This window comes from Caloenas nicobarica, chromosome 20 (genome assembly GCF_036013445.1).
Source record: "Caloenas nicobarica isolate bCalNic1 chromosome 20, bCalNic1.hap1, whole genome shotgun sequence".
In the NCBI taxonomy this organism is placed as follows: Eukaryota; Metazoa; Chordata; class Aves; order Columbiformes; family Columbidae; genus Caloenas; species Caloenas nicobarica.
Window position 1 is genome coordinate 4,495,087 of NC_088264.1, and position 266,684 is coordinate 4,761,770.

At 45.0% G+C, this 266,684-nt stretch overlaps 2 protein-coding genes across 6 annotated transcripts; one reads left to right on the forward strand and one right to left on the reverse strand.

The window, feature by feature from the left end:
• Positions 1 to 9,634: 9,634 nt before the first annotated feature.
• Positions 9,635 to 30,265, reverse strand: SEC16B (SEC16 homolog B, endoplasmic reticulum export factor). The gene is made up of 26 exons (XM_065649096.1): positions 30,203 to 30,265; positions 28,937 to 29,226; positions 27,759 to 27,865; positions 27,094 to 27,199; positions 26,870 to 26,978; positions 25,995 to 26,136; positions 25,509 to 25,666; positions 24,840 to 24,901; positions 23,558 to 23,693; positions 22,766 to 22,996; positions 21,690 to 21,787; positions 20,958 to 21,039; positions 20,735 to 20,852; positions 20,088 to 20,199; positions 19,756 to 19,861; positions 19,464 to 19,604; positions 16,367 to 16,480; positions 15,611 to 15,683; positions 12,679 to 12,930; positions 12,052 to 12,122; positions 11,555 to 11,701; positions 11,269 to 11,376; positions 10,326 to 10,407; positions 10,178 to 10,227; positions 9,994 to 10,062; positions 9,635 to 9,703 (listed from the first exon to the last, which is right to left on the reverse strand). The coding sequence occupies exons 1-26, from the start codon at positions 30,263 to 30,265 to the stop codon at positions 9,635 to 9,637; spliced, it is 3,096 nt and encodes a 1,031-aa protein (XP_065505168.1).
• Positions 30,266 to 55,767: 25,502 nt separating this feature from the next.
• On the forward strand, positions 55,768 to 236,498 carry RASAL2 (RAS protein activator like 2). Of its 5 annotated transcripts, none has more exons than XM_065648930.1 (18): positions 55,768 to 56,044; positions 136,889 to 137,016; positions 146,159 to 146,285; positions 183,071 to 183,177; positions 196,326 to 196,435; positions 205,903 to 206,056; positions 207,577 to 207,675; positions 208,365 to 208,919; positions 211,185 to 211,329; positions 213,783 to 213,927; positions 214,837 to 215,073; positions 215,793 to 215,994; positions 218,672 to 218,871; positions 219,808 to 220,669; positions 224,880 to 225,014; positions 226,375 to 226,577; positions 227,074 to 227,161; positions 231,866 to 236,498. In XM_065648930.1, exons 1-18 carry the CDS (start codon positions 55,876 to 55,878, stop codon positions 232,028 to 232,030), a joined length of 3,831 nt encoding a protein of 1,276 aa, XP_065505002.1. In that variant the 5' UTR covers positions 55,768 to 55,875; the 3' UTR covers positions 232,031 to 236,498. The 5 variants fall into 5 exon arrangements, with proteins under 5 accessions (XP_065505002.1, XP_065505003.1, XP_065505004.1 ...); XM_065648931.1 differs by having other exon boundaries at positions 218,693 to 218,871; XM_065648932.1 differs by lacking the exon at positions 55,768 to 56,044 and adding an exon at positions 92,849 to 93,118.
• Positions 236,499 to 266,684: the final 30,186 nt, after the last annotated feature.

The window sequence follows — 266,684 nt, forward strand, 5'->3', positions numbered from 1 at the left end:
GTAGAGCTATGGCTGTAGGGTACTTAGTCAGAAGCAATACCTCGTCTCAAAAAGAAATGTCTGAGTCATTTTAACTGTAAAGGACAGAAATTAGGGACTAATTCAGCCCGTAACAGGTACTGAATGCTGAGCCCAGGAGCAGCTCTGCTTGTAACTAATGGATTTTGCACAGTGAGACTGGCTCAGGGCTCTCGGCTCACTGCTCTAAGACATTCACAGGACTCATCTGCAGTCGCCTCGCTAAATTTTCCTCAGCCATCCACAAAAGGAGAAACTCATGCGATTATTTGCACAGTCCTTTCCAAATAACTAACCCATCCCACAGCACTCAAGCTTGCTCTGGGCAAGAGAGGAGAGACACACAGTGCTAAAGCTGCAGGAGACCAGGCACGGAAAGGGGTGTCTAGACACAAAGCACAATGCTGAAGCTCTCTAAAAATATATATACACCTATACGTGCAGACTGAAGCTCACCTTTTTGGAAGGAAAACAGCAGCACAGTGAGCTGGGAAGGGAAGGTGGAGGTGTAGAGCACAGTGTAACCAGACATTTCTCTGACAGATCATCATCACTGGGTTACGTTCCCAGGCTGCCCTGGCAGCGGCATCCACACAGAGGACAGATGGCAACTCCACAGAGCAGCGTTAGGACCATGACTAGCGGCTTTCTTCTAGGCGAGGCTCTCATGCCACCAGCTTACAGCAGTCACTGAAGGAGGTGGTGATAAGTGGCCGCCATCTGGCCCAGAGGCACTGGGGTGCCAAGCCAAGTGGAGACAGAGAGGCAGCTTCCACCCCTTCGACATTCGTGCTGCCCCAGTTGTGTCAGCCCCGCTTGTCAGCCCATCTGTCACCACACTGGTTCCTGCCGGGGCCTCAGGACCCGCCAAGGTGGCTGCACATGTTGGACCATTTGTCTTAGGTTGTTGGGACAAGGGGTCTGACAGCCCTATTAGTTATCCCACAAAGCAGAGCCCAAACGCATCCCCTGAGAGAGGGACAGGGAATAACCCCACGGAACTGGGGAACACCAGAAGCCACAGGGCTCCCAGCTCCACAGGCCGCAGGGAAAGGCAAAGAAGCAGCACCACCGGAGCACTGAAATTCTTTGCAAGAAGTACGTGGGGATGAGCCCTGGAAGCTGAAGCTTTTGCTCATCATCTGCCATCTTTCTTTAGTAAAGAATAAGTTGCCACTGTTAATGGGCAAGGAACATCCCCACTTTTTGCTCTGACCTTTCAAGCCCTGTCCTGGGATGTACCCAAACTGGGAGGTGGGACAGCAACATTTTACAGGTACACACTTTCAGGAAGAAGCACAGGCCCAAAACTCCTTTGTGCTAGGAGCAAGACAAGGCTGTGCCTTCACTGGACTGGTATGGTGGAGATCTAGACTATTCCTGCACCGCCCCCAACTAATCACACAGTCTTCAAGAAGGAACATCATTGCTCTGAGAACCAGCCACCTACACACACGCTGCTGTCTACAAAAAGGAAAAAATATTGCTCCGACAGTCCAAAGAAAGAAGTCATCCATACCTATGTGATGCCCACATGTCTTGGAAGCAGCAGGTAGGGACATGCATCTCTCTCTGTGCCAGAGAAGAACCAGGATCTACACAACAGCTCATCAAGGCACTGAAAGCACCAGGCACAGCACTTGCGTGACTAAGAAAAACAGTGTCCTACAAGTCACTGGGACACATCAGTGGGAAGTGTTGCTTCAACAGAATAGCAAAGGAAATGCCCTGCTCCCAAAGCTGCCAGACCAAGAGCTCCTCCAACCAGTACAAGTGTTTCCAAGTGATACCCCTAAGGCAATGCATCAAGTCGGTTTCTGATGCCCCATCTGTGCTGGCTTTTGGGTAGGGATCTCCACATGAATACGGGCCAGCTACTCGCCATCACCCAAGGCTGCCCACCTGCCCTGCCAACACCTCCAGTAGAGCAGAAACCCAACCAGCACTAGGTCCAGGATCCTGCTCAGCAGCTCAGGACACAGCCAAGAGCCAGAGACCCAGCAACGGCTTCATAAAATGGAGCACACCTTAAGTGGGGAGGAGGGGAGGCAGTTCTTCAAGCAAATCATTTCAATTGCCTTGAGAAAACAGGCTGTTAAAATGATGGGAATAAATGAGTTATTTCAGCAGCCTCAGAAACACTTTCAGAGAAAGCTTCCAGGTAGGAACGTTGATTGCAAATACTTATTAACTGCTCCTTCATTATCAAAGAGATGTGATACATATGTTTACATATTTTGATGCATTTTTATTAATCCTACTTACTGTTTAATTCCCTAAACCTGCCCAGAAGAACTGTCACCAAGCAACCCCCTAAACACAGCCTCAACTTCTGCATAGGCAGGCGTGGGCATTGGAGTCATTCAGGCATCTGCCTGTACCAAGGAACACATGTTGCCGGTGTTAGATCTGAAACAGCTCTTTTGATCACAACCTCCCAAAAAAAAAAAAAAAAAAAAAAGAGGGTCTTGCTTCAGACAGTGCGTGGTAGCGTCATTTACCCACCTCTGTCCACTCACAACAGCCATCAGCCAAGAGACACAAGGTCCCTCTGATTCAGCCTCCCGTTTCCAACAGCAACCAAGCTTGATGCTAATGGAAAGAACCGAAGCTGGAATGCGGAGGTGTTTTCCCAGGACATTTCTCCAGCTCCAAGCAGCCCTGCACTCACAAACTCCCAAGCTGTAAATCGCTCCAGGGCTGTGTTTGGCCACATCATCAACAGTTATCTGCAACTAAATTGCCAAATTCCTTTTTAAAGGTTTGTGATTTTTTTTGGCCTCCACAACACCCCAGAACAACAAGTTTACAAGGCTGAATGACCTCCCCACCACACATAGCATGTAGTGTTGTTTGGTTTAAACCTGCGGCCTGCTATTTTTGGTGGTGAGCCCTGACTTCTTGCCCTGCAGGAAACACTAAACAATTCCTTCCTAATCACCTTCTTGGGGGATTTTATAGGTGTCTCTCAAGTCCTCCTCGCTCTCATCTTTGCCAAGCTGGTTCTCCTCTGGGGCTCTTCACTAGAGCTGCTCTTCCCATGGAGAACCCAAAGGTCTGTTCATTTTAAGCAGGGTTTGAGAGGGGGCAGGCAGGCACAATGCACAGAGGATGTGTGAGGAGGATCCCTGCCCCTACACGACCGCACAGCCTGCCGCAGGCCACGGTTTCAACGAGAGACAAGATTTTCCCCTGAGCAGGCTCGTGCTGGAGGGAGGTACAGATTGTCACCTCCTGGCTACTTGAGCAGGGGTTTCTGTCCAAAGCAGAGGCATCACGCTGATGGTCAGATCCCTGCAGGCTTCCACCACAGCCTCCATCACCCTGCTGGAAGCGACGGGTCCTGCCAGCTCTCCTTCCAGCAATCCTGCCTGGGGAATCCAATGTCCCAGCTAGAAACTGCCCTCTGAGCAAACAGGAAACAAAATGATGTTGGTATGATCCACAAACTCCACCTGCCACAGGTGTCACAGCCCGCCAACACATTTTGTTTTCAAAAGGGAGCAAAGCACTGCTGAAAAGCCCAGTGTGCTGCCGAGTCACAGAGTCTTTATCATTAGCACCTCGCCTTAAGACTGCACGCAGCACGGCTGGTGTTTGCAAGACAAAATGGGAAATATCCTCTCTCCGCACACAGCTGTTACAAAACACTTCATCAGAAGGGTAAAACCCAGCAGGGCCCAAAGCAGGTAGGTTCACAGGTACAAACTGACAGGCATGGTATATCTGATGGCCTTCGTTCCCTGGCAAATATCTCCTACCAGCTCAAGCACTGGAGAGAGAGAAAACAAAACAAGAAGTAGTTGCAGCTTTCTGTATACAGCAAGGACTTTGCCTTGGTGTTGCAATTTTCAAACTGTTAGAGCAAAGACATTGGGTCACAGCAACCAGATGTGTTTCAGCATCCAAATGTGAGTTCCACAGAGCTCTAGGTCCTCAGCATCTCCTCAGACTCCCAAAACAGAACCAAACTCTTTGCCACAAAAGCCAGTCTCCAAGTCATCTGTGGGCAAAACCCAGATTTGCCTCCCAGCCACATGCCCTCTGCAGACACCTACGCCAGATGGGACACAGTCCCGGAACACCATATGGTGTTTAATTCAGCCCGAACCCAGCGCATGTGCAGTACATCAAAGCATCTCTTTTCACAGCATCTAAGTAGAGCCCACACCCCCAAAGCTTTGGGCCTGTCTGTATAGCCCTTGCGGGATTTCCACCGCAGAGAGAACAGCAGCAGGACTTTCCACACACACAGACCTTATCCCTTCCCTCACTGCAACCATGCAGTCCCGGGGGCCTTAATTAAGCAGCAAGTCTCCTCGCAGGGAGCTGCTCTGTGGGAACATTTACATGTTCAGCTCCTTTGGACAAGTTCACGGGCAGGCGGCTAATCCTCTCCCAGGTCTCAATGTCATATCAATTTCCTGTTCGAAGCTGAGCTCTCTCCATCAGGGTTTTTAAACTAATGAGATGCACCAAGACCTTCAACTCTGGGAATATCAAATGCAGTGGGATTCAATTTCACTTGATTTTCATGTGTTTTTTCCCTTTGTAATTAACACCAGACAGTATGTGACTTCTCTTCATCCTACCACCAAATACAATCTCTGCTCAAGACAAACATGTCAAGAAAGGTGACACTTTTCCCCTAAGCTGCCAAAGGCTTCTAACAATTCTCCATTTTTTCGCCCCCTCCATGAATATAATCCACATCCTTGAGATGACATTCAGAATGTTCAGTCTCCAAGAGCAGTGGCAGGGGTCCCTGGGGGCTCATAAGCACAGCAGCCCCTCCTGCTTCTTACTCCCGTGGATTATGCTCCAGAAACACCGGGCGCAGGCTCAGAGAGGATTTTGTAGGTCAGTCTTTCCTACCATCATTAAGGGACTAAGGATCCCCAGTGTGTTTGAGGAAAGATGGGGAGGTATGAAACCATCCTGCATCCTTCACAAAGGCAGCCCATTAGTCCTCCTGCCACAGCAAGTGTCCCTTTTCCTCTGATTTCTTCCACAACCCTCCCATGCCACACAAACCAGGTCACAGAACCAACTGCCAGCTCCCCAGGCACATAATGCTCCTGTGCCAGCCAAGGTCTTCCGCAAGTTTTTGGGGAGCTGAAGGGAAGGAACAGCTTTCTGATCTGTTCATACCTCACTTAGTGTAAAAAGAAGCCAGTTTGCCTGGGGTTGCTGGACACTGCGATAACAATTAACACAGCCATCGGCTCCCCATTTTGCATTTCATCCGAGGGTGTTAAATGAAAGAGATGAGCAACTTCACAGAATGCAAAGTTGGGCCCTGAAGGCTTCCTACGCTGCTAAGACATGTCAGCCTGCAAAGGTCATAGCTCAGAGACAGCACAGACAACACCCACCATTTTTTTAAGCCTGAGCTCAGCTGTGCCTTACCTTGCAGGACCTGCAGGAAAGGTAATTCTCCTTTTGATCAGAGAAGTTTAGAACAGTCCTTCTGCAGAGCATGAGGCTGCATAGCAATATAGCACAGTGGAAAAACCTGGTCAGCAAAGGGCCCTGGTATATGAAGGTTTTGAGAGAGGACGTGTATTTTAATGTCCATCAATACAACCAGACACTGCCAAAACCCTACCGGCCTGATCCAGCAGAAATCCCTGCAGAAGGGCCCCTGTGATCTCTATGGCCAGGTAACACCTGCGGTGGGGGTCTCAGGTCTAAGTAAAAGCAGGGCAAGTCAGGTCTGCTTTACTTTAGGAGTAAAGAAGATTCTCCTCCACAGATAAGAAAATAAGAGTCACCAACCCTCTACCTCAAAACAGCTCTCATTTCAGGAGAACACAGAAGGGTTTAGAGCAAGATCTGGGGCTCTCTCTCCAAATAAATCTTTTAGGGAGCAATTTTGCTGCCATTCAAGAACAGATATTAAATATACCCTGTTTAAAGGCACAACGCACTGTGTAATATATTCCAAATTAGTATGCAAATACCTTATTTTTCCAAAGACAACTGTTTTATAAGACCTCAGGTGTTACCCTGACTTTTCTGGAACTGGAAGGGACTTGCCTGGATTAACGCACCAAAAGCCCGCTTCCCACAGATTCAAAATTACACTCTTCCTTTGTACATATATAACAGCTGCCAACCTATTCCTTATGGTGATTCCCAGATAGCACCAGCAGCCCAAAAAGGCTGTTTTAATAAATGTGTTGCAACCTCCCTCGCACCAATCCCAGCTCAGAGCCTCAGAGAACATTAGGTTCCATTAATCAGACTGTTTGCCATCTGAAGTTGCAACCAACAAACTCTCCTGTACCTGCAGCACCCAAAATACCCACAGGAATCTCTCCCCTGCTAATGCTCATGCTGCTATGCAAAAGCCGGCTTCTGAAAACACTAAGCCAGTCTCATGGTGATGTGCCAGGAGCCTGCAAGTTCAAAGTCCTGAGCAGCACCTCAGAGCAGAGTTCACAAACACTTTATTATCGCTTCATCACAGAGTTCCCCGTACTGCCCGGCAGCTCCAAATGAGCCCTCTGTGGCCCTGACAGTCAGTGCCACAGGACCACCAAGGTTTTCATTAATATTCATGTCCCATTGACACTTGAGCAAGCAATGAAAGCTTGTTTTCTAAGGCAGATCATTAAGCGAGGGGAAACGAGTGACCTCTAAAGACCAGCTACATCACGGATGTCACCGGGAGCTGAAGGGACAGAGACAGGGTCATCACCCAGCACTTCTTTTAATAAATAACAGTTCTAAATGAGCACAGCCTTGCAATGCCCAGCAGGACCCACAAGAGACAAAGCATCTGGGAAGCGTATGCCCAAACCGAGGGCTGGGAAGCCTATGCCCAAACCGAGGGCTGGGCAGCAAGATGCTACCGTGCAGCAAGGAGGCAACATATCAAGAGCAGATCAGGTGTGTAATTCTGAAATAAATTACAGTGTTCCAGGCACAGCTAGCCCAGCTCAGTGGGAACACCCTCAGCCTACAGAGCCCAGACATGCTCAGCTCCCTCTAGAAGCCAGTCACATTTCAGAGCATCCCAACACTTCCTCGAATCATCCCAGCTCAGTGTGTTTAGCAGAGAGCTCCCCAAGGCAGCAGTTACAACACTCCACATAGCAGAGACTTGATCTCGGATTACAGACCCTAATTGCTACCATCGGTCAGGGTAACAATTACCATCAGGTTAATGCATTCCCAGTGCTCTCAGGAGAGGATGGAGAAAGAAAAGGGAGTTTTAGTCCCACTTTACCTTAAGTTCACTGGGAGGCCACAAGAAAGCAACTCACAAGCAAACTTCCCAAGCACCTAGTTTCCCCAAGATATTTGCTAACTCTGAAATACCCAAAGTAGCATATTAAAAACAAGCTTATACAGCCCTCCTAGTCCAAGGAGATAGCTAGGTGATCTCTACATTTCCATAGGAAAAAAAAAGCTAATGGAAGATCACATCTCACCCAAAATGAGCTGCCCTCCCTGCTGTGAGAAGCCACCAACATCACTCACAGCCTCTCTCTTTTTTTAGCTCCTTCATTGAGGCCTGACACCCAGCTCGTGTGCATCAGGTGTGCACCAGACAAAGATTCAGCCTCTTGACTCTTTTATAGCTCTTGATCTCCATATTCCTATGGTATGGAGACTAAAGCCTGCAACAGGCCACATGCAAGTAAGAAAACTCCTGTACCCCATACACATGGCTGCACACTGAGCTGCCTCTGCTGTGAGGATTTGCAGTACATTCTACTTCAGAAAAACTTTGCCACCCAGCTCCTTACAGCCTCAGGGGGATCAAGAGTAGAATCAGAAAATAAAGATCCAAGAAGCAATCTCAAAACTACAAGATTTCTAGAAGTATTTGCCAGATCTGAAAACTCATAAAAGCAAGAAGTCCCCTGCATTTATCCTTTTCCTTTAAAAAAGATTGCCTGAGGAACAGGACAGACCGTGTTCAATCTCAGAAAAGCGGGACATTTAATGCTCAAGCTTTGTGTATAGCTCAGCCCATTCAAACCAACTCAAAAGACTGGAGAATGGCAAAAAGCCCTTATAAAGCCAGAGAAGCAACATATTGACCCCACAATGGGTTGCCCCACAGGTGCTGCTGCCCAAAGCATCCTGCAGCTGGGACTGACAGACATAAAGGTGTATGTGTGCAGGGCTACAGCACACAGAGCTGTAAGGACACACAGCAAGAGCCACAGCCCCAGCACAGCTTGGGGGTCCCTCCCCCCACACCCACAGAAACAGAAGCACCCCACCAGCACCAGGAGCCCCATCCCAGGAATTCGGCTGGAATTGTGTGCTGTAATCAGCCAGACTCACCCCACGTGGCATCCCAAGCCTTGGCCAGTTGCTTCCACCTGTGCAGCCCCATGAGCCAAACCTGGAGCCTCTCAGCCCTGGAAGGAGGGAAAGCAGAATGCAGGGAGTTTGTTGTGTCTGCTCAGCCAGACACCCAGAGTTTGTGTGGTCTTGAAAGTCTGTTTTAAAAAGAAACGCAAACAGCCCCAGCACGTGTTTCTGGAAACATTTTAAAGTAACCCACCTGCACTCTCACCCACAGGTCTTGCAGCAGTTTCTCGGGCCTACGAGGGGCAGCCTGGGCCTGGTGCACAGGCTCTCACAGGCAGGTTACGGCCCCACTGCCCATCACGAGTGGGATCCAACCCCACAGCCTGCAGGTTTTGGCCCCACAGGCTGCCATGAGTGGGCCCAAACCCACAGTCCGTCACAAGTAGGCCCCAACCCCACAACCCACCACAAGTAGGACACGACTCGCGACCCATCCCGAGTAGGCCCCAGCCCCCCAGGCTGCAGGTTTCGGCCCCGACCCCACCGCCTGCCCCACCTGTTGTCACAAGGGGAAACCTCAGCCTCACAGCCTGTCACAAGCAGGCCACGGCCCCACAGGAGGCCACCAGCGGGCGCCGCAGCCCCATCCACCGGATGCCGGGCAGAGGCGACCCCGGCCGCGCTTCACCTTCCACACACAGTGCCCGTGAGGGAGCGAAGGGGCGGATCTAAATCAGCATGCGGCGCGGTGCACACTGGGTAACACCGGTGGGTCACCGTGACCAAGAAGCAAACAGAGAAGTGAATATATATATAACAGAGAAGAAGGGAAATTGTGCGTCCGGGGGAAGCTCACCGCCGAGGCCACCAGCGGGGTGCGCGTCACCCAAGCCCCGCCTCGGGGAAGGTCTGAGGGAAGGGCCGCTCGCGGCTCCAGCAGAGCCCCGCCCGCGAGGGGCGGGTGAGCCACCAGCAAGGGGGGGCGCCGCGCTGCGGGCCGGCCTGGGCAGGAGAAGCCGAGCAGGTTCCACCGAGGGTCGGTCACCCGCCCTCAGGGAACCCCGGCGGATGCTCGTGGCCCCGCGGTGCTTTGAGACAGACTCACGGCCGGCGACCGCTGAGTCCAATGGGTGAGGTGGGGTACAGCCCTATAACCCAATTCAGACTACTCTTCCCCGGACACCTTTTTTTTCCCCACACTCCCATTAATTTTATAACATTAAGCCGCACCAAAATCCACGAAACTTGTGGCCCCCTCTCAAAAACAATCAAACAGACACCATTTTTGTTAAAAACATTTCCACTGCTGTTCATTTCTGCCTCTCCCCCGCCAGCTCTCCGCTCACAGCAGGTTGGGGTAGCGCCGCTGGGACAGCAGCCTGGGTTGGTTGGGTCGAGCAGCAGCAGCGAGCTGGGAAGCAGAGAGAGATGGTGTCAGGGAAAGCTGTACCACAAAATGTGGGACCTGCTGTCATTGGGTGTGCCCACAAGCACCCTCCTCCATCACACCACCCCCAACACTATCCTCCCCTAATTTATTCTCTTATAAAATACCAAACCCTATACCCAGGGCTTTTACCCCAGCCACCCATGGCAAATTGCTAGCAATCTGGCATCACACCCAAAGCCAGGAGCCTCCCCAGCAAAGCCAAAAACCATCCCTCCACCCCATCCAGTAACACCCCAGCAAGATGCTCTCACCTGAGAGACCTGGAGAGGGTTGAAGAGGGGAACCGTCCCCACTGGTGGGGGGGGTTCGTTGGAGCTGGTCTGGAAGGGATGAAGAGAAACTTAATGGCCACCTGCCAATTTGAAAGCCACCCCTGAGCAGAGAGGTGTCCGGGACCTCCCTCCATCACCCGCGGATACACCTCCCTCTCCTCACCTCAACAGACAATGGAGTATCAGCAAAGGTATTTTCACTTCGCATTCCTCCTGGGAGATGCAACCGAAAAAAAAAACCCACCTTAATTTCAAGAAAAGCAGCTTCTTGAAAGGCTGATGGGGAGAGGAGCGAGGGGACCCACATTTACCAGGGTTGCTGGTGGGAGGCTGAGCTGAAGGGCTTGTCCCAGCCATGAGAGGAGCATCAAGGGGGGATGGTGACATCTGATCCTGAAATCACATCAACCTGTTTAGAGCAGAAGCTCCTTGCACGGTGAGAACTCTGCACCAGATACCACACCACACTTTTGGGGTGCAGCTCTGCACCCATCCTGCTGAAGAGGTACCACAAGAGCTGCAGGAACCTGAGCTAAGGGGGAGCAAACCTCTCTCACAAAGCTAAACCACCTAGAGAGCTCAAAATTAGGCAGGAGCTAGACACCAAGCCTGTGTACAGTGTAAGGGGCCACCAGGGTCCATGTGTCCTTCTCTGTTCCTCTTCTCCTGCTAGGTTTGGAAGAATATCCCAAAATTTCCTGCTCCAGGACTGTAGGTCATTCTCAACCAGGAGAAAACTTCCAGGGGAGGACTTTACTCCAACATCTGCCCCCAAGCCCACCATCCAGCAGTTGGGGATGTGACACCCCAAGGACTCAGCCAGGACCGGGGTAACCAGGCACAGCTGCTTCCCTCTCTCTGCCGCTCTTCCAATTAAAGGGGCTTTTCTTTCCTTTCAGCTCCTAAAACCTGCCAGAGCAGCGCTGCTCGCAGCTGCTGCTTTCCGCTCCAGTGGAGGGCAAGCGATCCCCGCAGAGCTTGCTGAGCACTTGGAGGACCTCCCAGATCAAAGAGGCTCTATAAATTCTCAATTATTATTAATCAAAGATTCACTTCCAGGCTACAAATGCTCTCGGTCCCACTCTGTCCCCACACGGAGTGGCTACGGCCATGAAGAGCTGTGCAATGGCACGGCCCAGCAGCTGCATGAGGACAGAGGGAGAAATAGCAGGTGAAGGGGGAAGATGTGTCACCTGTCACCATGGCTGTAACCCTAGGTGTCACCCAGGGACAGGACAGCCTTTCACCCCCTACCTGTTGTCCCAGAGTGGGGGAGTCTGGGGCTATCTCAGACGCAGCTTTGGAAGATGTTTCCTTGTTGGGTTTTGCTCGAAACCAGCCAAACCATCTGAATCCAGAGCCCTGGGAAATGGAGGTTGCCATGAAAGAAAGGAGTAGAGCTGGATGAGATGGGGAGGATGCTGTGGTCACCCAGATGCCCACCAGGAGTGGGCACCATTTTGGCAAGGGGAGGCACAGCAGGTATCAGGGACAAACAAGCTCAGAGCACAAGGCTTCACATCGGCTCCAGCACGCGCACTTTGTCCTCGCCTGGCTTCACCTCCTCCGCTGGCGCCAGCTCCTCAGCAGTGTCCTCAGCCACGCTGTCCGAGGAAGGTCGGCTGTCATCTTCCAAGGAGACGGTGGAGCCCTCCGAGATGGTGCGAGCCCTTGCCTTTACCTCCTCCTGGCATCGGAGATTGGAGCTGCCACTTGGTGTTCCCAGAGGAGCCACCTCCGGCATGATCAGAATGTCCCCAGGACTCCTCTATGCCAGCCTGAACAAATAGTGTCCCCAGGGACCCCCATGTCCCTTACACAGGAGGTGGGGAGGGACAGCACCCACAGTGGGGTGCAGCGGGCAGCCCGCGGTCCCATGGCTAGACACGGCTATCCTAACCCACCAGGTCCCCAAGGGGACAGCTGGCACCATGATGGGGGTTTCCATGTGAGTTAAGTGCTTGTAAGGACAAGCCAGTGAGTCCCAAATTCCACCAGGACCCCCAAGGGATCGTCTCCCTGACCCCTCTGACTCACCTGCTCAGCTGGGAGGGATGGCTGCACCCCACTGGGGGCCAGGGGGGCACCCTGGGCCTCCCCAGCATCTCCTGTGGAACAGAGGGAAGGACACAGTCAGGGTCCAGCCTGGGCATTTCCCACCATATCTACCAGAGCCATTTTCATTTTCTATCATCCCACCCCAGAGCAAGGCTGTGTAGCCGAGATGTCCCTCCAAGAGATGCAAAAAGCCAGTCAGGTCCCTGCCAGCACCAGGGAGGAGGAAACCACAAAGCTGCATCAGTGTATCTCAAAAACCTGACACGAAGCTGATTTTCCTGTGCAGCAGGGAAGTGACAGCACTGCCACCAACCTGCAGCTGCCCTCACTTGCTGCTTTGGGCAAGGTCTTCCAAAAACAAAGACCCTCCTGCCCAGGGCAGCCAGCGCTGGTGGACGCGCACAGTTTGCGTGCACGGCACCAGGACAAGCGTGGCTCCACGTTTGGGCAAAGGTGGGGGAAACAAGGTGGTGGGTGAAGGCAGCGCTGGCAGGGAGCAGTGTCTGAAGGGACACGCGTGCCACGGGGGATCAGAGGGACACTCCATCCCACTGCTGCTATCTGGGGACAGGTGTTTTTGCAGAGAAGCAAGGCTGGGACACTCACCTGCTGGTGGCACCGTCTGCGGAGCAGGCTCAGCAAAAACCCCTCCAGGAGGGGTGATGGTCCCTGGGCCAAATGCGGGGGGCTGCAGCTCTTGCCCAACACTGAGCACTGGCAGTGCTGTGACCTGAACAGGTGCTGGGGGCTGGAGAGACATGTCCTCATGGGAGCTGGGTCCCTGGGGTGGCACCGGCTGGTTCCACTGGTCATATTGGTAGCTTTCACTCTGTGGTAGTTCATAGCCAGGCTCTCCATCTGGAGGAAAAAAAAAAAAAAAGTCACTCTTGTGTTTGTAATTTCATTGGGCTGTTGTGCAACATTCTCCCCTTTTCCATTATACATCACCAGGTGTTGGGGGGGGTAAGAAGGGACCCCAGGGACCACGTGTGGGCAAAGGAGCAGGGAGGGCAGCGAGCAGCTTTCAGAGGTATCAAAGAAAATGGGCTGTGAAAGATGGGGTAGAACCTCCTAGGAACATGCCTGAGGTTGCAAATGAACTGGGAAGAGAAACACTGTGGAAGCACAGAGACCAAGCACCAGCAGCAAACACACCCCCAGCAGTTCGGAGGAGCCTGGGGGCTCCAGCCTTTTCCTTCCACTCCTGCTGCACACCCTGAGCAGGAAAAAAAAAAAAAATATCACGGGGATGTCACAGCCTTCATTGCTGCTCCATAGTAGCACCCACGTACTCATTTCTTGCTTTAGGCAGATTTAGTCAGGGTTGACTTTTTTTTGTTTGAAAGGCAGGCTGAGCAAGTGGGGTTTGTTTTATTTAACACACACACGCGCGTTGCTCTGTCTGATGTCAGACAGCACAGGCGGCCCACCGCTGTAGGTTCCAGGTGTGTGTACTGCTTGTTCCAGCTCTGCAGCCTCCGGCCAGAAACGTGCTGGGCACGGGGAAGTTTCTCTCCCATCACCGTGAGACACAGCCAGGCAGGACCCAGACCCTGTAAATCTGAGCCTGGGGACAGACTATGGCACCTCTTGGATGCAGCACTACAAAACCCTTGGCTTTGCCTGCTGGCATCACCTCCAGCCCACCCAGGGCTGGCTTCACACCCACGAGCTGCTCAGGATCCACAGGGAGAAGGATGGATGCTCAACTCCATGCTGCCCAGCAAGCTCAGCTGAAAAAATTCAGGGAGACAGCCCAGGATGTAAGGATGGAGAGGGAGGTTGCTGTGAACCACGTGGATCCCAGCTTGGCACCTTGATTTGGGCTTTGTCTTTCCAAAATGGATGAATTCAGCACCAAGGTAGCTTTCTCTGCATGCAGGTCCCTCAGAGGGTGACTCTGGATGCCCTTCTCAATGAACAAAAGAGCCAAGCATCAGGAAAGTGAGCTGCACAGGCCACATGGAGCAGATCTGGCCTCTTGGAGAAGCCATCCCATCACACCTGTGATTTGTTTCCAGGCAAGGATGATCAGAGCCTCAGCCCTGATAGCAGCAGAAGGCAATCAGGATTGACGATCCTTTTTACTGCCTGGGAGAGCTCTGTGAATCAGAATTTGGCAGCAGCAGAGAAAGCTGATAGGAAGAAACATCTTGGAGGAATTTCTCACATTTCATCCTGTCTGCACCAGCCTTTATTCTCCACCCATCAGTGCCCATGCTCCCAGCAGAAAGTGAGACCTGAGCAGCAGCAAGCTGTGCCAGGACTTCTTGCTGATGGAGATGACTGTGAAGCAACACCAGTGGGTCACCAGCCCCTGACTTCTCCTCGATGGGACATCCCAATGGACGCGCTGCCCAGCCAGGAAAGCTCTCCAGCCCTTCCCTTGGCAGCCACCTAGGGGAGGCTCTTGCTTCTCTTCTTGACATCTCTTGACACTCTGGGTGGATTGTCACTGGAGGGGACTGCTGGGTCACCAAGAGGCAAAGCAAAGGGATGAAAGAGGCAGCAGAGAAGGAGAAACACTGGGCCTTTGCCAACACGCATGCTGCAGCCTGGTGTGCAGAGGGACCAGCTCCTTCCCAAATCTTTTGCTCTGCAAGTGTGAAATCTCCTTAGTTCAGCTCCAGTTTGCATCCTCAGAGGACTGTCTGGGAACAGGGCCGTCTGCCCCGGGGCTCAGCTGGGATGCACGTTCTTTGTCCAGCCGCCCTCCCTCCCTTCTCCTCCTACAGGGACTCCTGAAACCGCAGTAATTAGGCCCAATTACTCAGGCTTGGTATGGAGGGCACCAGCATCAACCCCTCAGTTTGCAGCCTGTCCCTGGCAGCCCCACACCAGGGGGATGCATCCAGGCAGGAGCAAAATTGTGAGCTCTGTGGGGATGTACAGAGCGAGGAGCAGCTGCTGAGAGATGCTCCAGGGAGCAGGGAGCTGCCTCCCAGCCCCAGGCAGCACAATCTGCACGTGGAGAAGCCCATCGCAGTCACTGGGCTCCCAACTGGAGCTCTGCGTCCAGCTCCGGAGCCCTCAGCACAGGACAGACATGGACCTGTTGGAGAGGGGCCGGAGGAGCCCCAGAAATGATCCGAGGCTGGAACAGCTCTGCTGGGAGGACAGGCTGAGAGAGTTGGGGAGGTCAGCTGGAGAAGGGAAGCCCCTGGGCAGACCTTATTGTGGCCTTTCTATACTTAAAAGTGGCTGATAAGAAAGATGGGGACAGACTTTTCAGCAGGGCCTGTTACGACAGGACAAGGGCTGATGGTTTTAAACTCCAAGAGGGTAGATTCAGGCTGGACATGAGGAAGAAATTTGACACTGAAGGTGATGAAACCCTGGCCCAGGTTGCCCAGAGAGGTGGTGGATGCCCCGTCCCTGGAGACATCCCAGGCCAGGCTGGACGGGGCTCTGAGCAACCTGAGCTGGTGAAAGTGTCCCTGCTCATGGCAGGGGGGCACTGGGTGAGCTTGGAAGGTCCTTTCCAACCCAAACTATTCTGTGATTCTACAACTGCAACCTGCTGCTTGGTTTTCTTTACCTGCCATCGATGCAGCAGCCCAGGAGAGCTCTGGCTGAGACGGTGCCACCTCCAGAGGGAAGTCATCTTCCACCTGTGAGGAACCAGATGGAAAACATGGTAAACAGCTGGAAAAAGAGATGGCACAGGGCAAAGACTAAGGAAAGCACAAAGCCCATGTAAAGGGAAGCGTGGCGCTGGTGGGCCTGGGGCTCTCGACCCACACCAGTGCCACCACAGCTCCTTCCCAGGAAGCAAAGAGACTGCAGCACCGCTGCCCTGCTGAGAGCAGGCAGGAGGGAAAACTGGAGACAGAACAGGGCATAAAACCAAAAGCAGGCATGAAACCTGAACCGAGAGCATTAACCCAAGGACCAGACTAGAATTAAAGGACCTGAGAGCATACGTGTGCAAGGTGATGCCCCACTGGTGCCCTCTACAACATCCTCGCCACGAGAAGAGACTGTCATTTGCCAACCACAGCCCCTGCCTGCTCTCCTGGAGCCAAGACAAGGAGCATTTTGCCCCATGTGAGGCTCTGCAGCCCTTGCTGCTCACACCTCGGGTGTTCCAACCCCCCTGCTCCTGCTGGACCGGTGTGTCCAAATGCAAAGACCACATCTGAGCTCACAAGCCAAGAGGAAAGGTACCCAGGTAAAAACAGCCTTCAAACCTCCATACCTGTCTCCTGGGATTCAGGGCAGGGAAGGAAGATGCTTCCACGGGCAAACTACAACACAGGACACGGTGCCCCCCAGCATCCCCCCTCCTCCTTACCTCCCACTCCCAGCAGCAGGCTCGCAGCTGGACCAGCCAGTCGGGCTCCAGCATCTGGTCCTGTTCCGGCATCTCCAGGAGCAGTGGGTCGCAGAGCTTCAGCCGCTCGCCGAGCTGCAGAGCCAGGAGGGACACGGGGCTCCTCACATCTCAGCTCCGCAGGGGAGAGACCGACCCTCGCAGTAATTGCACGCGGTCGGGCACACAGGCCCAGGGGAAAATAGCACCAGAGCTGCACTTCATAATATGGGGGTTAAAGTAACACCAGCCTCTTGGGCAAGATTTATTTTCTCTCCTGCATTGCTGTGGAGAGGTGCTGGCCTGTCCGGTGCACAGCAGAGAGTCTCCCAGCAGGGCTGTCTCAGCCACCTCCGCAGAGATGTCAAAGATGCTCTTCACATCAGAGAGGCAGGTAACTATTACCAGCCTTTTCTCCTCTTAGCTAAACAAGCACCTCTGAATCCCACTTGACAGCCAGCCCGAGGCACTCACAGGTTTGCAGGACACCCCACCAGGAGCTCTGGTACAAGCCCAGGGCTGTGCACCAACCCCATCCCTGCCCCAGGAGGGTGAATGGAGCCGGTAGGGTCTGAGCTAAGGATTCACCCAGCCGCTTCCTTGCCCAGCCTTGCAACAAGCATTAACATCGCTAATAACCACACAGAAAACAAATAACAGGGCTGGGAGGGACCTTCTGAGGTTACCTGATCCATCTGCCAACCATCAGGAAAATCCTGTGTGCCCACGCCAGCCCGTGCAGCCTGCGTTTGTCCAGTTTGCACTTACAAATCTCCAAGGAGAAGATTTCACAGCCTCCCAGGCCTGTCCTAATGTTTAACATCCTTACAGCTAAAGAGTTTTTTCTTAATATCTAAGTGAAATCTTCCGTGCTGCAAACTAAGCCTCTCGATTCCTGCTCCTGCAGAAGCCGCGGGGACAGGCAGGCACCGTCCCCTAAGGAGCAGCCTCCTGCATGCCCGAGGGCTGTTATCACATTCCTGTGCCACTTCCTCCCCCCAGCATATCTTCCCTGGAAAAAAAAAATAAGATTGACTCCTTCAGAGGTCATTTTCCCCTCAATCTCTTATCACCTCTGCTCTTCTCTTGTACACTTGCTCCAATTTGGCGCCCTCTCTGAGTGCAGCATCCTAAACAGGGCACAGTGTCCCAGTCAAGACCCCTGCGACCTGAGCATGGGGGGATTATCGCCTCCTTGTCTCAGAGGTGTCATTCTTGCTCTCACAGACCAGAATAACCTTATAACTTTTTTTTTTTTTCTTTGCAACAGCATCCTGTTATGTTGCTGCTTGGTATTTTTCCCGCGCTCCACTATCTCCCCCAGGTCCCTCTCTGCGGTATTGCTGCTGCAGGTTTAATTTCTCCTGCAAGAGAGGGGTCTGTGCCGCCCTGGCTGCAGCCATCTCAATGACATGGGGCTCCAACTTTTGCCAACAGAGCAAGAGGCTCTTCTGGGGTGACCTATCCCACCAGCCCCAGGGTGCAATGGAGGGCTCCCTGCAGAGCTAAATCACAGCCTGGAGAAATTGCTTAGGCATGGGTCCAGTTTTAAGACAGCTGGATGAGGGGAGATAACACTCACCCAAAGACTTCATTCAAGGCTTTACTGAATTTGCGCTTACTGGTATCAACTCACTTCTTGGGGATTTATCAAGCTCCTTCCCAGGTCCTTTCATCCGTCTTATGCTTATTTATCTTCCCAGCTTTGCTATGAGGCTGTTGCATCAAGGGCCACCAAAAGCCATCCAGAGGTGACTTTGCAGCTCAGCCACGCTCCGCAACCACACAGGTCTCAGCTACCACCCCACGCCAGTCCCCACCAGCTATTTCTCTTCCTATTCCTGAAGTTGCTAAAAATCTAAGTAATTTTTTAAAATCTAACTCTAAACCAGCACAAAACACACTTTCTACCTCCAGGTTACAGGGGGACACAACCCACATGGGTGGAGCCCAGCCCAGGACATGGGACAACCATGGAGAGCCCAGTAACCCAGCACCCAGCCAGGAGCTCACGCTACCTACAGACCCACTGTCCCGTCTCTTCGCAAACACGTGTGTTCATCCTAAATCAATTGCAGGAAAGAGGAAATTATAAGCATGATTACTCCTAAACAGGGGGAATGTTTAATCCAAAAGCTAATGTGCACTTTGATCCAATATTAATGAACTAGCACCTGGTTGTATATCGTCCCTAGCTTCAAAAGAGGGGAAGTCTTAATCAAACACTAATGTGTATCATAATTTGTAACACAGTCTAAAACATCAAAGACAAGAGCATCTACAAATGCACTAGTTTTTCAGATGAAAGTGTTTTCTCCCTGGAGAAGCATTATCCCCAGCAGAACGGCAGATCTGAGAGGCTGTTAGACAGTAAAGAGGTTTCAACGACGGGGTGGGGGGGCTGCGCCAGCCTAGTTTTGGGCGATTTCTATAGCACCTGCTTCGGGCAGGCATCCTTGCTGCCCCCCATCTCACATCACCATGGTTTTTGCCCCCTTCCCGAAGGAAGACTACTTCGGCCAGCCTTATCACCACCCTGGTGATGTGCATGGAGCAGGCAGAGCCGCTGTCCCAAGAGCCCCACCAGCCCAGGTGGACCTGGGACATTTTGCTTCTTCCCTCCCTGCCCATGAAGCAGAGGAGCTGGGCTCAGTGCTACAAGCTGGGACACGCTCCTGTTCACTGTCACCCCAAAAGAGCACCCCACAGCAGGGAAATGCAACCATGGGATGATGTGGGGAAATGCCAAGCACTCACACTTCAGCTCCTTAACTCAATGCTACTTAGAAGATCAAAAAGTCCCTCCAGAATAGAAAACACCCTTTGCTTCCAAATAACTCTGCTCCTACTTGGCAGTCAACAAAATTCCTTTGTTTTTTTTACCCTAAATCTGTGAGTATTAGAGACCCTGTGGAGGTGCTGGCTTTGTCATGCTCAGAACATCCCAGGCAACAAACTCCCGGGGTTGCTCAGAGCTGCCAACCACCCCGGCCATGCAGAAGCCCTGAGGATGCTTACCACAGCACCAGGTCCTGAATGGGTACCACCCTGCCAAGGATGCAGGGGGTATGAGACTCACCCTCATCACCTGCTGGGCCAGGACAGGGTGGCTGGTCGGATCCTGTCCCAGGAGCACGGTGGCGATCTGCTCGCAGTATTGCAGGGCCTGGGCTGGGAGCCCGTGGTCAGCCAGGCGAGAGGCGTAGAGGAGCTTGTACACCTCGGGAGAGGGAAGCAGAGCAGATCTTAGAGTAGTTTGGGTTGGAAGGCACCTTCAAAGCTCACCTAAGCCAACTCCTCCTGGCTTCAGGGTGCGTATTTTGGGACAAGTCTGAGCTGCTGCACCAGAGGTGCTTGTGCATCTCTGCTACCTGGAAGGGGAGCAGGAAGGATTCGGGCTGTCGTAGCTGCTGGCAGTACTCAAAGACTTCCATCCTCTGGATGGCCTCCGTCCTGGCAAACTGGGCAAAAGCCTGACTGCAGAGGAGAGGGGAGGTTCAGCGAGCAGGACTCTCCCCCCAGCCAGCCCCACATGTAAAGTCACAGCTCCACCACCATGCCAGCCTGCGGCTGGAGAGGCCCACAGCAAAGCTCACATTAAGAGCAGTAAAAACCCACAAACAGGGGTTGCTTTGGCATAAAAGTGAGACCCTGGGGATAGGGAGAAGGTGGGACATGTCACTGCCTGCCTGGGTTTACTCACCGGTGGCTGCTGCCCAGCAGAGCCATGCGGGCTGCCTTCTCCCCAAAGTAACCAAAAGGAATATCTGCCACCAGGTAGCAGAAATGAGCTGCTTCGATTGCTCCCCTGCCAGCTGGATGGGAGGGAAAGAAGACAAACGGTCCTGAGAGAGAGGTCTCTGCATGGTGAGCATTGCTTTGGAGGCCCCCAAGCTCACATGAAAACCCAAACCCAACTGCCTCCACTTTGCTTCCCTGTCCATTCAGACCTTCCCTTCTCCCTGTTTTTTTGTCTGTTTTCCCCGATTGCTGCTTTCTGTGCCACGAAGGGGGTTTCAAGTCCAGTGGTAGGACCAGGGCAGCCTGTGCAGGTCCCAGGTCCAGCTTCACCTCTGCAGGGTGCTGTCATTGCCGTGAAACCCCTGAGGGACCCCACAACTAGGAGCAAGTCTCAGTCCCTGCAGTCACACGTGTCTCTCCTGGGTCCAGCCGCTACAAAAAGAACAGCTAATGGATGTGTCTGAGCCTGACGGCTCTGGGGTACAGGTGTGTGCACCCCACTTCAGCAGTGACGTGCGCCCATGCCAGTGTGGACATGCATGGTGACATTGCAGGTGCCCGCCCAGCTGTTGCAAGACAGCAGGAACATAACTGCTCACAACTGCTCACCCAAAGTGTCTCCCATGGTGACGATGGCTCGGTGGTTCAGCTCCATGTCTCCAACCTTGTTGGACAACATCACGGCCAGGTGAGGCCTCCAGTCTCCCCACGTGGCATCCCCGCAGCACTGGAGGGAGATGAGAGGAGAGGGCAGGTGAGCAGACATGGTGACCACAGAGTGGGTGTCACAGCAGGTGACACAAGCACAGGATTATGCCTCTTGCTCACGGACCAGTGCTGCCTGTGGGATCCTTCCCGACATGAGCTGGAAGAGGGTCTGCAGGGGGTCATTGGTGACCAGCGTGCTGGTGAACCTGCGGGGAGACAAAGATGGGCTGCCATGCCAGGACCCCAAACCCTCATTCACCTCCAAGGGCACATCCCAAACACCCCAGGAAAGCAGTGTCCTGAGGGGTTTCCCAGAGATGGCAGGAAGGCTCATCAGCCCACCAGGCTGATGATCTGCATCACCTCCAGAGCAGGCAAGTCTCCAGAACAGTGCTGGATAAAACCTATTTAAAAGGATTCAGGTTGCACAAGACAGAAGATTTACACGTAACTCTCTCTGAAGGGATCAGCCCAATCTGGACTAAGTACGTTGATTCCAACAAAAAAAACATTCATAGAAGTGGGATGAACAGCTCAGGCCAGGCTGGATCATGGTGAAGATAGCTCAGCTTCCCCTTCCCCAATGGCTGCTTTTGCTAGGGCAGCAAGGGCAAAGCCTGTCTTAGAATAAATCCACCCCACATCACCAGGGAATGGCTTTCCTTCTGCTTTCCAGCTCCTGCTTCATTTCTCATGTCCATCAGGAAGCTCAAAGGACTCAAGCCCACCCAGATGGATGCCCCCTCTCCAAAATCAATGCTTTTTTTTTCAGTGCACTGAGGCTGAGGGCACCCAAAGGCTTGGCAAAGCCAGTTGCAGAGCTTCGCACCTTGTTTTAACCTCTCCAACAACTTACCCGGTGAGCACCCAGCTGTAGGTCCGAGGGTCCATCTTGCTGGAGAGGAAGAGAGCATGGCCCCACAGATGGTTTCTCATGGCCCAGACCAGAGCATCCTGCAGCCGAGGTGAAGATAAAGGATTTGCAGTAACCCCACTGCCCTGCCCTCCTCTTCTGCCAGAGGAACCCCTGCCCAGCCAGCTCGGAGCAGAGCCCTGATGAGTGCTCTGGCTTTAACTAATAACCTCCAAACAAACTCTTCCGCATTCACGAGGGCCCCTTTATCTTTCTGCCTTGCACAATGACAACAGCTGGGACCTCCATAGCAATATCGTCTTTTCCTGGATTCCCAGCCTGGGCACCCAAGCTTCTCTGCATCCAACGTTCCTCTCTCTCCCTGGACCTTTGGTATCTCCTGAGATCACACAGCTGCAACCCAGCCCCATGGTGATGGTTAAAAGCCTCTGTATCTTGTCTTCACTCAAGGCTCCATCCCAGTTCCCAGTTAGGAAGATGATGAGGGGTCTGGAGCATCTTTCTTATGAGGAAAGGCTGAGAGAGTTGAGCCTGTTCAGCCTGGGGAAGAGAAGGCTAAGAGGGGACCCTATTTATGCTGATAAATATGTCAAGGGTGGGTATCAAGAGGACAAACCAGACTCTTTTCAGTGGTGCCCAACGACAGGATGAGAGGCAAAGGGCAAAAACTGAAACACCAGAGGTTCCATCTGAATATGAGGAAAAACTTCTTTACTTTGAGGGTTCCAGAGCCCTGGAATAGGCTGCCCAGAAAGCTTGTGGAGTCTGCTCTGGAGACATTCAAAACCCACTCATACACATTCCTGTGTGATCTGCTTTGGTGAACCGGCTTTAGTGGATGGGTTAGAACTAGATGATCCTCAGAGGTCACTTCCAACCCCAACCATTCTGTGATTCTGTGAAATCACTGCCAGAAGCCCTGTTGTACAAACAGCTTAAAGGGCTGATACCACATCCACAAGGCACCTCTTGACCACCCTTCTTTTTAAAACCTGAAGAGGCCACAGGGGCCAAGAACAAAAGCCAGCCCTGTGTCCTGGACCCCACTCACCACTTACTTTCTTCCTGCCATAGTAGAGGAGTTTGGTGAATTTCTCCACTATCTGTGCCTGCGTCTCCACGACAGGAGGGACCTCTCCCGTGATGAGGTCCAGTGTCCCCGACTGACGCGACATCCACTCGTCATCTCTCAGGCCGATCAGGTTTGCCGCGGGGTTTTGCCTCTTGTACTTCTCCTGGCGCCTGCAGTCTCGCATCAGCAGCTCAGCCGTGTCCGAGCTCACCATGGACTGCGAAAGGGAAGAGCAAGGCCCATGGAGGCTGCCCCAGGAGTGAAGGCTGGTGGCACTTCCAGTCCAACACTTTTACACTCCTATCCTCATCGTATAACAATCTCCCCAACAAACTAGCCTTGGCCACCAGCAGGGAGTTTTGGAAGGCAAACGATTCAGCACAACTAGCAAGACCTTCACCGCACTCGCTCTGAAGATCTTATTCATCTGCTTCCAGCAAGCAGTCACAGATTAGATTGGGTGGGTTTCATTGGATTAAGGAAATAATCCCATTTTAAGCATAAGTGCTAGCTCCCTGATGAAGGTGGCAACATTCCCTTTCCAAGCTGTTATAGCATTGGGTTGTTGCTAGTTCACAAGGATGAAAAATTATCCCCAAGAAGGGTTTGCTCCAAAGATCCAGGCAGCATCAACCCAATTGATGGTACTGTGGGAATGGGATGCTTTTAAGGTACATTCCCCTGAAAACAGCAACTGGATCAAGAGGCACATGAGGAGCATAAAACTTGTTTCACTTCTAAGTTCAAAAGGGTCATCTCCTTCTCATGGGACACCTACCCCATTCTGCTGGCAGAGGAGGACCAGGAGTTTCCAGAGAAGAGCTGAATCTCTGCCTCTCTGTGTTGAGAGATCACAGCTCGTGGTTATCTTCTGCTGGCAAAATGTAATCACATCCACCTTGTGCAGATCTTCCCTATAGCAGCAGAGAAAGGTATCAAAAAAAACCAAGGGAAAGCAATCTAAGACATCATTCAGACTCAAAATGTCCCCAGGTCACTGATGAGGATGCCAAAGATTCACAGTGAGAGATGGAGGAGAGAAGATCCCCAGTGCCAATGACCACATACCACACTGGCCACATCAAGCTAAAAAATGCTTAAAATATTGTAACATTATTATGCCTCTTTGCAGATTTCCGAGATGCAAAGGGCATCTCTGTCTACCCTCACAACAGTATTTTCAACCATCCATCTGCAAAGACCTTCAAGTTTTGCTTTGCTGTGCTGCTGTTACAGCCATGGATGTCCCAGGTTGCAGGAGCAGGTACACATACAGGCAGTATCTTTTATTTAACTAACTGGTGTAGTGCAGGTGAAAGACATGCTTCTGACCACATAAACCATTTGGGTCTCAAACAGAAGCAGAAACCTTTAAGCCATGTGCAAACCAGGCAGAACTGCTGTCTTATAATAAAAATAATAAGACAGTTGGAAAGAAAAGGTGGCTGAGACACAAGATGAGCCAGGGGAGAAGGACTGGGAATGGAGCTGGGGAAGGACTGGGCCTACACAGCTCTTTGCTCTGTAAATGGTTTTCCTCCTTCTGCACGCTACTTTTCCCTCCCCACGTTGGTTCTGAGTGACCAGAAGAAACACTGGTGTAGCCAGTATGATACAGAGCCAACCTGGCAATACCATGATTCAGCCCCAGGCTCACACTGGGTCTGACCCTGCCATGCTCAACAGCCTCAGGGGACAAAAGACTTAGGAAAAGCTTAACCATGGGTTGTCCCAGGGCTTTAGACATCCAAAGGGATCTCCCCAAGAATCAGTTTTCTGGGAAAATTATGAAATAAAGTCACATATGCAAACTGAGACCACACCCTATGGATAATAAAAAAACCCCTATCTCCAACAATCCAAACCAATCTATACCACAGCAAAGGAGATGGACTCCTAATCTGAATCCAGACTCAGCCTTTGCACATATTTCCCAAAACCATGGGGACCCCAATTTCTGCCTTGAGCTCACATCTCCTTCCAAAGGAGAGGTGCTCCCAGGCCAGCCATGCCAGCAGAGCCAGGAGGACTCAGCCCCCGGACCTGCTGGTGTGGCATACCTGGCCAGCGGCCCCGGGAAGGCTTGTAGCTCCTCCATCTCTTTCGTGTCCTGAAGGATTACCTAAAAAACAAGAGCAGCAGCTGGATTCCAGCAGTCAGACCAGCCCCAGCTGGGCTAGCTGAAAGTCAGTGCCTTGGCCAAGGATTTAATGGTGCTGGTGAACCCATTCTCTGTGCCATCTTAAGGTAAGCCCAGAGCATATACCTTAAACCATCACATGGACCCCAGTGCTAAGGTCCAGGAAAGAAACACCTGTTGAGATGGCACCTGACTCCTTTGGGAGGCAAAACAGGAGGAGAAGATGCTGTGGTAGGCTCAGGGGACGGACACAGCCTCCATATCAGAGCACCTCAGAAAGGTGAGCAGATTTGTCCTTTAGGGAGACATGGACCACGTCTGTCCCCATCAGAGGGGATTGCTGTGAACAGGTTATCAACAACACAAGGCTTATGGAGCTGATGGAGCAGAAAATGGGACTCAAAGGCTGAAAGCAATGCCCAGGCACGGGCTAGTACAATGCAGACTCTAGACCTTATGGGCTAGAGACGAGAGAGCAGCAGGGGACGGGAAGGTGGCTGAGGAGGCTGTTTGGGTGACAAATGGTGTCTGCATCACTTGGGGCAGGAGGAGCTGCTGCAGGGATGGAACCAAACGTAGTCTGGGATACCTCCAGGCTGTGCAGCTCAACACAGGCTAGTTGCCCCTTGGCAGGGTGGTGGGGACACACCAGCACCAGCTGGCCTCCAGCTCCAAAGCACACCACCACGTGTGGCAGCAGGAACTTGTGGGGTACCGCCGGGGTTGGAGTGGACACCGAAGGCCTCCCTGCAACAACACACATCATCATGAGTCCCCTCATCCAGAGCCCACACCACCTCCACTACAGACATGACCAGGTCCCAACCTGGCCCCTCGAATTAAGTAACCCTCCAGCAACCCCCACATGCAAGAACCATCCCCTAAAGCAGAAGGTAAATACAAGACAGCTCCTGCATGCACCAGGGTGGAGCCACCAGACCATGGACCCACCCCACAGCCCCCCAGGTCTCCACGACCTCCTCCAGAAAAGGACCAAGCTGCAAGACACCAAATCTCCTAGCACTGGCCATTTATTTCCTTGTTTTCGCCTTGTCAGAGCTTCATCACACCTCACCTGCTTGTGCTAGGCTCCAGGTCCCCGAAACTGTGGGGTCATAGTGGTCAGCACCATCACGGATGTACTGGCTGAGCTCGTAGCTGCTGGAGCTGAGCCCTGACTCACGGTACTGCAGGAGCAGGTTGGGCTGGCCCGAGGGCTGCAAGGATGGAAGAAAACACAAACCTGGCTGAGAAACCAGGGACACCACTGATCTTCTGCTCTCAGGGTGGTGGGACAGGCTCTGATGCTCCGTAAAAGTGCCCAGCAGGAACAGCACCGGCAATTCCCATCTGAGCAGCTCATTCTCTTCAGCATCTTAGGTTCATCATGGCCCATATCCTGGTCATACTCAATAGCCTTGAAAATAATTTACATCAGCCACCAATCTAGCCCAACTGCTCTCCTAACCCTAACATGGATTCCTCAATGCAGCCAGGGCTTGGGAATCCAAAAAAGCATTGCCCTGGAGCAAAACCACCACAGCAGCTTTGATTTGATCTTTTAACTTGCTCTTGGCAAAATACAGTGATTGGGACACGAGTGTGATGGAGCAGGACTCAGTGGGCAGAAATGACAGTGACATAGACCTTTTAGCTACCCAGACAGGATGCAGAAGAGCATCCCACCAAGTCTGGGTTTCTGTCTTGCTCTGTGCAGGAGCGGTGTGCAGCCCCATGGGGGAACAACAGCCCAGCAGATGGGCAGCTCAAATGCTAATAATCCACTATAATAATCCCCAGAGACTGTCAAGCACTAAGCGCAACATACCAAATCAGCCTTTTTCTCCTCAGTCTCATTCCCAGCTGGAGAAGGGACACATGGATTGCTCCCAAAGTCTCTGGGAAAGCTCTAAGCCTTTCCTCCTCCACCCCTGCCCATCTCGAGGTTACCTCTCGGCTGCCAGGCTCCCCCGCATCACTGCCAAGGGTTTCTCCCCCTGCCCACTCCTGCTGGGCAACTGAGATGTATCTCTGCTTGTAGGAGTCATAGGTCTGTGTCCTGCAAAACAGAGCAAAAGCAGAAGCCCTGAAGATCAGAAAGTTTTTGAACCACCACAAACCCTCTAACTTTGCACCTGGTTGCACCAGGTGATGCCCAGACCCCCCACCCTTACCTGTCCTGGCCTGGGGGGGTTGCGACCAGGTTGGGGTGGTAACCCCTGTAGTAGTACTGGTCCTGGTAATGGGTACTCTTGTTGCAAGGCTCTCCCTGTCTCAGGTCTAGAGAGAGAATCAAGATTTAGCATTGCCCCTCCAGAGCAAAAAGCTGTAATGAAGTTGCAAAAGAAAAGCAATGAGTCAGACAATTTGTTGTGCACACCCCATTTGCTTCCAAATTAAGCTGGCACATTGAAGGTATGATAAAGCTCTGTACATGTTTGCCAACACAGCACTGATGTCCTTCCCTCCCTCCTCCCTCTCCTTTTCTTCAGTGCAGGAACTCCAGAAACAGCTAAAACAAGGCTGTAGCCGCCTTGATCACACAGCACCATCAGCATCCGCAGGTTCAGCCCAAAACTGGGAATGACACAGGTTTTTAGCCATGCAGATCAAGATTAAATGTTCCCTTGGGTGCACTTAGGCCCTGCTCATGTCTCCCAGATACAGACTCAGGACAGTGCTGCACAGAAACCACAGCACCGATGGGCCGGGAACATGGGCAGGAGCAAGCCCTGGAGATGCTCAAGCCCTAGGAGAACAACCTGTCCTGGAGAAAGCATCACCTCTTCTGCAAGCAGCAAGTTGCCTCCATCCCCAGACCCAAAGGAGAAGCCCATACCTCTGTCATCCCGCCAGGCCAGCGGCTGCCACTGGTGGCTTTGATGGGCATAGCTGTCCCCATAGCTGGCTGCTGGATACTGCCGGTGGGGGTCTTCATACCCCTGCCTAAAACACAACACACTTAATCTAAGAGAGGGTGCTGCTGTAGCTTCTGGACCACAGCTAGGGTTAGACGTGCCCTGGATGCGATTTTTGGAAGTAGAAATGGTGATGGAAATGAAGCCAGGTCTCCTGACCAGGAGCGGGTCCAGCATCATGCCTGGAAGGAGCAGCAGGAGGTTTGGTTCCTTTCCCATTCCCATCTATGAGAAAGCTTTGCAGTGCAGTGTCAGGAGATGCCTAATTTCAGCTTGATGGTGTGGGCTTGTCATAGGGACCATTTTTCACCCATATTTTAGGAGAAATCCCCCAAAAGCACCTTCTCCACCAAGCTCTGCAGCTACTGTGTCCGCCACACTGCTAAGCAGGCCTCCCCCTGAGCTGGAGCCCAGTCCCAGCCCAAGTCACTTCCCTCCCCAGCACTCGCACACCTTAACCCTCCCCAATTTATGCAGTGATTTGGTCAGCCCCACACAACACTCCCCCTTCCCGGTGCCAGCATCACACCACCTCCACATAAAACCCCCATATCCATACCATAGCTCACTGAGGGCCATAACTCAAGAAAATCAACCCAAATTTGCTGGAGCACTCAAAGCTTTTTCTTGGCATCAGGAGCATCCTCTAGCCCACATTTTATCCTTCCACTCCCTGCTGTTCCAGCAACTGAGTTTGCTAACTCTCTTTTGCTCCGATATTGCCATTTATATTTTTATTGTTCGCCTTGCACTTAGTAAAGAACAACTCCATTTAATCAAACCTTCAAGAAAAATGCACCTCGGGAACAAGACAAAGCCTGTGAAGTGGCAGCCACAGAAGTCACAGCTGGAAGAAGAAATTGGAGCTGCAGCTGCTACACAGCCTTAAATATAGAAATCATTGGCTGCCTTAATAGCTGGACATCACCTAATCACTGAATTTACAGTCGGTGGCTGCTCAGCACTTCACCTGTGCCATGGGGAGGGCGGCGCCCATGTCACAAGCCCACGAGAGCAGCGGAACAGCCAAATCTTATTTTAAGAAGGTTTAACAAGGAGGATGCTCAGTGCGAGCATCGCCAGGTGATGCAGCTCTCACCTGGAATACGGTCTGTTGGGGCGGCTGCTTTCCGAGTACTCGGCCCGGGAAGCCGGTCTGTGGGTGTCCCTCCGGGGGAGGTGGCCCCCGTCCCAGGAGCCGGGGCGAGGGGGGCGTCCTGTGCGGAGGAGCGGCTGCCTGTGCTGTGGTGGGGGGCCGTGGTACGCGTCTCCCCTTCCCCCCCGGGCTGCCTGCCTCTCCCGGGGCTGGGGTGGCCGGGCAGGGGCCCAGGGGTCCATCACAACCTCTCCACTTTGGAGTTGGGTTAGGTCCCAAATGGCTTTAGTGACCTGGAAGGAGTGAGTCACAGTGCGTTGGGTCAGTGGTTTTTCACAGCGTCTCAAAGCCCCCCCCACTCCATAAAGTCTGCTGCCACCTACTCCTCGCTTTTGAGAGCCTGCTGGAAATCCACCATAATTTCCCAAATGCCCAGAAGCAAGGAAAAGCACCTCCACATCTGCCTAAACTTGAATCTCCCTTTAAAACATCAATCTTAAATGATCTGGTTTTGAAAGCAACAGATACCCAGCTCTTCCCAGAGCAAGAAGTAGCACCCAGGTATTAATAGCATCCTCCTGCACCCCTGGCCAGCCCTGCAAAGCCCCCCCCCACACAAGTGACAAATCAGCTTTACCTCTGTGACAAGGTGCTGAAACCCCATTTTTTACATGGTAGGGGAAAGGATACTGGCAAAGCTGCCAGCAGGACAAGGAGAGTTATTCTCAAAGAAATGAGCAGGGACGGAGTCAGGGAGAAATGGAGCTTTGCTTACATGAGCTAGGATATGGGGTGGAAACAGAGATTTCCTCCTGCTTCTCAGCTCCAGCAAGAATAAAGCAGTTCAAGGAGACACCAGTTTCAATTATAATAATCTCAGACAGAAGAGGAAACCCTAAGGAGAGCCCAGGACGACACGTGAGTGAAGCCTGAGCTGATGGGGCGATGCCACCCTCAGCCCCCCCTCGAAGGCTCAGGGACCTCCCCGACACAGGCAGATGGCCAAATACTGTCTGAACCCCTCGTCACCCCCTCACACACAAAGTTTAAGGCACTTTGAGGCAATTTCAGGGTTGGGGGCGTGGAAACCTTAGGTCTGAACAGAGGCAGCTTAGCTTGTGCAAGGTGAAATCAGAGTTAAATCCCTGCCCTAAGTAGCCCCCAGGCATCAGCATCCAGGCACCCATCCTTTTGGTCCAACCCAGGGCCCCCCTAATTTTCGGCCAGGGGTTCCCACCGCTGTCCCCCCACCCCGGCAGCCACACACACCTGCTCAGAGGCCGCCGGGGCCCTTCCGCAGCCGGGTGTCACTGCCGAAGTCCACTGCCACATGGGCTGCTGGGGGACAAAGGGCTGCCGGGGGGGACAAAGGGCAGCCTCGGCTTCTCCGCCCCAGACCGACCGCTCACTCAGCTGTTTGCATCCCTAAGGGTCATCTTCCCCATCACCTGTCCTTCTCACCTGAGAGATGGAGCACAAAGACTTCCGAGCTCAAAAACAAACAAACAAATAAGGTAGTCCTCCTGTGGGTTGTTTTTTTGGTGTATTTTTTTGATTTTTTTTTTTTGTTTTAATGACATAAGTATCTTCCTCTATACATCCTCACATTTCCCCAAAAAATAATAAATAAAACTTGCTGGCTGTATTGTCAGATTAATCCAGACTCAGCCATGGCATAGGTGAGGTCTCCTGGGAAAGCTGGGAAGGATCTCTAGAGACCATGATATATATATATATATTTAATATAGAAATATATATCATACTTCCACTTGGCTGCTGACTAATATTTTTAGGTTTCTAGCCAAGAGGTGACTGCTAGATGTCTCCAACCTGTTTTCTAGCAAGCACACAAATTTATACTGGGAACTTGCAAGGGTCCAACCAGTGCCACATGAAGAGGCTGAGAGCAGCCCCAGCTTCTCGGGCTGCTGTTTCCAGCCAAACTGGGAGGATTTGGGTCACGAGTAAGACTCAGGAGCTTGACTTGCATAAAAGCAACTGCGACTTGTGATGCTTGTGTTTGAGATGAGTGGAAACATTGTTCAGGTCCGTGCTAGGGAAGGAGATGCAAGAAACACTACCAGCACCATCAGGCTTCAAGCAAAACTGGCTTAAAATGGACAGCTGGGGAACAGCAATTTAAAGGGAAAAAGGAGAAGAGTTGGAAGAGGAGAGAGCCAGGGGAAGGAGCTGGGAAATGAAAAGTGAAGGAAGGAAAAACAAAGATAAAAGGACTAGTGAGCTGAAAAAAGGGAAAGAAAAGGGTAACCCTTTAACCACATCACTTCTAGCAAAGGTATTTCTATTTTAAAAGGATTCATAACTTTCTTGGAAAGCCAGGCTCTGTGCCACAGGACCACCATGGAGCCCACAGGACGGCACACGCTGTAGATAGCATTTGTCAGAGCTGAAGGGACACCACTATCGCTTTAAAAAAAATCGCATTTTTCCGCTTTGAAAGGTTTCACCGCTGTTGTCACAGTAACAAGATTAGGTGGAAAACATTTTCCTTCGTGCCCTGTGGGTGTCTGTGCGGTAATTTGGGGCTCTGCTCACAGCCAGTCCCAGACCCTCAGGCCAGTCCCCCCCACACCAAACCCAACAGATGAGAGTAATTAGCTAAGCCTCATCAGAAATCTTTATAACCTAGGAGGAGAAATCCAGGTGGCTTCAGTACCTGAAGCTATTTTAGGTGATTTATGTGGTTTCTAATTGGTTCCAATAAGAGATTTTTTTTTTTTTGTAATGGCATCAATAGGAAGCTTTGTTCTTCTCTGAGCCCTCTAGAAACATGAGATATATGTACACATACACTTTTTTTGTGGAAGTGTCTTAAGCATCATGTCACAGCACAGGGGAGTTTGAAAAGTCAAGAGAAAAATGTGAAACTGGCTTGCCTCTTCTGACATCTGCGTGGCAGAAATGCAAGCAGTAAATGAGCTACATAAAACATGAAAACTCATCTTAAATATTCGTTGCAGTGAAAACATCAGCCCTGAACATGCTGCCAGGATTTGAGATATTTGACAGTGTATTATGTGTCACACACAGACCAAGGAAATTAAAACCACCCAGGAAACCCCAGAGCTCAGGTTCCCAGGCTGGCTTGGCACCTGCACCAGCATGGGGAGGGCCCTCATTCTGCACAGCAGCTAATTAACTAATTAGCTTGAGCACTCCTGCCAGCCTTACAGGGAAGGAGGGGTGGCATTTGGGACCTTCCCAGGCCAGGGACATCCCCATGGGGGGAAGGTGGTGGCTCCCAAAGCAGCTGAGATGTCTCTGCTCCCACCTGCAGCTGCTGTGTTAGCACCATCATGTGGATCTGATCCGGCCAGCACAGCACCACTGCATGACATTTCCCCGCAGCCGGTTCGATGTGCTTCAATTTTCACCGACCATTTTGCACCTTTCTTCCTCACATTATGCCGTTTCCAGCTCCAAGGGACCAAGCCATCCCTCCCCACCACCCCTCCACACATCCCAACACGCCTATTAATTTTTCGAGACTTAGGCAAGAATATTAAATGCATTCCAAAGGCATTCAGCACACAGCAAATTAAGAAAAATCATTCTACGCTCCGCATCATACCCAACGAAGAGGCAGAGCTACAAAAAGGTATTACTTGTGGAAATCAAAGCACGTCTGTGCAAAGTGCTGTACAACTCCCCGGTCTGGCTGCAACACAACGGTAACTCCAACCTCCTGCATGAGCTCCTGTTACAAAACAAGCCCCAAAAAACTTTGAAGTCTTCCCCTTACTTCATTCCCGCTTCAGCAAAACCTCTTAACTCTTGGCTGTGAATACTAAGTCCTTGCTGCTTGCATCTCCCACCCCTAAAGGAAAGGCTGTGCTGCTCCTGCATCCCATTGTGGCAAGCTCCGCCACAGCATCTCACCCGGCTTGTCCCACCTCGGGAAGGGATTGGGATGCACAAGGGCCAACGAAGACCCAACAGCTAAACCCAACCGCGTCGAGGAGGTCAGAGCTTTCAGTATTCAGGTCCTCTCGTTTCTCTGTGCAACACCCCTTATATTTTCCCAGCCATAAAATTGATGTTTATCTCGCTGCTAACTGCCTTACAGAGATCATCACACATTGCAAATTCAACCATTTGCAGATAAAATGAGCAGGAGCAGCCGGGAAACTGTCACACCGTCCCTGTCGCCTTGCCACACTGCAATGCTTTACAACCTTTAAGCTGAAAATTAACATATAAAACCAAGAGGTCTGGAAATATTCACCAGGCAAACACTGAAAACCAAGCAGAGGTAATTCCTCCACCTGCCCCACACCACCCCCTGCTCAACCAGGGAAAATTAATTTTTAAGTGAGATGAATTCTGAAGCTATTCTTGTGGCATTAAGCAAAAAACACAAGAGGAGGTTATTCTTCCTTGTCTAAAATCTACTGGTTATACAAAATGTCCCTCCAGATCTGTGTCTGCTGGAAAATACAGAGGGAACAGAAGGCTAAGAGGGGGTTGCAGATGCCAAAACAAGCCTCAGGAAAAGCACCACCAGCTACAACTGCTGCATCTTGTGGTATAGATGCCACAAATGAGCAGGGAGGGGATGCTGAGCTCATGCCTGGATGGGACCACGCAGCCAGGACTACCAGCCCTGATGCCCTCAGAGATCTCCACCTCACCCCACACACCTTCAGGCCCCTTCACAGGTGGCCATGGAGGGAATTAGCCGGACCCAGACCCTTTCCCAGGATCTCCAGCAAGTGCTGGCATGAGGAAATAGCTTGGAAATCTCTAGCCCAAGATATTCCAGGGAGTCCTTTTGAAAAGATTGCCACCTTGTGTCTTGTCTTTTCAGACACCTGAGCATCGGTTGCCTTTGTATTTGAGGCCATGGGACTCATTCAGGAGCTTTGTTACACGCAATCAGGGACAATAAAGACCCTTAACAGTTACAGATGGCTTCACTGTGTCCTGTTCTTAGTGCTGCCTTGTAGAGTTGGATAGTCTTTTTTTTTCATCTCAATTTACAACTCCTGCACCATGAAAAGCCACTTACGCCCTCCACAGTTACATATACCACATCCTTCAAGGCCAGTAAATCACAGTCTCCACTCATGTCAAATTTTGCAAAATAAAACTAAATTGCTGTTGTTCTCTAAGGCAAGAAGCTGCAAAATTGAGCGAGAAAGAGCTCAATTTTTAAAGCCAGAAACCTGGCCAGCAGCCTTCCATGGTGCGTGGGGCCAAGGATCACCAAAAACCTTTACGCCAAGGAGAGAAGTCTGATAAGGGAGCCCAGGGGACCTTTTGTGCCACCTCAACTAGCTGCATCCATAGGTACTTCTATGGTCTAATAGCAACAGTTAAAATTGTCCAAAGTTTTCAGGATTTCTCTATATAAGCGGAACCTCAAGTCCCCTGCAGCCAGGATGCAGAAAGCTGAGAGCAGGACAGAGCCGGGCTCCAGCAGCATTTATTCATTGAGGCTCGGTCCCTTGGCTGGATTTGTGCTTGGAAAGAAAACTGGAGAGCTGATGGGATCATCACTTCTTTTAAGGGCTTTTTGTGCAGACAAAAGTTAGAGAAATACCAACACAGCAGGGTTTCGCTCAGCTGAGCCCATCTGGGTTCACTCAAAGTGCTGGGCACCTCACCAAGGACTGGAGAAACTAAGGACAAAGAGCACACACACAAAAAATTGACACCAAACCCACCCTTTACATTTTTCAGGGGCACAGTGACTTGTCGTTTCCCTTCTGCAGCAGAGTTAAACTTTCATGACAGCCAAATTCACTTGGAGAAGGGCCAGGACCAGACAGCAGCATGCTAGAATAAGAGCAGGGAAGACCCATACCACATCTCTACTTGCTAATTCCCCTCCCCACATCCCACACATCTCATTCACAGGGGGCTCGATTCGCTCCGGGTGTTGCAGATCCACCATCACATCCTGGCCCAGACACCAGGAGAACTCTTTTACCCCACACAACTCAGCAAAACCCTTGCAATGAGCACTGCTATTTTGGAAAGTCCTATTTAAAAGTTTATTGCATGGTCTAAGCTCAGGAGGCTTCTTCACTTTGCAAGGTGACCTCACACCACATCGCACGAGCCCAGAGCGTGAATAAGGAGCGAGCTCTTCATGTGGAACGATGCTGCCAAAGCAAGAAAGATCCAACCCACAAAAAAATAGGAAAATTATGAACAGCCATGACAGAGACAAGGAAAAATGCAAACCATCTCACACCAGATCCTTAGCTGATAAAAAACCAACATGCACAACATACAGCTTTGGGCTGGGATACACTTACCCATCACTGAATGTTTAATGGGAGTATACGCATCAGTTAATCAGCAGCACAAGACAAAGCATTTTGTACCTCCTCTCCATGTGTTGTGCAATTAAAAGGCTTCTCATTCAGGCACACAGAGAAAAGTCAAGGGACTTTGGCTGTGAAACATCCATTATTCAAAAGTGTATCCATTATTCAAAGTTTTTCTTAAAATCCTATTGTCAGCTTGAAAGGAAAAAGAAAATGAGTTTTTGAAAGCTGTGCTCTGTTGATATTCCATTCCAATTGCTGATTGTTAGTACTAAAACTCCAGACACTTTGAAGAGCTGTAGAAATCCTTCACAGTTCCCCAGAAAGGCAACACCCTGTGGGGAGTCACAATATTTTTTCCTCCTCACTTAACTCTGCTTAGCAAGGACGTGAAACACCCTGGCCAACCACACATTCCCTCCCCAAATTGCTCAGCTACCCCAGCAAGAGGCTGACAAGCATTTATTCAGGAGAAAACAATAAATACTCAGCAAGAAGTAGCACAAACCCACCATTGCACCTGACCAGTTTACTGACATCTACAAGCTCGGCTGGATGGGATGCGCAACCTTCCCACAGCAACTCAGAGCTTAAACATGGGGTATGAGGACCCAGAGCCAAGGCAAGGGAGAGCCCAGCACTACCACAGCTCCTGCTGCAAATGGAAGGCGCTGGGACAACCAAATGCTGCTGCTCTGGGAAAGACACCACACAGGAACCACCTGGATGGTGAAAGACCTTCAGCAAGAGCAACAAACAAGCAACCGCTAAGATTAAAATACAAGAACAAGTAGTAAAAAGAGGTTTTCCTACCTCTAGGAGCTAGAGGAAAGAGTGTTGGAAAGCCTCTAGGTCTGGGCATCTCTGTAGGGATTGAGGTAAGCCTAAAAGCAATCCATAGGTCAGAACGAGGTCTAAGGAAGGCACCTAGGTCAAATATGTTTGGTTAGGTCCAGAGCAGTAGAGCCTAAGCCAGCCCTACTGAACTAAAAATTGGTATTTTTACAACATAGCTTAGTAAAGGAATGAAGCCCCCAGGCTGAGCTTATATAGGGCCCCAGGTCCATGGGTGGGGACGCTCAGGTGAGGCTGGTTAGGGCCACGAAAGCTTATTAAGGCCCTCAGAGGCCCAGCAAGGGCTTATAGGGAGGTGGAACAGAAAAAGTGGGGCTCTGCTGGAGGGCAGGCTGCTGAAGAAGATGGTGCTAGACTGAAGTGGTTCTTGAAGCTGTGTATTAGTTTGATGAGTGCAAGCTCAAACCTGAGAAATGTTCTAGAGCAAGAAGATAATGAAAATGTTTCTTACATTGTCTAAAGTAAATACTTATAAGAAAAGAAGACAAGCCCTTGAAAGGCTTCCATGTCCTCGAAGAGATAAGGCTGTAAGGGATGGGGATCTCTGAAGGCATAAAAGTTCTTCTGCTTGGGTAAAGGGAGATCAAAAGAGGATACAACAGAGGTAAGCAGCACTCAGTGGTGAGGGACTTGCTTCTTTAGGGCTTGTTGTAATAGCAATGATATGAAAAAAATACTGTCAGGTAAACTCAAAATCAGTTTGTTTAGGTTTTCTGTATGCATAGTGTATAACTAAATTGTGGAACCCCCTGTGGTGTGACCTGAAGACACCAAGGGTGCTGGTTCAACACAGCGAACTGATGGAAGGGTGATGATCGGAGACTAATAAATGCAATAACTTTGGGTATAGCCTATGACTTGAAATCCTTAAATGCTACTGGAAGCTCAGCGGGTACAACAGGGTAAGGGTCCTGCTTTTCCACCACCATGCTAACTGCCACCAGGTTACTAACTTCAGGTGTTGTCAATGATTTAGGGGACAGCTTGAACATATAAAATGAAGCCATTGTTCAGTGGTTGTTACTGCCTGGTATTTTTAAGCAGCACATTTACCCAAAGCACAGTGATGCTCCAATAGTGGATCCTTGTAGAGTGCTTCCAGGGTACTAAAATGAGCTGGATGTTATCTACAGGACAGCTACAGCTCACAGCTTATTTGGATAAATTCTTTACTGCAATAGAACATTTTCTGCTATTACCAGTGAAATAAGCTCAAAACCCACTTCTTTTCTTCTGCAGTGAGAAGCTGTGCATAACATGATGAATTCACAAAGCTTTTAAAGGATGGATGAGAGTTGAATAACTTCCTCCAGGGTCTAAAGCACTGCAAAGCAGGACTGGAGTTGCTACCACAATAAAGGCTCATTGAGGAAGCCGGGAGGGTTATTGCAGCAGAGGAAGCACTTTGTAATCAGAGGCAATGCTGAAGCAGCTTGTGTAGCCAGAGTCAAAGCAATGCTGGAAGCTGGAACAGTGGGGCACAGCACAGACAAATTTAAGTATTGCCGGATGAAATGGTTTGGCTATTGTGTCTCCACAGCCCATTGTAGTTCAAGTCTCTCTTGTTAAGCTTTGAAGAGTATAACCAGGTTGTTATCAGAGTTTCGAGTTTTTTGTTTGCAGTGATGCTTATGAAGGTAATGGGAGCTGTAATCACCTCCCCCAGGATAAAGCTGGACTGACGCTGGGTCAAGACCACGCTCCTCCTCCCCAGATAGAAATGCCTGGGGATGTGGTGGGTGAGGTGGAGGAAGGCAGGAGAACAGTCTCCCTTCCTTGCTGGTCACTGCTGGAGGTAGGATGGGCCAGTGATTTCATCCCCTGTTCAAAACACAGGTGCAAACCTCTATCCCTCCACCCATGTCCTCCTCATTTTGTTCCTCATTTCAGATCAAACCTTTCTGTGAAGCTGATCATCAGATGCCTGGTGGGGCACTGATCTCATATCCCATGGCAGTGGCTCCCAAAGCGGGATTGTTGGGACCCCAATTAGCCTCAGTTGCTCTTTGTACAGCTCAAACTACGTAAAAAGAGATACTTTCCTCTGCTCCCATGATGAATAACCACAGCCAACGCAGGATATTAGGAGGATGCACAGGAGAAGTCTGTATCTGAGCCTGGGTTTCCACCTTGGGGATCCACTCCTGGGGTTGAAATAACTTGGGATCAGGCTAGTGCCTGCATGTTCTTATGCCTTGCATCCGTGAATGTGCTGGATGGTGGCTACATAAATGTTTCTGGGGAGCTCAGCCATTATTTAGGCATTAAAATATCATCAAACAAGGAAAAAAGTGTTTAGAGCACCTTCAGAGGTGCTTGGGGGGAAATGCAAATGAAGGCACATCAGGATCCACTAATCCACTTCTAAAATATTATCCCAGCACATTATTCTTTAAGAACACAAACTCCTTGGGATGGAAGTGAGTGGCTTTTATATGACTTTGCAATTAAGCACATTGCAATTCTGGCCTTGCAGTACCAAACCAGGAGCCTGACGGCTCCCTGGCTCAAACCCAACAAAAGAAGATTAAAAAGAGTGAGGGGAAAATGGGATTTCTTGATTTAATATTTTTGTTTCTTAGAAGAAGAGAAGCAGGACTCTGGAGGCTTCTGTGCCAGGGGCCTAACTGCACACAAAAATGTGTTCCTACCTACAAAAAAGAGCTTTGCCAAGGTAATCCTGAGGAATCTGCTCCGTGCTTACCTCTTCCAGTTTGAAGAGTGCTTCAACACGGAGATGGCTATTTCCCTCCTGGCAGTACCTGAAGAATGGAGGAAATAGTAGAGGACATAAAAAAGTAGAATCATCTTGCTGGTATTGACTGGCTATGCTCCTGTGGCCGACGTGTTCTGCAGGAGCAGCAGGTGGGTGGGAATTGAGGGGATTTTTCTTCTGGAAAAACCCATCCCCACAACCCTGCCCTCCTGTGCCAATCTGGGAGGGGGGCAAGAAGACAGCGGAGGTCTCGTCTCGTTGGGGAGGACTGAAGAGCTGCGGCTGCTGAACTTTCAGGTACGAAAAGCTCCGGTGTGGGCTGTTGTAATTTAGTGACAGTTTTCAGAAAACATACTTAAAACCCTAAAAAGAAAAAATATGCAAAAAGCCATGGTCCTGTCCCACCCGCACCTCCTCTGAATGTACACGGGCTTGGGCACATTGCCCCTGGGAGGTGATTTGCTGTATCTGGACCTTAAAGTAGCTGCTTCTTGGCTGCATCTCTGCAAACAGAGCCCAATGGGTTTGCTTAACTTTCCCCCAAAGGGCAGCAAAACCTTAAATCAGGTCAAGAGCATCACCTGGGCTTACATGTGTTTGTCATAAGGCAGGGCTTTTATTTCAGTGTGACTTTGCAAAGCTGCCTTGAAGATGCTGCTATTACTGGCCTCAATGGCCATCTTGACTGCTCTGCTCCTTCTGAGCATCTTCTCCTCCTCGCTGCCTGCTCCGGCTGTAGTTCGTGCCATGGCTTGTGCTGCTTTTCAGAGCCAGATCATCTTTGGGGTCAGTTCTAGCTGCTGCTGTCACCCAAGAACAAAGGAAAACCCACCACCCAGTGCAAAAGCTGCTCTGCTCAGAGAGGCACAGGCTGTCTCAGGCTGGAGATGCGCTGCTTTTTATTTATAGCAAACGGGAAGTTGGAGTCAAAGACCCAACTCTGTATATGTTTAAAATATGTATATGGCACAGCAGAAAAACATGTAACTGGTTTCTGAAGGGGACAATGTGTTTCCAGGCCACAAGTATCCCCCACCAGGGATGTGCTGGGTACCACAGGGCACCTCTGGAAAGGGGTTCTGTCCCCTCCCTGGGCTCAGCCGAACCCAAGGTGTTGGTTCTGCCCTAGCACAAAGCTTGGATGTTGCAAAGTGAAACGATCTGCTAAGCAATGATCCATGTTCGCTGGCTGGCTGTACGAGTACAAGTTACATTAACTCCAGGCTGTAGAGAAAATGTCACTCCTGTACTATTCACACAGATCGTGTAATTGCCTCTGTGGCGACGGGAGGAGGAGGATTGCATGAATCAAGGTGTAGATGTGATTTCTGCAGGCTGGCCCCAGCTCTGCTGTCTCTCTGTATGAACATCAGGAAGTTGGTTTATCTCTATGGCTTTGTCTAGTGATGTTTCCATATCTGAGAGAGACAGAGAACCACCACAGCTCCCGAGCCAAGGCAGAGCCATGTGACCCTGCTGCTCCAAACCAGAGCTGCTGCCCTGGAACCCCACCAGGACACACACACATAGACAGTGAGCTCATCTTTGGTGACACAGCTAGGCAATGTCACCTGCTTGGGACACTTCCCAGCAAAGGGAACAGGGAATTAATTCACAGCTGCATGTGGCTTGCAGTTTATAAAGTCTCTCAGTGCAGAACAGGTTCACCACAAGTGTCAAATTCTTTGTAGAAAGTTCACATTGAACAGCTCATGCTGTATGTAAGGGGGTTTAGTTTAGACAAGTTTGCCTTTCCTGCAGGCCTTGATGGTTTAATACTATTGAAATTCAACAGGTCGGGGCTGCTGACTGCATCCCACCTGGATGCTCTGCCATCCTCACCTCCATGGGACCTGCATGCTTCCCCATGGCTTAGAGGAAGCGAAAAATCAAGGCACAAACCTGAAATGATCCATCCCAGCTTATACAGATATGTGCAGAGGAGACAAGATGCCACAATGTTTTCGACAGCTGAAATGCATGGGTTTGGGGTTGTTTCATGTGCTGCCCTCTGAGCTGCTGCTACTTACCCTGGTTAAAGCTATGCCATGTGGTCGTGAACCAGCGAGGCTGTGCCACAGGTGGGTGGCAACGCCACTGTGTCCTCGTACAACACCTTCAGGGACCTGCCACAGCATCTGCATGCCAAGACCTGCAACACAAGTAATCACAATGGGATGGGGCTGAAGCTCTGCTGAACCAAACCCATGGCGAGGCATCGCAGGGCCCTGGTATGTGAAAAGGTTTGTTTCGATAGGGTTTTTTTATACCTTTTAACAGCCCACTGTTCAGAAAAAAACTCCCCCCCTCCAGCATCCCACTCTCCCTGGGGTGTCAGGAGAAGGGAGACAAGCAATTGGAGTGTTGCGAGGCAGCGGTTCTAGCAGAACTAAAACCCTGAGCAAAGAGGTAAGTCTTTACAAATTTTGGGAAACAAATGCTCTGCATCCTTACCTTCTGATCAATGACACGCTCTGTCCCCATAGCTTTAGTACCAGGCATGCCAATTTTTCTGTATCCCTGCCGAAAAACACCGGATGGGTGTCAGGAGAGAAATTGCACAGTCTTGCTGTTCTCTCTGAATTAAACATTTGATTTTCCCGTGTTTTCAGGAAGAACCGTGAACACCTCAAGCTGTGCCTAGTAACAGTCCACTTAGCAATGGCATTAACTGTGTGTATTTACCCCCTTCATCTTTTGAATGCGATTCCTTCATCCGGCGGAGCTTGACATCCTTCTCTCGCATCCACAACCAGGATGCAAAGAGGAGAGAACAAACCCCCGTGACACACACCTGAAAATCCACCCACAGTGACCGATGAGGGACCACGAGGCCACTCCAAAATTCTTACATTCCTGCATTTTTCTTCTCCCCTTGGCCGTGCACACGGGGCAGGTCCCTGGGTGAAGGGCTGGGGAAGTTTTCTGCAGCGAAGCCCCAGGTAGGCAGGAGATGGCAGCATCAGCCCAGCAGACAGCAACCGCTTGCTTCTAATTGGGAATACCAATAGATTTTTGTAGAGGAAAGGAGATATTTTCATGCCTTTGGACTTCAGAAGCGTGATCAAGGCACAAGAAAAAAAAAAAGACTGGCAAAGCCAAAGGAGATGACTCAGCCTGAAGGGCCGAGTGTGAGAAGGACCACATAAGCATCACCTGTGCATTGAAAGATGCAGGGGCTGGGGGCTAGTGGGGTTTTTTTGCAAAGGGAGAGGATGTGCCTTCAGCAGGGGAACAGTCCCTGTGTCCATGCCAGGCTGCAGGGTGACATGTCTGCCTGGGGACAGGCTGCCCCATGTGCTTATGTGAATTATTGCAGCACTGAGGAGCTCTAGGCTTTAGACAGAAGGGTCCAGCCCTGCCCAAAACCTCACTATACTTTGGTTTTCTTAGCTTTCAGGCAAGCTTAATATTTACTGTAGCTCTTCCTGGACTAGCATGAGTGGTCTTTGTAAGCTACCTTGAAAATGCAAAATATTTCACATCATGTTAAAATGTGGTGGTCTTGTCAACTCTAAGAAAATGCCTCAAGTGAGCCTCTGCTTTGCCTACAGTGGCCTTCATTTCCCAGGGCTGCTCCTCTGCTCTGAAACCAATGAGAATTTAATACTTTAGTTCAAGTGACTCTACACTTTCTGCACAGATCGATCACCTTCTCACCAGACGTGAAGGGAAGAGCACGGTTTTCCCGATACAATCCCTGGCAAAATTTAACTTGCAGTAATGGACACCCACTGGGACCTGCAAGAGAGAAGGGGACAAACAAAACTCCCTCCCATCCCACAGCAGCAGCAGAGTTTGAAACAGAGATACTGCCCTGATCTGTCCGGCTGCAGCTCTGACCACTGTGCTGCCCCATCTCTCAAATGGCACTGGTGCTCTCTGAGGCACAGGGTCGCAGTCTCAAGCAGATGAAACTGGGACAGGTTTTGCTGTGGCTGGATTCTCCCCTGGGATGTTGTCCTGTGGGACCTGGTGGAAAATGGACAGCATGCATTGAAGAGCAGCAGTTGTGGTGGGACAGTTTTGTGCTATATTTCTCTTTGGGATGTTTGTTCTTTTGGTGTATGTTGGTTGTTATAGAAGACTTCTGTGGATTTTTCTCCTTGGTACAGGTGCATGAAGCCCTGTAGATTTTAAGCTTGTCATCCCCTTTCCCCGGTGCAAATAATGGGAGAAAAAAAAAAAACAAACGCACTTTTGCAGAGCTCTGTTCTTTCAAGGACATGGCAAATACATACTGAATGCTCCACTGCCGTGGTGGAGTTGTACGTTGGGATGGGTTGGCAGATACTGGAAGTGACATGTGGGAGAGGGGTGAGATGTGAACATCACACTGCCTTGCATCCTGGATTTAACCTTCCTCTTTCCTTCTGTCTTCCCTGCCTTTTGCAGCCTGCATGTAACCTTTGTCTGTTTGTATGTCCTGTTCTTAGGCGGCTTCACTGGGATGGGACCTAGATCATTCAGCTCTGCCGCTGCTTCTCTGTCAGGAGATCTTGGACAAGTCACCTGTGTAAGTTCAGTGTCCACACTTGTTAAAGGGAAGCAAAGCCTCTCTTCTCCTCTGTAAAGAGCCTGGAGATGTATCAGTGAGGAGAGGCGACTGTCATTCTTGCTAATGTAGCATTTAAAGGGCTGATTCGAAAGCAGGGCTTACACTGTTGTAAGGTGTTGTCCAAATACTAAACAAAAGGCACCCCTTGTGTTGTGGAGGATTTCAGGGTAAATGGACAGGGCAGAGCAAGTGGAGAGGGGGCTGAAGGTACCACCAAATTCTCAGGGTGGGAATTCTCAAATTCTCCGAATTCTCAGCTCTTGTGCATGGAGCTGCAGAGGGCTGGTGGCCTCTGCACTCACAGTGAACCCCTGGCAATGGCAGTGGGGTTTGCAGAGGGGACGAGGAGAGCAGAGGTGCAAAGAGCAGAGGATGCTCAAGCAGGAGCTGATTGGAGCTGGAAGTGGGGAGCAGAGAGAAAACAGGTCCTGGAGATGAGAACAGGCAGGGCAGGTACAAGCTCCCCTGAGGAACACTTGATTCACTTCCCCAGTGTTAGGGCATTAGATTATTCTTGGTGATCCGCCAAATTCCACAAGCTTCTGCAGTGGGAGCCCCTCTGGGGCTGCAGAGGAAGGGATGGGACACTCTGCAAGGGGCTTTGCCAGCTCCACAGCCCCAAGCACCTCCTCCCCAGGAGGCTTGTACCAGGGTGTCCATCCTGAGAGATAGATGCCTTCAGGAGGTAAAATTGCATTAATACCATCCTCTCACCGGGGCAGTGGCTCATAAAACCTTCCCAGCTAAAGTGCAGCTCCCCGGGGCACAGCTGCCCATGTGCATCCCCAGTGGATGGGGCATGGAATGCTGACTAATGTTTTCAATACTGAGTAAATATTTAAATATCTAAGTAGATCTTTGCAGCTCTAGTGAGCCACAGAGGCAGAAAACTTTGCAGAGGAGCAGTTTACACCCTGGAGACCCAGTTTTTGTGGTGAGTGTGTCTTTGCAGAGCACATGGTGGTTCCCGGCAGGTATAAATGCCACGTGCTGCCATTGCAGTGTCATCGCTCTGGTTTTCCAGGTGGGGAAACCGAACATGCATGAACCACACAGGGGCCACAGGGTGAGTCACGGCTCACAGAGCCAGGGGATGAGAAACCCCGATCTGCTGACTCTCCATCCCATGGTTTAACCACAAACTCATCCTTTCCCCTCGAGGGATCTGCTGCTCTGAATCTGCATTGCTGTTTGCATATGATTTTCAGAGAAAATAATGTGCTGCTTGGGATGAAACATCTTGTAATAACTGCCTGTCTGCAGGGCAGATGGGAATGTATGTGGGGAGGGAATATGATGGAGTATGAGACAACAAATTTGGGTTTGGAGAAATCAGTGTGGCTATTTGTTATAGTTGTCTTTATCTTCAAGTGAAGCAGAACCTTTGCATGGGACCACCCTTTTGTTTGGCTCCTGGTATGAGGAACAGAGGTGGTTTCTTCTAATAAAATCCTGCAAGAGCTCTGCAGACCAAAGTGTCAGCGATGGGACTGACGGGATCTGCGCGGGGTCCAGCCGATGCTGCACAATGCAGAGTGCCCCACATCTGAAGAGATATGAGATTTTTCTATGCTATTCCCTTTTTCCTTCTAGGATTAGCTCCAGTAAATGGTATTTTAACAGCTTAGGGAGAGAGGGCCTTTTTACTGGGGTCAAGACCACCAGCCCTGGTGGGTTATGTTGACTTGAAGAAGAGGCGAAGAGGCTCAAGATGAACGCTCGTACTGTTTTCAGATATACCAGCGCATGTTGTTAAGTCATACACAACCTGGCTTGGAGTCCTGCAAAAGATTCATGTACTGGCTCCTGTCTGGGGCAAGAAGATTTTAAAATATCAGGGTGATGAGACTGTAGTCTTCCATGGAAAATACAGAGGGAGGAAAAATGTCCTATGTCTCTCCCAGATGCTCAGTATTTCTCAGGCAAGAACTGACACTCACACACAAGGAGACTTAAACATTTTGGACTGTACCTGCAGCGATGGCTGGGTGTTGCACATCTGGAGAGCAGAGGTTTGCGGGAGCATTAGCTGCTGTTCGGGAGTTCAGGCGCCCAAAATCAAAGCTGTATATCTGCAGGGCAGTCACGGCATGGGCACTCCCCATATAATACTGTCCTTTGCATCTGCCCTTGCCAGGCATCGGCTCCTACCTGCGAGGTGAAGTGGATGATCTGAAAAGCCTTTTGCTGCAATTTGCCCGGGGGACTGTCAGCTCATTTCATCCATCAAATAAACATCCACCCAACAGTAATCGCTTCTTGTCTCTGCTGTATGGGGCTGCTTAAAAACCAGGGGCAGAGCCATGAAGTGTTATTGTTGTAGTGTTATCTGGCCAGAAAAAAAAATGCTGTTTCCCAGCAGCTTCAAGCTTCCCTCCCATAAACAATGGAAGGTCTCACATTAATGTACTTGCTGTAAAAGCAGATGCAATCAAATGAAATGTATGTGAACGACTGTGCCCCTGCCCAGGATGAGTGTCTGGGGGATGGATTGGTGTTTCTTGGCTGGCAGTGTAGGAAACTAGATGGTCCATGCTGCATTTTCCTCCTTGAAGCAGTTCAGATGCAATTCAAATGAATCCCTCGTGGAACCCTCCTGGCTTCCGCTGAACGATGCCACAGATGGGTCTGGCGCGTTGCATGCAGCAAAAGCCGCTTAATTAGAGCAGCAGCTCAATTTATTTGTTTTGGATCATCTTTATTAGCCATCACTTAAACTTATAATTAAGGGCAGAATAGGGACTGTAAAAGCAGTACCAGCCCAGGCTACTCGCCTGCTCTCTGTGTTGCAGCCGCTGAGTGCTGTTCCTCAACATCTTCAGGAGTTTGTCCCCTCCTGTCACTTGCACCCCAAATGCAAACTTTATTTCTGGCAAATCAGAAAGGAACGGGCAGTGTTTTTCTTCTGGGACACTTTTAATTGGCTGTGCCATGCAGGCACAGGTATGACTCCTGGAGGGATGTTGCTGCCTGTTTCTTAAAATAAATGCCCAAGTACTAACACCCAACAGAAAAGGGCTCCAAAATCCTTGGAGTACTGGGATAACTGAGGAAGCCCGGACTTTCTCCTCAGGAAAGAACGCTGCTCAGGTTGTGGATGTTATTGACATTGTCATTTGGTCATAACGTTCTGTCCAGTGGAGGCATTTCTGTTTGGGTATTTCTCCTGAAGTGCCTGGGGTGTGTTTATTATTCAGTCTGCCTCTGTATCACTCCAATGTCCTGAATCTTCTCCTTGCAACCCTAAATCCTGGTCATGCTTTTTTGGGCTGAAGGGCTGCTGGGACCAGCACCACACAGCCATTTTTTGTGCCACGAGGCAGTTTGTGCTCTGAGACTCGGTTCCTTCTGGGAATTCTACATTTTCTTTTAAATAGGGCTTGAACTAGTATAAGCATGGGCATGTAGCTTTAATAATTTGTGTTTTTCACAGGGTCTGAGTCCACAATAGCTGCGTTGGCATCTTATTCACATCACCACCATGCCTAGTCCTGGACCAGGACCTACCTCAGCCATCACCCCACAGGGCAGGTTCTGCTCCCAGGGGGTTCACAGGTGACAACGAGGGACACATCTCTATCCCAACATCTTTGCACGTGCCACCCCCGTGGAAACAGGGCTGAACTTGGCTTGGAGAGCTGGCGGCTCCACAGTCACTGCTTCCACGTGGCCCGTGAGGACTCTCCCCAAACTGGCATCCAGCCCCTGCGAAACCACAAGCAGCTCCTGTTTGTGCTGCGAGGTAACGTGGATCCGCTGCCCGGGCTGCTTATGGGACAGGGGACAAAGCCTTGTATTTGCGCATAGATGAGCTGTCATGAAACGTCTGCTTTGTGCTCCAGCGCAGGTGTTTGTGTTTTTTCTTTTTCTTCCTTCTATTTATTCAAACACTTAAAAGGAACAGTAGGTTGAAGAACTGGGAGGGGAGAGGAGGAGAGCTTATACATATTGCTCCTTGTTTCTTTTAAAATGTCAGCATCTTACAGCGCTTTTGATCAGTTCTGCTTTGGTGGATGCTGCCACTGCCAGCTCTAATGGCAAACATTGAAGTGAGGGGGACCCCACCGCAGTATTTTTAATGAATCTCTAAGCTACACCTAATGAGGTTATTTGTGTCCTGGTACAGCCTTTGTTTGCAAACAACAGCCTTTCTAGGTAACCACACACAAGTGCCTATTTATTTGTATCTGTCTCGGCTCACAATAGCGAAGGAAGGGAACCCATCTGTTTAGGCAACGCAGAGCAAAAATGTAGCAGAGAGAAGCTGGATTAAGTAATAATCTAAGCAGTGCAGGAAAAAAAGGCCATGTTCCTACAAATGTAGCTAAATCTGGTGACTATTTCTCAAAGTTCAAGACAAGTCATCTAACCTGGAGAAAGCCTGACAAGAAAAATAGGGGCAAATAAATAATTCCTTCCGTGTTGGCCTCATTTCTTGCCCAAAGATAAACCCCAAATCTTTTTGGCCAAGTACAGTCCGGTAAAGGTGCCCCATCACTGATCCCCACGTCCATCCCACAGCCTTCTCTGCACCAACTCATCACAGCATCTGCTGTCATCACCTCCCCAGCATCCCGGGGAGCAGCTTTATCACAAAAAAAGGACCAGTTCATAGGTTACATTTTTCAGTGCTGGTTTCTGTGCTTCCTGAAGATGATCCAACCCATGAAGAGAAAGCCCGCAGCTTTGTCGCAGTCTTGCCTTTGCTTGTTAGAGCCAGCCGAAGAGTTGTACAGATCCGTTCTGAAGGTTGCTGGAGGCTGGTTATTTTGTTGTACAGCTGAGGCAGCAACGATCCTCCAGACAGGCAGCCACTGTTTAAAAAAAAAAAATTTACATTTTAAATTAAAAAAAAAAAAAAGTGAGACATTTGGGCTTCAAAGCCAGCTGACTGTTTATAAGAAGCTGAAGGGTTTTTTGCATCTGGGTATTCCTGACCTACAAGGTGAGGGAAAATGTTGCCAGAACGGAGGGTTTGAGCGTCTCCAGTTGACAGAGGGGAACCTCCACCGTCTTGCCAAGGGCCCTGCACAGGTTTGTGAGTGCCTTTGCTCAGACCTCAGGTGTCCCAGCAAGGCCACATCCAGCCATTCCTCAAGGCCATTCCTTGAGCTTATTTTTTTTCCAGCCTCGCACCCCAGGACCCAAAGAAAAGATATCTAAAATCAAAACTTCATTTCTCCATTCCGCTCCTCCCCAAATCCCACCAGAGGGGAAAAAGATCAGTGCCGCATGTGTCTTCATGTTTGCTTTTGGTAAAGGGGACAGGATGAAAACAGATTGCACTGTAAGAGCATGCCGTGGGGACAATAAGGTGCTGTTTCCTCAGGTTGCTTCTTTAGTTTCCTTTGGGTAGTTTTGCTGAAGGTTATCGTGGTTTAACTGAAAACTAAACTCGATTTTAGTCAAACCATCACAAAGGTGAGAGATATTTCTCAACAATTAGACAGAAATCGGCCGGTTTGGTGCACATCTGACGTGGTTTGCAAAGGAACTCAATGAGCTGCAAAGGGACCAACTTAAATGAGAGAAAATAAAAAGAAAAGGCTTTCCAAAGAGAAGAGTCCTGGAAAAGCTTATGGGTACCCACACCTGGATGTCAAGAGCTCACAAGGTTGTCTCTCCATCCAAGTGTCCACAGAATCACCAGGGTTTATACTGGACATGTTGTTCCAAGACTGGGACACATTTCCTTCCTCATGAAGGGAACAAGAGTTGCTCCTAAAGGGTGGGGTTTTTTTGGGGAAGGGCGCTTGTTTCTGCCTGGTTCATACAATGGGCAGGACTTGCCCTTTCTGTTGCATTCCTATGCAGCTTGAGATATTCTGTGCTCCAGGTGGACATGGATTACCAAGCGCATATGAAAATTAGACTCAGGCTGAGTAAACAAATATTGATCTGCCCACCCTCAGGTCACCGCTGAGAACAGTATTTTGCAGCAGAATATCGAAGGGGCAGGATCCCATCAGACAGCACAAACACAGGGTGAAATTCAGTCCTGCCCCAGGGAGTTTGCCAGCTCAGTGCAATCAATAGTTGCATTTGAAAATGCTGGTCTCATTTGGGTTACAAGAATCTGTGTCTCCGGGGGATTCCTCCTTTCGTAGCTGTGTATCAGAAAATAATTAATAAACAGTCCAGATTGCCTGAAACGAGGAGGAGTGATGCTAAAATAGCTGCGTTTCAGGGTCATGCAGGGCAAGAAGGGTACCGGGATGGGAGGAGAGGAACAGCCCATTTGAGGGAGAAGCAGAGCAGTGGGGTAGAATTTCTCAAGATGATTAATGCCGACCTAGACACCATCATCATTGAGGAGATGAGCGTTCATTTTATACAGCGACTTGTGCTGCTGAACGTGCGGTCTGGTAATTTTCCAGGTGCTTGGTCGTTTGACTGGAGGGTTTTTAAACCCGCTGAATGAGATGTGATGTCTCGTGAGCGCTGGAGTGGAGGCAGCAGAGCGGATTTTTCCCACCACGGTGAATTAAGTAGGACGTGTCGCCTTCCCAAGCAGAGGCTCTGACCCTCCTGTGTCTCTGCAGGGTCACAGCTTCTTTGTGAACACCTTGTAGAGAAAAGCCAGGGCCAGCTGGTCTCTTCTTGATGGTCTGAGTTTTCCTCTGAAATCCACGCTGTGATTTTGGAGGAAAATTCAGACTACCGAGGTCAGCTTATTCAGAGCGATGAGGTCAGCTCATTGCAGGCCTGATCCCCAACCAGCAAAATCTCCAGGATTACTGAACAAATTGCTATTATTTTCCCAGTTGAACGTGTTTTCCCCATTTTCTCTCCACCAGGACGGAATGATAGGAGCAACCCCGTCCACACTGTCACCAGCCTGGCAGACAGCGAGTGACAAATGTGGAGGGGACAAGTTCTCACAAGTCCCCATTTTTAGGACCAGTTTCTGTTTCACGTCGCAACAGGCTGGCCTTGACCTGCCGCCTGCCCCAACGGCGCGGGACGCGGTGGCTGGAAAGGGGCTGTCGAGTGAGGAACAGCTGAGAGCTACAACAATCCTGGCGTGTGTATAAATAGGGACAGAGCCGTTATCCCGATGAAACTAGACCAGATGTTTCTCCAAAATCCCTCTTCTCTGCTAGCGAAAATTCTAGTTTAGTTACAACAGGGCTAAGCAGGCAGCAAAATATTCTAGACCTGCTGATGTTGGGAAGTCGAAGGAAGGAGCAAAATGCCCGGCTGGGGCAGGGGATGCTGCGGGGCTGGTCGCAGTGGGTGCGAGCCGGAGGAGCCCCTCGCTGCCTTTGTTCTATTTTTTTCTGCTTCCTATCCCAGCATTAACGGCCTGAGTTTAAAGCCCATGCTGCGGACGCTTTTGTGAGGTAGAAATTCAGTGTCAGCACATGTATCCTGGAGGCAGTTGGCATGAGATGAAGGAGGGACGGCAGCAGCAGTTAAAACTGGGCCTTGGCTATTTAATATTTAACTTTCCCCAGCACCAGGGGTTTTTTTTTAATCAGTTTGCGCATTATCTACCATCCCCGTTCAAAGAGGGTTTTAGCACAGAGATTTCAGCACTTAATCCCAGGGGCAAGGAAAGCGGAAGAGTCTCTCTGAAGGTTTCAGGGCTCAATCTGGCCTTAATTACACAAGCCTAAATCAGCACAGAGTGGCCACGACTGACTTTGCTGGGACCACGTTCAGGCTGGAGGTAACAAAATCAGGGCTCAGTCCCATGTCTGGCCAGGAGATGACTCTGGTCCCTAAGGCTCCATCCATAGGGAGGTACTGGGGGGATGTTGCCAGGCTGGCTCAGAATAAACCTGCGCCTTGGGCATTAAGCAGCGCCTGGCCGTGGCCAGCTGCAGATGCTTAGGAAGGGATATCGGAAGAGGGAGAGTATAAAGTGATCCTTCCTCCGGCATCCCCTCCTGGCTCCCGGTAATCACCAGTTGGGAGACTTCCTGAGCCGGAGGTTGCATGAATTTGTCTAAATTTTTTTTTTTTTTTTTAAATAATTTATACTTTTGGCCTCCGTGACATCCTGTGGCAATAAGTTCCACAATGTAATTACGTGCTGTGTGAAAATGTACTTGCTTTTGTCCGCTTTAGACCTGGCTCCTGAATATCTCTGTCCACGCTCCTTCGTTCTCATATTGTGAGGAAGAGGGAGAAATAATGCCAGGTCCATACCAGACCTCTCTGATCTCTTCAGACCTCTCTGTCTTCACCAGTCTCAAGGTTTTGTTCTTCCAAACTGGAGCATTTTCATTTTTCTAGCCTTTCCTCATACGGTATCCACCCCATCGCTTCCATTGTCCCTCACTACCCTTTTCCATGTCTCTTCTCATTTTATTATTGCCTTTTTTTGAGATAAGATCACTGAAGTGAGACTTGTTCGCTCCTGAAGACATGAATTCATTCTCCTGGAAGAAGGTCAGCTCAAAAGCTTTATTTTCTCAAGTCAGACTTATGGCGTTCAATTTCTTCTACAAGACATACTGTCTTTGGTTTAATGTGTCTCTTCAAACACTTTGATTTAACCTGTTCTGAGTAAACCTCCAGCCCTGATTTAACTAGAGCCTGTGGGTTAGTGTGATGGCCATGAGTAGATCAACTAATGGAGCTGTTTTACATGAAGGGAATTTCATGCATGTGCTTATATTACTGCTCATTTACGCCTGCACAAATCCTCCGTGCACTACTGGAACTACAGAACACCCCCAGCCAGAACAGCTGAGCTGACGAGCATGAAACTGGGGAGTCTCTGATTTCCAGGACATCTTTATTTATAAAATATGTCTATTTTTGCTACTGTCATGCCTGCAAAACCAGCCTTCCTACTTCAGTCATCCCTGATTTTTATTATTGTTTACACTGCACCAAAGCCCACAAATAAAGGCAGGAGAATGGATTTAGTTTTCCGCTACCGCGTGAATTTCAGAAACCTCACTATCCAGTCGTTCCAGACCTTGCTGCTCGGATGGCTTGATCATACTTGCAGATACAACCAGTCCTCACTGGATGGGAACCAGTTGCTGGTGTCTTGCGCTGTCCCTGCCTAAATGTCAGCCCGGGATTGTGCGGCAGCTTTTTAAATCTCCACTATTCCCCTTTTGGCAGCCGCTCAGCAGCCACATCCTTCCCTCGCAACACGCCAGCTCCTTTTCTCATTCCCAAAGCGGCTTCGTCCCCCTCATCCTCCTACAGCTGCTCGTGCAGGGGGTACTGACCCCAGACTCGTGCGAGGGACAGAGGAGTCTCTGGGAGGCTGGAGATGAGAAGGGGGCTGCGGGGAGAGGAGGAGGGGAAAACCTTGAAGGGTTTATTGGATTGTGGCCACTAAATGATAAGCTTGGAGAATATTGTACTTTATATTATCAGCAGCAGTGGGAATGAGCTGGGGTAGAGAGAATGTAGGAGGAAAAAATTGGTTTTCCTGCTGCTTTACGGTATTATGATGGCAATTTATGCAGATGTCTGCTCTGGAAGGAGTAGCCTGCACGCCCTCAGCTCTCAGTCCTGTGGGAACCACAATGCAGAGCATGTTTTGGGGTGGGAAGGAGCCAGGAGAGGTTACTGGGTGTCCCAGCTGTGCTGCTTCTGCGCAGAACCGTGTAGAATCAACCCATGACGAGTCCTCGCCAGATTTCAGCCTGATTTAACTCTTCCCGGTTATAGGGGTAACTTTAAAATCCTTATTTCCCAAAGAATTGAGGCTGACACCATCCAAGCTCACAGGATCTCTCTTTTTTTTCCCCGATCCTGTGTCTCACCTCCTACAACCTCAGGAAGCATTGAACCTGCTGCTCTGTTTCAAACAAAACAAACAGAGGGATAAAGGTCCAAGAGCTAATTAAATCCCTGCAGGAATAATGAAAATTGGCAGCAAGATAAAGCAGAGAGATCCTACAAGCCTCTCCACAGAGGGTGTCCACCCTTGGCTAGACACCAGGGGATCTACTCTGAGATGTGAATCCGTAGGAAACTGGGCTACACCGGTGCTGCTGGTCGCAAAACAACTGAGCATTTTGAAGAAGGAGGTTTCTTTGTTTTCAAACTCAGCTTGGAAATGGCAGCAGGGCGCACATTCCCACTATACAATGGGAGAAACTGCAATGCAAATTCATCCCGATTCAGAAAACAAGGGTCCCAACCAGGTGGAGAATGACCCAGTTGTAGGGCGAGATTCAGGCCAAGCTCTCAGTCAACCATGAGACAGAAACCCACAGGAAACGAGGTTTCATCAATTAATCATAGAGCCGGCAGGACTTTTTTTTTTCCTCCATTGAAATAGTTAACACATCTTAAATTCTGGATGCATCTATAGCAGTGTGAAGATTAATCCAGTTGGATTAGGAGGGCATCGTTCACTGCCACTTTGTAAATCCTCAGCTCCCAAGATGAACTTTTGGGGATTCTTACAACAAACTTTTAGGTTCAGGCAGCCGATCGCAACCTGCAGAGCTTGGAGTTATGGCCCCTTCAGAGGGAAGGTGCTGCTCTTCAGCAGTAACTCACTGCGTGAACTCGCTCATTCTGCTGTGGAGCAAAATAGAACAGGATGATGCAGAGCACGGTTAGAAAGTGTAGAAGCTGTATCCAGTTTAAAGCAGCTTTACGGCAGTATAAGCGCTACTGGTCCACGCTAATTCAACAGCTATTTCAATAAAGAAAATATTGTCAGCCCCTTTATGCTGTGCAGAAGTCGTGCACAGAGATGAGCCGTCAGACACTACCCATGCTAAGCTTTAGATTTCAGTGAGAAATGTTGAGGACGTGGCCGATTTGCTAAATCCTCTGTGCACCATGGAGATAATCACCGAATCTACGCGCTTGGATGAATTTACCAAGTTCGTATTGATCATGGACAGGCATAAGCCCAGACCAGGAGATCACAGGGAATGAACCCAAGGCAAAGCTGCATCCCTTTGCCCATCCCCTCTGAAAATTCAAGTTACGACACTGTGATTTAAAAGACACTGTGGGATGCACGCTTTATTCAGATATTTTATTCTGGATTTTTGAAGAAGCACTGGGAATTTCATAAAAAGAAAAAAAGAATAGAAGAAGAAAACCTGGTGTCCTGAGGGAGGGCAGTAAACAGGCATTTATAACAAAACAACCCGTGAGACCTCATCTGGAATATTGTGTCCAGTTGTGGGCCCCTCAGTTCCAGCAGGACAGGGAACTGCTGGAGGGAGTCCAGCGCAGCCACAAAGATGCTGAAGGGAGTGGAGCATCTCCCGTGTGAGGAAAGGCTGAGGAGCTGGGTCTCTTTAGCTTGGAGAAGAGGAGACTGAGGGGTGACCTCATTAATGTTTATAAATATATAAAGGGTGGGTGTCACGAGGATGGAGCCAGGTTCTTCTCGGTGACAACCAACAGTAAGACAAGGGGTAATGGGTTCAAGCTGGAACACAAGAGGTTCCACTTAAATTTGAGAAGAAACTTCTTCTCAGTGAGGGTGACGGAACACTGGAACAGGCTGCCCAGGAGGTTGTGGAGTCTCCTTCTCTGGAGACATTCAAACCCGCCTGGACGCCTTCCTGTGTAACCTCACCTGGGTGTTCCTGCTCTGGCAGGGGGATTGGACTGGATGATCTTTCGAGGTCCCTTCCGATCCCTGACATTCTGTGATTCTGTAAATGGAACAAACATCACCAAGACAGTTGTTCTCCTTTTCTCTCCTGCACATCTCGTTCCCAGGCACCTGAAAGAGAGGGGCTGTGTAAGGACGGACCCAGCGCTCCCACGCGTGCTCTGCAGCGCGACGTGCGCACCGACAAAAGCTCCGCACCCGGGAAACCCCATTTCGTGCTTTTTCACACCAAAACCACCATCGCCTCACTCTTGCCACGTTATCAGCAGGCCGGAGAAAGGGCCGCATGTGCCACGGCCCCCCGAGAGGGGCTGTCCCCGGGTTTTTACATCTCGGGGATGCTTTTTCTCAAGCTACAAACCCCACTCGCAGCCCCGCCCTCGGGCGCCCTGGGTCCTGCCAGGGGGTGAACCCCTGGGAAAAACCCCTCGGGGGGGCATTTTGAGCCCCCCCGGCGGCGGGGACGAACCCCTCGAGGGCCACAACGAGGAGCCCCGCGTGGGGAGGCGGCTCTGGGCACGGAGGGGGCGCGGGGTGGGGACGTTTGGCCGGGAGGAAGGGCCGGAGCCTCCCAGCGCCGCCCGCCATCTCCCTCAGGGCACGGGCGGGAGGGCGGGGGTCCCGGCTCGCCGCCTCGGCGGGCGATTACTCGGGCCTGGCCAAGCCCCGCTGTCCACCGCCTGCCCCGTCCGTCGCGGGCGCTCGGCTCGCCACTGCTCGCGCCTGCCCGCCCCGGGCTGCTGAGGGCGCGGAGCAGCCGCCGCCGCCGCCGGGCGCTGGGACGGGCGGGCAGCGGCCGCCGCCTCCTCCGGCGCTGACGCAGGGGCCGAGGGGCGGGGAAGGGAGGGAAGGAGGGAGGGATGGAGCCGCGCCGCGGCGCGCACTGAGGCGAAGCGCGGCCGGGGCGCAGCGCAGCGCGGGCGGCGGCTCGTCCGTCCCCCCGCTTCCCTCAGCATGGAGGCGCCCCCCGCAGCGGCGGGCGAGCCGGCGGCCTGGGCGGCGGAGGCGGCGTTCGCGGAGCCGGAGCTGGGCTCGGACGAGCTGGAGGCGGCGGCGGGCGGCTCGCTGGACCGCGTCCTGCTGGAGTCGGTGTGCCAGCAGCAGGGCTGGGTCCGCGTCTACGGTGAGGGGGCGCCGGGGCGGGGGGGGCGGGCGGGCCGGGGCCCGTTGCCGGCGGCAGGTTGGGAGCGGCGAGCGGGGCGGAAAACTTGCCGGCCCGAACTTTTTATTTCTCCTTTCCCCCCCCGCCCCCATTGCCAAAACTGCCAGTCCCCCGAGTCTCGCAGCCTCCCCACACCGCTCTCCGCGTTCCCGGCCCGGGCTCCGCAGCCCCGGTGTCCCCGGCCGGGATGTGGCGCTGGCACCGGGCGGGACCCGCATCGAGACCCTTTTGTGTCGCCGGGAGTCAAGTACAGGATGCGGATGCACGCGCAGGGCTCTAATTAGTATTAATGAGGCACTAAAGGCCTGGGAGGCGCTGATACCCAGGGTCCCGCTCGCCCCAGACTTATTGGTGTGTGTGAAATTGGCACCTTTATTATTTATAAAAAGGACGTTAAAATCTTCAGCGGTCTGGCCAGCCTGCAGGACCCGGTGTTGTTTCTCCTGCTGTCTCAAACTCTCCCTGGTATGTAACCTTTTAAAATTAGCTTGATTTATGTGACCGGGCTCTGGTTTGTTTAGGCTCCCAACTGAAATGCAGTCGGGCTTAATCTCTCGATCAGCACCTAAATAGTGGAAATTCTCTTTTATCTTCTCCTTGTCTTTCTCTCTTGTTTGTCTTGGTAGTCTAACGATAATTACTCCCACGTTGCAGAGGGAAGATTGCTGCAGACAGTATCTCGTTTTTCCTCCTGTAACAAATTTGATGGTCCACCCTTGAAAAGGCAGCAGTTGTGGTGTTGGCGTGTCCAGTTACTATGTTACTGTGGTGTAATATTATGGAGAACCTGTGAAAACACTTTCTTTTATTGGTGCTCTTCTAGAGCAGATCCTGTCATGCTGCTGGTTCTCTGTTGTCTTCCTCCCCTGCCCTGAATCCCAAAGAGATTCTCTGGGTTTCCCCTGGCCTGTAAAACTAGAAGAAAATGTTCTCTGTTAGCCGTATCATTGGTCTGTTACTGGCTGCATTATTGCTGAAACACAAAGATGACATAAATAAGTTATCTACAAGAACTCTGCTGAATTTCTTGGCTGATGGCGACTAATTACTGTGAGTACCACCAGCGTTCGCCTTGGCACATATCAAATGAAGAAGATCAGGCTGCAGGTTTTCTGGAGAGCACAGTCTGTTCAAAGACCTTTTGTGTTTATTTTGGAAGCTTGAAAAGCTGGTGCAGTGGGATGAGGTTGTCTGTCTGCTTTCTGTCTGGTGCATCAATGAGCAAAGTTATACTTAGGGCAACTAATTGTAATAGAAGTTTGGGATTTTTAGTGGTTTCCTCTGTGTCTTGCTTGCTACTTCTTGGGCGACTTTCTTTTGTTACTCTCAGCCTAATGCTGAGACTATAAAACGCAGCCTTCTAAAAAAGAAAATATCTGCTGTTGTGAAGGGGAGCTCTGTAAAAAGCAGATTGCCTTCAAATTGTTTGTTTGTTTAGAATACTTTCCAAAGGTAAAATGAGAATGTACTTAAGAAGAGGATGTCTGGCACCAGCCTATCTGATTGTTACCCAAGGTTATATCTTGTATGAGTGGAAGCAGGAATGTGGTTTCAAAATTAGCTGTGGTGAAAAACATTGCTTGTTGATAAAGTCACTCATATGTTGTGATGTGTTTGTAGCCTGACACTAACATGTAGATAAACGGGCAAAAATGCCCTGTGGCCGAGCAGCGAGCTCACAGGCTATAAAAATCAGCGTGGACTTCAAGCATGTAAAAATACATCTCGTAGCCCAAGGACAATAAGTAATTATTCCTAGTCTGTGTTTAAAAACCACTCATTATCTCTCTCCCTCGTAAAGAATCTGATGTGTTAGTGTCTTCTCTCCTTCCCTATGAAGTTGCAATTGGATTAGCTAGTATTTGTTTATTTCCTCCACTTGTTAGCACTTTTTGCTTGCATGAACACATCTGGAGAAGTTTGTGGACAGTGAGTCAAGCTGAAACAGTGCCATGTTTGTGCACAACTAAATATGGGTTACAAACCCATGAGTGACAAGTGTTATTTATAGGATTAAAAGTAAAGCCTTGCACAGTTGTCTGAGGAACCACAGCAGCTTTGCGAAAGAAAACAGGAGCAGAAAGCTTAGCCTTATTGTCAGTATTGTCTGACAAACAATGAGAACACTAACACTAATTATTTCACCATGAATGGCTGGGGGAGGGAAGGAATATCTGACATAAAAAGTTGGGAAGCATTTTCTAGCATGGCAAGAAATTTGGTTTTTGTTGTCATAGCATTTCTGTTTCACCTGTCTTTACGAACATGGACCTCTGCGTTGGGGAGTTGTGCCAAAGGAAAGGTGATTGTCTGGAAGTGTCTTAAGTAGTGGGAACACTTATTTGGACATAAAGGAGCCCTTTAAAGATGACTTTATTTCTGTGCATCTTTGTTCTGCACTGGTGTGCCATCCACTTCGGCTCTGTCCGAGGAAGTAATTACTGGCATGAGGGGAGCTGGTCTGGTTGCAGAGCCTGTAAAACTTCGTTTTTAAGCACAAGAGAAAAGAATTTAGTAGTAAAGTACCATCATTACTGATCTCCGTGGCTTGCCAGAAGTATGACAGTGATGAGAGCACAGTGGGACTTTGCAATGTCTGGGATGTGATTTCAGTGTGACACTGAGGTCTCGTCTGACTTCACTACGAGATCTAAATCATAGTCTGGCTATTTTTGCATTTCCTGCGTCAGCTGCAGTATTCCAAGTGTAGCTTTTTCATTCTGTGTTCTGGAGGTTCGGCAGCTTCTGGTTAAGTGAATTAGTGAGGACATTATCAAACTATGGAAATACCATTTCCTTTCAGAAGGACAGAGTTTGTAACGTAAGCAGTTTCCTTTAGCCCAATGTTTGAATAGTGAACAGGAACAGCAGATTTGCTTGTCGGAGTGACAGGTTTAATTGCTTGTGAAACACAAATCATGTGAGTGTTGTTAGATGATGTTTCCAAGAACTAGTTTTGACACACAACTAATGTTTCTGTAAAATATGTATCAACATGTGTTCTGGATGGTGGCTTCATTTCAGGCTTGTAGCATGTGTGTAATGGGTAAGAGGATAGAGATTACCTGCCTGATTAATGCTATGACTTATTTTTTCTTCCTCTGTAAAAGGCATAACTGACTTTTGAAAGCACCCACCAGTCTTTAAAGGTCTATTTCTTTGCTCTTTGAAACAGATTTTGCAGGGAGGAGGCAGGGGGATAACTGAATTTACAGCATTCTCAGTGCTAACTGTGAAAACAGAGCAATTATATTGCCTGACGTGGCTGACTGAACATCCATGGATTTTGGAGCAATGAATTATACAGCCAGCATCACAGCATTGGTGTTAAATGTTGCGTGTGATGGGGGCAGAATCGGATTTTGCTTGACTTACAGTCTGTGTCTAAACAGGTTTTAAACTTCTGTCACAGTGGCTGTCGAGTTAGTTTCTGGTGCGCCTGCTCTAAGCTCTCTGCAAATGCTCCTGCGCTAAAAATGATTGATTTCAAAATAGGAGTTGATGAAATAAGTAGAAAATAGCACGGGGAAGAGGCTGTTCTTTCTTGAATGCTAATCCTGTGAATGGACATTGCTGCTCTGGGGCCTTATCAGGACTAGGAAATGTCTTTCTCTTTTAGCAGCGGTGCTAAAAAGCCGATGGTAGTTGTACAAACTCCAGCGGCGATGGGACGTGGACGTTTTCATCACCTTGTTCTCCGCAGGCAGCCTGGAGACATTCCTCACTGCCAGTCAGCCTCCGCACCCCCCTTCTCCTGGCAGAAAGGGAAGGCTCTTCAAACACAGGCCTGAAGCGCCCCGTGCTTTTTCATGGGTATTGATCTGCAGACAGAGCTTTGCTGGCCCTGACTCCAGAGACAACCCCAGACCCCGTGCAGCCAGACAGAAACATCTCTCGGCTGCCTCAGACCTGAGTTCCAGGCTTTTAAGTACTGGACCTCAGAAAGTGTTAGACTTGTTCTTAGGACTGAAGTCACAGTGATGCACATAGTGTCCTGTGGAGATTTAAAAAATAGCAGTGGCTCAAGTACTGGACAGAAGCATCTCCTAATCATGTGAAATTCTGTCCAAAACCCCAATTTCCCGTTTCAACAATCCATTGTCTACCTTGGTGGACTCTTATATCAGTGACTCCAACTCTGTTCTCGGGCTTTTCTGGTTCTTTACAGCCTGCCTTGCTATGGCTTTGTAGGTAGCTCGCTGCCTACCTCCACTGCTTGCAGTTGTACCTAAAAATGCAAAGATTACCCATTTCCAAACTATCTCTCTTTGGATGAGCATCAACAGGCTTTGCTAATGAACCAGCATCTTGTCATTGTCAGCAAATCCTCTCCTCCCAGCCACGCTCGTGCTGCCAGCCAGCTTTTTCTGAGCTGTCCATGGGAAGATGGTGAGTGTGAGCCACGACCCTTCCCAGGGCTCAGTCTCCCCTCCCTGGGGTCTAAACTTGTCTGCCCGGACCTGACCTCCACCCAAGCTGGTGGAGATCCCACCAGGTGGCGGCATCTTCATTGCGGTGGGACAGGAGCTGCTGAAGGACGCCTGAGACGGCGTCCTCTCCGCTGCTGAACCTTATCGCTCATCTCCAGAAGCTCAGGTAAAAAGTCATCTGGAGGCTGTATAACAAAGGGTGGGTAGGAAGGGTGGATTTTAGTTAAAAAAACCCCACCAAACCACCAAAAAAGCTTTGTAGCAAATTGAAGTGGTGAAGCAATTTGATAGTTGAGGGACAGCTGCTAGAGCTATAGAGGGCAAGAAGGAAAAGAACTTCTTGACATGCGTGCAGATAGGCTATGTTTTGTGTACTCCTGCATTTATGAGTGTGTACGGAGCTGTGATTCATTGTAGGAGATAATTTACTGTAAGGCAGGACTTAACGTGAGATAAGCTGAAGGTGTGGGTGAGAGCCTTGGAAAGCTGGCAGGGAGCTGAAGAGCTGCACGGCACATCTGTGCAGGCATCTCGTGTTGGAAAGCAGAGAAGGTCAGTGTTCATGAGTGTTTCTTTCCCTTCTGATCAATAGGCTTATTTTTAACTCGCTTAGAAGGTTGGTGCAAGAGAAGATAAACCTTGTTGGGCCAGGAAATGTTATTTTCTGTCTCGTTGGACAATGCCTACTGTAGTGATATCCGACCTTATCATGGCCTTCAGGTACTGCTGCAGCCTATTAGTTACAAACATTAAATAATGAAGGCATAAAGCTTCTTTTCGTTTTGTTAAGGTGATAGATAACAATGATTTCTAGCTGGTGCCCCATTGTACAAGACAGAGTTTAATCAAAAGCGAGGTTTTAAGTGACTGCATTTGCCACAGACAGAAAAAAGGCCAAGTGTGCTGTGGGCAGCGATATGGCGTTCCCTTGCCAGCCAGCAGCGGGGAACATCAAAAGATGCTCTTACAGGTGCTCTGCTCACACCTGCTGTATGACAGCTCCTCTGACAGCTCTGTTTGACTGCAGAGGATTCTTACAAGCGTGTGAAGTGTGAATTGTGGGTCCTCTGTGCTACCACAGCTACTGAATCTGCTGACTTTCTGGTGTGTTTGCAGTGGTGATTTGGAGTGTAGAAGAGGGCTGGGTATAGCCTGTTTTCTTCTTGGTTGCTTTACTCCCCAATTTTATTGCAGCATTAGCCCTTTCGACGTTACAGCTGTTTGCCTTCTTCTTTTCAAGGAACACTGACATTAACTTATACTAAATGGATTTTTTTTAAGGAGTTTTTAGCTGGGTTCTTTCAGCTGGCTGTGTTGTTGCAAATGTTGCCTAGGTTACTAATTTATTAAGTCACTTAAATATTTGGAGGGATCAACAATACTACAGTGTGCTGGGGAAAATGAGGATGATATTATTTTAAAACACCACTTTCCTGACTCCTGTATTTCAGTCACACAATTTCTCTCTGGACGAACATTTTCATGTGGTGCTGTTTCCTATTTTTAAACAATAGGAAAAAAGAGAAGATAAGAGGAACATAACTGTGACCCATTGACTTATTATGAGATCATGGGTTCCTTTCAACTCATATTTATAGATTTTTATAAAAAAATAGCTGAGATTTCAGCATTTTCTGGCATATACGCCTCCAAGGTCACAGAGTTACGTTCTCTTCTGAATTCTTTTGAAATCCTCTGTAAAGGCACATAGTAATGATGGAAATACAATTTGAGTCTGCAAAGAAAGTAACCAAGTGAAAAGAAAATTTACTGCATTTTGGTTTGTAAACTTCTCATGAAGTCCTTTGTGTTTTTTGACACCCCCTCATCTCAGAAAGCCTTTATGAAAGTGATCAGGAGGGAATAACCTTTGCTAATTCTCTCTAATGGGGTTTCAAAAGGTCACTAAATGTAGAAAGGCTCTTCTCCAAGAATTGGGATTATTTTTAATTATAAAGCAAGTTGGAGTAGTGCAAGTAATGAGCTCTTAGAGGTGAAGGGGGTCTTTGCACTTGAGTAAATGTAAAACCAAGTCCTGGATTTAGATCCCTTATTATCTAAAGGGATTCTTTTTTTTTTTTTTTTTAACAGCTGGGAATACCCCATTAAAAATTAGCTCTTATACTGCAAGCACTGGCAGGCACTTAGTTAAACACATTAATTCTGCAAACTGTGGGAAAGCGACACCCATTTCAGCAGATGTGCAATGTGTCTGGTGTCGATTTGCATAAGAATGCATCTGCTTCTCGCTTGGTTTCTGGCTTGATTAAAACTTGCAGGCACCTTTTCCCCTCCTGTAGTGCTGTGTCTGCATTCTTGGACATTAGTGGCTTAATTGAAAATGCCCTGGTTTTTTATGTGTTAAGATAATTCATTTTATTTACACAGTCCTGTGCTGTAGATGCTCTTGGTGTTTTACAGACAGAGGCTGCTTTGCTTGCCCTTTGGACCGGAGAAGAAAGGAAATAGCAAAGATGAAAAATGGCAAATGTGTTTGGAAGTGGAAGGAGGATTATATGGAGATCAGTGCTGTGGTGAGAGGAGGAGAAGTGTTTAGGAACCTGTGACTAAAAATGATCACCCATCTCTGAGACTTAACCCCTCCCAATGTTAGGCTTTCGTGTAACAGTCCAAAGGATTCTGCAGAACCTCTTCACCTCAGTCTCGTTCTTGTTCTCAATCTGGATGGCATGAAAAAGAATAGAATATACTTTTGGATAGACCGTAGATACTGTAGCATTAATTCTGAGAGAGCTTTCTGTACCCCAGGTACCAGGGAATTTAAGCAAGGTACTGGGAGGCAAGATATTGGAAAAGAGGATCAGAACTTGGATTTTGACATGAAGATTCTGACAAGGAAAAACTAATTAGGAAGCAACATTTAGCATAGATTTTATCCATCTGTGACAAACATTGGATGGCCACCACTGTGATCCAGGGCTTTGAGAGAAGAGGTTTTGTGTCAGAACTGTTTTTAGGGTTTTTTATTTTTGGCATGAAGGAGCAAAAGGCAATTTAGCAGTGTTCTAGACAAAGCTTCATGCTTGAGGAATGCAGGTTTGGAGCTGCACTGCCCCATCTCTGCCTGGCAATGCTTTTGCTCAGGCCTGGTGGCCAGCAGAGCACTTTTGGGTTGGCCAGCACTGGGTTATCTCACCGAATGAGAAGTGGTTAGCATTGCCTGCGTGCGGCACATCTAGATTAATCATTTTCATCAGCTGCAAGGTATTTAGTGGGGCGGAAGTGAGAAGGAAAGGGAGGACATGCTTTTAGCACCGATCTGCAGGGCTGTGAGCTGTCCCTGGGTGGCCCTGAGACAACTTGCACCCTTCACAGCTTCAGACCCTCTTGCAGGAGGTCTGATGTTCCCCAACGCTAAAACAGCAGTGTCTGAATTTAGGCTGAATAAGTAGGAAAGCCTAGAAATGTATGTCATATCCAGTTTTTGGGGTGTCCTTCAGGGAAGGGCTTAAAGTGACTTCATGGAATATAACAGTGTAACTGCATTTTTCCTCTTAGGAAACACATCCCCTTTTGCCAGCAAGGGTTTGGAGGAAATACGGGTGGGATTGGTGCTTCTGGAGGGATTTCTTTGCCGTGGTTGGTACTTGTACGGCAGATGGAGTTAAAAACCCGCTTGCTTGCTTTGGTTTCTCATTACTTGAGTCAGTGGCTTGGCTTGAGATAAGCGCAGGTAATTCATACCCTCATTTAGCTGACTTTAGTGCGCTGATACCCGTCTCGGCAGGACAGGCTACAGGTGCTGCCCCAGTCAGCACAGCGTGTAGCGCCAGGGATTTCAGGCGGTGGCTGGGAGGGCCGAATCCAGCCTTGGAATCTCTTTAAGGAATGAAATGATTGCTTTGCTTCAGTTTTGTGTACCATTTCAGCGTGGCAAATGCTGATGGCTTTATTAGCAATTCCCGTGCTGCCCGTTGGGGTAAAAGACGGAGGGATCGGTTTCAGTGACTTGGCCCATTCACTGCCTTGCGATGCGAGTGCATCCAAAGCATTAACGGTTTTGTTGGAGAGCGCTGCTGTGAGCTGGGAACGTGAAGAAACGAGGCACAAGTAGGTCAGATAACTTGCCCAAGGACATGCAAGAAACTTGGCAGCAGAAGTCAGATCTCTGGAGACCTCTATGGTGCTTTGCTTGCATGCTTTGAGTTGCGCTGCTTCGCGTTTGGGATACCTTTAAGCCTGCTACTTTCCTTGGATCCTCTTGAGGCTATTAATAATCCTCTTAAATCCCCTATTAGCTGTCAGATCTGCAGGTCAGTGGGGCAAGATGCTCTCAGAGGGAGACCTTTCATTCAGGTGGTTATGTCTGCTGACTCTCTTTTTTTGTTTGTTTCCCAAAGATATAGTTTTGTTGACCTTTGAAATGTAATAAACTTGTCTCGTTACAGTGATAGCAGGCCGGACTGCTGGTATGAAGGAGTTTGGATAGCTGGCACTGATTAACTTCTCTTAATTTGTGGACAGGACCAGGTGTTTGACTACATCATCATTTCCAACTAGGTAACTATTCTCTGTAGAATGTGGGAGGAAAACATATCTCAGATTAGGACTGGAAAACCATAGAGAAATTATTAAACCACCTGAAGCTCTGACATCCTTTCCATGGCCTCCGTGACCCTGTGCCGCTGGGTAACACTTTTATATTTTGTTGGCTTTTCTGGGAGAATTGTCTGATCCATAGTTGTTTTCCATCTTAGGTATTTTATCTTGATGTGCAGGAGTATAGAGCAGTGCAGGCACTATAAAAGGAGATAAAAAACTTCCTGAAAATATGTTTATTTACATTACAAGGTTATACCTCAGGCTGTACAGCCAAGCTGCTGCCTTTGCTGGGTTTCCTAGCTTGCTTGAGTATACTGGGACACGTACATCACGCACCAGAAGCACAATGTGCTCACGCTTGCTGGGAAATCATTAAACTTCCTCATCACATAATACTGAGTATTTGCTATTTTGACATACATTTCTGTAATTATTTTCCATCTTTGCGTTCAGGATGGTGGGTAGTTGATAGGTCTCTTGAGAAATAAGTAATCAGGAGAAATGGAGCAATATCACCAAAACAGAAATAGGTGTGGTGTTTAAAGATTTAATAATAATTTAATAATAAATGTATTAATAATTTAAAAAATCAACATCCTTTTAAGCCTGATTTGAGAAGATTTATCTTTTGGATGGCATAGGCTCATGGGGTGACTTGCTTGGGATGTCGGTGAGGTGTGGGGTGACGGATCCCCCTATGGAATGGATTTCATGGGGTTCTTCCTTAACTTCTTCCGTTAGCTAAGGCCTTGCTCACTTAAGTTTTCAAACAGCCTAAACTCTTTGGAGGTAATGAGTTTTATATCCCATATAGTAAGGTAGCAAAACTGTTGTATGGTCTTGCCATAAATGTTTATGTCAGTTTTCTGTAAGCAGTGGCAGAGCAGCGTGAACTGAGACCATTTCAAACGCAACTGTCCTCATTTTGATTCCAGTGGTTGCTAATTTCTCAATTTATAACCAACAAATCATTACAACCATTAGATCAAATTAAGGAAGAAAGCCTCTTTTTTTTGGTCAGCCTGGACAAGCTGTACTGACAGAAGTCAAGGATTTTAGGGAAGTCAGGAATGTGAAGTAAACAGCCTCTGTTCACCAAAATGATGAATGTATAGCAGAAAGGATAATAAGAAGGAAATAAATATTTTTTTTTATTCTAGCCCAGTGCTGGAAAGGGGGAGCTTGCATGCTGTAAAAATGCAAATGTCCCTGAAACTTTGGTGGGGGAAAAAAAAAGAGAGGAATGCAGTAATAAGAGTTAAACATCTAAGTGCTATGAAAAGGCATTAATCTTTGTACTGGCAGAACTTGCTTCCCGCTATTTCTTTGTCAGAACACATTGCTTTTTCTGTGTTTAAAAAATAGAAAAGGGTAAAAATAGAAAAGTCCCTGAAAATGCGACGTGGCTCTCAATGGGAAATGTATGTTTAATATAAGAGCAACATTGACCTGAAGCCTGGTATCTCAAAGTTAACTGGATCCTGGCTTTACTCATCTCAAGTTGTACGTTTTAGGTAATTTGGGTTTAATAGCGCTCTCAGCACCTTTAACCTGATGCTCGGAAGGAGGAGGCAGCCAGTCATATATAGTTTTTCCAGATATGAGCCATTAAGCAATTATAAATTATCTATAAGCAAGTAGAAGGAGGCTATCTCCTTAGTCCTATATTCTGACTTAAATATTTTTTTAAAAAAGTATAATAAGACCTGTCTATGTGAAGAATCTGCAATGCAATAGGTGTTATTATCAAGAGATAGTAACTGTTTTCCTTGCAGTGGTCTGTCTCTCTCCTAATGGGTTTGAAACCAGCCCAGCCCAGGACAGAGCAGGTGCTCTAAGGAGAGCTCAGGTAGTTTCCCATATGAGTAGGTAGGTGTTGTATAAACAGGTGTCAAGAATTAAATTGACCTGCTTCTTCCTTGCTGAGAAACAACTTGCTGTGATTGTGGGTTACATTAGCTGTGGCATTTCACTGCCATTTTAGGAAGAAAAGGTGAGAGTGGACTGATGGACCCTGGTTTTCTGTGCGTTCAGGCTGGTGACCTCGGGTAGGAGGTCACCCGAGATGCTGTCCAGACCATGGGATCTCCTGGCTGACGTATCCAACGAGTTGTAGAACACAAGCCCCACATCTGCTGACAGATCATTCTGTACCTAGATGGCTCCAAGAGAACTTCAGGATGAATCTTAAATTGAAACTGTGGCGAGAGGGGGGCGTTTAGGTGTTGATATCCAATAGTGTAAATCTTTGCTGTTGAGATTGCTGTTGTTGTTGATGGAGTTATCCTAAGTCTAAAAAGCATGCAATTATGTTTAAAACTGTAGCAGCTTTGCAGGTGACTTGCAGAGGGAAAGCTCTAGAGTATCACTGTGTATTTATATTTCATCCATGAAATGGCTTACCAGGTTCTAGCTGTACTTTTGATGTCCATTTATAATAACCACTTGTTTCTATAGCTGACACAGTATCCCTCCCTGTTTTGTTTCCAGGCTTTATTGATGTGGCTTCTTGGTGACCTACTTTGTGTTAACCGCTTTAAGGTTGTCTTCTTTTTTTCATTCCTTTCCAAAAGGAAGTGCCTTCTGTGAGAAACGCTGGAAGCTCACCAGCCAGTTCTTAATACTGGGACATGAAAACTTGGACCTGACTGATTGGGTGGCCTTCTACTTACACCCAGGATAGATGATGCCACTGACTCTTAGGTACTTTCCTCCCTAAGCTCTGTTGCTAATCATTCTGAGACCCGGGAGGTGGGTGTTTGGAGAATTAGGGAAGGAAATGCCTGTATTTCCTTGGAGATCTTGTTACTCATGACCGAATGGGTCAGCCCTGTGACTCTAAGGGCATCGCGTTTGCCTCGTGTCCTTGCAAGGGGCCGGCAGCATGTCATGTGCTTATTGCTTCAGGAACATCCCAGTTCTTGCTCCTTTTACTCAATCTGGGAGTATTCCTCCTTTGCATTGCTCCTTGTGGGGTTTTTTCTGTAATTTCCACTGGTGGGGTGATTCAGTTTGAGGTTTAGCTCTGTCTCTCTTCAATTAGTGGTGCTTTTGCTTTTTATCTGGGGCATGATGTATGTGCTTACTTATTTGTGGAGATACTTAAAAACCAGTTAATGTGATGCAGATGTGCAGTTTTCAGCAGATATATAGCATTTAGCTAAGCTTTATGGAGGGATTAATACCTCAAGGTATTACATATCATTGGAAAAGAATCATTCACTTCTGTAATTTCACAAAGTGGATATAGCTTAGTATTTGTAATCATCATAAAACTTGCTGCTTCCCCCCTGCACCACCCTATTTGATGTGGGTGTTGTGTTGGTAAACACCAGTTTACCCTAAAGAAAAAACCCACACCAGACCTTTTCCCGGAACCTTGATGGCTTTTTGCTTTCCAGGAACGGGCAGCCAGATCTTTTGTTTCTGTGATAAAATAAGCATGCTATTAATTGTAACTGCCCAGTTGTGGATTGAAACGGCAAAGAATACCATGAGGGAAAATGCTTTTGTGTGCGTGTAAATAAACGTCAAAGGAATTTCAACGGAGGTGACGTCCAGCTCCCACTAGGATCTGGAGATGAACTTGTCTTCGCTCCACTGGTGCTGGATGTGCGGTGCCTCTGACCCTCTTAGGAAAACCTTTAGCAGAAGATGAACGAAAAACCAGCAAGAGATGTTCACTGGTGGTGCAGGTAGCAAGGCGTGGAAGGAGAAAGCTATTCTTGTAGCCTGCTGTTATAAATAATAATCCTCACTCCCTTCCTTATTGCCTTGTATCAGGCTTAACTGGACACAGCCACGTGTGCTGGTATGAACGTAAGGTGGAGGTGTGCTCGTAAAAGGAGTGCTGGAAGAGTCCCAGGGGCTAAAAATGTAGCTAAAAGTAGCTGTATTTCAGTCACTTGCCTCAAAAGGCTTGCCTAGGGCATTGGACTGAGCATCACCAGGATTCTGTGGTTAAATGAATCGCATGCAATGGGTAAGAAAATGCAGAATTCTGCAGACGCCGTAAATACCAGCTGCATGCCGTGTTGCCCAGTAGGTTGCTGGACAGACCAGCTACTTCTCCACATTTCTTGCCAGCAGGGCAGTGGGTGAAAGGGAGGCGCTGCTGTTTTTGTTGGAAGCAAGCTGGGTACGGAGGCTGTGCTAGTCCAGAGCCATGGCATGTGAAAGGCTTTTTAGTGGTTTGCAGGTTTTTTTAGCCTGTTCTCTTTCTCTGGTTGAAATATCCAGCAGGGCGGGTGAAACATTGGCACCCATGAGGGAAAGCTACTAAGTTTTATACTTTTTTTTTTTTTAATCTTACCCTTTATCAGCAGATAGGAAACAACACATGCAAATCTATTCCCCAACACGTGCAGAGGCATTTTGTTGCTTGGAAGCTGAGCAGGAGCTCTGATGAATTATCAGCATCTGATTCCAGAGCTCTGACAATCTGCAATCTCCTTAATATTCTGATGAGCCATCGTGGGTATTATCCCTCTGCATTTTTTCCCCCCTTTTGTATTCTTCAAACCCATATTGCAATCTGAATGCTTTTGGCTCGGGATTGAAAGAGATACTGGCTGGCTCTGTGCTCTGCTCAGTTTTCATTTGACAACAGTGGGGAGCGAGTGGCTGGTATGATTCTTCTTCCCCCTGCCTTAATAGTACAGATGCAGCCTGAATTAGAAGCAACTTTGAAAACTGAAGAGTTGTCTCCTGTTCTGTTCACAATTGTGTCTCTCTAATGTTAGGAGTATAAAGGCACATAAATTATTCAGGCCAGGAAGAACTCCTCAATGAATGTTTCTGAAGAAATCGCAGCAATTCTAGGGAAAAAAACCTGTTTGCCTCTAAAGACTTTGAGCAACCCTGCCCCGGATTCTCTGGCAAGAGTATTATTCCAGTGTCAGCTTATCTTTGGAAACAACTGCAGTTTAATTTACATGTGTTTTTTAAAATGTAGCTTGCTTACCCAGCTGGCAATTAGATTCAAGTTAATGGTGATGTAACCCAGCAGGATCTAGAGTAGCTCTCCAGCCTAAGGGCTGACCATTTTTACCAGCCAGCTGTTTTCCAAATGATTTATTTCATTTTCCCACTTGATTTCTTTGCCTCACCCCTCGGTTTCAGTCTTGCTGCTCTCAGTACGGTGTGGGTGGCGAGACAGGGGAAGAACAACTGCACTTAGCAGCTCCAATAAATGGCTTTATTAGAATTAGAATTGTGTCTGCGTTACACTAATACCAAACGTCTTAGTTCATCTTGTAGCTTCTAAACCAGATTGTCATAATTTCCACCCTGCCTCCCTCCAGTGGGGAAAAAAAGACAGCTCTGATTCAGCCCCCCGGATAAATGGGAATGCAGTGAATTGTGTCCCGCTGCCGGGCGATCTGTTCAGGCTTTGTCAGCTGTCAGAAATGTCTTTTTTTCCTCATTTTTTTGTGTGTTGAGAGTAATATGCAGGAGGAAGGACGTGCTTTCAAACAGCTTGGGAATAACTATGAACTACCTTGCTGGCCAAGTGATGTAAAAATGTCCTGATGATGTCTTTCTAGCTTGAGGATTTAATGTGGAAATGTAGAGGAATGGTACAAATGTGATCTTAGGATACAGCGAAACTGGTGCTAATCCTCCATAGCAAACCCACAAGCTCTTTGGCATTCCTTGCTGAGAGAGAGAAAATAAAATGCAAAAACTTATTCTTTTCAAGTTTTCCAAGGAAGAACAGGCTCATGGGTAGGGACTTGCCTTTTATTTATTGTGAAGCAGCCCACGTTTTATATGGCAAGATAAAAAAACAATTTATTGATGCTTCTCCTAATTCTTTGAGCTTTATAGTAATGGAGGGACCTGCCAGAAGCACTAGCTGCAGTGTCCTGAGATAGAGCAGAACAAGCCTTCGAGGCCAAACTCAACTCCAGGATCCACCTTGCTGCTCCAAAGTCCATACGAAAGGTCCGATGATGCTTCGTGGTGCCTGGAGAGGCCTCACCAAGGGCTGACTTGCTTGGGAGAAGGATGCAATTTGAAACGCTGCCTCTGGGCTTCGCTTTGAGGCTTCCCGTCTCTTCGTATCTGCTGGTTAAATGTGAGCTGCTGTTTGCATTTCTCTGGTCTTTGGATCGAGAGCGTTGGGAGGTTGCTGCAGAGCACGGGGGAATTGCTGCTGGAGAAGCACTGTGCCAAAGTGATGTTACTTCTGAGGGTAGTAGGAAAAAGCATTTATTCTTCTGCGCTTTCTAATTTCTCGTATGTTTTATGTGTAGCTAGTTATTTTTCCAAATTAGTCTTTGTCTGAAGTGCACCTGCATGGGCTCTTAAGCACAATTTCATCTGTTTTAGAAGTACAGGCCAAACAGCATATTAACATAATTTTAATCCATTTTGTGAAGGAAGGGCTAAAAAGGGAGCAATTTGCGTTGTATGTCTTGTCAACTTTGTTTAACATCAGTGCTTAAAGTATTTCACTGGAACATTTCCACCTTTCTTGTAAGTAAATAGATGTGTTTTCTGGCTGGTAGGCACAAGGTATGTGCTTCCATTCACACATCTTTCTGTTACTTTTTTTTTGCCCTCACTTCAAATACCAGTTGTTTCTTTTGAGTACCTTGTCGTAGCAAACAGAGTGGGTAGAAGAAATGGAGTTTAATTTCATCTTTCCTAAGGTGTGCCACTTGAAGGAAAGAGAAGTCGGTAGCAAAAAGGAAAATGATGTGTTTTGAAATGCAGCGCGTGGTTTGGGGTTTTTTAACTGTTCTACTTTTAACTGGAATTCTGTGGGTGATGTGCTAGAATGAAACCCAGCAGCTGGATGCTGCGCACCCACTTCAGTGGTAAAGCAGAAAGAAAAATACCAAGAAAGCTGGGGAAATGGGCAGCAGCCCTAAAAATCTAAACTCTTCCTAATCCCTCCCTTATTCTATTGTGTTACTCCGCTCTCAGGAGTTCACAGGCAGCCTGGAAGCAGAGACCCAAGTACTTCAAGGAGGCTTTGACAAATCTACCTCTCAGTGCCAGCAGACAACTGATTTATCATCTTTGACAAGTAGAAAATTGCTTTGACTTGTCTACAGGACAAGTAAAATTTAGTAATAGTGATGTGGTATTTTAAAAATTGTCATGATCATGTAAATCCTGTTATCTCTGTAACCCAACGCTAGCAAGTTTTAAGCTGTAAAATGACATTAACTTTCTTGAAAACAAAGCCTGGTATTAACAGATAACTGGACATTTTTGCTCCTCAGTTCATTTTTAAATCCTGTTGCCTTTCAAAGGCTGGCACTTCTGTCTCTTAGCCTTATTTGTCTGGTAATAAAATATTGAAGGAGATGTCTTTTAAAGAAGAAAAAATTAGCATGTAGCTACATCACATCATAAAATACAAAGGAAGCGAATTATGCTCAATCTGACAAAGCATCAGGGTTCAGGCTATAAACTCATTATAAGGCTTGTCTAGTGGGAGCCGATTTTTTTTCAAATTAATTTCTATGTATTACCATAATAAAAAATTTAATAATATCTTTTCCTCTCCTTGTATCCTCAGCAGCTGAATATTTCAATAAGTTATAATATCTGGTCTTTCATAGCAGCCTTTATCCCCATCATCCACGCGTGGTCTGTTTACAAGAACGCTTATAGCTATTTCCAGTTTAAATTAATGTTGCAGCTTATGCTGCTTCAGCAGTTTCTCTTGCTGCATTTGGGATTTTTACACAAAATTCTTGGGGAATATTGAGACTTTCTTTTTTATTTCTAGTTTTATTTGATAGTAAATGCAAAAAGAAAAAAAATCACATCTTATTCTGTTTAAATCTTTCAAGTGTCTGACCCATAACTTGCTGTAGCCATCATCCAACACCTTGAAAAACAAGGCTTGCACTGTGTAGGATTTTGTTTGGTATGTTTGTTATTTGCCGACAGTATTAAGTAAGTTTTGCTGACTGCTGTAACTGGAAGGTTGGGGGAATCTAGAACGGAGGAGTAGGACACCGTTAAAGTGCAGAAACGGGTAGAAATGAGGGATCTGCTAAGAAACCAAAACTACTTCCAGATGCTTAGAAGCCGGTGAAGCTTCAGGTTGTTACACCACCTGGGTTTAGTCTTGCAGCTCAGTATTCTGCTTTTGCTTTTCCTCACTCGCATTTCGTGAGCAACTCTCTAGAAATGTCAAAAAAAATACTGTACTGATGTGGCCATGGTCATAACACACATCCACTGGGATCTGCCTTTGCATCCAAGCCCTCTCTTAGTTACTGGCTGAGTTTTCCACAACAATTTTCTGTTCTGTATGTTGCCCGTGATTACTCCAGCTCTTTCACCGCTCCTGCTGCCTGAGTTTCTTTCCCGTCAGTAGCTCTGGATACTTGTCATCTTGCCTCGAGTGTCTTTTTTGTGTCTCGCACTCCACCACGCTGGTTGTCAGCAAGTAGAGGAGACGCGACGCTCGGGTTAGAGATCTGGAAAGCTGCCTATGGGAAGGCTGGGGGAGCATTCGAAATCAAATTAACATCTCCCAGCAAAATATTGACTTAAAAAAAAGAAAAAAAGTTCTGTTGCCTGCCGTTTGGGCTTGGGTAGGACGCACATTTTTTAAAATGAGATGCAATAAGTGCAGTAGCTGAATTTACTGACTGAAGAAAACTGCAGAAGAATTTAATAACTGTCAAAGTCTGCTATCAAAACCTCTGTAATAGAAATAAAGCATGGATAAAATGTATGACATTATTGCAGTGATTATATCCATTAGTACTGAGGATAGACAGCAAAATCTAGATATGCTTTTGATTTTTTTTTTTTCCCTCTTTTTTTGTTTTTGAAGTTTCTGCTTGGCTGCTGGTAAATGACAATCATATTTCTCTCTTTGAGCTTTTCAGTGGCAGCTTGTTAAGAAATTATGTATTCCCAGAACTGCACTATTTTAAAAAGGGGCGAGAGGAGGATTGTGTGCAAATGAGGAAGGAAACAAAAGGGCTTTGGAATTCCAGTCTGATGCAAAGAGGAACAGGTTCATTGCTGCAGGAAAAAAACGTTTCTAAGTTTTAAGAAACTTTTGAAAAAGTAGGATGAAAAATAGCAACCCTTAAGCCTGTGACCTGGTACGCAATTTAAAAGTGTTTCAAAATCAACATGGATACAAGCAGCAAAGACGGAAGGTAGGAGCTAAAAGAACCTCTGATGAAAATACGGATACGACCAGAAGAAACAGGTTTTGCTGTAGAAATGAAATGCTTTTTGTGCTTGCATTTTAAGCAGTGCTATGGGATTTTTTTTTTTTTAAAGTGTTTATAAGGAAGACAAAGCAGCAGGAGACACGATAATTACCTGAAGAACCTCCCTTCTGGCACATCACACCAACCATTAAGTCAGGAGATGTGATGAAAGCAGGTTTAGAAGCTTGTTTTGCTAAACTTGAGCTGTCATCGTTTTTTTCATTTTATTTGAGTTGCAATTTTGCCATATAAAATTGGTGAAAGCAGAAATGCATACAAATATTGCAACCTTTTAAACTTGCCCGGTTTCCTAATGGCTGGGGTAGGAAGCAGCCGCTGCCCGTTGGCTCCATCCCTCTGGATGCTGGTACGTGTCTTGGTGGCTGTTGTGTGGAGTCGAAGAATATGCTTTAAAAAATTGCTTTTTGCAATACCTATAAAAATGTTTATTTTTTCCTCATCTCAAGTGTTGTTTCTGTCAGTGTTTTTGACCCTCATTTCCTGTTGGAATGAGATGTCCTTTTTCTTCTGATGTGGAGAAGTACCAGTGGCCAATGAAGACTTTTGTCTTCATTGCATGGATTTGAAAATTGACCATCAGGAAGCAACATTTTTTGCATGTTTTAAGCTGTGCAACACATAGTCATTCCAGGTTTTTTCTGTCCTCAGTTTCAACTTGCAATATCTCAGCTTCCTCCACATTTACTCCAAATACATCTACATACAAAAAAATGGGGTTGTCTTTCCTCTTGTAAACTATAAGCCTTTAGTGACACTGATGCTGTTATTATCACCAGGCTGAAGTTCTCAGGGTGATGCTGAAGTGAGAAACAGGCAGAGTGTGAAGGAATATGCTTTGTTATTGTGCTCAAAGCTTTTTCTCCAGTGGAAAAATAAAATGTCCTGTTGGAAATTGTGCAAGCATCCGAGCACCCATGTCTGTTTTTAAAGATACATAATTGGAGAGCAGACTGACAGTGTGATGGAAAGGAGATGCACAGCATCTGCTGCCATGCCTAAATTGTACAGATTCTGTTCCACAAACTTGGTTAGTTGGGTTAGAATTTACCATAGCTTTATTTGTCCAGTTTAACATTTTAAGTAAGTTTTGGCAACTGTCTTAGTTTAGTAAACATACGATTGGTTTCTGTGTCTTCACTTTTGCCGTGCAGCTTTGTGAATCTGCTCTTTCCTTCAGATAGCATCATTAAAATACATAGGCTCGTTGGAAAAAATGCCAGTTTTATAACGTCTTCTTAATATAGCCTATGTGCATCTACTTTCTGCAGTAATAGTGTATGCAAGCTTGCCTTCTATTTATTCTTTTTCCCCAGTGCATTCTCGTCTGTGGTAGATGACCCAAGAGCAGAGACCCCCGCAGTTCACTGTTGGGGCTCAAGACTTTACTAGTGACTTTATCTGAAGCCTTGTCTGAGTAATGGCTCTGTCAACATTTGCCGAAGTGGATAAATTTGCTGCCTGGCTCACAGGGTACCAGGTCCATTTTTCTGTTAACACCTTTGACTCTTTCTTTGCTGGCTAAAAAAAAAAGAAGAAAGTCCATCAACAGTAACCTGTAGCCAAGTTAGAGATGAGGATACGTTTTAATTCTGTCTTTATTTGAACGCTATTTTGATTATATGAGATAGAAAAGTTTTAATTGCTCCGTGTCTGCTTGGCATAGGTGGATCACAAACACTCTCTGTCACTAGTAATATGCAAAAGAACAACGTTCTTCAAATTTAACTCGGGATACTTTTTTCCTTTTTTTTTTTTTTTTTTTTCCTTGTGATCTGAGAGATCAGAGTATTTTCTCTTCCAATTTCCTCCTTTTCCCCAAAATGTCTTTCTTGACACCAAGAGATAAACAAGATATGTCAAAACCTTATTTCAGATTTGCTTGCCGGACTCTGTGGATGGTGCTTTGTAGAAAGATTACCTGGGAATCTGGGACCCCTCTTTTGGGATTGACCCACAACTTCTAAACTGTTCTTGCTCACTGACCTTGTTAGTGTATTTATAGACCACTCGCCTTCTTTATGAAGCAAATGCAAATCTAGCAGACCCCTCATTTCCCAGCAAGAGGCTTTCTGTCCCTCTAATTCCCTTATCATCAACACAGCAACTTCACTTGTCCCTGAATCCTGGCCCATCTGTCTCGGATTTACTAGAATAGTATCTCGGTTTAAATAACGCACTCTCCATCTGTGGAAGCAAACATTTATTGTTTTATCTGCAGGAGGAATTGATGCATATTAGTGTTTGCAAAGATAAACGGCATTTTATCATGGGCTCGTACCAATAGTCCACCTGGCCGCACCTGCTGCTTGAGACAAAGAGCAGGGAACAGAAGAGCCAGTTGACTTAAGGCTCAGAGCAGAGCCAGCACTGCTCTGCCCCTCAAAAGGACATGTTTGTAAACTATTTTTTTTTGTTAATTTGAGGTGTCTGTTTCAATTTTGAGTGTTATTTTTGTGATCAAATGCTTATTCCAACTCCATTTCCCCACTTTTCTAGAGCCTGTTTTTTTAATTTTTCCCCCGCCTATGGGGAATAAGAAACGGTGATGTGATTCAGCTTGGAGACACGTACTTGTTTGAGTGCTGTACCATTTGATTAGTTGTCCTCAGTGAACCAAACCTGCTGCTCGTGTAACCTGGCTAGTGTGGAGCTGCACTTCAGCTTGGGAAGGATTGAAGAGTCCTTGGTATTCATGCTGATTTCACAGATGGTGAAACTTTATTTTCCAGTTTTACAGGCTGATTTTACAAATACTAGGAGGAGAATCATCCTGCTGCGTGTAACTAGCAGGAATAAGCATGAAACCTTTTCTGTAGCTTCCCAATATCTTTTCTACCGACAGTTTTTCTTGTTACGGTGATTTTTGCAAGAGTTTTGTATCTACCTTATTGCTGGCTTGTAGCAACTGTGAGGAATATTTTAAATAAGGGCAGGTTTTTTGTGTGGATTTGGGACGTTATTAATGCTCAGCCGCTTGTACGTGCAGGAAAAATGGCATTTTGGGGAGAGAGCGTCAGTCATTTCATACTCCTGGATTCTGCTGCATCCTCCAGGTTCGGGCCAGCGCTGCCATCCTGAACGTCACAGCCCATGTTGGGTCCTCAGCTTCGTTTGAGAAGATTGTAGGCCACCTGTTTAAGTCTCTGCTGCAGTGGAAAGCTTAATTAATTAGCATCTTTGCATATTTTTCTGTGGACAGCCAGTTGTGCTAGGAGGAATGGTACTAACTCTGGTTTTAATGCCGAGCAAAGGGTGGTGTGAATTTTACTCCATTCATCGATTTGCCACTCCTGAAGAAATGAGTAGTTTGCCCTTGTTGGATCACCTGTTTACCAGCCAGAGGTTAGGAACAGAAGGAAAAAAGTAGTATGTGTGCTGTCGAAGTAGCAGCTAAGCAGTTGATTACAGGGTTAGAAGGAAAAGAAAATACAAGTACAGATTACATGTGAAAATAAGATTCTTCCTTGGCTGCTTTGGGAGCCTGGCAGCACGTTCTCCTGCTCCTCACGGGGCTCGCTGGCTTTGGGATTTCTTCAGGTTTATTATTTACTTGTTTCTGTTGCTAAAAAGACGCCTGAGGGCAGCCTTCTTCTTTAGCCTAGAACAAAATGGCTTTGTACCTGTCCTCTGTCCAGGCCGGGCTTTGGCAAGTCAGGCACAAGTGTGGGAGCAGGATAGTTCTCCCCTTGCATCTCAGCTGGGATAAAAAGCAGGGTGCGAAGCTTTCCTCAGTTTTTCCACTTAATTTGCACATTACTCAGCCTTCTGCCGGTTTCTTGCACGTCGCAGCGTTTGTGGAGTTTCAGTCTGTCTTTGTTTCTCAGGGTTTGGGATTTGTGTTGTCCAGAGCTCTTAAGCTCGTCCTACCTTCCACCTCGCTGCGAGTGTTGCATGAAGGCGAAGTGTGACAAACACATGACAGATTTGCCATTCCCTGGGGGTTTTTTCCCCCCTCTAAGCTACATTCTTCCTTTCACACCACTTTTTAGCATTTTTCAGCCACTGTAACATTTCTGCTATAATTAGCTCTGAGCATGACTGTTGTTATCTTTAGGGAGTTTAATTTTTAAAAGACGGTCTGGAGGAAGTAATGCTCATTTGGCTGAAATCCTTTTATTGTTCCAGCCGAGCGGCTGGCTTGGTGATCATAACACACAACAGACTTTTTAAAAAAAGTTATCTACTTGTCCTCTTCAGGTCCTCAGTCTGGATAAAGGACTTGATGTACTGTGTAATGTACAACTTCAAAGATATATTAGACTCGCCACCCCCTTCCCGCCCCGAATGCATAAACTGGTTTATTTTGATTTAACCTGGATTTGCATCAGTATAATTTGTCTATCATATCTAGGTCATTGGTCAAAATAAGCTCAGGGTATTATGCCCAACAACCACCAAAGAAAATCTGATTTTTGACTTACAACCCTTCTTCACTAGGGAACATGTCAATTGTAGATTTTGCAAAGGTTGGGGTTCAAATGTATGGAGGAAAGAATTCTTTGCTTTGAAGCTTGTGCTAATTCAGGCTGAGGTGCGGTGGTGAGACGGCGTGGTGGAAGCTCCGTATTATTTTGGTTTTTAATCACTGGCTAGCATAAGATAACTTATTATTCCTTTCACTCTTTTTCCTTTTAGCTTCGTGTTTATTAGTGTGAAATTTAATTTAAAAAAAAAAAAAAAGCAGGATATGAGATCGTTAACATTGACTTCACCTTGCACCATCTTGCAAACAAATCAGTGGCTATCGAAGTGCCCTTCCCAGAACTGGGTGTGGTGGTTGAAATAAAATATGTCAGGAGTACAAAGAGAACAGAGTCCTATTGTTTCAGGGCAGGCAGAGAGATGACTTCTGAAGGATAAAGTGTGGGGTTTCGTGGTGTTTGTTGTTGTGGTTTGTTGGTTTTTTTAAGTAGGAGTTTTCTGCTGCTCTTGTCACTTTTTCTCCAGTTTTACTATTTTATTGATTATCTAAATAAAGTAATTCTACAAAGAGCCTTCAGGGCCAGTTTCTGTAATTTGAAGCTCGTTTCGAAGTATCTGCTCTAATTTATTAGAAGAATTTCAGCGAGTGGTAGCTTAGCTTTGAAGTGTTCCTCTGCACCAAGGAGGGATTTCGCCGAAGCAGAAACTCCCTTGACAGTTGTCTCAATATTTAGCCTGAGAGAAAGGTTCGTATCTATTTCTCTTCCTCATCCTCCTTTGTTTTACACTCACACTTACAACTATCTTGATATTTAGTTTGCAAGCCAGGATTTTCCTTACATTATGAACACAATGCCATGCAGGATTTAGTCTGATATGTTAAACCCAGTCTGGATTTAGTGCCTAAATACCAAACAAGACAAGAAGGCCTCCTGTAAACCCGATTTAATTTTCCTTGCTGAATAAAACTCTTCTTCTTATCATTTCTTAACTGGCAGTGGTCCCAGAAGGTTTGTAGACTAGATGCTCTTGCATCCCCGTGTCCTGCTTTGTGACTTTTACACATATTTGTGGTCTAAAGCATATTTGGTGTAAGTGTGTTATGTCCGTTCGTCTGGGAGAGATGCTGTGTACTCAACAGCTGGGCTTGGCACAAGGATGACTTGCTGAAAGCTCGAGGATTTGTGTTATTCTGCAGGAATAACTTCAAGATATATCTTAGGGACTCTAAGATAGTCTCCTGGATCTCAGAGCATGAGTGTCCCAAACAGCCCTGGATGGTGGCGCAGCGTAACTCAAAAGGAAAGGAAGATAGTGCAGAATAAAAGCAGAATTTATGTTTGTGGCTTCCTTGTGTCCAATAAGTGTGTGGAGACGGTCATCCTCAATAACGTAAGGAGTGGTCCTTGTGTTTCTAATTCTGTTTACTCAAAACACTAGTTGAGCCCTGAGTGTGTTTGAAAGGAAGGGATTTTTGGGGTGTTATTTTTCCACTGAAAACACCAAGGAGCGGAGCGCTGGCTTCTTCCCCTGCACACACCTCCTGCCACGGTGCGTCGGGATGTGTGAGCACAACCCCGGCTTGGGCACGTCAGCACATCTCTTGCCCACGTCGGCTCGTGTAAATCAACACTTGGCAGTGTATCGCAACGTTTTTCTTTTTTTTAACTTTTGTTTTTGTTTACAATCAGCATTGCTCAATGTGGGAAATGAAAAGGTTTCCTTTAAGGCGTGTTGTTGCTCCTTTCCTATCTGATCTCTCAAATGTATTCTTGTGTGGCTTTTCTGTCTTCTCTGTGTTTTTGTTTGGAGCAAATCTGATAAAAATCATTGCATGGAAAAAACCCCCAAAAACCAAAAAACAAAAAAACAAGCCACAATTTATAACTCAAGTATCCTGCTTCACTACAAATTCGATGATAAAAATTTTAGAAAGTTATCATCTTGTCAGAGCAATCGTTACAGGTTGTTTACCACAGTGGACTAACGTTTGATCCTGTAGTCTGCTTTGGAAATACAAGTGTACACATTTTAAAAACTTCCTCTCTATTTCGGACTGAAAGCTTGGGCTGCATAAAATGTAAGTACGCTACAGCAACATGTGCTAGTCAAATGAGAGAAATATTTGATGTCCTTGAGCACTGGTAACAAAAGGACCATAGTGTGGAATCCCCGATGCCAGCGGTGCTGGGGGTTGCTGACTGTGGCCTGTGGCCGTTCGCTGCTCATACACTATCACACTTTCATAGGCCAAGCTGTGTGCAGTCCTTTTGTTTTTATAAAGAAAAAACAAACATACGCACAAATATAAGCAAAGAGGCATGTGAAAGATGCAAAATAAAAAGCAGGCAACAAAGCATGTTTATTTATGATAGGTTCTCTGTGAGTAATCTTGTTTCTGACTGTTGTTTGCCACACCTTCATTTCTTTATCCCTTTTTCCTTTTGTTCATCTTCTTTGCAGGTGCTGCAGCTTTGCCTAATTCCTTGAAGAGAGGAGTAATAAAGTGATGGTATTTCCAAGGAATGCAGCGTCACATCTCTGACTGTGCAGCCTTCCTCATGTTTGATCTTTGACTTGATCTCTGCTACATGCAAATAATCCTTCTCCCTTTTAAAAGGCTTTTCCTGTGTGTTGAATTGCATGTAATATAGATAGAGGAGCTCCTCAGAGGTGCTTTGCTTCTTTCTCCCTGTTGTAATGAGGAGAAGCGAGTAATGGAGAAACATTTCCTTTTTTCTAACCACTGTTAGAAAAAGAGAGCAATCCATAACACGGCCAGGATGCAAGTAGAATTGTTATTTGGGAAAAAACAGTATGTCGTGCCATGGGATGATAGCTGTGCACAGATTTGATGATATCTGCATACTGGCTACTCATAAAAAGAAGAAATAGTGATATTCTTTAAGGAAGTTAAGTATTTTCCCCCATTTTTTTCTGTTCTCCAGAATCATAGTCTTTTAAGTGTAGGACCAAGATAAAATTGAATTTACCTGAAGTTGTAGAAAACATGCAAATATTTTATGTGACTAATTTTGGTAAGCTTGACCTGAGAAGGTAAGTATCTGTTTGACAGTGTCACTTACCCGAGAAAACAGTCAGGAACACGTGCCTTTTGGAGGATGACTCTATAGGCTACAACAGAATTTTATGAGGCGGCTCTTGGGATTAGTTTGCTTCACAAAACACGTTGAGCTCCAGTAGTAATTCTCCCTGTGCGGAGGAGGATTGGCTGGTGGGGTTAACTGTGGAAGGGCTGTTGGTCTGAATAATTCACTGACACATCTTCCTTACCACAGGAGGAGCTGCTTTCTGAAGTCAGCATCATTTTCACAGCAATAACACTGTGAAGAAGTGCAGCGCTGTGATTTTTGCTTTGCCAATGCAGTTGGGAAACCCTTCGATTTAGATGCAAGCTGAGAATTTCAATCACTAATGTGCTGCAGAAAGGCAAATTAGAGTTAACTGATGTACTTCTAAATGCAGCCTGTGTGAAACGAAGTTCTTTGTGGTGTAATTATTACTTTTTTTAAAGCACAATTTATTATTCCATAAGTAGGTAATTTCTCATTGCTGATAACCACACGGCTCGTCTTCCCTTCTGCCATAGCAGTTCCCTTGCGATAGCTACATTTCCTTTTGGAATACCCTTGATTGAGTTGTAGCCCCTTGGGGGGCTGTATTTAGACTCGCTGTTAATAGATCAGTTCGTTCATGTAATTACCGAGCTCTGACAGAGTAGCTTCTGTAGCTCAGTGCACGTTATCGCTTTACATTTGCTCTCTTTGACTCACAGGACAGCCCTTCGTGCTTGGCACGGAGTTTGCGGCTCTAGAAAATGAAGAAGCCGTTTTGTAGCTCCCAGCAGAGAAGTTTTAATAAGTTTTAGCGAGTTCCGTTTATCTGTGAGATACTAGGAAAATATTTTTCTGTCTGATTCTGTGTCATGACTTCATTGGCTTGAAATTACAGGTTTTGCTGTAAGCCGAAGCGCCTCTCCTACTGGGATGTGCGAGTTGCTGTCTTTGGCACTTGGAGTAATGAATTAACTCCAAAAATCCTCAGTGAAGGATCATACATGAAGCTGTACCCAGCTTTGCAGCCGCTCCGTTCACTCGCCCGCAGGGAAGACCGATGGTGTTGGAGACAGGATTTTTTTTTTCTATGATTTTAGTTTTGTTTCAGCATTACGGAGAGGTATGAATGAGGCAGTGTGGACAGAGAGAAAGGCTTTGTGGCTTTTATTAGCAGCAACTGTGCAAGCAAACTTAATTTGGCACTCTTAAGTCTGCTGGTGTTTTTCCAACTTTACCCCTCAGCTGTTGCTGACTGCATTGCAGAGGGCTGTGTAATCCAGCAATTTCTCATTGTCTCCAGTCCCGGCCATTTATAAGTGGGGATTCAGACTGCACCACAGATTAAGTGAGCATTCCCTTTTATTGTGTTTCCTCAAGTCCTTGGAAAAATACACCTTTCACTTACTAGCCTGAGGATATGTGCTTATTAGCTGAGGTGAAAAATACCTGTATGGTCTTGTCCCATATGGCTTTATAGGAAAGAAACAGTCACATACAGCTCATCTGTTCCACTTCTGAATTTCAACTCTTTCCCTGCCTCCAAAACAACCACTTTGGCTTTATTCTTTTTCTTCTTCCTTCTCTCTCGTTTCTGTCTTGTATAGTTCATGGTGTATCTCAACCTGTCTTTTTTTTCGCTTCCTTACCCCTGCTCCATGTGAAGCGATGTCCCATATTTCTGATTTTCTACCAAAATTCATATCCTTTTGGTGATGATCTGCGGGATGTCTTTTACCTGTGCTCTTTTTCAGTCCATTGGAAAATTAGGAAGTTTTTCAGCAGCTGCCACTAAGAGGTCAAGCCTTCTTTTCTCTCTGTGCTAAGGGGACAATCTCTACTGTTCCCCCATTCAGCCACTAAGTTTATACTTTATTCAGAGAAATAAATACACAAGGGTATGTTTGGTTTTCTTTCACTGTGCCGCTGTTCCCTTAAAAAGCTTATTTTACGTAAGACCATTTTGCACAAATTATTCTAGCTGGTTATTGACTTGTTGGTGCTGAAATAGCATTTGAAACCCTGATTTTGGAATCCGGAGTGCCTTTTGCTTTTACGTGAATGGTATCCCAGAGCTGTTTTACCCTCTCAGTAAGTAATTTTTTTGGCTGCATATTGTTTCCACTGGTTGTGGCCTGACAGCTTGTCAAATGTCCAATTTTTACCCTCTCTTAGAAAAACTTGAGCAACTTCAGCATAACACTCACCTACACCCTGAAGTTTTTTCAGCCGACTGTTGACTCACAGTGACACTCAGAAGAAAGCAATGAGCAGGCGAGTCAACTCTGCTTCAATAAACAAGGTAACCATTGCTCATTCACAAAGACATTCCTGATTCCTTTAGTAAAATGAGCATCTCTTTCATGAGCACTGCCCCTGATTCATGCTTTCATCCTCTCCTGACAAACTTTTGAAGAGGAAGAAAGAGAGGAAGGTTGGTGGGTTTTCTTTTTGCTAGGTAACCACTAATTGTAGTACAAACAAAAGCCCAGGACTACAAGCACGTAGGAGGGACAAATTCGCTAATTTTCATTTCATAACACAGCTGGAATCTGGTGTGAAGATGCGATTTGCCTTTTTTGGGCTACAATATCTCTTAGCTTTTTTTTTTCCTCTCACCTACTCTGAAATAAAAGTGCCTGCCCCATGGCAGAGGCGTGCGTGCGCTCATGTAGAGATCTGTTCGGAAAAGCAGATGAGGAAGAATTGTGTAAAACAATTGAAAAGAACTGCCTTTGAGTTCCACTGAAGGAAAAACAATCGCTTTATTAAACTGCCGGTTAAGGCTTTCACACAACCGATGTACAAACCCATCATTCTTCAAAAACGGTAGTTTTGATTCCCATGATGACATGGAACTGAAATGCTCATTTGATGTTTTGCGAGGGGGTAAAAATACATTCCTTTGCACGTGGATTGCCATGGGCTCTTTGGGTTATTTCAGAGAGCAAATTACAATGTTCTCATGTGGTTCCGGACTCTTCTGTTTTCCTTACAAATGTGCTCGAGTTTAGGGATGAAGAGCGGGTTTCTGGCAGCTTAAACAGGTGAGAGGGTGACAAGTTGTTATCCATTGAGAAAGGCTTTTAAAATGGTTGGTTTGGTTGGTTAAGCTTCTTAAAAGGTAAAGAAAACCTTAATGATAAAAATTAGTACCTGCATCCTGCTTTTAAGATATTGATACCCGCAATAATAAACCTATTCCAGACTTCAGGAGTTATCAATAAAGCTGCAAATGAGCAAGTTTGATATCACCGGGGGATGACTGAGAATGAGGGAGAGAGACCTTTGAGTCTCTTCTACCTTGCAGAGTAGACAAAGCTCCAATTGCTGTCAGTTACTTTAACTGCATGTTTTATTTTTTGTAAAGATAAGGTAGTTTACTAACACAGTAATAGCGCTATCTTGTTATTTTACCTTGGCAACATCCTACAATAAAATAGGTAATTTATTAGCATGCTAGTGAATTATATGCTCTTTATGCGGAGCACCAGTAAGTCAGGTGTGTGAGGATACACTTGTTCTTTTGTCTTTTTATCATCCTTTGGCTGGAGATCCTCCTCTGGAATGCAGGGCACAGGGTAAGGCGAGGTCTGATGCATTTTTCTTTGTGCTGATGCTGACAACAAATTCATTAATCTCTCCTCCCAGCAGAGCCAGCAGCAAGAACTGGGTAACATTGACCACAAGTGAGATGGATGTTCCACAGGTGCAGAGAGCGTTTCCTCCCTGTGCTGAACATAGGGTTATAGGAATACATTTCTGACTCCTACACACACCCCGAGATTATTTTTCTAGAGAGATGCTGTGTCCATTCCCAGTTGATGTACAGGTGTTGACACTGGGCTAAGGACTGCAAAGGCCTGCGTGAGGACCAGGAGAGTATGTCAAGACAAAACCTAAGTACACGTTTCTTCTGTTTTCTCCTCATTTAATCTGTTGTAGATACCTGATCTGTTTTTTTTTTTTTAATCTTGCCATCCTCAGTCTCCCAGACTTCCCCTTTCTTTCCTTTCCTCCCTTGCAGCTTTCAAATGTGTGGTTTGATTAGGAAGCTGTAGTCTCTTTATTGTTTATTTCACTTAAAAGCACCATAACCTGCAGAATGAACCACCGGTTCTTTCTTGTTTGGTTTCCAATAAATTTCCTTTTTGTCTGGGTTCTGGGTTATTCATTCAGCAGTTAACGGAGGCAATGAGGCGGCTGACAACTCCTTCTTGCTGAGATCTGCCAGCCTGGCACACACTCCTGTGCTGGCCACAGAGGCTTTGCCCCTTCATTGGCAATGGCATCATTTGTGCAGTTCTTTTTCATCTTCTGTTTCAGATTTCCCATCTTCTGAATTTAGTTTATGGTCTTTTTCTGGTTGTGTGTTTCTTTTTTTTTTTTTTTTTTTCTTTTTCCTGGCTCAAATTGCAGCCCCAAAGCAATCTTTAGCATGTCTTTCCTTGCAGGTTTACGCAGAAAATTGTCTGTCTCCCAGGGAAGGGAGGGCAGTGGGAGAGGAGAGAACAATCTGCAAATTCTTTCTTATCAAAACTTTCATTAGCAGAATTTAAAACCTCGCTCTTCTTTATGGACTTTTTGTTTAGTGCACTTCAAAATTCTAGATGAACTCCAGCAAAGGTAATTTGTTCATCAAGGGTGTCGCACTAGAGGCACAGTTAACCTTATATTTTGGGGGGAATTTTTTGCCTTACCCTTGCAGGGCACCAGAGGAGGTTGGTTGCTGGGGAAAGGGAGACCTGTTTTGGGGAAGGAGCATGAGGTTTGAAAAAATTGAGGCAAAATGCATCTTGGAAACCTCAGTGAGGACTGTACCGCTCACATTCAGACCTCCGCAGCCATGGAGAACTTGACTGAGGGGAGGATGAACCTCAGCCCTGTATGGAAAACTTGCTGAGCTGCTGGTGTAAAGTTTGATTTATTGCAGCCACTAAAATGTAGGTAAAAGAATGGGCTCAATTTTAGAGAGTTCAAGCTGCACACAGAAAAGGGCAACTCCATGTTTGCATCTTTATTTACAGTGTTTTTTTCTCCTATCGAGAGTCATTAGAGACATTTCTTTTTGATATCTTGGATTCAAGACAGTATGTCATTTTATCAGCACATTTCTGGAACTCTATATGGTTCCCACACGCCCCCTCTCGCTATAGATGTCTTGTAAAGCATCATTGTTGTATCAGTCACAGCAGCATTAGCAGTGCCTGTGGTTACTGATAATTTCCCCATGTTTCAAATTTTGCTAAAGCAAACCAGAGACATCGTGCTGCTATTGGCATTTAGATGTAGAAAATAAATATAATTCTGCTTCCAAATGAAGACTGTCTCTGGAGGCAAATTTATAGCGATCTCCCACATAGTCTCAGTGCTCTATTCCCTGGCTAACTGGATTCCTAGCTAATGTGCAGTGAGACGTGGTACTGAAGAGGCTTAAAAAGTTGAATTTTTCAATTAAATGACTTTTTCCAGATTGGACACAATTTGCAGGGGTGGGAGGTGGGGAACTGGTGAATATCTGTAGAGATAAACTTTAAAAAAATGAGCATGTGAATGTGAATATTATTTTTTTAGTAACCCAGCAGTTCTTTCATCTGTGGGTTTTTGGTTTTTTTTAAGTGAAGCCTGTGAATGCAGACAGTGTTAAATACTTTGAGAATGATCAAAACTATTAATGCATCATTGATTTCCTCCATTGACTTGTCCGTTAGATATTTAATCTCTTCTTGTTAAAAAAAGTGTGGTTTTTCTGTTTCAAAAGCAGCGTCCCGCCGTCCTTCGCCTAGCGGGGAGCATCTCCCGCTGGCTTTCTGTCGCCTTGCCAGCCTCGACACTTGGCTTTCATGGGCGGTTCAACGCTCTGGACCCCTCCCCGTCCTTCTGCTGCAGTTGGGGAGCAGGTTCCTCCGTTTCACGCTCAGCTTTGTGCCTGGCCGGGGCCATCCGAGCCCATTTAATCTCTCTTGCCTGACCAGTTGCCAAACCCATGGCAGGAGCTCTCTGAAAAGAATCACAGCGGGCTCCTGGATACTCCCTGTCCTGTGCGCTTTTTGCCGTACTTTCTTTCTCTTTACTTGTGCCAGTTGTAATAATGTTTTTTTCAGATGGTCCCTGGCGATGGGGTTTTTTTCATGCTAATGGCTGTTATAAAGAATTGCCTGAACTACAGCTGTTTCACAGAGTTCTGTTATTTTTTTTTAAGAACACATTTCACTTAAAACAAAACAAACCACAAACAAACAAAACCAAACCAAAAAAAAATTAAAAATGAGGAATACTCAGCTCTTGCAGGTCTGCACAGTGACTGTGTTTGTGCACTTCTGAAACTGCTTCAAAGTCGAGCGCCTGAGAAACAAAGTGATTTGACTCATTGCTTATATTTAGTATCATTACCTACTTCATTAGGTTCCGTTTTCTTCTGAGCATTAATGTTCCTGGTCAGGAAGGTCAACAGGGAAAACGCCCAGCAGAAGGCATTTGTGTGCTTATCAGAGGGCCAGGGCATGGAAAACATCAGGTCACTGTGCTGGGTGTCAACTTTTTTCTTTTTTTTTCCTTTTTTTTTTTTTTTTTTTTTTATTTTAAAGAGTCTATAGAAGGAGAGGTACTCAAGGGTGGGGAGAGGATGTCCTTCCTTTTTGGTAAAGCCTGTAAAATTGGAGGTGCTAGTGGGTGCTTAGTGCAAATGTGACCTGAAATCACAACATCCTCTTTATGTCTTGATGCAGAATTGCGTGTCATATTTATGAGATCGCAAATGTAAAATATAGACTGGGATCCTAGCTACCCAAGGTGATGATTTCTCTGGTTTTGAGTGTATTTGTAATTGAAGCAAAAATTCCAAGTACTGTTTTGGTGTGTGTACATATATATGTATATTAAAAATATGATTGACCTTAAGAACTTTGTTAGGAACCAGCTTTTACTATAGTTTTATCTAATCACTATGGTAAGAAAAGGGGAGATGGCCAGATTTAAGATGCTGCTTTTGAAGCTGTAGACTAAACCATTCAACCTTTGAAGATTAATTGAAAGTGCTGGTTGCCAAGAAAGCCCTTAACTTGGGCAGGCTCAGCTCGGGAGATTGCCTGGCCTCTTGCATTTCTGGAACCAGGTGAGGAGCTGTAATTGGCTTTCACCACAGAAGTGTAAAATATACCGTTAAATTTGGGGTGTAACAGGCAAAAGCCCCCAATACTGGGGAAGTGGGGTTGAAAGTCGAAGAGTTTAAGCACAGTTTTGCTGGTCTGAAGCCTCCATGCTGCTCTTCCTTGTCTCCATTCCTATCTCTGAGTGTTACAGTGTTTATCCCAGAAACCTCTTTAAGGGCTTAACTGACCAGACTCTGCTTTTTATGTGACCTTAAATAGATACCACAGTTTTTCTTCTCCCCGTGGGGTGTGAGAAGCAGTAGAGCTGCTGTCGTACTTTTCCCTCTCCGAAAATGTGAAGGGCTGTGACTCCTCCAAGTGCCGGTGGTGGAAGCAGCGATGTTTTCTTTCCCTCGCTCCCAAGCGGTCTCATCCTGGGACTTGTTATTTTTATTACGTGGAACCCTCTCCGTGACCAGACCGAGGAGCCTCTGCTGCCTCAAGTGATTGCTCTCTAAATTGATACAAATTTGAGGCATTGTGCAGAGTCTCACAGCACCTCCTGAGATTCCCCATGATAATCGCATCATCCTGCTGAGGAACCCCATTAATATTCTTGCGGTAATTGTTTCAGTACTTGGCAGGGGTGAGGGCATTAATGTGAAGCTGCCTTCGGCTGACATGTATTAAAGACATGATTTGTGTTTTGTACTGTAGCAGTGATTTCATTACACTCAAACAATGAAATTTCTGGAAGTCTTTCAGTAGATGTGCATATAAACACTTGTATTAAGGCAGTTAGCTGGTGTATTGGACTAGGTGAACCTTGTGTTATCTTGGTGGAAAAGATGGAAAAGGACCTGGGATGCTGGTTGACTGAGAGTCAGCATGTGGCTAAAAAGACCACCGGCATCCTGGCCGTTACCAGCACTGGTGTGGCCAGCGGGCCCAGGGCAGTGACCGTCCTGTGCTGGGCACTGGGGAAGCCAAATCACGAATCCTGGGGTCAGTTTTGGGTCCCTCACACCAAGAAAGGCCTTGAGGCGCTGGAGCAAGTTGAGAGAAGGGAACGGAGCTGGTGAGGGGCTGGAGCACAAGTGTGATGGGAGCGGCTGAGGGAGCTGGGGGTTCAGCTGGAGAACAGGAGCTGAGGGGAGACCTTCTGATCTCTGACCTGCCTGAAAGGAGCTTGGAGCATCGAGGGTGTTGGTCTCTTCTCACGAGTAACAAGTGATAGGATGAGAGAGAATGGCCCCAAGTTGCGCCAGGGAAGGTTTAGGTTGGATCTTGGGAACAATTTCTTCCTGGAAAGGGTTTTTGGGCATTGGAAGAGGCTGCCCAGGGCAGTGGTGGAGTCACCATCCCTGGAGGGGTTGGACAGACACATAGATGAGGTTCTTGGGGACATGGGTTAGTAGTAAACTTGGCAGTGTTAGGTCAACTGTTGAATTTGATGATCTCAAAGGTCTTTTCCAACCTAAATGATTCTATGGGTACAGATCTGTTTCCCAAACAGGACTTGCATGATGATGGTGCTGGTCACCAGGTGAGCTTCCTGACCTCTCAAGGGCCACACAAGAGATTGGGGATGGTCCTGCGCTGTCCCTGGATGTGCGCGTTTACACCCATGTATGTATCCAGGCACAGTCTTATGGTGAGTTATAGGTCTGTGTGGCTGGGCAGTCTGAATGGATGTGGACTCATGTTTTGTTGTTTCTGGTTAAATGGAAATGCAGATTTGAAACAGTGTCTGGTTCTTCCTTAATGAAGTGTCACTTTTTAAGCTTGGGCAGTGGAACAATGAGAAGCCCTTTGGCAGAAGAATGATGGGTTTACGTGCTGCTTGCCCTGTGTTCCCCTGCTTGTCTGTAATTGGACTTCTCTCTCCTTTGTGGAGGGTTGTTGTGAAACTTGTCCCATGTTTCCTGGGAAGATTCATGTGGAGTCTCTGATTTTAAGAGCAGCTCTATCTCTTTTTTAACCCCAGCCTCTTGATCTCGCAGTTACATGCCGGGAGGGATAGCAGCAGTTTATTTTTACTTTACTTTTATGGGAATTTGGTGTTATCTTGAAAGAGTGGAAAGGGGAGGGGAAAGAGGTGGACTGTGGAATCTGCTGTTGCTGTATTGAGAGAGCAAGAAAAAAATGGGGAATCTTTTAGTAGCCAACTTTGCAATGCGGTAATAAAAAGGCCGTTTGGATAGTCGGAGATCTTTGTGTTTCAGCTTAGATGTAATAAAGTTCTTTTATGAGATAAGTGGTCTTTGACAGGAAGATAAATAACATGCATCTGTCTGAAAAGGCATAAGATGGCAGCTTTTTCAAACAGGCGCTTGTTATCGTCTTGGGGCTAAGCATTGCCAAGCTGCCAGCTTCTTCTCACTCAGCCTCTTGTGCTGACCTCTCCGGCACTTAGTGTGAGAAACCACACACAGTGCTCAGCCACTATTTCATTCCTGTTGTCAATAAAGATACCGGCTGCTGAGGAGCCCGGACTGAGAACTACTGTAATTTTGGTATACTTTCAGAGACAAGGAAAAGTTTCTAGTGTTGTGAAGCCACATCTCCGCCTTTCCTGCTGCGGGAGCTGTGGAGAAGTCCCCTGGACTTGCATTTTGGAGCAGAGCGGCTGCTACAGCTGTGTCCTGGCCAAGGATGGGCACTGTTGGGCTGTTTGGTGATGGACCAAAGATGCCTTGGCCATCCTCCTGTTTCTTCCAAGGATGCTTGGAGGCAGCAGGCCTCCGGGTGTGTGGGCCTGCTGGAGTTCTAGTGGAGTGGTCAAAGCCATTGTCATCTACCTTTGGAGCATTTTGGGTGAGGAGAGCTTGACCTGCCTGCTCTCTTATCTGTCAAGAAAGCATTTATTGTTAGCAGTGGGGATGTTGTAGCATGGAGGATGTTGGTCTCTTCTCCCACATAACAACAAGAGGAGATGGCTCCAAGTTGTGCCACAGGAGGTTTAGATTGGATATTAGGAAAAAAGTTCTTCCTGGAAAGGGCTGTCGGGCATTGGAACAGGCTGCCCAGGGCAGTGGTGGAGTCACCATCCCTGGAGGGGTTTGAAAGATGCAGAGATGAGGTTCTTAGGGACATGGTTTAGGGGTGGACTTGTCAGTGTTAACAGTTGGACTCAATCTTAAAGGTCTTTTCCAACCAAAATGATTCTATGACTCTGTTAGAGCCCTCCAGGTCTGTGCAAAAGGGTTTGGTGGCATATCTGATGCACGCTGGTGGTGTGTTCTCCAGTTTGCTCGGAGGTGGATCTGCCAGTGCCTTAAAACAGTGGAGGAAACTTGCGGAAGACTAAAGGAGCCTGAAGCTGTGGAGGGTGAGGCGGAGATCTCTCAAAACACACGCGGGCTGTTTATGAAACACTGTCAGAGAGGATGCGGTTGGCTCCTGCCTGATCCCTGCAGACACGTGTGCTCCTGCCAGGCTGACCTTGGCCTCGAGAGCTGGTGACCGGCTTGCGGGGCAGGGCTGGTGGCTCAGCATCCCTCCCCTGCTCCTTCGTGGCACCTACACTGCAAGGTGCAGCAGCTGTAGCTGGTGGTGCCTCTTCTGGGGCCTGTTTCTGCATTAATCTTCTCCTTCTTTGCCCTCTGTCCCCAGAGCCACACAAACACTTCTCAAGTCTTTCATCCAGGCACTCGGAAAGCTTACGGGACGCTTCGTACTGGAAATCCAGGAGACCTCTCCAGAGGAGGAAACAGCGTCTCCTGTTTGTCTTGAGTTATTCTGTCACAACAATGGCTTCAGAACTTGCCTAATTTAAAAGCCTCGTTTTAATCTGATGGGAAGATGTTTGTGTATTTAAAACAGTTATTCCTTGCCGGAGCCACTCCCTTCTTTTGTCCTTCTCTGCTGGACTTTTCGGCTTGGCTTAGCTAATGCGCAGCGCTTGTTTACAGCAGAGATACTGGAGCATGAAGAAGGAAGTCGGTACATTTAATACTGATTCGGTTCCAAGCTTCCTGTGCGTGTGCACACACGCGCGCGTGTGTGTGTGTGTGTTTTCAGCCTTCTTCGCCCAGACGCTGCGCAGCCTTAGGAGAAAAAGCCGAGGGGCTGACAGAGACGCAAGGACTAGATGCAGACGTGTGTTTTGGGTTTTGCTTTTTTGAACTCTTCCACCTGGTTTGGTCCTGAGCAGGTTTAGACAACGCGGGTAAAAATTCCGGTATGGCAAGCCTGATGAGGAAGGTGCTAGTGCAGGCAAAGCCGTGGAGCGGTGAGTATGAGACACGTCTTGCCTGATGGAGAAGATAACTGGTCAGAAAGTGCTGGGTTAGGTGCCCAGGAGGAGAAACATGGTCGCGGGCAGAGAGCTTTTGGGTACTGCTGGGGTTTTTTTGTCTTCCATTTCCAGTGTGAGGCGGCTGCCTGGAAATGCCAAAACCTTTGTCCGTGGAGAAGACAGTTCTCCAGAGCAATGTGCTATTATGGGACGTGGCTACTTTTAAGTCTGTTTGTCAGCCTGCCCTGGGATGTCCCGCCTTAGCTTGGCTAAATAACAGCAGCAGTCTGTATAATAGGATGGCTTTTAATTTGGGGGATTTTGAGTGGGAGTGGAGAGGTTGCAAGAGATGGGCACCTCAGGAGCATATAAACTGTTGTGTCAGTACAAAATGATGGGATTGAGAAGACAACAATGCTAAAAAGCTGTAGGAGAAGCAATTTTGTTGCTTTATTTTTATTCTTTTGATTTAGTGGTAAGTACCTAGCTGGATTTCAGCGAGGTGCTCTCATGTTGCAGAAATCAGCAGCAGCAGTGCTGTATGTTTTGGATTTTAAAATATTCCAGTAGCAGCGCCAGCCTGTGCCTGAGGTTTTTAATTTAAATTTATGGTGTTTATTCAGCTCTTAATTGTGCAAATTAGAATAATTATGGAGCGTGATTATATGCGTACCCGGTGAGTGTTTTGAAGAGGCCGACTCAAGTTTCAGGAATTTATTTTATGAGCCTTGTGTCTTTCTGGTGCCTGTGTCCTTTCTTCATGCCGCTGTTCTGCAAAGCAAACATCATAAACTGCCCCAGCAGGAAATAATTTTTTGCACTGGCGTATCTGAGTGAATCAATCTTTAATAGGGTAGAAGGCTCTTCATTAACTCAGGCTAATTATAATTAGGTCTGATTGGGTGAGTTATCAGAGGCTGAAACAACCCTAAGCGGAGCAACTTCTCCCTGCTCCAGGGTTTGATAAGGGCACAACTTGAGCCGTGTGTGGTGAGGTTTGTACAAGTGCCGATTTCTATTGATGTATAAACCTTAACGAAAGGTTGTTCTTGGGAAACGGGACTTCTGTGTGAGCTGCTGAGTGTTGGTAATTCCTGTATTTGTGGAGGGGACAGTTCAGACGCAGATGCAAGTGGTGTCTCACATGAAAGTTATGGACTGGATTTGCAAAGTATTGCTTTGGCCTTTGCTGGGAAAGAGATCTTGTTGGCAAATGCAATTTTTGTCCTTCTAGCCCAAATTTACTAGTCTCTCTTCACTCCAGACTTCTCAGACTTCTGCCTCTAGTGAAAACAGAGATATCACTTGAAACAGAGTAATCTCCTTGATTACATTGTGACAGACGTGGGGTGACAAATATAAGAAGCTGAAGAAACTCCTTGGTCTCTCTGGAAATAACTGGGGACCTTGGGTAAATGAGATGAACCAGTATTTGCAAAAAGAAACTTAGTGAAAGTAAATAAATAAATATATTCCTTGTTTCAGAGATAAGGAGATGGAATGATTCTAGTTGAAATTTCACTCGGAAAAAAAGGCTGTCTGAGAATTAACAGAGAGGGGTCTTATTAGAGAGAAGTCTCTCCGATATTAAATGACTAGAGCTTATGTTTACCTTGCATAGACTTCTTCAAAGGAGTTTCAGCCCATCAGTGTTTGAAAGCACAATTCTTTGATAAGGGAAACGTAGCCAGTAGGGAAACATGTAATAAGTGTCTGCTTTTGATAACTTTCTGCATTATTTCAGAATCTGTGGAGAGGGGTGGTTTTTTTAGACATAAACCTCGTTATCTGCGCTGTGGGGATGTGTGTTAAATGCAGTTTTTAAGTACCTGCAGGATGCGAGGAAGTTGAGGATGCTCAGAGGATGATATAAAATAACAGCTGGCGGGAGAGTGACCCCAGAGGAGGTATAACTGTTGAAAAGCTATTTGGATAGGGTGTATTATTTAAATGCAAGCACTCATTCTGTTTGCCAGTTTGGTTTCTTCATTGGGGGAGGTTGGGTGCTGAGACCTCAATTCTACAATCCCAGCTGACTGCCCAGAGCTTGGTACGGGTGCGTGGATAAAAGGAACATTGCAATGAGTGGTCAGATGGAAAAAGCCATGGCACAGGAAGGGAATATTATAAGGAAGCATAAAGGACACTCACAGTGCTTATTTTCCAGTGTTTAAAGTATGGGGAGCAGCAAGAGTATAGATCTCTGCACTTTATTCTGTGTTATCATGTGTAATTCTGGCAGAGGAAAAGTCTGCAGCAAAATGGGCCGATGAGCGTTTTGTCTTTACTATGTAGAGCTTGTGCCTGATTACTGCTCTTCTTTATTTAACTCTTCTCATGCCATTAAAAAACCCCATCTTTCCTATCATTCTTAGTTCCGAGTGAGGGATTTACTTGTAGGATATCTGAAAGTGCTCTTGGTTTTGTGCGTTCCAAATTCATGTCTTTGCTTATCCACCAGCAACTGCAGCAGCTTTCGGAGATTTCAGGACTAATGGACTAAATGAAAGAATATCGGGCTTTAGAAGGGACTTCTCAGTGGTGACTTCTGCGTAAGAATAGATGTGGTCAGAGCCTATTTCAGCAGCAGTTCTGTTCCACTTACTTTGAAACAGTTGGGTGTTTTGTTTTTGTTTGGGTTTTATTTATTTAATAACCCCTCTGTATAAAAATATTCGAGGTTAGTTATGGCAGAGAACTTACGAACACTTCATGAAGCGGTGGTGAAACCGAACATCCAAAGGTTTCAATCTTTATTTAAAATAAAAAAAGTTATTTAAAATTCAAGGTCGAAGTAGGCACGTGGCATTTTGCCAGCTTAACAAATGCTATTGTGTTAATCTCTCCTCTCCTGAGATCGCTGTTACTTTTAAAATACGGTTGAATTTGCCTGTCTGCTGGTCTACAACTGCAGGAGAAAATCGTTTTTTGGATTTGAGATAAACTGAAATTAGCTTGAGCCGTGCCCGAGCTGCAGAGGCGCTTAAGTCAACTGAAATTGGCTGTTCTTGACACCATTGTAAAATACGAAAAGACCAACTGCATGGAAAATTTTAAATGTTACAGAACAGCAAAGCAGCAAAAAACGTAGAAGTAATTAGCTAAGCAATATCCTTTGTTTTCTAAATATATGCTGCATTTCCTTTTAGTTTGAAATGACGCCCATTATTTCAGCGCCATCGCCACGGACGGTGCTGCCGGATCGTCTGCAGGTTGTGCCAGATGATGTTGGATGCGAGAAGCTGTTAAAGTAAAGTTACAGTTGTCACAGCAAAGCTCTCAAATAGCAGAAAAGCAACAGCCTTAATGGTTGCATCGTCTTAATGTTACTTTCCTTTGGCAGGTAAATAAGGATAGTCTAACAGAAATCTCTGCAATATCTGGTACCTCGGAGGATTTTTTTGAGGAATATCTTAGACCTGAGGCTGAGGCTGATGCATTGGGGACCTTTACAGTAAATGGCCATACATGAAATAGTACAGATTTTAAAGATAGTTGCCACTGAATGATCATATCAGAACGCCATAGCTAAGGGAGCTTCAGTATTAATTTAATCACCTGAGTGCAGTGACATTTATGGTGCCAGTTCAAGTGCGTGTGCTATAGAATATATTTACTAACAAAAGACATCTCACTTATTGAAAAATCTTGTGGTAAGGGTGTTGGAAATATTCTGAATCTGGTTTGGATTTAGTAGTTTTCTGTCATGGAGCCATCAGAATCCCATCTTCAAAAAGTCTTCTAATGTTCTTAAAAGAAAAAAAAAAATCTGTTTAAAAATCAAGTGTCATTACCTTTTATATTCATTGTTCTTATAAAGCTTCTAGCTTAGCACAGAACATCGTGTGTTATTTCCTCTGCAGACAGGTAATTGCAGCAGGGAGAGGAAATGGAGCGGTGTAAAGTACAAAATCTTAGAGCGTGTATAAATTCCTTTTTACTGGGAACTTAATGTATCTCTTCATTTTAATTTCTTGAAACAATGAAAACATTTTAGGCTCTAAAAGGGAAAGTTGTCATTAGTAATAAATCACTCTCCGAAGACACCTCATATTAAAAGTAAACTTTTTCCTGTTCTTTATATCTCGGTGTCTACTCTTCACTACAAATAACCAAGAGATCTCGGCTACTTGTCTTGTCTCATAGTTGCTTTTCTTTGTGGGAGTAAATCTGCAGCCCCTTTCTGACATGACAAAACAGGGTATTTCTTTATTCCTGGGGTGCAAGTCGTATTCTCTAGCAGTTCCACGGACCAGGCTTTCCTTTCTAGCTCTGCAATAGATTTGGGCTTGGATTCTTCACAAGATAATTAAGATTTCCACGCCGTAGTCTTTCCAGCTCCAGAAACTCAATTAATAATCCTGTTTAGTGTCCTGGCTGTGTTTTTCCTTGGTGTGTTCAACAGGCAGTGAGCTCTGTCCAGGGGATTTCTGAGTTTCGAGACTCAAAGTTTTTCCCCTCCATCACACGCTGTGGATACCCCAGCTGTTTCAGGACAGGCTTTTTTTAGTGAGCGGTACAATTTTTCCTGATTTAATTCCATACTGAATTAAGCCGTGCCAGAGGAAAGCCACTGTAATTCTGAATGGGGAAGGGTTTTTAAATGTTTCGTTATCGATGTTAAATTATCTTAATTGTTGAACATACTCTGTTTTTTTTTTTTTTTCAATATCTCCGTGTTTATCCACCTAAAATGCACAGAGGTGGTTGTAATATCACCTGTGACACGGAGCTATTTTGCGTTCTGCTAACCAGCTCTCTGCTGCTGCCACTAGGTAAATAAACACCGATTATTGCTGATGGTGTAAACACTTTTTGCATTCAGGTTCGCCTGTCAGTATTTTCTGCTATTATCATGATTAAATTTGCAATCCCGAGGGCTGTTCTCGGATGACAGTAAGGGAGAAAATTAGTTCTGAAAATGAGATTTCCAGGCTTAGTAGGGCCAGAGAGGAGAGAACAAATTAGATGACGGTTTAGGTAGAAGGAAGAGTGAATTTAGACTTTGAGTTCAGTTAATACTGAAAGTTACTTTGGGGCTGAAAGTTATAATTACACTAATCAGAAAAAGTACAAACATTAATTTCCTGCTTGTGTCTGTAGATTTTAAAGCTTTAAAAGTCCCTGTATGAATCTTTTGACATCACCAGTTACTTTTTGGGACAATCACAGGCAGTGCCTCGTTCTTCTCTTGAGCTAAATTCGGCTTTTTCCTGAGTAAGTGCTCAAGAATAACTACCCTTGCTAAATTACAGCTTTCTAGCTGTCAGATTTCAAGAGCTCTACAAAAATTGACAAATGCATATGGCCAAGTAATGGCGGCATTAGACCTATATGTGTCAGAAGAAACTGCATTGGAATTTCTTTGCTGCTTCTTTGCTCCTTCTGCAATCCCTGAAGTTAAGATTTTGAGATAAATACATGTTTCTTCCTCCTTTTCCCCTTCCTCTCTGTGTGATGTTTCCCTTCTCATTCCTGGCTCTAAATTTCTGAGCTTTAAATACACATTTATTCCTCTTTTAGTGAGAAATTGTGTGTCACTAATCTCTTTTGTATTGCTGCATTGTTTTCATTCTGCTTAATTTTCCCAGTAGTGCAGTTTCTGGTGATTGGCTTCAGTTATTTTAGTAGGAGTTCTTGCATTTCATTATATTGCATTTAATAATAGAAAAAGAATGTGAGAGCAGTGATTTCCACCCTCCTTTGGTGGGATTATGTAGAAATTGCCATCTTCTGGTTCATTCAGAAATTCCCGTAACTACCTAGTACACAATTTAGAGGATTTAATGGTAAAAGAGCTGAAGTTCTCATTTTAATATTCCTTTCACTGCTAACTTTAGAAAGTATTAAAAAGAGAAAATTTGAATCGGTGTTGGAATAGATGTCTTTTGCATTGTGAAATCTTTTGGATTGTGATTCGTTTGACAGTCTAGAGTTGTGATTGTAAGAAGGACTTTCAAAAATGGACTGAAAGCAGAGGAGCAGGTGAGTGAATTCTGGTAACTTCACTGATATGTGATCTCTTAAAACCCCTATAGATTGGAATGGAATGGACCATTCAGCTGTGAAGAATACAGGTTGTGTGATTTTATCTATCTATTGGTTGTGTTTGGTAGCTGTTACCTGGGGAGAGCAAGGGAGAAAGAGGATAAAGTAACTGAAAAAACCCAGAAGGGTAGAAGAATGAAGGACAGGAATAAACCCAGCTTTTTTTCCCAGTGAATGTGACAAAAAGATTCTGAATAAGAAACTGATATGTGATCATATCTGTATAGATCTTGCACTATTTCTGGAAAACTTTTTGTAGAATTGAAATTCCACTGTAGGCTGATTTTGGTAACAGGGTCAGTTTAAGAGGTATTTGTGTTCTCCCACCTTTGCTACAGGTTCCTGCGATGTCCCACCTGAAACTGTGGAGTTGTAAACCCACAGTCGCCCAAATAAAAGGTTTTAAACAGCTCAGAACAACAAAACGCTCCAACAGGGTCACCTCATAGTGAGAACTTCTGCAGGGTACAACAGCAGCCCAACGTGAGCAACGACTCTTGCATGTGCTTGCGTTTGCCTGTACTTTTGCAGTCCAGGATGCACAAGTAAATACAAAGTTGATTCTCTCTGGACCTGACAGCTTTAACAATCCTCCTTCTGTCAAGCGACCATTGCAGCTTGGCAATCTCAGTCTCTTAAAATAGGAGTACCTGAATTTCCACCCAAACCACTAAGACACGCTGAATTGGGTGCACGTTCTAACATCCAAATGTCGTTTGGCAGGAAACGTGAATTTTTGTTCGCTTGACAAAAAAACCCCACCTCATTTAATCATGCTGAATGTTTGCAAAATGGCTGGGATTTGGGGCAAAAGTGTGGGAGATCTTATACCCTGTCTTGTGAGTACACGATGTATCCTGGTGTCTGCCCTGGGAACAGAGCGTTTCCCTTCTTAGCTGGTTGGGGAACGTATTTCTGTGGATGGAACAAAGTACATAAGAAAATACAGAAAAAAGAGCTCATGCCTCTGTGTACGGAAAATAGACCCCGTATCTAAACTTTAGTGACCCAGAGAGGAAAGACAAGGAGACTCGGAGATCTTATTAAAATAACTTTTTGTATCTAAAGAGTGTATAAGGTTTATTTTAAATATCAGCAATTAAACCTGTCTTAAGTGCAAAAGCGATTGTGTAGGACAGTAAATATCTGTAGCATTGTCAGCTCTTTTCAAGCACTTTGGTATCAAGAATTTCTTGGTGATGTGTGAGAGCCCGAGTCAAAAAGTTGGATGGCAGGATACTCAGCTCCCCGTGGTGATGTTGCTGTGTCCGGTAGATGAATGAATCGCACTCTGCAGAAGTTCAGTCAAGTTATGAATGATAAAAGCTGAGACCTGAGACTTCTTGCTAGTTTACAGATCAAATATTCTAAACCTCTTTACTGAAAAGGTTGGTTTGGTGGTCTTGGAAACTCACCAGTCGTGCACACTTTCTGTTCTGGCTCCTGTGTTCATCAGTCGTGAGAAGTTCAGAAGTAGATTTGACAGGTCAGTCCAAAACACTTAACACATGCGTTGAAAACCCCCCCAAACCAAACCACAGCTTACTAAACTCTTAAAGTGATTTGTTAAGGCTTATCTTGAGGATTGGCTTTTTATATTTAATTGCAGCAAATTATATTTCCTGAGGGGTTTATATTTTAAGAAGATAAGCTCTGATTTATCCTTTTTTTTTTTTTTTTTCCCCCTCTGTTCCAGTTTATTCCAGGGTAATACTCAACTTTTCTTCTATCAGGTTTTTAGACAGTCAAGAAGATAATAGGAGAACTTGATATGCTTGACAGCTTTTCAGAGAGGAGAAACTTTGTTTTGTTTTCGATTGTCCTGATGTCCCTGTGTGTGTATTTATACAGGCAGGTGATTGTTGGCCTCTGTGGGAAATTATGCCGACTGCGTGAAGCTAAACCCACACAGCTTCTCCCTGAATCTCAAAACCGTGTATGAATCCCGTACCTTCTGGTGTGAAGCTGTTTGCGCCTGGCTCTGCCCTTGGGATACGGAAGGTTTGCACAACCACTCCGAAGCAGGAGCCCAAGGAATGGGCTGGAAAGGGGGTTTTTAAGTGTGTTCCACCACCTTTCCTACTTTTCCACGTCACTCCTTCCCTTTTAACCATCTCTATGGCAAAATCCTTCCGGCTGGTGATGGTAAGAGGAGAGCCTGTTGGCTTTGGCAAGAAGTCTGGCCAGTTAACCTTTGGTTTAGAGATGAGAAATGCAGGAGGAGCTTTACCGACCTTAAGACCTGATCTGGGTTTTCATAGTTAAAAAACCTGATGCATTAATATGGGATAAAAGTTGCGCATTATCCAACCAACTGGTATAACCCCAAGCTTGTGCAGAATTGACCTACGTGGCTTCTTGTGTTTGCAGCATCCCTGTGAGATCGGCCGTCGGCGTCGTCCTGCTCCGTCCTCACTTGCTCTGAAGTGGGGAGGGAACGGGAAGCGAAGGCCTTCTATTTCATCTAATATGATGCTGTTGGGAGTGCCAAACAGGGAGGATTTCCTGGCCTTTCTTGTTTTTTTGGAAAGAAGGAAACAAAACTTTAAGACAAAAAATATCCCTGTTCTGTCTGCCCCTTCCCTTGCCACTCCCCACCACTTCTGCCTGTGCATTGCCAGCCCGGGGTGGAATGTTTCCAGGCTCCTTTTTGAAGATATTTATAAGCAACTTGAGCTCCATATTTTTTTTTTTCCCCAAATGATTTATTTACTGTAAGTTGTTGTATTTCTTTATAATTGATGTATGTGTCAACTTGGGAGGGAAGTTGCAAACGGGTTTGGGCTGTGCTGTGCAAGTGTGGAGAAAGGAAATTAAAAAAATAGCCAGACAGTAACCCTACCAATGACAGCTGGGGAGAGAAACTTGTTAAGAAAAACACACAAGTTAGTTTTAACTTGTTTTGTAACAATAATAACAATAACAATAAATTTACTACATAACTGTTATGAATTAAATACAGTGGGGAGTAGCGAGCACAGATTTCTCTCCTCTAGCCTCACTGTACCCAACAAAATCAAGCTTTACTTTTATAAAATCAATGGATCAAGAAGGGGAAAGGTGCTTTAAGTCGTGGGTATTTTTAGCAAGGCAGAAAAGCATTTTGGCGGTGTTCCTTCCTATACATTACAGTTATAAATTGCATTACCTTGGGATGCTTCTAAACAAATCAAGATTTCGGGTTCAGTGTCCTCAGCATGTGCACAGTTTGTTTCCCAACACAAAAGGGGGGAATTCTACCTGTGTCTATTTGGTTTGGGAAAAGAGGGAATGTATGGCTGGATGTATATGGCAGTCAGGAATATCTGTGGTGGAAAAAAATCAGCCGCAGCAAGGGGGATGGAGCAAATGTCCTGCCATGTCCCGTGTAAGCAGATTAGGTTAATACTGCAGCATGGACTTAGCAAAAATTAGAAAGGATAATGCTGCATTAATTCACACAGGTCTAGTTTCTGTAGCACGATGACAAAACAAAACTAGTAATAGTCTAAAAATATAACCCTGAATAAAAGAGCTTTCTCCTCCTCCTTTTTTCCTCCTTCCCCCTCCTCCCCTCGTTTCCTGCTTGAGTACCCGAAGTTGGAAACTTAGAGTGGGTTTTGAATGGGATTTTTCTCTCCCCCCCCCACCTTCATTTAATTAAAAAAATAAAATAAAATAAAAAATGGCTGTTTGTGTAGCTGTGACTCAGCCCTGCGGTGCCTATCTGCCTTGTGTCAGGCCTGGGGCTGTCTGGGGGAAGCGGCGTCCGCACATACCCGAACCCTGATGCAAGTTTTGAAATGGCACCAAGTGCACTCGCAGCATCAAATGTGCCGGATCACGCTGCGATTCCAGTAACAGCCAGAGCTTGCTTGGCTCCGGCTGGGCAAGCGGTCCCGCAGCCTGGAAAGGGGAGAGAGGCCAAATTGCACATTCATTTGGATAATTAGGTAAACAGTAAATACGAGAAGTCTGCCTTCCACTCCAACTCCATTGTTTATTCCCCTAAAAGTCTATATTTAGATTTGGCGGCCAGATTTATCACAATAATTGGTGCATTGTTTAAACAAGGTCACTGATGTGTGCGTGTGTTTATCTCTGCTTAACGGGATTGCTTATTTGAAGTAGAAATACCTCTAAAAATATTATGCAGACCTCTTGAAAACTTGCGTGCTCAACTCTGGAGGCACATGGTCTTTATTAGAAAATAGATGCAATTATTTACGTTCAGTTTTGCAGCTTGAAGTCCCAAGGGATTTGTACATAAAACCGGGGAGATTTGATTACATCCTGATTTTGTCTCACTGGTATATGAGTGTTTCAGATGTGTAAAAACCTTTTTATAAGGCATAGATCATAACAAGTTACTAAGTGAAGCCATACGAGTGCCGTCCTGTCCATTGGAATTGGAACACACATGTTCATTAATTTAGTCTAGCTTCAGTGGTTGCTTATGTATTTCTAAAACCCAGCATGGCTTTGTGTTTTATATTTGGAGTAAATACTTCTGGCCCCGTTGGCAGGTCGATCTGAAACTTCAAGATACAATTTCAAAGTCGGACTTTATTGCTCACAGCAGTTCTGCGCCGCTCAGTGAGGATGGCGAAGAGTTTACCAACAGCGCTAGGGTGATCAAGGTAAAAATAGCCAACAGCAGCTCATTTTTCCTTTTACTGATGAAGTGAGTGAACGCGAAGGCCTTGAAGTGTGCTCACAGAGTAGTTTGAGGAGGAATGTTTTAATCAGATAACTTTTTTAATTTTTTTTTTTTTCCAATAGGTACACATCTAGAGAGGGTGAGACAGAAGGATCTTTACTGGAACTGCCTCCCGTGACCTTGGTCCCAGCTGGGTATGGGCAGGTCACTGCACAGGGCTGGCAGTGATTTGTTGCGTGGACAATTAGTGCCTTATTTCTGAGAGCTGGTTTCTTTGTTGGTGCGATTGCTGTGACAGTAGCACCCTAGAGAGGCTCCTACGGAACTATCTGAGGATTTAAATAAAAAGCATTTAAGAAATATCAACTGCAGTGGATTTTACTCTAAGCAAGAGCAACCAGTGCAGGGGTTTTTTCAACTTTTTGTTTGTTTGTTTTTTCCCTAGCCCTGCTAAACCTGTTGGTTAGAATTTCCATTTTTGCAAAGGAAATAATTGAGAATATTCTTTTAAAGAGCTTGTTGCATAGTAGCTGGAAGTGCCACTTGCGCAGACTTACAGATGGGACTTTGCACGCTCCGTTTGGAAAGGACTGACCTCAGAAACAGTCAGTTTTGTCATCTGGTGATCCACCGTTCACACCTAATGAAACAAAACCAAAGTCATTTTGGAACTTGAAAGAGAAGTCGTGTCTGGCATGGTAAGGATGACTGAAAAGACACGAAAGAAATGAAGTGCTTGTGCTGCGGGCACGACCAGCTCTTGTGTGCAGTTGTTTGAGGACTGGGCTTCAACCTCCCTGTCCAGCTGACAGACAGACAGACAGGCCTCAGAAGGACGTGCCTGGGATGCAGTGACTTGTGCTTGGTGCAAATTCTTCTTCATGTCCAGTTCTTTTTTTTTGTTCTGTAGTGAGGAGGTGTGTGCATGTGTCATAAATTTGTTCCCTAAGAAGTCGCTGAAAAAGAAGTTCTCTTACCTCTCTCCCTCCCTCTTCAAAGGTTGGAATTATTCTTTTTTTGGGAGAGCCTCTTTTGTACATGTCACCATCAGACACATTTTAATATTAACTTTTAAGGGGTTTCATTTAGTTTCTCAGTTCGGGCTCAGTGTTAGGATGCACAGGCTCATTTCTCAGAGATCACACGGCATTATAGCAAGCAGTGTCCTGCCCTGGACATCTGTAATAATTCCTTCAATGACAAACACAGAGAGAGATTTAGCCAAAGAGCGTGTATTTCTTTCCCTCCCCCTTTCTTGTGCGGTTTCGGTGCCCGCAGGTCACCTTGCTTCATCTTTTGGCTCCGTGCGCTGCTGCCCGTTGTGAAACCTCTGGCGCTGGGCTGGCAGCTGGCAGAAGGTTCATCTTCATCCCAGCGCTTCATCACCGTCCCTGGCTTCTGCCTTTTGCACCGATTCAAGGCTGTACCCAACAGATAACCTGTGGAGAAAGACCTCTTCTGGTTAGAAGGTCATTTAAATTTAACAACTGCCCTTTTTTTCTCCTCCTCATCTCTTTTTTTTTTTTTTTTTTTTTTGTTCCCTTTGGGTTGTTTCTTCTACTTTTTTCTCGATGTTAGTGCTACAGCACCTGGAATTTGACACAGATCCCTCTTTCCAAGCTGGTGCTAAATCTTTTAATTCCAAATTTGTGATACCGGCATGTTTCATCTTTCCTCCCCCTGATGCATTGCTTCATTTAGATGAAAGTTTAATATTAAACTCCTACACGCTGCTGATTTATTGTCAGTTGTTGCACTTCAATTTCCTAATTATACAACATTCTGGAGAGGCTGTGAGGTGAGTGTTAGGCTATTTCTCATACAGCTCAAGGAATTTCCTTGCATAAATTCAGAGCTTAAAATAATTCTGGATTTGTAAATTCTTCCTCCTGGTCAGTTGTACACCCTGTATCGCTCTCATGTATGTGGATGCTCAAGCCATTGCTGTTTGTAGTCCGGTCTAGTGGGCAGAAACACCGCTGGATATCAAAGCCGTCTTGAACCCCTGCGCAGACTGCATGTAAAACTAACCAGCAACTCGAGTGTGTCCTTGGTGACTTCAAAAACTAAATTTGCCTGGTCGTGTTCCTTCAGTTCGTGCACGGACTACACAGGCGTCAAACATCTTGGGTGTTAAATACTGCAGAAGTATGTCCCGGTTTGTGTGAGCTAATTGTTTGCTTTTTTGTTATTGACTGGACTTTTTAAAAGTCTTGCTAAGTTTGAAAGCCCCGAGTCTGCCTGTTGGCATTTTCTAGCAGCAAACCAGACTCCAGAACGGTAAGTGTTGGCACAGGGCACTGGAAAAACATCTCTGCTGAAGTCCTGTCCCTGCCCGTCTTTTCACTCGAGCCACTGCATAGTCTTGCTACCTAACACCCACGTGGGGTAGGGAACCTGGCAGGAGACACATTCCTATTATTTGTGGTGTTTAGTGGTAAATGGAAGAATTAGAATTATAGATGTTACTGAAATTTGCTCCTTATTTATACTGTAATAGTACACTGATATAGAATGATACTGGAGAGTATTGTCAGTTACCTGGTGGTTCTCTCTTGCTGCCTAGTTTTGCTGCAGGATTTCCAATGTTTGAGAATCTACATTTTAAAATATATTTGCAAAGCTAGTGTTGCATGAAGAGTTTGCTGAAATAATTCAGTTTATTCGCTCTGTCCTAGGGAAGAGCAGGACAAAGTAGGGCCAGCAGAATTAGAACAATTCATTTAAAAAAAATGTATAGAATGAAATAATAAACTCAATTCCTAATGTCCTTGGTGGATGGTAGGGTTGATAGGTCTTATTTTTGCAACGGTATGCACTGAGGATATGCTCCTTTACAGTTACATAAAAATAAAGAGTGGAAAGTTTGAATACACACACCTGCTATTTGGGCATAGTTACCACAGCCATTTTTGAGATGTTACCCATTAACGTGCCTATGGTACTATGGCTATTTTTCCTCTCTTAGTAATGTTTAAGCTGCAGTTGGTTGATGCAAGCAAGTATCACATCTAGTGATAAAACCGTGTTCTGCTGGTAAACCCCTGCTTTAAGATTGCAGGAATAATGCTTTTTGGTTGGGTTTTTTTGTTTGGTTTGGTTTTTTACCCTCTCTCCACAAAATTCCAGAATACTTCAATTGGAAAAGGACCACAGACACGGCAAGGTAATTGTGCCTGCTGAAAAACAATGTCATTAAAACCTAAATCAGTAGCTTGCATGTGATATTTCAGATGGTACCAAGCCCAAGGCTTTCCCTGCCTTACGCAAACCTCCACATCTCTACAGATTTCCCAAGGAAGCGCTGCCACTCGCTACAAACGGGTCTTTTTACTGCTAACGACTTTCTGTGATATACAGTAGTTGCCAGAGTCTGTACCTTCGGGTTAAACATTTGTTTATTTGCACCAGTGCACGTTGCTCAAATCCTTGGCTGGCTCGGGGCGGCGTTGCTGGAAGCTGCGTGTGGGCTCGTTCGGCTGCCGTGCGCTTGGCTGGCTCCGAAATGCGCTTTTTTATGGCCCTTGAAACTTGGCACGAGCTGTGTTTCATCGTCAACGATGACAACAAAAGATTGCTGGCAAAATTAAAATCTGGCATCGCCATTCTACAGGTTTGTTCTCCCCGTGTTGAAACGGGATTTTCTTGCTAACTTTCCCTGGCACCCACCCAAAACTCAGCGTCTTGTAAATTTGTATTATCTCTGCTCAGTTGACAGGGCTGTGGCAGCGTCTCGTGCAGGTCACGGGAACACTGTGGAAAGATGAAGTCAGGAGAATTCCAAGGGGGCAGTTTGTATCAGCAGGGCAGTTGTAGAAGAAGAATTAGAGGGCAGAAATCTCGAAGAGTTTTTCAGTACCTGCCTTCAGAAACTAGACCACCCCAAACGCAGAGCTGTGTCAGTCTGCATCAGTGCGGCTTTAGCGGCAGTGAAAGGTAAAGGGCTTGGAGACGCAGCGCAGCGCTCTGTGCCATTTAAATCACCATTTAGCTAGTTCATAGATGCATTTCATTCTCAGCATATTGACAGTGAAAATCAGATACCCCGTTGATTTATCTGGGGCAGGTGAGCTTTCTGTGGGGTCACCGATACGTGTTCCCAGCTCAAAGCCTGTGAGATAAACCCGCGGCAGCTTTGCTCACAGGATCTCTCACTTGGGCTCGGTAAGTTATCTGCGTTCCAGCCGTGCCAATTCTTTGCTCTTCCCGTCACTCTAATGCCAAATGCAACAATTTTTTTTAAGATGCTGTTTCATTGATCCTCTGCATAACTTCAAGCGCTATTAAGTGGCTGAGTAAGTCAGGTGTGCTGGTCTGCGCTGAGCCACGGAGAAGCGATATCCACCTGCAGGAAGTGTTGCGGGGGAAACAGATGCATCTTGGTGATAGGAGATGGGAAGGGGATGTTAGGTCATTAATTACTTAGCCTTGCATAAACAAAGCTTAATATTTTGAAAAGTCTCTAATTTAAAGGGAAGGAAAAATCGTTCATCTTCTGTGCTATTTAGCTGCATGTCAAGTCGGGTCAATTGGAAGACTTTTGTGATGGTTTCTACTTTATATATTGATTATTCCTCCATGAACTGTTCCAGGGTGGTGAGCGGTGGGCTAGTTTTGGAGGAGAGAGGAGCTAAGAGGAGCTGAACTGCAAAATCGAGGATCCCTACCTGACTCTGCATCCCTTCTGCTTCGTCTGGGGAGGATGCAGAGTGTCTATTTTTTTCACTTTTCTACATGTTAATGAACTCATTTGATGGCTAATCATTGAGGACTTAGTCTGAGATCTTCTGAGAAGTGGTGTTTTCTTAACCTGCTCTCTTTATGATTTAGAAGAGACGTCTTGGTTAAAAACCCAAGTACGGTGAATAAACGTTCAGGGTTTGTCATGGGTTTTGGTGGTGTTGTGGGGCTTTTTTTTTTTTTATTTTTACTCTCTTATCTTTCCCCCCATCGCCCTCCATGTCTTAGCACATGTTTTAAAAAATGAGAAGCTGGTAAGTTCGTGCTTGGTCCAAAACTAATTTAAAATGGAGTAGTTCAGGCATGCGAGGTTTCAATTCATCTTTTTCTCAATCTAAGTGATGCTGAAGATGAACTAAAATTTTGCACATGTTAGTGCCTCTACTCAAGCACTAGACAGCTTTCAGAGAGCGACTGAGTATTAAACATTAATTTTTATCATCAGAGACAGGTTCTCCCTCCGGCTGCTTGGCAATGATCCTTTTGGTTTTCTGTGGCATTGCTTTTTTTTTTTTTTTTTCTGGCTGGTAGTATTTATTAAACAACAGATACTCTGACAAATTTCTAAAGCTTCATGCAGCAGAGCTGGGTAGGTTCTTTGTTTTTGGAAAGCTGAATGGTGAAGAGCGGACTGCCCACGCAGGAGGCCATTGCCAAAGAATTGTCTTCATACGCTCAGCAAAAATGTAATGCTGCTTGTGTACATTTTCTGTGAGATGTTGTTATAAAGTTAAGAAAGATTGTTTTCCCAATACAATCCTAAAATTGAAATACAGTTATATTCCAACATAGCAAATCTGCATTTTGTGCATAAATTACTTAAATATCAAGGAGTAATGAAATATATGCTGTTAAACATGTCAAATCGGATGATTAAGTGATGGGATTGTTAGGAGGAAAATAGTAATTTTCTGAAAAAGCGAAATGAATGATTTGGCACAATGAACTGCAAACATTACCAAGAAAACCTTCTTCTGAGGAAAATTCGCTAGCTGAGGATCATGGGGGTTTTTTATGCAGTAGGTATCAAAACCAGGAGGTATAAGTGCAAATATTCCCGAGTTTCTCAAGCTAATTGACAAGCTCCTTTCTTTTGCTGCAATTACTGTACCCGCTGGCAGCTGAGTGGGTGTCTCAGTGCGGCTGGGGATCTCGCATCACCCAGATGTTGGCAGTCGCTGCTGGCAGCTGATTTCTTTGTGACAGCGAGACCCTGGAAACGCTTCCCGACACAGCCTGCTGCTCTGGCAGGGCTTGAGTTTTCACAGGAGTAACTGGACTGCGGATGGGTCAAGGCAAAGGTTCTGCTACGTGAATTACTTTCATGTATTTTTATATGTACGCAAGAAATGCTGGAGCTGAGCGAGACCAATTTTAACACGGTGGCGTTGGGTTAGTGCAGACTAAGGGTTTGTTTGGGCATCGTCTCTGCTGTCGATGATGCGTAGAAGGAAGAGCCCAGTTTGACTCAAAGCCCAGGCTAAAAGGTTTGAGCTGGCAATTTAAAGGAATTGTTGTATTTGTAGACTAAGCAAACTTGTGTATCAGTGATTTTGTGTGAATAAACATGTAGGCCTTGTGTGCGGTTTTTAGAAGCACTTTGAGAAAGATGGTTTTGCGCTCTGCAGGATACACTGAAACCTCAGTGAAGCGAAGGCGGCTGGAAAACTGTTTTCTTTGATCACAAAGTGCGTTTGTCTGAGCAGTGCTAACATGAAATCAAAAGTGAAATCAGAAATCAAAAGTAAAGACGTTTCCTAACGTTATTCAAACTTAAACTGCTGCTTTGTTCCTGGGCTACATGCTGTGTGTTTATCGAAGCCTGTCTTGGCTGTGGTGGTAGTTCTGTACAGAGCTGTGGTCCAAGCCCCGGCCACACCAATGAAAACATTTTTTAAGTGGAAGTTAACCCGTGACTGGTTTTGCACATTGCTCAGTGCTGTTAATCTTTCTGTGCCTTCCCTTGCTGAAACAGGTGGTCTGTGGAAGTCAGCGACTGTATTGGGAAGGAGGTGAAGTGAACTTTCCATGCAGGATGGTGGTGAAAAAGAGAACTGGGATGAGAGTCGTCCTCATAAGCATCTATGTCCTCGTGCAAAAACCGGCCTCTCGCCTAAAGATTCATTCTGTCCAAAGTGCTGTTGTGCTAAATCCCGGCTTCAGAATTACGTTGACGCAGCTGGTGTCACGTTATCTGAGTTGAGTCATTCCTGTTGGTCACACCGAGGCCTCTGATGCGGCAGATAAGTGCTTTCAAAACACTGTTTGAAAACGTGGTTTGTAGGAGCGCTCAGCTTGGTCGTTATGGTTCAGCAGGAGTTAGAAAGCGTGCTGGAAACCTCCAGCAAGCAAATCCCTGGAGACCTTCAGCTACTGCACTGTCTGTCTGCGCCTTCTGTCCTCTCCTGCCCTTCTGTGCTCCCAAACCAAAAGCAGATGCAGATGTGCTAGCGGAAACTTGTACGAGCAAGGCTTGCAGAGCTGACCAGAAACCTACTTCACATTCTCAGTTTTCTCTGCTGATTATGGCTTGTGCTGTTAGAGTGAACCACATCGTCGTCTCTCGTATTTATTTATACTGGTTTCTGAAGTTCCATAAAGCCTTTTTTACCAGACTGGCTAATTCAAAGCATTTGGTCAAAGCATTTAGTAGTAAAAGGCTCAACAAGGAAAATGAGGACCCGTTGCTGAAAGAGGTGGGTGATCTGGCAACAGCAGGACCTGGTTAAAGTTGGGGTCCTCAGTGCCTCTGTCTTCAGAAACAAGGGCTCTCGGGCCTCTCTGCTTGGTGAAAGGGATCAAGAAGCAGAAAACCTACCAGATAAGGGTCAAGTCAGGAGTTATTTGGAAGATCTTGACCCATGCAGGTCCATGGGACCGGGTGGGCTGCATCAGAGGTGACCAGAAACCCCTGCAACGAAGAACAGAAGCCAAGAGCCAGCTAGCTTTTTTTCCGGTGAATTCTCCATCCCATTTTCACAATGGGAGTGCTTTTATCTCTGCACATATCCATTGCTCCTTGTGATGCCTTGAGGAGATCGTTGCTCTGGATGGAAATTGTGGCAGAGTTGTTGTTTAGGTACGTTCAGCCGTGCTCTGAGCAGCGTGACTTCCTACAAAGCACGAGAGTCAGCATCATTATTTTTGATGCAGAATTTGCATCGCAATGCCCAAGCTGTTCTTGCGTCTGAGGTTATTTCTTGTAACTTTTTGAGCATGGCAGCTTTAGGTAGGCGCTTCTCTGGCTTCTAATCAAAAAATGTAACTTGCTTCTGAATAAGGAGAGAATTTCTCGATGTGATGGAGGTCTTTGGGTAAATCCATCCCTATATTAAGGAGCAGTGATACCATTTTCCATATATACACAAAAGTAAGGAAGTTTTTGCATCTGCAGTGGTCAGGAATGTAATTTGGCTGACGAATGCAGCCGAGCTTAAAGGCGAGATCCCACAGTGGGTCAGTTAAGCTTTATTGGTCTGCCAGACGAGATTATCATTTTATTTAACCAGAGAAGTAGTATTCATTGTCACTTGATTGCCAAGGGTCTGTCAGCATTTCCATTATAAACCCCTTATTTTCAGGGATTTGAGTAGACTTGAGATTTAAGTGTTCTGGTCTAAAACTTGGCAAGCGTGATCTCAGTTCACCAGTGGATATTTTCTTTATGAGATTTTAAAACAGTCAGCTGTTTCTTAAATTGTAGAGAAGGCAAGGTTTTGTGTGGGGTTTTTTTTTTTTGGTTAGACAGATAGGGCTATTTTTTCCATCTTGCTTATTTCAGCTGGATTTATAAGAATAAAATTCTGTTCTGTTGTTTAAGAAAAAAAAGTTGGGGCGGGAACAGAAGAAAAAGGAAAATCTGCCTGCTGTCCTGTTCTGTTTGCCAGAGGATCATGTCTCAAAACCTTCCCTTTGCTTTGGTCTATGTTTGAAGTCCCACCCACCCTCTCTGTCCCTTTTCTCCTCCCCTTTACTTATTTCTCTTTGGTGTATTTACACTCTCACTGCATTAAGTTGCAGCGTTTCTTCTCTTCGCTCCATTCTTCCTCTCTGGGGCTTCCAGCACTTGATTCTGATGCATTTGCCTATTTTACCTCTCTCTAAAAGGCAACTTTGAGGTATTCTTTGAGGTATTCTATACAACATACCTGTGGTAAATATGAACTCTAGGACTTGTCTTTATGTTGTATATTACAGTCTGTTTGAGGTGCTTTACTGCCTAACTGAAGAACATAATGTGCACGACTCTTAGTTGAGTATCGCGATTTTTTTTTTTTTTAACACTTTTCTGAGACTTTTCTGTGATTCTAGAGCGAAGCACTTTTGCATTCTTTTTTTTTTTTTTTTTAAAAAAAATATCTTTAGACTGAAAAAAAGCGAAGTGTGATTGGCGCGGAACCACCACTGTGGGTTTTCATGGCTGGGCTCTTTTAGTCATTTCCTGAGAGCCGGTGCGGAGATGTGACAGCGCAGGAAGCAGCAGCGAGCTCAGCGAGGCTCCGAGTGCCTTACAAATCGGCTTGGCCAGAGGTGGGGGCACGTCCTTCTTGCTGGGATGTAGAAATACCTCCTCCTGGGATCAATGCTCAAGCTCTTCGGGAAGAACCTCTGCTGTCGTGCAGTCAGAGCGGTGAACAAAGAGATTTGGGCATTCAAATGGTGAGTGAGGAGCTACAGCTCTGTGATTCTTAAGCGACAAGGAATTTAAGAGCTGAAATTCAAGGGGTGGAAGATGAGCGCTTTCAAAAAGCACTACAGCCTCTCTCCCAGGACCTTCAGAAGATCGTTGTCAGAACAAGACGCTGGTGCTGCTGACCTGAAGGGCTACCATTGGTACCACCAAATGAAAAGCAAGAAAATGAACAAACAAATGAGTCCTGAGCCAGAGAAGCCTCTGGGAGCGTACAGGTGGCAGACACATCCTTGGCTTCCCTGGAGGATAAGCAAAAGAGAGGGCTCGTGCAGCCTGAAAGCAGAACGCGATGATCCAAGTCTTACCGAAAGTTCTGCAAGCGTGGATGCTACCAGCGCTGATGGTCTCCTCGAAGACCCAACAGAGACGCTTTTCCGGGCAAGGACTAGACCGTTCCGGGTTCCCTTCAACCGCTCTCTGTCCGAACCCGTGCCGCAGGTTGGGAACAGGAGCGCAAAGCCCTTTCTGCAAGCCGTGCATTCGGTGGGCTCTGGACAGCAGGGCGATTTCATCCGCGGCTTTTTCTCTTCTCTATCAAGTGGCTTTTCAAAGATGATGAGTCGAAAAGGGGAGCCTGGCAGCGAGTCGGTAAATGAAGGGAAGACAGATGATAATCGCATTGATTTGCGTACAGGTAATTAACTCATTTTTGGTTTTTGCTGTTTGTGTAACAGATGAGTGTAGTGAGACATTCTTTGGGATATACAATAATTATTTAAACTCTTCTAGAACTTAATTTTATTAACAAGACATTGACAACTCTGATATTCTGCCTTAATTTTTAAAAAAGCAACTGAGAAAGGGCCTTTCCTGATGAGGAAGTGGTGTGAGATGTTTTGGTGTGTGCTTAAAATCTTGGAGGTCCCTTTAAAACAAGCATCGTCTGGTGGAAGCAGCAGCATTTCTCTCTCAATGCAACCTGGATGTGTGGTCCTGCAAGCACCGCGTTGTAGTGCCCTGATGGAGATATCAAGCCTGCTTGCTATAAATGAAGTACTAGGGAGAGAAAGAGAAATTAAGCTGTCTTTTAAACCGTGCTCAAGGCAGTGGAACGGATCTAGTTCCTCATACCAGATTCACAGTTTTGTAACAAACCGGCTAAATTGGTGTCTGCTCTCGGGTAGGTGCCAAGGGCAGCAGCGCTCAAAGGTTTAGGCAGCTGGGATTGAGGTCAGCGAGATGCCAGTCTGACATTCCACTTAAATCTACCCTGCCGATAACAACACTCGTAAAACAACAAAAAAGAGGAGAAATTTGCTTTCTCTTCTCTTGGTCTTTCCTGTAACTTTCTGGTTGGCAGCCCAGCCTGAACCAGGTAACTAATGATGCTCTGAAAAAAACCCACAAAGTTTGAATTTGTAATAAAAACAAAAATAAACCTTCCTTCTTCCCAAAACCTCAGCCCTTTACGGAGTTGTCCAGATTATTGTATTGAAAGCCCGATAACATCTGGATCCAGTTGAGATTGCTGGGCAAGGCATCAGTATTCATAAAACTCAACTCAGTAGCAGTAGTGAAAACAAAATCTACTCTGTCCAAAGGGATGTTGAGCCTTTGAGTCACAGTGGAATGTCCCTGACAGCCTCATGTTTGCTACTGGAAGCAGTCACATTGCTTTAAAACAAAAAAAAAACAATGACCAAAAAGAAGAAATAACTAAGAAGGACTATATCTGTTCAAACCTAGTTACGTATGGTCACTGATTCGTGTTTCTCCAAGATGTTTCTTCATTGCAATTTGGCTTGATGGTGCTTGTTAAATTGCATGGAATACATGGAAAAAAAAATAGGAACTATTTTTTTTTCTTTCCTCCTGTTGAAGGCTTCTTGTTAAGAGGTTGGTTTGCTGTTTTTGTCTCCGCTCCAGTCATTCACATTAGGAACAAAGATCTCTGCTGCAGGCTCCTGCTGTTGTTGGGACCTCCTGGGAGACGGAATTACTGCTGCAGACTGCTTGCGACGGCTTTTCTGTTTGGTCTCTTCTGCCCACTGATACACATCAGCAAGCTGTATTGGGAAGCTATTCTATGTGATACAAGTGTTTTGGATCCAAATCTCACAATATCTGAAGGGCAGAGCGTGCCGTAGTTCCTTTTCTTGCCTCTGATCTGGTGCGCTTGGGTACTAAATGGTTCTCTCGTGTATTGCCGTTGTTGGGATGCTTTGCTTTTAGTTCTGTGAAAAGTAAACAGAGGAAAAGGGATTATTTGCGAGAAACTGCCACTTGGTAAATACTTCATGTCATTTATGGGACAATGACAGAGCCTTTGGGCTCTTTGGGGTGGGCCCAACCTCTCTCTGAGCCTGCCCAAACGGGTTTAGCAAAGACAGTCGCGGTTCAGGAACTGAGAGAAAACCAACGGGACTCCAGATTAGAAGTCACACCCAGGAAAGTGTTTGGGGAAACAAGGTTGATGCAGTCACCCCCAAAATCACCTGGAGCAGCCAGGTCCTGCTTGGGCCACTGTCACAGCTTTTGGTGGGATGGACATCTCCATGAAGTTTCTGTTCAGCTTTTGCCTTCTCAAAGGTCCAGCCTCTGATCTTCAAGTAGACAACAGCTTAGGTTTAAGAGAACTAGTTCCCCCTGTAAGACATGCTGCTATGTGGGATATATAGCTGTAGGATGTCTAATTGCTTACTGCTGCTTTTATTTCTCCTTAAAGAGGAGCTGCTCTTGCTGGAACTGCTGGGTAGAGTCTCCTGCTCCACACAGGACTTTAGGCTGAGATCAGTGGCAAAACCTGTGAGCTCTCCTGGGGTTTAGATTTCAGGTCTGAGGGAGGTAACTTGGAGACAAAAGAAGTGAGAGAAATAGAGCTAGTCTGTCACGTTCTTCAGCCACAGTCTAGATGCTCAGAAGTGACATCTTCTGTTCTCCTTGCAAATACCACATGAGTTTAGTTCTGTGGGGGTCACCGAATTGTCCACTGACAGTTTTGGTTCTTGGGCCGACAGAAGGTATCTTCCCGTGGCTACAGTCCCGGCTGCTGTTCCAGCAAAAACCCAGGAAAATGGATTCTGTTTTGCTCTCCAACAGAAGCAAAATTTAGGAATCCTTGGACAACCGAAGTCTGTGGTGAAAATGCTGAGACACTTTACTAGCCAAGAGATGGTGTGAGATGTGGGGTTTCTCCAAAGTATGCAAACAGTTTAACTTGGAAGAGCTTGATCAAAAGTGTCCCAGGAAACATCTATTTGGACAGAAATTCTTGTTGCTATGGACCAAACCCAAGAGGACATTTTCCGTGTTGTTAAATACCCAGTGGGAGAGGCGTCCTTCGGAGTTCAACCAAGAGAACCTGGAGACATGCGTTTTGTCTCTTTTCTGTCCAAGGAGCCAAGCCCTTTGCTTCCACCAGCTCCCTTCATTAAAAGTATTCCCACTTGCCTCTGAAATACTTGCAGATTAGCAGCTTTTAAAAAGATTAGCTTCCTTCCAACGCTTGCCTGGCTTCTTGTATTTTGCTTCATTTCTGCACCAGAGGCTGGGTCATCTGCGAGGGTTTGTGGAGTTTGCTGCTGATCTTTGTAAGCTGCGGGAAGAGCTGTTCTGTTCTGCATGAAATGGTTACCTCCCGAAAGAGAATCGGTTGGGTTTTTTTTGGCAAGTTAAAGTTGGAAGTGGGATTTAAAAAGCAAGAAAAATCAGGATAAATATTTTCCAGTCGGTCTCACAGTCGAGGAAGCGTGTTCAGACACTGTTTCATCGGTGCGTGGCTGCAGGAACCTCGGCTGGGTGGACTCGCCCGTCCTCTTTGGTGCTGGAGGGATGCTGAGCCTCGGGGGGGTGCCGGGGGTGCGCGGTGTGTGCAGCACGCCAGGGGGTGCGCGGTGTGTGCAGCCCGCCAGGGAGCGGCTTTGGGGAGAAGAGGCCGGACGGGGTGCAAGAGCAGAACCCATTCCCAGGGGGTCGCCCGGCTCTGCCCAGGAGGAGCCTGGGCCAGGTTTGGGTGTGAATGCAGTGGTTTTGGTGCTCAGAATGCTATCATTTCTAGTAAATGTATCAGTGTGAGGAAGAAGTGTCATTCTGATAGACTTGTTGGTTGTGAACATACCATGATTTCGGTAGAAACAAGCTAAGGAAGGAGCTATGCAGACAGAGCCTTGGAGCAGGGGGTTGTAGGTGAGCTGCTGCACCTTTTTTATTATTATTTCTGAGTATTGCCAGTGACCTTTTAACACTGTTGAGAATGGGTTGGTGGGAGAGTTCTCAGATAACATTTATTTCACTCTTCCTTCTTATCTGGGTCTCAGGGCGGTGCAAGTTTAATTGTAGATTGATGACAAAATAATTCTTCAGTAGAATCAATTTACCTGTATCTTCCCTGGATATCTCTGCTTTGCTTTGGAGGAGGGAAAGGGTGAACACTCATTTATTTAGTGTGCATTTCGCTTTCACAGTTGCTCTCTTGTTACAATTTTTATAAAGACACTTATTTCTAGAATTATTTCTTTCTCTCTCTTCACCTGGATAAAGATATATTTCTTTAGTCTTCCAATTTTGAATTCAAGCTTTAATTCATTTTATAGGTTGGCTGGGTTTGGGGTTTTTTTGTGCCTTGAGTGGGAGAGCATATTTCAGATCCTTGCTTTTCTGGAAGTTGTTTTTTAATTATTCAGTAAAGTTATTCAAACTCTGTGCCGTTTTAATATCTTTAGAGTCTAGATTAATTAAGTTCTATTCCCTGTATCTTTCCGTATAAACTTATTTAGAGATTTGTATTTTCACATTTATAACTCAAAGCTGAGGCAGTCCAACATTCGGTTTCTTCAGTGGTTCCCAAAATACAAAACTGTTTCTTCCTGTCTGAGATGGGAATTTAGTATTTATTGCTCATTGGAGCAGCTTTTCTATTTTCATGCTTTTAAAACCACTTTCTCATTTTAGAAAGTTCTTCTACTGACTCATGTTCCTCCACCCCCGAATCTCTTTTGCTCTTAAGTAGTTTATCTTTGGTGGGGTTTTTATTAGGGAACTTTTACACAATTGAGCTTATTCTGTAGTTTGTTTGTTCATTCAAGTGCTGTGCAAATGTCAGTTTATGTGCTTCCTGCTATGATCCTCTACGTTTCGTTGCAAGGTGTATTCTTAGCGTTAAAACTCATTTGCCTTGAATTGTCAGAACAGATTCAAGATAGCTCCTTATACTTAATACCTACATTGCATTAACATGACTGTAGTTTTTTTGTGGAGTTATAACTATGAAAATAGCAGATTGCAGTCAAGTATCAGTCTGTCTTTTTTTAAACTGTAGTGTGGTTTTGTGGTAGTAAATGTTGTGTTACATGGTATATTGAAAATTACAGGGGGATGGGGATGCAGAGAGGAGCATTTCTGGCATTTGACAGCTTTGAATATGTATTTGAATAGACTACAACTCTTCAGCTGAATGTCTATGAACACAACACAAAATAATTAGCCATAATATTTGAAGCTAATAAAATTATGCTTATCTGGTGTTAATCACACTTAATGAATGGCGTCTCTGGGCAGGGAGTTGTGCTCATTTCAGCGTTGGCTGTTGATTTTCATTTCTTTAATTCCCAGGCCATCTTGTCTGAATCCAAAAGGTAACATTCAGTGGGATGAATGAGGACATTTATATTTGTCAGAGCTATTTTCTGGCTCGTGAAATGACGGCGAGTGAATGGCAGAGCCTCGCATTCCAGGTCGCCTTTTGTTGGGTTTGTGGTTGGTATCCGTGGGACTGTTGGGATGTGGTACTTGATTCTGCTTGTGCAGGGGAAGCTGACGGCTGCTGCTTGCAAGAATATTATCTGCGATTACCTTGATCATGAGAAATTATCGAGTGGGAATTATCTAAGGAGAGGGTAATCGTGTCCTAGAGACATCTCCTCTCCTGTATTTTCTTTGCAGGGAGACAGAGGTTTGAAGAGATGCAGCTTTCTGAGAGGCAGCCAAAGAGCGAGAGCAGGGGGACGAGGAGAAAGGGTTCCCGGTGAAGTAAAGATTTGGGGGTTTGGTGGGAGAAGTTTTTCCTTTGATAACAGGCCAGACGGGGTCGAAAGGAAGTAGCTGGAGGAGGAAAAAGAACAGCTTTTGCCTTCCGGAGCAATGTCTGCAGCAGTTGGGTTTGCAGTCTTTGGCAAAGCTTCGCATTTAGACTGTAGAGTCTCCGGAAAGAGAAGATTCATCTGCGAGACCCAATGAGGCAGATCCCCAATGCTCATGGTCCAAGGGGGGTCCGCGACGTGTCGGCACCTGCCCCGCAGCCCCGGGGGGCAGCTGGTCCTTGCATCTCCCTTGGGGGGTAAGCGAGCCCAGGCTTAGGAAGGAGGAAGGAAACTCTATTAGACTTTTCTCAAAATTCTGTGTTTTTCTTAAAACGCAGCTGTCAGAGCGTGCAGGAAGGGGAACTGTACCCAGCTGTCCTGGAAGCCTTGGTCCCTGCTAAGTTTATTTGGCACTGGAAACGGGAACCTTAACTCTTGTAGACGTGCACATTTAGAGCCTGTAGCGAGAGGGTAAGTTCTGCTGTGGTGAAACTTTCTCCAGGCGAAGCTCCCTGGTTTGCATTTCCCCAAATGCTGCCCGTAATGGAACTTGGCACGAGATGAAAATTGCCTGCATGCTTACACAAGGAGCGCTTCCTATGCACATTGACCCTTTTTTCCTTAAAATAACAAACCCAAAGGAAAATATTTGGGGTTTAGGTCTTTGTTTTGTTTTATTTTTCCAAATAATAAATGGTGTAGATCTGTAATGCTAACAGTGTGTGATTTAGGACTTGAAGCAAAGGCATTTTAGAACTAAACAAACAGGCACAACATTATCTCAGCGTTCTTATTTGTACCATTGCTCTGCTATAAAGTAACTCCATCACTTGCTTTAACTACTTAATTTGTATTATCATTTAGCCTTATGCTTTCTGTGGCGATACTTTCTCCGTGGTAGTTACTCAAGAGACTCTTTAGACTCTTCTGAAATAAATACTTCATAATCCTGTAAAACATCACTTGTTTAAAGGAAGCTGTTTATGTAAACAACAGGCTAATGCATGAAACTCTTGACATGTTAGCATTGAAACCAACTGTCCCCTGCGTGGTTTTGTTCTTACTGGGAGGAAATCTGAAGCTAGACATCTGGTCTTCTGTGGGCGAGGGAGCTTTTTACAAGTTAGGGGACCGCTTGTTCAAGTGAGGCTAAAAAATATTTTGTACAGAGAAGGTGAAAAAAAATTACTGAAATAGCTAGTTTCTCGAAGAAGCTTATGTTTTAGAGAGCAGGCATCCTCTGCCTTTATTCCTTATGGGGAAAATGCTGGTTATTTTTGCTGTGTGCATTTGGTATAGGAGCATCCTTCTCAAAAAACCGCTTATCTGAAAACTGATGCAGAGACCAGCCAGATTATTGACAGTGGGGTGTGAGAACAGGCCGTGGGCAAAGACACTTTTTCAGCTCACGTGCATGTATTTTTGTCAGCTATCGCCACACGTCGCTATTGATGCTGTCTATAGGTTTGAGACCCAGGAGGTCAGAGTTCTCTATTGGTTTAATAGTTTCTTGTCTTTGTATGAGGTTTGCATTCTAGTTCTTGAGAAGCTCTCTGATCCTCCTCGTCCTCCCTCTCCCCTCATCACAGACAAATCCTTCTTTCTAAGAAGTTAAATGCAGGAAAGTACGCTGCCAAGTCCAATAGCAAGTTGTAACCAGACCTGCTTATTCATTTTATGTCTGACTATAGGAACAGAAGCGTTTTCCTGCATCCCAAACTGTGACTAGTCCTGAGTAAAGTCTTCTGAGGTTATTCCATACATCTGTGATGACGATATGGTCAGACTTCTACCTGCATCTCACTCGTCCTCAGCTGAGTCGCTCTATATTTTCTTCTACTTATGCCTATGAGTTTGCAATGCGTTTTCATAGAAAAAAATAAAAGCCCTTTTAATGTAGTCACTTTTTAGATCAATTTTCCTCTAACAGTTGTTTAGTGACAAGCGCTTTTGATAAATTACGACTGAAAAAACTGCCAAACTTCTTGCAGTGCGGCTCCGTTTACCTTATCTATAATACTCCTATGAGCTCTGGCTGCCCTTGTACGTGAGAAGAGGCTTTGTCAGCGACACCGCTCCAGGTAGAGCCACTGAATGAGCTGCCTGTGCGAGGAAGACGGTAAATAAATAGATCTGAATACCTCCCAGTTGCCTACAGTCATCTCCACTCAAGCAATGCTTTTTTTACACGACTGATCAAGTATATTGTCTGTGTCTTATATAAATGGCCTGCTTTAGTAACCAGTTCCTCTGCGAGCTTTATTAAGCAATGAAGATTTCTGCGTTTGGTATCTGAAGATGCTGGGGTTGCTGAGTGCGTAGCACTGCTGGCTGCAGTGTGGTTGGCCGTAGGTTTCCTGTCAGCCCTGCTGTAGCTTGATAAAATATTTTATTGAGTGTGGTTCAAGCCACTGATGTCTTGAAATGACAGCCCATTCCTTTATTGAGGTAGTACTAAATGATAGTGAGACTGAGAGAAAATAGGATGAAGTTTTGAAAAGGAATGGGAGAGGAAGGGATAATAATTCTGAGTCTGCTGTGATGAAGCTGAATCGTCTCGACGTTGGTTTTCGTGGTTTGTGACTGTGACTTCCACCGTAACTTGCATGTGTCACTGTCACATGAAGATTTGACTCTTACTTACCGTGTCCCAGTGTTAGAGAAGACCTGTGTCAGCAAAGGCCTTCTAATCCAAAAGAAAGCATGGGGCAGCTAGGAGAGTGGTGAATACTCTGGCAGGGTGGCCCTTGTGAATTTGTGAGGTTAGGTATTAAGAGGTTTATATATTTTTTACCATGAAAACATAATTTAAGGGAAATCGCTGAGCTAGTCACTGTGGTACTTCAGAAGTGTCAGTGGGATAGCAGTGTGTATAATTAATAACAAGGAAAGAGCAAAGCAACATACGCCAGTAAAAGCTGGTGCAAAATTCTCCTTATCTTGGTCCTGCAGAGACAAATCCTGTAGGGGTCCCAAATCAGTTTGGTGCTCTCCTACCTGCCCGTTGTTGTTTTTAGCCGGTTTATCCGCAGCAGCAGCGGGGAGCTCAGTGCTGGTTGCCTCAAAACCTGCCCGAGGAGCTCCTTATAATGACAAGTCGCTAGTTCCTGCTTTGATATACTCTAATACCTGCAAAACGGGAAAGCTTCTTTCCAGGAAATACGTTTTTTCTTCATTGTGGAGTTTCTTCTGAGCTCTCTGTGGATGCTGTGTGTCTGTAAACAGAAGTGAAGGCCCTTAAATGTAATTGTGAGATGCCAGGGGGTTTGTCTGCGGGGAATTATACGTGTAGAGCAGGAGTTTTGAGTTACTTTAGCAAAAGACATGAATGGCTCAAATGTACTAATTGGGAAATTTGTGTTTGTGCGGCAACTAAAACAATTTATTATGTGCATGTGTAGCATCTTGAATTTGGTGGCTGCTGGCTCCACAGCAGCCGCGCTGCGCTGTGCAGCATATGTGCCCAGACTTCTGACACCTTCTTTCTGTTACTGTGGAAACTGTAATTTCTGACTCCGGACTTGTATGTCCTTGAAATAGGTTTGGTGGGTTTTTTTGTGGGGTTTTTTTTTCTGCTGAGGCAAAAGGGGACAAGGTCTGCAGATGAGAAGGAAATGCGCCTGTGCAGTATGAACCCAGCTGGTGCACAGGCTGTATTTGATTTACATGGTTGTGCTTGATGGGGAATCACATGTTCAAATGGATGTATTTATACATGGATGAATAATAGAAGCCTTTTTTTTTAATGGCACAACTCCAGGTAGGTGTGCAATATAAGAGTTTAGAGATATGAACCTAAGGAGACCTATGTTGAAAAATGGAAACTGTAGAATGCGAGAGGAAGAAAAACATCCTCACTGAATCATATGTTTCTGAATTGTCAAGTACGTGGAGGGGGGAAAAAGCCTCATCAGGCTCCCTCCCTGTCCCCAACAGGCCCAGGCTGAATTGAAAACACATCTAGCAATCTCTGCTCTGAATAACTTCTGCATGGCTATATAATTTCAAAGAGAAAGCTTTCAGAGTGATGATAGGTTTTGTCTACATCTGTATTGTCTCATTTGTCTTTGGATACCCAGCAGCCTTCACTTTGTTTATTCAGAGATGAGCAAACACGAAGCTGAATGTACTTTCCAATGATCAGTGTAAATCAACATGAAAAATGGAGATCGTTATACAATATATACACACGTATATATTTAGCAAGGTTTACTAGATTGATTGCTCCTAAACCTAGAGCTTGACTCCTATTATGTGCGGAGAATTCACAAAGAGACAGTCATAGCCCAGGGACAGTGAAGTGTGGTCACTGATGGGTAAAATAAAATTCAAGCCTGTTTGCATTTTAATGGATTTTAATCACATGAGAGTTTGGGAAAGAAAAAATAGATTTTTTTTTTTTTTTTTAAATTTTTTTTTTTAATTATTTTTTTTTTTTTTTTCCCCCTATCATCATGGCTGATTGCTTGAGGGCTAGCAAAACTGGTCCCAGGTTCCAAGATATCATTGTCGGTTTTCATCCTGTTGTTAAAAGAGGCTTTTACAAAGATGGGGGGATGTGTATGATCATGATCATCATTAGTCACTGAGAGCAGAACAAATAGTACCGGCCTGTAGATGTGGCAAGGAAAGCAGAGCTTAAAGTTTTTGGCAAACCGAGTGGTAAGGAGGAAATGAACAAGATGCCACGCATGGTTTTTATCGCCAGAGATTTACAAAAATAAGTTTGCCATCCGTCAGGGCTGGGGGCTTGGGTACCACCCAGCTCCAGCCATGAGAACCAGCACCGTCTGCCTGTAACAAACTTAAAGTCTTGAATAAAAGGGAGTTGTTCCTTAATCTTCCACTCTCTGGTGCTGCCTCTCACCCGTTTGCCATTTCTGCTGTCTGCGACAAGATCTTTGTATGTATTTTAATTTGCCGCTCCCTCGGCTGCTCCAGCCTCATTCATGCTTCATCTGCTGCTGCCGGGTTCGTCTGAAACTCAGCTCCCTGTGTGATAATATTGGGTGGAATTTATCCCTCAGCCCCCAGAAATAATTTTTGTTTATGAACACCATTGCAAAGACAGCTAAGCAGAGTATTTTGTGTAATACTGTCCCTTAAAAAACCATGGAGAGGGTGAAGCAGAGGGTATTTAAAATGCCAAGGTGTTTTCTAACAGTCAGAAAATAGAGAAGCTCAAGTTTTTCGCCCTGTATTTTCTTTTGTTATATCACCAAGTGGATGTTTGTGTCTGTTTATACTCTGATTTCGTGTGTGTTTTGAAATCTCATTGTACTCAGTGGTGGAAAGTTGGCTGCTTAAGTAAAGGCATGTTAAGGACAGCTATCTACGGTAGCTGGAAGGAAATGCTTCTCAAATGCATTGTCCAGCTTGGTTCTAGTTAATAGTCTCTTGGGTATGTGAACTTTCCTTGCCTTCTCCACCCATCTTCTGGCAGCAAACAGAATTCTTAGTATTTCAATTTAAAAATAAATTAATTAATAAAAATCTGTACTGCCCCCGTAAATTGTTTCCCAATAGGAATGAAATGAATTTCAGTAATAACTCATAAAATCACTTGTGTGGATTGATTATTACTACTGGAGGGGGGTGAAGCTCACAACACAGTAGCATAAGGCAAATCTCTTCAAACTGGAGGAAAATTATTATATTTATGTAGAGATTTCCTCCCGGTCTGGTTGGATTTACTGTTACTGTTACAGTTGCGCAGCAGGACTGCTAATTAGATGTTATCAGGCCTGTTTCTGCAAGGTTGTGACCTTTAAAGTTCTGTTTAGCATTGCTGTAGGAAAGACATTTTCTCTCCACTGGTTATTTATCCTTATTGGATTCATTCATTCTCCTTCCAGGATTTTGGAGACGATCACCTGCGGCTCTACCCTTCTGATAGAAGGGATTTGGATTTGCTGGGGGGGCTTCGTGATGTCAATTTGCAAAACACGTGGCAGGGAAAACATTTGGGAGCAAGTGCATGTTGGCGCTTAGGAGATTCGTGGCATTACTACTAAGCATCAGATAAATCAGATATAAGTGAGTAACGAAAGGTTCGGTCCTCACAAGCTTTATATTTTGCAGGTTTTGGGGAATTTAGCAGGAATAAGGAGGAAAAACTAAGCAGGCGTGGGCTCTAGAGTTGAATGTGTTTGGGGTGAGGATGTTGTCTTTATTCTTCATAGCCAAGCCTGCTGAGGAGAGAAGAAAACACATCAAGTAGAGGGAAAACCCAGTTGAAGAATACCTGAAATACTGCACCCTAGCTCCAGATCCTTTTAATTAGCTAGCCCATCATCAAAGGATACATTAATCATGCTGCTTTGGGTTTGCCAAAAGCGTAATAAACCTGCCCCACCTGTTTCGGTGGTATCGCGGGTGCCTTGATCTCAGCATGGCCGAGATGGCCAAACCGAGCTGGCCCGCAAGAATCTGTTTCCCCTGACACAGTGTTAGCTCAACACTTCCAGTTTCTCTGCCCTGACACTGTTATTTCTTCCCATGTTGCCTCTTTCTTTCACAGTTAGTTTCCCTCAACACTATCGAGTAGGCAAGAAGAAAGAAATCACCCGCTGTATTCTGAAATTTTGCAACAAAATTAAACTTTGATTTGCAAATATTGACATCGTGTGGCAATAAGGAGAGCGAGAAGTGAGTCAGGAGGCTCCTGAGCCTTGATGTGAGCCAGCAGCTCCGTGTCCTGCCTGGACCACGTGGCTGGTGACCTCTTGTGCTTAACCAAAGTGGATTCTTCTCCCGAACCCAGCGTTCCCTCCCTAAAAACAGGTATGGTAGCTGGGTTAAATCACAAAGGGAAGCTAACCTTGTATAACCTTTAACTAAAGGTTAAAGGGTAGAGCTGATAAAAGAGGTATTACAGGTCATTACCTCACTGTACTGGATTAAATGTGGGATTCAGACTATTTGCAATAAGACTTTACTTTGCATAAATCTAAATATGGCTCAGAATCCCCATTGCTTTTATGTAAGATCCGGTCTCCCTCCTCTAAAGTTTTGTGTCTGAACCATCTTCAAAGGATGAAAGGAGTCCAGCCCTTTGTGTATTAAAGTCGCGTTACTAAGATGCTTGAAGACTTTTCAGACGTCGGGGAGAAAAATGGAATGAGGAGCGTTCTGGTGCTTTTGTATGGGGTTTTGTTTTTAAGTAGGTCACATCAACAAATTGGTGTATAATAGCTGGTTCCAGGTTCTTCTGAAAACATTTAGAAGATGCCAGAAGGAAGCAAAGCGGGTCTTTTTTAAACAGCATGGGGAGTACTGGAGGGCTGCTTTTGCATTATCGTTGAGTGCCTTGAGGTGGTCCCTTACTAAGTCATTTGTTTTAAGTGGTTAAAATACAAAAGCTAAGTTTAGGCTATACGCCTGAATGACCTGGATAACATTAAAAAAGAAAAAAAAAAAAAAGGCAGCACGTAGTTGTAGTAGATTTTAGGGTTCTGCAAACTCTCCCTTCGATGAGGGAAATAAACTCATGTGAGACATCAGCAGTGGTCAGAACCCTTATATTTTATTTATTTATTATCTTCCCCAAAGTCTGTTGAGGAAACAAAAACAACCAAACAAACCAAACAAACAAAAAAACCCCAAACAAATAAAGCAAATGAAAAGAAAGTCACCTAATCGCTTGTGTGTATACTCTGGCTTCGATAAACGTTTGGATAGAAAATAGCAAGAAGAGTACAGCAGCAACAGGCTGTGCGGTGATGGCAGGGCGACCGAGCACTTCAAACTCCTACGTATGGAAAAGCACCACACTGAGAGCTTTGTGAGTTTGTTTTTTAATTATTTTTTTTCTTTTTTTTTCCCCTTTATTCTTCTCATCATGAAAACCACCGCACATGGGGAGGGCTGTTTTTCGAGAGGGCGGGGGCTGTGTTTGTTTAGAGGTAGGTTTAAGGCGAGGGGAATTCAGCAATCCTGCTGTTGCCCTGAGAAAATCAAGTTTATGGGCTGAGATTGTTCAGACAAACTGCACGTGAAAGCCTGAAACACGGTGTGTTTGTTTTTCAGTTGTTCAGCTTGAACTTGTGGTCACTATCTCACCACCTCGTCTGTGCCCGTGGCTCGTTCTTCTCCCCACAGAAACGCTTCTCTGCCTTTGCTCTTCCCATCCCTCCCTCACTTTACCTGGCAGGAGGAGGCAAAAGGGTCTTGTTCTCTTGAAATGGGTCCAAGACAGATGAATGTCAGCTGGTTGACGCCTTATGTGCACAAGTGGGGGGTAAAGCTGTCTGGGGGAGCAGAACCCTTGGTAATGGTGCTTCTGGTACACGTGTGTTGAACTTTGACCGCAAGGACACTAGTATTTTTTTGTGCACCCAAAAAATGAGCGGAGTTTGCTCTTAAATTGTTGGTTGGGGTTTGTTTGTTTGCTTGGGGGTTGTTTTGTTTTGGTTGTTTGTTTTTCCACAGCTGCCCTGGGCCAAGATCCTTTTCGAGTTCTGGATGCATTTCCTCTAGTCTTCTTCATGCGCTGCTGGAAAGAATAAAGAGTTAAGAGGGAAGATGCTCAGTGCTGAAGAGGCTGTAGGATGGAGATTAGGGGTTGGTGAGAGCAAGAATGACAGAGGGAAGGATGGGGGGAAGGGTGTAGAGCTGGGTAAGAAAAGGACCATGCATAAATTAAGAGGACAAACTGCAAACTTTTTTTCTCCCATGAATAATTAACTTTTCTGCTATTCTCAATTTTCTGCTTCCTAAACCTCTCACGAAAGCCTCTCCTTGCTTTGGGGAGAAGCGTCACTTGAGAATCTTCTCAGAACTTGGCAGCTATGTAATAGGGGCATGTAATCTTGTATAATCCCCTCTACAGGTTTGTAATGATCATTTCTGCTTTGAGATTCCAAAGTGTTTTGTAGGCCAAGCGGGAATTTAAACTGTGAGAGAAAAATGGACTTAATATTCAGGAGCAAAGATGAGTGGTCCTGGGCGGGGAACGAGAACTGAATAAGAAGGAAGGAAAACCTGCTCGGTATTGTAGGAAGGGTCACAGCGATGGCTTTGAGCAGCCGCGGGTGCTTTGAAATCCGAGGTATCCTGGGAACTAAATCGGTTTTCGCACAGATAGCAACTTCTGTTCTGGTGATGTCATGGGATTTCCAGGGCTGCACAATGAGCTGCTTGTTCGCAGGGACGTGCGGGAGGCCGGGCCGAGCGTGAAGCGCACCTGCGTGTTTTGCGAGCTCCCCGCCTCGGCCAGGTTGTGTTTTCTGGTTCCACTTGTCGAGCTACCAAGCGTGCAGGTGATTGCGTGATTTGCGGTCGCTGGCACCGATCCATTCGAGGAGGTGCTGCTGTCTCCCGACAGACACATCTCTCACGCCGTCTCTTCTCACATACCTGGCTGGGTACAGACCATGAGAACAGGGATGGAGCGAGAGGTGCAGCCGAGGGAAGCGAGGATCAGTTACCCGCTGGAAGTTTAGCAATCAGCCGCGCGGCACGTAAGGAGCTTAGAGGAGCTCAGCAGTGTTTGAGCTAATTGGCAGCTTTAAACTGCTATTAAGAGCTCCCACACCTTTTGCTCAAAGACGCTGCTTGGTGACACCAAGTGCAACTGGTGCAACTTTCTTCTGTCTAATCAGAATTACCCTGCCAGCCCAATTTTAGCTTTATGCCTAATTTTTCCTTCTGTTGCTAGCTCCTTAGCTCTCTTTTTTTTTTTTTTTTAGGTTTTTGCAAGGAAACTCAAGACTGTTGGTGCATTCGGCATCTGCTCACTAAACTACTCATAAGATTTTAAGACTTGAGGTTTCTTTTTTGGAACGAGTCCATGATTTTCCCTTTTGAAAAGAAAATCTCAGTGAAACTGCTCGCGCGGTTGTGGCCTAACTGAATTCGTGCTCTCGAGCTTCCGCGGAGCGTTTGGTACCGGGGAACACGGAGCCCTTTTAGCAAGTATTGGGAGCCGAGGGCGGTAGGTGCATTAGCACAGGTCTTGGGGAAAGGTTTCATTTTCGAATCGCCTGCGTTATGGGGAAATAAGAGGGGAAATCTTGGCTGATCTCTTCTCTAGGCTCATCCCTGGTGTGAAAACTGCTGAGCTTTTGATAGGCAAAGTGGCGACGTTGCAAGTATAGTGCAGATGTACTGACTGGGGACCAAGTTAAATTGGCAGAGCCGTCTGGGAGCCCAGCTGGGGAGCGAACCTGCTGTGCCTTGCTCGCTGCCGACCGTCTCTTGTACCAACAAGTCAAATCTCTCCCAGGGAAGGAATGAAAGGGTGGGAATGATGTCGGCAGCAGAGAGGAGAGGCAGCAAGAGCTCATCCTTCTGGGCGATGCCAGGTTCGTTGAACAGTAGCGTTTTGTATTTTGTCCCCTTGGCTGGATATTAGGTATTCACTCATAAAAATTCCAACATAAAAAATTGCTCCTTACGTGTGTTTTTTTTTAAATGCAGAAAATCTGTAGGAGATTTTAAGAATCTGGCTGGTAGCTCTGGTAGCGGACAAAATGTTGAAGCCCATTGTTCCAGCTTTAAAGGTTAGTCTTGATTTGGCTGTGTTGAGGTGAGACTGCTGCACGTGAGAAATTCTGAGCGGAGAGGTGACTCCTCTCCCACCCCATCACAGATGCCATCAAAGCTTTCCAGCAACTGGTGGAAAAACGCCGTGCCCTTATCTGTTTGCAGAAGATGTGCACAGACCTCATTCAGAGGAGGGAAGAACCTCAAAACCTTATCCACAAGCACTGAGCAGCAGATACCTCCAGGCTTCTGATCTCTAAATTTTGAGAGATTCCTTCACCCAGGGTTAGTATACTGGTGGTAGGGAAATGGGAGCATGCACAATAAACATAAAAATCGCCATGGTGATGTTTCTGTGAGGGTAAAGGGCATGAGAACTGCACTTGACTGAACAATTTTTACGTGAATCTGTCTGTGGCTTACGAGGCTCTCCACTGGGATAACGGAGAACCAGTTTTCCGACTGTGCCTGGTCACTACCACTCAATAAAAGAGTAGCGGAAAGTTAATAGGTTAGGTTGGCAAGATTGGCCTATACTAGAAAAATTAAAGATCTTGTGGAGAATTCGTGTTGCAGTGCCAAGTGCATTGGAATCCGAGAAAGTCATGGCGCTGGTCATGGCTTCTGCCAGCTTCTAAAATACCATTTTCACCTACTTAAACATTTTATCGCTTTATTCTTCGCTGAATGGATTTTCCAGGTGGCGTTTTGGCCGTAACCAGTTGGTGTGAGAGCTTTTGAGATCCCTGAAATCTGATGGTTTGGCTGAGCTTTCTTTACCTCCTACCCACGATATTAGGTTTCCACACAAGAATTTGGTTATCGCTGCATGCAGCTGCTGGAGGAGAGCAACTGGATCCAGCTGAATTGAGTCCTCGCACGTGTAACGACGTTTGTTGAGTGCGGCTATTAAATATAACAGAAAGAATTCACACTAGATACTTGCCTCTGTAATAACATCCTACATAATAACATGCCTCTCATCCCAAGGGATCTGCTCATGCTTTCTGCACTCAAAATAACACCTACTTCACCAGAGAGATCTGTTGCTGACCACAAAAATGTAGGTACCTCTTAGCTGAAATGGAGCCGCGCCACACAGGGATTGAGAAGGGCACGTGAGCTACAAAAAGCTTCCTAGAAAACCGACAGTCATTGCCCACGTTGTGACTCAAAATAAAATGGCAGGATTAATGGCTTTATTTCTATAATGTGTACTGGTCATATCTCTAAGTGTGATGTGATTCAGAGAAGAATTAATCAACCGTACGAGCGTCACGTTTTCTCTGTGAGTCTCAGAGTCACCGCATACGGTATGTGCTGCATTTTCCTTGTCGTATAATAAAATCAGTCATGAGCGTTGCGTGGTCTGTGTCGGGACAGTGGTGGTGGTCCGTACAAACTTGGACGATGAGCGTCCCCTCCTTCTGCCAAGCGAATTTGTGCGTCGTGGTAGGTTTTCTTTGACCCGTTGTTTCTGACAGTGCCTGTCTGCGGCGCGGCTTGGATCAGAAACCATTGCGTGGGGCTGGGAGTTGGTTTGAGGAATAAGAAATGCAAACAAAAGCTATATATATCAGCATGAGAGAAAGTGGAAGTTGTCTTGATTGTGCTTTTCCTAGCAGACCCTCAGTAAGTGGCCTCTGTCGTCGTCTGCTCTGTGTAAATGTGGGGAGATTGTCCCTTTTGCTCTGACCCCTGTGCCTGCTCTCAGGGCAGAGACGCTTGAATTCTCTTCTGTTTTAAATCCAGACCCTGCAGATCTTCATCTGAACATCACGCAGCTGTCTGAATTGGTTGCATATACACACAGCTGTATGTCGCATAACTGTGCTATTGCTGTTTATTTTCACTCGGGTTTGTGACTTCTTTTGCGGAAATCCTGCCTTATTACAAGATGCAGGTTTAAGGGAATGCAACGTGTTGAGACGCAGTGCATTTCCTTTTCTGCCGTATCTTTCCCTTGAATCATGAGCTTCATCAGCCTTTAGAGATGGTGCAAGTTTAGTGAAGGGTTTTTAATTGCTATTTGTCTTTGTAGCTTCATGTCAATAGTGATGCCTGAAGTTTCAGCTTCTGTTCAGCTGCTCAATAAAGGCTCGAACTGATGGTTATTGGCACTGGGCTGCAGGCTTATGCACAGATAGGTAGGTTGGGAGACTGACAAGCTCTCAAATGACAGCACTTACCTACAGTTCCCTGAGTCCCGTCTCTATGGTAAGTGCATAAAACACCATGAAAACATTGATGCTGGGCCAGTAGACCTGTTGTCAAAAGGTGTTAGGGTTTCTACTAATCTCTCTTCAGGGGGAAAAAAAAAAAATCCTCCCTGCGTACAAACTTGGCTACTGCATTAGTTACTCAGCTGCTTGGCAGCTCCTTATTGGAAATACTAGGAACAGAATACGGACCCTAATAAAGTTGACGGAAGTTTGGCAAGTACTTCAGTCAGCCCTTGCTTTCACCGTAGGAAGAGTGCGGTTCAAAAAGGAGCTTTGACACATGCCAGGGGTGCTCTTGTCATCACTGGGATGGAGGTTTAATTTTGTGCTTTTATTGATCGTAGGTAGAGAGTGCTTATTGGCAAAGAGACTGGAGGCATGAATTTACCTTTAATGTAGTTCTGTTGGCGTGATTTCTGCTAATTCTGTACTTTCTCACTAGTTCAGAAAAGGAGAGGACTTGCCCTGCTGGCTGTATAAGAGCTGTTGGGGACTAAATGACACTGGAGCGCTTGTCATTTCTTGGAAATAAGTTTCTGGTTCTGCCTGTTGCCTGCTTTTTGGAAAGTGTTCTCCACTTGTGGAGATGTCCACTTGTTGGAATTTGAAAAAAAGAATTGTTGCATACTTGCAATGGAAGGTTCAGAACTGTTCCCATCCGATAGCACTAGTACTACTCTCTAAATACAACTAAAGTGCCGTCGGTTTTCATGAAATGTCTTGCCCTTTCTGTGGGGATCAGCTTGGCGCTGGCTGCTTCTCTCCCTGTTCCCTCACCTTGCACCAATCGACATTTGGTTGTTGTTGTTATGTGGTTATGGCATAACTGTGACTTTTCCTTCTTTTTCCCCCTCCTTTTTTAAAAATAAGCTCTGTAGTTAAGAATAATAAGGTACAAGATGTCATTTGGCTGAGAGAAAGGGAGCTTTGTGGATATTTATAACACGTCTAATGGCATTTCAGAGCCCTGAGGAAAAACAACGCAGTTTCCAATCTTCAGCTATGTCGGATGCGGCAGGCAAGCAGCAAAGGACGATGTACCAAGAAGGGGATTTTTTTTTTTTTCCCAAGCTGTTACTTAACTGATATTAGCATTTGAAGGCAAATGAAGCACGACCTTTAATCCTGTGTGTAGATGAACCGATCTGCTTGCTTGAATGCCTCATTGTAATGATGCAGAATGGAAAGGATTGCGTCAGACCAGAGGAAGAAATCTTCTGTCACCAGAGCTTGCATATTTAGGTGTGTGGCTGCGTGAGCCCATCCCACACGGACCATCTGCAAACTCGGAGCTTTCGGCTCTCTCCTGCAACTCCTGGCTAAAATTGTGCTCATCAGTGGGTTACCTTCCAAAGCACAAGCCTTCCTGTATGAGCTGATAGATATACAGGTGTTTCAGAAAGATAGACACAATTTCAAAGTATCTGGGAAGTCCAGTTGGGTCTATCTTTTTGAAACACCCTGTAGCATTCCCGAAGCAACAAAGGATAGCCCTGACTTTTGATCTTTCCCCAAAATGTCAGTGGTCCCAGTTACACATGGACTTTTTGCCATTCACTTCCATAGTGATTCAGACGGTGGTGGTGAATTAGTTCTATGGGGCATTAGTGGCAGAGGTCGGTGGGTTTTATTGCATTCACTTGAAAAGCTGGAGCTGAGAACGTGAAATGAAAACTGAAGATGCGGAGTACCGGAAAGCACAACGGGGTCTGTGAAGCGACCGAGTGTATATGTGATACTGTGTAAAGTCCCAAAGAGTCTTCAGTCTAAACTGGTGACATGCTTTAGAGTAAGTTTTGAAGTTACAGCTGTTGTGAGAGGCTCCAAAGAGGTCAGTCACGCAGGAAGGCCAACTGAGGAGTAATGCAAATAGATGGGAGAAATGCACCAAAGCTACGCTGCGGTTTCTGTAGCAGTGCGTTTTCTTGCAACGTGTCTTCAGCATCCATCTAGTTTGCAAGACGGGTTTGCGGTGTCAGCCTCAGGGAGAGGCCTGAAGTTACGGGGTCTGATACATCGCAAAACCAGTTTGCAACCGCTCTTTGTTGTTGAAAAGAGCGCTCGGTCAGTCTGCAGTGTGACGGGGCCGTGTCCCGACGTGTGTTCAAAAGGATCCCAGTACAGGCACAAAATTTTAATGCCGTGGTGTTCCCTAGTGGTGACTGCCAGCTCCAGACACCGAGACGGCGCGTTCCTCTGCCAGCAGCCTGTGAAAGCTGTTCTGACGTAGCCAACCCATTTGGCAGCAGAGCCCGGCTGGCCCGCAGCGCCCGATGACTCAGTCAAGTCCCGGAGTTGTTATTGCAGTGGAAGAAGTCGTTCTGTTCTTTAATTCCTTTGTGTAGCCCGTACATCAGTGGGATGGTATCCTGCCAAGGCCTGGAGTTAGGTAGAAATTATAATGCGAAAGTCTTTTGGGGCTGGGCGAGTCGTGACTGTAGATTCTGCGTTGGAGCTGATGGCCCAGAAGGTTTTTCTTTTGCCAGGAGAAAGTCTACCGGCAGTTAAAAATATAGTTTACTTGGTGACTGCTCAGCGCGGCAGCTGGAGACGCTCCCTTGCTGCCAGCCCACCCACATGAGCAGGACAAGACACATCTTCATCCTTTTTCCCCCTTGGTGATTTACCATGTGCTTTTGTTACCCGAGAGACCAGATCTCCAGAGCTCTGGTCTCCGCAATTCTGTTGCACACTCGCACCAGGAGCCCAGGGCTTCATCCTTCTCGCTCGTCTTCCCTCTGTCAGCCCGGTGCTCGTAGGTTTGTCTCGCTGAGGCACAGGTGGGGTTCGTGTGCTTCTATTTGGGAAACCGACAGGAGCAACAGTGGGTTTATTTTGCATCTGGGTAGGTTTTTGATTGGACACCATGAGAAATGTCACTTGAAGTTGTGCCAAAAATCTTTCCGGAGAGTTCACGTCTATAAGATGGACAAATACGTAACTTGGAAGAGAGTCCGTTGTGCTGCAGGAGTTTGCACAAATGCACTTTTGCTTCACAGAGACTGGGGTGTTTTCCCCTGATTATGCTTTTGGGCAATTCTGAGATAGTGTTGCTTGTCACGACTGGAAACGGAGCTTTGTTAGGAGAGGTAACAGTGTGCAGCCTCATCCTAAATCTCAGCTTCTTGCCTGAATTACCTCGTCTGAAATGCAGGGAGCAAAGGTGTATTTCTTCATTATTCAGAGCAGCAGGGGCCATGCAGTCCTCTTCTTTTTCTCGCTTAAAGGTACCAGATTGCCTGTTTCAAGCAATCTTCTGAATGACCACAGAAATCCTAATGCAACCTGAGGTTGAACTAGGTACTGAAAACCGCCTTTCAAGTTAATTCTCCAGCTTTAGCAGTTTCCTTTCAATGTGGAGGCAAAGTTGCTATTATATTCAGGAAAAGAGCATGAAGATGTTGCAGGTTTTTTAATGATTAGATGGGATTGGGCTTACACAGAGTCTGCGAGGACTGAAGTCAGCTGGAGGGGTTTGTATCTCAAGTTTTAAGGCTCTTCCTTGCAGCCGGGAAGGTGCTGGGTGTTTGAGGATCCGCTGGCCTCTAGTGGTGAAGCTGGGGAGAAGCTACAAGAAGCATCTGCCCAGCTCTGGGCTAGTTTGCGAAAGCCCAAGTTACAAAACTCTTTGGTTCTCAACGCTCATTTTGCCTAATGAGCACCCAAAATAGTTGAAGAAGGTCCCGGACTCCTATGCAGCAAGTCGCTGACAATATCGTGATGTTTGTGGCGTCTGTTTTAGACAGAAGTCTAAAGGGGAGACTGCTGTCTTAGAAGTCCAGGGATTTCAGGAATCTACAGCATAGACATTGGGAATGGCTGTTTTTTAGATCAATGCAAGTAAAGTTGGATAAACTAGAGTGCAAGATAAAAATGAAAGTTAATGTTACAAAGCAACCAGAATTTAATCTCAAAACTTTAGAAAAAGATGACTTGAAACTGTTTTCTAAATTTACCTAAATGGCACTACTCATGGCTCTGTTGCATGCATCCTTTTTTTCTATTATTCGTGTAGCATTTCTGCATCCTGTAAAGAGATTTTTAGGAGTTGACTGCACATTTGAATTCCTAGGGCGGCCTTCCTTGTAAGCACTCTTCTCGTAGCACTAACAGTGGTACCCGGCTGCCGAAGTCTGTCCGTCTGTCTGCTGGGCTCGTTGGTGTGCTTCCCTGTCCCAGTCTTGGACAAAGCTAATTAATAGTGAGAGGCACAATGTGATACGTAGCTCAAACCTGAGAGATGTTAAGGGAAGTTGATTTAAAAACAAATTTTAAAAGATCAACACTGGGAGCCAAACAAGTTGGATTTTGTTTTGTAGGGGTCTTTGTGTTTGGTTTGGGGTTTTTTTGTTTGAGTTTTTGTCTCTAGTGGCTAAATTGAAATACTGGAAGACCCCTATCTGTTCCTGCTTAATCAAATAGCTTCCCTACCAAAAGATGCTAGCAAGCCCTTCTCAATTAAATGCATATTCCTTTTTCAAGCCTGCCTTCCTTCATCTCCATCTTTCTTCCTGTGCCTTTCTATCCCTAGTCTCAAATAATCTAGATTTAGGGCACATTCAGGGCCCTCCCCATTTAACCATATTTTTGAGAAGGGAGTGAAGATGAAGTTTTTATGAGAGCTCTCGGTATTTTCTTTTGATTATATTTCAGTCTCCGACAAAGACATTTATATTCATCTCAGGTATTGCCATTTTTGTAAGTCATCCTATAGATAAATAACTATTAATCGTGTAGCTTACATAGCGTTCCACACGGGTGCCTCCCAGGATTAGCATTTTGTCTTTTAATATGCTGAAACAGGCGCTGCGAAGTACAGATTGCGGTTTTGGTTCACGTCGAGCTGCAGGACCGCGAAAGCAAAGGCGGTGGTTAACGACACATGCTAACGAGCCTGGCGTTGCGGTTTTCTGTTCCCAGATGTGAAAGGGCCACCGACGCACCGCCTGTCCTGCGGCCAGTCCCCCTACACGGAAACCACGACATGGGAGAGGAAATACTGCATCCTGACGGACAGCCAGCTGGTGCTGCTCAACAGGGAGAAAGAGGTGAGAGAAATCACGTCGGCCACGCAGGATTTACCTTCTGGTCTTTTTTGGTACAACGAGAAGGCAGCTTTTTTCGTCTCCCCTTTATTTCGTTCACGAGTCTAGGGAAATGGGGGGAAATGGGAGCTATTCTGCATGTGGATGGCATGACGTGCACACTTATAATCCAGCTGGCCCAGAAGCTGGTTGCGTGGAAGATGTGACAGCAAACTGTGCGCATCCAAAACTCGCTCCTGGAGTTTAACAGCCTGCGTTTTAAGTCTGCCACGCTATCTTCCTGCGTTATTGCTGCTTTTAATAGTAGTTAAAGCCACCACAGCTGTGTAAACCTACCTCCTCACATCATTGCAGACATAAAGGTGGGGAAAAGGGGTTTGTGTATGTATTGGAGTGCTGGGCAGAGCAGGTGTGTGCAGCCTTCACATTTGTACCGTCATCCTTGCTGCAGTCACAAGGTGAATGGTTTGAGACAGAAGTACGTCCTTTCTCTGGCTAAACGCAGCAAGGAAGATTGGGTGCCCCTTGGCGTGGATACTCAAAGCTACTGCAACCATCTTTGCTTCAATTACAAAATTACTCTGTGTGTGTATATATAGCATGTAGTAGTTGGCATTTTGCCTCGCCAGGAAGGTCATGTGAATATGGGTAAAGAATAGGCCTGTTTTAATTGATTGAAACACTGAACAAACAAATGCTGATAAGTCCCTTCTCCCAGACTACGCCATGATATGTTGTGATATTCAACGTCTACAGACTGTTATGAATCCATGAGGTTTAGAAGCATTTGATAATGCCCCTGGGTTTGTTTGTTTAATTATTCTGCTGCAGATTTACCCTCTTTAAAAATATTTCAGGAGGAGCTATAAGATAGAAATGTTTTCAAATTACTGAAATAGATTTTGTTGCATATAAATGCCCATGAATTTGAGTCTAATGCCATGGTTTCCTACATTTGGAGATGACCTGAATTTTTGTGGTTTTCCTGGCTTCTTTTGAAGCTTCTGTGCATGGCTGTGTACAGGCTGAGAGTATGAGACCTGCTTCTGGCGTAGCACTAAATATTATTCACCTTCAGCTGTGATCAAGTTTATTTGCAAGGGCTGAAATATTTCCTTGCATAGGGAGAGTAGGAGGAAATGGCTTAGAGAAGGACTTGAGTTATTGGAAGGGAACAACATCAATGCTAATGTATAGGAAAGGTGATCAAACGCAGGGAAAGTGGAAGGCCCATGTCATGGTGTTTGTCTACTATGTAATTCTTTTTCTAGTCTGGCAGGACTGTCACCTCAGGAGTATATCCTGAAGAAACTTAGGAACATGTGAGAGTTATTCCTAAAACTGTACCATACCAGCACAGCTAGCCTAAAGGATGCATCTCATTAAAGAAATGTAATTGAAAACAACACTAGCTCATATCACAATTATCTGAAGGTGGTAATCGTGCACTTACAGGTTCTTAATTTCTCCTACACATACAGTTAAAAGCATTTTGCTGGGAGTAAGATGAGTCTTTTGTTTAGATCCTGAGGAGTAGATATGGGAAGTCTGATGTATCACTGGTGTTTTAAGTCATAATACACCATGTTTAAATACACTCGGTGTTTTGTCAGAAGCTGGGGAAATTCAGTATTGGACTATAAAGAGCCTGGGCTTTAGCAGTTACCCCGAAAAATCGAGCAGTAGAGTAAATCTTTGCAGCATGCTCTCCGAGGAGCCTGCCTGCCCTATCGCAATGAGAAATAACTTGTTTTGGGAAATGCCGCATGCAGCTTTGCCAGGCAGACGTGCCTTTGGTGCAGGTGTGACTGCTAATGAGATTTGTTTCAGAAGCCGGTAGCTGGAGTCAGATTTGCCGTTCTGATTTGCAAGTAATTTAGGACTACTGTAAGTGAATGGAAAAAGAGAACTCCTTGCAGAGTCATGAGTACCCTGTAGGAAAATAAAAGGTTGTTTTAATTTAGCTCCTGAGTCTGTACACATGGCAGGGTACATACAGTCCCTTATAGAAACACAAAAACACATAAGAGTAGAACTGCTAGATTAGAGAAGGAGGCACAGAGCTGACAATCTGGACTTGCAGTTTCTTCTGATTTTCTCCAAAATAGAAATATTCCTTGTAGCTTTCATGAAAAGAGAAGGGGAGGTGACTCGGTTAAATTTCACTTGGCAAGTCATTCGGAGTTGAAAGAGGCTTTATGAAATGTGATCTAGGAGGAAGAGTGAACAAAGGCCTAAGGCAGCGATGGGGAGAGATGCTGGGGAAGAGCGTAATGATTGAAAAGTATGTAGGAGGGGAATCGAAAAAAGCCCATGGGTGGGACCACAGGTACAGGGAGCCGAAGCAGAAGATCAGGAGAATGAGGAAGAGGGCGGTTACTTAAAGAAGAAAACGCAAGATTATGTTTAAAGTTATTGGAAAGGGGATGCTGGAGAAGGTTTTTTGTTAACCTGAAATGAGGTGAGTTAGGCAACAAGAAGCCGAAGATGGATGAGGTTCCTGCTCTGAGTGTGGAAACTGCTGATAGAGCGGGTGGGTCAGAATTTTTTTGGACTGAAGAGCGTCTTAGGAACAACGCGAGGGACAGATGATACCCATCAGTGAGGGGGTGGCTGCGGGGGAAGAAGGAAGAGATGTTACCAGCGCAGCGCCCTTGCAGCCGAAAGCGAGCGCTTGCATCATCGCCAGGCCGGCGTGATCTGAAAGCTGGGAGTCTGAAGCATCTCATTTTATTTTCTGTGCATCTGCTTTGTTGCTTCGTGGAGTAAAAATCCAAGAAGCTTAGCCCATGTGAAATTGAAAGGGAACAGAAACGTTTGATGTTTATAGTACTTTGTAGAATCATCATGCAGGTATGTATGTCGAAGCCAAAAAGTAGGAAAACGTATACAAAATGCAAACAGGTAAATGAAAGACGTCTTAATTGTTTCAGGTATAATACTAAGTTTGGTTTCTTTCAGTTACTGCTGTTAAAATACAGCATTATGAACTGCACAGATTTTTAAAACCGGGTACAGAAATAAATAAAGTAATAAGAAAAGTTTTTTCTTATAGCATCCCACCAGTCAAGGCAGTTTGGGTAGAGTATGTGCAAGAGAGATTTTGCACTGCGCAGGCATGAGAGTAGGTTGGAAATCAGAGAAGTTTCAAGGTACAACTTGAACCAAAAATATCTGTAATTACTTAGACAAAAATAGTCTGATGATATCACTTTCTGCAGTGTAGAAAAATATTAATTACTTGACACCATGTCAACTTTATAAAATGAAAATAGGTGAGGCTGAAGAATGAAGATTATTAATGAAGGGAGGAGATGGATGCCCGAAAAGTAAGTAGAAAGAAAATTAATCCCTGTAGGGACATGAGAGATGACTTAGCAAATAAGGAGTCATGAGTGACAGGAGATGTGCAATTGCTACAATGTATCAAGGTGTGGTAATATGTAGCAGCATCTTCCAAGACAAGGAGAACAGGTCTGAGTGATTAACTTAAAAATCAGGTTTTTTTTCTATGAGGAGGAATTTCTCACTGTCAGGAAGGTGTAGATACATTCATCATTTATGAAACCCGTTCCATAGGATAAGACCTGTGAGGACACAGTAAAAGTGTCTGCAAAATCAGCGCTGTTCAAGCAGGGAAAGGGAATGACTTAGTGTTTGTGAAGAGTGGTTTCAGACAGATAATCCATTGCACAGCACTTTCATGAGGGCTGTGACAAATGGCCGCATCTGGTTTGGGGCTGCTCTCCAGTCAGTCTTTGTCCGTAATTTGGCTGCTGTCCTGCAGAATCTTTTAACGTTGTGTTCAGCTGGAAATGGAGATGACTTTTCACTGTGTTAGACTCTTCCTTTCCCCCCCGCCACGCCCCAAAACTCATCTTTCTTCTCAGATTTAGAGGCGTTTTTAATCAAGTGCGAAGGATAGTAAAGACCTAAAGACATGCACTGTGACAAGATCTACTTGTTGCTGCTGACAGGGGCCGGCAGCAGGACAGCTCTGATGGATTTTCCTGCTCTTCCATCTCCTGTGACTGACACCAGTAGTGGATCAACAGCGGTGATCCCAAAAAAAACCCCAACCAACCAACCAAAAAACCAAACCAGGAGGAGCAGACACTGATGCATACGGGGGCCCAGGCGAGGTTCTTCAGAAATGCCCGCTGCTGTTCTCAAAAGACTTGTCATGTTGATATCTTACAGAAAATATGTCTTACTTGTAAATAGGAATTTATCAAAGCTGAACCCAGTCATAAGAAAAGATTTGCTTCTATTCCCCACCGGATTTAATTATTCATTTTGCAAAAGCCCAAAGAAATGTTTGTTGGCAACGTTTTAAAAGTGGATTTTTATGTCAAAATTTTAGCCAGCTTCTAACTCTCTCAAGGGAAGTAAAAGTTAAAATGAATTATTTAACGGTTTTGTTGACATGATTCCAGACTTCCTGACGATTAGTTCAGAAGAGATTGCAAGTTCCCAAGGTTTTGTCTTGAATCAGTCTTTCTAAACTTGAAAAATCTGTCTGCAATGAAGAAATATTTTTTCCTACTTCTTTGTTTTTAAAAGAGCTTAGCTCGGTTTGCCTTTGAGAGTCATTAAATACTTGTAAAGCTCTTATTCCTGTTTCTTCTGAAATCTTTTCATCATCAAACTGCTAGAATTCCCAAATACAAGCATTTTACACTTCAAAGCATGGTCAGTGGCAGGTCAGCTGTGATGCTGTCGGAGAGTTTAGAGTCCAAACGCTGAACCTGTCCTTGTTAAATTGTGAAAATCGCCAGTGAAATGTGGCCTGTGATCAAAATCGTCAAGATTGCCAAAATTATCAGCATTTGGACTGTCCGTACACACCTTCTTGTCCCAGAGTTAAGCCTGAACCGGCATCTTCATTCTGTCAGCACAGGGATGGATGATTCTCAGGTTGGTGAAGTCTCAGTGTGGCAAAGCTGGAGGGGGAAACAAAAGAGCTGAAAACCTAAATTGCCATTAGAGTCCTGATTCTGCAAGACTTTTGTCATTTCCTTGGATCCTTGCTGGAGTGGCAGGGGCTGGAGAGGGGGTCAGGAAGATTGTGGATGTCTGGCTTGGTGTTTACGTGGTGTTTAGTTGTGCACTTGCTTGTGTTTCGCTGCCACCCCATCTGTGAATCCGTCTGACCTGCCGCTGAGCAGTTTATTTATATACCTGTTACAAACGTGTCCAGCCCCGAGAGGCACAGAGCTGATGACCAAGCTCATCTTGCATGCTCGTGAAGCTGTGTTTTTAACAGCAGGTTGATCTTATGCTAAGCAATAAATGCTGGTCCTGCTGTCTTGGAGTTAGTTCTTTTTTTGTCAATATAGACTGAGACTGTGGTTTTGGAGGGCTGTTACTTAAAATAACCCAACACTTTTAAGTCAGACTTAAGGAGGGGTCTTTTTTAGCTACTTTGCTACTTTAATTGTGTCCATGAAACTGTGGGATGTTCGTATATTTTCTGGTATAGATCAAGCTATGTAGCATTGAAATATTATTCCTTACACAGTTTATAGAGCCATTGAATGAAATAAACAGTATCAGGTTTTTCTGAAGCCGCTATAAATACACTAACAAAAGTAATTTTTGCTGGTGCTGACTGCACTGAACTAGATGAACGTAGCTACACCTACGAAGCTTTTGGGTTTTGTTTTTCTTTTTTTTTTAGTGTGCAGCTTAACTGTGTTTTCCCAGTCTGGGCAAATGTTAAGTACAAAGGCAAAGTGACCCAGAATTAGGACCTGAGCTCTCAGACAGTCTTCCTGTTAATGGCTCAGTTCCTCTTTGAAGATAAATCCTATCTCTGGAATGCAGAAGTAGATTTGGTTTTGACACGGACTCCGGTGTGCTGCGGCCGGTTTGTTGTTCCCAAGGACACAAAGGACAGCGAGGCCTCAATCACCATTCTCCTGCTCACCTCTTGGCTATCCTCGCTGCCCTTCTACACCCTGTTATCGGGCTGGTAGTCGTGCTGTGTTTAGTGGCAGTGGACTAAAAGAATGTTTCTGTCATCCCACAAATACTGAAGAGCTATACTTGGGGGAAAAAAAAAAAAGGACTATATTAATTTCTTAGTTAAACAAAAATCCGATAGTGGAGAAATCTACGGTGAAGGGTTTTAAATATAGCAGTTGGGTGTAAGTGCAACAACTTCATTGAGAATGAGGGTCATAGGGTGGTAGCTTGATAGTTTTTAAGGTGTGCAGAAGCAGGCGTGTGGTAATAGTTATTCTGGAGATGTGTCTTGCAGCATCCCACCAAAGATGCTCTGAAGGAAAGCGGGAGAGGCAGAAGAGGTGGTGGAGCAGAAGAGTGTTTAGAAAAGAATAAATGGAGCCTCCAGATGGAAACTGGAAATCTAATATGTGATTTTGATTGAATGAACGTTGCATAAACTAACAGAATTAGTCTCTGCTTAACTTCCTAATGTGCTTTCGCATGGAGATCATTCAGCAAAGGAGCTGCTGTAAAAAATCCACCAGCAAAGAAAGCAGCCTTAACAGAATAACCACTAGGGATTTGGGAAACTTGTTTTGAAAAACGAGCACTGTTTGAAGGAGACAAATAGACTAGAGTAGTAATAAATAGCATTAAAAAATGACCCTAGGAGAATACTAAGTGCTTAAAAGTCAGGAAATGCCAGAACTAGTTTGTGAGAGCCATTGTAGCACAGCCTGTTTCTAAAATAGTACAGTATCTTGTGCATCTTTTACAACCTTCAGTGCAAAAGAATAATATCTTTTTGTTTGCTATTAATACTCAGTTTTCAGAGATGATTGAAGATATGAAATATCTTCAGCACAGGAAATATCGCAGGGGCTTCTGTTCCTTTAGGTGCAAGCTGTCTTTTATGTAGCTATATGAAAATAAATTGCCATATTGCATTTATCGCTCTTGTACTGTCAAAGCCAAAGTCTTCATCAAAATGTGCTGAGATGTTTTGGGCACAGAAGGCTCGTACCTGCCTCCAGCCCCTGGATGCTGCATCTCTCCCTCATCCCTGGGGTTTCTTCCAGCTGTTGAATATAAGGGCTTAAGGCGGCACCACTGAGTTACGGATTCCAGATGTGGTAACGGACACCAGACCAACAGCTTTAGGGATAAACAATTTATCTCTAAATAACACTGCAGTATCAAATACAGACCAAGAGTATGATTATCCAGGTTGTTACAACAAGAAATGCAGTAAGTCAGTAGTAGAATTAGCCAGGTCGAAACAACAGCAAACCCAGTATTTCATCGATACTGAGCTAAACTTAATACCTGAGAATGCGAAGACTTGCAAAACCATGGTTGTAACCATGATTATCAGGCAGGGCATGGCTTTCTCGGACCAGTCAGCAGGCTCAGGGAATTCCCAGTTCCCGGATTGGGGTGTCCTCTCGTTGAGACATGGAAGCACTATCTGGTGGACTTGTTAATCAACCATCACATCCCACCTCTGGCCCCGCTGTGTGCTGGTTTTTTGGAGCGCACAGGACTCGGGAATACTGTCTTAGGCAGCACGGACCCCAGGAGCCGACCTTTTTGCAGTGACTCCATTGAGACAGCAATAGTTACCACGGGCCAAGAACCTGTGTAGCTCCATTCCAGAGATGTGTTCTTCCAATGCGGTCTCCATCTTTGGTGACCAGCCATTCACCAGCTTGAAGGATCTTTGGTGCCTTTCGTCTTTTGAACCTCTTCAGAGAAATGTGTATGTTCTTCAGAAGGGTAGAGTGAAGAACACTTTCTATATGCAAAGTAACTGGTACTTGAATTAACCCATGCTGACCACGTAAACAAAATCAGGAGGCACAAAACTGTCTGTATAAATTCATCAAGTAGTTGGCTTCTCTTCCTTATCCTCCAAATCCCTTTGTACATTTTTGGGGACTGGATTAGGATTCTGTCAGGCTTATTTCTTGTTCCGAGACATACATGCTGTTGGACAAAGAGACTGTATTGCTTAGGTTCTTTTAGAGCTCTTGGCTGTTGTCTAAAGGCACCGCAGCTGCAGTGGCAGGTGGCATCATTTACCACCTTCTTCCCAGCATAAGCACCCCTCTGACAAAACCTACTTCTCCCAGCAGGTGTTTAAAGGCAAGACTGGGTGGGGGAGCAAACCCTGAGGGGGCAAGTTCTGCAAAATTTCAGAAGAGAAACAAGATCTTGATACATTCAGTACTTCTAAAGAGAATTAGCCTACAGGATTTTATTACTAGGAAATAGTGAGGAGCCCAAGCCTTTCTCGGAGCCTTCTGAGGTCCTACTTTTAGGATGAGTTTGCCTTAATCACAGAAGATATCTCCTTTCTCCATGTGCCCGATATGACCAGCAGAATGTCCATTTTTCTCTGACGTGCTGTAGTTGACTGCTGAATATGTGCTGAGACTGCAGAAATACTTTTGTAATCTCAAAGTTTCACATGTAGCCATCTGACCAACAGCTTCTGCCTGACTTTCCCAGCGTGGAAGCGGGCAAGGCTGGGTGGCAATGGGTCTGGCACTGGAGAACCAGTTTGGAAAGGCAGGACTGCCTTGTTAGTCAGATGGGATGGCTGTGTTGTGACTTGACTCAACAGAGAGCTTCGGCTGGAACTTGGGAATAAAAGGAGAGCTTGTGACTTTTGGAAGAAGATGCAGGCAACTCAGGAGGACTACAAGCATGTAGTGAAGTTATGCAGGGAGAAAATCAGATGGGCCAAAGCCAGGGGAGGTTTAGATTGGATATTAGGAAAAATTTCTCCATGGAAAGGGTTGTCGGGCATTGGAACAGGCTGCCCAGGGAAGTGGTTGAGTCACCATCCCTGGAGGGGTTTAAAAGACACCTAGATGAGGTTCTTGGGGACATGGTTTAGAGGTGGACTTGGCAGTGTGAGGTTAACGGTTGGACTCGATCTTAAAGGTCTTTTCCAACCAAAACAATTCTATGATTCTGTGATATCTGTGTGGCGCAGGTTGCAGCAGCGCTGCTCCAGGCTGCGTCTGCACTAACCCTCCTCACCGCTGCCGCGCTTTCCCGGTGAGCCTCAGGAATTCCGCGGTAAGGCCGGGCATGCCGAACTGCATCTGAAAGTTAGTACCAGCTGAGTGGAAAATTGAGTTCTTATCAAGATGGCACATTAACAGCTGTCGGCATCTTCTTCACGCAGGTCCCTATCGATGCGGTCCAGGAACCGCAGGTGGATGCTACCAAAGGGCGCTGCCTGCGCCGGACGGTGAGCGTCCCCTCCGAGGGCCAGTTCCCCGAGTACCCAGCAGAGGGGGCCGCCAAACTTGGTAAGTGGAAACCTTGGCCGCAACAAATTGAGTTTAATTTCTAGCTGCACGCTGTGTCGGATGTCACCGAGTCCCGGGCAGCATCCTTGCAAGCGAGCCTGCTGAGGTGGGTAACGTCGCAGCTAGGTGGTTCTGGAGGTCGAGCAACTTTGGTGTTGTTTGTAAATGCAAAATGACTTACAAACGTCAGTGAGGTTACTATGGGGTACCAGAGAAGCTGGGCTTTCGCTGCACAGGCAGAGGTTTGTAGCTGTGTTTGTAAGATTGCTAGACAGCCCTGGGATTTACAACTGAGAGCTGCTGAATGCTGGTTGGTAGGAATGCAGCTTTTGCAGGTAGCTGGAAGTGGTTGCCATTCGTTTTTAGAACTGCTACGTAGTTATGTTTTACCTCACTCCAAGTCTCTCTGGAATTGCCTTTGCTTCATATTTTCGTAACAAGTACTGGATAAGAGGTTTTTCTATAATTTACCTCATTTCTGTTCAGGCTGCAGTTCCTAGAAGAATCAGCCAACTGCCTGCTGCTGTTGCCTATTGCTATGCATGTTGAAATCTAGGGAAAGGAAAAGAAAGGGCAAGTATTAAAAATTGTAGACAAAAGCTCTGTTCCAGTAGTTTCCCAAGTCCAGATATGGCCCGATTTCTCCTCTTTATTCCCCCCCACCTGTGGCTGCATAAGAGTATCACTCCAACTCCTTCCCAGAAGAAAGGAAGAGTGAAGGGAGGCAGCAACCACACACAGGCGAGCTCTTCTTTCTATTCCCAGCCTATGCAAAAAGCTTTCCTCAGGATAGGCTGGTAGGATCTAGGAGCAATTCTTCCCTAGTTCAGCTGTAAAAAAATATCAATCCTGGGAGCGAGCTATGAGGAAAAAAGTAACAGGCATCTCTAAACGGTAAAGCAGCCTTGATAACATCACTACTAAAGGTGAAGAGCTGGTAGGTATTTTTCATTTCACAGGTTCAGCTGTTTTTTTATGCCAAAGAATTTTTTTCTGTATATTGCACACAAGTCATTAAAATCTCACTCTTCTGTATAGTTAATTAACACATTGCAACTGTAGTACTTATTTATTTGTACTTGCCAATAGCACTATTTAGCTCTTCCTTATATGAGGAAGGTAGATAGGATTTATTTTTGGATTTGTTTGATTCCCAGATTAGAAGTCTGAAAGGAAACATGGCAAGTTGGGGATTTAGGAGGGAAAAACTGCGAAATACTTAGAGATGAGTGACAAAGAGAACCTCTATTAGATTTGTTTGTGGCATTTCAAATGCAGCTCTAAATGATCATCTTGTTTCGTCATACAAATATTCATTCTTGTCCAGAACTAAAACGAGTATTAAACATGTTTATGCGGTGTTATAGGCAAAGTTCTTACTCCAGGTGCATGGCTAGTGAGATGAATGAAGAATCATATTGCAGCCCGTCTGCGCTAGGCAATGCATATTATTTGCAGCTTTGCAAGCTAGAAAGACCTTTAGAATCTAGGATTGAAATGCCCTTTCTATGCCATGTGCAAAAAAAAGGTGTAGAAGAATTTCTAGACTTCACTGAGCATCCTAATAGCTGGAAATCCCGGTGTTACATTTTTAAGCATAACCTTGTAGCCTTCTTCATTTTTCTTGAGTTGTCATACAGAATAGATGGCTGTGCTGTTTGGGTGTATGCCTCACTGTTTGTTTTGCTACATTTTTAGATGCGTGTGGCATCTTGTAGCAGACTATTTCATGTATGCCTGACAAGAATATATTAAAAGTACAAGACAAAGTCATATCCATGTGCTCTTCTCCATATGAGAGCTGTGACTGGATTGAATATACACGTTGCAAAGTGTGTAGCTAAAGGAGGCGGGTGTGCAGTGGGAGGGGAAGAAGGGCTTGAGTTGGAGAAAAATTGAGCAATGCCCGTACTGTGAGTATGAGGGAAGGTTATATATAACCCTCTGGTTGCAGCACGCTAGGTGCTTGTTTTCACATCCTGGTTAGAATTGTCTTTTATCATGATTGCACAATTCCTGCTAATGGAAAAAAGTGGGTGGAGAGCAAGCAGTGGGAATAGCTTTGTGTCAAAATGTTGAGCCAAGGGGACAAACCAGGGAAGGAAACCATTGAACGTCTTTATAAAAGAAAGAGACAGATGGCGGCAGCCAGAATGTATCACCAGCGGTACAGATAACAACTGGACTAAAATAACTTTGGAATGGACACGAAACCCAAAAAGTGCAGCAGAGGCAGCTAAAATATCTAGTAGAGAAACTGCTATGCAGAGCTGATAGGAATATCCAGCTTGTCCTAGGGAAACGTGCATTATATGGCAACAGCAAGCGTTGCATTTTATGATGATATCTGAAATAACAACTTGCAGATGAGCTCCTGAGGGCTGGCTCTAGTGCAGGGGTTAAGGAGTAGCAATGGCATTTGCTTTTTTCCCCTGAGATTGCCATACCTCTCTTGTGATTTGTATGAAACGTCTAGAGTATCGTAGGAGGTCAATCTTTTTGTTAATGGAGCAACTAGAACGGTGCGCGTTCTTCATGGGCTCTGCATAATCAGCAGTAGCACCCACTCTGCAATTTTTGGTGGTATTCTTTATAGCATTGTGCACACATCCTTGTAGCACCATTCCTAGGAAGTGTGTGGGAGAGAAACTACCCACGTTACAGCTGAGAAGTTGAAGCAAGAGATGTGTAATTCACCAAAGGTCACCATTAAGTCAAGTGTGCTTTACCCAAAGGCTGATACAGTCATTCTTGCCGTCTCTTTCATTTTTACCCTTGCTGCAGGGTTGGCTCAGCTGTTTGTGAGGCAGCTGCTGAACCACCGTGGTTTACAGTCCCGTGTACTAAGATAGACACCAATTTCCACATACTTCAGTACAGTAAGCTGTAATTTGCGCTGGTTCAGCAGCTGCTGGAAGAGCAGCTGAGCCATCCCTTCTGTGCAGGCAGAAACCACCGTGGTCGCCCTCGCATGAGAGCCGGAGGGGTGGACACCAAGATAAAACACGAGATAGAAAGTGACTTGTTTAAACAGGGAAAACTAATAAGATCATTAAAAAAAAAAAACAAAACAACTTCAGAGGACACTCACCATCTTCTGCTAGTTTAGGAGCTCACCCTCTGCTTGCAGATGCTGGAGAGGTTGTTTTGAATGTTGAAATTCTTAATTCCGATCTGAAGGTGAACTGTACGCAGAGTTGCGTCAGCAAGCCATCCATTAAATATACACCATGAAACTTCCTTGGTATGTATCATTGTAGTAATACCTCTCTGGGAGTGAATAGGCACACTCTAAATATGTCATTTACTTGCTAGGGTTTCATCTTGGCAGCACTTACTCAGAGGTGCTTCCATTCAGGGAAGCTAAAAATGTAGCTGTAATTTCTCCCCAACTCCAGCTTGATAGTCTCTTTCCTTCTTTCAAGTGTTCTTTCAATGGGCTGCTTCTGTTATGAAGTGTGATGTCGGCCCTGGAGACGAGCACCTAAATGTTATAGGAAGAGGTCAGATGCAGAAAACTCAAGCTGGTACTTGCCTCCATTTCTGCTTCAGATGCCACTCTTTTTATAACAGGTGTATTTTTTCCTGATAGGGAGATTACATCCTTTGTACAGGATCATTGTTTATAATAGCGTGTTGGAATTATCCATTCATACAGTAAAAGCATGATTCAGATTTCCACCATTCATACTCTTTGATAGACTAGTAACAGTTATTGCTTCCTTTCCCAAAACAATCCTCTTCTCTCTTACTCTGCTTCCTCCTCACCACCTGCTCACACTAATTGAGAGTTGTTAAGGAGAACATGTAGCAAAAGTTTTGATTCTGGCATCTGGGTGCATCTTTGTGGCATTAATAGATGACTTTTTTTTTTACTGCATATGTGAAAATATCAGGAGGGGATTGAAAGTGAGGAAATGGTTTGGGTTGTGTGTGGGTTTTTTTGTAGTGTTGTGTTGGGTTTTTTTTTTTAAATTTATTTCTAAATTATTAGGAAAGAGCATCATCAGTGATAAGAGCTTTTTGAGATTCTCTGATGCTTAGGAAGGCTCATGTTGATGCAAATGGGTTTTCTTTTTATATTTGGAGACAAAGTCATCTGAGAAGAAAATTAATACTGTTTCACTTGTTGAAACAAGTTAACCGTGTTTTTTCTCATTCACATCTATGACTTTGGAATATGAAGGCTCTTGAGAAAAGATTGCTGAATGCAGGCCAGAGGTGAAGATGCTCCTTGCAGATTTTTGTTTTGTCCTCACCTTGAGTCACCAGCATTGAGAAATTTTGTTTTGTATCTAGTTGCTTGGACTGATCCATGGGAAAACACGGTTTATACCCTCTGCCCACACTAAAAGCTCACGTGCTTCCTGGTTGTTGTCGTCACTGACCTAATTGTTCTAAACAATATTAGCATGGCATATAGATGAGGAGCTCTGCTGGAATGGTTCTGCAATGTGAACAAGCAGCCAAAGGTGAGAGGAGGGGAGGCAGGGACTCCTTAAACTACATTTACTGCTTACAAAAGTGTCTGGAGCCACACAATTAAAGCAGGTTTTTTTGTTGCGTGGTGGTTTGTTTGCTTGTTTGTGTGTTTGTTTTCCCTCTACCTGAAAATATACTCCGGTTTCTTGGCTGGAGAGAAATAGCCACCAATACTGAGGACAATCTGGGTAAGCAAGCCTTACAGCTTTTAGGAGCTTCTACAGAGACAGCACTGCGTATTCAGTACCTACTGTGTCTCAGTGTCTGTGCACCCTTGCGTAGCTCTCTAGCTCATCTTCCAAACTCTTGGGCTGGGGAATCTTCACTTCATCAGAGAACCAACTGGAGACGGCCCAGCAGAGATCTGCCAGGGTCATTTTCTTCAGGAGTATGTAAGCCATGAAAAGAGGCTGAGGGATCTGGGCTTGCTTAGGCTGGCAAAAAAACAAGCTGAGGGCTTCACCTGATAGTCTGTGGCTGCTTGAAGAGAGTTAGTGGGGACGGAGCCAACGCCTTCTCAGTAGTGGTAGGTGATAAAACAAGGGGGAATGGCCACAAATTGCACTTTGGGAGATTCAGATTGAGAGATTAAGAGAACGTTTGGCACCAGGAGGGGAGTGTGGCACTATGAAACAGGTTGCCCAGCAAGGTTGTAGAAACTTCATCCTTCAAGGCTTTCATGGCTCAGTTGGATAAAGCCACAGCCGACCTTATCGGGTGCTGGCAAGGCCCAGCTTTGAGTGGAAAAAAGGACTAGAGAGCCTCCAGGGATTCCTTACAACCAGTGCTTCACTGCATCTGTTTTACTTACTATCCCTTTTTGACTTTCTCTTCCTTGCACGTGTTTATCTGCCTGTTGTCGTAGCAACTGTAACTTGTCTCATGCAGAGACTTCTCTGGTTGGTTTCAACCTGTTTTTTGCATGATGTAAAACTGATGCTGCATCTGTGTCCCCCCCCTTTCTCCAATAATTTGTGTCTTCGAGTCAACAAATACTAAATTTGAGAGTGAGACAAAGGTCTCGGAGGAACTAAGTTCCTACAACTTTCATTAAAAATATATGGCTAGTGATCATATGGGAAGGAGACTGGTGAAACCAGTATTGCAATGAGTGCTCCAGTTGGGAGAAAAGCACTGAAGTGCAAATAGATAGGAAACTGGGCACCCTTACTTTCCTGATCACACAACTGTTATATGGTGGGCACCTACTCTGGAATTCTAGCTCAGCAGCAAATATCCCAAGTTGGATTTTTTGAAACCTGAATTTCCTCAATTAAAGCACGTAAGTGAGAGGGCTGAGTTTCAAAGCAACTGCCTTTTACAGGAAGACCAAGGCTGCTAAAATTGATTTTTAGATCTCCAAACAGCATTAGGAGTGTACTTTAGGGCTAATGAATAAAATCTACCTTTTGTACTGTGGGGAACTACATGTACAGTTTTGAAATTTGGTGAAGATAGAATTTTGAGTTTCAAACATTACTTTTAACTTCCTGATCCTCTGGCTTAGTTGCCAAGTTTATAGATTTTCATCTTAGTGATCATCCCCTTTGCACTCTCTCAAGCTCATTTTTCCACTAAAAATCCCAATGAATTCAGAATATTCTCTGGTCACGCAAACAAGGGAAGAAGTGATAAAAACGAAGCACCAATCTGGTTGGGTGCCAGATCCATCTGCGTTGCTATCAGGTGACCTGTTAGCTGGGCAGAAATTCTGCCTCCGTGCTGTTTTAAAAGGTTACATCCAGAGGCTTGGAAATGGAGCGAGCCACCCAGGGTTAGGTAAGCGATGCTGGGTTTCATTGCTGCCTGGTCCCTCTTACAACAGTTCCTGCAAGCGGCTGCTGAGCCTCCTACGTGGGGATGATTGCGCCAAGAAAATACACAGCCCGTGATCTTCTTTCAGGTAAAAACTTGGCAGGAGAGAACAGACATCAGCTAGAAAGATTTCTAGGGTTATTTCAATAACTACTGTTTCCTGAGACAAGGCTGTTTGCAACTGAAACAAAGCCGAGCCTTGCTTTCTGTATATTCCACTTGGAACGAGTACTTTGCGATGAAAGAATAAACAGATTTACTCTGTGCTCACCACATAATGACGATCCTTGTGCACTAAGGTTTGGGATGAATATCTAAAAAGGGTTGCTGCTTTGGGATGGGGGAGAGGGATACAGTCTGTTTGGGAAGAAGAGAGATTGTTTGTCACCTGGTCAGTGAAAGAACCTGCAATGCACCAATCTGTACATATTCAGTAAAGATTTACTTAGGAAAGATGCAGGAATTAGAAATAATGGATTTCCTGTAACTTCTAACAAAACTGTATGCTGAATAAAGGGCTGTCCCTTTACCTTCCACCACTCAACTTTGCCTACAAAGAATGTGTCTTAGAAAGTAAGGATGAAAAAATGCAGCTTGCCCCTCCCTGTATCTCAGCTGTAGGGATTTATAATGTGTCATGATGAAATAATTTTCCCAATAGCACTGTCTGCTTGTTCACCGTGTTGCTATCTGTAAAACATCCATCTCCTGTCAGGTGTTAAGCATGGCAGGGATGCAAAACAGGGCTTTGGGTTTAGCCCTCACATTGAGGGGTGTGTTGAACAGCAGTATCTCTGGCAGGAAGATGGAGTCAGATGTGCTGACTTGACTTGTTTGCAGCTGTTTGGGTTTGGTCGATTTGGGCTTGCACGAGCATGTTTGTATATACATCCACAATATACATGTGAGAGGGATTCATATCCTGCTCTCTCTCTCTGCAGACCCGGGAGCCTAAAGGATCAGATGCATGACTGTCTGTTGCCTTTTTTTATTTAAATTAGCAACCCTCCATGAGTGGTTTGGGAATTTTTTTTTTTTCTTTTTGAACTGTAAGTGCTTTATATCAAAAATCAAAATTGAAAGGTCCCCACCAGCTGAAAGGCGATACCCTAATGAGATCAGAACAGAAAGCACCGTTCTGTGCTTGGGTGGTTTGACGCTGCTCGTGGTGGCTGCAGGAGCTGGCTGTGTTTGCTGTGCACATTTGGGCTCTGTTCTTCACTGCCCTCCAGCCCTGACCTGACAGCGTTGCCGGAACCTCCAGCCTTTTGTGAGTTGAGATCTGAAGCTTTTGGCTCATGTAACAGCACAAATGTTTGCTAAAGACTTTGCCCTTTGCCTGCTTCACTGTCTAGTGCATCAGGTCACGGACTCTTAGTGCTGTGACTGTTGGGTGTGATTGGTAGGGATTGTAGCTACACCGAGATCAATTCAAATTCTAAAACTTTAACAGTCTTTAAATGACATTGTTTACCCATCGTGGTCTATCCCGAGATGCAAATCCATGCAAACCGTGAGTTGCATTTTTCAAAATCTCTTGTGAAATACAGCTACTTTCGGGCATTGTGAAAGAACCTACGGGCTACACAGCACAACGTCTACTGTATCCTGCTATCTTCTGCGTCCACAAAAGAGGTTAGGAAACTTTGGGAAAAGCCCTGAAGCAATCTGAAATTTGGACAACGTACAGTGCAATCTGCCTGCCTTGGAAGGATGAAGACTTTAGACAACTCTGCTTGAAATTAAAACTGACTCCAGGGAGGCTAGATGTAACAAACAGGATGCCTGGATCGTGGTGACATCCCCCCCAGCAATTGGAGGTATTTGTATGCAGAAAATTGCCAAGCTGCTATCTTTTTCTTCTATAACACAAGCGAAGCCAAAGGATTTTGTTTTGTTCTGAATGCTGCTGAAACTTTATTCCCTTGGACACAGATCATCTGTGCTGAAAGCCAAGTTTCATCATTAAGCAAATTTTATCTGTTTAGATCTTAAACCTTTTAAGAGCAGAGATTAACGGGAGTATGAACACATAATCTTAACTTTCTGGTGTTGACACATAATCCATTAGGGCTCTTTTTTTTTCCCCCATGGAAATGTATTATGACATCCCTACTCATTGCTTCCAGCACACACAAAAAATGACTTTAGAAGATTTTAAATTTTTGTGATGTGAGCAGAAAGAATGCTTCCTAAGTAGAGCATGTTGTGCAGTGTAGTAATTGCTGAGAACTGGTAGCTCTTGGATCATCTGGGGCAGATTCGTTGACTGTGTTCTAACCAAATGTCAGTTTATTGTGAAGGAAGCGATCATTTTTCTTAGTTTTTTCAACAACAACAGTAAAAAGTTATGTATTAAATTCTTTAGAGAAATCTACCTTAAATCATGCATGAACTTACTGTGGGTTGTTAAATTTTGTAGCTTCTCCTTTATAGTTGTTTGTTCTTGTGGCAAAAAGTAATTACACTTCAGCCAACCATGTATACTTGCCTTTTTGCCTTCAGTAACAACTGGCTTAACACTGAAGGGAAAATTAGCCTTCCTTCCTTCCTACAGCCTGAATTTCCATATCTTAAGTCTTGTCTAGAGTTAATCTGAACTGTTGAACAAAATTTTAGAATGTCGATGTCATTGTATCTGGTTCAGACTTCAGTATTAGTTACAGAATTAGGTGCTGATCAGTTTATTGCTTTAGCATAAATTGATATTGTCAATGCAAATATCTTTGAAATTGGATTAAGTGCATCTAGTTTGCAGTTCATCCGAAATTAAATATACCAAGTTCTCTCCAGTGTGCACACTCTTGTCTCCCCGCTTTACCACCCTCGTTGGTGCCGGTTCTATCACGTGTATGGCAGGCGAATCGATTTGACTTCATGCAGCAAAATCCTGTTCGCATATGCGTTGTGTCGATGGGTTGGCTTTGAACCTGATCCGGTGGATGTTCCCAACGACCCTGCAGCCATGCGGTGACTCCAGCACAAAGGAGATGGTGGGAGCGTGTTGCTTAAGGACGGTTAGGAGAACCGAATTGATTCCACTTCTGTGCTTACTCCTGGTATTAACAGGAGTTGTAGCGGCGTGGGTGCAACGCGAAGCTGCTCTCTCTCAGCTTTGAGTGCACTTACAGTAAGAGCGGAGCCAAGGCAGCAGAGATGTGAACAAGGGCTGTGCGAGGTGCTTAGAAGAGCTTGTGTTACTGCCCACTTCTGCCACCGCTGAAGTCTGTGCTCTCACATTTTTACAGCTGCTGTTACTGGAACTACTTCTGGTATGTCTTTGTGCATTGGTTAGGGCTCGTGCTTCAATTTGGAAAACTATTTCATTGGGGTTGCACATTTTTCTGTCCTAGGCACAGCCTTCGGTTCCCTATCTCATGCTAGCTATGCATCATTGTTGCAAATTCATCCACTTCTGTAGCATCCGTGTGTTTTTGTAATCTTTTGAGAGTCCAAACTTCAAAACAAGGAAAGTACACGCACAATATTTGATGGACAAGCCTGTACAGTGGGGAAAACACGGAGTCCTTCTGGAGGACCATTCAAGTCATGCTTCCAGGAACTTTAAAGAACTAGATTTCTTTTAAGTAAGTGCACTATGCCGAGTAGTAATGCCATCACATTTTTTTTATTTTAATGAAATTTGGGACTGTCACTTCTGCTTTTTTTTTTTTTTTTTCCCCTTGGCTTTGTGTTGTTTCTAGAAGATTTGAACCAGTCTTCTCTTCTATCTCCCCCTTTCCTCAGCATACTTTCTCCAAGTGAATATGCACAAGCAGGACTGGCTGGTACTGTACTATAATAATTGGTGATCTGCCCTGTATTTTATCTCTAGAGTGCTGGAAACCTGTGAATCCTTGTATTTTAGTTTTGGCATTGTGGATTGTCGTCGTGGCCTTTGGCAGGTTTCCGTCTGTGCGTCTGAACTGCTCCTCCTGAAACATCTCTGCAGGTATTTGGTGAAAGGCTTTCGTATGTCTGCATAAAAAAGGCTAAAGAACTTTTTGTCATTGCTGCCCTAGGATCCAAAGTTTGGGGAGATTTTCTTCCTTATAATTAGCTCCGGAAGAGGATGGCAGAACTTGCTAAGCAAGCTATAATGGAGCAAGAAATCCATTGTCAGTTATATATTGGGCTTTTCCATGCAGAACCTCAGGAGATTTGTTTTCCATCAGGCTGTAATATTCTTATATCTTCAGAATGGTCTATGACCATGAACTAATTAATCTCCACAATACCTCTGGGAAGTAGACAAGTAGAGTTTTTAAAAAATAAATAAAAGAAGCGAAGTTTTCGGTATTTCCTGTGCCATCTTGTGATATTTACACTTCACTGGGGCAGCGACACACCTCCTGTGGGTGTACTACTTTTTATCGTTGCAGAAATAAAAAGGTTCATAATATATGAAGTGGCTTAGGTATTAAATTAGACTTACTCGAGCATGTACTGGATATTTTGCTAACCTGCTACCCCTTTTGTAAGTGATCACTCGTTCATAACACGAGGGGAGGAAAGAATTATAACTGTGATTTTTATCTGCAAAACAGACAAAAATGTTGCAGCAGCACAGCAGAGAGATAATTTACTTAAAAGAAAAATAATAAAGCCACAGAGGAAAAGTGGGCTATTGAACTCTGCTGGAGTTCATCAGAAACTCTTCTAACAGGCACCTCCGTGTCGCAAGCAAATCCCCAATTCCCAAAAGAAGCCTCGGAGATGGAGAGGACTGTACATTCTAGCAGTGATTAGTGTCCATTAAGATTCAACTCGGTGTCCAGTAAAGTGCTTTTGGCTACAAGCTAATAATTATTGATGCATATTTGAGGCTGCCTCGTATTGTGCATTACCCAGCGAAGAATTGAAGGGTTTTTCTGCCTCTCTTAAAATCTTAGATGGAACTGCAAATATTTCCTTGACTAGCAACCTTTTTTTGGAGCGAGTCGGTTATAGTTTAGGTGAGAATCTGGCCACGGAAAACTCCAGGAGTTCCTCACCCTTGGTCTTTTCCCAATAAAACACTAGCAGGGAAGTCCAGAGCAGTGGTCACCAACCCGGCTGACACAAAGATCCCAGCCTGGTGGAAACAACAAGTGCTTTGCTTTTGTGGTCAATTTGGTGACCCTTTGGCTGCAGGTGATGTTGGAGATTGCTGGGAAACCCTAACGGAGCCTCCAGAGCTCGGTCGCTTTGAATCATCGTTGGATTAGCGCTCTGCTCTTGGGTTGGCAAGGAGTGAAAGGTGGTAAACCCTCCCGCACAGGAGCAAGCGGGAAGGATTTGAGGAATGGGGTTTTCCTTGGATTTTAGAGACTCCGAATTTTGGAAGAGGTGTCTTCAAAATTACTTTGGACCTTGCCTCACTCCTTTTTTCAAACTTCACGCCTTTTGTTTCCAACCGGCGTGGGGCAGCCATGGCCTCTCCTCACAGCTCTCCCCTCTTCCTCATCCACCGTTCCTTCCTAAATTTTCATCAGGTGTGTTCACTTGAGTCAGACAGCATTTCAGAAATAGTTCTTTGGGGTCGGTACAGCAAGTTTTAGGGTTGACGAAAATATATGTCAGGACTGAGCCTTCCCAAGCCACTAAAAATGGTTTATTTGGAAGAAATGGGCAGATTACGGCCTTGTTGCAGAGCTGGATCCAAAATTTTAACTCTTCTGTTTGAACCTGATTTAAAAACAGAGGATTCCTAAATGCTATGAAATAAAAAAGCTAAACATGGAAGCAAAACCCAGAAAGGTAACAAGAACTTAAAAAAAAAGGGGGGGGGGGAGGCAAGCAAAAAGCCAGGATTTGCCCATAAAAGCGTCAGAACTCTTTGAAGATAAGTACAGACTAATGTCCCAGTCCTCACTTTTTCCAGCTTTTCTGTCGTGCCCTGTGGTATATACATGAATTGTCTGATGTTGTTCCACCCTCCAGAGAGATGCTTTTCTGTGGAATGAAGGGTTCTGTATAATTACCACAGTATTTGGGGTTTTTTTTTTGCGGATCAGGGGCGGTGTGAGAGAGCAGATTGCAGTCGCTTATGAGCCGTTACTGCTTTTTTGCAGGATCTGGCTCCGCTGAGATCATGAGACCGTTTTGCCCTACTGTTCCCGGTAATTAGGCATTTCTAAGCAGCAGGTCAAACCAATTTGTTTTGAGGGACTGTTTATTTTGTTCCACTGCTGTTAGCGACAGGGGATTTTTTTAGAGGGGGGGTCTCTGTTTTTTTGAGCTACTGTTCTGTCCCAGTGCTAATCTTGGCACGAGATCCCTGGGTGTAGTTTAGCGATTGGCTTTGGAGAGGGCGAGGGAGCAATTATAACTTTCTATTATTTATTTTGCAGTCAGTATTGTTTAAGCACGCATTCAAGAAGTTTTTTTCCCAAGGGCCACGCTGTGCCTTTCACGCAGATTTCTCACGTGAAGCCTTGGCAGGGGGTAGGGTGACCAAAGCTACGGTTTCTTCCAGGGAAAATGCTGTGAGGGTGTGCGAGGTTGTTGCTGAAGAGAATGTACAGAAGCTCGTCTTAAGTAATCCAGCAAGGAACAAACAGAGATGGGTAGCATTAGAGGAAAAAAGGGCTGAATCAGAGAGCACTGTGTGCAAACAAGTGCAAAATTAAAACAGGTAAGTTCAACCCCCCTGCACACACACACTCTTTCAGGGGCTGCAGAAGGGAGGAGAGAGCTTGCAGCCTCTTCACTCTTCACGAGCAATTTTAGCCCGTTTAGCAACAGGCTGAACAACTTTGCATTCCTCTTGTGTGCGTGCTCGTCTGCTCTGCTCCGCGGCTGGCAGGTGGGATCTGCTGGGAATCAAACCGTGGACTTTTCAACTGATCCAACTTGACACGCTATTCGCAGCAGGGGCATTAGAATGTATAAGGGACGTTATGTTGGCAGCAGTAACCAAACAGTGTAGGTTTTTGCTTCTCTGCCTTGAACAACAGATTTTGTCTTTTTATTTTAGAGCAATGCTATGCCTGGAAGTTCAGCTCTCGGCACTTCTAAAATAAAAAAGAACAGACCTCAGGAAAAGGCTTTTGGTATCAGACTTCACCATTTCACTTTCAAAGCCATAGATCTTAGATTGAATTTAAAGAAATAAAAACAAAGACAGTGGCAGGAAACAAAGTGGGGGGGTAAAGTTCATTGTTTAAGTGACTCTCCAGGGCTGTTTTGGTTCTGTGTATTTCCTAAGCTGTAGAAACATTTGAAGTGGGGAAATATCATCAAATAAAGGGCAGTTTTATCAGACACGTTCAGACGCAGCTCCTTGTTCAGCTGACAAAACCATGTTTTCATCTTGACTGGCTTCTTGTAGTCTGGACAGTGTATGCAGTGATACCAGCCTCTTAAGTTTCACTGTAGCTGATTTTAGACTTGGAGTCAGCTGCTTGAAATCCCTGAATTTTCTCAGCATCAGACATGTTTCTGCTTCACAGGAGCCTCCTCCTGCCCACACCCCCTCTCCACTCCACCCTGAGTGCTTGTGCTGTCGTTCAGCTCCCCCACCCTCTCCTGGGACAGGAAAAAATGAAGCGTCTGCCCGTCCCGGGTAGATTATGTCGCTGTTTGCAGGCAGGACGGCGTTGCAGCCCATACGCCGAGAGGGAAGGCGAGCGACCGAAGGGCGGCTATTGTTCAACTGGAGCCAAGGAGCTGAATAGAGAGTCTTGCGCTTGACGAGTTCAGCCCTGGCTTTTCTGCATTCCAAAGCGTCGGAGGCTGAGAAAACAAAAGCACGGGAGAGAAGCGTGCGGAGGCTCCGCTGGCTTTGTGGTTGGCATGGTGGCGGGACCATGGTGGAGGTTTTAGAATTACCGCAGAATGCAGTTCACAGGTGAGAGAGATTCCTCCTGACACGGGCCGTGCACACAGGGACTGTCTTGCTGCAGCGTTTCCAGTGAGGAGGGATCGGGTAGGAGGCACATAGGTATTTTGCTGGAAATTTAAAGTGACTAGACTTAAAGCAACTAGAAACTTTAAGGTTTTTTTTTCCCGTGTTGCATGTATATATTAACTCCTTTCTTCCGTTTTATACGCAGGTTTTTAAAGTGATGTTTGCATAGATTTAATGTGATGAATGGAAAAGCGGATTATTGGTACTTTTCTGCTCACTACTATAGACATTAAGTGTTAGTATTCAAACATCATGTAGATGCAAAGATGAGCAACAGGTTTTTGTAATGGCTTTCAAAGTTAAAAATCTAGTTTATTGCTACTTAAATCATCAGGTTTACTTTTCTCCCTCTCCCTGAAAGCCTTTACTTACCTAACATAAGTCAGTACATTTTTATATGACATTGGATTTCTGGATAAGGCCAGACATCATTCTTCAAGGGCACACGGTGGGAATATTTTCCAGTGTTTACTTGTGGCTGGCATTGCGTGATGTTCTCAGCATATGATATCGCCAACCTTGCTTCCTGTCCTCCAGCAAGCGATGGTAAATCAAAGCAGTTCACGGGATCCTACAGATTGCTCGTAAAAACAAGAGGGTTTGTTTTCTTTTCAATATTAAGGACATCGCCTTAGTAATGCTGCTCGCTTTTCTAGCAGCTTTTGTCTTAAAATATATTGTTAAGTGATAGCAAGCTGGAAAGCATTTAAATTTTGTGGCTTTTGATATAGTTACACATTTTTCAGTAGCTACAAAAGCAATAAATGTTGTCAAAGGAAACTGGGAACGGAAACTCCCAAGTTAGATGTTTTCTACCTTGGAAACAGCCTTTAATAGGTACTGATCATGAAGTCCTTATTAGTCATTTTCCTCCTCATCTGTACACTGGGGAGAATACTAATTTGCTAACTTGGAGAGACTGTTTTTGTTAGCCTGGACCAATGAGGTTGTGCTGCAGCTGCTTTTGAATTACATGATCAGAAAATGAAAACATTCTGCCTTAGATTTTTTTGGACAAATGTGTTTCAAAAACAATCAAACTTTTGGCAAACTAATCAGAAAAGCTCAGGGCAACGCAATCCCGGCCCCTTCCAAGTTTCATTAGGTGATTTTGGGGTGGTTACCAGGAGGTACCCTTTAGAATTTCCTGTCTCTTTTGGGGGCTCTTTCGTATGATTAACATGTTAATAGAGTAGCGAATTAAAAATACAATGCTGGGGAGTTCTGGAAGGCAGACGTGAGCAGCAACTTACATTCCTGCAAGTTCTTCATGTTGTGCCTGGCTTTATCTGATACTCATGGGTGCTCTTGCTCTTCCGCTCTCTCAAAATCTTTGGTGGTGGGGAAAATGATGTAATCGTAATGAATACTTGAGGTGACTTCTGTCAGAAAGATCTGTCATGGCTCTTTAAAGCTCGTGGGAACAAATCAGCTTCACTTGTATATAAGCAGAAGGAAGGGGCTTTCTGGTATGTTGAGGCTGGAGCTGCTCTTTGCCATTTTCTGATATCTGGGAGGAAGTATTGCACCAGCTGTGCAATATTGGAAGTCCGAGAATTATGCGATGCAGCAAAATACAGGGCATGGACGGCTTTTGTAGGTGGCTTGTTGGCATCAAGAGACAGATGAATTTCCCAGCCTGTAGAGGTACGTACCTTTTCAAAGCTTTAATTCTCCACAAAGGGAATACTTCCTTTTATCTAGATTTCTTGGCTAATTGGCATCAGAAAGCACAAATCATTTTTAGGAGAGCTAATAATGGTGGGATTTGAAACTGGGCCAGTGGCAGAAGGGAAATGTAATGATCTTCTTCCATTTAATTTTCTATGTATATGGGTGACTGCTTCTAGTAAGGGAGAGGGAAATCTGCACGGGAAGTCAGCAAGCAAATGTCGCAACTACAGTCACTGCTTTACAGTTTCAACAGCATCATCTCCACGTGTTAAATGGTCAATAGACTTTGACTACGTGTCTTACGGATTTAATGGGAAATGGTGCCAAAATTGTCGTGGTAAACGTAACTGCAAGAACTGGTTTGCGGAGTCGGGTAATAGCTGGTTATCTGAGCAGATGATGGTGAGTCCGGAGAGAGTTTCCTTCCATAGCTGCTCCTTCGTCAGGCAGTGGATCTGCTGTGATGACACACGACGTCGCATTTACGTGCTCTTGCACCTTCAGCGTGCTCAGCTGGGGCTTTAGGAGGGCAAAGTTGTGTCGTGGACACCTGCCAGAGGAGTGAAACAGCTCCGCTGGTGTCCTTGCTTAGTGTAGGCCTTCAAAAGTGGTGCCAGCCACAAGCATTCAAAAATGCCAGTCTGGCTTAGAAAAGCGGAGATAGATTTATTTTTTTTTTTAAATTCATTTTCCTGCTTGTTTTGATCCTTTTTGGAATAGGCTTCAGTCAGATTTTCAAGCTCAGTGGCATTCAAACTGTGAAAGCCAGGTCCTTTTGCTAGAATAGAGGCTGTAATTGTCTCCACATGTATTCGATTCCAGGGGTAATGGCTACAGGAAAAATGCCAAATGTGCAAAATACAGCGTAATTCTAATGCCAGCTTCCACAACATTCCTGCTCTTAAAGCCCTGTCTTGGTATGTCCTAAGGTCACTCTAAAATGTCGGCTATATTTTCCAGGTTAACTCTCACCACAGTGTCCAAGAAGAATCTTTAAGGTATTGTGTCAGTCAGAAATTAAGCCCGTGTCCACAAGATGGAGGGCTTGGTATGTCCTTGCAAAAATTCCGTGAACTATACAGTCTCTTACCTTGCTGCGTTTCCTTGCTTCACTGCTAAATTTGGTCCCTAATTTGGAAACAGATTAAAAAAAAAACCTTCCGTGTACTGCCTTACTTGTCCTGATCTCTAGTGTTTTGGAAAGGCCTTGGGCTTTGGCAGTTGCCTTATTTTGCTGCTTACCTAGAGATTAACATAATATTCCTATAAACACAGGTGGAACTGAGTTGTAAGAGGGAGGGAGACCACATGATTCATAGGCAGGGGTAGGAAATCATATTGCTGGTCATAACCACTCATTCTCCAGAATGCTCCTGCTTTTCTGCTGCATACCTGGTAAGTGCAAGCTGCATGCTTTCGGGCTTCTAGACATCAAAAGGGGTTTTTTTTGGTGGTTTTCTGTCTCGTTATCTGGTATTAGAAGTGCAGGTTATTGTGAATTAGTCTCTTTTTTTGTTGTTGTTGTTGTTGTTGAGTCTGTGCCAATTAAGGAGAGTTCAACTCCCACCTGATGATGTTGGTAAAGCTGCGGTTTCTTGATGTATAAAGGGAACAAGCAGTGACCTCAGGGTGGAGTGAAGCTCCCTGTTGGCACAGCACCCTCAACCCTGCTCTGCAAGAATGGCAGGTATTGAGTTTGTGCTGAAAACAAGCAAGTTGAACTCGTGGGAGTGCTACGTAGAGCTGTTACCTTGTACTGAACCATGTAGGAAGAGGGTAAATAAAGATGAAGTTGATGGGATGGTGGAGCAATTCCTACACGATCTGACCACAAGCTTAGGAAGTCATGTGGTCAGTAAAATATCAAATACTGATCATGTTGAATCACTTCCCACAATACTTTGAAGCCATCTGTGTGAGCCCCGTGCATTCTGATGGCACCAGAATGTTGCAGACTAGATGATGAAGACATTTAATTCTCTCATCTGAAACTGTTTTTCTCAAAATTGTAGGTCTCTGTTGTCTATGTGATCATGTCTAGTCACAGAAGGCAAAAAAAAAAAACCCAAGCCAACCACCACCCAAACCCCAGGCCTCTCTCAGTTGTTCTTTCGTTTGTTTGCTGGTTGGAGATGTTATCCCACTAACTGAAGTCTAAATAAGAAAAGTCATTCCTGGCTGTTTCCCTTCTCCGGTTGAGAGTATATGCCCAAGGAAAACCAGGAGGTCCAAAAGTGCTAGTTGAGACCAACATGAATGATGGTGGTATGCCAACAAAACTGCCTTAATCAATTATTTTCACTTGCAGTTTTTTCTGAATTTGGGCAAAATCCAGCACTTACGAAGACATGAGTTGTGCAAACTATGTGGCCCACAGGGTGACCAGGGAAAATTGTTCTCCTTTTCCATGCCTGACGGCAGCATTCTTGGGGAAGTGCTTTGCTGTCCCAATAGCAACTTGGAGGGCAGTTTAGTGCAAGGTGTCCCCTTTCCCCAAAAACCTGCCTGCTTGTTTTCTCTTTCTGATGTAGCACGTCAGCATCTTGAAGTGCAAAGGATCGAGCAGTTGAGTCCTCGAGGATGGTAATAACCTGTCCGATTGCCAACCCCCTGTACTGTATCCGTCCCTATCGGTTACGTCACAAACACTGGGAAGAATTGTTTAGAAGGTACTTCTCCCATGATGCTCCAATGTAATTTCTGATAAATCTGTCATATGTTAAGTGCTTCTCTTCTCTCTTTCTAATAAAGCTCCTTTATAGTGATTGAGAACAGATAAAATCTGAAGGACCTTTAAGATTGTCTGTAAAATAGCAGTTGTACTGTATCCGAACTGCCCAAGCAAGACTTGTGCATTTAGAGACAAGGCAGGTAGGAGTAGATATTTGGTTTTTGCTGTTTTCTTCCGGTAGCTGTACAGAAACAGTGCTCTTTCTTGTTAACTTTTGTCTTGGTCAAGTTTAAGCTGTACTTACATTTGAAGTTTACAGGTTTTGGAAATTCTTGTTCAGAAAAACAGTGATGCTGGTATCACTTGAGACACTGGTGATTTCAGTCCTCGCGGTATCGAAGTTCAAAAAATCACTCCCCATTCCTCTTTCATACTACTTTAAAAAGATGGAAGAGCTCTTGGATTTCTGGGCTGGATCTTCAGATGTGTGAAGCAGGTGATATAACTGGGCTCAGTGAGCAGGGGATCAGACCCTGAATGTTGGTATTTTTCACGTTCTTCATCCATCCTGGAAGAATTGGCGCCTTTTCTGGCTTCTTAATATTTCTTTCAGTCTTAGCATTAAAGTAACATTTCTAATGCTACGTAACTTTAGAATGAACGTAACATCTCTAGCAAAGATGCTGGCTCAGAAATCCTTTTTTTTTAATTGAAGTGCTTGTGATTCGATTCATTTCAAGCTGTCACGTTCATGTTACTGAGCAAGGGCTTCCATATTGATCTTTGTGCTTGGTAAATCTGGGAAAGTGCGGGGTTTGTCTTGTTTTTGGAGCTTCCCATTTTCAGGACATTTTCAATCTGCTCTTTGTTTTGAACACCCAATGTTTTTGGTTGGAGGGAAAGAATATAGAAGGTAATCTTCATCAACACATTCTTGGGGAAAAAAGTCATCGCATGAATACCAGCATCGGAAATGAAGTAGTCTTTACGTACTGCTTGTTAAATATATAGCTGGGTGTATTCACACTTTAATACAAGATGTCTGTTTACATGAGGCATATGGCTCATAGTTTGGAAAGGCGCTTCGGAGTAGATGACTCTGTAAATAATGTCTTGGCCCTAATTTGGAATTAAATTAGCTTAATGTTTTTAGAGTAGTCATTAATAGATACTTACAAACTACCATACTCTAGCAGCATAACTTAGCTGAATCCCTTGGCTATGCTGAGGATACCTGAAGCTGGATTGAGTACAAAAATGTAATTAAGTTGGTGTGGAAATGGGGAAAAAGAAAAAAGGCATAATTGCTTCATCAGTGAAGTTCTGAACATCCAGCAGCTCTCCCCAGCAGAAATACTTGTGTCAGAGCTTTTGGTGCTCCTGGTTCGGTCACTCTTTTGTAATGTTGGTGTTTTTCCATGGGAAAGTGGACAACAATAACAGAACAGTTTGACCTGCGGTAGTAAAACTATTGCTAGTTCTTCTCAATTCTGGAACTGGCTTACTTAGGGTTAACATGCCCGAGAACCAAAATCACAGTAATTTACCTGTTCTTCAATTACAGTAATTTTTTAAAAGATCATTTAACTGCATCTTTCTTGCCGTACGTGAGCAGCATGATGGTTCCTTCTGGTACCTCCTCGGCCTGGAGGTAAAGCCAAGTTTCTTTCCTTGTGCCACACGGGACATTCTCTGTGGTGTGGGCGCGGGTCCATGTCTCGTTCGTGCTGTTGATCTTCAGCTGATGGTTTGACTCCCAATCTTCCTGCCCTCCTCAAGCATCTCTTTATTAACACATCCCGGAGGTAAAAAGTATAGGGCTGTATAGTCTTAGACGCAGCACGACTTCATTTTGTGGGCAGGTGCAGTCAGCAGCCTGCAGGATTCATCTTCAGCCTCTACAGCGTTACAGTCTTGCATCAGTTTTGCCAGGAAAACACAATACTGGGATCTAGAGAGAGAACTGGGGCAGACATCCTTCTAAAAAACGAAGAAGTCACCTTGTTTACGATGTGTTAGAACGTTCAGGAGGAAAATATTATGGAAAAATTGATGATGTGTTTTAGAAATAGTTTAAAATTCAGCTCCTTAGCAAGGAGCTTCATAGGCTTCTGACAGCTTTTATTCTTAACCTGAAAAGCATGTCTGTAATTCGGAGATATTGTGTATACTCTAATTGTTTAAATGCACCAAGGAAACACAATGTAATGGGAGATCTCTTAAGACATAGTAGCTTGCTATTGTGGACAAGATTTTGAAGCATTGATTAGATTCATATAGGCGGTTAGATGTATCTTCATATTGCAAGGGAACTATAAGCCAACTTCTGTGCTGGTAAGTGGTGTTCTGTGTGTCCAAGTAAACTAATTTAAATGAACTTTGTCTGAGAGGACCATGACTAGCCTTGGGTATTTAGCCTTTTTTTAAGTGTTTGTGGTAGGGACTTGCTGCTCGGTTTCTGTAAAGGTGAAGTGATTTTGCCAGGGAGGCTCAGTGGGCACAGAGGAGTGTTATAAAGGCTAAACCCTTCGGGTTTAGTTTAAATTTTCATTTCATTTGCTGACCTGTTTGTCTCCAATGCCCTGTCAAAACTAAACGTGGAAATAGCTCCCTGACACTATTTTAAATGTCACCTGTAGAAGGGAGCTCTTGCCTGTGTTGTTATACACTGGAGAACTTAAAGGTTTGTTGTTTTTCTCACCTTCATTTTGAGCCTTTCTATCCCTATTTATCTTTACAGGTTGTCAGCAGGCGCAGCTTTCGCTGCCGCTGGATTCCTCGCTGCTCCAGCAATTGTTATTTAGGAAATTCTTTGCTCTGCCTCCCCCCTGAGTAACCGCTCGGTTCACGTCTCTGATCCCAGCTGGGTTTGGAAGGATAGTGGTGTTCACTCTGGAAAGTCAGGGGGACTGTTACCCTGCTGAAAGATAATATTGCATCAGCGCTGTGGCATGTCGAGGTTGTTGTCTTCAGCTGGATGAGAGCTGCTGAGAGCGAGTGCGAGAGATCACCGACTGGGCGAAAATCACTTCATTAAGCAATCTGAAAGGATAAAATACTAGACGATAATGTGTATGTGTGGGCTGGTACTTCATCAGCACGGTTTCACTTTCCGCAACAGAATGGACTGGCTTAAAGAGAGACCTGGGTGTCCATCATTTATTTTTCCTCGTAAAAAAGGGCTTTCTGTGGACTTTGTCGTGCTCCAACAGCGCTATCCACAGCTCCTCCTGTCCAACGTAAATCTGCCATTGATTCACGTTGCGATAGAATTATTCTGTTCAGCTGCTCAGAGCTTGTTCGTAGGATTGTGTCGCTGGTTTTGCTTATGTAGCTTAAGCCAAGAAGTTGTTCATGTCACAAAATAATTGTGAATCCTTTCACCAGGATTCCATAATACACAATGAGTTACTCGGCCTTGTCTATCCAGATACTCTTGAACAAGATTATAGCGTGGTTAGAAGGCTGTTGTATTGTAATAGCACTCCTCAAAGCAAAATGACTTTCATTATAGATAAGCATTTAAAATTATTTAACGCAGGAAACGGAGCCTTTTCCATTTAGAACTGACATTTTTAGATGTCTGGAAAACTAATTTTCAAGCTAGCTTGCTTGTTCTGTGCTGTGGCGTTGAATAGGATTGGAAAGTTATTAATGGCTTGGCATTTTTGCGGAGCAAAATGACTCAAACAACTTTTCCTATTTCCTAATGGACATGTGTAGAGGCAGGTAGTGTTGTCTGGTATATATGGCATTCATCCAGGAGCTGGAGAAGCGGATGTTTATTGTTTCTTGTGGATTAACTAGTGCTGCAACCTCAGCAAGCTGTTTCACATGTCTTTGTCAAAAAATGTGCCCTCTCCCTACCCACTGTGCCCCTGTTCTGAAGGGAGCATTTCATTTTTCGAGTGTGCAAGTATTCTGTCTTTATTTGCTCCTAAATTAACTGTAAAACATTTCAATAAGAATGGCTTGGGTGTGCAATGTCTAATGTACGTTGCTGTGAAGACATCATCTCCTGACTATAGCAATATCCATCAATCAGTCCGTCAGTCTCTCCCTAGTGCAAGTAAGATCCATTTTTCCTCTTCTTGTAAGTGCCTCATGCAGAGAACATTAATATGTTATGATTTATAATACTACCCCGACTTTGTGCTTACGAAGCATCTGCATCAGAAGGCATCTGTGCTCTATTATTTGCGTATATTATGAATTATCATTTACTGAAACTCCTGTAGAAAAATCTGAGCACTCATGCCTCCGTGTAGTTTCACTTATCAAGAGTGCTGATTTTTAAATCCACAGGATGGCAAAGCTGCTTAGCTTCATAGGCTTAAAAAATCAGAACTGTAGGAAGGTGACATTTCTGACAACAGCAGAAAGGAGCAGAAGCTCATTCACTGATGGTAATGGAAAGAATTACCTGTTGGGGATGTATACAAGTTGAAAATTATTAGTTTCTATAGGAGGTTCCAAACCGTAAGGGCTTGGTTTAATTTTCGGCCTTGTGGACTCATCTGCTTTTGGGACTCGGGGGTGAGAGAGATGAACCCCAACACTTTGAAGGAGTTTTCTTGTGCCTTTACCTGCTGTGCTCTGTCACCACTGGTGCTCGTTTGGGCAGACAGCAGCAGCTGCTTACTCCTCGTTTGGCTTGGGGTTTTTTTAATGACTACTTTGCCGATCTCTCCCATCTTTCTATATCTGTCTAGTACAGGATATTTTCACATTTTGCATACTTCTGCTCTAGTCAGTAGAGCAATTTGTATCCCTATTTGCATTGGTTCAACAAGCTTTTTTTTTTCCCCGCCGTAGGTAGGTCTCACAGCATGAAAATAAGTTAGTTATGTTTTGAATATTCCTCTCCTGCTTATTTGCAGCTTATCTCAAAAAATGGTTGTCCTGGAAACTTTGGACAAGACTTTTTGAAAGCTTTGGTAAGCTCTAAAGCACAAGGCGTGCTTTAAGATGGAGAAAGACAAATTTAAGAAGCTGTTCAGTGTTTCTTCTGCCGGTGGCAAGCTTTAGTGGGCGACCAGCACTACATCCTTCCTGCAGCTGTGGAGCAAGTTTAGTCTCTGGTTTTCTTGCAGAGCAAAACATTTAAAAATTAAAATCAATGCTATGGAGGAGTTTAAAGATATTTTCAAAGTGATTGTTTCAAACTAGGTATTCAGAGGATGTAAACAGAGAGGACTTTTCTGATACCAGGGTATAATAATGGAGAATATCAGAGCATAGATATGTCAACTGGTGCCCAGTGGTTGGGAGATAAGGCTGGATAAATTCATTCTTGGAACTAAGGAGCAAATATCTGAGCATGAGTGGAGTTGACCACTGGAACAGCTTACCAAGGGAACAGACTGGCTCCTTCTGTCTTTGCAGTGTCTGTTTATGATCAGATGTCCTTTTTTGCTGGAAAATGTGTCTTTATCCAGCTAGAAATAACGCAATGAATAGGTGAGAGTCACTGGGTGATGTTCTAAAGGTGCTTCAAGTCAGGTTAGGTGATTGTAATCATTAATTCTACCTTTAAATTTGATGGATTTGGTGTTTCTAACTGTCAGTGGTTCTTCTACATCTATCCGTCACTTTACATTTCCTGGATTTCTAATGGGGCTGTGTTCGTGATTTAATTTCATACAAGAACTTTGCAATTAATGCTTTTGTTCCGAGGCGTATCTCCACCTTCCGACAGTCCATTGCAGACAAGCTTCCTGCACGATGTTGTGTCCTGTTAAAATACATGAAAAGGAGATAAATAGTAGGGAAGTATTTATGCAGGTTTTTTTCCCCCTCTGCGTGTTGCCCCAGGAATGTTAATGCACAGGAGAGGTCTGCATATGAAAAACTTCAACGCCCTTTCAGTTCCTAGTTACATCCTCCTGACTGAAGTCTTTGGCAGCTCTGCCTCCATTTTTTACAAAATTTTTAATGTTCCCATATTGTAAAATACTCCAGCAAGCCAGTTTCATATTCGATATGTGATATACTTCCCCTGTTATCATGAGCATTGAAAAGGATGAATAAAGCTAAATTATGATATGAGATGAGGCAGCTAGGGAGGAAAACAGCATCTGCACTCCTAGAAAGGATGCAAAATGGGTAAGCATTCATGGGAAATCAATACTCTTAACTTTGTTTTCTCTAGAACCTATTATTTATGGAGTTGATAGTTAATATTGCAAATTAAACCAGTTTTTAATGGAAGGACAGGCAGGTGGTTGTGGGCACAATGTTTGTTTCACAGAAAACTAAAAGGAAGGACGTGGAAATTTTGCTTCATATTGGCCAACCAGATAGAAGAAAATAGCGATCTAATCCTTTCTCTAATTTTTTTTTAAATTCCGTTCTTATTGCAAGTGGATTTACGTCATCAGTTTGCAGAGTCTTAACTCAAAGAAGAATCTACTTGTACAAGTTGGACAAAATGTGATCCTCCTACACACAGAGTAAAATTTGTTGGAAGAGCTCATTTTGTCAAAAAAAAAAAAAAAAAAAAAAGCTATTTTTGAAATGTATCCGATGTCTTTCTATTGTTGGGTTTTATATAATGTAGGAAATGTTTCTGGTTTGGTTTTTTTTAATCCATCTGTTCATACTGTGGGTGGAGACACGCACTTTTTGAGCGTGACCAGGGCTGCCCAGCGCAGTGTCCCGTGCTGCTGTGGTACCTCCTCGCTCCCGAACCCTCCGCACCATGTTCTCTCAGTAACTGTGAATTCTGCATCACGGCTGGCCTGCTTGGCAGGTGTTTTATGAAAATATCTGTCCTGCACAAACAATACTTGCTGCAGGTTGTCTCAGTCATTGGAATTTTCTTCCCTGCTGGGACCTGATAGCTCTTTTTTTCTTCATTTGTCGGTTGGTGTCTAATTCTTCACTTTGCTGATCTAATGGCTTTTTGTTGTTGCTGGTTTGGCTTGGGTTTTAGTCAGTGGTCAGCAAGCGTCCCAGTTTGTAATAGGGATTGGCAACTAGATAAATTATTTAAAATAAAGACAGGTTCAGAAAATGGTGAACAAAAGGCGGCTGTCTCTTTAAAGAGTGCAGTTTGATCAGAGCATCAGCTCCATCCCCTGAGGACAAAGGCAATTTTGATTTGTGGGGCCCAGGAGTCCCTTACTTACCGGGATTCGTCTCAGCTCGTGCATGTGTAAACCTGCAAAATGCTCTTTTGTGTGGAATAAATCATATGCTATAAATCCTGCACAATTAAATGTGACCCTTCATAAAGTCCCAATGACAAGTCCTCATTGCAAAGCCGCGCAGAGCAAGCTCGCTGTCTAGACAGAGCAGAATTATTTCCCATTTATCTTTCCTGTTGTTGTTGTCGTTAAATAAATAACCGACCGTTAGCCTTGATGACTTCTTCGAACCCCCAAGAACGCTGCTCTCTCTCCTTACCTCTTTCTCAGCTACCCTCTTGCAGCGGAGGCTGCAGCCCAGCGGGGCTGCGACCGCTGCTTCGCGCCGAGGAAGAGGAGCAGCTCCCTGCTCCCTCTCTAATGCTGCTGTTGGCAGTCGGGAGCAGATTCCATTATTGCCGATCAATGCCGCCGCCATGCAGGAGGAGGGGAGAGGGAGGGGTGGGAGCTTCCTATTCACAGATTGATCAACCTGCCATTGCATGAACAAATTCACTGTAAGAAAGGCTGGGATGCTGTTATAATAGCTGGAGCAGGAAGGGGCTTGTAAACAGGGGAATGCAGGCTCTTCAGTAATGGTGAGGGTATTTAAATTGCCTTGAAGCCTGCTCTTTTTTGCTTTTAGCATAAAGCATTATACCTGAGCCTTCAAACAAATCCAACACTGTAAGGAATGATAGGATATATTACCCCTAGCTGATGAGCTATTGTGCTGACTTATCTGGGCTTCTTCGGCACTGAGACCTACTTCTTCTTTTTATTTAAACTGATCCTGTCATAACCTGCTGCCTCTTTTGGATTTGAAAAGCTCGGTTTCCCCCGCTCCCCTTTTTTGCCTGCTCTCTGTTCCTGCTTGGACTGCAACCTGACACAAAGGGACAAGAAGTACAGATCCCCCTTACCGCTCCCACCCATGCCTGCTTGGGCAGGATGGGCTGCCAGGTGTGGGGCTGAGCGAACAGGGCAGGATCACGCTCTCCTGTTGGCAGTGTAGACAATAACTGGAGTACTGGAATCCCAAGAGCGTCAGCTTCTCCCCACCCTTCCTACCCTGCTCCGTTCACTTATCGTGTTCTGTATGGAAAAGTTTTCTGGCTGGAGAATGAGTCTTCTTTCTCCTGGTGATGTGGCCGAGTGGCTGGATAGCAGCACAGAAGATGAGAAAAGCCTTCTCTCGTTTCTTGGTACGGTAGGGTGCTCACTTTTTTTTTAATACTACTTTACTGGGAAGCCTTTAGTACTTTCGCTGGTGCTTAATTTCTTCAGTCCGTCAGTTACCTGACCTTATTTCTTTTTAAAAGCTTTTAAGTGGTATGCAATTGTTAATTAAACTTGGTTACGATCTGTTTCAAAGAGTTGCAAACAAATTGGGCAGAGTTCAAGTTATAAATGGGCATGTGCCATACAGAAAATCGTTTCTGAACTAAATGTTACTTACTGGTCGTCTTTTTCTTCTCTGTGCCGTCTGACCAGCTGATCGCTGCGTTCAGTTTGCTTCCACTCCTTTCTGTCAGCTTGTCCACAACTTAACTTTCTCAGCTGTGTGACGGTTGTGAGATAAACCAGAGGAGACTGCTGAAAATGTTTATTAAGAGAAATGTTTAGATGCTTTTAGAATAAAAATGTCAGCCAAGGCATCAGATAATTCTTTAGAAGGAAGCACAATCGAACAACGCCGTGCTTTGTTTCTGGATACTTACACATTAGTTTAAGGGCATTCAGGTAGAAAATCGAAACCATTATTTATAGTCCAGTGTAAATACTAGTAAGAGGTTGAAAAGGTTTTAAATAGAATTCAGACATAGAAGCTGGTTATTGTTGTGTCTTTCCCTTAGAGCCGTTGCTATGTCAAACTGTTGTTATTTGGTTTTGTTCTTTTAGTTCTATCTCCACACAAATCATTCCATTTCTCTCCTTAATGGTTTCTGTTGTTCTCAGGATGCAGCTTTTCTTTCTATTTTGATAATTTCTAGGTACTGAGTTGCTCGGACGGGCTGTTTGATATGCGTGCCCCTTTTCCATTCCATGGACTATTTAAAATAATGTTTGTTATAATATCTGCTATAATATATATATTTTTTCTTCCCCTCAAAATACAATACTCACCATTGTGGATCTTTGTCTGTCGGTCAAGCAGGTGCTAGCCAATCCAGATGCTATTTTTCCTCAGTTTTTTTGTCCTCCATCCAGACCATGGGCAGATACCTGGTGCGTCTGTGCTCTTTTTGGTAGAGTTGCCACTGGTCTCTCTGTTGTGAGCAGTTCTCTTACTTACCGGGTCCAGAACAGTACAGAATGTGGGAGGAAAGCACGGGACTCCCGCAGAGCCTATTTTGATTTGCTGTGTGCTGTGACCTTTTTGGGAACGTCACACCGGGAGTGAACAGGGACGGGGGTGTGCATGGGCTGGGCGCTGGTGCTGCTCTTCAAGACTCTGCCTTTTTTCCCCCTTACACACGTGCCTACATCCGCGTTTTGTTCCACACCAGGAGATCCTCTCCTAAATCTCACCGCAGAAATGCCAGGAAGTTTATTCAGCCTGGAGTCTGAAGGGTGTCACAAACCTGACCTATTTCAGGGAGCATTTTTTGCCTCCAAGTATGTATTTTTATTTGAATTATCTTTTCTTTTTTTTTTTTTTTTCCTTAAAGAGGTAGCAATTCCTAAACAGTGTCTAAACTCTGGGGCCATTTTTAAGGTTCAGTGACCTCCCTTAGATATCTACAGTACATTGGGATTTTTTCTTTTTGTTGCTCAGGGGCAGAATCCTGCCATAGTGAGCAAGAGGTGCTGGAGCTCAGAGCAGCCCCCTGGCCTATGGAGAGCAATGACAAGAGCTGTTGAGCTTTGGTGCCTCCGAGAGCCTCTCGCTTGTGAGAATATCCCGATAACCAGAGCAAATGTTGGCTTCTTCGAGAACGCCTTGATTCACAGCCCTTTCGCGGAGAGTAAAAAGATCGGGTTTGAAAGCCGTGGCTCAAGGCCGTTGCTTAATAATGAGGATAATAAATATTGATATCATGCTAATGCGTGTCTAAGTCATAAGCCTCTAAACAAATTACATTGCGGGACCAAGTTACCATGCATCAGCTGATCTGCGCTAATTGTCTGTGTGCAATCTCTCTGCAGCAAACACAAGGTAATTTGAATTAGCAGGGGCAGTCCAAGATCATTAGGAGCTAACGAGGACATCAGCATCTCCAGGTCATGTGCAGTAGCTCCTTGTGTCTGCTGCTGTGTTGGCACAGTTGTCCAGGCAATTTGTATTGCTGTGCGTGTAGAGTCAACCATTACGGGAGATTTTAGAGGCTGATGCATGAGGAAGTTAAAAAGGGGCAACTCTTCCACATTTTGTATGGCCACGCACATCGTGCAGAGGATATGTTGAATGGTTTGGGGACGTGCATCTGTTTTCATTTCTGACTCGTGTTTGCAGAGCTGGAGGATTCGTTCCTCTACCTCAAAGCAAATGCATCAGTCTAATAACAGCTGATGTTGTACTCCCTAAATGCCACGTGTAGTTTCCTTAGAACATTCTGCAAAAAGAAGTTGTGAGAGTTGGTACTTGAAAGCCAAAAACTATTATCTCCTCTGATATTCTTGCCCTTTTTTCCACCCTCCTCTGTGTATTCATCTGCTTTGCGTTTTAGGTCTTGTCTTTCAGGCTGTAAAGTCCTTTAGGAATCAATAACTTAAATGTCTTTTAAGTGACTTAAATTGTCATTTAGGTTGTGTGCTATGCACCTTCTGAACTGGGCACTAATTCAGTTAAACTTTTTTTATATGCCAGCACAATGCAAGTGTCTAACACCAACGGAATTACTTGTCTGTAAAATAAAGATCTTTTATATTTACCTGGATCATCTTGCAAGACTTGTCTTTTGGACTCAGTCCCTGGTAAAGCACAGTATCATCTTCTAAAGTCCCTACTAATGGACTGGGAGGTTTTTGATCCTGACTGGTATCCAGACGTTGTTTGATGATGGAGTTCTATAGCCAGTGAGCTCTGCAGAGTTTCCTTTGTATTTTCCTACCCAGGTTTGGTAGCTTTTGTGCACTTGAGCATAGTGTGACTTGGTTGTATTCTCTCTGATGTATCTTCTTGTGGCTTTTCCACCCTTGCCTAGTTGTGTTGATAAATGTGGAAAGGCTATCACTGCAAATTTCACTTTTCTCCTTTAAGTTGTATGTTGTAGAATTTGCATAATGTATTTTAGTCAGAATACAAACTTGGACTTCAGGACTTAAAACAGATCAGGGGGTTTGTGTTTGCTTTTACCCTAAGCTTCTTCCATAGGCCTTTAATTAAGTTTTTATGACAGTCTGTGAATTGGGCCCAAGTCTGAATTCTCCACAAGTGAGCAAAATGAGAGAATGCTTCCTCCAAGACACAACATTAACATTTGTATTTATTTTTATATGAGGATTCCTGTTTCATTAGCTAATGCTCATCTAAAAGATGCTTTTTGGCCATTTCTTATTCTTTTTCCTTCTTATATATCTCCTAATGCTTTCTATCTTTCTGCTTTTTATTACTGTCTCTAATTTTGTCAGCTGGTCTGTATTTTCACCAGGGAGAAGAAACCATAAGTAAATACTGACTGCGCCCAACAAGTTCTCTTTCTCATCGGTGCTGTCACATGAGCGCTCTGAAACAACCCGAAAGAGACAATGAGACGAAAATCGTCTCTGCTGTCTTAGCGACGTTGTGAATGCCTTGATGTTAATGCATATGCTGTACTGATACATCATAAGCTGCCCTGGAGCATGTTGAATTTTTGTACCTGTTGAAATGCTCATTTATTTTTAAAAGGCTCTAAAAGTGAACTAGATACGCCCTTCTTAATAGACTCAGCACGGTAGTTTATTTAGAATGAAAGTATTTGAATTAGCAGCCCAGCCAAATATTCTCACTTGATTGAACATTCACTCATGCATATAAAACAATATTTTTAAAATGACATATATATGTATATGTTGGGGTTTAGTGGTTTTTAATATATGCATATAGGAGGAGACCAAACCATCAGGGTCAAACAAGCACCTTCGTTGTTTATGCCCTGTGGTAGGTGACCAGTGACTCACAATGGAGATAGTTAATAAAAATGTAGCAGAGTGGAAAGGCAGTATCCCTGTTTTGGATTGTTTTCTTGTGCTGCAAGCTAAAAGTTTCAGTGTTCTGTCTTTGTAAAGGAAGAAACAAGCTCTGTAGTTCCTGTTGTCCGTGAAACAAATATTGAGTCTCTGTTTGTCTCTGTAGTAAACCACTCAAAGGGTGGTTGCATCTATGACTAACATGGTCAAAACCTACCTGCCAACAGCAAGCCCTTAAGTGCTCCAACTCTTCCAAGCGTAGATTTGAGCCCATTATTTCCTAAGTGTGTTTGAAAAAGAAATCCTCAGCCACAAAAAGTCAAGTGCTGCAGGTTTTTATTCTGTATTGCTTTTGCAGTTAATCTGTAAGACTAATTGCCCTTTTGACAGAGTAGAAAGCAGTGCTGAAGGAGCCCTTGAAATCCTTCCATCCTTCCTAGTCAATTCCCAAATCCCCAGTAGAGTCTCTTCTGCCCATCTTCTTTGAGATACGCTCATCTACCCCGTTCTTACAAATCTTCAATAACAAAGATTTTTTTTTTTTCCCCCAAAAACCTTCCTCAAGATATTATTCTATAGCATATCTGGGAATATTTTTTTTAGTATAAGTTTATTTTAAAACCAAATAATGACCCAGAGGCCCATAAAGGGTGACTTAGTTAATTTGCGTTATTTTCTTAATGTGCTTATTGCCTCCTGCCTCCCGTGTAGGGTCTACCACGCTCTAATAGCACCTTCTTTCAGGTTAAGACTGTGAACTGTTTGGGGCAGAATTGGTGCCGGTTCTGTACTCGGTCTGGCCGTGCCGCATCCTGGGATGAGGCCTCGAGGCAATTCTGGATTTGAAATGTAAAATAACCTGTCCGGGCAGATGAATTTCTAAAATGGCATAGCTAAAAGGTAAATATTTAAATTATTTGTCCACTGTGGTAACTATTACAGCATGAGTGCTACCACATTTAAAACAACAAATTTTGCTTTTTTTTTTTAAAAAAAAGGCATGATATGTGCAGCTTATTGATCCTTCCTTCAGCCAAGAGGCTAATTGCAGGATTGTTTGATTGTTCAGCTAATGATCTGACCAGCAGCAATTACCATTTTCTCATGATGAGTGCCAAGGTAGCTATGTAAAGAGGGTGAAAATATGTGGGTGGGGTTCGGTTTTGTTTCAGCCGGGTACATTTTAATACAAGTCCACCTGAGAGGCAGTCGTTGGGAGCCCTCGGTTCTGGAGAGGTAATGGGTGGTTTTGAACTGTATTTTTCAAATACCTGTTATTAAACTGGACGTGAGAGGGGGAAGCAATTGATTCTTTTCATGGATCATATTCTCTGTCCCCTCTGGTCGCAGACCAAGGTACCATCGTATCAGGATGTGCGCAGACAAAACAAAGGAAGGTCCCAATCCCTGGAATCTGATTCTATCTTTCTTATATTTTCCTAACCAGTAGATAATATACACCAGAAATCTGCCCACTTCCTAGTAAAGGCAACACAAAGATACCAAATATATTCGGAGAATGGATTTGAGGACGGATTTTTTTTGCTGTGGTTGGTTGGTTTTGTTGTTGTTGAACAGACTCTGTGTCTTGGAAAAGAAATATGAATTATTTTTTTTCAGTAGTACAGTGTTTTTCAGTGGATGGTAAATGTAGCTTTTCACAAATCCAAATCTTTCTTGCACATCCGAGCGAAGGATTTTGTAGCAGATAATAGGTCAGCGCTAAGCCACTTGTTACTATGAACTGCTGAAAGTCGTAACTGATAAAACTGTGATTTTCGGTTGATTATTGTGACTTCTGATTGGTTTATTCTTGTGAAGTGTTAAAAGTCGCAATGGATAAAAGCCTGGTGTGCAGAACGTGACCACGCTGAGAACTTTATCATAGGAATATAGGACCTGCCAGCCCGGAGCAGGTGATCTGATCTGTTGTTTGCTGTGACAGACACCAGTGCCAGCCCTTACGAGTAACAGCAGAGCAGAGCCGTGCTTGCCAGGGTGCTCTTACCTCCGCTTTGCATCTCCAGGTAGGTCTTTGGGACCGCTGTAGGGTCACCTCCCGGACTCCGTAAGCAGGAACTCGGATCTGGAGACGTTCTTGCCGCTCCCGGGAGGACACAAGCCCTGGGCAGAAGGTGCCGCAGTCTTGACACGAGTCCCACTGAGACCGCACAGCAGTTCCCCTGCATTTCCTTCTGCAAAAAAATCACGGGCATCCCTGTAATCTTTGTTTCTGTGACCTTATTTGCAATTTCAGTAACCTAATTCTTTTCACTCTAACCCCTGAGGAGGTTTCTTTGTTCCTGAGTGTTCTTCCTGCCCTTCTCCAATCCTTTTCTAATTCAGAAAAATGGAGGTAGAGTAGCAAGCACTGTCCTACAAAGCTGGAAGTTTTGTTTAATCTCTACGTCTCCCACCCTGAAAAAAACCCAGCTCTTCACAGTACGATACAAATTCCCACAACAGCAAGGTTTCAATTTCAAGTGGCGAGAGAGCACCCAGCATTTGGAAATTAAGATTGAATCCAAGAGCCACATCCTGACCGGAGGTCATTGAGGCTCCAACGGTCGCCTTTAAAGGAGTAGTAAGTGTCTCTCGTCTTACACAAACCTGCCTTCTGGCCAACAGAACAAGCTTGGGTGTTGCAGAGGGTAGAGGGTGGTGCAATGTGAGGATGTGAGACGAGACCAACGCTCGTTGTGTCCTTGGGCAGGTCCCTCTTCAGAGGCACCCGCCATTGCTGAGTAATTGGCTCGGCTGCTTTGTAACCATTTCTATGTAGTGTGTAAATATTTATTTGCATAAATATTTGTTGACATAAATATTACTGCATATCACCAATATATGAGGTGAGAAGTTAAAAGTGTCCCATAGGAATGTTTACAACTCATTCATCCGATAGATATTTTAAGGTTGAAAAGGGGAAGATTCGTCTATCTTTTTTCTTTTTTTTTTTCTTCCCAGGAATTGCGAGTGGATGAAAAGGGTTTCAGATTGTTTATCCGTAGAAACAAGGTGATTTATCTGTAGTCTTGGTCCCTGAGAGTGAGCAGTGCAGAAAGCAGTTGTAATTTAATACTAAGCTGACGAGAGGTGCATTGATTTTTACAGCAGGTGAAGATTATGCAAGAGTAGCCTCTGGCATTACTTGTGGAACAGGGGAAGGAACGATCTAATTTTTTGCCTGGTGGTGACAGGATAGATTTTTTTTTTTTTCTTTTTACACAACTCAGCAAAAATACCGTTCTACGGGCATTGTGGCAGGTTGCTTTAGCTTTTGATTTCCAGTTAACATATCTCGACAATTTTGCTATATCTAGGTCGTCTTATTTTTCTGAGGACTATGTTGGTTTTTTGCTCGTGTTTTTTGGAAGGAGAAGAGAGGGAAAGGTAGTTTTATTTTTAACTCAATGCAGGCAACTTGTGAATATTTCATTTTCCCTTCCCTATTTGGTATACTTCTGTGATGGTCTGAGAATGGAAGAAACTTGTTTTACCGATGGAATCTCAAGTGTTTGATTTGGAGAGAACCTGCATTGCTGCGGGGTGGGTGTGGGGGCAGAGGGAAGGCGAGGAGAACCAGGCACAGTCCTTGCAGCTTTTCAACTCCAGTTGGTTTGAAGTTAAACTTTTCCCTAAACTGACCCTCCTGCAGAACCTGTTGTTGAAAATAGTGGGGAATTCAGGCTCCTGTTTTCATTTATGACTCAGCAAAGTTAACAGAGTGTATTAAATTACCGAAGCAGCTTTGATGTGATTTCCCATGTGTGAGAAGTGGAGAAAGCCAAACCTATTACATTACGCATTACTATTTGATGTAAAATAAAAGGTGCTCGCTTTAGTCCCCAGTTCCAAGTGCATATATCACTCCCTTTTGCTTTCATTACGTTTACAGCGAGAACAGCAGAAGCACTCATTTAAACCCTACGCAACGCAGCTCTCTTTGGGAAAGCAGTACTTACGGGTGCTGCAGAAAAGTTTCCCTTCGTAGAGGCAAGGGGAGGAGGCTGGCGGTATAAACCAGCACGTCTGCCGATAAAACTAGCAACCTCTGCAAAGGCTCCTGAGACGGTGGGACTGACCGTTCTTCAAAACCCTTGGTCTAGCGCTGGCCCTGCTCCAAATGCTTCGCTCTCTAAAGGTGCCCTGACAGCGACTTACCCTCCAGCGCTGGAACAGGCGATGCCTCCTTAGCTGTAAGAGAAAGTGCCCGATGCCGCTCGTCACCCGAAGAAGAAACGTCCCCGAAAGTGGTATTGCTCGATCGCGGTTATTACCGGCTTTGACAGACCGTGATTTACCTGGTCAGGGCTTGTGCATCGTCCTCGCCGTCTCAGCGAGCGGCTGTGCCCTCCCCGTTTTCCAGTGCTACCTACACTGTGTGTTAGAGCTTGTCTGCCCGGTTTAGGAGGCTGTTCTCCCTCTTAGCAGTTCTTTCCCCATTGATGGTTATGAGCAGATTGAGAGGCAGAACATTAGCGGTCTGTTTTTTTAAAAGATATCTACAGTGAGAGGCACTAACACTGCAGGGTCCAGATTTCTTAGCCTCTCGTTCAGTATGCTCCATTTTGTCGTTCTTCAAGCATCCATGGGAGATACGCATGGTAACTCTGAAATCAAAACCCGGTATGCAAAGACATCACAAGTAATGTTATCCCCAAAGAAGGCTTTTCTCATTTTTTCTCTTCGGTTATTTTGAGGAAAATACGGCTCTCGTGGCACCAGCTGGCTGGCTGTCTCTGTAAACGTTTTTTGCTGCTGTGAATCAGGATGTACAGTGAAATTTTCTGTAGCGGAGGGAAGCCGGCAGTTGGGCGTCTGTTAATAGCCTGAAAGTAACTAATGAGGATGTGCAGTCGGAGCGATTGATTGAATAGCTGCAGTCCTCTGTGCTGCTTCTTCACTTGCTCGCTCGCTCCCTGCAAGCGGTGGGAAGGGAGGGGGAACGCAGAGAGCCGGCTTTCTCTCCAGTGGAAGTAGCACGGATCCCCAGGGCCGGGCGGCCAGGAATGGAACTTTAAGCTGCATCTGTCTCTTGAAAGGAAAACGGCAGGAGTCAAAATGTCACTGTCTGGAGTCACGGCTTACTCCTTTTCTTTAAGATCCAGGAGATAACAATGGACTTTCTGCTAGGAAGCGATTTTTTTTTCTTCTTCTTCTTCTTTTTTCTTCCTTCCCCGTGTTGAGGGATGTTTTGTGAAGCTGGATTCCTTTAAGTCTGGCAATTGAGCTGGAGATGGGCAGCAGTTGTGATAAAGGTATCTGTGTGTTTCTGTATCTGTATCTAGCTATGTATACAAATTCATGTATGGATAGTATATGTGTGTTTGTATAGAGATTTTTAATAGTGTGTACACTTTATCTAGTGTTTATACTGGAAAAAGATACAAGTGCATCTTTTATGAATATTTGTGCTCATCAGATCAGCCTGCATGGATTTAAGATGCCAAAGTCATATCTTAGTAAGGTCATATTGCCAGAATGAGGAGAAGTTGACCTATTTTTTTATCTGCAGAGATATATATGTCGTATTACCCGGGCTATTACGAGTTTTCTGCTGCTTGCATGGTTTGAGCAAGTAATGTGATCGTATATGACCAAACTTTGACCTTTGTCAAATTGTGTTCAGCTGTGACTAAAATTGAGCTTCCCTGTGTCTTCATTTTAGTTATCAGTTAGTTACTGCATTGCTTATGGGAAAAAAAATAGTCTGAATGCTATTTCACAAACAGAAATAGAATACTAAATGTGTTTGGGTTTTGATCTTTACCGGTGTTTTTTAATCGCCTGTTTCCTACAATCGAGTCAGATTCACAACCTTGAATCTATGTCAGTGGAAATGCTGTTGTAATTTAGTAATTAAATAAGATATAGAAAAAAAGGTGAGTGTAATTCAGCAGTTTAGTAATGCACTTGAAACTTCGCTGAGGCGTCTGTCCTATAGAGCATAAAACCTGACTATTCTCCACCCCCCGGCACCCATTCACCTTCTTTTTCTTCTCTTCCTTAGAGGTCCCAGCAGAGAGATCTCCTCGCAGACGGAGCATCTCCGGGACCAGCACCTCTGAGAAAACCAACTCCATGGATGCTTCGAATACTTCTCCTTTCAAAGTGCCAGTAAGTGTGCTTTTCCTGCAAAGGAGGAATGCTTCTCATTGAATAGGAGGAGGAGATTAAAATATCACAGCGTAGAACTAAGCTCTGGGGAAACAAAAATACCAAACTGCTATTTAGTTAATATTTCCAGTTGACCAAGAGGTATTGCTATCAACTGCCGTGTATGATCGATGAGATTTCTGGTAGATCTGTAATCTAAAGTTGCAAATAGTGAAACATCAGTGTTAATGTGGGCAGCAGCCTAAATAAATACTTATGAAGTCGCCGCCAGGGATTGCATTGCATATTCAATTTTTACTAGGAAAAAAAGTTATTTTAGGTTGGTGATAGCATGTTATTTTCCCATCATACCCATGAAGTGCATGAAAAATTGAGATGGCTTTACAGTTTACTTGGAAGCTGATGAAATTTCTGCAGGTGTGTTAATTGCTCTTTAGCTCTTCAGTTTTTGTCATTAGTTCGCTTTGCTGTGAGTCTGCATGAGACTTTTTCAGCTAGAGTCTGGATTTTCTTGCCTGTGTCAGTCTTTGGTCAGTGTATTCAAGGGCACAAAGGCCTTTCTGTTATTGGACGGAGGGCAAGTGCTTCAAGTTAAAATGAGGTGCTTGCTAATTTCTGGACAATATTTGTTCATGGTTTAAATATCTAACTTGAATAGCGCAAATATTTTTATACGCCTCTTTATGTTTGGCAAGTAATCTGCATACTTTAAAACCTGAGGGAAAACAGGAGAATTATCTAGTGGACACTGGGGTTTTGTATATTATCTCTGGACTCAAGTACCGTTTCTATACCTAAGGGTCTATGTTCTTGCTTTGCTTTAGATAGCACTCATCCCTATTAAGCATGCTTCCTAGCTCACTTCAGATCCCTATGTGTGTGAACTTGGGTTTTCATTAAAGCCTACATTGTGTCATTTTAAAAGTGAAAAAACAGTCAAGGATATAATGAGAGCTATTTAAATTATAAAAGGATTTATGTTGGTCAGAGTGTATAGAATATACGGTATTTAAAGCAACCTGTAAACTCATGATTTATTGCAATTGAGAAACAGATGAAGGACGCAGGGAATATTTTGGGTATCCATACTTGGTCCCTTTTCAGAGTCATAGAATAATATGGATTGGAAGGGACCTCCAGAAGTCTCTGATCTGTCCCTCTCATCAAATCTGGACCAATTTGTGCCAGGTTGCTCAGGGCGTTCTCCAGACAGGTGATGAAAACCTCCAGGGATGCAGATTGCACAGCTTTGCTGGGCAACCTGTTCTGATGTTCGACTATCCTCATTGTGAAGAAAATTTCTTTTTTAGAGGCTTTCTTGTCAGAACAAAATTTGAACTTCTAATATCAATTGAAAGACCGTGAATCACATTTTCATCTAGTTCAAAATACATCAGAAGTAGCAGTTAAAGCAGAATATATTGCTTAGTCTTGAGAAGCAAAAGCTCAGAGGAAAATCTTAGCAATGTGTGTAAATACCTGATGGAAGGGAATAAAGGCAACAGAGCCAGGCTCTTTGGACAAGAGGCAGTGAGCACAAACTGAAACAGAAGAAATTCCATTTGAACATAAGAAAACCCTTTTTTTCCACTGTGAGGGTGATCACGCACTGGAACAGGTTGCCTGGAGAGGTTGCGGAGTCTCCATCCTTGGAGATATATTCAAAACCAGCCTGGACACACGGTCTTGCTCTAGTCTACCCTGTTTTGAGGCAGGGAGTGGACTAGACCCTCTCCAGAGGTGCCTTCCCACCTCAGCTATTCGCTGATTCTATTAACTAAATCACTTCAATGATCTGTTTTGTGGCGGGTATTTGGGGTGAAAAAAGGGGTCTTGCTTTAGTTGCATGTAAAGTTTTCACAAGAATATTCTGTTATGTCAAGTTCTGAGATTTTTATGCTGAGCACATGGTCCGCACAGTTCCAGGAGGACTTCTGACCTCTGAGAGCCTTCAAAAGTCCTAGCTATTCTCGTCTTCATTTATAAGAAATTCTCTGTATTCTTTGTCTTCATCTATAAGTAATGGCTCTAGCTTTTAGATGTATACTTGAGTTGCCATAGTCTTTGTCTAACAACTGCAAGCTATGTATCAGAAGTGTTTGATTACTGTCTGTATTTTTTTATGTGTCTCCTTTTTCCTTTGTTCCTAGTTTTTGTACATTTTTTTTTTAATATCGATCCTATCTTTTAAGTAATGGTTTAATGTTTCTCTAATTCTTCTCTAATAGTTCTCTAATACCTCCTAGCTCCTGCGGCCTTTCAAAACAAGAACCTCGCTGAATGTTTCTTGTTTCCCCAGCAGCGTATTGGGCTTTCAGGACTCTGGCAAACAGGCTCAGGAAAACAGTACGTGGCTGCATTTCTTGGGCATAAACCAGGAAAAAAAAACCAAAAACAAAACGAGAACCTATTTGTGCGGTGTGTAGCTGGTATTATGCTGCTTTTTCTGCCTGGCCACCTGTATACCCAGGAGCATAATGCACCCTCCTGTCTTTCTCATAGCGACAAGGCTTCTGGCTTGGCAGGTTTGGCTCTGAATAGCCCATTTAGATGCTGTTATTCCTTAGCAGGTTGTGGTGCAGGTGGGGGCTGAGATCACCCTGGTTTAAAACATGCCAGCTTCTGATCTGTTTAAAAGATCAAACTGCAGTCAGAATTCAGATTGCTGAAGAATACAGATGCACTCAGCCAAAACTATTGAAATAAAATACCCCGTTAACTTTGTGGATTGGCACACATCTAATAGGTGGATGATAAGAAGGGGAGGAATCGTGTTTCTTCCTTTGATTTATATTAAGAATTTCTCAGGTGAGATGACTTGGGCGCCTTGTGAAAGTCTCAGATCAGCGGTCCGAGAAGAGCTTCAAGTGAAGGATGTAAGGGGGGCTTTAAATTTGTGTGTGTGAGAGGTCATCTTTATTTGACAGGGGTCTATTGTACGTCTAAAGGAAATGAATGATAACAGAACTTGCATTTATTATTTTTCCAAACATTGACACCCACAGTGCAGGTCGGAGCGCTATGGGCAGCTGCACGGTAGTGCTGTCTCAGTTGTTCTTTGCGTGAACCTGACTCCGTGCCATCCCTCTTCTACTGGCTGCTTAGATTTCTAACAGAAAGCAGCTTAAGGCAGGGGACAGCTTCACCTTCTTCCATGCTGATGGAAAATTATGCTGAGACTTTCATAATAAGTTGCTTTTACAGCTTTTTAAGTTTGCCTCTCAGAAAAGCTATTTAAAAGCTGTCTTCTCAATAGGACAGTGGCTTCCAGCATGTTCTGTGCGTTGTGGGGTTTTTTTTGCTTTGAAACACCAGGCAGTGATACTCACTCAGAACAAGGCATCTGTTTTTTTTTAATACCGCTAATTGGCATTTGTTTAGCATCTGGAATTTTGATTCATAGCAGCATAATGGCCTTTAAGCGAACATTTCCTTGACGAGACATTTTTCAAGTAGTCTCTTCAGTGGCAGTGGTCAGTGAAGGATTCATTTTAAGGGGCTGATGTGTAAAGTTGAGGAAATTTGCCGCCTTACCTCCCGCATGCGCACGGGAGGAAAAGACATATGTTTAAATTTACTGTTGTGTGAAAAGTACAATTTCAGTAGTTACAAAGATACTCAGGACTAAGCACGACGTGGTCCAGCGTGTGCATCGTGTTTGTTCTCGTTCTCACCCACCGAGGGGAATAAAGTGGATTCTGCTCATGCTGACATTGCCCAGCACAAGGCATACACACAGAGATAAGAGCTCTTGCTGCTTGTCCTTTCCTCCCTATTTCCCCAAATATTGTTGTCTGCAGTTAAAACATTAGTCTCCATCCAGGTTCAGTTGTGTTAATTGCCGTTTGATGATTTCCAAGCCTATCTGGGACAAATATTGAGAGGGAGCAGAAGGGCACGAAAGGCAGGAAAATTGAGCTGAGGAAGTGTGTGTGCCTTCTCACATATAGACAGATGTGTGCTGTTTATAGATACGCATGTATAGGAGAAGTCATATTTTTAATAATGAATATTATTTGACTGAGCAAATAGGAAGGCAGACGGAACTGGCTAGAAGTAGGCATGGTGACGCAGAGGTGGGCGAGAAACCAGCTTTTCCCTTCCCACACACACTATGTCCTGGCAGAGTGTCCCAGTCTCAGCGCATCCCGTTCCCTCCTGTTCCACCGTTGAGCCCCGGCAGCACTGCGGCAACGTGCCGTGTTCCCCCATTGCTCTCTCTTTGGAATTGAGGGACCACGGCAAATACAAGATTATAAAAATCTTCAAACGTGCAGCGGCAGGGTAGAGGGGAATTGCTAAGCCGCTCCTCAGACTCGCGTTGCGCTCTCCAGTTTTTGCTTCTTTGGGGTAGGGTTGTTAGCGAGTTGTTATTACAAATAATATATTATTCATCCGTGTCTGCTGGCTATTAGAAAAAAAAAAAAAGACAAAGAAGAGGCAAAGAAACTAGTGCAAATGAGATAGGAAAGCCAGAACACAATCTTTGAAGTAAATAAAATTATTTTTATAGGAACCCTGTGTGAATATATTGCCTGCCTCAGTTTGTTTCTAGTTGAGAGTATAGTGGATCTATAGAAATACTGTCTGCCTCTTTGCTCTTCAAGAGTACTGCTAAATGGAACAGAAGACAATGCAGCCAGCCTAAGTGAAGGTCAAAGCTTGATGAGATCGCGCGGCTGCGCAGCCTCATCTTTTATGCCGTCAGCAAGATTGTGGCTTGTCCAGAGCGCTGCTCCGCTCCCGTCATGCTGCCGGGTTAGGACAAGCCTGATCATTTCTGGCCACGTGACCCGATGGAATACAAGTACATATTTTTAATTCCGCGTCAGCGCTAATGCAGAGATGGAATTGTTGATTTACGTTGGCGTGAGGCATCATGGCATCCTTCATGAAAAACTGGCTGTGCTCAAATCTGTCCTCCATATTGTAAGATTAACATTTTTCCTTCCACTTTCCATTCTTTTCTTACTGTAACACATTTGTTTGAATCTCATTTGTACGTGATGTGATGGCTCAGGTACGCTGGCGATTATTCTGCAGATTTTATGTTGGAAGGCATAAATGAGTGATTGGTCACGTCCAGCATGCTCACCAAATTCTCATCCGTATCTTTATTCTGGGATAATACTGCCCATAGGCTTTATAAGCCTCACAAGATTTTTCTGCCAAGCAGATTTGTTCATTAAATCTAACTTAAGAGTCGAGTCACATGATGGGTATAACCTGTCTGTGACACCTTCTGGTGAACCTCAACAGCAGGAACATTTTTCTCATGTTTGGTTTAAACTTGACTTTATCTAATTCCCCTGTAATTAATATAGGGTAACTATGAATGTATATAGCTTTAAACACTGGTCACATTCCAGCTGTCCTTGGTTTAATAGCGTTTAAATATGTACCAACTCATTCTATTCTTCACCTCCAAATCACAGCTCACTCAAGTTATGCAGAGTTTAATTAATGCATCCTCTGCAAATCAGTCCTTCTGGCCCTTTCTTTCTGGCCCTTTTATCACTTTTCTTGCTCTTATGTTTTTAATTCCCTTCAATTGATTCTCCAAGTTCTGGTACTAAAGTTCACAGGAGTGTGTGTTATCAGTTTCTAATTGCTCACAACCCTTTGTGTTATTTCTCTGTCCTCCCTGGCCCTGGCTTTAACCTCCTAATTTAATATAGCTCAGTGTAATTAATGTGCTGTTTAACTTTTCTTCCAGATCATTAACAAAGATGTTAAACAGAAGCAGTCAGGCCACTATCCCCACAACACCCCATTGGACCCGTTCTTCTACCTTGATACCTTATCACTTGTCGTAATTAACTCTTTTTAGATATTCCTGCAGCCAGTTCTCAGGTTTGTGTTGCTAGCTTTGACAAAGTTCATTTCCATTAATTTTTCTAATTAGTATGTATATTATGTTATCAAAAGGTGTTCTGAAGTGTCGGGCTGCTTACTGGCTGTGTGCCAGGCGACTGCAGAGCCGGGGTCAGGAAAGTTATTTCCCGACCTGAGGGAAAGACACAAACGCAGCCACCTGAATTGTGGTGAGGGAGCTCGGAGCCATCGCTTGGCCATGTGCTTCAGCTGCGGCCGATTTGCTGACAAACTCCTGCTTGATTAAACACTCTGATAGACTCAAGTGACCTTTTTGCTATAATATTTATTGTTTATCACCCTTGTTCTGTTATTCTCTAGACAGGCTTCTGACCTTTAGTCCTTAATTCCTGGAGACGGGCTTTTAAGGATGCTCTTGGCTCCCGCCGGTGCCCGATGCCGACAGCTCCCGTGGAGGCGGCCGGGCTCTGCTCCCAGTCACGTCCGTGCTAAACACCTCGCGGAACTGGGATCTGAAGAGCTGATGTAGCTCTCCCCAGTTATCTGGTACCTCTTGTCTTCATGAATTTTTAAGTATAATTCCCAGTGGCTTGGAAATCTCATTCCTTTAGTACTTTTGACTGTATATCGCATGGAGCACATGCAATCCTATGATCCGTTTTATTAATAGATGTATTATCAGTGTACTCCTGTTGGGGTATCCTCTCCATTTCCTTGGTTTTCTTGTTACTCTTCTTAAACTTGTTCATCCTGTTCTGCATCCCTCCTGTGGCAGTAGACAATTTTTCATTGGAAAGTTGAAATTGTTATCTGGCCAAATCTGCAGTCCTGTCCCATCAGGGGAAAAATATCTTCCTGATCCTTGCTGTTGATCAGCGTGTGTCCTGAAGCACGATAATTGCTCACTCTTGTTATTTTTAAATCTGACTAATGCAGCTACATATGTTATTCTTCCTTATATAAACACATAATCCTTTTTTAATCTTCCTGAAAAAAATTCTCTGTATAATATCTTGTGGTAGAGAATTCTACGGGCTGATTTATAGATAGCATTAGAAAAGGTCTCCTGACAATCAGTTAAATGTTCTGCCTCTCATGTTAAATTGCCCCCTGGTTTTCTTACGTAACAGGGCGCATGAGGAGCTTAGTTAATTTCCATTCTATTTGTTTTGTACATCTATAATCCCTTTTTGCCTTTGTTTCTAAAATAAATAGTCGGTCTTTAAAACATATCATTTGTAAATCCCCCTCTTGTCTGCCTTTAATCAGTTTATACTTCTGGAGTTTAGTTTTGTTCCAGTTTTCTTGCTGAGATGGGAAGATCAGAAGAGAGCGGTGCATTAGTGTGAAAGCTAAGGCAGATTTACATAATACCACTTTACTTTTATTGTGCTTTGTCCTTTGTTGATACATTCAAGCGTGGTTTTTATTGTTCTCTGCCTATGCACAAACCACCTCTTCAGTGACATAGTTCCAGGCTTTTTGAATGAGTTGATGGTGGAATTTGACTGTTGTAAGTCACTGTCTTTGTTCTTTATATTACCACCGAGGTGTATGTATAGTTGTTTTCATCTGCTTTTCCGCTGTGTGAGCGGCTGAGCGCCTTTTCAAAGGTAGTCATTGCTAATATTTTAATAATGAGTGGTGCTGTGCTCACAAGCAAACTTCTCCACCCCCTCGCTAGTTATATTGGCATTTTGTTGTTCTACAGGGAATGGACAGTAAACCTCCCCATGTTTGCTCCCGATCGCTGGAATATCCTGGCAGTTGTATCGTTCCGTTTCTCGACCAGGCTATCTTCTCCTGCTTCTTTGCTTCCCATAGCTTTACAATGTTATCGGCACAGGAGAACATCTTTTTAAGAAATAAAATGCTTCGTGTACTAAACAACGCGCAATAGCTGGGAGGCAGCTCTGCTGTCGACCCTAGTCACTTGAGTGTTGTCTTTGTACCCATCCAGTCCTTCCCCTCAAAGCGAACGAGTCTCATCGCTCTGTAAATGAAGCTACCCACCTGCTGTTATTAATAATGCATTAGTGCTCCTCATTGAGAATTATAAATGTTCAAGACGCGTTGCAAGCCTCCAAAAGGCAATGTGTTTGTCTCCAGAAATACCTGATGTGGGTAATAGTGCTGCAAACCACAGTGTTGTGTAAAGATGAACCTTTATCATCACCCATTTTACCCTGGTTTTTGTGCTTTGAAACTTCCGCTGCTACAGTTGCATTTTATATATAATTTGTGTTATAGTTTATATGTAGTTTTGTTAGTTCATGGGTGAATTAACCTTTCACTTTCAAAACAACAAAGACAATCGTTATTTATTATGCATGGGCTGTTCTCTCCAAAGTGAAGAATCCATGTGTCTCTAGGGAGCAATAGTCAAAGAGCTGAGTAGTTCATACTTGGGCAGTCGTTGAATTTGGTGGGCAGTTCATGTGCTGTTCTGCTGAGAGGAGGGACAGACGGACAGTTGGCATCTTTGGCACAGAGTGAGCATCTCCTAAAGCCAAAGCTGCCCTGAACAACCACCATCCCAGAGTTTAAAGTACTTGGGGGTCGGAGTTTCTATACCTTCCCTGTGCAGCTATGGAGGGATGTTACAACACACAAGCCTGCTGAATTTATTGCTTCTCCGGTGGCAATTTCTTCTTGGCAGAGTGAGAGAGATGAGTTGCTTAACTTCCCAATGGGATGAATAGAATTCTCAGTGGGTTTGAATTATTTTTAGATGTTGTATCACTGGGATTTCTTATCCCAGTGCTTGATGCTTTTGGCTGAGATGATGAACCTGCTCTGAACCTATTTCACATGCCTGAGTGCGTACTTCTACTCGTCTCCCCCCATCTCTCTGTTCCATTCCTGTTCCCCTAAACCTGTGGTTCTGAGGGGGATTTGCACTGAGCTTTATCTCATTAGGTGTGACCCATCAAATCTGTCTTTTAAGAGAGTAAGGCACAATTCTTCTATACTTATGCACTCACTGGGCTCCTCTTAAAATACTCTGTTTACATCTTTTAAACTTGCATCCTAGCTAATTTATCCTACAAAATATTTTGTACTATTTTTATTAAGAACATAGTCTCATAATTTCTGGTAGTTTGGGTAATAAATTTAGATCTTTTTGTTTTAGGATCTGTGTAAAATTCACACTGTTTAAAAAAAATTCCATGGTGATTCTTAAAGTTCGAACACTTCATTACATTTGGGTATGACAATGAAACAGCAGTGTATTTTGTGTTGAAAGAAGTATTTAAGAGAAATGCCTAGACAGTAAGAAAAGTAAGGGATTTTTTGTCTTTTTAATGGTACAAGCTACAGTTATTAGCATTGGCAGGGTTTTCTCTGTAGATGGAAAAGCAAAAAAAAAAAACCTTTCAGTTAAGGTGGTATTGTTGCAGATCAAAGTTTATTTTTCATCACTGCATCTTTTTTATATCTGCATTCAGTATTTAAAAGCATTTCATTTGGCAAATGGACGTTGAAAAGCTCCGCTCAGTTCTGGCACGTGTGAATTTTTCATGCTGCTCCCGGGTTGTCCATCTGTAAGCACTGACCCTGCGTGAACTTGCCAGCAAGGTACAGAGAGCGAATATTGCAAATGTTTTCACATCTTTTGAAGATGACCAACAAATAATTTTTATCCTTAAGTATGTTCTTACCTTTTTTTTTTTTTATATAGTCAGCTCCGTATAGCCTTGTTCAACCTCAGCATATTTATTTCATTAGGGAATAGATTATCTTCAATTAAACCATGAGCATGTTTCACTACTGCTGAAGCAAAGCCAATTTAAAATTATGCATGCACACAAAAATGAATATACACAGTTCCCTGTCTGAGTGGGATTTGGAATGATTCAATATAAATACTTCTGGACCTCTGCTGAATTGGGTCAGCTTTGTCTTATTTGCCCTTAAGCGGAGAAAAACATGTTACTTCGTGTTTGCAATTTGAGTAGCCGGAGAGGGACTGGAAGGAGGCCAGAGTCCACCAGCTCTGAATCCCTGTAGCTGGGTTTGTTACCTTTTATGCTGAGAGGTCAGAATAAATGAAAGTGCCTTTGAACGTGCTATACATCCTCTCCTTGAATTCCAGCAATGGCCCCAAGAGAAGCCCAAGAGTATCTATTGATTACAGGGGTTTTTCAAAGGCACTTTTTCAATACCAGGACTAAGATAATTGCAGGAACACGGGTAGAGTTGGAGTGTCACACACGGCTAAAAACGCTTCTTCCTTTCGACAGTACCTTTTCCCTCAGCATGCCGTGTAGATTTGTGGGAGAGTTTTGGGGTTGGTGGTTGGTTTGTTTTTTTTTTTTTCCCCAGTATCTAGATATCGGGCCTTTTATTTTCCGCTTGATTTTCTATTTCAGGAGAATATAGCAGCTTTTACCCCTGCGGAGCCTGCTGGCTGGCAAGCCTCAGGAACTGAAGGGCAGCCTTAAATGCAGAAAACACATTCCCCGTGTCTTTGTCCCCTGCAGCACCATCCCACAGGGCATCCCAGTTTCTCGGTGCTGCCTGTGGACGGGCACGTGCCAGCTCTGGTGTGTGCGAGCAGATTGTTTCCTGCACAAGTGTTTGGGGGAAGACGATCTGCTTGTGCTGGGAAGATCCTGCAGCCAGCAGCAGGTGCGGATAGGCTTGCAGTGACATATCGCCATCCGCATCTCGGTGGAAGAGAGGAGACAGGCCGTCATCCCGCTGGCTTTGCTGGAGGTGTCATGGGTGTGGGCCTGAAGAACGGTGCATTTAGTGGGTTTTGTTTGTTCGTTTGTGGGGTTTTTGTGTTTTTTGGTTTTTTTTACGCTTGACAGCTGAGCAGGACTCACCGGTTCATTCATTGAAAGCAGCAGAGTGAGAACAAGTGCGAGGAGACAGAGCCCACCTGCCAGTGTGTACGGAGGGGAATTGTGCATTTTCAAGGAGTGAATTGTGTGGAAGAAGACGGACAAACAATGTAAAGGGACAGAGAATAACAGAATGAGGAAAGGTAGAGGGAGAATTGAAGGGTGCGCTTGTTTAAAGGGAAGAGGATACGTTTTGTTTCGAAACGAGCACTGAAAGTGTGGGAAGATCAGGGGCAAATACAAAACTGGAAAATTGGTTTTAGAGATGCTTGCAGTGTTTGTCTTGAACCTGGACCTGACCAAATGCGGGCTTTGCTGTTTGGAAGCAACTACTTTTCCCACAATTAACCTGGCATTCACTGATCAGAAGACGTGATAGCCTCTTCCCTTGAAAACTGTAGAACTATAGTGCAGCCCAGGTTGGAAGAGACCTCGAAAGATCACCTGGTCCAACCTTTTGTGGGAAAGGGAGCCTACACGAAATTATGTCGCACCCTGTCTCGTCATAGCTAAACCTCGTTTTGTTCCTGAAGAAGTGACTAAGATGTGAGATTTTTCAGACTAAGAGGTTACAGATAAAGTAATTTTTTTGTTGTGATAGCCTGGTTCTTCTGAGTCTGAGAGATGAGCAAGTCACATACTTCAGCTTGGCTGAGTCACCTGGAGCCAATAAAACATTCTTGCTTTGTCGGTATTCTTCGTAGGAGAGAACAGGAGACCTTGTTTGTCTCCAATTTGCTGATTCCTGTCTTACAGGAGGCAGCTGTGGGCAACATCTGTCACCTGTCCCAAACGCAGCTTGTGGAATCTTGCCTGGAGAATGTGTTCAAAATCAGCTGTACTCGACTTCTATCCTAGCAAAGCACGGATGATGGGAGAGAGGGCTGGCTGTCGCTGTCACTAGACCTTTTCTAAAGTGAGGCTGTGAATCTGCTGGTTCAATCCACACCAAAAGAACATTCACATTGAGCAAATTTTGCCAACCTATAACCAGTCTGTAATATTCTTAATAAACGTGCTTTCATTTGCGTGCGTTGGGTAAATCTCCCGCCAGCAGTGCACAGGGTACAGTAGCTCTGTGCAGGAGCAGAACAGATTCAGCCAGTAAAATGCTGCTTAATCCTGTTGGAGTAAGAACCTCTATATTTGCTTTGATCGTACCAAAGAATGCACATGCTTGTATGTCTGTAAGCCCTGGAAATGACACAATGTGATTTATTTAAAATGCATATTATGTTCAAAGTAATTTAAAGATCTATAGGAGAAAATCAAACATGCAGGTGTTGAAATATTTATGTGGTTTCCCCACACATATAGATGCACACACCCCTTTGTATATCAGTGGTCGGATGTACTTGTATTTCACTACTGGTAACACAGCAGTAGCTCTTGAGGATACCAACAAGGAGAGAACTACGAGGAGAGGTTGAGGACTTGTTTATCTGGGAAAGAAAAGGTGAAGGGGTGATATAAGGCAGCCTACTGCAATGGAGAGGAGAATTGCAAAGGTAACGGAGCCAAACTTGTCCCCGTGGGGGCAGATGCCGTAACGAGGCAGCAGCTGCAGATTGCTGCTCACGAGGTTTTTGTTGAACACAAGGAAAATTTCTCTCCCTGGAAAGGTGATGCGGCACTGGACTCAGTTTCCCAGAGAGGTGGTAAAATCTCCATCACCAGAGGTTTTCAAGACTTAGCTGGACAAAGTCAGAGTTAGGCTGAGCTAGTACTGGCAGTAAACCCACACCGAGCAGGAGGCAGGCGAGATGATCCCCAGAGGCTCCTCCAACTAACGTGTCTTTGGGCTGCGATTGTTTCGTGAACAATTGTAGTTTGGAAAACAGATTACTTGAAGATTTAGTATTTCTAGATCATAAGTAGACTTTCGAGTTGGGCTTTGCTTCAAAGCAATGCCAGAACTGGTACCTGAAGTCACCAGTATGTGAAATCTTTTGAAATTTTCAATTCTGGCTAGCGAGACTATTGAAATTACAAATTATCCTAAGACTTACCTGCTCTATCTCAATTTAAAAAGGAAAACTTGAGCGAAATTGTGAGTGCAATAGAAACTCATAATAAAAGACATCTTGTACTCTTAATCTGACCAGGAATTAAAAACATGATGTGTAAAGGAGAGGTAGGAACAAATACTGATATCTAAGACTACTCCTTATTAAATGAAAATTGTGGGGTTTGGGAACTCTTGTATAATAGCTGGAATTCATTGAAGTGCACCTCTAATGTGAGTTGTGCTAATTATTGCAATTTGCAGCTATCACATACTGGAACTGACACTGACAATGTAGCCCTGCCTTTCTTCCTGCTCAGAGGAGCCCCAATAACAGCACGGTCTGTAACCGTCGTCAGCAGGAAGCACTGCTGAGTTTGGACTCGGTGACACTGCATTGATTGATTTTATTACTGGCATCCGTCTCCCTATTTCACTTCTGCAACTTCTCATTTCAGGGCTTCTTCAGTAAACGTCTGAAAGGGTCCATCAAGAGGACAAAGAGTCAGTCGAAGCTGGACAGGAACACAAGTTTCCGTCTCCCGTCTCTCCGCAATGCCGATGACAGGTAAGGTTTGACGCATCTCTCTAAACAATCTCTCCTCATCCAGAGGCACTTTGCAAAATCTACATGCAGCCAGCATATGCGCTCACAGAATGAGAGCAAAGAAGGGGATTTATTGTTAAGCTGACAGACTGGGTGGTTTTTTGGGCTGAGTCTGGTATATTAGAAGTTATTTGGTATGCAATCTGCTGCTGACACAGGACTGAAAACTTTTACTGCTCTTAACAGCTGACAAAAAGTTCAGGTTAAGCATATGGACTCAAATACCTTTTTCTGCATCTGCTTTAAATAAGCTGCAGACTTTAAATTTCATGACACAGAACCATTGGTTCGTTCAACTTTAGAGAAACTTGCCTTGCTGCATTTGATACTTATCCGCGGATCGGTGCAGTGGCCAATGATGAGGAATTGCGTTGGTGCGAGCGGATCGGCTGGCTCTGGCAAAGCAGAGAGATGTGCGGTTGTACTTTGGGTACACTGAGAATCCTTACTAATGTCAGTTGTATTGTTACAGTAGTGTTACTACAACGAACAGACTGTCTGCTTTTCAGAAAACTGGAAATCTCAGTAAATTCTGGCCATCTCAGTGCTCCATTTGGTATATTCTTGCTTGTTTAATTTTTGGCTGGTGATTCAGGCTGGGAATGGATTGTATACGAGGCAAGCAAAAGCTCTCACACACAGTTTTTCCCGTTCGTAAAGTCTCTTGATTGTTTTTATTAAACATTACTCTGCGTTACTTTCCACAGTAGCCCAGCAGGACAACTAGATTGAGTGAAAACCAGGTTGCCCTGTACTTAAGGCCACGGCAGGCTTCTGTGATTTTACATTGTTCAGTGCATTTTCCCTTCTCCTTTAGCTGAGTTAAATTCATTAGTTGCATCTGTCGTGCTGTGCTGCTTCAATCAATGGCGCTATCTTCTCCATCTGAAAGGCAGCACCATAAAATCATGGAGATAGCAAGGTTTCGCATGTTAGAGGTTTTGTTAACTTCACGAGTTACAGAAAAGGCTGCTGCTTCCCAAATGTGACTAACGATGCGGGTGATGTTCCTCCTATAGTCACAGTAATGTTCGCCCAGTCTGCTTTGAGTCAAGTTCTGTTATAAATCCCTATTTTCAGGGAGTTGCAATGTGGCTATAAAAAGTAACTCATTGAGCATAAGCATGTTAAATAATGCCACCATGTGATAAGGTACCTGTTATTTTTACTGTTCTTTGTAACCAGCTTTGCTTGAGGTTCTGTCATGCAAAAGTCTCTTTGCTGCAAATAGTGTATTTGTCTTTCCCTGACTTGGTACTCATGCTGGATGCGGACCGGTGATGCTTCCTTTTGCAGTGCAAAGGAAATGCTTGTTCTGGAAAAGCCAGTAAATTTAGCCGTAATTAATCCCTACAACTTTGGTTTAAGACATGTTATTATGCACAGCAAAGCCGTCTTCTCTTTAGAAACTGGATCCCTATCTACTCCCTGCCAGGGTGGGCATGAACCGTCAACTAGACCCGAATGAAACGTGGATCCATTGCATGCGGTGGTGGCATTAGGCATAGTTGGTTTGCTTTGTCAGTCAAGACTCTTAAGTCTCCTTGGCATGGATTTAAAAAGGAGAATCCAGGAGGAAATGAACTGAGAAGTTCTGGTGGCGAAGTCCACGCAGAGGTTTGGGGGACAGAGCCCTGGAAAGCCGGTGATGTGCAGAGTGTTAGACAGGGACGAGCTGGTGGTTGTTCTTTACTTTCCAGCCACTCACCCTCCTCCTTTGGCCATCTACATCTGCCTTCTAGCGACTCATCTTGCATCTGTAGGGCAGGAGTTGGGACAGTGTTTTGGGGTTTTTGTGGCTTGATGTATTTGCTACAAATAGGACGAAGCATTTTTGATACCAGTCCATGTGATCCTCCTCCTTTTGGAGGTTCATGTGCTGAAGTGAACAGAGGGCACAGTTTGGAGGCAAGGGAGGTCATCTGAGAGTAGCCCAGCTACACGGAAATCAAGCTGAGACTAAGTTTATTTGAAGATAAATCTTTGCACAAGTGAATATTGCCATACAAAAGCATAAGCCCTACCTCAGGGTCTGTTTCAAGCCTCGTGCTGCAGGTGGGGGTCACAAATTGCTGATAAGTTCTTTTTGGAAAGAAAGCGTAACAGTGCTACTCAACCTTGTAGTCACCTTTTGTTGCATTTGTGGTCTGGTCAGACTGCAGCAATTGAAGCAATATACCAACTTTGAAAGTTTATGGTTAGAACTATTACTTTCCTAATGGTATTTTATAAATAAAACCATAAAGGAAGTTCAGTTCCACTGTAAAGTGAAACTTGCCAATAATTTCTCCATTCCCTCCCATATGTTCCACTCTGTATCTAAGGGTGCCTGAAAAATGCAAATGGTGGCTAGAACAGCAGGAAAAACAACTCGGAAACCATGTGGGAACGAAGCACTGGAGATGAGGAACAGATTAGTATACTGGGAGGAGATGGGCTGGAGAAAAGAAGAGGCTAAAAGGATTGATCTGTGTTTAGAATTATGCTGTTTGGAATTTCTTTCCAATGGGACAAATCAGCAACAACTGTTTCTGTCTGAGAGAAGATAACACATAGCAGCTGACTCTTAATTTGTGAGAATTCATGAGAATTGCCGTTCTCTCACCTTCTGCTCTCCCCGCCTTCTGTATGAATCTCGATCGGTTGCAGTTAAAACGCCGCTGTCCTACCCCGGTGAGTCAGCCCTTTCCCATTTTAAGCAGGCGCTGCTGGGTGATGTCATGGTGCTATACAGGTTTTCAGGGCCAGGCTGACCGATAGCATCTACCGGTTCTTGCTCTGACAAATACAAGAGCCCTGCCTTCAAAGAAAGTATTATATAGCTTTATAAATTAAAACCCTGCAAGGGTTAGAAAGAAATAGAGGCTGCTGTCATGTTGGTTTTGAGGTGTTGGGGACCTGTTACAAAACAGGAGATGTTTATAGATAAATGCCTATAAAATTGTGGAGTAAGGAAGATCAGTTAACCCGGTGCACATCAAGATTTGGGATACTGTAACACTGCGTGCCGTGCTGGATGGTGACAGAGGATGGATGCTGGCTGTCGAGGGCTGGTTTAAAATAAAATGGACTCAGGAATGCTGTAGGAAGGAGTGATGGAGATAAGTTGCAGATTTTTTTGTAAGCAGATTTTCTGTTTCAGCGGAGAACAATTTGCCAGCCTACTTTTTGTGGCTTTTCACTTTGTTTCAGTGTGACTGGGTTAGTGGATGGGGAGAGGGGAGAGTTGTTGTACCACTCCAGAAACGAGCCCAACCATGGGTCAGCATCCAGGTGTCCTGTGGAAATCCACAACCTCTCAGTCTGTAATTCACATCGCTTTTATTAATCCAGGTTCAGGTTGTTTGCTGGGTGGTCCGTTGTACTTGAAAGCTCATGTTTTGTCTTCACAAGGCACTAACGTGAGAAGAATTAGACTCTGCTCTGTTGTGACCCACGCCAGATGTGAATGGAGCTCTTCAGATGTGCAGCCAGCACGGCATCTCACCGGGTTTTCAACAGCTCTTGCCATGAGGCTCTCTGGCACCACATCACCATATCATTTTTCACAGCTTTCCTAGCCTGTTTCCCACTGCATTCTTTGAGCTCTTCAACCCACACATTTGTCTCTAATATTTTCTCAGTGTCAGTAATACATAAAACATGCAAAAAAGCATGAGAAAAGACTTAAGGAAAATTACATTTGAAAAGAGAGACCAAATTAATATTTTCACTTTGTGGCCAGGAATTTGAGAGTATTTCCAAGTGGACCAACCGTTCTCGTCTCAGTTTTGTTTATGGTGAGGGAGCGAAGATGGTTGAGACTGGCTGCATATGGTCTCAGCGACTGCAATAAAGCTCTGCGGACAGCTGGGAGGGTTTTGCCCTGTTGGGATTTACTGCCACGTGGGAATCCTCCTGCTTTACTAAAAGTCATTTTATGGCATTATCAGATAGTCATAGCGGAGCGCGGGATCCGTTGTGTGCTTGCTCAGGATGGGCTCCGGCAGGTTGCAGGGAAGCGAGTAGCCATGGCGCTGGGGTTCGTGGTGAAGCGGTATCGCTGCTCAAACGACGGCTTTTTCTACTTTCGGTAAGTTCTCGCTCCTCCCTCCCGGTTTCTTTGAGGCATGAAAATAGCGCAGATCGTATAAATAATAGAAGCAAATCTTGCCGTGTTTTTTCGTATTTGTTCATTCTAATTTGATGGTGGTTTTCAAAAAAAGGTGGGTGATTTTTATCCTGATTTAGATGTAAGGATAAAAATCTGTGTTACACAATGCGTTATTAAGGCTTGACTCACTCAGAGCTCATATTCATTCAGCGTATCTGTTTCTATCTGCGTACTGGAGCATGGGGAAAGGGGAGGAGTGGTTTGTTTCCAGAGAGACGTCTCACTCCTGGTTTGGTGAACATATTTCTTTCAGCCAGGTTTTCCAATCAGCATGCAGTTGTTTGTTTTTCAGTGAAAACTGAGCAAGATCTCAGTGTTAAGCCTGTTGTCGCAAACCCTCACCTTGGTGCTGGGCTGCTCTGTCCCACCTGCAAGCTCGCTTGACCTCTTTATAAAAACAAACTTCTTCACGGCTGATGCTTTTCTGCAAGCCCCAGGCTCCTCCGCGTAACGTTCGCCTATAAATCACTTAGCAATGAAATGAAATTGAATTCGTTAAGCATCCCTGGTCCAGCAAAACAAAATAATCTGAAATGTTAATAGCTGAGAACACAGTTACAGTAGAGTCGGGAAATTCAGTAGCCTGCTGCAAAATTGGAGAGCCTGTTTGGCTGCACCGTACGAGGTGTCTGTTAGACAAGCTGGGATCTGTAGGCAGAGCAGGCAGGCAGGGAAGGGCTTTGCAAATCCGGGACTCAAACAATGAACCTTTGGGCAGGGCCTTGCAAGAAAAGACCGGAATCTCAGTGAAAGGCTAAAGCAGTACGCTCAGAAAAAGCCCGCGTTTACTTGCAGCTGAGTAGAACTTGCATCTAAATAAGTTACACCAAGTTTCTGATTTAAAAAAAAATAACCAATAATGAAACTGGTTAGACTTGTAGAATCGTTGACCAAGTAATAGGGTGTTCTGTTAATTGGCAGCTGGAAAATGAAGCGGGGTGTGGTGTCTACAAAATGAACACTTGCGCGGGGAAACGCGATGCTGCAGCACTGGTGGAGCTCTCACCGTGCTGCAGATGATGCTGCCGGCGTTGGGGTCCAGCTCAGCAAGGCAACGCTGAGCACACAGTTCACTGCGTTACAGTCCAAGCTCTCTCCTGTGATCTTGCAAGTGGCTAAGTATTGAATTCAACTTTCCGATCTCGGGGAGTGTCTCCAAATACATGGGTATTGTGCTGGAGTTATTTGAAGCATGTGGACATCTAGTTTTGTGTAAGACCAGTGGAGACGTGGCTTTAGCCGGGTGCTTGGGCTGAACAAAAAACTCTTTTCAGAATTCTTTGCCTTTGCACCAGTTTGGTAAAGGGAACAGATTATGAGATTCTGTTCCTTGGTAGTTCATTTCTATACATATATTTTTAATCTTTTGGATTATTGATGTCCACGAGCTTGTTTTCCAAGCCATATAGTGCTCTCCCTGGCAAGCTCAGTAATTGAAGGTCTTTTGTGCTTTGTAGGTTGGCTTTTAAATAGGTCAAAATCAGCAGGAGAGCTTCATAACCAGAGCAATTAGGATTTTAACCCTTTATCCTACGTGCCTTACAGACAGTAGAATATAACAGAAGGGGACTAATAGGCTGCTGTGTGCCATGGACGGCCACTGAAAGCCAGAGGTTTCTAGTTCCCGGCTTACAACCGAGATCTTCCTGTAGTGGAAAATTACTGAATTATGGTGTGCAAGGAGAGAGTGTCAGCTTGGGGCTGGGCCAGGAGGATGGTGTTTTTGAAGAGATCTTTTTCCGTAGCAGCCGCATGCTGCTGCCAGGTCAGTGGTTTGGGGCATTGGCTGCGCTCTGATTTAGAAAGAAACTACGCAGCTCTGAAGACCAGTACTCCAAAGCATGTGAAAAGAGGTGAGAAGTTTCAAATGCTCCCTGACATGCTCCTACTCCACCTGCTTTTCCTATTGGAAGGAAATAATGGAGAATACCTATGTAAGGATTGTTTGCTGCTGTTAGTAACTATTTGCTCTGAACTCCTGTCTCGTTCCTTTGCGATCTTTTTGTTGTGTGCAGTAGTATAGAGAAAAAGCAGCCGGAAAAAAAAAGAAGTCGATCGTCTGAAGTTAATTGTAGTTTAAAACAGGATTTGTGTTGTTAATGGAGCTGTTTAACAGAAACAGATTTGTACAAACAACCCTTCCCCCCCACCTTTTGCATGTCCGATCTTCCTGTTTACAGTAATCTGCTTCTCTGGGATTACCTCTCTCCTAACCGAGACTCTCAGCAATAACTGTTTTTACCGGTAGCTTCCTACCTAATACAGGAAGACCCTGTTGATCCTGCCCCTTTGCTGGACATTGGGAAGTAAGTTAGTGGCATCGATGCAGAAGGAAAGGCAGCAAGCAGTTTTCTTTCGTTGTTACTTACAGCTTCAGAATATCAGATCAGGCTTTAAGCAGCAGAGAACTACTATTTCTGTACAATTATTGCCTGTATTGACTGGGATGCTTCTGATTTAGGCACAAGTCGATGATTTGCTTTGGAGCTCCATCAATAGATGGAATACGTACCATGGTGCGTACAAATGCGTGTACTTGTGTTTGTAAATGCATGTGGTTGCATCTAACCAACAGCATTGCGACATTGCTGTGGTGTTTATGGAAGATAAAGCGCCAATTCTAAGCCACTTAATCAGTTTATTGAGCTGTTTTAAATATGGTAACATCAAGGGATTGCTCAGATAGATGCTCCTCTGCCCCAGGACCCTGAGTCAACAAAACTAACCATGCTCCAGCTCATCTGCAGCAAAACAAAATGCTCAAAGCTAACTAGTTAGAAGAGCAATGAAGCAGAATAGATGGTACTAAAAGATTTAACTTGCAAGATGGGATGCGGAGGCGTGGAGCACAATTGCTGTGCGCCCCTGCCTTTGCCCTCACCCTGTCCCCAGAGGCTGTTCAGGGGCATTCTTGGAAGCTGCCTCGCTCTCTCCCGCTGTGTTTAACTGTCCGGGTCTCGTTAAACTCATAGGAAAGGAAGAGGAAGGACTTCTTTATTTCAGGAAAGGTCACCTTTGCCACATCTGCGAGCGGCCTCCCCATGCCTGCTGCCCGCCGCGGCCCCCCCTAATCTCCTTACCATGGCCGCACCATGGCAACAGCACCCGGGAGCATCTTCGTGTCACCCGCGGGGCCGGGTGGAAGCAGAGCCGACGAGCAGAGAGATTTCTTTACCGGTGCGGCTGTGACTTTTCTTCTTGCCCCAGCGTATCTGCCTGGCACGGTGTTCATCTGAAATTTGTAACCTAAGGCATGAGGAAGAAGTCCTCCTGGATTTTTGGGCCTTTCTTCCTCTCCCGGCAGGATTTACTGTCTGAGATGTAGCCCAGAGAACAAAGTTGGAAAGGAAGGGCTGTGACATGTGGCACCGCTATGGTTTGGGGATGCGCTGCTAAGTGGCTGTACCATTGTTTCATGTAGGTGTGTTTGATTTGCCTTACTCCAAGTGCAGCCTCCGCTTAGCTGGGATTTGTAAAATCTCTCTTTCTTTCTCCTTCATTTGGTAATTACTTTTCTCTCCTCTCTTTTCCCCCTCTTCGTGACGGCTCTGTGCTTTTCTTCCCTGACACAGGGCTCAGGCGGGAGTTGGCCGCAGGCTCAGCCAGCTCCCCTGCATCATGCACCAAAGTACTTTGTCAGGACTGGAACTGCTGAGAGTTTGGGATAGGGACACAAGCCAAGTGACCTCAGCAGCGCTTTCTTGAGAGGAGAAATTAGAGGGGATTTTGCAGAGATGATATTAAAGTGGTGTATTGTGGTGTGTTTATTTTAGACTTGCCCTACCTTAACTGCAGCAAGTGTTCAATTATACATGGCTGAGGTTTTAGCTTTGCGTTGGTACAGCTGCTGCTGGAACCTGTTGTAACAAAGCACGCACAGCGCAGCCAACGCATTTCTACCCCTGCTGCTGCTTTGCATTTAAAATCAGTGTCTTTGTAATATCCCTCTGATGAAAGGTTTTTGCTGCCTGCTCTTAGGTCATTCAATATATTAAATGGGAACAAAGTTTTCTCTTACTGTTTAATAAATCTTATCGTACATGAATCTACTAGAATACCTTCAGCATTTCATTTGGTACAAAAGAGCAGTCAGATGAACTCTGCTTGTTGCTTTACGTGTATCCTTTGTGATACCCGAGTTTTCGTTAAGCAGCCTTAGAAGTACTGAAGACGCCTTTTCCAAACCTGGTGCGTTTTTTATTTTTTCCTTTCTGTTTCCCTATAGGATTGCTCAAGGGTGGGAGGGGGGAATTGGATTTTACTAAGGTCATGAAATAAGAGGATTTTTTTTGTATAAGATATCTGAGGGAAGTATATAAAAATGACTTATTTTTCAAAGTGAAGGAAGCTGCTAGAGGTGGCTGGGCTTTTCACTCCTTCATAAATACGTTTTTTAAACATCTTCTCTTTGATACTGAGCCTTGATACTGAGAATGGAATGAAAGAGGGAATATTGTGAGGACAAACACAGGTGAGAAGGCATTGTTTCAGAACATTGCTTTTCTCTGTGTAATGTACCAACAACTGATGCCTTTCCACTTTCACATCTGAACTGCCGTGATAAAAAGTACAGTGTATTTGGGAGATGCCACCTCTGGCAGAGCTCAGGGATTTACGGGACAGTCAACTGAGAAAGAGAAGCATTATGTGTTAGTGAGGGGAAGATAAAAGAGGGTGGAGGTATCAAAAAAAAAATTGAAACTGTGAAAACTCGAGGAAGCATCTGAAGAAGAAAAAGCAAAATGTAAATGTAGGTAACTGACGAGCACCGTGAAGTGGGAAATAATTTGTATATTTTACTTTAGTGTCAAGGCTTTGTATGTTAAGAAAAATCAAGTGTATTGCGGGAGGTCATCTGCTCTAATGAGAGTAGCTCTCATTCTGCATTGGTTTAGAGATTCAGAGATTGGTGTGCTTTTTGTTGTTAGTACACGTTTATCTAGTAATCTAGATAGTAGTAAATATGATATATGTATCCAAGCCTATGGGTTTCTTTACATTTCAGCACTTAAATTCAGAACTTCTTGTTTCGCTGTTCTCGCACTGATTGCTCAGCACCTACAGTTCCTAGGTCAGTGGGAATGGACTTTCCTGGGCTTCTGTACGTGGATATTTCCTTAGTAGCCTGGGATTACCGGCCTGATTTTATTTTCATAACGTTTACAGACTAATTGTAGAAGTTGCTCTGAATATACACCGAGTTCCAGCTTTCTCTGGGATCTTGCCAACTCTTTTGGTAATGGCGAGAAAAATGATGTTTCCTCCTTTTCTCCAGGTCACGGGGATTGCCCAAACTGAAAGAGTCCCGTTCCCATGAGTCTCTGCTGAGCCCAGGCAGCGCCGTGGAGGCCCTGGATCTCGGCTCGGAAGAAAAAGTCTTCGTCAAACCACTTCACAGCAGCATCCTTGGACAAGACTTCTGCTTTGAGGTAAAGAACGCTCGCCAAACGCGCAGCCGATTGTACGCGGTTGGTGGCTCCGAACCCTCGCGGTAGCTGTTCGGTGACTTTGTAATTGGAGAACAGATCGGCAGCCGCTGCTATCCTGCGGTTTGGGTGGGAGCTGTCTAACCAGCATGCCATTTTGAAATCCTTGAGGCTAATGGCATCAGTCACTCAACGGAGAGAAATATTTTTCAATTACCATGTCTTCTAATTGAAAAATCTCTTTAATTTGATAAATATCTAAGCATTTGTAGTTTGCATGCAAATGTATGGTTCGAATATACTATTGTTCATAATCTGCGTATTCATCCTCTCCAAATTCACCTAAAATTAAATTTTAAAAATAGACCATAACTGAGAAATGTGATTTCCAGTCAGAGCACCCTTCAGTAACTGCGGACGTGTTGGAGCGGGATGCGAAGCTCCTCTCGCTGTTTCAGCTCAGGCTGCAGCACGGCCCCCCGCGGCTCCTCGCTTTGCTTCCAAAACAGGCTGTTTGCGCAAACACAGTCCTTCCCTCGCAGGACCGGCAGCGTGTTCGTGTGTGCTGCTGGCATCTGTCTAAGGCCATCCATGTCTGTCGTGGTAGGGGCGGGTGACAGTCTGTCTTCAGCAGGATTAGTCAGATGTGTCTGAACTTCTGGAACAAAGATCTGTTTACGACCTGGAAAACTGCTCTGGCAGAAAACCAGCGTATCAGGCCCTTCTCCCTCGGGATGTAGCCAGGAGCTGTTCTGTTTGCTTCAGTCTCGTTCTTCTGGTTGGAAGCGCTTTCCAGCTTGCTTAGGTTTGGGAAGCTGAGAGGAAAAAACTGGCAACAACTTAGCTCTGAGGCTGTTGTCTCAAGCTGCTTTTTAATTGTGTGCACAAATGGACGGAAAGAGTAAATGAAGCTTGCCAGGCCACGTAACACTGAAAGAAATCAAGGTGGTTCCCTCCCTCGTGAAAGCAGAGTTGTGTATGGCATCGAGTGTCAGGGCTGGATCAGAGCACAACTCCTTCGGTAGGTTTTAGTCTGTTGCTGTATGTACAGACCCTTGGAAATATTTTGTATTTCCTGAAGACACCATTTCCAGTGTGTTTTGCCTTATAGTAATACATTGTTAGTTCTGTCTGTCTTTACACTGTCAGTAACCAAATCATCTGCCTGTGGGACTTAACAGGAAAAACTGCAAGAATTTAATAGCCGTGGATCAGTTAACAAGTGGGTTTTTTTAAAAAAAATAGATTAACTGGTTGATTAAAGCCTTGTTTAAAAGTCTTTAAGAGGAGGCTCTGGTGCTCCTCAAATGTTTTAGTTTTAGATTAATCTGAACCGACTTTTTTTTCCTCTGTGTTTTGTGAGCCTTTTAACCTCTCTGCTTTCTAGGCTTCATACTGGTTTTCTTCCATTCTCATAACTTGCTCTGTTGCTCAAGCATTGCTTATCTTCTTCCTTGCTTTTTGCAGCCTCTTGCATGTCTCCTCGGTTTGCCCAAACTCAGCCTGTTGTTTTTATGTTCCAGGTAACCTACTCCAGTGGCAGTAAATGCTTCAGTTGTTCCTCTGCAGCAGAGAGGGACAAGTGGATGGAAAACCTACGCAGAACAGTGCAGCCAAATAAGGTAACAAACTGTGGAAATAAGATTACTGGGGCAAGGGAGGTGGTATGGTTGGGTTTTAGGCAAGCGTACCAGGGCTTCCCAACAGACACACGCTCAATTAATTTAGTCTGGGGAGAAGTGCGCTCATCAGTGTGTCAAAAGGTGCTGTGTACTATCATAGTAAGTGCAAGACAAACCTTTAATGAATGTGTCGCATCCTTCCTGATCCCTGCCCCCATGCCTGCTTATGAGGTTTCAGACTGATACCGTGCACCTCAGAAGGATGGGATGTGGCTTCACAGGTTTCATGTTTTACTGTGGGGACGTAGTTTGGGGGGCGAAAAAAAATATCTGATAAGTCAGCTCCATAGCTGGCATACCACCCTCAGGGGACAGGCTGTCCAGGGCTTTTGGAGTTACTCACAAGAGTAAACAATGCAGCATGCCCTGCCAGTCTGGCAGAGTGTTTGTTCTCTAAACCATTTCAAACGTAGCTTTTTGAGAAGAAAAATGTTCTGGTCCCCACCTTTGACATACAAAAGACAGCCCTTTGCCTCTACTGTAGAAAATGTCCAATGTACTAGAGAATCTGATTCTGAGCTCTGATTCTGTCCCTGCCTTGTACACCAAAGGCAGCCCTTTGCTGCTACTTCAGAAGACAAGATTTTTAGGGGTTCTGAATTAAAGCCGAGCCTCTCTCTTCTGCACAGGACAACTGCCGTCGAGCTGAAAATGTGCTCCGTCTCTGGATCATTGAGGCAAAGGACCTGGCCCCCAAGAAGAAATACTTCTGTGAGCTGTGCCTCGATGACACCCTCTTTGCCCGCACCACCAGCAAAACAAAAGCAGATAACATTTTCTGGGGAGAGCACTTTGAGTTCTACGGTCTCCCACCTCTTCACAGCATCACAGTTCACATCTACAAGGATGTGGAGAAGAAGAAGAAAAAGGACAAGAACAATTACGTAGGCCTGGTCAACATTCCCATGGCCAGCGTGACAGGTCGCCAGTTTGTGGAAAAATGGTACCCAGTCAGCACGCCTACACCCAACAAAGGGAAATCAGGGGGACCTTCCATCCGGATAAAGTCCCGTTATCAGACCATCACCATCTTGCCCATGGAGCAATACAAAGAATTTGCAGAGTTTGTTACCAGCAACTACACTATGCTGTGCTCTGTGCTGGAACCGGTGATCAGCGTCAGGAATAAGGAGGAGATGGCTTGTGCTTTGGTGCACATTCTTCAGAGCACTGGCAGAGCGAAGGTAAGAACAGGCGGCTTCTGTGAGAACGACTCCTGCTCGCTGCTCGTAAGTGGTACCTTTTCAGCTAGAAAATAGGAAGCTAGAAAATAAGCAACAGCAGAAGGTGCCTGATGGGGTAAAGGATCTCAAAATATTTGGAAACACTTAGGCAATTGCATCTACCAGGAAGATGTGTAGATAGAAACAATACGACATAGATTAAGAATTGATACAATGACTAAAGATGCTGTGTACAAAGTATAAGCAGGAGGACTATGTAACTTCATGTTATTCTGAAAAGTTAAGGCCTGCACTTGAGTGTTCAGGAACCTTTTTTGTATTTCTAAAATCATGAGACAGGATAAGAGATAAGCAAGCAAGAGATTAGTAAACTGGAGAATTACTTCTCTAAATAAGTCCGATACAAAAAAGGAGCAGGTTGCCATCGTCGGTTCAGTGCTACGTCAGCTAATCAATGCTAACATTGATTTGGTCAGCGTTTGAAGAGACATTTGGAGAATCTATACTCAGTTAATGGTGATCACACCTGCCCCACGGATGTCATCAGGACTTCTGCGTGCGCGCTGATGGTTCTCTGTGAGGTAGCAATTGAAGCGAGCCTTGGTTTCTTCATACGGATTGTGGGAAAATATCCTGTAGGTCTTGGGAAATTCAGAGAAGCATTAAAAAGCGTTGATTTGTCGGGATGCTGCCTGCCAAGTGGGCGTGCGAGTCGTACCAAGGTGTAGCTATCTTCTTCCAGTAATGCCAGCCAGAGCAACTTAAGCACGAGTTAGAGGGTTGGAGCTGTGGAGGAGTGGCCATAAGGGACAGCCTAATTTAACTGCTCCAAAAAGGTGCTTTCATGTTTGCATAACCATCTGCCACTCTCTGCTGTTCTCCCCTTAACATACGTCTCAGAAATGCTGGTGCTGTGTGACCGTGGGGTAGGAACTCGGTTGTTATGGAGTTGTTTGTCTGATCAAGAGAGGCTGGTAGCTGGTGTATCTCCTGTAGCTTTGTGCTGAAATCCTGCTGGAAAGCTGGCTCTGGATTCCTGCTGTGTCAGCTGCAACAGGTGGAGAAATTAGTGTTATAACTGGCTTCCTAGTGCCTGAACGTTTGAACCTCTGTTTACTGAAGTGTTGAGCAGCTTAGGCTGCCGTAACCTAAAGCTGCTGTTAAGGCAGTTTGTCCCCAGTTTGCACCAGGTGAAAATAATTCTCTCAGATTTTGCTGAAAAGAAACAGCAATAATGGATTGAAAACCAAGAGTACTAAATGTGGGTTTTGTCTCTATATATCATATATAATTTGTTCTGCCTATGTTAGCGATGCATTATGTAGTTAACGGGGTTCTGAAAGCTTCCTGCAGCACTCTGTGAACTGTTTGGAGCGTGTTGCTGTTTGCCACAGGGCCAGCAAGTCACAGTTATCACTCTGCACTAATTCAGGGTGATGTTTTGGTTTTGGGGGTTCTCTTTTGAAAACAGGTGTGTTTTGTTTTAAGGAAAAAAGAAAAAAGACAAAGAAATACGCTTCCTGTCCTGGAGAGCTTTACAGTGGCTGAAATTGGGTCTTGCAAAATACAGAGTACTTCTTGTGAAATACTGAGTGTCCTTGACTTGCGTAAATGTATTTCTTCAGGAAATAAGTTACCGTAGAATTAGAGCCTATATCAAGAGATTATTCACTGTATCAAGACTTGTTGATAGTTCCTGCCTGGGCATTTGAATAGTATTCAAGTTAAGCCATATAGATCCCCAGCAAGTATGTTAACTTATTTCCTAAATCCTGAACCACTTTTGGTTTGTGAATTTAATTGATGTAGGCCATTCTTCTAATTTCACCAAGCTGTAAGAACTTGTGCCTAACTCCCATCTTGGATTTTTAAATCCTAGTTTTTGTGTGATATTCAGTATTAAATATAATGTCACCATTTCTTTCAGCAGACAAAACCACTGATAAACAAACTGGTGAGGGTTTCTGTTCAGGTTCTAAACTGAAACACAAATTTGGATGTAAAGATTTTCTTTTAGAGACTTTTGCTTCTCCCATTATAGTTTGTGATCTATAACATTTATAAATATAATAAACCCAAGAGGAACCCTAGCTACTTCCTCAGCCCATACTGCGTGTAGCATCTGTACGCCGTGTCCCAAACTGGGCAATTATTTCAGTAATTCTCTACCTCCTTTCGTTATCCTTCCTTCTTGGCTTCTGCTCTTAGCCTGGCGTGGCTGAGGCTGGTTAAAATAACCTCTTGCCATTTGACCTTTTTCTCCAGGACTTCTTGACGGATTTGGTGATGTCTGAGGTCGATCGTTGTGGGGAACATGACGTCTTGATCTTCAGGGAGAACACGCTCGCTACCAAAGCTATTGAGGAATACCTAAAGTTGGTAGGGCAGAAGTATCTTCACGACGCACTAGGTAAGAAAGCGTCTGTCACCCGTTTGTATTGCAAGGGGCAAATCACCACATTATGTTTTTACGGGTAACCTTTCGTGTCTCTAGTTGTGATGAAGAGATATAATACTGCAACTGATTTGTGGACAGTATTGTTCCATCTGATATATGAACAGGCTTAGAAAAGGGATTTTGACACACAGTTTAACAGCGGAAACCGAGACCGATACCTTGTGTTGTGGTGTCAGGGGTGATTGTGGTGTCATGTGCGATGCAATTAGGTGGAGGTTTCAGAAAGCGTTATGTATGTGAAGTATGTATTTCACTAATCTCCTTTTATTCTAAAGAAGCTCCTGCACTTGCTTTAGGCTGAAGTCTACCACCCAAGGGGTTAGATCTACATGGAGTATCTGCTTGACAGTATCGTGCGATAAAGAGGACCAAAACCGTGCATGGTCTCTTCCAAAGCAACTCACAGCCTCGCTACAGTTGGCTTTTACCAACTCCACACAATCTTTGTTATCCACGATTGCACAATGAGCCACCCATCCCCCTGGTTGTTGTTTCTTGGACGAAGAAAACTTTGGAAATTGATACAAGAGAAATAAGATCAGGCCAAAGCCAAGTCCCACACCACATCCTTTCACAAAAAAAAAAAAAAAGCAGCTTGCTTTCCCAGCTGTCTCGCTTTCTCGCTTGTCCTCAGCAATCCCAGACGCTGGCAAGTCTTCAAGGAGATAGTTGGCTAAATTAGTGCTCCAAGGGTCGGTATAGTCAGGTCCGTGATTATATGCATTTGGGCCATTTCTTAAGCGTAATGAGCTTGTTCTGGTATGCTTATTCTCATGGGTGGAACCACTGAGCATAAGTCAGAATCCTGGGCTCTCGCCTGGTATGGAGAAATGAGCAGCGTATTACTCTGTATTACTTTGTGCTGTGTTTTTCAGCAGACTGAACCATCAGCTGTGGGACCGGTATATTACTTTTGACTGCAAGCCCCTTAATGTGCAGTAATTACATAAAAATATTTTAAAATTACTGACTTCTACTACATCATTTAGAGCTGAGTGATAAGAGTGTAAACCATAGACATGAGAGATGGAAAATCCCCCTAAGGTCATCCCGCTTGTCTGTAGCTCAGGGCAAGGTTGCTCATGACAATATACCCATCTAATTCTTTGTCAAGTTTTAAATGTCATTTTGCTCAGATGCCATGTTCCTTGAAAGGATTAACAACATTACGCTTGGTGTTAGCTATTTAATACGTCTGTAAGAGCATCTTAATATAGGATTACGGCAGGGTCTTATGGACCACAAAGAGTAAGTTTAAAATGTGTTTAAGGAAAAAAAATATTATCCAGTAAACAACAGTTAAAACAGAACTGGCTCGACAGAAGTGGTGCCGAGGGTTTTGCAAATAAGTGATCTAGATGCTCTCAGCAGAAATTTTTTGGACCCCAACAAAAAAAAACCCAGAAGCACTTAAGAAAATTCGCCACCTGCTTTGCTTGCAAGAACACTGCTGACTTGAGATCAGGGGTGGGGGTTGCGAGCTGGTTAGGGGTTTTTATGAAAACAAAGACAAAATAAATCAAAACCCTTTTGCACAAACAAGCCTTCTGGCATTAGCTGGGAGCCAGCAAGATCATCTGAGGAGATGAACTTAAAAGACATTGAGTTGTTAAATGAATGAATAAAGCGTTTTTCCTAGTGAACAACAACAGTTTAAAAATCTCTTGGTGTGCTAGCGTATATAGGAGGAGAACTAGCAGGTAGTTCGTTCTCATATGTCAAACAAAGGAAACTTCATCCAGTTTTGTACGTGTCCATTTTCTCTTGTGATGCCATAAGAGAAGGATGACAGAAATGCAAAGGATTTTGAAAGATGCAGGCTATAAAAATGGTGTAAGGTGTTGATAAAAGAGTTTGAGAAAATTAGCAGTCTCTAGCTTGCACTTGGGTATTACTCTTATTCAAGAGCAAGGTGACACTTTTTGAAATTTAAAAAAATGGTAACTTCAGAAATAATAAAAATAAATAACATTGTCAAGTGCATTTCCTGGGGAAATTATGAAGACAAATAGCACAGCTTCATTCCTAAGACTGTGGATAGTTTTACAGTTGATAATACAGTTTGAATACAAAGTCAGATCCTATTCTTTGGGCTGTAAGTGAAGTGTCTGCAGGGTTTCTAAGCAAAGCCGTCCTCTTCCCGCGCCTCTGTTTGGGGGCAGCGAGGGCACGGGAGGCTGAAGCATCAGAGCACCAGCCGTCTGATCTGGTGTGGCAAGTGCTCTGCTCTGACAGAGCTGGGAGGAGTCGCGTCCCCAACATCTGGTGTCTGGAGGCTGGATTGCAGTCACAGGGAGCAGAAGAGGCAGTTGTCAAGGAAAGACAGGCATAAGCAGGATTTAAAGGTGTGTCAAGGAGGCTTTTCTTGTAACCACCCCCTTTGTCACCCTCTTCCCTTTGTCCAGGGGAGTTTATCAAGGCTTTGTATGAGTCGGATGAAAACTGTGAAGTGGATCCCAGCAAATGTTCATCCAGTGAATTAACAGATCATCAGAGCAATCTGAAAATGTGTTGTGAGCTGGCCTTCTGCAAGATTATTAACTCCTACTGGTGAGGCATCTTCCCCTCCCTCTCCCCGATTAGGTCATTTGCTTAGAGGGTGCCCATTCCTCTTCTGAAGATGAGAAAACAGCAGTTGTACAGGGAAATAACATAGACCCATCTGTCTTCTGAGACTGCCTTCGTTTCCTTTCCTCGCTGCTTTCCTACGTTTGACACCATATTGCAGGTGGAACCTGTGCCCAAGATTAGGGTTTCCAGTCCCCCACACCATACCTGGCAGGAGCCTCTGCTAAAATACTCTGCCAAGGGAACACATGCTGAGCCTGGACTGAATAAGGAGGGATTAAAGTGAGAAGATAACAGCTTAGATTGAACTTGGAATAAAAAGCTGGAAGTTTTGGTGTGTATAGAAAACTTTTAGACCCTTTAGATCTATAGAATTGAACAGGAAATCACAGGCAGGAAACGTTGGTGGGGATTTCTGTTAATCTCTGTTCCTGAGTAATAGTGAAAGAAGAGGGGCCTTTCTGCTTCAGGATGAAGCACATGTGAAATATTGAGAGATCTTAACAAGCAAAATAAAAATTTCAGTTACGGAGATGAGTTCCATTTGGTTCAGTTTGGTTTTAATATTCTAACATGCTGTTTGCTCCAGGGTAGTAATGGCTAAGTAGTTCTTAGCTTGCAAATCAGCGTGTCTGAAAATGGCTTCACTTAACATATATGGACAAGGGATGCTTTAAAGACTACTTAGGTATCACCAGATTAAATGGGGATCTAAGAATAGATGCCTAATGACATTTCCCAGCCTAGAGAGAGGAAAGGGGGGAGGAAAAAAAAAAAAAAAGAGCCGATGATGTTTTCTCCCAGATAATTATTTCAGGTGATTGGTCATCAGTTCAACTTGTTGCTTCTCATTTCCCATACGATTTTATTTCCTGGTTGATTGTCTTTCAGCGTGTTCCCTCGTGAGCTGAAGGAGGTATTTGCATCCTGGAAGCAGCAGTGCCTGAGCAGGGGCAAGCAGGACATCAGCGAACGCCTGATCAGTGCCTCCCTCTTCCTCCGCTTCCTCTGCCCCGCCATCATGTCCCCCAGCCTCTTCAGCCTCATGCAGGAGTATCCTGACGACCGGACATCTCGCACGCTCACGCTTATTGCTAAAGTCATTCAGAATCTCGCCAACTTTGCGAAGTAGGTGGTGACAACAAAACTGAAACCCGTGCCTCCAGGGCTGCAAGTCACTGCAGGGCACTGCGGAGCAAGGAGAGTCCTGCTCGGTGGTCATGTTTGCAGGCAGCTAATTCTCTGTCACACTGAAGTCAGCTTTGGAAAAGGAGGAAATTTCTCACTTAAATGTGAAACGCCGTTCCCCTTGAGACACCTCAGTGTCGAGCTAGATAAATTCTCCTTTTCACGTGTAGATTTGGGCTGTGCTGAACTGGGAAGAGGGGACAGTATAAAACCAAGAAGAGCGATGCATTAGCATGTCAGTGTGTATGCAGTTTCAAAAGAAAAAATGCCTGTTCCCACCAAGGGCCATGATTTTCCTCCTTTCTTCCCCCAAAATTCCCGGCTGAATGACACAAAGGGCATGGCGTGTCTCTTACAGGGGAGGGACGCAGAGAAGGGGAGGAGAGGAAGGGTTGTCTGTGGGACGGAGCGGGGAGAGTTGTGTTGAGCCCTTGATCATAGTACGAACAGTGAATTACTGGTATTTATGTAAGTCTAAGAAAGCAGTGAATCTCTTGAATTGTCCTTTTTTGTTCGTTTGTTTTCCCCCCCTCCTGGACCAAGTCTTCAGAAAAGCAGGTCTAAAGTGAAGTGTTTAAGTAATTGTCTGTGAGCACTTGTACTCTGTATTCTGTGTGGGGGTTATTGATTGGCTTTCCCCCCGCTCCCCTTTCTTGCAGGTTCGGGAATAAAGAAGAATATATGGCCTTCATGAACGACTTTTTGGAACATGAGTGGGGAGGAATGAAGCGTTTTCTCCTGGAGATCTCTAACCCAGATACCATCTCAAACATGCCTGGATTTGAGGGCTACATCGACCTGGGCAGAGAGCTCTCGGTTTTGCATTCGCTCTTATGGGAGGTTGTGTCCCAACTTGATAAGGTAAAGCGGGCTGGAGGCCCAGGAGGGCGAATCCGGCGGTTGTATCGTAGCAACAGTAAACACTAGGAAACGCCAAGGGAGCAGCTGAAGCCTGCTTTGGGGAGAACTTACTCAACAGCTTTTGAGAGGAATGTTTGATAGCGGTATTTCACAATTGTTCTTTCTGTAATTTCAGATCAGGGCCTACAGCAGGGCATGTGAAGTGGTTGGGCTTCAGGAGAAGTGCAAACGCTTTGCAGAGCCTTAAGTAAGGATGGGTGTTAAACCGTAGAGAGGGCAGCACTTAAAAGCAGGCCTGGAATTCCCCCAGCAGCCAGTCCTTTCTCATAAGTGAGCTGGAATAAAAGGGAGGGTGTTTGGACAGAAAATGAAAATGTTGCAGTGCCCTTTTTGATGCTAATGGAGGTGCTTTGCTGCACCCCAGGCCCTACCCTGCCCCTCTCTCATGTGTTGGCCAAGCAGAACTGTTCTCATTCAAGACCTGTTCCAAAGCCTGCTGAGATGTTCTCACTTCTCTAGTCTTTGGATTCATGTTTAGTATACAAGAGGGTGCCATGTACAAACCTGGCTCCACTCTCAGTTTTAATCTGTAACAAAAGCAAGATACTTTCTGCCGTCTAATGTGCTGGGCTCACATGCGTTGTCCAGATTCTGTTCTACTGATCACAGCAGACATTGCCAACAATAAGCATTGCTTCCATTTCCCTATGGAAGGAGAAAAGAGAGTAGTTTGCTCTTCATTAGGTATGTGGCTTTGCAGGATCCAAAATATTAAAACTTTGATAGCAAAGGTAGTTGATAAGACCCAGAAAAGTTGAGCTGTGAGTCATTGGTTTTTTTGCAAGTGTTTGGAACTGTTCTATATTTCAGCTTTTAGAGGTGCATTATTTTGTCCATATTCCATTTATATTACTCTTTCCTTTGAAACTGGAGAGGTGAGGTGAATTGCAATGCACTGTTAATATTTTTATTGCATTAATGTTTGCCAAAATAGTTTTTTGTTGGATATCTGTTTTCTCACAGTACATTATTTAAAACAGAAAACAAAAAACTGAGCTTGTTGCATCAGAGTAAATTGAAATGTCCTTGACTCAAAAAAGCAATATGTATAAATCTTAGTTAATCTTAGTTTGATAACAATTTATGATCTTGTTTTTTCCGTTTCCCTCGTACTTGCACACGGTGTACATTCAAAATGTCGCAGGCAGTAAAGTCAGCTATAAAGACAGTTCAGTAGCCTCAGGAAAGCAGGCAAAGTGAGCACTCAATAGTCCACATCTTCCACTTCTACAAATCGGGGTAAACCCACCAGTGCGGGGAACAAGAAGCTGGTCAGGCTCCAGTCTCTAGAACTGCAAAGGGATCTTTGGACTTGGTGTTAGTCACTGTCAGCTGCTTTCTGGGTCGTAAATGTCTTGGGCAGCGAGGAAGGGGAGTAGCCAGACCTGGATCATCTGTCAGAGCAGATCTGCTTTGCCCTTTCTGTAGGTTAGCCGTATGGATCTATCCTAACAGGCCCTTGGGAGCTGGTATAGTGCTTTGCTAAAAAGAGAATTAAGGGGTAAGGTTACATGGCAATAGTGCTTTACTGTAGGCAATGACTGGGAAAGGATGAGAAAAGTCACCTCAGAGATTTTAATAGACACAGAAGTGCCACACGAAAAGCATCTGTAAAGAGACCTTTCTCTGGAGCCAAGCTGACCGAATACCTGCTTACAGGAAAAATAAGGATATCTTTGAAAAGAGCACTGTCTTTATAGTGGAGTTTTACTTTCTTATAAGCCTCCAGTGCCTTCACCTTCTTGCTGTGGTCCCAGGAGCCTGAAGATGCCCTTTACATAATATAACCAGCAGTGACCCAGACGGGGAGACAGACGGGGAGCCTGGACCAGCAGCCTTCCTTGCGGGAAGGTCAGCTGCTCTTCTCCTAGGCCTGGCCAACATGTAATTGAACAAGAAGCTACACATTTAATCCCAGGCTGATGTGATAATGTTGGGATGAGAATTATTGATGTTTTCACGCAGTTATTTGTCACGTTTAAGTAGGGAAGAGCGCCTTAATTTTTGATAACAGAGTGCTACAGAAGATGGCATCAGTGTAGGATGCCAGAAGCGAAAGGCTTATGAAATGAAAACCTTCCCTTTCCCCATCTCCCTCAACCCTTGCAATTCTCTCATGATCCCCCTGAATGCCGCATCCCCTTGTCTGTTGGCATGCATTTCCTTTACCACATGACACCCTCTGCCTGGAAAGTTCCCCCCACTAGCCGAATCTGTAGTCTTTGAATGCCCTTTCGTGAGTAGATACCATAGTTTTCACATTGTCCTCACCCACCCTGATCTTAGTTTGCTTTGCATGATAGTTTTGCATTGGAATGGCAATAATTTTGTTTTATTGAGCATGATTTTTATTTTTGGGGGTCAATCCTAATTTCTTTTCTATTTCCTTTTCTTTCCTCAATGTCTGCTGCACCCCGTTTCGTCTCCTCCATCCATCTCGTCGCCGTGGTTACGCTGCTCCGTAACACTGCATTACGGTCCTGGCACACCCGCACACAACCACCCACCCTCCTTCCTTCCACCTCCACCCCTCCGCCTCTGTGCATCGTTATCAAAAAAACCCAAAAAACCAAAAAAACAAAACTGGCGGATGTCGCGGTGCTTGTTGTCCAATTAGGGTGAAAATTCCTTCCTACAGGCGACCGTGGCAAAACTGGGACCTCTTCCTCGTATTCTTGCCGATATCACCAAATCAATGACCAACCCTACGCCGATACAGCAGCAGCTGAGGCGTTTCACGGAGCACAGCTCTAGTCCGAACGTCAGTGGCAGTCTCTCCTCAGGGCTTCAGAAGATATTTGAGGACCCCACTGATGGGTACGTAACAGTCGGAAGATGTGAGATAAGGAGGTGGTTAAGCCTGTTAAGAGTTGAGCGCCTCGCTGCCTGAACTGTCTGCCCTGACCAACCTTAGGAGTCGGGGATACACAGTCCCAGTAAGAGGGTGCACAAGGTGGCACTGGAGACCTGAAGCTTTTGACTTACTCAGGACTCAGACGCGTCTCTGGGAGTCAATGACTTCAGCTGCTAAAAACCAGTTTCACAATTTACTGCCAGTCTGAGTGTCCGGATGCACAGTCAGCAGTAATGTTTCCTTCTGGCCATCAGGCTGCTTATTTACTGCTAATGAAAAAACTGGGCTGTAGGTGGAACTTGCTACCAATGGAACAGTAAAAATAGTCCCTCCTCTGTTTAGTGCAGCATTTATCAAGCTGTAATAGCTGTTAATCTGATGCAAAAAGCTGTAGCATGGCAGAACTGCCAAAGAGCTTGGATACTGTGGTCTCGGAGTCTGTGCTGTCAGGTATGAGAGACAGTTTATCACGTGGAAGTGTCTGCCCTCTGAGCTGACATCTAGATCTGCGGGAGCCTTCACATGACTCCTGTGGAACCTTCAGGACCCCCCCAATCCATAATGCTGACCAAGGGTTGAGTGGGATCTGAACTGCTCTGAAGTCTTGCTGGAGACAGAAGTGTCTAAGGCGGGAGGATTTAGTGGAAATGATTTGCATTTCACCTGTGAAAAAAAATAAAGGTGAAGCACTTCTTGAATCAAATGTAATTCTCAATGATAAGTGGTAATTAAGGAAGAGTGTGTTCTGACTTGAACAGAAAGAGCTCATAAAAGGAAATCTGGTTCCTTGAAGCTTTCAGTCGGGAGGGAGGTTAAGTGAGGTAGAAAGACTTCTCTGGGACAGATCTCTCCGGGTCTTGGCTGCTTAAAAATTAACCAAATTCCTTTTCACTCCACAGTGACTTGCATAAGCTGAAGTCTCCAACCCAGGAAAACGTGGATGGATATTTTAGGGGCAAGACCTTACTGCTGGTTCAGCAGGCATCCACCCAGAGCATGACTTACTCAGATAAGGACGAAAGGGAAAGCCTCTTGCCCAATGGACGTAGCATCTCTCTCATGGACCTCCAGGATCCCCACACGCCTCACAGTGACCACGCTTCCATGATGCACGATGTGCCTTTGCGCTTGGCTGGCAGCCAGCTCTCTATCACGCAAGTGGCGAACATCAAACAGCTGTGGGAAACTCAGAGCACACCCCAAAGTGCTCCCCAGGTGAGAAGGCCTCTGCACCCCGCTTTGAACCAACAGGGCAGCCTCCAGCCCCTGTCATTCCAGAACCCGGTTTACCATCTCAACAACCCAACCCCGCCGATGCCGAAGGCCTCCGTGGACTCCAGCTTGGAGAACCTGAGCACCGCCAGCTCCCGGAGCCGAAGCAACAGCGAAGACTTCAAACTGAGCGGGCCCAGCAACAGCAGCATGGAGGATTTCACCAAACGCAGCACGCAGAGCGAGGACTTCTCCCGACGCCACACGGTCCCCGACAAGCACGTCCCCATCGCGCTGCCCCGCCAGAACAGCAGCAGCCAAGCGCAGATCCGCAAAATGGACCAGGGCGGGCTGGGCGCCAGGGCCAAAGCGCCGCAGTCGCTGCCGCACAGCGCGTCCCTGCGGAGCACGGGCAGCATGTCGGGAGTGTCGGGGGCCCTGGTGACCGAGCCCCTGCAGAATGGGAGCCGGTCCCGGCAGCAGTCCTCGTCCTCCAGAGAGAGCCCTGTCCCAAAGGTGAGGGCCATCCAGAGGCAACAAACACAGCAGGTAAGGAAAGCCTTTCTCCCAGAGCTTTCTGCTTTCATGTTTAACCGATTGCTGCACTGACCTTCCAAGCTCTTTGACCTTTGAGTTGCATCAAGAGCACTTAAGCAAGTGGCCAGTAGCAAACATGAGGAATTGTCGTGTTTGTTGCCCTTACGATCTCACCAAGCCTAGCTTACCTATCATTTTTGGATGCTTTCCTACTAATTTTTTTTTTTTAATGCTTTTACTAAGGTAGCAGCAAGCCTGCTGAAAGAAAGCAAGCTTGAAAATTTCCCCAAGTGAAAAAAAGAATAGAAGCAGCTTTGCTCCAAATCTGGCCACCTGAGAATGTATTTGCCCTGTGGTGCTAATTTAAAAGCATAGCTACCTAAAAACAGAGAAATAAACAAAGATAAAATATCATAGGATAAACTGCTGCCAAAATAATAAGTACAGTTGTCCTAAGTGTGGAGAAATCTATATTTCACCATGATGTAACTATCTATTGCTGGTCCCCAAATAAATAGTGCTTTTTCATTAATCAGCCCAAACTATGAATAATGCAAACACTTTGTGGAAAGGAGCGCTTATATGTACCCACTCCTAATGCACTTTATCAGTTGTTCATAGGCGACTCTAAATCAAGAATTTCCTGTCAAAAAGCCAACATTCCTTTACCTTAAAAAAAAAAAAAAGTCCTGTTGTGATTTGCTGTGTATGAGAATATTTTCCTAAATTAGTTTTATGTTAAAGAGATAAGTATTTAAATGTTTGGCACTACAGCAACGGTAGAAAATGTCTCGATCTGCAGGTCAGAGGGAAGCCAGCGGTTTTTAGAAATGTCGTTTAGTGCATACAGACTGATCAGCTGGGCAGGGTGAGGCTCTTGAAGGCAACACCTGAGCTATTCCTTGGGGTTCAGTGTTTTCTTCTCTGGTGACTGTGAGAGTAAACATGGTCATGTTTGATTTACCTTACCTAGTGTAGAAGGAAATTTTTTAAGCTCCTGCTTTCCACAAGACCTTCTGGAAAGGGTGCTGCTCTGCACACAGGCACGAGTGAGGACTTGCCCTCCGGAATATGGCAGCCCCTGATGTTGAGGCTGCCCCAGGCTGCTGGTGATGCTACCCCTGCAAGGAGCAGGAGGTTATGGTCCTCCTGCTGGCAGAAGCACGGGTGAAGATGGTCGTGCCACGGGAAGGCTTTTGGCTTCTAAGGTAAAGCTGGCAGGAGAATTTAGTTGCCAGCGTGAGCTCCTGCTCTGCCAAGGGTTTTACTGGTACCCCTGTTGGTGTAGCTTTCTTGCCAAACTCCTGAATGTTACAGACGAAAGGAGGAAAATCTGGATGACGCCTGGGAACCCAGGAGCCACCAGGGCCTCAAAGCTACTTTGGTACCTCAAGTTCATTAAAATACAAGGAGATCAGAAACACTGAATCACAAAGCAAAGCTTAATATGCCAAGTTAGTAACACCAAAAAAAGTAATTGCTTATTATTTGAAGTTCATATGTCCGTGTCTGCCTTTGGAGTGTCTGTTTTACATTTGGGCATAGAGGTGTTGATAGGTAAAGTGTATTGAATACAGGAGGTAGGACATTTTTAGGTCAGTAGCAAGGATAAATTTGAAGGATAAACTCCCTTTGCAGTTCTCAGGCGGCCAGTGTGAACCTGTACTGTATGATGTGCTTGGTTTTATTGTGTCCCAGCCAAAATCCCCGGGGAGCTGGTGCCTTTCCTCAGGGCTTGTTACGGGAAGCGCCTGGAGAAGTGCACAAAGAAGGTTTACTTGGCAGGTGTGAGGATGAGGAGGAGCAAGTGCAGGTGGCGTGTGTCCAGCCCCGGTGCGCACACCTTACGGGGGCGGCTTCTGCCATGCGTGTATCTGCAGGAAACCTTCAGTTAGCTGTTTGCAAACCCCTGGCTCTTCTCATCTGGAATTGCTGATTCCCCGACTGCCCCCATGTAAATCAGTTACTTTTGCTTGTTTAGCATCCAAATGCCTGTCTCACACTTCTCTCCAGTTACTTTTTACATTCAGCTTCAGAGACGCCAGCAGCTATGACTGGCTCCAGGGCAGTCTCCTTCCCTTGTCTTGTAGGCGATGTGCATCTACTTATTTTTCCACTCTACTTTCCATACTAATTGTTTCCACTGGGTTCATTAGAGTACTTGCTCCTGCTTTGTTCAGAGAAATCAGTTTGTTCTTTCCTTCCCCACACCCTTCAGAAATGTCTTGAAGTGTGCCCAATCGAGGGGCCAGAATTTTTTTTGTGGCAAATTCCATTGCATCCTTTTAATTGCAAATCGTGTTGTGGAATTCTGTTCTTATTTAATTTTTTTAAAAAAAAAAAAAAAAGAGAGAGAGAGAAAAGAGAAGCTGGGCATGTACTTTCTGGGCATGTTCTTTCTAGGCATGCTTTGTGGGCGTTATAATTATTAGATTCTCTTCTCTACAAGTCCCGTTTGTTTCTGAATATAGAGCTAGGCCCTTTGTTTGCTGCGAGAGGTCAGTTTTTGCCTTCCATTTCCATTTAGTAGGTAGGTGGGAACAGAAATGTCAGCATGTTCCTCTGGAAGAGAAGCAAAGAGGGGAATTAATACGCGTTCCTAGCAGGCTTTTTCTTTTTTCCCCTTTGTGAGAGTATAGCTCATAATCCATTAGCATGTGAAGTGCTCGCCATCCGCTTGGTCTTTCTAGGCTTTCTGAGTTTGGCTGCTGAATCTACCCTGCCCTGCAGTTTGCAAGGCTGTTGGCAAGGTTTGCTGGTGCCCAGCAGCCTGTTACAAGGCTGGTGATGTAGTTTAGAGCCACCTTCTGCGTAGTCCTCCATAATGCCAGTGAATTAGTTGTTCCTAATTCTTAGAGCCAAAGCATTTACCTGTGAGAAGAGCCTGTTGGTGGCAGAGCCACACACAGTTCATAGTCTCCCTTGCAATGGCCTGATAGGGAATACCATAAATAAAAAAAAATCTAACTAAAGAGCTTCGCCAGGCTGTCGCACAACACTTGAAAGGGGCTGTTCGCTTTTCCACTGTGAAGATTTCCTTCCTGCCTAAATCCAGGGATTTTTGCCTAATTCCCACTCCTTTCCTCTGCCTTTATACCCATCCTTGCTGAGGTTTTCTCCAGTGCTGGAGTCCTCATTGCTGAGCCGCTGCAGGTGGATCTTCTGGCCCGAGCCAGCACAGCACGTACGCAGCATTCGCCAGCCCTGTCCTCATGAGCGAGACTCATGTAAAGAAGCTGTTATTCCCCCCCAAAAAAGCTCTTTGCTGAAATTAAGACTTCAAAATCCCCCTGCCGAGGAGCAGGTTTCGCTTTGGTACGATTCCGAAGCGAGGCAGTGAGCCCGAGAGCTGCTTGAGCACAAAAAGAAGCTGCAGCTGGGACGGGGGGGAGGTTGATCTTTTGCATTTCTCAGAAAGTTAAGACAGTGTTGCTCTTTCAGGGGTAATTATGCTAATTCCTGTGCTTATAAACTTGTCTTTGTCCATGAAAATTGCTTGGAATTTGTAGCAAGCTGTGTTTTCCCCAGCGGGGCAGAGAGTTTCTTGTTTCTTTTCTTGGCTTCCTTTTCAGCTTCCCTTAAAGCGAGGATAGAGGTTTTTCACTTCTAGTAAACACTGCTGGCCCTGGCTTCCTCTCACAGCCTCGTCTGGGTGTATCTGCTACGAAAGGCCATTTAAATCTGATAGGCACAACACTGATAATGTTACAGCTCTTTGAAGGACCGCTGTGCCATCTCGTATCCAAGCCACGCGGCCCCATCCTCCGTTGCAAAGTCCGTCCGCGGCCCGGCCAGGAAAGCTGCTCCCGCCTTCAGCTCCTCAGCGCTCCAAAGAAACCGATCTGTCTTACCCGAACGGGCTGCGAGCGAAGCTTTGTCGCCCTGTTTTCTTTGTGAGAGAAGTCACAGGTCGAGAAAGCCTCACTGAAAATCTGGCAAAGGGGGAAGAGGGGGGGATGTGAACAGGATTTGGAAACAAGAACTTTTCCAGAGAGAAGCTCGCTTAGAGAGGAAGGAAAATTTCCCAAGTACGTTGCTTTTAGGGGGACTCAAGTAAGTGCTGTGGGTCCAAAGCCAAGGGAGGAGGATCTCTGCGAGAGGTTTGGGGGATTCTTTGAGACTGACAGTTTCAGGGTCGTTTTTCTCCTCCAGATAAAGTGGATTTTAGAGCGGATTTGGATGTAGTTTCTCTGAAAAATGCTTACAGGTGTCTCTGCTCCAGGTTCAGTCGCCTGTGGACTCTGCCACAATGTCACCAGTGGAAAGGACGGCTGCCTGGGTCCTCAATAATGGACAGTATGAAGAAGTAGAGGAGGACGCGGAGCAGAATCCAGATGAAGTCAAGCATGCTGAGAAGGTAGATTTTGTTCTGTGTACAGCCGCCTCGAGTCCTGTCCACCCTACAGCTGAGCTCAGAATGGCTTTCAGGTGCTGTGTGACAGTCATGCTGTCAAACACGGGTTGTATCGGCATAACGTCCTGCTGTACGTGCTGTCACACAGATCTGTAGGACGGTATCCTGTGCTGTAGATGAACCCACGTGCAGGCTATAGCGCGTGAAATGGGTGCAAACTGACACGGCTGAGGGTTTGTACATTACAGGCACTTGGCACTTGTATCGTTGAGTCACTGCCTCACTGTATTACATCCTGCTCAAGTCATTAGTTTTCATGACAACACTATAGCTACAGCGTACTGCCATTATTCTATGCTTGCAAAATTTTTTAGTGATCACTAAACTTCATTTAAAAAAAAAAAAAGATTGTTAACCTGACTGAGTACAGCTTAGGATGCGCTAAGTGATTGTGTACGATCTGTAAATGCAATTCAATCTTCATCAGTAGTTGCACTCAGATTTTTGTCTTGGGCTTTATGTGAGGCAGATGCCTCTCATCTAGGTGGTACGGCGTTTCTGGGCTACACAGAAATGTCCATGTTTGTTTGGTTTTTTTAAGCATATTTATTTTCAGGAGTGGATACTGTTTTTCCAAATACATTTACATCTATATGTTGCTACAGTGATGAGGTTTACTAAGAGGTTTAGTATTTTGAGAGGGCAAGGAGCAGGTAGGAGGAGAACATTTGATGGACAAGAAGCAGGAACACAGGATTTATTAGGAAAGGTGAATGAACCCAAACCAAAGCAGAACATGTTGAGATTCATCGCACCATTGCAAAAGCGGTTATCCACAGCGACAGTAAGTAGAAGAACAGAACCTCAGCCAAGTAAACTTACAGATGCTGCTCTGTAGTGAATTATTTGCTCTGTCTTCACACGTGGTTTCATGCCTTGATTAGGTCCCAAAGAATGAGTAATTTGGGTCCCATTCTGATTTGTTTTGCAAGTTGGGTCACCCCAGAACATTTTTTCTGTTGAGTGCTATTAGCGGCTTTTGGCTGGGAACTCCTTGAGTCTGGAGTAACCGGGGATGTTACTGGTCAGGGCTGAGGAGCCACATCAGAGCCCTCTGAGTCCTAAAACTGTGCTACAGAATGAAATCCCGCAGTGTGGGAATACCTTAGTGCTCAATGGGAGCCCATGTGCCCCTCGTGTGTGGTTGCCCACAGTTGTTTGCTTGTCATTTTCTTCTATCGATTTATTTTTCATGAAAAAAAAAACATTGTCCTTCTCTGAACAGCAGCAGCAGATTGTAGTATCTGAGCTCTTTCTTTTTCCGTTGCATCTGATCCTTTCCCCTCTTTCCTTCCACCTGCAGTATGAACAAGAGATAGCGAAGCTGAAGGAGCGCCTGAAGGTGTCAAGTCGCCGGCTGGAGGAGTATGAGCAGCGGCTCCTGGTGCAAGAGCAGCAAATGCAGAAGCTGCTGATGGAGTACAAGTCCAGGCTGGAAGACAGTGAGGAGCGACTGCGCAGGCAACAGGAGGAGAAGGACAGCCAGATGAAAAGCATCATCAGCAGGTGAGGCTTTGGAAAGTTTGGGACTGTGTCGGACAAGCAGCTCCCCTGCGTCGTGTGTTGTCTTTGACACTAAAGAAGGTAGTTGTGTGGGCTTCTTGACATCTCTGGACCGATACCATCCTGCCTTAGAGATTAAGAAATGGAGCTGCAGGTATGGAAACTTGCCTCAGATTGCCAGGGGAGTGAAGGAAAAGACTGAGGAATTTTTAACCCTGGTCTCCGTTGTGCTTATAACAAGACTTTTTGATTTGTTTGGAATCCATACTCAAGGCAGTAGCTTTTCAGAGCAGTTGCATTTTTTGCAAGGTCCATTTTGAGAATAACAGGTTATGCAATTGGGAGCGTCAGATGGATAGACAAGCTTTTCTAAGTGCAGCAGAATTCTTCTCTTGCAGAGCCAGGACAATCAGAGAAGTGAAACCAACAGGCCAAAGTAGCTGAAACACTCTGGAATAGTATTAAACTGTCCTGATTTGTACCTCCCTTTGCTCATCAGGCTCATGGCAGTTGAAGAGGAGTTGAAGAAGGATCATGCAGAGATGCAAGCTGTCATCGATGCAAAGCAGAAAATTATTGATGCACAGGTAAGGAGCTCAGGATCTCCAAGAACCAAGTGTTCTGTGCATAGAATGCATTATTTCTTCCTGTCCTCCTGCCCCAGTGTTTGCCTCCCAAGCCAGTATTGGCCCATGGTGTTGCATATGTGAATTAATGCCTTTTAGGAGAGAATTGGGTTTTCAATAAAGACTGTACTGTCTGACACTAGGCTTTGAGAAAGCCTCACAACGAATCACAGGACTGACTGCTTCTCCAAAACCTTTTCTACTCTGTGAGATCCCAAGGGAGGAGAAGGAATAGTGGTGCCTTGTTTAGACGTCATTCCGAGTGTGGGCCTGGGAACTCTGGAAAAGCTGTGCTTCATACCAGCATAGTTTAATTGCCATGTGCATGCATCTCAGCTATGCAAGCTAAAAGCATGGCTTTGAACGTTCAAGTCAACAGAAGAGAATGCTTGCAATGGAGCATTGCCCTGTATAATGTCCTGTGTGGCATTTCACCCCATCTGACTGTCCCCGTCAGTCCTGGAGAAATGCGCACTCTGCCACAAACCTGCAGTGCTTTGCCTCAGCCAACACCAGTTGGGTGTGGAAAGTGGGACCCGGTGGTGGGCGATGCATGTGGGTGTTTTGTGTGGGATCATTTCAGCTTCTCTTCCGTGTCTGTGCCGATCCCAGAGAGCAAAGCTTGAACAACAGAACCTGAGACTGGTTTGATATCTGCCTGCCATGTTATGTGTGTGATATTTCCATGTGGAGGACATCTTTCCTGCTTCTGGGCTTTTCAGTAGCTCCAACTGTAAACTTGCCTTAATAGATAATCTTCACATGACCTGTTTCAGGAATAACCCAGGTTATTTCAGAACATTGTTTCCCTACATACAGAGCAGCAGGGCAGGGCGGGAAAGCCTCAGTTGAACATCGTTAAAGGTGGTTCTGGTGTATTAGAATATAGGTGTAAGCAAGCACAACAGGGCATACCCTGGCCATTTTTTTTTCATGTTGGATGGCCAGTAATAACAGAAGTGTTCGAGCTCACATGGAACTCTAGGGAAAACCTAAAGCAGAAAAAAAAAGCCGTGTTTTTAAAGGCCTGGTAACACTAGGAGCATATTTATAGCAGGTTTCTTTCGGATAATTTGAAAAGTTCTGGGGTTTTTTTCTGCTGCTTCTGCCCATTTTCCCACAGTTGGTCAGAAAAGTTGTTCATGAAAGCTGGATTTTTTGATCTCTGCCATCTAATCTGAATAAATCACTTGTGTACAATACCATGGCACTTCTGTTACCTAGCCTTGCAGAATAAAAAGAAAATCCTACTGGAGTTACACCCAGTATAGTTTTTCACTATTGTGCAAGATGCTCTACATGGAGACACCAGTGTAGTCACCCTTTCTAGATGCAGCTCAAGATTAAATCCTTTCTGTGAGGAATTCCACTCAAAATGCCAAGTGAGAAAGCGCAGTGCTGGAGAATGAACAGGAATGTAGTCAGCCACTGAATTTGATTTTCCTGGTGATGGGGGAACAGTGCAGCAACATCCAATCTGATCAAGGAATACAGAAAGTGGAAGCTGGAGTAGAAGCTGAACGTGCTGGGCCATTTTTGGGGATGGGCACCGTCAGGGCACCTTGCTGTGACACACAGGTGGGACAGCAGCTCATCCGAACAGCAGCCTGGTTTTTGGAGGAGGCGACACCTTATTCATCTGCCTCGAGAAGGTGAAGGAAGCACTGAGCAAACTCATTAAAAGTGATTTTTTTGGAGGGGAGGATTTGGGTGATTGTGACTGAATGTAAGAAACTTGCCCTTCCCTTTGTCACGGGTCTGTGCCACCCCTCAGCCCAGCTGTGGGGTTATGGCCCCGCGAGGTGGGACTGGACCAGTCTGACCCCTCGGTGTCACCAGCTGGCGGAGGGGACGGCCGCTGGCTCACAAAGGCCTCAGACTCTCAGGGCTGGTCCTTGATCGCACTCGATCGAATTATGCGTCACTTATCACCTGCAGTGGAAATGGTTGAAAAAGCAATAGCAAAACAGCATTAATGATTCCTTTTTTTAATCTGACGCTTCTTTTCTTCTGAAGTGCTGGTAGCTGCTTGGGTAAGCAAAGTCATCAGCAAACCTTAACTGCTCCAGTGTCAGCCAGCTCGTGGGGGCAGCTTAGTTGTCATTGCCCTTTCTTGGGTACCTGAGCAGAAGAAGCAGCCGATGAAATATTCAGGACAGACACACCAGAGGAGCCCGAGCGTTTGCTGGGTTCTGTAGCAAGTCCCTCTGAATTCAGCTTGGAAGATTTTTCTTAGTCTGTCGTTCATTTGGCAAAGGGATATAGCAGTGGCTAGGAAAGAAAAGGGTCTTGTGAGATTTATGGAACCTTGCTTATCACACCTGTTCGAAGAGTTAACTGGCTGCCAGGGAACAGCAGTAACCTGGGCTTAGCTACATGACCATGAGATGCTTTTCAGGATTTGCTCTTTTGCCCTGTGCTCAGGTGCAGCTCCCCAGCCTGCACCAGAGCCCCGGGACAGCCGTGCTCTCGGCGTACGTGCTGTTCAACCCGGCTCCAGGCCTCCCCGCCTCAGCAGGGGCTGGGGCTGGATAAACCCTCTCCCAGGAGCAGCGGAGCTGCAAAGAGTTCTGGCCCAGTTGCTACCGCAAGTGACATCTCCGCTGTGTTAAATTACAGGTCATAAATGGGGATGAGATAATTCAAACAGGCAAGTAAACCCAATCAGTTCTCTAGCTGAGCAGTACCCAGTCCTGGCCCAGTGCACTGACCTCCTACCCATTCCAGCTCCCGCCGCTCCCTGCGCCCGATTCACCCGTGTTAGAGACGTGTTTGTTAGGCTGCGTTTTCCTCTGAGTGAGAAGATGCCTCTACTCACCAAGCTCATGCTTTTAAGATTGATTTTCCAGGTTTAGATTTCCGGCTGTTTTGCAAACTGGCATAGTGAGCACTCACCAGTGCCAAAAAATAACCAGCTTTTCATTTTTCGCTCTTTGGAAAGCAATTTTAAATTATATATTCCAAGTGAAATTTAGTCCAAGGAGGAGGAGCTTTAGAGCTTTAACTTGCTGAAGAACACATTTCTGCTAAGGCAATTGTGTTTTGCAAGATTTATTTCAGCAGGGGAGGAAAGGCTGAAGCCTTTAACTCCTCCGTTGTCCGTTCTCCTTGCTCACGCCGGCTGGATCGGGGCAGGTGCTGGGGCAGGCTGTAGCCTGCTTTGCTGATTTCTCGTGCCTCCTCATCCGTTTGCTCTGCTCCACAGAGCTCGGTCTCTTCAGGGCTGTCGTACAAGCAGGACTTAAATTCTGCTCTGTTTTTTTGCACCCTAAGGCCCCTGTGGAAAAGCCCACTGAGAAAAGCAAACATGGCTTGGTTACGGATGTACCGCACAGCTGATGTGCTGGGATCAGCATCTCAAGGGGCTGTTGTAGCACTGAGGTCTCCTGAGCCCTGTGTCTGAACTATCCCTTGATGTTTGTGCCTTCTGTGCATCATTTTTCCTTCCATTTTGTTCCTCAACGGGCTGGACTGGGAAGAGTTCCTGCATGCAGCTTTTTTCATTCAAGTAAATTAGACACTTTTTTCCTTCTCAAAGAAAAAAAGCCAATCAGCTGGTAGCATGGAGAGCATATTTACCTGTTGCCGTCTCTGTTGCTGCTTTGTGTGGCTGCTTTTTTTTGCCTTTTTTTTTTTTTTGAGGGAAGACAAAAATTACTATTTCCAATTGCGCCAACAACTCTTTGGCTTGACCCTCCAGTGCTGTATCCCACTGCAGGTAATCTAGCCGGTAGCAGGCTGGGTTCTGTTGGTGGGGTGTTTAGTTTTTGTAAATTGGGTACACATCCTTTAGCGTTCTGCTAAAAGTGGAGGCTTCTGTACCAGCAGGATCGAAACGGGGCTGTGGGACCCCTGGATTTGGCGGCGCCTGGGAGCCCCTCTGAGCTGGAATGGGTCTAGGAGCAGTGTGTTCAGTGTTTGTTCTTTGTGTTCTGTCCATGGCATCTCCCCCTCTTCCCCTTCACCTCAAATAACCCCTTAGTTGTAGCTTCTGGCTGCTTCTTCTCTATGTTGCTGTTGCACCCTCACTCCTGCTGGTAACTGCAGGCTGCCATTATCTGCTTTTTATTTTTTATTTATTCCAAGCATACCGTGAGTTTATTCCAAGCACACTTCATCCAAAATACAGAGACAGTGGCCGTTAGATACCACTTGCACTTTTCTCTGCCAGATGAAACCTCCACCACTTTTATTTTCTGCTGCCTGTTTCTGTTTTTCTAATATATTTTAAAAGAAAAAAAATAATGAATTGGCTATTGTTACTATTAACACCAACACCCTTCCCGCCCCCCTCTGCCCAGACCCCGTGGGGCAAAATAACTGCATTTCCATCTGCCTCGGTGGGAGGCTGCCTGGGTAAAGCCACTGTGACTAGATCTGTTCAGCAACGTACCTTTGATTCACTGTCACTTTCCGTCACGCAAAAAGGCCGGGAGGGCCAGACCGGCCTGTGACAAGCCCGTGGCACGCAGGGGCCATGTCACCCCGAGAAAACAGAAAGAGGCAGACACCCCATCTTACCAGAGAGCGTTAGCCCAGCTGCCTCTGCCTAGAAACCACCTGAAGATGCTGTCGCAGCCCTGAAAGCTCCCCGAACAGCAGGCTCGTGGGGCAAAGGCGCCGCGTTCGCGAAGGAGCTCTGACTTTGTGGGGTGTCTGTTGCAGGAGAAGCGGATCGTGTCCCTGGACTCCGCCAACACGCGGCTGATGAGCGCGCTGACGCAGGTGAAGGAGCGCTACAGCATGCAAGTCCGCAATGGCATCTCCCCCACCAACCCCACCAAGCTTTCCATCACGGAGAACGGGGAATTCAAAAACAGCAGCTGCTAACTGGGCGGATGCTGCCGGCCGTCTCCCCGGGAGAGGGGCAAGAGGGAGCAGACTCGAGAAACCTTTCGAAATAGGCCCCCCTTCCCCTTACAGGTTTACATAATGCTGCTAATAAAACGGAAAAGAGAACGAAGAACTCGGAAAGGTGGGCTTTAATTCCCCACTCAAGGCCAGGAGAACCGGGCTCCCGGGAACAAGTCCTTCCATATCACTGTGTAAATAGAGAGAGCTCTTGGGTCATGTACAGAAAATGTCAATGTAATATACCAAAAGGAAGTGAATACTGTAGATTTTTTTAATTATTGCTATTTTTATTATTATTTTTTTTTTTTCCTCTTGTTGAAAGCACTGCAGTCCTTGGAGGAGGAAGAGGGGAGTGTGAGTGCCTGTGTGGTGTGGGTGAGAGAGAGATGAGCAGTTAGACAGCAGCTGCATTTGTCGGGCTGGCTGATACAAGTACACGAGTGAAATAATAGTGAAATGAATTCTGTAAGAAAACTCATCTGCTGGTTTTATTCCCCTCTAGCTGTTCTTTAGCTGAATGCAAACTCGGTAGCAAACATTTTAGCAAGAAAATTGGCTCTTGCTGGATCCTGGTACCTACTTTTGGTGGGACTCCGGCAAAAAATTGTCAGTCTTTTTGAACAAGGGAAAGACTTGGAGCAGCCAGCTGGTTTCCTTGCATTTGTACACAGTCAGGCTTTCCAGCAAACAGACAGGAGGAATCTGCAGTTTTTCAAGGTAGGATTCTTTCTTTTTTACCCCGGTTCTAATGCAGTTTTATATTTTCTGTTTTGAGAATTTACAGACCTGTAAATACTTTTTTTAAAAAAAAATTTCTATCCGATGCCCACTTTACGCACCCTGAATTCGTTCTCTGCTCTCCATCGGGAGCAGCCAGGTTAATGCTCTGAGGAAAGGGCGACCCGCAGGGTGCCCGTGCCCAGCAAAGCAGAATTCCGTATGCAACCTCTCCTTTTTCCTAGAGGATTTCTGTATTTTTATCTCTCGTTCAATTTCACTGTTTCAGCCACTAGCATAGCCGGTCTAGTTCCAATGAAAGATGCTTCCCGCACATTTATGTTTAAACATCTTCTGTTTCCACAGAAATTTGCCTTTCTTTGGATACTTTAAAGGTGGGGCTTTTTTTAAGTTCTGTCCACACCAGATTTTTCTTAAGGAGTTTTGAGTAAGCTTTCATCTCCAGTGACTTTCCATTGCATTTCATAGTTGCGTACTTACCGGCTGTATGTGAATGCGTATATAATTACAAAGTGACCTTCTTGTGGAAGATAATGACATTTGCAAACTGTAAGATCTTATCAATAAATGACACAGTATTGTCAATTCTCATGATTTCATCAAATGCCACAATATTTAGTCTGAGGGTTTTTTAAATCCCCACATTCCAGACGCAAGTAATGACGCGTGAATCTTCACGTTCACTTTTTGGTTATACATTTCTAGCCACCAAACTCTCAAAAGTAAATAAAACTATTGCAACAGCCACTGAAATGTTGAATTACAGAAATGTACTAGTAACACTGATTGTGACTGACCATTCAAACATCTTATAGGAATTAGAAATTGGAAAAGTTGACTTTAGAATGAGACAAAGCCTCGAGAAGGTGCCTCCGTGTGGGATGTGCTCAGGATGCAACTCGGAAGGAGTTACTGAGGTGGCTGTGGGGGTACGAGGCTGAAACGGTGTGGCCTGTGGTGTGCTCAGATCTGATAATCTGATAATCCTTTCTGGCCTTAGTTTCTGAATCACTAAAATTGTATCACATTAGAAATGTAGGCATTTCTAAGCCAATTTCTCGACCTCCTGAAAGTGGCCTGTGTTGCCTGGAACATGAGGGATTGGCAATACTGAGGACCCAAATTCAGTGTCTCTTGTCATGTTTGTTTGCTTGTTGGAAATGAATTGATCTCACCTCTGGGGGCAAACGCAGCCTGTGACTGAGTGCATTATGTTAACTGTTCTGCCTGATTATTATGTTGTGATGCTTCAGTTAAACGTCACCGCACAAGTCATGTCAGGTTACTAACTATGCATAAATACAGAGGCCACATCTGCACTGTAGGGTGCGTAAGAAAAATGCAGATGAATCTCCCTAAACAAGACCTTGGCTGTTAATTTACACCCAGAGGAGAGTTGTCTGCGGCGAGCTGGGATCTGTATTTAATGCTTAGCTCTTTCAGATCAAAGCTGCTCTGGCTGCTGGAACGTGACTTGGTACCAGGGGCAGAGCGGCATCATCCCGGCGCTGTGCTCTGCGTTTGCTCACTAGTGATGTCTTTTCCATACTTTCCAAACCGTCTTCCAGCTCTGGGTCATTGCTGACCGCTGATATTTTCTCCCTCAAACTGTGCCTTTAAGTTCCTTCTCTTTTCCTTCTTCCTCCATGCATCGCAGCCACAGGCAGTCTATTGAGTTCATGTTAATCCGTCTTGTGAGTAGCACTCTCTTCTACAAGAAACCTTTGCAAACCCCTTTTTGCTGAGTGTTTTTGCGTGACCTGCACCTCCCCTTTGCTACATACTGTAATGACACAGCCATATCATGGGAAATGTGTTCCCAAAAGTAGCATTTTCAGATAGACATGTGCGTTGCTCACTTACTGCGCAGTGCAAATAGGTGTTCTGTGGCTGAGCCGTGAGAGCAAGCGGTGGTAGGAATACATTGACTAGAACAAGACAGAAGCAGATACGTCATTCCGGTAGCGTTTGTCTAGCATTAATTTGGGAAATGCATTTCACTGGAACTCCCCAGCTTTCTGGTTATCTCTCAAAGATCTCTGGCTGAGCTGTTTGGTTCGGTGAGGAAGACTCCGAGGTGTCCACTTCGGTTTCTGCAGAGAAATGCAATAGGAGCAACATTTCAGCCCTGATTTTTAGAGGGGAAGTAATACCTGCCCCAGGATGGACAAATTTTGGCGAGGTCTAATAGTGTACCTTCTACCTGTGCATTTCTTAAGCTTGTAGTAGGAAAAGTTGCTATTCGAAAAGAGCCTGATCCATCGGTATTGTCCTCACAGCTTGTTGCTGGGCTGGTTGTTTCTGTATTTCAGTTTCTGCCCTAAAGTGCAAACCGTACTCCTCTGGCCGCAGTGGAGGAGCAGCCCGTCGACCCCAAAGGGAGTGAAGGTTGCGGACTCACAGCGCCACAAGACTAAAATTGATTAGCTGCGGAACAAAACGTTACGCTCCGGAGTTCTGCAGGCAGCTGTCTCTCCTGGTTTGTTACCGAGCAGCTTTCTAGAGAAATGTTAAGCCGCTTCAAGCCGACAATATGTGAAAATGCCAGCTTCCATTTTGTCCAGTCTGATAACTAAACCACGTGGCAGCCAAAAGGTCTGTCTGCTTTGGTGGAAGAGCCCTAACTGGGCCTGATCGCATTTGGTTTAAGACTCATAGCCGGTGGGTTTCTGCAGCAACGAGAGGAGTAAATAGTGCGAAATCTGATGATGAGCATTATAGAAATGGGCAGCTATGCCTAAAAGCACAGGTTCATACAGCTACACGTTTTGCAGCATTCCTTTCCAGTGCAATAACTCTAAGCAGGGGGTCCAGGGGAGCCCAGAAAGGGATGTGTACGTTATCTAGAGAATGTGAGGTGTATCCAGTGATAAATTCTGTACCTGTCTAATAAATCATCCAAGAAATGGGTTTTATTTTATGTTCTTGCAATTGCTTTGGGTTGGCTCAGGCTTTTTTTTTTTTTCACATGATATATTAATTTCATGTTTTAATGCTTGCTTAACCCACTTGCTTTCAACTTCGTCTGAAAACTCAATGATTGAAGTCCGTCAATTTTCCAGCAGTGCCCGTGGGATGTGCCAGCAATACCGACCTGCTAAGGTCGCCCTGTATGTGTGAATTCCGCTTGTGTTCTGCAAAACTTTGTGTCGTTCCTGGAGAACAATTCCTGTCCAAGGTGAAGCATTAACTGTATTTACATCAGTGATTAGTGTGATCAGCCACAGGTATCCAGCTGGGTCCGACAGAGCAAAAAGGGTGACGTTTAGGCTGATGCTTTTAGGTATTTCCTCCTCCACAGTAAGGTAACTCCCAGGAGAGCGAGCGTGTTATTACAGATCATGCCTGCCAGGAATCCTACCTGTAAAAAATAGATTTTCTGTCTCAAGGGCCTTAATAAGAGTGTTACTACACAGAACTGTTTTACAATGATAGCTCTAAATAATTTATTTTTTATTTCAGCAAAGTACACCTTAAAAAGTAATAAACTTGTTTTTCAAGCCGTATTTTTATGCTAGTAGCACTGGACTGTTTGGTCTCTGAGATCCATTTCTGCATTTCATTGCCTGGGTTTGTTCTAAAGAAGATTTATTTTTGTTCTGTGAATAATTTTTGAAGGTTCTTGTAATATGTACAGATATAGATACATCTGAGGTCTTTTATTGATATTCCTACAAAGAATACAAATAAACTTTAACTTTAAACAGTTTGGACTCGATAAACCTATGCTGATTTTAAAATTCTGCTCTTGGGTTGTACTTGTGCTTTGCGTAACTTCAGCGGGCGGAGGGAAGCTCAGGCAGGGTAAGTTCGTATCTGGGGACCGAGCGGCTCCTGTTTGTCACCTGGAGCCACCTGGACAAACCAAGGGGTCGGTGGTGGAGCAGAGCAGCGGAATTAATTCCATCCTCCTCGTCCTGTGGTAGCGTGTCCAGCGCGTATCCCAGCGCTCTGCCTCCCCGTGCCGGGCTCCGGCGCTTTCTGGGGCTGTGAGATCTCTAGTATTGTGGAGTGAGAGAGCGACGAGCTGTGGAGACACGGAGAATTGCTCTCTACTGCTTCTCAGCGTGGGGTTTTTTTTGGATAATAACATCTTAAGTCATCAAGAGAGAGTTGCCTTGTATGTATTAATGTGTCTGTTCCTCTCATGCCAGACCAGTGAAAATCAGTGCGGTGTTCTCATTCAGTCAATTCCTAGTTTACAGGTTCTCGTGCACCAGCCCAAAGCTGCGTTGTTTGAGGATTATTTGTTTACAGGTTCACATAAAATGCTGCAGTCTAAGCACATTTTTCACATGCATATGAAATCTTGGATATAACGACTGGGAAAACCTTTCATATTGAACTTATTGAATGTAAGTTCTATACTCAAGGACGTGTTTTGCTAAAAGTCTTTTTATTTTCATTTCACATGATTTTTTTTTTTTTTTTCCATAGCTTTGAAGCCTGCAAAATACCCTCAGCAAACTCTTAGCTGTTACCGCTTGCCTCCGCCCTGGCCCTGCGCTTTGTTCCGTTCGAGTCCCCTGCATGTTCTGCCTTGTTCTTGCTTGGGCTGGAAGTTTTGCATGCCAGGAGTTGTCTTGCTGCACGTCTGTACAGAACCCAAAGCAGTGGGTGCCTGGTGCTTCTGGGCACGAGGGCAGCACAAACAGCATCTCTGGAGGACGTGGATCCGTACGTTCTCACGCCCGGGTCCCGGCCGGCCGAGCCGCCCGCTCCTCCGTGGCCGCGCCGGGCGCTGCCCACGTGTGAACAGGCAAGGCAGGGGAGAGGTGGGATGGGACCATAGTGGGCAAAGCGATCTCGGCATCACGTTTGCTCTCGTGGTTTTGGGAAGGGGAGGTGGTAGGGGGGATCTCAATGGGAGAGGGGTGGTTGGGGGGAAGGAGGAGGCAGCTGGAGGGTGTGCTGAGGGAAGCAAGGGGAGGAAATTGGCGTCGCACAAATGCCAGTTAGGGCGGCACTGGGCTAATACAATTAGAACTGGGTGGTCTGAGCTTTTCTGTGACTGCCCCAAAGCACCTGATGCTTCAGTGTCCTGTGCTGCTGAGGATGCTGAATCCCACGTCACCTTGGACATGCTCCTTGCTTCCACTGTGTAAAACTCCTGTATGGGAATGCGCAAATCCTTCCCCCGCTCCAAGAGTCCTCCCACCCAAAGGATGCACTTGTAACACCTTTAGTGATTTCCCCTGTGCAGGAGTGTGTGCTGCTGCTTAAACCCATTAGCAGGTGGAATAGCGATTTGCTTATGCTGGGATATGAGTCTCATGAGCAGAGAGTCCTTGCTCTTACTGGAACCCATCTCACGTTGCTGTCCTTCACCTTTCTCCTGGTCCTGCAGATTAAATATCCTCATGTCTCCAGAAGATGTATTAAATTCCTGCTTTTTGCTGTGAGAGGTAGATCAAATATCTTGGTCGTAAGCGTGAAACCTGACTACCTGTCGGTTCTTCTTGCAGCGAGTATGAACACCTTGTCCTTACTCAGCTCCGTGGGGACGTGTAATCCTGCTGATGTGACTGAAAACGTGGGTTCTGTGGACCTGAACCCACTTTTCAGTAGACGTGCTTGGCCCGGCTCAGCAGCAAAGCAGCCTTGGCTGAAATAGAAATAATTAACGCTGTGGATTTCAGGGTAGCTGCCAGGCGCAGGGCACTCAGGGTAGATATTCCCTGCACCTTCCAGGTTCTTCTAGCTTTCATACTATAGTATGACCCTAAGGGCAGTCATGGTACTATCAAGGAGAGGAAAAATATGAGGGACAAATACTCGATGTCAACACCGGGAGCGAAGGATGATACAGTGATGATAGAAAATAATGCGGAATTAAATGTGATCTGCAAAGAGACAATGACATCTCACCCCTTTTTCTCTGCTGTCCAGGCTTCTCTCTGCAGCAGGATACACGTGTTGAGAGCAGTTCCTATTTTGCTTGGCAAGGAGGAAATCCTGCATGCGGTGATGAGCTACAGCTAAGTTGCAGGCTGTGCTTGCTCACCTCTATCCTTTGTTGCTTCTCTCCCTCCACTTAGCTCACGTAAGTCAGACAACATGCAGGTACAATGAATTCAGTTTGTGAATTATTGCTCTAAGAGCGGCTGTTCTATTGATGGGAGCTCCATCTTGCCTCCCAAAGTTAACTAGTGTTTTATGTTCTCCTAGTTTACAGTCGTATCAGATAAAATCCATTTTCAGAATTACAGGCCCTGTAGATTTACAAGCAAATATGGATACGAACGAACGTAATCAAACAAATGCAGAGGACCACGCAGCATGTGGGATCCGGCAGGGACAGTCCTCCCTGGGAGTATGTGCAAGGCCAGTGTGTGACTTGTCAGTCACTAGAAGGCTCACAGACGTGGCCGTCTGTGCAGGAGTGTTGGCTTTGCATTTACAGGAGCAAAGGAAACTGTTGGGAAGGAGGCTGAGCACAGTAAAGCTGTGGTAGGTACCTGCCAGAGAGATGGTTGCCTTGCAACAACCTCTGCAACTCCTGCATGCAGGCTCAGCATCAGCGCTGCTGATGTCAGACCCCTTCTTTGTGTTGGCTGAGGTAGAACGAAGGGTTCGTCCCTTCAGGAGATAGACAGAAGAGGAGATTGAACAAGACCCCGTATACAACAGCACAGTGTGCATAATGGGGCAGCAAGAGCTCGTTAAGGGTTAAGACACTTCTCTGAGCCCCGGGCAAGATGAGAACAACTCTTCCCCACCCGGGAAGCAGCAGCTGCAAGAGCAGTTTCCATCCGGAGAAGCTGGTTTTGCCTCCATGAAAGGGCTATGTAAAACTAGCAGGGCTGGGCTCTTGGGCGAGCTGCTCCTCATCTGGGACCTGGCATTTGGGAAGGAGGGAAGAGAAATTTGCTGGCTGCTGCTCCCCGTTCCTCCTTAGAGGGCACGCTGGCACCGCTCCGCTGCTCTGGCAGGTAGCCGGGCTGTGACGCCCTGTGCTGTGACGCCCTGTGCAGCTGACTTCTGTGCAGAAAACTGTTTTGCAGAGCCAGCGTTGTCTCTGTGAGGACGAATTGTCCTTGCTGGGGACTCTTAACTAGGAACGTACAGTAAAAACCTACTTTGTAAAGGCCTTGAAAAGGTGCTGGGTGGATTTCAGTTCTCATCACACTCAGAATTAATTTCAGCCTCCAAATTAGCTGAAATGCCTGGGAGCATACACCCTCTTTGGATACGGGCTTTACCCTGAAGCTCGTACCTACAATGTGTGTCCCTTTTCTTCGTTACCACTTAGTCTGCGTTTCACCGTTCAAAGCTTTGCTCTCCAGTGGTATCTCAGCGTGCGCTCATTCCTTCAGCACTTTCAGAGGACTCTTTTCAGAACTCAGGACTTCCCTTGTGGGAAGCCAATGAAAGAGGACTGGCTTCCCTTTCCCTGCTAGTACCAGAAGCCACTGCAAAATTTTATTTTATAGTGTTGGATATTTTTTAGGATCAGGAATCGCTGAAGACCTCAGACCTGACCAAGACTCTCATAACTGGGATTAAACGGAGCACTGCCTTCCAGATTTTTCTCCATCTTTGGGAAACCGTGAATGGCAGCCCCCGCTGCACCAGGATCTGTGCTCTACTGGGGTGCGTTTAGAAAGTCATTGCTACAGCACCCAGTAAGGCTGAAAAAGCTGATAAAATACACAGCGTCTCCTCTGGGGTTGGCTGAAGGGCAGAGAGATTGCTGCTCCCTCAGTAACATTTTTTTGGTTTTGTTGTGTGGAATTCTTTCTTTCTTGAAAGAAATACATTCCCCGCAGGCAGATTCCAGATTGTGGCTTTGGCAAAACTGGGAGCTTAAAAAGGAAAGTCCATCTGCCCCAACTGCTGACTTGACAGCTGTGACTCTGGAAGATGCTGTGTGCCTAGAAGGGAAAGATGGGCTGACCGAGGAGACAGCGCGCTCGGTCCCTCTCGCAGTTCGCGGTTGCGAGCGCAGGAAGGCTCCGTTTGGCCACGGCCGACGTGTTTTTATGAGACATCCGCCAATACGTCGGTGGTCTAACAGCTGCTAGGAAATTTTCCTGGAGGGCTGGACTGGGTTTTGTGCCATCACGACTGTCCTCTTGAGAGTCAGCGTAGTATCCCAGGCGTTAATGCTCCCACCTGTGTGCAGAGTATTCCTGTTCTGGTTAGGGATGAAGCTGAGCGTTAGCTGGAACGCCTGTGTTAGCTGCTGAAGATGTATCAACAAGAGCAGTCTGTGAAGAGCAAGTATCAGCTCTCTTAGAGATCAGAAATCCAGGGTAAAAGGAGCCATTTATAGTTACAGTGTCAATGGAGGCTGTTCCCATAGGACCACTGAGATTTGCGCTGCCAAGGGGCTTGGGTAGTCCCTGCTTCAAAAGTACTCGGGCATCTGATTTCAGATGGATTTAAGTATCCTGAAGATCTGAGCATTTGGCTGTTTTAAATCTCACTGTTCTGGAGACCCAGGCTTGGCTGGATGTTTCCTTGGTGATTTTGCCCCGTGCAGCTTTCCTGCATTCCGCCTTGCTCTGCAGTTTGCCCAGACGCAGGACTACGCAGGTTTAGATTTATTCTCTCTATCTGGGACAAGCCCACGGTATATGTGTCATGCTCATGCTTCCCAACAACACATGCCCTTCCAGGTTGGGGAAATAAATGCCAACCTCGCCTCTTCCTGGTCCTAAACAATAAAAGCAGCTTTTGTTCTCGTGACGTTCATTACATTATTTGGCATAAAGGTAAAAGGGCTTATTGTCCCACAGCCTTCAGGGCATCAGCAAATTGATACTTCAGGTGCTGACCCCACAAACACAAAGCAGGTTGCAATTAAATAGTCTGAAAATTCGTATTGACAATGGAGTTTTTACACCTTCCAGTACAACATTTGCAGTTGGCTTTGGTCAGAGACAGGATGTGCTTCGTCATAAAGAGCCCGTTCTGGTGGACTGGTCAGAACGGCAGCCCAAGGGTCTTCCATCAGCTGATTATGAACGTGGAGGAGTCCAGTGATGTGGAATCTGCTTAACTTTCAACTGGCCCCGGCCCGGTTTGTGGCAAGCTGGCTGCCCTCCCCATGGCAAAGGTCAGCACAGCAGCTGGATGGAGAGGATTTGGTCACTTGGGAGTCTCGGAGTTATTAGTTCAGCCTAACTGTAGTTCCTCCTTGTGAGCATTAGCATTTTTATTGTCAAGGTTCTGCACGTAACTTGCAAGTTTTTCATGTTGCTTTTATCTATTTAATAGAGGTGTAAGTGGCTGGCTGAGTACATACCACACGGGTGCCAGGCCGTATGGCTCATTTCTCCAGGTCCCTACTGCATTTTTTGGCTTGTCAGGGCCACAGCTATCGGATGGGCCTCTGCTAAAGTGAGTCTGGAATGAATTTGATAAATGAATCCTACCGCATGCATAACACAAACACGCTCATTGCTACAAGTGTTTCTTTAACTGCTGCTCCCTTATCAGCATGAAAAACAAGTGTGTTGAGTATCTTGGGCAAATACACTTGTGCAGATGCTGGGAGAGCTGCGAGTGTTATCAGCAGACTGGTTGGGGGATAACATTTGCAATTCACTACGCTTCGAATTGCTGTCAGTAAAATGCTCATCTTTCCCAAAAGCCTTAGGCCATCCCTGTTAACTCGCTCTCCTGCTCTCTGAGACCACGTCAAGGTCTGTCACCGTGACAAAGTCCACGTAGACTTCCCACTGCCTTCTAATTTATGTCCTACTGAAGTATCGGGAATTTTAAAAAAGAGGACAAAGCAGATGTTGACTGGCTAAATAACAAATCTGTCTTTACCACCCACAGACTGGTCTGAAATATTTATCTCAGAAGTGATATTTATTAGGAAAAAATAGCTAATGGTTAATAGCTGTGCAATAGTGCACTGATGTTGTAAATAAACAGCTCAAAATGAGGAATGCACGCACAGCAATAATAATAGGCTTTCCTCATATTTGTGGATGGGTTGGACAAACCACGCGGAGAACTAAAGCGCGTTTCAATCTTTGCTCTTGCAGGGAGCAAAACAGCCCATAGCAGCAGCAGGAGTTTGTGTAGGGAGGTCCCTGGAGCAGGACCTGTGGTGCAGGATTGCTCCTGGGTCAGACAACGACCAGGTAATGCTGGGCCTTCCAGCCACTCTGAACTCGGGAAAGATTTCCAAGAATTGAGAGGTAGAAGAGGGGATGGTATTTGTGTCTGTAGCTTCCACACGCTGTATTTCTGAAGGTTCTTCACCATGTAACCTACTTTTCCTATGAACGATTTTCAACCCAGCAAACGAGTTGAGATCAAACATCGAGGCCATGAGTAAAGAACCACGTTTATGTGAACGAGGGGCAGTGAGTTCCCTTGTTCAGAAGTTGGGGGTTTTCCCCATAAGGGATACACAGTAGATCTGGCTACCTGAGCTTTGGACAAATCTTGGATAACACGTGGAGAGCTGTTACTTGAAATGGAGATCAGAAGATTGCTACCAGACTGACAGGTGAGTAAGAATCTGCCTGAAAAGCAGGGTAGTAAATTGTGCTGAAACATGACCTGCAGTTTCAAGATCTTGTTTAGCGTTTATTTGTACCTCAGCATGAGCAGCACAAATGTGCTAACAAGACTGCTTAGGATGCAAATTTGGGAGCCATCTTCAAACATGGGAGGACCAGAATATCTTCCAAAATTAACTAAATGACAGGCTGGGATAAAAACAAGGGTTCAGGTAGGGGAAAAGGAAGGGAAACTATTGAAAGTAGATATAGTAAGATAGCTGTGATGTTACAGTTTGGATGTTTTAGTTAATGATTCACTGTGTAGAAATGCACGATGCAATCCCACCCGAGCTATCAGCCGGCCAAACCGCAGGCATGGCAAGGCTGTTCTGCAGGCAGCCATGCAAACCGCACCGGAGCCATGGGAACACTATGCAATCTGCATCTCCTTTGCAGGGACGGAAAGAATTTGTTGCCCATATTGGGTATTTTAATTTCGCCCATGTGCTCCAAATCAACAGAAATCCTGAGGAGAATGAACTACGCAGTCACGTGGGCTGGATTGTTTGCTCACTGGAAAAACAGCTGAAAAGACTTGGCTTTTGTGCCACCCCAGGCAACATTTTGGAGGGTCCTAATTGCCCTGGGAACGTCATCTGCGCATTTCTGTGCGATATTCAGGGAGGGCAGAAGACTGGCCTTTGCAGCTCAGTCCAAAATGTGTGCTAGGCAAGCAGGTCAAATCCAGTCCTGAAGGAAGGATGGTTATTTACGTCTGATAATTTTAATAGTATGTTCCCAGCAGAGATTATGTGGGGCTTACCTTTATGCTAAGCTACAACGCAATAACATCCACTTGGGAATTTGGTATATTTGCTCCCTCCTGAGGCACTCAGTTTCCCAGGAACAGAAAATCAACACAGAAGCAAAACTTTTTTTGCGTGGTTGCGTCCTGCAAACTATAGAGGTGAGGAATTAGGTAAGACGCGTCTTCCCGAGTTGCAGTCTTCCCTGCTGGTGCCTCTCTTGTCAAGCGCAGACCTCTGGAGCCAGAAGAGCCCCTGCAGAGTTGAAGGCAGACAAGAGCAGTGCTATAAAATCCCCTGAGCTCAGCTCTGACCGAAGCATTAGTGGTTTTAAAGCACAAATTTATCGCAGTCATCAGAGTATGCAGATTTCCGAGGTGATGTGGGCAAATCCAAAGTGATGCTGCACTATCTTTGCAGCCTTGGATGCACAGCTTCAGCAGGAATCCTTTAGTTCACTGGAGAAAGCTGTTATGATGTTATCTCTAAAACACTATCAGCAGTTCTCTTTGCTCACGTAGTTGTCCTGTTTCCAGAGCAATATATTTGCCGGGTAATCTGGAAAGAAGCTTTAGCAAGCTTCTGTGTTACAGTGGGAGGAACCGAGTCAAGGAGCGAACAAGTCCTGCTCCAGACTGCCCAGCAAGTCAGTTAATCACGACGCGTGAATTTGCCCTCAGACATCCCAGCTACAAGCTGAAGTGCATCTGTGCCAGACCCCTTGTTTTCAGAGGTGCTGCTCTCCTGTCTCCAGCTTCCCTTGCTCCAGACGAAGCGCAGCGATGTTGTGCTCTGGCCCTCCAGGCGCGCTTCCATTCATAGACAGTAAAGACCACATAGAGAGCAGCAAATTCCAGATGGGATGGTTGGGCTGCTGCTGGTTGGGATGGAAGGCTCAGCCCATGCTGCATCTTTCCTTAGAGTAAATTAAAAATCACCAGCACTGGATAAAATACTGTTTCTTCCCTTCCTATGTTTGACAACAACCAAACAGTAGGAGAAGCTGGGGAAGAGATTATGTACCATAAATTGTGACTTTTTTTTTTTTGCTAAGAAGATTTAGGAACGCAATTTTCAAGACTCTGCTCTTAAGTAGGATGGGTCAGGGCCCTTAATCCCTGACACACACCCCAAAATTTATCGCAGGTAGAGAAAGGTTGGAAGGCCAAGAAGAGCTCTGGTGCAACTCGCTGCAGTTCAGAACTGGTTCTGTACCCTTTCTCCCCTCCCTGCCAACTCTGGGAGCTTCCAGATCAGTTCCTTCTGCAGATCACACCCCAAACAGACCTGGCCCGCTTTCACCTCTCTGGTATTTGCATTCCCTGGAATGTGAGCTTTAACAATTCCCTTTTTTGTATTTGTATACGCCTTCTGGACACTTTTGAGCCGATAGAGTCATTTTAAAGACCAGGCTGAGTAGTGAAGTGCAGGGAATTTAAATAGATCTCTATACCCTGGACACTTAAAGGAGAAATCACTTTAGTTAGATATTGACCCAATACACATATACCAGCCCCACGAAGGCTGTCACACTAAATAATGCAGTGGTCCAGAAGTCAGAGCCACCCCAAGCTGATTTTTAGCTTCCATTGTCCTGTTTTCTCCTCCCTGCGTCATATTTTCGGAAGAAACAGCACCCAGTTTCAGCCGCTGTCCTTTACAGATTCCATACAATACAGGCAGGAGCTAGGGAGCATATCACCACACAAGATTTCGGATTCCTGTCTCTTCCTTAACTCGTGGATCTGTAAAATAGAGCTAGAAATCTTGCAAAGACTGAGACACCTCCTCCTCTTATCTCAGTTCTCAAGGTAGAACGTAGATGTTTATCTGTTCAGAGTAAATGTAGCTCAATTATGTTTTCCAGATATTAAAATGGCTTCAACATTACAACAAGATTTTAGCAGGGGCAGCACTGGCTTCATGCTCCCCTATCCAGCCTATTACAGTTCCATAGTGTTTATTTTCAACAATTCCTGTTCATACAATGTCAGACAAGTCACCATCACCTTTGCTGCTATGTGGAAAGTGGCAAAAACCTCCTGTCAGCAACATCGCTTCCATCCCCTAAAGCGACGCTTTTTCTGCGCTGACCTGTATCCCATTATCTCCGCACAGACGTGACTCTTGTTTACCTGCCACGTTCTTGCCCCGCAGGCCAGTTCTCCAGCAACTCTCCCCAGCAGTGCAGCCTTCGGGTGCCATCCCGGTGCCTGGAGGAATTACGTGTGAAGGTTAATGTTTCGTGAAAATACCCAAGCGTTTCTGCTCCTCAGCTTTACCGCTGACTTTGGTAAAAGCTGGAGTTTGGGGGCGGGGGGGTTGTTTTGTTTTTCTTGTTTGTTTGTTGTGCTTTAGTAGTAATCTGCTTGGCAGCTTGATGCTTGTTCCTATGCAGGGTTTAATCTGTCCGATAGAACTTTCTTTAGCGAAAGTTCTTCGGTTTTGGTCATCTTTGGAAGGCGAGGGGCTCTGAGTGTCTTTCTCTCCCTCAAAATTCTCCTGAGTGTTAAAGGGATATTTGGAGCTGTGTCATCAGGCTGGGTTTGGGCAAAGATTTCATCAAAGGCCAGAAACAAGGGGCCCGTGCTAATGACAGAAGGGGAAAAACAGACAAAATATTTATCTTCTGGCTTTGCTATAGGACACAGAAAAGGGAAGACTGAAATAATAACTGTTCTGGCTGTAAAGAGAATTCTTTTCTTTTTTTTTTTGAGAAATTTGACTGCTATATCTCCTAGAGGTTTTGTTTTCCCTATGTGATATGGGGGGGGAAAACCGTCTATAAAAAATAAAACAGAAATTCCTGAATTATAAAAATACCCTAAATTGACAAGGATCTCCTCAACCACCCATAGCACTACTCAGAAAGTAGGGAGATGGGCACAAATTGAGGGAGAACGAAGTTACGTTTCATCAGAGACGCTGCTGGCTTTACTCACAGCGCACTCAAGGCACCTGATTAACATGCAGAGAGTGATCTGGTTTGTTCTTTCTCCCCAGCTGAAAGGCTCAGGTTAGCAATGCTGCCTCCACATTATACAGAAGATGGGAGAGATCAGTGAGAAGGAGCACACTGGATGCCCTCAAGCCATATTCTAGCAGCCGCTTGCCCGGTTTGGCGGGGGCAGCTGGTTCTTGGATTCAGCCAGGGCGGAGGTTTGGAAGACGACGTAGCGAATTGCCCAGGAAAGGTACACCTAAGCGAACTCTCTGCCTTTATTGCACGCCTTAAGGTAGCTGTTAGAAATGAAAGATGCCTGTCTAGCAAAGTGTCCGCGCTGTGCAAGGGTGGAAGGCACTACAGGCAGCACGGTGTCACGTAGCAGGGCCTCAGCACAAATGTAAGAGCTGAAGAAGCTGGGCTGCTCGGGCAAAGAAAATTGATTTCTTTGACGATCGGGTGTTATTTCAAAGCACAGCGTTCCAATACTCCCTTGGGGTCACAGGTGTGTGCTAACAAGGGGTCGAATTTTGAGTTGTTGCGATGACAAATTCCTGCTGAATTCAAACCAAGGCTGTTCTGCCCCTTCCCTGGGGTGTTCCCGGTGGCAGAAGCGACGCGGGGATGGGAGGTGGTGGCGGCAGGCACGGCACAACCTGCTCCGGTACGTTCCCTCGGGAAGCCTCACTTACCTGTGCTGCACTACCCACCTTTTCTGCTCCTCCCTGCCACGCCGCAGACCGACGTTAATACACGTGTACAACTGGCTGCTTCCCTTTCTCCTGTAAGTAAACCCATCATAGTCCTTAACTCAATGCACTGTACAAATTGCTATTGCATATCAAACTCGCTTTATCTGGTTTTGTCACTGGTTCGCTGAAAAATGAAGTAGCTGCTGCAAAGTGCTGTGAACTACTGGTTTTACAAGTCAGATTTTGTGTGGGAGAAGAACGGCTGGCTGGATTTTTTTCATGTGGTTTGTGTATCATTTTCAAACCTTAACTGATGAACGTGATACACTTTTATAGCTGAAAACATCATACCAGTTTTGTGGTAGAAAATATTAAAATGAAAATAAATACGGGCCTCTGTACGTAGAGAGAGAGAAAGCACACAAGGGAATGCTTGAAGTGAATAGGCATGGAAGCTTTTGAGACGGAAAATAAACCAGTTTTGCTTACATGCAGCACACGTTGGTTTAAAATATATTTCAGACTTTGCATCTGTTTTGGACTATTTAGCTGAAAATGAGGCACTGCATCTAATTATAATCTTAAAGCTCGTGGACAAATGCTGCAAGTTCAGCATAATATAAATAAATATAACCACAATAATAATACTGATATGGAGATAATAAAGAGGTAAAAACGAGACACGCCTTCAAAAAGTTCAGAACGAGCACCTGGGGCAGGTAGGAAAGACAGGAACAGTGATGAGAACTAGAATAGACGTTTCTAACATTTTACAGTTATTGCATATATAGGATTTGTATCTGTACATACAGAATTTGTGTCGGTCTAATCCAGAACCTGCTCCCCAGAGAGTCACAAAGTGGTGTTTCAGTGCTGCCCGAAAAGGATGACGCATCTGGCTCAGGGTGGTACCGAGGGGGATTGGGGTGGCTGAGGTGCCAGCGTCTGCCTGGTCCGCACTTGTCCCAAATTCATGCCTTGGAGCCTGAAAGTTGCTGATGTGTATTTGAGCATTAATTAGGTCAGATGTGAACTATTTAATTATCGGCCAACTAACAGTGCTGGGGCTGGCTTTAAGTTTCTCAAGGTCCCTGTCATTCGAGCTGTAAAGTTCATTTAGACAGCCTTCTGTTCTTGAAAACCTGGACAAGAAAAACCTTCCTTAGAAGCATCCCCAATTCTAAAAGTAGTTTCAAGAGTTATGTCAGAAAGTGGCGCCTTATCAGAGAAATAAAGAAAAGGGTTAAAAGGCAGGTTTAGGAGATAGAAAAGGGAAGCTTCACACCTTAATCACTCCCAAAATCACTGCAGAGAGAGAACAGGTCATTGTGCCAGCTGGTTATTTGGAAGATAATTAGTGAAATGTTCAAAATTTGCAAATACCAAAGAGGATAGTGATGGCTCATGCTTTTTAAGGCACAGGCTACTAAGGAATCAACACCGTTCAGACCTGTAACAGCTCAGGCTGTAACACAGCAGTGTCCAAGCACAGGTCTAGTGCCTCAGCTTAAAAATAAATCGTGGTGTGTACCTGCATGGTGCTGGGTGCCCAGCACGGGCAGAGGAATGGCTTGGACATCTTCTCATCACCACTGGGTGGGGCTGAAGCCCTTTTTGTTCAGGCTGCTCCTTTCGTAACTTCACTTTCGTAGAGAAAAATTGTGAATCGGGCTGTTTACAGATCGATTTGGAGAGCTCGTTATACTGGTGACCTCATTCTTCTGGAAGGGGAGGTCAGGGAATGTATTTCATGGGGGTTGGAGGCTCTCCAACAATATGTGGTTGTTTGGACCTAAATGTCGGGCACAGCCAGGACTCGTGATGAATTTGTAACACAGTCAGACAGTCATATAAAATCATCGTTGTCTTTAAATGCTTGTAATAAACCAGCCAGAAGACTTTGACCTGAATAAGTGAAGGGAAAATGCAGCTGAAAGAAACTTATCAGGGTGAAGAATGTGTGTGCTAAACAATAAGTTTTCTTTGTTTCTCGGCTTGGCTTTTCTGCTCTAAATGGTTTTGAGTGACAGTACCAGATCCATAAAGGACAAGATGGGAGCTTGGATCAGGACAGACATATGGAAACCAGGACTTGTTTTGAAAGCAAATTCCAAGCAGATGGGCAGGGCAGCAGGAGGGCGAAAGCACTTGTCCAGATCACTTCTTCCTTGTTCTTTGTCCCGTCCCTGCTTACTTGGGCTCCAGTTCCCTGTTTTCCACTTGCAACCAGACTCCCCTTATCTCTCTCTGATTTCTCTCCTCGGTGTTTTGCTGGCTGCCCTGTTGTTTTCCCACCACGGGCTCAGACCAGAGCCTCATCTCTTGGATCGCCCTTGTGCAAAGGCGATGTAAGGACTTTCTGTCCCCACCTGTCCTCATCGCCCCTCTCCTGGGGGGCGGCCGATGCCCAGCGAAGGCGGCACGGTGGGCTGGCTGGCTGTTCCGTGCCTGCCACAGATCCCCACCTAGACAAACGGCTTAACACCAGCCAGCTGAGTTTACCAGGATGCGAATTGTGGCGGTCAGGAGCTTCACGTAAGGATCCTCGTTGGACTGAGCCATGGTGGCTGAACATCTCCGTGCCTCCCAGCCCTGAGGGCAGAAACACCTTCAGCAGATACAGCTAAATGCAGCTGACATAGCTGTGCCAGGAAAAGTTACAGGTGTAGATGTACCATGGTTGACCAGCATGTGCTTTTGTTACCTGGATTTATGTTGTTCAGGCCGTAAAGAGACATCCACGTGGCAAACAGCTGTGACCATGGGAGACATTATTCTCATCTTGTGGCTTGTTACTGCTCTTCTGCTGGAGGCTGTCGCCTCCTTTATGTGTGAGCAGAAGAGATTGTGCCCTAGCTCACTTCGGGCAAGGTCCATGGAGTGATTTAAAGTGCTAATGGAAGTAGTTAGTGCTGACTCGTCCAGCTTTGTCCAAAGCGTGAGAGGACGCACACAGGATTTCTTTTGTGAGCCCAGCTGTAGGGTGGTAACTCCCGCTGGCAGATGCTGATGCACACTGTGAAGCAGGACGTCTTCAGGCATCTCAGCCAGAACGATGCCTGTCATTGGCCTGGGGAGCTGGGACAGCTATTTTGCCAGAAAAGCTCTTCTGTTGGCTACGTTGCTAATGGGATGCCCTGCTGACACAGCTTTGCTGGTACAGGTACCGCTGTGAAGATACTGTGGCATGGAAATATCGCTTGTTTCCACTGTTGAAATAATTCTGAACATCTTCAAGATGTCTGAAGTTTTCCTGTTATTCGCTAGTTCCCTGACACACCCCATCACCACTCTCCCCTCCTCTCATTTCTTCTCTTCTTTGTAAGCCTGTGTTACAGAGTCAGCACACGTGGTGCACCCCAACCACTGAAGGCTTCTGGCACCGCTCTTGAATACACCAAACAAGTCAGACATCCCTGAATTTGGTCCCTATTTCCCCTGTACTTTTCCTGCTCTACTCTGGGTCTCTGCTGATATAATTAGAGAAGACCAGCATAATATATCATTAGACCATGACATAAAACACATGTTGTATTACAGCTTATTGATTGAAGCTGGTAGAGGCACCTTCTGATATCGTAAACATGCTTGGATATGAGGGTGCTGAAGTGATTGTAATCTTTGCATCTGTTCCCTGTCCCATGTGATGATGAAAAGGGATAATTATTACACTTGTTAATAATTTAGGAAGCTAAGCTAAGCAACAGCACCTGGAAATTAGGTGTCAATTTTGCAAGATTTCCGCAGAATGAATAAGGACGAAAAATAGGTCAGGCAAAGATACACTGTTGTCATTTTAGAGAGGGGAAAGAAGTATTTTTAGCAAGAAGCAAATGCTTTCTCTGCATAGCTATGCAACACAAGTAGGTACCCATAACAGATGAGGTTTATTACACGGTTGCCCAAGGCCTGACAGGTCAGTGGCGCTTCCCACAAACTGCAGAAGCTGGTGAGTGCCTGTGCTGTGAGAGTCTGTTTGCAGTGATTTGAAAAGTCATCTTTATTTTCTCCTCTTGGCTGAGAGGTGTTGTAATTCCACTGGGCTGTGTTCTGACATGGATTTGTTTAGTTGCTGATAGTAATTCTCCAGAGCAAGCATCCTAAAAGGGTTTTTCAACGTTTATTTTTCTGTGCTTTCAGTACTGAAGAAATAGAAAATACGTGAGACACCTACGTACTCTGAGAGACAACAAGGATGCATTTGCGCTACAGAAAGTTTGTGCTAATATACAACTGAATAGGCTATGACAGATGTAGCTCTAAAAAGAGTTGTTCTGCTGTAGATTTTATTACTGGAATATTTATCTCTTTCAGTTTTTAATTGTCCTGTCTCCATTCAGGCTGACAATGTGGATCATGGGTCTTTAAAATTGCTTTCAACAGAGCATTCCTATTGTTTATATTTAAGAATACTATTCAAAACTTGAAGCCAAGTTGAAGAACTGTGACATAGGGTGTGTATGTTTGCCATCTCTCAACAGCAAGAACATTAAAAGCAAAACTTCTGTTTGTAAAAACGCCACTACAATTCTAACCAAGGAAAGACTGCTTTTAAAATTAAACATCTATCTTCTTAAATCAAACTGCTCAATTATTTTTCAGTATACAGCAGTACATTATGTATATAGCAGCCAATTAATTGCTCTGCCTTATGTGATATTTCCTTTCCTGAATAGCTCGAGGACCTTGCAGTTTTGCTTTTAAGCTTTGTGGCAAGTGGGGCTGTCGTGGTCTGAAAAATAAGCCGTCAAACCACGTATTACCAAGCCACTTATTACCAAAATAGAAGCCACGTGCCTTCCTCGCTCTGCATTCATCTCTATAACAAGAGCAGCACCGTCTCTCTCTGGAAAAGTTGTTGGGAGGACCTTACAGGACATAGCAGACTCATCTTGGATCAGCTGCATTGGGTCTGAGGGTCCTGTATAGAACTCTGGGCATTAAATCAATCCGCTTGCCTCTTTTGCCTAGTGCGTGTGTGGAGCCAGTTGTGCTGTAACAGCAAAACCGCTGTGCTTGCGGTGGAGGTGAACGGCAGAGCTTTCAGGGATTGCTGGGCTCTTCACTCTGAACAGACTCACCTCCATAATAATTTCTCACTTTGAACTCCGTGATGCCTTTTTTCCGTCAGACTCATTTAACCGGAGATACCGTTTTCCGTTTTTTGCATGCAATACCACCCTCAGGTATGCTGTCTGCATTAAGACTTCCATTTTCAAAAGGCTCTATATTTTTGTCTGTTTCCCGTTGTATAGGAATGTGTAGTCAGTTGGAAATGTACATTTACTGAGCCGATTCCAAGTTGCATACATACATAAAATCCACAAGCTTAGAGTACATTTCTTGATTTTCACGTTTAGTGAAAGAAGTAGTTGAGAGAAGACCTCTATTTCACTTCGTAGGCGCTTGACTAAAGTCATCTCTTCAGTATTATATTAAAGCTTGTGGTTCAGAGCTCTTGACCTAAGTAAAAAAGCATTAGCTGTTTGTCACAGTTACAAATCTCCCTGAGATGCCTCCTGTATTCTGGGAATAAAAGGCCCTAACAGCTGTGTCAAAAACAGCACGGTGGCTTTTTCAAAGACCTTCACCTGCAAAATGGGCAATTCTGTGACCTCCTAGATCTGGCTATTGTTTACTTCCAAATGAAATGATTCTATGATTCAAGTCAAGGTTTTCTTACGTGTTCTTACAGGTTTTTAATAATACAGGATTCTGATCCTCATCTTTGTTCCTCCTATTCCACCATGTTACAACAGAAGTATTAGAGAACGGAGTGCCCTGGGAGGAGGAAGCCGTGACCCGCACGATGACGATCAATAGCATCTGACAGTCATTTGAGGCCGCAGATCCCCCGTGTGGCTCGCTGCCGCTGCTGAGGCTGGCACCTCAGATTTCCCACCCAGGAGCTCTTGAGTCTAAACGTTACCCACCTCGTTTAATCACCAAATGGCACTACCAAGCTGCTGTTGTGTGGGTAAAGCAAAAGGCTTTTATTTATGTGCATGCGGTTTTTCCTAGTTGAAGGACCACAGCTTGCTTTCACGTGGGATCTCTAGCTGGTTTTGAGAAATAAGTTTTAAAATGCCTACTGACATTTCGAGGAGCCTGATGTTCGTGCTACACCAATGACAAGCTTCTACTTGGCATAAAATCCAGTGTAAAATACATTGTGACTTCCATACAATAGTAAATCTGCTACGTGATAAACCATTATATTGCTTTTCCTATTGGTGTCATTAGGTGAGCTCACCGGGCCAGATGACACAGGAGGGCAGATCGGTATTTCCCAAGCGAGGAACCCGATGTAACGTGCTGTTAGCAAGCGAGACAGCATCAAGGCAAGTATTAGACAACGAGACGCGACAGTGTCTGTCGCGCCAGGATATCCCTGCGCAGTGTGAGGGAGTTGCGAGGCAGGGAGCTGCCAGCTTGCTGTTGCAGCACATGGCAAATGCTGCGTTTCTTGGTGTGCTTTCTTAGGATGTAAAAAAAACCAAAAGGCTTCAGTGTAAGTAGACAGGGCAGAGCTTTTTCAAAAAGTTAGTCTCCCAAATCTGATTCAATTTAAATGATTTTTTTCTCCTAACTTCCCTCTTCAGTACATTCCAGGATTGATTTTTCTTTTGACCAAACAGAATAGACCATGGAAGAAAAATAATTATAAAAAACACTGTGAAAAATATCTTGAGGTTTTAAGTGGAGAGAAAAAGTGATTGCAAGCTGTCTCCCAATTTTAAGACTCCCTCAAAAAAAATATTTTTTGTGCAAATTCAGGATACTTGGGAGCTCTGCAGATGTTGCAAAGAACAGGGAGGAAAACAGCGATACTATTTAGCGTGATTCTTTTGCACCTTTTAATTGCCAGACATAATCCAGATAGCAGACACTGCTGCTCAGCAAAGCATTTCTTCCACATCCATAGTTTCTCCCCTCTTTGCGTGGATGCGCGTGGCAGGGGGGATTAGTGCATAGCCATATGGGAGGGAGCTAAAGCCAGAAGAGTTTCTTAGTGAGCCGTGCTGTGGAAGTGGTGAAGAGGCAGCAAAGGGAGTGGGAAATGATGGAGGAGGGGGGAGCACTCCAGTGACACTTAATGGAAGTGATGCAGAATTCCCCTGAGGGCCTGAGGACACAAAGCCTGTGACCCTTGCAGATGCCAACTGGAGAGGCGCTTTAAGTAATTTATCAATGTGAACTCCAGAATGTTTTTTTCATACTTCATGGGATTTTCCACTGGACAAGAAGGAGAAGGATGTGCGTTACTTGATGGGAAACTGAAAGGAAGGTTGGTTGGTTGATATTTCTTCTGTAAATCAGCAGGCTGGATCACGGCTTTATGCTCATAATATATTAAAGCGAGGGGGTCAGCTACTTTTAAAGACATCATTCCTCCTCCCTGGGTACCAAGACCCTGAAAACTCCTAAAATGAAAGGCAGGGGAGAGGTAAGTGGTAGGGGAGGGAGCGGGTTCTGTGGGAGCAAGCCAGGACTTTATACTGTGCCCGTTTCCTTTTTCCAAGATCAAAACCTCTTCTACAGTATTTCCAAGGCAGCTGCAGACTTAATGACCTCGCATTCAATCAGTGACCCATCAGTACTTCTCAGTTTAAGAAAGCTGTTGCTATATCAGCATTCACATTTCTGCCCAGAACTTCCATAGTACGTAAAAAACTCTGACACCCAAATCAGCCCCTGCTTTTCGTCTATAGAAGGAAATCTCAGCAACAGCATTCTTCAGATTGTCTCAGATCAACAAGACAGAGATGTTCCACTGAAATCTGGCATATCCTCTGGGGTCTGTGGGAGTCAAGGCCAGTATTCCCCAGGCAGGCGGCTTTTCCAGCCAGCTCCCTCGCCGCGTGGTCTTCCTTTGAGACGCTACATGGGAACTATGCAGAACAGATAATACGGTCCTCTGCCGATTAATTTTTCCTGGCATATTTCCATGGGCCTGCAGAGCAGAAAGTATGTGAAGAACTAGGAGGCAAGATCCATAGCCCTGTGTGTTTTCCTGAAAAGCCAGCTCTGTTCCACAACAGCTGCTGGTGATTTTCTCCCTTTATATTTTTCATAATAAAAACAGGAGTATAAAGTTAATTTTTTTTTTCCTAAGGGTGTTTCTTGAGCTATTATGCATATTCTGTTATTGTTTTGTAAGTGTTGCCTGCTTTATTGCACACGGGCATTTTTATTCCCCTTATTCTTTACAGGTCAGTACACCAGTAAGTCTAACTGCCCTCATCCTGTTCTGCTGCTTTTGACAGATAAGAGCTGTAAACTGGGTAATACCTTGTCACTATACTTCAAAGCTCCTGCCCTGTAAGCATCCAGCCAGCCTGCTGCCTTTTCTCATGGCTCATTGTGCAGCGATTGGCTTAAATGCTTGTGCCCAGTTACTTAACGGAAAGAAACCAACAGAAGAAATTGATTAAATTGAAATGGAAAAGCCTTGAAAGATGTTTCCTACCTGTATAAATCCAAACCATAAGCACTTAAATGGGATTAGAGGATAAAAGGGAGAAAAAGAAGGCCTTTTTCTTAAGATCCTTTCTTAACATTTTTCCAAACACAGTGACAAAAATGTCACATATGCATATGTTTGTTCCCTCTGCCTCAAAACAAAATTGGTACAGTCTGACTTTTTAATAATGTATTATGCACAACTAATAATAAAACCCCAAAGAATAGAACCAAGTCTTGAGGATCTTCTTTACCTCCAAGAGTAGCCTACATTAAATGCTACAGCAGAAGGCATAATATACCTTACTATCACGCAAAACATGTAAAGGAGAGAAATTTCTCCAGCCAGTGATCAATTTATGCTGTGAAGCATCACTTGACACTAATGCTTGCAGTTCTTCTCCCTGTCAGCATGTTCCTATTATACATGTACATGTCTAATCCTTTTAAAAAAATCTTCTAAGCTTTTTTGTTTCATTTGCTGCACTATTTGTTCTCTAGCAAAGAGTTCCAGCGCCAAAGCAGTACATTGCATTAATATGCACTGGAGAGAGTTAAGCTTCTATTGTCTCTTCACTTGACAAGGTGTTTTCTCTTTCTCACAGTATGTGACAGGGTGTAAGACGTGTTTCATTTGCTTCCCAGCTTCAGCAAAGTCTCCCTGCCGTGTAAAGATGTAAAGTGGTTTCCTCAGGACTCGCTCTGCCTGGCCCCTCTCCTCCCAAGAGGTAGGACAGAAGTCTTCACCCAAGTGCTGGTTTCAGGCTCGGTTAAGCTGGGAAGCTGCCACAGATATGGAGGTTGTGCTGGGAGCTGTGCTTACCTGCAGAGAGCAGCGCGAAGCTGGAGCTGGGGAGCAGCCCCGACCCAGGGAACTGCGGTGGTGTGCCAGGCTGGGGACTAGATCCTGCTTGCAGGCCTGGCTGCCCCCGCCGCCCTCAGCATTGCCCCTAATTCTCATCTGTAGATCAAAGCACTTCAACACACTAGTTTTACTTCCTCTTGTTTTACAGTCTTCTCTTATAGTTCTTTTAGCTTCTTCTTCCTAATCCTCTTTTGATACATGCTTAAGCCAGAAGCCAAAATGCAAAATAATATTTAAGCTAAGAATCTATTGCTGAAAATACTATCAAGTTTTCCATGTTTTCCATATGCTTTGTTTTAGTTACATAGTACTAGTATCCTATTCCACTTTTATTGGAATATGCCCATAATTGAGCAAATTGCTTAAGTCCATCCTCTAAATTCTACTCCTGCCACCAATTCTGCATGTCATCATATTTCTGTTATCTCCATATAAACCTGCCCAAGCTGCTAGTGATTTAGACAGGGGTTCCCAAACACAGTTTGCTTGGATACTGCACAGAAGTCGTGATTGTCCTGGCGTGAGCAACCGCAGTAGTTTCCACGCAGGTGAAGGCATTTCCTGTTCTTTCCTCGTTATTCACGTCATTATACAAGCACACTCACCAAAGTCGTACCCCCGTCTTGGCTCCTGTGCTGTTCTCTGGTACCTCTTTTTGTCCTCAACATCATGCCTTGACCTGCATGGACAATCCCAAACCTCATCCCTTTGCCCAGCTATTTCTAGCCCCGTTGGCTAACTGGTATCTAAATGCTATCCAGGATTCACACATTATCACGTGTGTATAATTATTTGGAAATCCCAAGTAAAACATGCATTCAATTCTGGCAGCCTTCTTTCTGAAAGGGAGATTTGAACCTTATCTGGTAAATTATCAGGCTGAGGGAGTGGGGACTGTTACTTATGACAAGCGATGTTGTAATGAATAGTGATTTTTAAGTGCCATCTATTTAAAAAGAAGATGTGACGTGGCCAAAGTAAGCAATGAGGAGCACATCAAACTTTGTCTTGCCTTTCTGCAGAATATTATGTCATGTTCAAAGTGTTAGTCCTTAGCTGAGGTTACTCAGCGATCTAAGGTCAGTATTTCTATATGAGAGCTTCAGTCCTGGAGGCAAAATATACCACGTTCATTAGACACAAAGGAGCTTTCTGCTCTATTGGTACATTTCATCTTTATGGAGACAGAGGTGGCCAGGATGAGACCTTAGAAAGGATTCCTGTAAGAAATAAAGACTACTGGGAAATTCTCTAATTTCTGACTCAAGTTCAATATGTACCTCTTCAATTTTATGTTCTCCAGTGAAAAATACAAGTATCTGGAGATATATATAACACACAAAGTGTAGCAAAAAAAAGTAGATTATTTGCACTTCTCCAGGGAAGAGAACAAGGCAATAAATCTGTCCAATTTTCCTTGCTGTTTGTAATGTGCTGAGAAGTCTTCAGATAGCGTGTTGGCGAAAGTGATGTCCTAAACTGTAGTATAGAAGAAAATACTCCAATTCTACATTATGTTAGAATAACTAGTGGCAAAGTGTTTTCTCATACAACTCTCAAAGGCTAATTTATGATGGATATGTCATTTTTCAAGCATTTTTCTGAGTCTCAGGGATGTGGTTTTACTGATACTATGTGGCACACAGCAGTAGCTGGAGAGGACACTGTAGGGTGACAAACTTAGAGATTTTAGCAGTGTTGAGTGTTTACTTCTAATGTTTTTACTTTTTTAGAATTTACCACTACATATTTATAGACAGCATTAACGACAAACTTCATCCCAACAGTCAGAAGCTATCTTTATAGAATAGTTTCATCGATAGGGTGCCTTGTCTTCATGATACACGGATCCTCTGTTGAAAAATGAAAGAAAACTCTGGAAACAGAGATTTCATCCTCACATATTTAGCATGCATCTGGTTTAGCTTTGTAAGACTCAGATTTCAATCTTTAAATGACAATTTCCCAAGCCTATCAGTGGGACAGGATGCTATGCAAACGGAAATTACCTTACAGATGTCAGTTTTGGCCACAGAATAAATCAGACTGCAGTAAAAGTTTAGGTGAACACTGACTAAAATATACGCATTGTATTTCAGATTTTGCTTACCGAGTGTACTTTGAAGCCTTTCCAGAGTATACAGGAAAAATCTCTTCAAAATTTCAGAAGTTCAACAGCCGTCTCCAGCTGAGACACGGTTATAAACACTAGAACATCCAGTCCAAGTGCTCCATGTCAGACGATTTTTCTCAAGAAACAGGCCTTGGCTCCATACAGACTGACTTCTTATTTACTTTATTTTTTTAAATTATTTTTTGTTTTAACAGAATCTCTTCTGATGAAAACAAAAGTAATTTTTCAGGATGGCTACTATAGGGCTGTGAAAATGTTGTGATGATATTTTCTGTTTAAAATGAAATGTTGAAAAGTCCCTACATTTCCCATATTTATATTCGTAAGAAAACTTTTTCACAGGTTGAGAGAATTTGGATCTAGAAACCTGGATTAATTTCATAGATGGGTTTCTTTGTTCTAGTAGAGAATAGTGAAATCTTACGTAGACGTTTTTCTAAATGTTGTTTTGTCTTTTGATGTAAATGATCTTGAATAGCGTTTGTTACGTCCTTAAATTCAGCATTTTTTAGCTGTCCTGTCTCTATAACTGAACTCAATCATCCTGACAATGCTTAAGATACACAAGAAAAAATGCAGTACCTGAGACATTATCTCTATCTTTTTTGTTCATCGGAAAATGAGTAACTAAAACTCTATTATAACTTGGCTTCCTCATTTTCATTTAAGCAGGTATGGAGTATGACATCAGAGTCTATTTATTTTATTTTGTCTATTTTAGTAATTTAAGCAGTGGTATTTATTAAATCTAGAGCTGAACTGTCTGACTATCCACATCTTTCATAGCAAAGCTCTTCAGTAACGGATGGCAAGGCCTTCAATAGAGCTGCACCTATTTATACTAGTACATATTATCCTCTTACGTTTTCAGACAAGGATTATTAGTTGTGTATAAAAAAGTCATCATAGATTTGCTTTGTTCTGAATTATTTCTGAAAATACGTCACGGTGTTTTACAAACAGTGCAAAAAAATTCTGTTTTCCTGTCGTTGCAAAGCAGCAGCCGTTATAGTGGCAGGGGATGGCAGAAGCACAGTAAACCAGCTGAGAGAGCAAAGGCTAAAAGGCGTAGGTACCGAGTCCAGTCACCTCTTATGATGGGAATGATGAGGCAAAATCCATAATTTATTCTATATAGGAGGAAGAAACAATCTGGGGGGGGGCGGGGAGATCGTGAAGAAACTCCTAGATAAGGGATGAGGTAAATTTATTTTAAGGCTGCTAATAAGCACTAGGAGATGGATTGTGATTGACTCTTCTGTGACTACAGTGGATGATGGATGCAGAGTAAAGTTCTTCCCTAATTTCTGTGACCCACATGAGGACCAGGCAGGCTGTAGTCTGGCCCAGAAGGCAGGATCTGTGAAACTGCTCTTCTTTGGCTCTCCTCACACAGAAAAGAGAGCTCTGTCCTTCCTCCTCCTCCACGTCCGGGCACGGAGAGGTAAGTACACAGCACATCTCAAAGGAGCGTAACTGGCCAAGCTTCCCGCAGCGCAGCTAAAGAATTCTAGGAAGTTTCCTTCTCTTTATAGCAAAACACTGATTTTCCCATATAACGTTACCTCTTACTGACAATTTGACTCATTAACTAATTAGTATTAACTTAATCTGCTCCTAATTTACTACACTCTATAAAGAAACTATATGAAATCTGTGGGTGCAGTGTTTCCTGTTGTATGGTCAAATGTAAAGATTCCTGGAAAATTAAGTTGAGCATCTCACTAGTAATATTTTAGATCACAGAAACAATGGAGAGCCAAGGAGGCTGCAGTTCTGGGGTTTAAAATTTTTTCCAGTTGTTAAACATTTTGCTCAAAAACTGAAAAAGACTTTTTTCTGTTCTCCAAATAGCTGTTTAATCACTGCTTGAGGTTGAAAAAAAGTGTATTGGAGCAGATGGCAAGAACACAGGATTTAAACAGGGGACAGATGTAACCATATTAGGGAGCCTGGAAGATAAATCTCTTAAAGTCTTGTGGCAGACGTGATCATTACTTTGTTTACAAAGATGAAATATTACTAGTTTCAATTAACAGTTGCTGTTGTCCATATTTGGGATCTTTCCCCTTCAGAAAGTCACTAAAACCTGTTGTAAATCATCATGTTTGTGCTACTTCCGTACCGTGCGTAAATCATGGAGGCATCCCAGCATCTCCATTCTTTATGGAAAATGTGTAGATAGGTATTTATACAACACAAAAAATTGTGTTCGCTTTCTATTAAGCAGTTTACAAGTACTGTCTCTGATGACGTACTGTCTCCTGTGAGGTGCAGGGGTACCAGGAAAGCAGAAAAAGGAGATGTGTATTCAGCCTCTGTGCTACCAACCCGTTCTTTGCCTGTAGCTCCGTCCCCTCGGTGCCGTCCCTGTCGCCAACGGCTCCTCTTATGGCTCTAACATAAAGGAAGCTTCTGCCTATATGTACATCTGGAGCGTGGGAAGGCAACACAGTAAAGAACAGTCTTCCTGTGGAAAAATCTGTAGGTTGTGCGAGAGACAGTGAGGAAATAAGATGTTGTCTGTGTGCAGCTTCCTTGCTGCTGAGACGTGGAAGAACCTTTGCTGACCTTGGGAAAACAATGCTTTGTAAGGAGGAAGTCCTCTTAAAGTGCATGTGTGTATATATACATACACATACGCTTTATTTACATCTCTCTGTATATTTATATGGATGTTCGGGTGAATTCAGAAGCTGCTGCTTGAATATACCCTTTCTAAAAAAGCCGTGATCTTAAAAACGTTAAGAAAAACCCAGAAGCAGTTCAGAGTGCTACTGTGTTGTTGTAATTCCAACTCATCCCTTCATTACGGCTGGAACTGAGAAAAGGTAGGCGTGAAGAACAGGAGGTGTTCTGGCATTAATCACAGTGCCTTCAGCAGCAAATATTAGCACATCACTTGAACATATTGCATTGGAGCATCTGTGAAGCACACGTCCCTTCTTCCGTACAGCGCTCTCGGTAACGTTTTCTTCCTCCAGCTGAAAACTCTGAACATGTAGGGTGCCTAGTGGCTATCTGAACCGGAGTTTGCTGGTACAGACGTTTTTATCCAGTAGAATATTTTTTATTCTTAGTTTCAACTGAAAATTGCATTTTGTTACGATCAAAGCGGGAAGCTTGTCTTCCTTATTAAAGGGTAAAAGATAATACGTGTGTAACATTTTTTTTAAGCATAAACATCCTCCAAAAGGAAAGAGGAAGATGGTGATAGTTACAGTAATGTTACGTTTATCCAGTTCTGACTCCTATTTTACCTATAGCAAAGGCAAGGACACCACAGAGAATCACTGATCAAAAAAGCAGGAATATGTAGGAGGAAGAGTCACAAACTACTCACCTTACAAGAACTCAGATATTAATTGCACAGTGGAAAGCACTGCATTTATAAGGTCAGATAGAAAATCAGGAAATTACAAAATTAAGGTGGCAGGTACCACAACTGTGTTTCAGCACTGTGATGTAGTCTTGAGAAAGGATTACACAGTTTCAACAAAAAAATATACAATTTTATTCTCATAAATTGACATGTAAATTTAGCAACATTTTACGTTTCTTTAACCTCTCTCACCCTGACGTACTGTGTGAATTACATGCAGTAAGAATCACAGAATTACTTAGTCAAAGAATAAGAACAGAAAATAGCACTTACAGGCTATACACACAAAATATTTTCTATTATATTCTCACTCCTCAGGGAACTATATGCTTTAGCAGTTATCTGGTTGGGACATCTCATATCAAACTGATTTTAACTAATGTCTTTTTATGATAATAACTGTTTTTAGATTCAGGCAATGTTAGAAGAACTTTGCTTAGTACCAAGTAATTAGTAATTAATGAAGTGCTGACTAGATGCCAAAAATGTAAGCTATATTCTTTCAAATCATTAGTTACCAAAACACGATTAAGAAGTATCTTTTCTGCAGTACTCAGGAAGCTTGGCTGAAAGGCAACAAAATTAATTTGATTTTAACATAATGTATAGTTTTAATCCCAGAGCTTTGTATGCAGCATGATATGATCAGTCATAATCAAACACTGTTTCTCTTTTATTCCTTAAAATTTGTACAACAAATTGTACAGTAATCTATACAAGCAAAGCTGATTAAAGTAACTTACATGACAATTTATTAAATCTAAAATGCTTATGCTGTGTTCTGTTGATAAAAGTATAATAAACAGTGATTGTACTGTGCTGGCATTTTTATAGGTGTAGATTTTACAATGGCAAGTGCTTTGCATTGCAGTCTCAACACTGCATTACAGCTGCCCTTGCAAACATATTGCAGTTGGTGTATGGAAGCATACACGGTTTATGTTGCCTAATGGAAAAATGGCTTTGATCTGTGAAATTAGAAATATATGGATAAATTTCCATCCTCTCAGTAGGTAATATGGAAGATGCAAACTGTTGCTTTCAAAAGGAAGTGTTACATCCTACGTATTCTCAGGGGTTTCTGTTCACAGTGAAGCTAGTTACCTTCTTGCTGGTAAGTGTAGTTTCTTTCTTGGGAAGTGAATTACATAAATAATCCTTGCTAGTGAAATGTTGGACAAGTATGTCTGAAGAACAGCCTCCGAGATCCATAGTAATTAATTATTCAGAAGAATTCTCATCTGCAGGATGGGTAGACACATACCATTTCTGAATTCGTTCTCTCAGCTGAAAGTGGTGATGGCAAGTGTCATGTCTGTAAAATTTTCAGCCCCGTTCATTTGGAGTGATTCGTGTCACCGCGTTGGTTCAGGTCTGGCCCTCCGCGCCCATTCCTCCCCAGTCTGCCAGTCACAAGTGGCAGCACTTTCCTGTTACTTTTGACAGCAGGTTTCTTCATTATAACCAACTGTTTTGCCACATATTTTCATCTAGTCATTTCCTCTCTTTTTCGTGCTTCCTGTGATTTGAATATTTAACAGCACAGCTGCAATATTCAACTAATAGTGAATTTTAAACGCACTACTTAGTATAATGGAGAAAATCTGCACCTATAAAATAATAAGGAACATCAGCTATGTGTATAGAGTGGGCAACTGAACCTTGGAAGGTGGTATCTTGGAAAAGATTTCAGAATCAGAGGAGAAAAGCAACTAAACATGGGGCTCTAGTGTAAAACTGTGGCATTTCGACACTTAGGTGGAATTGAGGATTTCAGTTTCATGGTCTAATGTACCTTCTCCTTCCCACTCCCTCTTTAAAACTCTCTTTGCAATGAAATGATGGCATTGCATCCAACATTTTCTGTTTTTTCTCCATTTCATTCTTGACACGTTGCATGCACGACTGTGTTCATATACTGAAGAGAGGTTTCTACTGAACTGCTGCCTGGGATGCCTGCATATTTCTTAAACCTTTGTTTTAGACCCTCTGCAATGTAAAACCAGATTTCTTTCTTCCTGTATGTACTATGTTGTATGGATGACTATTTATCAATAGTGAATTTGTCACTATATTCTCTCCCTGTGCAGCTGGGTCACTCCGAGTATCTTAAAAACCTGCCCCTCAATTGTGACTAATTTTGTGTCATCTACAAGTGTTGTATCCATCTGTACAGCCCTTTTTCTAGATTATCTTTAAAGGTTTTTATAACCAAATCTTAAAAACATATGACTCTCTTAGCTCTTCACGATGCGTTCCCCTGTTTCACCTCTCTTAGTTTTTGGTCCAAGCTTCTTCCCCACAACCCACAATGTAGTTTTTCTGAAAGCATTTAATGAGAAAATTGTAAAATGTCTTTCAAAATTTATGTCACCAAGCCCCTATATCCACCGCGTAACTAATGCGGAGAAGCTTGTTTTATGAGACAAAGTAGTTTGTCTCCTGCTTTAGTGGAGAATAAATTGCAAAAAAATTTGCCTTTGCTTTCTCCTTCTGAGGTGCCTTTACTTCCTTTTTAAAAATTTTTCTTATCTCTGTGTTGAAAGTCATTGTGGTTCCAAAACTGGTGAGACAGTTTTTCCATTCACTGACCCACCTGCTGAAAGCCTTGCATAAAGATGGCATTTGGCATTTTATTTTCCTTTCATTTATCCTGGTTCAGAATGAGTTTGACATTATGCCAGATTACTGTGGTAAAAAAAAAAAAAAAAGGCAAATATTTATTAAAATTGGGAAAATGGCATTGTACGTAAAAGTTATGTCTCTCTGCTTTACAGTCAAACTTGTGCCTAGTTTCTCAAATCCTTCCTGCCTTATTTTCCCATCATGGTTTTAAAAGCGGGTACCATCTTTCCAGCCTGCTGCACTTGTTTAATCTGGACCTCTCAAATATGCTTTGGATCCCAGTACCTATATTCTCACCAGTCTGCAACTCTACTAAAAATCAGGCACTACGCACAGCAAGCGGCTATAAATTGCATTGAAAGGGTATAGGAGGTGACGGTATTATTGGATGGCAGCAATGGGTTATCTTATATATGAACAAATTACTGACTCCGCCTCTCGAGGATGTGAAGGAAGCGGTAACGATCTTAATTCCATAACAGGACGAAAACGAGTCAGCTCACAAGTTAATGAGGTTACGTATTGTTTGTGAAGCATTCTGGATATGTATGAATGGTGGCTATTAATTATTGTAGTAACTGGCTGGGGGCTGCAGGTTCCCTGGCAGGGTGGACGCCAAGTGCTGTCTCCATGACAGCGGCACTGACAACTCTTGCGACTTTACGGCCAATTCTTGCAAAACCTGGTGGTTTTCTGAGAGCTTTCGCTCCCGCAATGATGCAGACACCTTGGAGGCCTTGCGTTCATCCTGTCATCGTTCCCCAACGACTGTGGAAACAGAGAAAAATCCAGCAAGTCCTTGCACTTGCCTTCCTCTTAAATGAGTGTATTTATTAGCAAAGTAATGTTTTGGTTTGTTTTGGGGTTTTTTTGGTTTGTTTGTGGTGGTGGGTTTGGTTTTTTTTTGGTGGGGGTTTTTCGAGCCAGTCCCTTACCTGCCTTCCTCCTAAATGAATGTATTTATTAGGAAAGTAATGTTTGTGGTGGGTTTTTTTGTTGTTCTTTTGTGGGGTTTTTTTGAGCCAGTCGCTTACTTGCCTTCCTCCTAAATGAATGTATTTATTAGCAAAGTAATATTTTGGGGTGGGCTTTTTTTTGGTTTTTGTGGGGTTTTTTCGAGCCAGTCCCTTACCTGCCTTCCTCCTAAATGAATGTATTTATTAGCAAAGTAATGTTTTGGGGTGGGCTTTTTTTTGGTTTTTGTGGGGGTTTTTCGAGCCAGTCCCTTACCTGCCTTCCTCCTAAATGAATGTATTTATTAGCAAAGTAATGTTTTGGAGTGGGCTTTTTTGTTGTTCTTTTGTGGGTTTTTTTTTGAGCCAGTCCCTTACTTGCCTTCTTCCTAAATGAATGTATTTATTAGCAAAGTAATGTTTTGGTGGGGCTTTTTTTGGTTTGTGGTGGTGGGGTTTTTTTGTGGGGGTTGAGCTAGTCCCTTACTTGCGTTCCTCCTAAATGAATGTATTTATTAGCAATGCTTTGGGGGATTTTTTTTGTTGTTGGTGGTGGGGTTTA

Excerpts from the sequence above, each read along its gene's own strand:
- RASAL2 (XM_065648930.1), top strand. The coding sequence starts at position 55,876 with ATGGAGGCGCCCCCCGCAGCGGCGGGCGAGCCGGCGGCCTGGGCGGCG. Across the intron at positions 207,676-208,364 it reads GAACAGTGCAGCCAAATAAG|GACAACTGCCGTCGAGCTGA; the intron begins GTAACAAACTGT and ends TCTTCTGCACAG. Across the intron at positions 218,872-219,807 it reads TTTGAGGACCCCACTGATGG|TGACTTGCATAAGCTGAAGT; the intron begins GTACGTAACAGT and ends TTCACTCCACAG.
- SEC16B (XM_065649096.1), bottom strand. The coding sequence starts at position 30,265 with ATGTGGCAGTGGACTTCGGCAGTGACACCCGGCTGCGGAAGGGCCCCG. Across the intron at positions 26,137-26,869 it reads GGGAGCCTGGCAGCCGAGAG|CCCTCGGGCCAGCCCAACCT; the intron begins GTAACCTCGAGA and ends CCATCCTTGCAG. Across the intron at positions 24,902-25,508 it reads TTGAGCTGCACAGCCTGGAG|GTAATCCTTCAGGACACGAA; the intron begins GTATCCCAGACT and ends CTTGTTTTTTAG.